This window comes from Chiloscyllium punctatum, chromosome 24, assembly GCF_047496795.1.
Source record: "Chiloscyllium punctatum isolate Juve2018m chromosome 24, sChiPun1.3, whole genome shotgun sequence".
Taxonomy (NCBI): domain Eukaryota; kingdom Metazoa; phylum Chordata; class Chondrichthyes; order Orectolobiformes; family Hemiscylliidae; genus Chiloscyllium; species Chiloscyllium punctatum.
In genome coordinates this window covers 44,448,996-44,728,465 of record NC_092762.1, presented here as the reverse complement: position 1 = coordinate 44,728,465, position 279,470 = coordinate 44,448,996, and the positions used below count along the sequence as shown (strand labels likewise).

Genomic DNA, 279,470 nt, shown 5'->3' with positions numbered 1-279,470 from the left:
CTTTCTGTCTGGAGTCCTTATCAAATAGTTCACCTCACTCAATCTCCTTTTGACTTTGATAAGGTCCACTAAACCTTACTTTTAATCACTGGAAGTAACACTAATATTTTATCTCTGTGAGCAAAACTGTGAACTTTTGATCTCTTGACTGTTTCCTGTTTCATCATAAGCTATGATACTTTTAAGTGCTGTCTAGCCAACTCCCCTGCTCTCTTTAATCGTTCCCTAAAATTTGACATATATTCCAAATATGTGGTCTCTGAACTCTGACTCACCAATTTCTCCTTAACTAATTTCAGTAATTCTTTCAGCTCATGCCCTAAAATTAATTCAAATGGACTGAATTTGTTTGATTTATATGGTGCATCTCTAATGAAAAAAAAACCAAACAGAATTCCTTTATTCAAATCATTTGGATAGTCTTGACTATAAGCCCTCGACATGGTCTTTAAAGTTTGAGGTCATCTTTCTAATCTCCTTGCAATTCCAGATGGTATGTGGTGGAATTGAATTATTTTATTCCTAAGCTATCTAGAACTTCCCTGAAAAGTTTTGATGTAAAATTTGATCCTTGATCTGATTGTGTGTCTGTGGGTAGTCTGTATCTAGTGAAACATTTGAATAACTCTTCTACAATCCTTTTAGCTATGATATAGCATAATGGAATGGCCTCTGGAAATCTCGTAAACACATCCATTATTGTCAACAAATACTGATTCCCTCTATTTATTTTAGGTAGGGGTCCTATACAATCAATTAAGACCCTTGTAAGAGGATTCTCAAATGCAGGAATAGATATTAAAGGTATTAGTTTTATTATTGCCTGAGGTGGTTGGTACAACTATAACATTTAAAAGGCATGTGGATGGGTATATGAATAGGAAGGGTCTAGAGAGATATGGGCCAAATGCTGACAAATGGGATTAATTTAGGATGTTTGATTGGCATATACAAATTGGATCAAAGGGTCTGTTTTAACTACATCCTTATGCAGTCCAGACCAATAAAAATGTTTTTGTATATTAGCTTGAGTTTTCCTTACCCCTCAATTACCTCTACTGGTAATTCATATGCTACCTGCAACACCTCTTCTATAATCCATTGGTAATACAACTTAATGAACCTCCACCAATTTCCCATCTGCCTGAATATGTGATTATCTTAGAAATGAATGTCTTGATGAGGAAATGGGGACCAGGATAATAACATTCTGGAAGACACTCAGATTCTTCCACTAGGTATGTTTTTTGATACAATTGCTTCAGTTTTTCATCTTTCTGTTATAGCTCAATTAATTTTTCTGTGCTAAAAATATCCACTTTGTCCGTCATCTGTTCTTGTTTTGGATCAACTATTCCATCAAATATGGTCACTGATAATTCAACTTCAACTCCCTTACCTGTATTCTTTGATACTTCCTCCTGTTTTGACTGATGACTTTGTGACTTTGTTAGCGCACAGTCAGAAAAAAATCCCAGGATACATTTCCTGTAATACCTCAGTTGCCTGATTTCCCATTGGCTTTTTAACCACAGTAGGCAGCACTCCTACCTGTGATCCAGCTACATCATTACCAAGGACAAATTGTATTCCTGGAACCAAGAGTTTCTAAAGTACTCCTACCACCACTTCTCCACTTTTGACTGAACACACCAACCTCACTCTATAAAAGGGAGCACTTCTTGTCTCACCATGAATTCCACATAGTAACACTTTTTCTGGCAGTAGTCCTTCTGAGTTACATATCTCATCGATCAACATCAAAGATAGACATCATCCCGTATCTCTTAATACTGTAACTTCTTTACCTGCTGCTCCTGGCCAATGTGAGTAAACCTTACCTTCACAAATGCCAATTCTAACAGCTTTGGTGTGCTCACCTATTGTAAAACCCCCAAAGTCACTTCTTCCACCCACAGAAAACTCTTAGTGACTGAAAGAGCCATTACTACACCAAGCACTGTTTAAACCAACCAAATTCAACACCCAAAAGAAAAGACACTAACACTACCACTCGCCACCTTTGAGTCCAACAACCCTAAACCCAAAGTGGAATTATCAAATCAATCCCAACAAGAGCCCCAATCTGTTATGGACCAGGCCAGACCCCCTGAAAATATTTTAAATTGGTAGCGCAGACCCTACCTTTTTCTTATTTTAAATACAGATGTGAAGTGGATATTCCAGCTGAAACACGAACAAAAGAAAATGGAATTTAGAAGAACTTAACTATTGGACTTAACCAACCCGATGCAGTAACTATTACTAATTAACTGCTCCAACACAGTAACATCCCATAATGGGTGGCACAATGACACAGTGGTTAGCACTGTTGCCTTGTAGCACCAGAGACCTGGGTTCAATTCCTGCCTCAGGCAACTGACTGTGTGCAGTTTGCACATTGTCTGTGTTGGTGTCCTCCCTCAGTCCAAAAATGTACAGCTCTGATCTGCAGTCCTCACTTTCTTCCCAACTGTTTTTATATGTTGAACACCACTCAACTTTAGGAAATACAGTATTAATGTTCCCTGCTGGTAAACGATGGCCCATTACCTATGATGGGAGTCTGTATATTGCAAAAGACATGGGCAATTTTTCTATCACTGTCCTCATGTTTGACGAATGAACTTTATGCACCTCCAGCCACTTTGAGTGGGCATCCACACTGACTAAGATCATTGACCCCATGAGAGAGCTGCATAGTCAACGTGTAACCGAGTCCAGGGTTTACTGGCCATTCCTGTGAATACCAGACAGCTGCTGGTGGTCATTTTCATCCTTGTTGGCACTCTGGGCATTGCTCCACCAAAGCGTATGTCTACATCCAATCTTGGCCACCAGATATAACCTCTTAACAACATCCTCATTTTGGAAACCCCAGGGTGACCCTGGTGGAGTTTAGCCAGTACCTGGCTGTGACCTTTACTCAGGACAATCACTCTTGCTCCCCATAATAATGTGCCATCCTGTACTGCGATCTGCTGTCTCTGAGTCTATAAAGCTTTCAGTTCTGGTTGTGATGGCTCTTTGGTTTCTCCTATCACCACCAGCTGTCTTTGTTTTGCCAAGACCAGATCTTTCTGTGTCTCAAAATCTGATATTGTCAGCTGTGACTGGAAGTGTTTCCAGAAAATTTAAAACCATTACGGACACTTCCAGTGGCAGTACCACAGGTGCTGGATCTGCCAGCAGGAGGCAGCCCAAGGCATCTGCATTTGCGACTTGGCTTCCCAGACAGTGTTCCAACTTGTAATTATATGCACTTCGTATTAGAGCCCACCGCTGAATTCTGTCTGAAGCTATGGGTGGGATTGTCTTTTTAAATTGACCTAGTAGGGATCTGTGTTTCATTACTATTACAATTTATATCCATAAATCTGTTGGTGGAATGTCCTGACTCCAAATATGACCATCAAACTTTCCTTCTCTATCTGGGTATTTTTGCGCTCTGAATTAGTCAAAGTCCTGGATGCAGACACTATTGGGTGTCCCTCTCCATTGGGCCACCTAAGACCCAATACTACCCTGATGCCATATGGAGAGGCATCACATGTTAATACCAGATCTTGCTTAGGATCATAATGTGCCAACATTTTGGAGGATGATAGCTGTTTCTTCACTTCCATGAAAGCTATGGCTTGGCTACGTGGCCATTACCAAGGCTGACCCTTTTTTAAGAGTTGATGCAAAGGTGTCAGGATGGAGGCGAGGTTATAGATGAACTTGCCGTAATAATTCACCAGCCCAATGGAAGATCTAAGCTCTGGTACAGAAAAGGGAGCCAGAGCACCTTTGATCACCCTCACCGTATCTTCCAACAGGTGTAACCCGGTCTTGTCAACTCTGTAGCCTGAGTATGTCATTTACTGTCCCTGGAACAGACATGTTCCCATTTTAAGCCGTATGTCACGTGGGAGAAATGTCTAATGACTATCCCAAGTTCGCTAAGTGCTCTTTATTGGTCTTCCCTGTTATTAGCATGTCATGTAGGTCAGTAGCAACCTGGAGTAGACCTTGTAAAATGTTCTCCATTGTCTGCTGAAAAATGTACAGACTGATGATTCCCCATATGGCGGTGTCGTATATTGGTACAAACTATTATGGGTATTAATTACAGCACACTTCTAGGAAACCTCAGATAACTGGAATTGCAAGTACACATGGCTCATGTTCAGTTTCATGAAGGGCAGCCCCCTGCCAGCTTTGCGTATTAATCCTCTATGCAAGGGATTGACTATTTATCCGACTGCGAAAAGTGGTTTACCATTTATTTAAAATCCCCATAAAGGTGAACTGACCCATTGGGCTTCACAATTGGTATGACTGCTGCAGCCCATTCTGCAAACTGGACTAGTTTGATGATTCCTTCACTCACCAGCCTCCTGATTTCTGCCTCTACTTTTGCACATAGGGCAAATGGCACTGGGCGGGCCTTGCAGAATCATGGGATTGTTTTCTGGTCAACACGCAAATTAGCCTAGGTTCCTTTGATAGTCTCTAGACCTTCCTGAAAAACTTCTGGATATTTAATTCGGACTTCACTCAGGCAGCCAATTCTAAACAAAAGATGTTAAGCCAATCAAGGTGAATCTTGTCCAACCCATCAAGCTCAGGTGCAAGCCTTTTACTACGATCAGAGGTGACTGAACCAGCTGCTTCTCCTACAAGATCGGAACTGAAGTTGGACCCTTAATCTGTAAAAGTTCTCCAGTATAGGTGCTCATTCCAGCTGAGGTCTTGCACAAACCTAAGGATTAGAGTTCGGAGCAAATTTTGTTAAAGACTGGTTCTGCAATCACTGAAATGGCTGCATTAGAATCAGGTGATCATTTCATTGGATGTTGCTAAGCAATTCACCTGTTCCAAACCAGGTGGAGGTGGACTTTCCAGGGTGTGCACTCTCCTGGATATCAGCCTATGAGCTCTGTTACTCAATTTAGGTTAATTGGGACTCTTCTACTGTCTCCAGTCCGTATACAGGTAGTAATTACTATAGCTTGCTGGCCCATATCCTGAAGAAAATTTTAACTGTTTGGCCGAGGCTTGGCTTTGTTTCGGGGTTTGGTTGTGGGCTGACAGAGTCCCTCTGTTCAGGATATGTCTTGACAGTGGCTACACAGTTGCCTTCACTGAGGTGGTCTTCCCCAAGCTCAGTCAAACTGGTGAGGGGTTTCACTTTCTTCACACTCTGCTACTCATTTACTCCATGATAAAGACAGTTGCACTGTCTGTTTGATGTCCAGTTGTCATCTTTCACAATTATATCATTAATCCCACTCTTTTTCACCACTGAAATAGTTACACAGAGACTGGTATTCCTTCATCAAGTGACTGTATATTTACACATGGATCCAGCTCCCTCAGAGCCAACTCTCAGAGTGAACAGGATGTCTGAGACTCCTGTTTTATATCTGTCAGTGAGGGCTCCATCATTGGATCAGGTTAACAACCCCAATCAGGGAACTCGTATTCTATAAGGTTCACCTGCCTGACCTTGTTACATTGACTCCAGGGAGGGTATTAAATGATGTCCATATATAAATGATGGCATTAGGTGGAATGTTGTACACATGACAGAGGGAACCTCCCTCCTCGCACTGATGGAAGAATCAATAGAAATCCAACATTGCACCCTTGAGGGAGGTCCCACATGATTATGGGTCTCCCACAGGATTTTGGACACTCTGGATAAAATTATTACTAACTGGAGACTGTCAGCATTTGGATGTTGACAGCACTACCAGGGAGCAGTGGCCACTGTTGGTACTGCTCTGAGGTACAGCCGGAGAATCACCATTGGTCTGGGTTATTGGTAGCAGGACCCTTGATGGCACAGGAGTTTTAGGCAAGGCTAGGTTAGCTTTCAGTGCCAAGTCCCACAATTGGGTACTATCTCCCTGTAGTCAAGGTGTATTGGTGATCATCATTCAAACCTTATCACCTGATGAAGGTGCGACACTCCGAAAACTAGTGTGCTTCCAATTAAACCTGTTGGACTATAACCTGGTGTTGTGTGATTTTTAACTTTGTACACCCCAGTCCAACACTGGCATCTCCAAATCATGCAATTTGTTAGATTGCAAAAGGTAAACCTACTGTTTATAGATTAGATTAGAATCCCTACAGTATGGAAACAGGCCATTTGGCCCAACAAGTCCACACTGACCCTCCAAAGAGTAACCCAACCAGGCCCATTCTCCTACCCTATATTTGCCCCTGACTAGTGCACCTAACAGTATGGGCAAATTTAGCACGGCCAATTCACCTGACCTGCACATCTTTGGAATGTGGGAGGAAACTGGAGCACCTGGGCAGAATGTGCAAACTCCACACAGACAATCACTCGAGGCAGGAATCGAACCAGGGTCCCTGGCGCGGTGAACCAACGGTACTACCCACTGAGTCACTGTGCCATCCAAAATTGGAATCCTGTTTCATAAAGCAGGGAGGGAAAAATCAAAGAATTGAAAACCTCATGGCTTGATATCAGTAATAAGGAAAATGCTGGAATCTAGTATAAAGGATGTGATTACTGGACACAAAGAATAATGAGTTGTGTCGGTGGAGTCCACACAGATTTATGAAGGGGAAGTCATGTTTGACAAAGTTGTTGGGAGCTTATGAGGATGTTACTAACAGAGGAGATAAGGCAGAACTGTGGGTCTGGTATATCTAGATTTTCAGATGATCCTGAAAATCTTATCTGAAGATCACGGGGCATTATTGAACATGATATGCGGGATTGGGGATAATATACTGGGGTAGTTTGAGGATCGGTTAATGGAAAGAAAACAGAGTAGAAATAATGGGTCATTGTAATGTAGACAGGCTGTGACTAGTAGGGTACCACAAGGATCAATACTTGGGCCCAGCTATTCACGGGTATATTTATTATTTTAGAGGTGGTGACCAAATACATTATTGCCACAAAGTTAGACAGGAGTCTGTGTTGTTACAGTGATGCAAGGAGACTTTAAGGGGGGGGATCTGGACAACAACATGGCAGATGGAATAAAATCTCAGTGAGTGTGCCCACTCTGGTAGGAGGCATGGAGTTGCTGAGTATTCTTAAAGGTGAGAGATTGGGAAGCACTGAAATGTGAAAGGACCTGTCTGGCCTTGTTCATAGGTCACTAAAAACTAACAGACAGATACAGAAAACATTTCGGAAAGCAGATGAAACATTGGCCTTTATTGTTAGTGGATTTGATTGCATCAGTAATGTTAAAAGCTGAAAGGACAGTAGATGCTGTAAATTAAAGGCAAAACATGAAATTGCTGGAAAGACTCAGCAGGTCTGGCAGCATCGGTGGAGAGAAATCAGAGTTAGCATTTTGGGTTGAGTGATCCTTCCTGAGTTAACGTTAACTCTGATTTCTCTCCATCGATGCTGCCAGACCCACTGAGCTTTACCAGCAATTTCTGTTTTTGCCCCGAGCAGTAATGATGGCTTGCTGCAATTGCACAGAGACAGCATCTCCAGTATTGTGTGCTGTTCTGGTCTCCTTGCCTAAGGGAGGATTTACAACCACTGAAAACAGCAGAGATTCATCAGACTGACTCCTGGGATAGTTGGATTGCCCCTGAGGAGTGATTGAGAAACTGGGCCTGTGTACTTTTCAAGAATGAGAGGTGATCTCATTGTACTGTGACTGACAATATTATTAAAGGGTTAGGGAGGTTAGTTGGAGAATGTAATGATTGTACCAAGGTCTGCCTGCTGGACCTCATAGAATATGAGTTCCCAGATTGGAGGTATAAATCTGGTCCAATTGGGGAGCCCTGGCTGTTAGATACAAAGGGATGAGTCTCATAAATACTGACACTCTACAACGAGACTCTGAGTGTGGCCGCACTATATTCAAGGACTGTTGATATGTAAAGGGTGACTTAGTGACAAACATTGGCCTCTGTAGAGTTATTTCATAGAAAACATATTCATCTGGCTAGTGGAGTCTAGAACCAGAGGACAGAGTCTCAGAATAAGAGGTCAGCCATTTAAGACTGAGATGTGGAGGAATTACTCAGAGGATAGCGAATCTTTGAAACGAGGTTCTGAAAGTCATTCAAGAAAGAAATCAAAGATTCTTGGATCCAAAGAACAGAATAGAAATGGGGATAGTGCATTCTTGAGGTGGATGATCACCCTAATCTAGAATAGGGAGGTAGACTTGAGGAAATGAATGGTCTACAATGTTCCTTTGAGTTTCCTGACCCAATTAGTTGGTTTGTACAAATGATTTATATAAGTGATTTGGATGTGAACATAGGAGATATACAGGTGACACCAAAATTAGAGGTGTAGTGGACAGCGAAGAAGGTTACCCCAGAGTACAAAAGGAACCTTGACCAGATGGGCAATGGGCTGAGGAGTGTCAGATGGAGTTTAATTTAGATAAATGTGAGGTGCTGCATTTTGGAAATGCAAATCACAACAGGACTTATACACTGAATGGTAAGGTCCTGGGGAGTATTGCTGAACAAAGAGACCTTGGAATGTCAGCTCATAGTTCCTTGAAAGTGGAGTCGCAAGTAGATAGGATAGTGAAGAAGGCATTTGGTATGCTTTCCTTTATTGGTCAGAGCATTGACTATAGGAGTTGGAGGTCATGTTGCAGCTGTACAGGACATTGATTTGGCCACTTTTAGGATACTGCACGCAATTTCTGGTCTCCCTGCTGTAGGAAGGATGTTGTGAAAGTTGAAATGGTTCAGAAAAGATTTACAAGCATGTTACCAGGGTTGGACGTTTGAGCTACAGGGAGAGGCTGAATAGGCTGGGGCTGTTTTCCCTGGAGCGTTGGAGGCTGAAGGGTGACCTTATAGAGATTCACAAAATCATGAGGGACATGGATAGGGTAAATAGACAAAGTCTTTCCCCTAGGATTGGCGAGTCCAGAACTAGAGAGCATAGGTTTAAGGTGAAAGAGGAAAGATTTATAAAGAACCTAAGGGGCAACTTTTTCACACAGAGGGTGGTGCATGTGTGGAGTGAGCTGCCAGAGGAAGTGTTGGAGGCTGGTACAATTACAGCATTTAAAAGGCATCTGGATTGGTATATGAATAGGAAGGTTTTCGAGGGATACGGGCGTAGTGCTGGCAAATGGGACAAGATGAGGTTAGGATATCTGGTCGGCATGAAAGAGTTGGACATCTCTATGACTCTGTGACTCTATGAATGTGGACCTGTGTCTGTCCTTAGCTGGCCTGAGAAGACACAGATCCTTCACAAACTGACAATGGCAGTGGTTGGCTTCCTTTCCTATCCAGAATCCTTTAAGGTCGTCCAGTTTCCGACCAGAGTTCACAGTTTACCAGATCACTAGGGCTGTCAGAGCAGTTTCACCACATACAGTGCAGCAGTTTAAGAAGATGGTCCAGCATCACTGCCTGATGCCAATGTGGCATTGACGATGAATGTGAATGATAGCAAGCAATGCTCACATTTCCTTGAACGAATAAAATGTCTCTTTCAATGAAATTCACTTTGCATAAGGGGATGGGAATTTGGGACCACTGAGCCAGTACTGTAAGCAGTACACTGCAAACTCCATAGCCTTTTCAGTGAATATTGGGCTGGCATTAGCAGTGCCCAGTCTGCTTGACTATCTTTGCCAGTTCATTGCAGCGACATTACTGGCATCATTGTTCAAACTGAGTATAGATAGCATTGTACTCTGTAATGTTCTGCGTCATTTTGGGAAAACGTAGGGGGTGATGGACTCTCAGGGTAATGTAACGCTCACAGCCAAGTTTCTGGTACTGAGACTGGCTCTTATGTAATGAGGGGTGCATCAGGTTCCAAGCAATTGTTCGTGATGGGGAACTCTCTAGTCAGAGACACAGAGAGGGGATTCTGGGCCAGCAGCAAAAAAATCAGAATGGTGTGTTGCTTCTTTGGTGCCAGGATCAACGATGTCTCAGAGAGAGTGCAGAATGTTCTCAAAGGGGAGAGGGACCAGCAGGAGGTCATTGTACACATTAGAACTAATGACATAGGAAGAGAAAAGTTAGGTAGGAGGTTAAAGAGGAGGTCCTCGAAGGTAGTAATATCTGGGTTAATCCCGGTGCCCTGAGCTAGTGAAGGTACGAATAGGTGGATAGAGCAGATGAACGCATGGCTGAGGAGCTGGTGCAGGGGAGACGGGTTCACATTCTTGGATCACTGGAATCTTTTCTAGGATCAAAGTGACCTGTAGAAGAAGGACAGATTGCACCTGAATTGGAAGGGGGCTAATACACTGGTGGGGAGATTTGCTGGAGCCACTTGGAAGGATTTAAACGAGTAAGGTGGGGGTGGGGAGGGGAATCCAGGAAGACAGTGAGGAAAGAGATCAATCTGAGACTGGTACAGTTGAGAAAAGAGGAAACAGGGCAGGTGGGATCAAAGCAGAGTATGAGGTAGGACTGATAAATTCAATTACATTTAATTCCATGCAAGAGGCCTAATAGGTAACGCAGATGGACTCAGGATATGGTTGGGAACATGGGACTAAGATATCATAGCAATTAGAGACATGGCTCAGGGATGGACAGAACTGGCAGCTTAATGTTCCAGGGTGGAGATGCTATAGGAAAGATAGAAAGGCGGGGCAAGAGAGGAGGGGAGTGGTGTTTTTGATAAGGGATAACATTATGGCTGTATGAGGAAGGATGTTCCTGGGAATACATCCAGGAAAGTTATTTGGGTGGAACTGAGAAATAAGAAAGGGATGATCACCTCATTGGGATTGTACTATGGACTCCCCAATAGTCGGTGGGAAATTGAGAAACAAATTTGTAAGGAGATCTATTATCTGTAAGAATAATAGGATGGTCTATATGGACTTCAGTAAGGCATTCAACAAGGTTCCTCATGGTCAACTGGTTAGCAAGGTTAAACCACATGGAATTAAGTGAGAACAAGCCATTTGGATATAGAACTGGCTTGAAGGTAGAAGACAGAGGGTGGTGGTGGAGGGTTGTTTTTCAGACTGGAGGCCTGTGACCAGTGGAGTGCCATAGGATCGATGCTGGGTTCACTGCTCTTGTCATTTAGATAAATGATTTGAATGTGAATATAGGAGGTATTGTTTATAAGTTTACAAATGACACTAAAATTGGAGGTGTAGGGGACAGTAGGTGAAGGTTACCTCAGAGTACAACAGGATCTTGATCAGATGGGCTAATGGGCCGAGGAGTGGCAGATGGAGTTTAATTGAGATAAATGTGAGGAGCTGTATTTTGGAAAGGCAAATCAGGGCAGGACTTATACACTTAATGGTAAGGACCTGGGGAGTATTGATGAACAAAGAGATCCTGGAGTGCGGGTTCATAGTTCCTTGAAAGTAGAGTCTCAGGTAGATAGGATAATGAAGAAAGCATTTGGATATCTGGTCAGCATGAACAAGTTAGACTGAAGAGTCTGTTTCTGTGCAGTATGTCTCTGCAACTATGACTCTATGTGACACCGTACAATGTAATGTATCATCAGAATTTACAGACCATAAACTAGGATTGGGCCTAATTAGAACAAAGAACCGAGGATGCTAGAATTAGAATAGAATAGAATCCCTACAGTATGGAAACAAGCCCTTCAGCCCAACAGGTCCACACTGACCCTCTGAAGAGCAACCCACCAGACCCATCTCCCCTACCCTACATTGATCCCTGACTAATGCGAAAGTGAGGACTGCAGATGCTAGAGATCAGGGTCAAGAGTGTGGTGCTGGAAAAGTACAGCAGGGCAGGTAGCATCCGAGGAGCAGGAAAATCAACGTTTTGGGCAAAAGCCCTTCAGGAATGATGAAGGGCTTTAGCCCAAAACGTCGAGTTTCTTGCTCCTAGGATGCTGCCTGACCTGCTGTGCTTTTCCAGCACCACACTCTTGACCCTGATCTACACATCCCTGAACACTATGGGCAATTTACCATGACCAGTTCACCTGACCTGCACACCTTTGGATTGTGGAGGAAACCCGCACAGACATGGGGAGAATGTGCAATCTCCACACAGACAGTTGCCCGAGGCTGGATTCAAATCTGGGTCCTTGGTGCTGTGAGGCAGCCGTGCTAACCACTGAGCCTCCGTGCTGCCTGAAACCAAAACAGAATCTGAAATAAAAACAGAAATGACTGGAGAAACTCAGCAGATCTGACAGCATCTGTGGGGAGTAAGCAGAGTTAACATTTCGGGTCTAGTGACTCTTCATCAGAACTTCTCACCTGCTGAGTTTCACCAGTCATTTGGTTGGGCCCAATGAAGTTTTAGATTAAATTCTATCCTTTCGTTGGGATTGCATCACTTAAAATTTTACTGCATCAGTAACTTTTATCCTATAGGGAGACAAAAGAGTTTTGAGAATGGACATGTTTCTCAGAGGGTATTCCCCGTCAGCAAAGCAGCAATACTGTCCACACAATATGAAAAGGTACTTGTGCTCAACTGAAATGCTCTGGCATTTCACTGCCTGGCCTCCCTAGCCAGCCTTTGCTTCTTGTCTTAATATTGCTCGTCCAAAAGCAGGTGGAGAGCAGATGTTTTGTGTGGAACCCCACCTCTCTCCCCTGTGTCACTGTGAATGTGAACAGTTGGGTGTGGACTGCATTCTCAAGGTGTGAGAGAGGGATATCTAGAAACAAATAGCTACTCTTATATCAACAAAAGGTCTGTGTTACAGTTGTCTGTTAGAACAGTTGCAAATAGAATTGTTTCCCTCACAATTTTGTCTGTGTAAATATTCAGGCCCAATTTAGCAATGCCCTGACAATCATAAAGAACACAACACCAGGTTATAGTCCAACAAGTTAATTTGGAAGCACTCGCAATAGCACAGCTACCTGATGAAGGTAGTGCTTCCATATAAACCTGTTGGACCTGGTGTTGTGTGATTTTTGACTTTGTCCACTCCTGTCCAACACCGGGTCTTCCACATCAGCCATCAAGGAGAGGGTGTGGCTTCCAGAATCTGTAGATGCTCATCATCAAATCAAAATGTGATAAGGTGGAGTTTGACGGTCTCCTGTCAGCACTTTTGAAACAGTGGGGGGAGAGGGGGTCTTGTAAAATGCAGAACCTGGTCTGCCTGCCCCCCAACATGTCACAAAGGATAGTAGGGTAGCCAGCCAGTGAGGCTGTTAATGGACAGAATAGCCTCATTTCATCCTGATTGCTGTTTTACCTACATCAGGACCCGGTGGGACAGCTCAGATAATGTGCAGCAGTTCTTACTGGGCAAGCTGGTGCCAGGGAAGGGAATGCGAGAGGGGCAGAACGACCTCCTCCATCCCCTGTCCTCACTGGAGCTAACCCGCCCTCCCACAAGGCAATATTTTATTGCAAAAATATACTTTATTCATAAAAAGATCTTTATATACATACATACACAGTTACTAAATCAGTTTGGTACTGTACCTTATGGTTGATGTGGAGATGCCGGTGTTAGACTGGGGTGTATAAACTTAAAAAAATCACACAACACCAGGTTATAGTCCAACAGGTTTATTTGGAAGCACTAGCTTTCGGAGCACTGCTCCTTCATCAAGTAGCTGTGTTAGTGCTAGTGCTTCCAAATAAACCTGTTGGACTATAACCTGGTGTTATGTCCTTTATGGTTGTCAGGGCATTGCTAAATTGGGCCTGACTATTAACACAGTCAAAATATTCTGTTTGCATATGGAGAACAAACAAACATTGGGGTTTGACTTTCTCGACAGTAATATCCTTATGAAAAATATTACGTCCGTGTATTGGAGGTTCAGGGATGGTCTGATAACTGAACCAACCCCCATTGTACTTTGGCAGAAAGACCAACCTTCTCACAACATAGAACCATAGAATCCCTACTAGGTGGAAGCAGGCCATTCGGCCCATCAGGTCCAGACCCACTCTACTCCTGTAACCCTGAATTTCCCATGGCTAATCCATCTAGCTTGCACATCCCTGGACACTATGGGCAATTTAGCATGACCAATTCATCTAACCTGCATATCTTTGGATTGTGGGAGGAACCAAAGTACCCAGAGGAAATCCAGATGCAGGGAGAAGGTGCAAACCCCACACAGACAATGGCAATAGGGTGGAATTGAACTTGGGTCCCTGGTGCTGTGATGCAGCAGTGATAACTACTGAACCACAGTGTTGCTCTGCCTTCCCCTCCCCCTCCAACTCTCTCCTTCCCCAAGTCCCAGTCTCGCAAACCTGGCACCACACACCCCGATGACACTCTGGACATACCTGCAGCCTCACTCCATTAGCTCCTCTTCACTGTGGAACTACTTGTAATGCCAGTGGTGGCCATTGCTCAGATCTGGCGCTGTTGAGTCTACCAAGGTGCTGGAAAATCCAACTGACCAGAATCTCTCTAAAGCAAAACATCCTCCCTGGCAGGGGGCAGAAGTCTTGCTAACTAATGTCCGACTGAATGTTAAATAGTTCATGGCAACTGCTTTTGGTGGTGTGTGTTCCTTACTGACTCCTCAACTGATGAGACAGGAAAGCTCAATGTTCAGAAAATCCCGCCATTGAATCCTGCAGCACAGAGACAATCAGCTCATCTTGCTTATACTAGCTCTCCAGAAGTGCTATCTAGTTACTGAAGGGGTTTGTGCCAGCATTCAGCAAGTCCTGAATAACACTGAGGCTTAGGCATATGAGTTGGAGAAAGTGAGGACTGCAGATGCTGGAGATCAGAGCTTAAAAATGTGTTGCTGGAAAAGCACAGCAGGTCAGGCAGCATCAAAGGAGCAGGAGAATCGATGTTTCGGACATAAGCCCTTCTTCAGGGGCTGATGCCCGAAACGTCGATTCTCCTGCTCCTTTGATGCTGCCTGACCTGCTGCGCTTTTCCAGCAACACATTTTTAAGCTTAGGCATATAAGTGGCAAGAAACATTTGTAGTTCCCAAGGACCAGGCAATGACCAAGTCCAACAAGACAGAATATAACCATTGCCTCTTGACCTTCAATGGCATTACCATCATTATTACTAGTGAGAATCCCCCACTATCACTGTCCTGGGCATTACCATTGACCAGTAAGAGAAGATGCCCCTGTCAGCATCAATGGTGCTGAAGTGGAGACAAGAGTCATAGAGATGTACAGCATGGAAACAGACCCCTTGGTCCAATTCATCCATGCCGACCAGATATCCTAACCTAATCTGGTCTCATTTGCCAGTACTTGGCCCATATCTCTCTCTTCATATATCCATCCAGATGCCTTTTAAATGCTGTAATTGTACCAGCCTCCACCACTTCCTCTGGCAGCTTATTCCATATGCACACCACCCTCTTTGTGAAAAAGTTGCCCTTAGACCCCTTTTATATCTTTCCCCACTCACCCTAAACTTATGTCTCTAGTTATGGACTCCCCCACCCCAGGGAAAACACCTTGTCTATCTACCCTCTCCATGCCCCTCATGATTTTACAAACCTCTATAAGGTCAACCCTCAGCCACCGCCGCTCCAGGTCGAAAGCGTCAAGTTCCTGAGAGTAATGATCACCACCAATCTGTCCCAGTCCATCCACGTCAATGCTGCAGTCAAGAAAACACACAAACGCCTCTACTTCCTCAGGTGGCTAAGGAAATTCAGCATGTCAATAAAGAGTCTAACGAAGTTTTATAAATGCACCATAGAAGGCATCCCATGGGGTTGTCTCACAGCATGGTTTGGCAACTGCTCTTCCCAAGACCACAAGAAACTACAAAGAGACATCAACACAGCCCAGTCCATCACACAAACCAGCCTTCCATCCATTGACTCCATCTATACTTCCCACTGCCTCAGGAAAGCAACCAACATAACCAAAGACCCTTCCCACCCCAGTTATACTCTCTTCTACCCGTCAGGCAGAATATATAAAAGTTTGAATACACATACGAACAGATTCAAGAACAGCTTCTTCTCTGCTGTTATCAAACTTTTGAACAAACCTCTCAAATGCGAATGTTGATCTCCCTGTGTCTCTGCATTTGCTCTGCAGCTGTAACACTGTATTCTGCACTCCATTGTTACCCTGATGCACTTTTGAGCATGCAAAACAACACTTTTCACTGTATCTCAGTACACATGACAACAAAAGTGAAATCAAACCCAAGATGCATTGCAGTGAGGCACATTTCAAAACCCAACCTCCCAGAAGAACAAGGGCAGAAGGTGCGCAGGGGTACCACCATCTCCAGCACACTATCCTGACTTGGAACTGTGTTACCGTTCCTTCACTGTCTTCCTGACAGCACCTTGCGTATACCTGCAGCCCACAGATGGTAATAGTTCAGAGACAGCTCACCACAACCTTCTCAATCCCAGGGCATCAATGTGGACTTCAACAGTTTCCTCATTTCCCCTTCCCCCACCTCACCCTAGTTCTAAACTTCCAGCTCAGTAACTGTCCCCATGACTTGTCCGGACTTGTCCTACCTGCCTATCTTCTTTTCCACCTATCCACTCCACCCTCTCCTCCTTGACCTATCACCTTCATCCCCTCCCCCACTCACCCATTGTACTCTATGCTACTTTCACCCCACCCCTACCCCCCTCTAGCTTATCTCTCCACGCTTCAGGCTCACTGCCTTTATTCCTGATGAAGGGCTTTTGCCCGAAACGTCGATTTCGAAGCTACTTGGATGCTGCCTGAACTGCTGTGCTCTTCCAGCACCACTAATCCAGAACCTTCTCAATGTCAACTTGGAATGGGCATTAAATGTTTACAATCCAAAAATAAATGAAAGATTAATTTATCCCCTGTTTCTTTCTCATTGTCTGGTAAAAGTTGGTTTTTTAAACCTATTTCCTTTTTAACTATTTATCAAATTCCCTATTGAAATTTACTGTTGATTCTGATCAACCCCACTCTTTCTGGCTGTACATTTCAGATCGTAACATCTCCGTATCTCTCCTCTAGTTTTTGCAGCCAATTGTCTTTGGTCTGTACTCTCAGGTTCTTGTCCTCCCTGCCAGTTCCTCCTTATCAACTCACTCAAAACCCCTTTGTTTTGAACTCTGTTCAATATTCCGTTGACCTTCTCAGCCCAAAGGACAGCAATCCCAGTTTCTCTCATCTCATGGAGGATAAATTCGCCTGTGCACCCCCAACTCTCTCCAGCTTTACTCTTCAATCTGTTGACATTTGATAGAGTCATAGTGATGAACAGCACGGAAACAGACCCTTCGGTCCAACTCGTCCATGCAGACCAGATATCCCAACCCAATCTAGTCCTACCTGCCAACACCCAGCCCATATCCCTCCAAACCCTTCCTATTCATATACCCATCCAGATACCTTTTAAATGTTGCAATTGTACGAACCTCCATCACTTCCTCTGGCGGCTCACTCCATACACGTACCACCCTCTGCATGAAATAATTGCACCTTAGGTCTCTTTTATATCTTTCCCCTCTCACCCTAAACCTATGCCCTCTAGTTCTGGACTCCCCCACCCCAGGGAAAAGACTTTGCCTATTTACCCTCTCCATGCCCCTCATAATTTTGTAAACCTCTATAAGGTCACCCCTCAGCCTCCAACGCTCCAGGGAAAACTGCGCCAGCCTGTTCAGCCTATCCCTGTAGCTCAAATCCTCCAACCCTGGCAACATCCTTGTAAATCTTTTCTGAACCCTTTCGTTTCACAACATCTTTCTGATAGAAAGGAGACCAGAATTACACACAATATTCTGGGGTACCCATATTTCATCATCCAATTTCTGACAATATTGCAGAGCTGTGCTGAGGTTTAGGAACTTTATAATAGCAGTAGGCCATTCTGTCCCGCCAGTCTGCTCTACCATTCAGTATGATTATAGTTGGTAGAAAATACTTCACAACTTTTACTCACCCTCTTCTCATAACCTGCTGAACTGCTATTGGCAAGGCTGGTGGCAATGCTGCTGCCTAGCCATTGCATTCATGACTTATTACATCTCTGTAAGGACCAAGGAAGAGCCAGACAACTATCTCCTGAGGCTGAAGGATTACTGGAAGCATAATAATGCTATCAGCACTGCTGCTTCACAGTGCCAAGGACCTGGATTTGATTCCACCTTTGGGCAACTGTCTGTGTGGTGTTTGCACATTTGCCCCGTTTCTGCGTGTCTTTCCTCTCAAAGTCCAAAAATGTGCAGGCTGGATGGATTAGCAATGGAAAATGCAGAGTTACAGGGATAGGATAGTGGGTGGGATGCTTTTCAGAGTGTTGGTGTGGACTCAATGGTCCAAATGGCCTGCTTCCACACTTTAGGATTCTATGATGTTATGATGTCTTCTTCCACCCTCCAACCCCAAATCAGGGAAACATTTACCTTGACATATTTACAGACAGCTTCCCACTCTGCTTACTCTCTGTTAGCCTGCATATCATCTGCAGCTCACCCACGCAGGCATCTGCTGATATCCCTTGGTATTTACAGCATACATATAGGCAGTGCATCTCTTAATTAGTGATAACATTTAATTTAATTAATGTTAACATTTGCTGTAATGTGCATTAGGATCCATGCCTTTGCAACTATAACAGACTGCACACTTGAAATTACTGGTTTCGTGGATTAATGTAGAGTTTTATGGATGACTAAGATCATTGATTGGAGACAGAGGCAAAAAGAAACCGCAGATACTGGAATCCAAAGTAGACAGGCAGGAGGCTGGAATACCACAGCAAGCCAGGCAGCACCAGGAGGTGTGATTCTACCTGGGTTGCTGTGTTCTTCCAGCCTCCTGCCTGTCTACTTAAGATCATTGATGGCAGTTCTTGTGTAAAATGGATGGAGTTATGAAGGTAATTTCAACTCAGCAGCAAGAATCAATGAGCCAATGACATGAAAATGCAATTTCACTGATTCAGTGGCCCAAAACCACTGGGGCCTAATTATAACCAAAGGTAGTGATGGATTATGATACTGATCCAGTGTGGAAATGCTGATTTTGACTTACTGTAAAATAGTGATGCAGTACACATATTTTTGGAACAGCTGGCAGAAGTTTGTAGTTAGATGAATTCCAATGTATCTGTTCGTGAAGATGAGAGATCATCAATATAAGATAACCATCAAGAACTCCAACTGGGAATTCAGAGGAAGCCTCTTTCTCCAAAGAGATTTGAGAATGTGCAAGTTGTGACCATAATAAGTGACTGAAGTGAATCTTACACATGATCCGTTCAAGGGGAGGTTAGCTAAGCATCAGGAATCTTCTGGTAGCGTCCCGTGCTCTGGGCCAGGATCAAGTCCTGCACCAGGACTTGATGGCCATGGAAGATGCATCTGCAATCGGGCCAAATGGATGGATTGTCAGCTGTGAATCTTCCCAATACTCCCGACGGCAGGACAGTCTCTGCGCAAGGCAGAAAGCAACGGCAAACCACTTGGCCATAACCATGGACCAATTTGATAGAAATTCATGGCCCAGTCTTCAGAAACAAGGAAAGCTCAATAATTATTTTAGTGAGAAGGGAATGGATAGATACAATGGTGACTTTAAATAAGAAGAAGATAGGAGGAGCTTTGAGTGAAGCATAAATGCTGGTATGGACTGCTTGGGTCAAATGACTTTGTCTCAGTGATGTATACCCTATGTATTGTAATGTGCATGTGTGAGTTTAAGAGTGTAGTGCACTGGCATCATGGGTTATTGTAGAGACAAGCCCCCACCTGAGATGAACAAACCCATGTACGGAATTCACTTTCCTTTGGACCATGATGCCACATGACCCATAGGAGCAAGGGGAGGCCACTGGAATCCTCAATCCATCTCCTCCATTCCACAAATTCATGTCTGAGATGGTCCTTGTCTCAAATCCATTTCCCTATTTGCACCCACTCCTACCCAATAACCATTGATTTCTTTGCCAATCAAACATTGATCTTAAACAATAAATCAAATACATTTGATGACCCACCCTCCTCTGCTTACTACGGAAGAGAATTCCCTAGATTTGAGAGGAAGGAATTACCCCTCATGGAGACTTGTTATTCTTAAACTGCGTCCCTTAGTTCTAGTCATGTCCACAACAGGAGACATCCTCAATGTATTGGGAGGTTTGTGATTATAAACACTCAACAAACTCACAACACATAACAAAAAATCACAGAAATGGCTAGTCACTCATAATTCAAACAGAAGGCCAATCTTTCACCAGGTCTAGAAGGAAAATCCAGAGTAATTAGATTACTTACAGTGGAAACAGGCCCTTCGGCCCAACAAGTCCACACCGACGTGCAAACCACCCAGACCTGTTCCCCTACACCTGACACTACGGGCAATTTAACTTGGCCAATTTACCTAACCTGCACACTTTTGGACTGTGGGAGGAAACCCACGCAGAAAACATGCAAACTCCATACAGAGAGTCACCTGAGGCAGGAATTGAACCTGGGTCTCTGGCGCTGTGAGGTAGCAGTGCTAACCACTATGCCACTGTGTCACCCACTAATCATTCAATGTTAAGAAAGATGGTGTACTGATTGGTGAAGATGGGTGTCTATACTTTTGTATAGAAAGTATGTATTATTATAGAGTCACTAAGTTCACTGATAATTCGCTTTGACATGGAGCAGGCTAACAACTCATGCTGCCTATGTCTTTCCCAGGCACCTTGTTGCTTTTGAAAAGATTGGGGAGATATCTTACGAAAATGATGCTTACTTTCCAGTTCAGATTCTAGAAGGTGCCACTGGTTTGGACTATTGTATGAATTAATATTCGGTACTGTGAGTCATTGGCAGGTTACTTCCGTGGAATTTACTCATGGGGACAATTGCCAACAGCAAAACGCAGAAGAAATCGAGAAGCGACTTGAATTCAGAATACTATTTTATTACTAGTAAATTTCAAAACAGCAGTGAGAGTTCTTATTTTTAAAATGTGATTTCTCAGACATAGGCTACATTGGTGAGGCAGTATTTGTTGCTAGAAAATCATTAAGTATGAACCACGCTGCGTCGAGGAACATACAGACCAGACCAGGTCAGGGTGACAGAATTCTCTCCCTGAAGATCATTAGTGAACCAGTTGGGTTTTCTTAAAACCATAATCCAGCAGCTTTCATGTTTTTTGATCTGGTGTCAGTACACAATTTACAAATTTATTTCATTCGATTCCAAAGTTAGAGGCTTTCTGACCCTTTTGTTCTTATGCTCGTACTGGACATGAAAATGTTGATAAATATTGACATAATGAGGTAATAAAACCTGAAAAATGAGAAAGAAATGAAAGAAGACAGTAAATTACAATACTTCTTTTGTGTAAGGAGAGTGGAGAAGCTGGGATTGTACTCCTTAAACAGTGAAGGTTCGGGGGCAAATTCAATAAAAGCATTCAAATTCTGAAGTTTGGATTCAGAGAGAAAGGAGAATCTCTAACAGTAGGGGGTCAGTAACCAAAGGGGACAGACTGAAGATAACTGGAAAATTAAAAGGGCAGAGAAGAGGCAAAGATATTTTTTCATTTACACAATATGTGATCTGAAACACCTTGTCTGAAAGACTTTTGATACTATTTTCAAACATTTGATAAATACTTCCAAAAGGAAACATTTGCAGGCTACGCAGCAAAAACGAGGAGAGCAAGGTTAATTGGAAAGCTCTTTTGGGGTGTATGGTTTCTTAGGGGCTCTATAATTTGACAATAGAGGGAAGGGGAAGCTGAAAACAAAGTTACAGGGCATTATGATATTGAGCAAATGGAGGAGTGGCGCTACAAAAAAAAAAATGGTTCTGTACATCAGCTTCCTCTTCCTCCTGCATGATATTATATACGATTTAATTCTACTTTGCAGCATTTACTGTTGCCAACTTGCACAACCTTCCTTTGTTGCTTTCTCACATTTGATTGCTTTTTTACTGAATATAATTAGTATAGATTGCATGAACTTCCTCATGTATCTCTTTTATTGCTTTATTGAAATTGAGCAAATTTCCTGTGAAGCAGAAGTAACCAAGAAAACAGGGAAGTCTGCTTTAGAGGAATGCCATTGTGATAACACGTTAGAAGTACTTTATTGGCTGTAAAGTGCTTTGGGGAGCTCTAAGGTTGTGGAAACCACAATGTAATTCCTTCTTTGTTTATTTAAAAGATTATAAAAATACCACAGGTGTTAAGTTTTTTATTGGATATTTTTCTCCACCAGCTAATTTTCTGTCTTTACATTCTGTGAACAGCCATGAGATGATGGCCTTACTAGGGACTATGAAAGAATTTACAGGCAGCATGGTGGCTCAGTGGTTAGCACTGCTGCCTCACAGCACTAGGGACCCAGGTTCAATTCCAGCCTCGGGTGACTGATTGTGTGGAGTTTGCATATTCTTCCTGTGTCTCTGTTGGTTTCCTCCCACAGTCCAAAGATGTGCAGGTTAGGTGGATTGGCTATGCTAAACTGCCCATAGTGTTAGGTGCATTAGTCAGAGGGAAATAGGTCTGGGTGGATTACTCTTTGGATGTTGGTATGGACTTAGAACATAGAACAATACAGCACAGAACAGGCCCTTCGGCCCACGATGTTGTGCCGCACTTCTATCCTAGATTAAGCACCCATCCATGTACCTATCCAAATGCCACTTAAAGGTCGCCAATGAATCTGACTCTACCACTCCCTCGGGCAGCGCATTCCATGCCCCCACCACTCTCTGGGTAAAGAACCCACCCCTGACATCTCCCCTATACCTTCCACCCTTCACCTTAAACTGACATCTCCCCTATACCTTCCACCCTTCACCTTGTTGGGCCAAAAGGGCCTGCCTCCACATTGTAGGGAATATAATCAATTCACCCAAGTGCAGGGTTAGGGAATTCTTTCTTTGTGCAAAATTTGGAAAGGACGGCTAATGTTACTTTATGGATTCTCTCCAAATTCATTCCACTATTGTCAGAAAAAACGTCTAAATAAGTTGATCTGTGCCTTCAGATCTAAAAGCTAGAGCTTTATATGGGCACAGACAGTGCCAATATTAACTCTTTAATGACAATTGAATATTGGACTCTCATATGAACTGCCTACCATTACTTGTGTCCAGTTCAAAAAGCAGAGAATGCTAAAAAGGCTAGAAATTGGATAGCTTTTTTTTGGATGTGGGTGCTGCGATTCGTGACTTGTGTGGACCAGTGGCAATGTGGGTTTTGTTGATCCAAACAGAACTTATAGGTAGAGCTAGTGAGGCATTTGCATCACTATCAGAGGAGGTATCTGGGGAGTATGAGGTGAAAGAAAATCCATTTTACATGCATAGGAGCTTGTACCAGAAGCCTATCAACAACATTTCATGAATCTAAGAAGGGATCCTGGTCAAGCCTATATTGAGTTTGAAAGGATCAAATAGTAATTTCGATAGATGGATAAGAACTTTAAAAATTGAGTAAACCTATGATGCCCTTGGAGAGGTAATTATTTTGAAGGAATTCAAAAAATTCATGCCTGAAGTAGTGCAAACTTATGTGGAAGAACAGAGAGTTAAAATACCAAGGTTAGCAGCTGAAGTGGCCGATGATTATGAGCTGGCTCATAAAACACTGTTTTATGGATAGAAATTGGGGTAAAGAGAAACCCTCATGTGGAAAGAGAAAGGTAGATCTCAGTGAAGATCATAAAGATAACTTATCACAGGGTAAAAAAGAAATTAAAAAGCTCTGGTGATTTCATTGTAATAAAGTGGGCCACATAAAATCACGGGAAAGTTTATTCACATTAGGCCAGGAGTAGTAGGTAAGGAGTTTACAATATTAAGGGACACAGGATCCTCTCAGTCTGTGATGCTGAAGGATGAGGACATATGTACTCCTGAGGGACTATTGCCAGAAAAGGTACTGGTAACAGGAATTCATGGTGAGACAAAAAGTGCTCAGTCATGTAAAGTGAGGTTAGACAGTGCAGAGAAGAGTGGAGAATTTGTGGTAGGAGTACTAGACAAACTCTCCGCTCCACAAATACAACTTGTCCTTGCAAATTATATAACTGATTCACCGGTAGGCGTGCTGCCTACTCTAGTTTAAAAGCCAGTGGAGACGCAGGCAACTGAAGAAATGAAGGATGCTTATCCGGGAATTTCCCAAGATAGGCACAAGTTGAAGCAGGAGAGATCAAGAGGCATAGATAAGGAAACTGACATAGCTTTATCAGAAACTGTTTTTGATCAGATAAGTGGGACAGAGCATGAGCAACTAGGAAAACATGTATGTATCTATGGCTCTGCTACATTTATTTTGAGTTACAGCAGAAAGATGAGAAGTTAAAACAGTTATATCAAAAGGCAGACAGAGAGGAGGAGAGTGGTTGCATCCCTGTGTTATTACTTAACAAGTAATGTCTTAATGAAGAAATGGAGACCATCACACATTCAAGCAGATGAGAAATGGGCAGAGATTCATCAGATTGTGCTGCCAGTAAGGTATAGAAAGGAGGTGCTGAGAGTGGCACATGAGCTACCACTTAGAGGTCATTTAGGAGTGAGGAAAACACAGGCTAAAATACAAAGACATTTTTATTGGCCTGGACTACACAAGAATGTAGTTGAATTTTGCCAGACATGTCACACGTCAGCTAATCAGAAACCACAGGCAGTAATAAAACCTGCACCTTTAATATCTATTCTAGCATTTGAGGAACCTTTCACAAGCGTTTTAATTGATTGCATAGGTCTCCTACCTCAAACAAAAAGTTTGAATAAGTATTTATTAACAATAATGATGTGTCAATTAGAGTTCCAGAGGCAATTCCATTACGCAACATTACAGCTAAAAGGGTTGTAATAGAATTACTTAATTTTTTTTACAAGATATGGATTACCAATAGAGATCCAGTCAGATCAAGGATCAAACTTCATATCCAAACTATTCTAGGAGGTTATGGATAACTTGGGAATAAAGCAATTCAAATCTACTGTGTGCCATCCCGCATAGGAGGGAGTGCGAAAGAGATGGCACCAAACATTAAAGACGATGTTGGGGGCTTATGGTCAGGCATAAGGCTTTTGACAGCCTAAAAACGGTGTTAACCACTGCCCCAGTATTAACTACTCCGGATTACATGAAGCCTTTCAAGGTGGCTATCGATGCCAGTGATGTCGGTGTCAGTGCAGTGCTCCTGCAGGATTATGAAGGATCAGGAAGACCCATCAGGTATTTTTCCAGGATGTTGAATGGTCATCGGCAGAAATATTCAATGGTGGAGAAAGAGACTTTAGGCTTGGTATTGGCATTACAACATTTCAGTGTTTGTATTACCAGCAATGCTTCTGAGACAATCACATTCACTGATCATAAACCATTGACATTTGTGGAAAAATCTTAAGGACAAAAATGCCAGACTGTTTAGATGGAGCTTATTGTTGCAGCCATTCAATTTGACAATTGCGCATGTGGCAGGTCACGAAAATGTGATTGCCGACGCGTTATTGAGACTCGAATGAGATACGGAGGCGTTCAGTAGTGGGTGTGCCATGGCCTGAATTCGCATGTGGTTGTGCACGTGTATAGTATAGGTGTGTGTGTTTTAGACTACTAACCAGTTTGTTTTTGAAGGGTTTTAAAAACGAAGCCATCTTTTGATACTGATGGTTTTTTTTTTAAAAAGGGGGAGATGTCACAAAGCTGCTCCCTTTTTTCTAAAACCTGTTCCTTTTCTCAAGGATACTGTATCCTTGATTTTTTTTTCCCAGAGGGTTTGTAAACAGGCCGGGCTCCGATTAGACTAGTTTGGTACAGAGATGAAAAGGATTTTGAGAAGCCTTTTGTTTCAATGTAAGCAGATGAGACTTCAAGCCAAAATGGTCATAGTTAAGAAGCGACCTGTATAATGGAAGGGGAGTGGTCAGCTCTCTAGCTGAGCAGTTCAGTCTAGAACTAATTGGGAGTTCAGAAGTCAACTGTGTGAACAGTCTCTCTCTCTCTTTCTGCCCTTCTAAATTCAACCTGTAAGCATCTGTACCTTCTTTTTTACTATGCTTTTGGGGGTTTGCTTAGTGGGACTGTTGTATATGTTCAGAACAGCATAAATAAGTCTAGTTTGGGTAGGCTGAGTTCTGTCGGGGTTCTTTATTCTGTTCTTTGTATTTCATGGTGTAATTTTGTGAATAAATTTTTGTCTTTTAAAATCTGGTAGTCAACCTCACTAACTTACTCCAGGTAATTTTCACTGTACACTTACCGAAACAAATTGCAAAGGTAAGGTCTGGGCTACCTACCTAAGAATGTTTCGAGTGGTCTGGCCTTGTCCATAACAATAGTGTGACACAACTATAATATCCTACACTCTTACAGGACAGTGTGGCCCAGAGCAGAAAGGAATGGAGCAAAGCTAAAGAGGGATAACGATAGCTGCATAACCTGAGCCTTACAACAGACCAATCTGTGGCACCAAAAGCCTTGAAATCATTCAAGATAATTACATTCCTGCCTGATGCCATTTCCCCACTTACAGCTCCTCCACATTCTGCTTTCTGTCATTAGCAGCAATCAGCTAATGGTATGACAATGGCTGTCATTTATATCAATTCAAATGCTGTGTCACCCATCAGAACACACACTTTATGTAGATTATCTTATATTTCTAAGTCAAGAAGATGCGTGATTTAAAGGGGAATGTGTAGTGTCCCCATCCATCTGCTGTTCTTTTATCTTCTCAATAGTAGAGTCTGTGGGATTGGTTGGAGCTGTTAAAGGAGGCTGGGACTGTTTCTGTAGCACATCTTGCAGATGATACAAGACTGTAACTGTAGTGCTAATTGAGTGGCCTGCTTAGTTCTGGATGGTGTCGACAGAGTTGTAAACATACAGTATTCCATCACAATGGCTTGTGCCTTGTAGACAGTAGACAGTGTGGAGTCATAATGTGATTGAGTTGCAGGATTCTTAGCCTCCTACTTGCTCCTGTAGCCACAGTATTTATGGGACTAGCTTCGAGGAGAAAGTGAGGACTGCAGATGCTAGAGATCAGAGCTGAAAATGTGTTGCTGGAAAAGCGCAGCAGGACAGGCAGCATCCGAGGAACAGGAGAATCGACGTTTCGGGCATAAGCCTGAAGAAGGGCTGATGCCCGAAACATCGATTCTCCTGTTCCTTGGATGCTGCCTGACCTGCTGCGCTTTTCTAGCAACACATTTTCAGCTATTTATAGGACTAGTCCAGTTCAGGTTCTGGTCAATGGTAAGCCCCAGGATGTTGATGCTGGGGATACAATAGTAATGCAAGGGAAATTGATGAGATTCTGTCTTCTTGGAGAATCTCATCGTTTGCAAGTCTAGGGTGTGAATGTTACTTGTCATTTATCAAGCCAAACCTAGAAGCTGTCCAGTTGCATTTGGCCATGGGCTGCTTCAGTATCTGAGTCACCGTAAATGGTGCTGAACACTGTGCAATCATCATTAAATATGGAGAGAGGGAAGGGCATTGCTGAAGGAACTGAAGATGGTTACTGAGGAACTTCCGGTGTGATGCTTTAGGGTCAGGATGATTTACCTCCAACCAGTCATTGAGTTCAATTTTGCTCACACTCCTTGATGCTATACTTGGTCAGGTGCTGCCTCTATTGTCCACATTTGATCCATGACTATAACGAGGTCAGGAGCTGAGTGACTCTGGTAGAACCCAAACTTAGCATCAGTGAACAGGTTATGAATAAGTGCCAATTAAAACACTGTTTACAATACCTTCCATTATGTTGCTGGAGATTGAATTAGACTAATAGGGCTGTAATTGATCAGATTTGACTTGTCCTAGCTGAGCTTTCTGAACATGCCTAAACAATTTTTCACATATGAGAACAGCTTGCCTAGTGGTGAAGCTAACATTACAGCAGCACATTTGGGATATTTCTGGGCCTGTAGCTTTTGCAGCATCCAGTGCCTTTAGCCATTTCTTGATATGATGTGCAGTGATGCTGTGGGCCTCAGGATGATGTTGAGACCAATCATCCACTCAGCCCTTCTGATTGATGAGGAGTTTACACCCCACCACCCCGTCTACTTTCCAGTCTGATTTCATGCTTCCAGCTACCCAAGAGGTTCCACAACCCAGCTACCATGACCCAGGAATGCCATGTCAGAGCTTTCTCATTGACGTAAGCAAGAGTCCACATTACAAGCAGCCACCACCATAGATATTGGCATCATACACAAGGGAAGAGTTGGAATCAGGGTGGGGGGACGAGCAAATCATCCAGAGTAGGCTGGAACCAGGTCCAGGGGAGATTGTTTCTCAACTGCTTGGAGAACCAAGCTATGGTGAGTTCTCTGTCAGGGGACTCAGATGGTAACTTCAATGGAGTAACAAGTTGGCACACACACACAGAGACGCTGTGGTGCTAACCACTGAGCCACCAAGGGGCGAAGGGCCTTTTTCCACACTGTAGGGATTCTATGATTCCACAAGATACTGGCTGCAAAGGCCGGCCTTATAGACACCAATGGGTGTGGCAACGAGCATGAACGAGTCCAGCTCAGAGTTGACAGAGAGAAATGTACAAGCCTTCTCACTCTCTTGTGGTCTCCACTGTAATTCCTTGCTGTGCTGGGCCTACTCCCAAATATTGCTGCAGCCTGTATGGGGAACCAGGTCACCACAGTCCCTGCAAATCCAGAAGCTCAACATAAACAACTTGCAGAAACACCATTTCTAACATTTACTAAGCTATGGACTGTGGTGTAGAAAGCTAAAAATCACACAACACCAGATTATAGTCCAACATGGTTTAATTGGAAGCACTAGCTTTTGGAGCACTGCTCCTTCATCCACCAATTAAACCTGTTGGACTATAACCTGGTGTTGTGTGATTTTTAACTTTGTCCATTCCTGTGAGGGGGGGGGGGGGGGGGGGGGCGACAGGTTCACTCTTCCCGGAGCCACTTCTATACTGCAGTACACCAAGCAACGCGTTAGAGGACAGTTTGTTGAACCGCAGCAAGAGCCTGAGAATCCAGCAGAGACAGATCATCCAGTCTAGGTTTCAACACTGACAAAAAGCAATATTTCCTTTCTATTACTGTGAAGCATTAGGTCAGAGTATATGCTTGAATACTGGCATCGTCTTAAACACATAACTGTTTAGTGAGAGGTACATTCACAAGTTAGAGAAGGGGAGCTTTACAAGATACTGAAACACATCGAGGAGAGTGTGGAAAGAAGTTCACTCGGTCATCTTGTCTGCTGAAACACCAGCGAGCTCACAAGTCACTTCAGAGATGGAGTTTGCAGGTAAATCACATCCAGCCCTGAAGCATGGTCATTGAGCTCTGTTTCTGCAATTATTCACAAATTCATCCCACTTACAGGGGTTAATATTCTGAACAAAAGCCAAGTAAATCACCTTTGAATTATAAATATATTGCGTTGAGTCTTTATAATTGCTCACCATATTATTACAGGTTGGTTCCCGGTGAAGAGCTCTCCCTTTTCACTGCCTCCTCTGTCCTCACCTCCAACAAGTGTGAGGAGCTTGTGGAGCTGCATTGTCACGGAGATTGAGACAGTCCGATCAGCTGTCTCTGCTGTGTGCCTCCCTTCCAATAGACCACCCTTGATCCTGCTATCCTTACAAACTCATGGAGGGAGAAGTATCTCACTTTCTGGCAGTTGGTTGGAGGTCTCTGAGCCCGGCTGTTAAATCGCCTCTCAGTTTGTGTCAAATTGTTACTTTGAACCAACCCGAAAGCTGTTGCTGAGAAGTTTCTTTAGTTTCAACCCAAAGACAGCTGGTGCTAGCAGGTCTCAAAAAAACATATCAGACTCCAGCCTTTAAAACAATTAGTTGCCATTATGTAAGGGACCAATTCTGCTTTTTCTTCAAGTTATAGTAAAACTAACTGGCTCATCCTCTGCAAGTAATGAGAGACCATTTAAATGCCCAGACTTTGGGAAATGCTATGAAAGTTCTGGCAACCTGATCAGCAAGTTCTCACTGAGAGACTATTAATTTGCTGTTGCTGTAGGATTGGGTTCAAGCAATCATCTGACCTCACTGTACATCAGCACACTCACTCTGGGGAGAGGCAGTTTCCTTCTCTGTGTTTGGGAAGAGATTCAAATCAGATAACCCAAAGATGTGAGGTTGGGTGAATTGGCTATGCTATGGCGTTCAGGGATATGTGGATTAGGTGCATTAGTCAGGGATAAATATAGGGTAGGGGGAGCGGGTCTGGGTGGGTTGCTCTTCGGAGGGGCAGTGTGGGCTTGTTAGGCCCACACTATAGTGATTCTATGAACACATTAAATAACAGCAATTTAACTTTATGGAAATGAGTGGGACAGAACATGACATGGATTACAGTGCACAAGGGACAGTAAAACCTCAGTCAAACTGGGGGAAAAAGGCAATACCAGAACCGGAATTAGATCTTGATGGTCCATGGGGAATAAGATGACACAACACAAAATAAACTAATGTAAAGGAGCCCCTGAATGTACAGAAGATTAGAAGATCCATATGTCATTTGATGGGTTTGTAGTGCCTGCCCATCAGAAAGTGACCTCAGATAAAAGGAAGACAGGGAAGGAATGTAGATTATAGGAAAAGGCTGAGAATTTGGGAGCACTTACATTTCACTGAGTGCTTGACATTTTTCCCACATTCTGCCAGAGGCAACATTGGGGTGGAAGCTGAATGGAAAAGTTCAGGCAGGCTGGTTCTGCTATAGTATTGATAAGTGATTTCGTATATAACTGCATCTGTCTGTCGCTGCTGTAACAGAAAACACACACCACAATTCACATTTAAAACTCACCAAAAAATGGATGTAGGTTTGCTTGCTGAGCTGGAAGGTTCATTTTCAGATGTTTCGTCACTGTATTAGGTAACATGCCGGACGGGGCGGGGGGTGGTGAGGAGAAATGGATATTGCAGATATAAAACAGCGAGAAGTGAACCAGTTTCACACAATCAATCAATCTCCCAGAGATTTCCCTGTACTGTTTCTCTTTTTCAAAAAACATACAGCAACATTTTTTTATGTTAGCAAGTCTTGAGAAGATTTGTAGTTAGGTTGAGGGTCTGGATGTCGGTTTGCTCGCTTTCATCTCTTTTGGATGTTCAAAGCACATTAAAAGAATAGTTCATTGTGCATAAAGTTTTGGAAATATGCTATTGCATAGTGATACCCACAAACCGCCAAATGATAATGGTCAGATTATGCATTTTAGCTAGTTGAGGGATACTGGAGAACTCTCCACTTCTTCAAAATGGTGGTGTGGGAGCTTTTGTGAAATGGACAATGCTGAGGGCGTCAGATTAGCACCTCATTTGAAAGACGTTACTTCCAACAGCACAGCACTCACTCAGCACCCGGTGGTGCGTTTGCTTAAATTCTCTGCTCAGGTTTCTGAAGAGGGCCTTCTGACTCAGAGACCAACTGAGCCATCTCAGGAACAACAGCACAGACAGGGGCCAAGACATTAAAGGAGATTCCAAGGAATGAAACCTCATGCATTTTGCAACAAGTTCAAACTCAGATTATTATTAAATACTTGCTTCATCTGAAATTTAGTTACTACGATAAATGTGTCACTGAGTAAAGGTATAGAGGTGGACTAAACAGTCTGAAGCAGAATGTCCAAGAGCAGCCAAAACTTTTACCTGACTGTGAACATATTTTGTTTCATGCATTCTCAGGTTGCAGGTGTTGCTGGGAAGGTCAGCATTTACTTGGCCTGGAGGCGTTCTGGTGAGCTGCTTTCTTGAATCACTATTCTCAGAAATTATATCGCTTTCTATTGAACTATGAATAACCAAATTCAAAGTCCTAAAAGGACAATTACTTTTTATTTGTAGATTCTACTCAGACAGGTTTCAAAGAATGTGAACTCACAGAAGTTGTCTTTCAATGGTCACGTCTTCAAAAGAAAAACATTTTCTTTTTGAAAAGTGGTTGGAACTCGAGTTAATGTTTACAATTACTGGTTAATATCAAACACCTTACTGAAATAAGTCTATAAGGTTCCCCACACTAGACTACTGCACAAAATATAGAAGCATGGGATTGAGGGTGATTTAGCAGTTTGGATCAGAAATTGGCTAGCAGAAAGACGACAGTTGATGGGAAATATTCATCCTGGAGTCCAGTTACTAATGGGGTACCACAGGGATCTGTTTTGGGTCCACTGACGTTTGTCATTTTTATAAATGACCTGGATGAAGGCATAGAAGGATGGGTTAGTAAATTTGCGGATGACACTAAGATTGGTGGAGTCGTGGATAGTGACAAAGGATGTTGTAGGTTACAGAGACATAGATAAGTTGCAGAGCTGGGCTGAGAGGTGGCAAATGGAGTTTAATGTGGAAAGTGAGAGGTGATTCACTTTGGTAGGAGTAACAGGAATGCAGAGTACTGGGCTAATGGTAAGATTCTTGGTAGTGTAGATGAGCAGAGAGATCTCTGTCCAGATAGATAGATCCCTGAAAGTTGCCACCTAGGTTGATAGGGTTGTTAACACTGGTGGTTGTAGAGCAGAATCATAAGATAAGGAAGGCGCGGTGGTAGTTCGGCACACCAATCTTTACATTGCTGAGGCTAAACGCCAGCTCACAGACACCTCCTTCTACTGCCCCTTTGACCATGACCCCAGCTCCAAACCATCATATCCCAGACCATCCATAACCTCATCACCTCAGGGGATGTCCCATCCACCACCTCCAACCTCATAGTCCCACAACCCCGCACTGCCCGTTTCTACCTCCTGCCCAAAATCTACAAACCTGACTGCCCTGGCCGACCAATTGTCTCAGCCTGCTCCTGCCCCACCGAACTCATCTCTTTGCACCTCAACAGGGTCCTGTCCCCCTTAGTCCAAGAACTCCCCACCTACATTTGGGACACCACCCACGCCCTCCACCTCCATGATTTTCGCTTCCCTAGCCCCCAACGCCTTATCTTCACCATGGACATCCAGTCCCAATACACCTCCATCCCCCATCACGAAGGCCTCAAAGCCCTCCGCTTCTTCCTCTCCCATCGACCCAACCAGTACCTTCCCACTGACACCATCCTTCGACTGACTGAACTGGTCCTCACTCTGAACAACTTCTCTTTCCAATCCTCCCACTTCCTCCAAACCAAAGGAGTAGCCATGGGCACCTGCATGGGCCCCAGCTATGCCTGTCTCTTCGTAGGATATATGGAACAGTCCATCTTCCGCAGCTACACTGGCACCACACCCCAACTTTTCCTCTGCTACATTGACGACTGTGTAGGCGCTACCTCGTGCTCCCAGGAGGAGGTTGAACAGTTCATCCACTTTACTAACACCTTCCACCCCGACCTCAAATTTACCTGGACCGTCTCAGACTCCTCCCTCCCCTTCCTAGACCTCTCCATTTCTATCTCGGGCGACCGACTCAACATGGACATTTACTACAAACCGACCGACTCCCACAGCTACCTAGATTACACCTCCTCCCACCCTGCCCCCTGTAAAAGCGACATCCCATATTCCCAATTCCTTCGCCTCCACCACATCTGCTCCCAGGAGGACCAATTCCAATACCGAACAACCCAGATGGCCTCCTTCTTCAAAGACCGCAATTTCCCCTCAGACGTGGTTGATGATGCTCTCCACCACATCTCCTCCACTTCCTGCTCCTCTGCCCTTGAACCCCGCCCCTCCAATCACCACCAGGACAGAACCCCACTGGTCCTCACCTACCACCCCACCAACCTCCATCATCCTTCGTCATTTCTGCCACCTCCAAACTGACCCCACCACCAAGGATGTATTTCCCTCCCCTCCCCTATCCCCTGCAACCGCAAGAAATGCAAAACTTGCGCCCACACCCTCCCCCCCCCCCCCCCCTCACTTCCCTCCAAGGCCCCAAGGGATCCTTCCATATCCGTCATAAATTCACCTGCACCTCCACACACATCATTTACTGCATCCGCTGCACCCAATGTGGCCTCCTCTACACTGGGGAGACAGGCCGCCTACTTGCGGAATGTTTCAGAGAACACCTCTGGGACACCCGCACCAACCAACCCAACCTCCCCGTGGCTGAACACTTTAACTCCCTCTCCCACTCCGCCAAGGACATGCAGGTCCTTGGCCGCCTCCGTTGCCAGACCATGGCAACATGACACCTGGAGGAAGACCGCCTCTTCTTCCGCCTAGGAACCCTCCAATCACAAAGGATGAATTCAGATTTCTCCAGTTTCCTCATTTCCCCTCCCCCCACCTTTTCTCAGTCCCAACCCTCTGACTCAGCACCGCCTTCTTAACCTGCAATCTTCTTCCCGACCTCTCCAGCCCCATCCCCACTCTGGCCTATCACCCTCACCTTAACCTCGTTCCATCTATCGCATTCCCAACGCCCCTCCCCCAAGTCCCTCCTCCCTACCTTTTATCTTAGCCTGCTTGGCACACCCTCCTCATTCCTGAAGAAAGTCTTATGCCCAAAACGTCGATTCTCCTGCTCCTTGGATGCTGCCTGACCTGCTGCGCTTTTCCAGCAACACATTTTTCAGCTCTGATCTCCAGCATCTGCAGTCCTCACTTTCTCCCAGAATCATAAGATACAGACTTTATACAACAGGATTGCAGTGTCATGATGTAATATTAAACAAATTTAGCTTACGTCTCTCATCTTTTAGAATGACCGTGTTAGTTTTGGTTATGATTCTGCTCCACAACCAGCTGAGGAAGGAGCGCTCCGAAAGCTAGTGCTTCCAAATAAACCTGTTTGACTATAACCTGGCGTTGAGAGATTTTGAACTTTGTCCACCCCAGCCAAACAGCAGCACCTCCAAATCATGACTACTCTTTTATTATATATTGCCTCTCCTAGTTCTACCCACCAAAATGAATCATGTCATACACCCCTATATTAAATTACATCTGACAGTTGTTTTATTTAGTAAGGGGAGGTCATGCCTGACAAACCTATTAGTATTCTTTGAAGAGGTGACAAGTAGGTTAGACCAGGGAAACCCAGTGGATGTGCTCTATCTAGACTTGATAAGGTGCCACACGGGAGGCTGCTGAGCAAGATGAGGGCCCATGGTGTTCGAGGTGAGCTACTGGGATGGATTGAGGATTGGCTGTCTGACAGAAGACAGAGAGTTGGGATAAAAGGTTCTTTTTCAGAATGGCAGCCGGTGACGAGCGGTGTCCCGCAGGGTTCAGTGTTGGGGCCACAGCTGTTCGCATTATATATTAATGATCTGGATGAAGGGACTGGGGGCATTCTAGCGAAGTTTGCTGATGATCCGAAGATAGGTGGACAGGCAGGTAGTACTGAGGAAGTGGGGAGGCTGCAGAAGGATCTAGACAGTTTGGGAGAGTGGTACAGGAAATGGCTGATGGAATTCAACGTGAACAAATGCGAGGTCTTGCACTTTGGCAAAAAGAATAAAAGCACAGACTACTTTCTAAACGGTGAGAAAATTCATAAAGCCAAAGTACAAGGGATCTGGGAGTGCTAGTCGAGGATTCTCTAAAGGTCAACATGCAGGTTGAGTCTGTGATTAAGAAAGCGAATGCAATATTGTCACTTATCTCAAGAGGGTTGGAATATAAAAACACCATTGTGCTACTGAGACTTTATAAAGCTCTGGTTAGGCCCTATTTGGAGTACTGTGTCCAGTTTTGGTCCCCACACCTCAGGAAGGACATACTGGCACTGGAACGTGTCCAGCGGAGATTCACACGATGATCCCTGGAATGGTAGGCCTAACATATGAGGAACGGCTGAGGATCTTGGGATTGTATTCATTGGAGTTTCAAAGATTAAGGGGAGACTTAAGAGAGACGTACAAGATAATACATGGCTTGGAAAGGGTGGATGCTAGGAAATTGTTTCTGTTAGGTGAGGAGACTAGGACCCGTGGACACAGCCTTAGAATTAGAGGGGGTAAATTCAGAACAGAAATGCGGAGACATTTCTTTAGTCAGAGAGTGGTGGGCCTGTGGAATTCATTGCCGCAGAGTGCAGTGGAGGCCAGGATGCTAAATGTCTTCAAGGCAGAGATTGATAGATTCTTGTTGTCTCGGAGAATTAAGGGCTACGGGGAGAATGCGGGTAGGTGGAGTTGAAGTGCCCAGCAGCCATGATCGAATGGCGGAGTGGACTCGATGGGCCGAATGGCCTTACTTCCACTCCTATGTCTTATGGTCTTATTGTTCTACTAGAGTGTAGCTATTTAAGGTTTAAATACTATCCTTCTTACAATTCACAATATTCAAACTTATGGTCATCCACGCGTTTTTGAAATGCGTCCTGGTAATTACACCGGATAATATATTAAAGAACAGGTCTTATAGAGCCTCAGAAGTACATCCCTCCTTTTATATTGAAGTCCCCTCAAATGCAATCATTGCATTTGCCTTTTCTATACTGACTCAACTTGCAAGTTCACCGTGAGAAAATCCTGGACTAGAACTCCCAAGCCTCTTTTCTCCTCATTTAGAAAATAGTCCATGCCTCCAGTCTTCCTACCAAAGTGCATGACCTCAAACTTTCCCATGTTGTACTCCAGCTGCCACTTCTTTTCTCACTCTCCTAACCTGTCCAAATGCTTCTGCAGCCTCCCCACCTCAATACTACCTGTCCCTCCACCTATATTTGTATCATCTGCAAACTTAGCCAGAATACCCTCACAGTTCCTTCATCTAAATCATAAATGTATAAAAGGTGAAAAGTTATGGTCCTAACACTGAGCCTTGCGGACCACCACTTGTCATCAGTTACCATCTGAAAAGGACCCTTTTATCCCTACTCTCTTCTTCTGTCCATGCTAGCGCCTTGCCTCTGATACCATGGGCCCACATCTTACTCAGCAGCCTCCTGTGCGGCACCTTTCAAAGGCTTGCTAGAAGTCCAGGTAGATAACATCCATTAGCTCTCCTTGATCTAACCTGTTCATTACCTCCTCAAATAATTCTAGCAGATTTGTCAGGCATGCCCCTTCATTGATGAAACCATGCTGACTTTGCCTTATTTTACCATACACTTCCAAGTATTCAGAAATCTCATCTTTCACAATGGATTCCAGTATTTTACCCACAACCAAGTTAGGCTAAATCGGTCTGTAATTTTCCGTCTTTTGCCTTACTCACATTTTAAACAGAGGTGTCACATTAGTGATTTTCCAGTCCTCAGGGACCTTCCCTGACTCTAACGATTCTGGAGAGATCACCGCTAACGTCTCCACTATCTCTTCAGCCATCTCCCTTAGAACGGTGGCGCGTAGTCCATCTGGTCCACCTTCAGGCCACTCAGGTTTTCTTGCACCTTCTCCTTGGTGATGCCCACTATACTCAATCCTGTCCCCTTGCCGTTTTGAATTTTTGGGATATTACTCGTGTCTTCCACCGTGAAGACTGATGCAAAGTAATTATTCAGTTCCTCAGTATTTCCTTGTTCCCCATTACTATCTCTCCAGCATCATTTTCCAGCAGTCCAATGTCCACTTCTGCCTATCTTTTGCCCTTTATATATCTAAAGAAACTGTCTTCCTTTATATTACTGGTTAGCTTAACCTCATATTTAATCTTCTCTCTCCTTGTTTCTTTTCTTGTTGCCCTCTGTTGGTCTTTGTAAGCTTCCCAATCCTCTGGTTTCCCATTGCCCTTTACCACATTTATATGCTTTCTCTTTTGCTTTTATGCTATCTCTGCCTTCCCTAGTCAGCCATGGTTGCCTCATCTTCCCTGTACCATGCTTTTCTTCTTTGGGATGAATCTCTGCTGTGTCTCCTGAATTACTCCCAGAAACTCCCACCACTGCTGTTCCACAGTCTTTCCTGCTAAGCTCCTCTCCCAGTCAATTCTAGTCAGCTCCACCCTCATTCTTTGTGGTTGCCTTTATTCAGCTGTAAAACTGTTACCTCTGGTTCCATCTTCTCCCTTTCAAACTGCAGAGTAAATCAATCATGTTATAATCACTGTCTCCTAAGGGAGCTGAAGGTAAAGGAGCCCTAATCAAATCTGCCTCATTGCACAACACTAAATCCAGTATTACCTGTTCCCTAGTGGGCACAACCACAAGCTGCTTCAAAAAGTCATCTCACAGACACTCCAAATTCCCTTTCTTGCAATCCACGACCAACCTGATTTCCCAGTCCACTGGCATATTGAAACCGCCCCCAACATCACTAACTTTGCCTTTCCTAAACATCCTTTCCATCTCTTGGCATATTCTGTGCCCCAGCTCCTGACTACTGTTTGGAGGCCTGTACATAACTTCAATTATGGGTTTTTAAAACCTCTTGCGGTTCCTCAATTCTACCCACACAGATGCTATACCATCTGATCATACTTCATTTCTTACTATTGACTTAACTTTGTTTCTTACGAATCAGGCAACTCCACCCCCTCTGCCCACCTGCCTATCTTTTTGATAGGACGTGTACCCTCCTGATGCCCATCATACCTGCCAATTTCAATCTGTGCCACAAACTCATTTACCTTATTCCTTACATCGCGTGCATTCAGATATAACAACTTCAGTCCTGTATTAACCACCCCTCTTCTCATTGTCATTCGTTTGCCCAGCATGTTTGAACTTTGATTGCTAACCCTTTCCAATCACTCTGTCCTATTTGTGTCTGTGCTGGAGACTTTAATAACCTCTCCCGAGTGCTGTACTTGTACCTGCTATTTTAATTCTGGTTTTCTGATTTCCCCTATAATTGCCATTCCTGGGAAGAAAGGTTGAAAAGGTTGGGCCTTTATCCAATGGCATCGAAAAGAATGAAAGGTGATATTATTGCTTTGCACATACATGGACAAGGGCTGCTGAGATGTTTCCCCTTGGAGAACTAACTAAAACTAGGGGACACAGTTTAACAAGAGGGATCACTCTGAAGATAGGAAAAAACCGTTTCCGATCAGAGGGTAATTAGTCTGTGGAATTCACTTGCCCATAAAATATTGGAGAGTGGGTCAATGAATTTATACAAGACTGAGGAAGACTGGAGGTTGGCAAACATGGTGTCACTATTTAAGAAGGGCGGTAAAGACAAGCCAGGGAACTATAGACCGGTGAGCCTGACCTCAGTAGTGGGCAAGTTGTTGGAGGGAATCCTGAGGGACTGGATGTACATGTATTTGGAAAGGCAAGGACTGATTAGGGATAGTCAACATGGCTTTGTGCGTGGGAAATCATGTCTCACAAACTTGAATGAGTTTTTTTGAAGAAGTAACAAAGAGGATTGATGAGGGCAGAGCAGAAGATGTGATCTATATGGACTTCAGTAAGGCGTTCGACAAAGTTCCCCATGGGAGACTGGTTAGCAAGGTTAGGTCTCATGGAATACAGGGAGAACTAGCCATTTGGGTATAGAACTGGCTCAAAGGTAAAGACAGAGGGTGGTGGTGAAGGGTTGTTTTTCAGACTGGAGGCCTGTGACCAGTGGAGTGCCACAAGGATCGGTGCTGGGCCCTCTACTTTTTGTCATTTACATAAATGATTTGGATGCGAGCATAAGAGGTACGGTTGGTAAGTTTGCAGATGACACCAAAATTGGGGGTGTAGTGGACAGCGAAGAGGGTTACCTCAGATTACAACAGGATCTGGACCAGATGGGCCAATGGGCTGAGAAGTGGCAGATGGAGTTTAATTCAGATAAATGCGAGGTGCTGCATTTTGGGAAAGCAAATCTTCGCAGGACTTATACACTTAATGGTAAGGTCCTAGGGAGTGTTGCTGAACACAGGGACCTTGGAGGAGTGCAGGTTCATAGCTCCTTGACAGTGGAGTCGCAGGTAGATAGGATAGTGAAGGTGGTGTTTGGTATGCTTTCCTTTATTGGTCAGAGTATGGAGTACAGGAGTTGGGAGGTCATGTTGCGGCTGTACAAGACATTGGTTAGGCCACTGTTGGAATATTGCGTGCAATTCTGGTCTCCTTCCTATCGGAAAGATGTTGTGAAACTTGAAATGGTTCAGAAAAGATTTACAAGCATGTTGCCAGGGTTGGAGGATCTGAACTAGAGGGAGAGGCTGAACAGGCTGGGACTGTTTTCCCTGGAGCCTCGGAGGCTGAGGGGTGACCTGATAGAGATTTACAAAATTATAAGGGGCATGGATAGGGTAAATAGGCAAAGTCTTTTCTCTGGGGTCGGGGAGTCCAGAACTAGAGGGCAGAGGTTTAGGGTGAGAGGGAAAAGATATAGAAGGGACCTAAGGGGCGACTTTTTCACAGAGGGTAGTACGTGTATGGAATGAGCTGCCAGAGGATGTGGTGGAGGCTAGTACAATTGCAACAGTTAAGAGGCATTTGGATGGGTATATGAATGGAAAGGTTTGGAGGGATATGGGCCGGGTGCTGGCAGGTGGGACTAGATTGGGTTGGGATATCTGGTCGGCATGGATGGGCTAGACTGAAAGGTCTGTTTCCATCTTGTACATCTCCATGACTCTGAGTTAGACTGAGTTTTTGATGGACAAATGAGTGAAAAGTTGTCAGAGGCAGACAGAAAACTATGGTAAAGGCCACCTGAAGAGCAATCTCAAAGCCTATCCCTAAGGAATATATTTCCTACTTCAATGCATAAAACCTCTTTAGGCACCCAATTTGTTTCACTTTTACTACACATTCATATTTATATGCATCTAACAGTTCAGAATTCACTTTTACATTTCTTCTCTCACTCTTATTGCTTTTATTTGTTTCCCACTTCCCACCCCACCACCCCAAATTGCTTTCAATATTCTGAATAGATTTAGCTGATAACTGTCAATTTTCCACTTCCTTTGATCCCGGATATTCGGCATCATCCAAGCAGCATTCATTTCTCTCACCTTATGTCTTGACTAGACCTGACCTAGCTTCTCCTTAAAGGCAGCCCTTTGTTCAATTACAGTTTTGTCTGCTAGCCACTGATTCAGATTTATCTAAGCCAGATCAGTTCGACCCTAGTTAGTTATTCCTATGATGTTGTGCTCCTTGTCCTTTGCCATAGCTGACCTAAACGTTATGATACAATGATCACTGTCCTTCTACTGATATTAGTTCTACTTGTACCAACTGATTCTCAAGAAAAAGATTTTGCAATGTCGCCACTCTCATTGGATTAGAAATATAGTTACACAGAAGTTCTCCTTAACACACAGTAAAATCTCTGCCCTTTACACAATCACTGACTCAGCCATGTCAGGATACTTAAAGCCTCCCATAATGAGTACTCTATAATTTTTGCACATTTGTAATTTTCTCACAAATCACAGAATCCCTCCAAAGTGGAAGTAGGCCATTTGGCCCATCAAATCCATACTGACTTTCTGAACAGCACCCACCAAACTCCCCCCAGATCTCCCCCCCACCCCTGTAACCCTGTATTTTCCATGACTAACCCACCCAGCCTGCGCATCCCTAGACACTATGGGCAACTGAACATGGCCAATCCACCTAACCTGCACATCTTTGGATTGTTGGAGGAAACTCAAGACATAGGGAGAATGTGAAAACTCCACACAGAATCACCCAAGGCTGAAATTGAACCCAAGTTCCTGATGCTGACAGGCAGCTATGCTAACTACTGAGCCGCCTCGCTGCACTATGCCAAATGAGTCTCCTTACATTTTTTCCGACTGTTTGAAGGCCTATATATTACATAAATATAATAGGACCTTTTGATTTTAGATCTAACCCAAATAGTTTCCTTCCTTCACCCCTCTCATAATATCCTCTCTCAACAGCACTGCAATGCTTTCTTCACCAATACTGCTCCCCCCACTCCTATAGTTTCTGAAAACCTTGCATCTTTGAATATTTAAAATATTAAATTTTTATATACATTTACAGATTTCAATGAATATGGCAATATTTGATGCGATCTACCTGCATGTGTTTTCTATCTGCTAAAGAGATAGCACATGCGTGGTATTCTAAATACCATTTTCTAGTGTATTTTGAAAATTGGATAAGTACTGAATACAGTTCAGGGAGGTTCATTTGATTGATCCCAGAGATGAGGGGTTTGTTGTAAGAAGAAAGATTGAAGAGTTTGGGCCTATACTCTCTGGAATCTAAAAGAATGAGGGAATTGAGGTATTCATGCTGATAAAAGATATAGATAAAATAGACGTGGAGTGGATACTTTCTCTTGTGAGGCATTCTAGGATGAGCTGTCAGTTTTAGGATAAGGAGTAGCAAATTTAAAACAGAATGGAGGAGAAACTACTTCTCCCAAAGGGTTGTGGAATTCACTGCCCCGAAATGCAGTGGATGCTGGGACAGTTGCTAAATTCAAGGGCGAGTTAGACAGATATTTTAATTGTTAATGGGTTGAAGGGTTGTGGGGAGAAGGCAGGAAAATGGGGCGTGAGGAGCATATCAGCCATGATCAAACGATGGAGCAGACTTGATGGGCGGAATGGCCTAATTCCACTCCTATCTCTTAGGAACTTATGAACTAATTTACTCACTTTATAGACATTATGGGATTGTCTACTTAATCAGCCAGCAGAATAACTCAAGAGCCATCTGAATTCGGATACATTCACATTCCCACAAATGACCAGCGTGGGGACTATTTTCTTTCCATCCTCACACTTTGTTTTTAAAACGTACTCTTTCATAGAGTTGAACGGCCATGAATTCCCATTTGTATCTGCATTTAACAGAGTGGTTTGCTCAGTCATTTCAGCAAGCAGTTAAGACTTAACAATGTTTCTGTGGATCTGGAATTACACGTAGTCCAAACTATGCAAAGATATAGATTTCCTTCCCTAAAAGGGGAAGTGAATTAAATGGCATTTAATGGCAAACGATGCTAGTTCATGCTTTACCATTACTGACATTAACTTAACATTCCAGATTTAATTGATGAACTGACCTCACACCTCTAAGAATGAATCTCTGCATTGTTCAACCCTGTGACATTATTTTCAGGGAAGATATATAATGCTGTTAAAACGTGTAGTATGGAAATGTTTACAGTTTTAATAATTCATACGAGTGCAAGTTTAATTGGAATGGCTAACCATTTGAGTACAGTTTTTACACAATTCAATAAAGTGCTTCCCAATTTACTATAAAGTGCCATTTTTATTGACAAATATTGTTGTTTGAGTTAAAAATATGCACCAACAGAACACTTAAAAGTGCAAGCGTGTCAGCTCATCAAACCTGGGTCATTCCTATTGAAAGCCGTCCACCATCAAACAATACCTGCACTAATCTTCAAAATAAAAAAGGAGAAAAAGTCCCTTAGTTCACACACTTTAGACAAATGGTACATTTGCTATTCACACAGAACAATTGTCAATTCAGTTTTAATAACTTTTTTGCAACAAATGATTAAATTATACATTCAGTCCACATCATTTGCTTCGCAAAATCTTAAGAAAAAAAGCGTAAAAACAACCAGAATAGAACTCGTGCTACTGGTGATTTTTTTTGTAAGAAGCCAAATCTATTTTACACATCACGAAGTGAGACTTTTTTTTTTAAAAAGAGCTAACCACATCCAGTAGCACAGGATGCCCACAGGCTTCACAAAAAGGGTACAAGTGCATGGACACAACAACATAAACCTGATATAGTGACATACACCAATTTGCACCAGTGCCTTAACAGTAACAGCTTACATGTATTTTATTTAAAGGCATAGGCATGTACAATCCATACACAACTATACAGGAGCACAACACAAAGAACTGATGTCCCAGCACAAAACTCAACTCCATTATTCGAATCACAGTGCTTTTCTTTTACCTTCGACACCTCAGTAGATTAAACTTATATTTCTTAAATTAAGTTCATTATTTTCCCCCAGGCACTTTGAAACGGATCCTATTCCCCGAGAAGTGCATTTAGGGTGCAGTTTGCCTCAGAAGCACTTGGCCCGCTGTATAGTTTAGTCAGAAAATCATTAAGTGAGACAGAAATAAAAAAACCCTAAATCTACACAAGTAATTTTGAGAGTAGCTCTTCTTTGAAGTACCTGAAAGAAGATTGTAAGAACTTGGCATTTTTTGTTTCACAACTTACTCCATGCAGCCCAAGCTGAAAATGGAATATTAACATGATTCCGAATTATGAAATGTAAAGTGTTCTGATTAAAAGAATGAAACTAGTGAAGCACCATTCTCAGTGGAAGGTGTACTCCATTAGGCATAATATTGCAAAGCTAATGGGTTTGGGAATCAAAATCACTCCCATTGCTCCAAATTTTCAATCTATACAATTCTTGGCCAGTGTTATGAGTTGACCTTTCTTCCTGTAAATGGTGATAATCATGTGCTTTGCTTTGATTGGTTGACTGGCCCCTTGGAGTGCTTAGTGGCTGAAATGGTCACTAGATGGCCAATTATATTGCATCTGCAAAATTGTTAATTAACAAGCTATTGGGTCTACAGCGATAGTCAAGACTATCCTTGAATCAAACTGAGCACCACAAGTGCACAACTCTAAGCAGCACTAAATTGCGAATCATATACTTCATAAACAAACTAGATTTTGTGTCATTGAGGAAATTTCAGATGAATACAGTACATAAAACTAGAAGAAGGATTTACCGTAGTAAGCCTGAAAACCAGCAGTGTTTTCTCTACTAGGGACTGAAATAAATGCTGCAAGTCAGGGGAACGTCACAGTATGTTGTACACATTTTACCCGCAATGGTAACAGAATATTTGGAAAGCCAGTGCTTGCAAAGATCAAACCCCTATTCTTCAGAAGTAAACTCCTAGCTTACAAACCACATCTTGCAGTGAAGCAGCAAAATAAAAGCAATTTTAAAAAGTGAACTAAAGAAGAAACTTAAGAACAGAAACATAAGTAAAACTGTTTTTTTGCTTTTTGCACAAAAACTAGGAAGCCATAACAATTTACAACTCAGGAAGAACAGGTTGGATCAAAAGCAAAAACAGTGTCTTCCTTTAGCTGATTTTAAAAACTCAATTTCCCCCACAGACTGTTGTCAAATTGAACATGGCTAATGGTCTGGGGAACCAAGTATCACTTTAAAAAAGGAGGACAAAACCAAAATTTACTTGACTGTGTTTCCACGATTGCAAATCCTTTGAAAATTTGTTTTAAATTTATCTAACTATTTTAACACTATCAAATCTACCGCTGCTCTTTGATACAAGTACTTCAAAAGGGTATGCACCATCTGTTCAATCATTGTGCAAAGTGGGTGAATCTGTTGCTGAGAAATATCAAAATTCCAATTTGAAACTCAGCATTAATCTTTCAGCCACCTCAGAATTGTCAAGAGGAAGTGAATTCATAGCCACTTAAAACTAATTCTAATGTTTGCAAGATTACTGGAATCTTTGAAAGAAGTAGGCAGAAGTGCTGAATAGTACAATAATGAAATATGCAGGAAGACCCTGACACTTCCATGTTAGCACAAAATTAAACAAAGTCTGTTTGAAGTCAATTTTGAAAATTAAACTAATGGTGAAAAGGGACTGACACTCCTATTCACTCTCGACAATTACCAACCACACCTATAACCCCAAGGACTGGCATTCCTACCCTTTCAAATGCATTATTTAGACACTCTTATTATGCCAAGAAATTGTAATTGTATTCACTCTGTGGCCTACCTGGAAACACCTATAGATCTCCAGATGCCTTAATGGAGAACGAATGCCCACAGCTGGTCACTGATTAGTATAGCAGGTTGGTTAAATGTAGAAGGTTTTCTCAAAACACTACAAACATCTGCAGAATAGTCACTCTGGTGAACTGCCATTTAGTTGAAAACTTTAAACTGCCAGAATAATAGCAATGATTCCATTGGGATAAAAACTACAAGGCATCCTTATTAAACATGTAAAAGAGAAACACAGTTAAAGTAATATCTTCGACTGATGCAGCATGCACATTTTTACTGAACAAATTATCCACCCATGGCCAGTCATGCATTTAAGAAATTTGCTCCATCAACAGACACTTCAGTCATTTAAAAAAATATGCAGGAGCCCATTACCTCAGCTCCCTTTAACTGTATCCTTGGAAGTGATGTGAGAAAAACATACAACAGGGAGTTTAATTACTCAATGGCTTGATTACTGGCTGAATGAATGACTATAGGAACCAACAAGCTGAAAGTGTCAATTTAAAGATATTCCTCAGTTTAAAACTAATTAATTAATTATCCACAGGAGTGTCAAGTGTAAGGACAGTTGGAATAAATTTGGCTTATACAGACTTGACCTGGAAAAGTAACCTAGCCATTACTTTGATTTCGAATGTGCAACTTCAATTTGCATCCCTTTGTGAAAATGGCATCACTCTGGTAAGTATTTTGAACAAAACAAAAAGCAATACCCATACTTAAACTGGAAAGCAAAGTTTAACTGCCCCACAGAGCACCTATGGCAGAAACGTGACATAAATCTGTGAAGTTAACCACTGCACTTTGACAACTAGCAGAACTCACCGGCAGCAAAAAATTCTCTCTCAACTGACAGGCTTCCAGCAAGTCACTCTTGTTAATCACCATACCTTTAACATCATTGGCATTGACACTAAAAAGGGAGGAAAGTGGCCACCCAAAAGAATAACTCACCAGCTAAAGAAAGACAATGCTTTTTAAAAAGAATCTGCCAATGCTGCCTTGATGTAAAACTCCTCACTTAGTTTCTGAATGCAGGGAGAGTCCCAATTGATGCCACAGTCACATCAGTAGTGGTTGATAGACATCAGCAAAGAAGGACAGGAGCTGTGCAAAAGGTGGGGATGGAGGGAAAAAAAAGGATGTTGATCGTTCCTCACACAGCGGTGCGCGTTGGAGTGCTGGGCTGGTTCAGCCCCATAATTTTACACAACCAGCCAGCGAAATCCACCTCCTCCTCTTCAGACCGCTTAATGAATGTGTGGCTCTGTAAAAGAGCAAGAAACAAGAATTAACATTTTGTAGGGATACAGCTGAATAGGGATGCAGCTGAATACCCAAGCTGTTCAGCAAGTCCTTCCAATGGTGTAGTTAGATATCAAACAGAGATAGGAGTGAAAAATAACATTTGTACTGACGGTCTTACCCACATTACAGAAATAAGATTACAGGACATAAGAGATGCATTAACTTTCCTTAATGACCGCTTTAGTCTTTTGCAAAACCTTGGAAACATATAGTGTTGAACTGTAATTAGTTCAGTTGACCCCTGCTGCAATTTTACGATGAGAATTATAAACTCAGTATGCTAACTGGTGCACTTGATATTCTCGAACGTCAATATAGTCATTAGAGATTAAATAAACTTGGATTAAAAAGTAATTTACTGTGTATCATCTGTCTAGCAAAAAACACATTCACATTCTGACAAATGCATTTTAAAACTTTTTAATACACTTCCCCCTGCCAACGTAATTAACCAATAGCCATTGAAATTAAGGTTAATGTTCACTGAAGCCCTCAAATGGGAAGTTACATTTCCAAACGAGCGATACTTTAATTCCCATGGGGGAGTAAAGTGTGTAAACAGACTTTCCTAAAATTTTTAAAAAAGTGAAAATCAAGCGTTGGCCTTTAAAAATTTCACCTTCTGCCATGTACTTATGGATCACATAACCAATAAAATGGGGCAACAGCAAGGTAGCGGGATTAGTTTTTTAAAAACATTATGCCACTGAAGGCTTACCCAGATGTCATGCACCGAATTACAAAGACCTGAAATATAGTCTGGGATTTCACCATTGCTATTGTTCAGGGGAATGGAGGCCCAATATTCAAATGTATTTCAATTTGACTTCCATACCAGATGATTGACAAGTAAAAAGGTGGCTTGCACATCTGTTTTTACTTGTCATCAATGCAAAAACAAAACATTCTTTCACTTTTGAGTACCACATATCAAAATTAACAATGATATTTTTATTGACGATAATAATAAAAAGTATTAAGGATCTGGACAAGCGGTTACCTGGCTCATTATAGACAGACAATTATGCAGTGTCCCACTTTTGCTGCAACCCCCTCATTCTTTGAGCCAACCCCCATCAATCAAAGAATGAGTCTGGGTCTGCTTGCCCAATGATGAAAATCCCTTGAAAGCCAAGTCATTGGGTTCAGGCTACAACCATACATAAAATGAATATTATATACACCATTAGGAGTACTGCAGATTTATTTTTACACAGTCAAACAGCATTTTTTAAAATAAATCTCAGATCTTGCAAAGGATTTTTGACTGGAACATTACTGAAACATAGCTGAAAGGAAGGTAAGCATCAAAACAATATTCCTGGTTACAGGGTTTTCAGAAGAGATGCTGGTTGGATAGCAGAAACAAGAAAGGAGGATGGCTGCAATTTTGGTTAAAGAAACAGTTATTGGTGGAAAGGGATGCTGTGGCAGAGGATTATCAAATGAGATAATTTACACAGAAATGAAGCACAAAAAGGGACAACCATACTACTAGCACAGTACTACAGACCCCCAAACAATTAGATAGAAGAAATTGAGGATAAATCTCAGAGAAGAGCAAGAACAAGAGATGGTAATAGTCTGGGATTTCACCTATGCTAATACTAATTGAGATAGAATTAGTACGAAAGCATGGGAGCAGTATTTTAAAAATTCATTCAGGATTGCTCTTTTTAAAAGCCAGAATACAGCAGGCTCAAGAAAGGGGACAGGTCTTGATTGAGTTCTCGTCAATTTCACAAAGTAGTTGGGAAGGCTTTGATGAAAGTGGACATAATTCAGCTGATTTAGAAGAGTGATGAAAAAGGACAAGGATAGAACAGGGATAAAAGTAGTCAATTAGGTTTTTAATTTTATGAAGCTGAGGTGATATAATTAAATTTGAATAAGGAACAAATACTGGAATGGGAATTCCACAATTTTGGAAGAGTGAGGTTATGCACTTTTGGGAAGACTAAAGGCATGAAATATTTACCAATCGTCTCTAAATACTTCAGAGATTGAAAGAACAAAGGAACTTGGAAGTCCTACTTCAGGATTCTCTTAAGGTTAGCAAGTAGGTTCAGCTGGCAATATTAGCTTTCATTTCAAGAGGGCTAGATACCATAGCAGGGGATGTATTACTGAGGCTATATAAGCTCATGTCAGACCACATTTGGAATATTGTGAGCGGTTTTCGGCCCTGTATCAAAGAAAGGACATGCTGGCCTTTGAGGGCATCCAGAAGATGTTGATAAGAAGGATCCTGGGAGGAGCTGGTCATCAGGAGGGGTTGAGGACTCTGGATCTATTCTCAAAGGAGTTTAGGAGGATGAGGGGGATCTCATTGAAGCTTACACCTCTCTCAATTTTGGCACTAGCCCCCAGATGCTAGTAAGGAAGATTTTGCAGGGTTGACGGGGCTGTTTCTGCTGTTCTTTCCAGTGCCTAGGTCAATGCCAGGTGATCTGTCCAGTTTCATTTATTTGAGACTTTGTTGCAGTTGGTACAACTGAGTGGCTTGCTAGGTCATTTCAGAGAGTAGTTGAGTCTCAACCACATTGCTGTGGGTCTGGAGTTACATGTAGGCCAGATCAGGTGAGGACTGCAAACTTCCTTCCCTGAAGGACATTAGTGAATCAGATGGGTTTTTCTGACACAATCAACAATAGATTTATGGTCATTAGTGAATTCTTAATTCCAGGTAATTTATTTTATTGAATTCAAATTGCACCATCTGCTGTGGCAAGATTCAAACCCAGGTCCCCAGGACGGTAGTTAAGTGTCTAGATTAATAGTTTTGCAATTGTACCATTAGACTATCACCTTCCCCCTCATAAATATTATACATTGTAATTGCATTACATTCTCAAACATAAGGCCATGGGGCACTAAATAGATTACCAGAATTTTTGGTAACATGTTTTGAATCAACTTACCCAAGATAAATGAATAGAACATTGCAGCAAGAAATCTACATAATTTTTCTACTCTGGGTGATCTTTCATAATTTAACAAAGAATCATAACCATTGTTGCAGGTAAGTTACATGTACTCATCAAGGTTAATGCTTATCCTCAGTTGTCAAATAATTAGGTAAAGATGGATCGATAACCAGTGACATTTTGAAGGTGAAAAACATTTCAAGAAACTCTCTATTCAGCTTTCATCAAAAGGAATGGAAAAATAAATTACAGGGATTACTAACTTTGATACATTGATTCCTCAATTCTGAAGAATCATATCAGACTCAAAATGTTAACTTTGCTTCTCGCCAAAGGTGCTGCTGCCAGACCTGCTGTGTTTCTCCAGAATTTTCTATTTTTATTTCAAGTTTCCAGCATTCACAGTATTTTACCTCTAATGCAATTATTTTTCTTTGTACCAAGGTTCCAGGCTAAACTCTGGATGTCAGCCAACAATACTGTATCCCACAGTATTCACTAAACATATGCTTCACTTACTGAAACAAAATGTTGCTTTAATGCTATCACAATTCTAGTCAAGTGTCAAACAATGGACTAATTGAAGCATGTTTACCTGAGACTACTACTTCATTTACAGCTATAATGAGCTAGACTGGATAGAAGTTGTAACTTTGGTGTTAATTTGACTTTAGTAAATCTGAAAACTTGAGTTTTTTAAAAAACATATCACCAGTACAGCAAACTCAACGAAGGGACAAGAAAGAAAAAAAATCTCAATCAAAGCTATTACATGCTTTTTGTAGCCATAGGCTTCATTATGTTACAGTGAATGAAAACCCAAGACAATTTCAGTCACATGGTGTATCAACCTCAACACAGAAACTCAAGTTAAACCTGAAAGCACAGAAAAAAAGCAACCCCCAGTCAAATTATCAGATGCAATTTGATCATAAGTTAAAAAGGATGTATTACATTTGAGTAATTTTTAACTGTTAGAACTGCACTTTCTTAAGAGATTAGATTAGATTCCCTACAGTGTGGAAACAGGCTCTTCGACCCAACAAATCTCCACCGACCCTCCGAAGAGCAACCCATCCAGACCCATTCCCCTACATTTACCCCGACTAATGCACCTAACACTACGGGCAACTTAACATGACCAATTCACCTGACTGCACCGTGTCTGCGTGGGAGGAAACCCACGCAGACACGGAGAGAACGTGCAAACTCCACACAGACAGTTGCCTGAGGCAGGAATTGAACCTGAGGCCCTGGTGCTGTGAGGCAGCAGTGCTAACCACTGAGCCACCGTGCTGCCACAAATTTTGAAATTTAAGAATTTAGCACGGTCACTGACTGCTCGGAATTAGAACAGCACCAAATGGATTTTAAAATGTGCTGATTAACTCTCCAAAATAGCCTGAGGCTTGTCAAAACAAAATGACCATCTGTTTGGTGATGTGGAAATCAGAAAAACCCAATAGGGAACCCAGGAGAAATATCTTCAGTCAGTGATTAAATTGTGAAATTTGCTGCCAGAGAGTACAAGATGTATTTAAGGGAAGCCGAAGGGTGGAGAGAATAGGAAAGATATGTTATAATCATTAGATAAAGTAGGATATGGAGCACAAACACCTGCAAAGGTCAGTCAGGCCAAATGACCTAATTCAAGATTGTAAATTCTGTGTACTATAAGTCTCATTAATTGTGCAGAAGTGGGGAGCTTAAGTGCCATCTTAAGCAGAATAATTAGGTTGGCAAGAACGCCAGCTGTTAAAATACTACAGAATAGATGTAAAGGCCTGATGGAACAATTTCACTCACCATAAGTAGTTTCAAGTCTGCTCTGTCAGCTGGATTCTTGAATAAGCTGCAGTTAAAAATTTTAATTAGTAAAACATTGCAGTAATTACATTGATGTTGGTTTGACAACTTTCAGCAGAATTCTTCAGCTACATAGCTACACACAGATTCATAGCCAATCGTTACCTTGTGATATAACTACTGTATATAATATGTTGAACGCAACTAAAGAAACAAAATCAATGTTACATGCGCATAGCCTGGAACATTCTCATGTACACAGACCATTAATATTTCAAACAAGAGCAAATTCAGTGTTTAAAAATTCTACATCGTGACAAATCACACAAACATCATGACAAAAATATTTTCCATGAAGTTTGCTTTTGAAAAAGTTTGACTACCTGCAGACTGCAGGGATCAATAAGAGCCAGCCTTGTATGTATAACCTTCCAGTTGAAAATGAAGTCTTAAAACCCAGCTAAAACACAGGCATTTCTGACACTAAAAAAACAGTATGATTAACAATAACTTGCATTTATATAGTGCCTCTGGCATAATAAAATATCCCGACGTTTATCCTTTTACAAGAACAATCAACAGGTGGTGATTCGTGCTGGGATACAGTTTACGGATGACAATGGTCTTTTAGCATCACCACTTCCTAACCACCTAACACCTGGAGGAAGAACGCTTTATCTTTCGCCTTGGGACCCTCCAACCCCATAGCATCAATATGGATTTCAACAGTTTCCTCATTCCCCGCCCCGCCCCCCCGCCCCCCCACCTTATCCCAGTTCAGACCTTCTAACTCAGCACCGCCCTCATGACCTGCCCATCTTCCTTCCCATCGATCTGCTCCACCCTCCTCTCTGACCTATCACCATTACCCCCATCTCCATCTATCTTCCCCCCCAGCCCCACCCATTTATCTCACCGCCCCCTCAGCTCAGAGCCTCATTCCTGATGAAGGGCTTTTGCCTGAAATATCGATTCTCCTGCGCCTCCAATGCTGCCTAATCTACTGTGCTTTTCTAGCACCACACACTCCAGTCTGATCTTCAGCATCTGCAGCCTTCACTTTCGCCTAGTCTTTTACCATAGCCAAGTGGCTGTTACTTGTGTCTAGAAAACTACTTGCCATGGCTTGTCCTAATGATAGCTTCATTTTGTGACAGGGTAACTCAAATAGCGATCAAAAAAAAAACAATGACCGATGACTGACCCCATCTCCCTGCTCTTGAGCTGGATTACTTATGAAGCTTCACAAGGAACACTTTGCCAACACTCACTGCTTAGAAAGGAACTTGGGTCAGGTATCCTTGGGTGGTAGTGGCATTGAACTCAAGCAAAGACTCCACATCTTCAGGAGAAGGGGATGGAGGTGGGAGGAGTGACGTAATTATCAGTTATCTTCAGTATCTTACACAGGTGCTAATTATAGGCCACAATGTAAGATACCAAAAAAACAGATGAAAACCAAGGTCAACTTTGCAAGAATGCCAGTGCACTTGGGATCTAGAATATATTGCTTTTCAACCTTGTTAGCAGCTTTATTCACCCAGCACCATTGAGCAAGGATAAAAAAGATGACCATGGCATCTAACCCGAATGCATTACAGAGGTTAACAAATGCACATATTAAGAGTTGGTACATTCATGACACTTCAGCTTGAAAATTTGCAACGTTGTTTTAAATTTAAGTGAATGTGGGCTACAATGATCGTAGCAAATAGGGGAAGAAAATAGTTAATTCCTTACAAGTAATTTCCTTGAATTTATTTATTTACTTATTTTATGAGGAGAGGGAAGAAGAGATCTAGTCACAGCAGAAAACCAGATGGCAGTGGTTTATTCCAGATCAGGGTGATTATTTAACATTAGGAGATTCCTGTTTTGGATGAGGACTACCATCTTCAATTTTACCACCAATAACGTTTTGCTATGTAGAATTTGGTCTAATAGAACACTACACATGTATGCATGTAAACGGGTGATTGTTGAATTCTTGTAGAAAAACAAAGAAAATAATTAAATTTGGCCTTTGTTCTGGCTCAGTTTTCACTTTCCATTTCCTTGTGACATTTTTGTTCTCAAATATTTATCTATTCTCTTAAAAATATCATTATTGACCACTTTTTCAGGGATTCTGAGTCTTAACAACCCCATTGTAAAAGCTTTTTGCTAATATCTCCCTTCAACTGCTAATAAATGTTTTGGTTACTGTAGTTACTGACCCAACCAAAGAAAAGTTATTTCCTGTTCATCTCAACAAAATTGTTTAATAATTTTGAGCATCAAATTTTGAACACTGAGCACATGGAATATCCTGAATTTAATTAAATGGCTAACATTGTTGCAGAGAGTTGGGAATCAGCCTGATTAAATACTCCTGCCTGCCAGCAAACCAAACCATAATAATTGGGGTATAGGCCTTATTCATTCTCAAGCAGATTGTGTTAAGACAAACCTGACTCAAAGATTAGATTTAACTACTACGAGGCATTGACGTGTAAATTCAGAATGTAGAAGGTGCAAAATTAAAAATCCAAGAGGAGGATTACAGATAATTATTGAAATATAAACATAAAGGCAATACAATCAAGAGGCCAGTGTAAACTACATATCCTCAGCACGGAGTGGTTTACAGATACATGGCTGTAATTCAGTACTATGCAGCATTAAACAATGGGGGACAAAATGCTTCAGGAACTGTACTCATGCAGCAGGGTGAATATAAGTACAAACTGCACTATCAGAGGGAGACTTGCCTTTATGGTGCTCATTTTTAAAATGGCAGAAAATCTTTTAGAAGACAAGGTATTGGATCACCAAACACCCATTGTATCAATTGCTTGCTTAAATAAAAGGAGATAGTGAACAGGAAGAGATGTCTAGGTACTGACGCCTTAAAATAGATCAAACCAAACTTAGTGAAAGCGCTGAGCACAAACATGGATCATAAAGAAAGGAAGTGCTTTGTTCTCTGAATTAGTCTATTGGATATTAAATAGACTATGTTAAGATTGAAAGTGATTAGTCACACTGAAGGAAGCCTTCATCAGGTGTAATCTCTTGAAGATGCTGTTTAACTGAATTGCTGCAATTAAGCTATTGTGTAAACTGAAACATCTGGAGCTTCAGATTTGGATAGAAATGTCCTAAATCTTCAGAGATCATAAATTGTAAAACAAATCCTTTCATTCTTGATTTCCTGATACTTGTTAGAGCTTGCAAAACATTTGGATTTCTACTAACAGCCTCAGCTTCAAGCCATGATGTTCAAGAATCCTCCTGAAGTAATGTGCACTCAAGAGCACCTGACATGTTAACTCACAATGAAAAATTAAAAACTCGATAACAAGCCACAACTTTTAATTTTTTTTTTCACAAGTGTTTGTATTTCTGGCTGGAGCAGCAATTGTTGTCTTGCCATTGAGAACATCCAGATTCAGATGAATAGGCCCTTCAACCCCTTAAGCGCGGTCTGCCATTTCATAATATTGTTTTGGATGTAACTTTGGCCTCTACTTTCCTGTCCACCTTCAATGCTCTTTGACTCCCTTTTCTGTCAAGCAACTATCTATCTAATTTGGCCTTAAAAATATTCATTGACACTACAGCACCCTATGGAACAGAATTTCACAGATAAAAGACTCAGAGAAAAAGACAACTGCTCCATCATAGACTTAAACAGAAGACTTCTTATCACAGAACGATTAGTGCAGGCTTTGGCCCATTGTGCCTGCATTGGCTTTATTATCTGGAGGGCTGTTCTCTCATTAGAGAGACACTACTAGTGTTAATGCCCTTGTTAATACCTTGATTGAATTTGCCTCCTCCACATTTCAGGCAGTGCATTCCACACCCTAACTATGCACTATGTGAAAGAGGTTTTTCTCACATCACTCTTTCTTCATTTGCACATCTTTTTAAATCTGTGCCCTCTTCCTATATCTTTTACCAGTGGAAATAGCTTCACTTTAGTTACTCTATCCAGCCCAGTAATGATGTTGAAAATCTCAGATTTTCCTCTGTCCCAACTTCTTCAATCTATCCTTATAACCGATGTTTCTCATTCCTGGAACCAATCTAGTATATCACTTCTGCACTCTCCAAACATGCATATCTTTCCTTATCATGTGGCATCCGCTGTACAGCTCCAGCTGAGGTTAACAAGTATTTTGTACAAATTCAAAAAACCAAGAACACGGTATAAAACATAGAACAATACAGCACAGAACAGGCGCTTTGGCCCTTGATGTAGCACTGACCTGTGAACTAATCTAAGCCCATTCCCCTACACTATCCCGTCATCATCCATTATCAGTATACATTATTAAATGCTCGCTCCACCTGTACCTTCAATGATCTGTGCACATATACACTCAGTTGGCTCTGCTCCTGCATTCCCTTTAGAATTGTACACCCTATTTTATGTGCTCTTTCAAATGTTGTTCTGATCAAAGCTCATCACATCACATTTCTCTGCATGGAACCTCACTCGCCCACTCCAACTTGTCAATGTCCTTTTGGAGCTCCACACTGATCTCCGCTAAGTTTACAATTCTTTGAAGTTTCGTGTCATCTGCAGCGATTTGGCAATTGGTGTCTGCAGACCATGACCCAGATAATAAATATGAAGCTGGAAAAGCAGGGGTCCCAAGACCAATCCCTGGAGAACTCCGCCACAATCATTTTTCCAGTCCAAAAACCATTACTCTCTACTTTTTAATCACTCAACCAATTTTGTATCTACTTTGCCACTGTCGCTTTCATTTAATGACTTCAAAATATTCCTCAAGTCTGCAGTGTGGCATTGTATTGAATGCCTTCTGGAAATCCATCTATACACAACATAAGCATTATCCTCACCAACCCTTCTGCTCCTGCTTCAAAAAACTCTGAATTAAATACTATTTCCCCTTTAGAAATCCATAGTGATTCTTCCTAATCAACCCACTTTTTCCCCATGTGACTAATGCTTTGATCCCAAACAACTTTCCAAAAGTTTCCACACTACCAAAGTTAAACTCGCAGGTCTGCAATTGCCAAGGTTAGCCTTTTTTAAACAAGTTGTAATGTTTGCAATTCTTCAGTCTTCTGGCACCTCCCTAGAATCCAGAGAAGACTGAAAGTTTATGGTTAGTGCCTCCACAATTTCTACCCTCACCTCCTTCAAAATCCTCACATGCGTCACATCTGGTTGCAGTGCCTTGTTAACTATTAAGTGTCAACAATTTAAGATTTCTTCCTCATTGTGATCCCTTCTAGTGACAGGGAGTTTTTTTCCCACTGACACCACGGCCTTGGCAGCATCCTTCTCTTTAGGAAAGGTAGATACCAGGTATTTGTTTACTATTTCAGCCGTGCCCCCTGCTTCTGACTATCAATCTCCTTTTCCGTCTCTGATTCGGCTTGGATTCTTGCTGTCAAAAGTGGACAAGTTTGTATTTTTCCACTTGTACTGCATCGGCAAGCCAGTGGAAAAAATATTTAGCAATCATTGAGTCGCTTAATCCTGCATTCCTTCATCCAAGTTACTGACATAGATATTTTAAATTATAGGGTCTCCGACATTCATCCCTATGGTACATCACTAGTTACAACTTTCCAACTAGAAAAGGGCCCGATTATTCCTATTTTCTGCTTCCTAATAATGAACCCCTCTATTCATGCTAATGTTACTTCTTACTCTACCAGCTCTTATTACTTGCTGTAACTTTTAACAGGCATCTTTTGGAAATCCAAATACATGACATCAACAAGATTTCCACTAAAGTGTTTCTTGTCACTTATTCAAACTACTCTAATAAATTAGTCAAATATGATCTCCCTCTCACAAAGCCAGGTTGAATCTGCCCAACTGCATTGAGATTATCTAAGCACCCTGTTGGAACTTGCTCAATAAGCTAACATTTTTCCTGCCAGAAGTTGGGCGAATTGATCTGTGGTTTCCACCTTTCTATTTTGCCCCTTTCTTGACCAAAGCAACTAGATTTGCTATGTTTCAATCTGATGGAACTCCTAAATATTTGCTTGCCAGGATAGAACTTGCACATTGTTAAGAAGAAACACTCAGTTGAAGCTTTTTAATCTTGTACTCATCAGGACTGGAATCCACGAACCCAAACTCTGAAAAGGCACATCCATTTCTACATCTTGAGAAAAGATGGTACTGATTGCTTGGATCATGGTTGGCATGACAATATTGGCAACTGTCAATCATAGCTAATTAAACTCAGCCCAGGCTTGCTCAGGGGTTTGCCAATGGGAATGTAGCAGGGATTGGTGACCTCCATAACCCTTTCCTCAAATCAAAAAAAAAGTGTGAATTTCTTTTACCCACAAAGACCAGGCTCCAGCATAAGAGTGTCTGATGCTGCTCCTTTAACAAAGTTAGGTTGTCCTTGGCTTATTTTTGAGAGTGGTCGCAAAAGCCAAAGTTCTGATGTGAAATGGTGTGAATGGTTTTAGGGCCAATTTGATTATATCTAACAGATACTGTCTGAGGAAAAAGGCTTTCAAGTTTTAACAAAAACATGTGTACAATGAAAGGAGAGTGGCTAGTTCTCCTAGCTTGGCTTTTCTCCATTTCGTTTTAGCAAGCAGTTTAAGCTTCTGAATTTAAAGAAACAGCTACAGTAGGAGGAGGCTCCATGATAAATCTCTCTGCCACCTCTCCCTCCTGTGAGAACCTGTATATGATATTACCTTTTTGCTAAGGGGGTGTTGATAGGGACTGTTGCAGCACCATTAGATTGTGATAGCATCAATTGGGCTCTTAAATAGTTAAGCTATTCTATATTCTGTTCTGTTTTGTTTATGTTCCATTTGGTAATCTTGCAAATAACTTGCGCTTTGTTTAAAACTAAGCGGTTGGGCCAGCTGCTTAAAACAAAGTTTGGGTCTGGGCTACTTTCTTGAAATATTTGGAGGTGGTCTGGCCTGGTCCATAACATGAGTACATTAGCTTTGACTGTGCACAAATGGATTTCACTGTGAGCCCAACGGCATTTTAAATTGGTTACCAGTGTAATACTTCAGAGTCAGGATTATTTAGTCTATGCTGCCCAATAGGAGAATCAAATCTAATTCATGCTGAAGTTGTAAGCGCGAGACAAGGAGTAGGTGGGGGGGAAAGCTGATGCCGTGCAGTAAGCCAGAGGGAAAAGTAAGGTCTGACAACTACCTTGGGACATCAAATATCCTTGTTGGACTGTTTATGAGAAGGCAGTGCTCTTACAGAGTATGTTGTCACTTACCATTTATTTACAAACTCTTGAAAGTCTTGTGTAAATACACCGATGGGGAGTTTAGGAGGCGGCTAGAAGGAAAAGTAACAAAATGGTCAGGAAGTAATATGACTTTTCTCAGCACAATCTGTTGTCAGTTGGTCATATCTGTTATATTTTTTTACACAACAGTTGATGTGAACCTTCTGGACAGCATCAGAAATTGGTATTATTTCAAGTCACACATAGTCATAATTTGAAGTGATCATGTTTTTAGACAACTGGCATTTGGATGGTGTAAACACTAACATTAGTATTCCAGCTGCAAATGATTTACTGAAATTCATCTTCTATTTATAAACTAATGATGACATAAAAGCAACATCTTAAATAAATAAATCCTAGCTGTAAGAACTTGATAACTGGGTTATATTTTAGAATACAGAAAAGAGGGGGAGTTTCTCAAGTAAAAGTTTATTGCTATTCTTCGCAACATAGAGGCTGTGCTACATGCAAAGAAAATGCTAACTTGGCAACTGTACTTGGAGCGGAAACCCAAGTGGTATCGTCCTGCTGTTCTGATAATCTCAGTTTTGCAGAGTGCAACATAATTCTTGATCAGTCAAAACTCCTCAACCTAGAATACATGGGACCGCCACTTCCCCAAAGCTCAACGCTTCATGGCCATCACCTCTCTCTTTCAAGTCCTAAGGACTTACCTGACCATTGCTTTGTCATATTCTCATGGCTGCTGCTCCTGATACAATCATGACTAAAATTCATGCTTCAAACATTTCATGACGACAGAATGAACGCAAATGTTTCTTACAAAGAACTAACCACAAATGAAGGGAGTAATCAGTTTCACTGGAACTAAACCTTCAAAAGGAATCTATCTAAACTTTAACTTGTTCGGTTATAGTCACAGTGAAGGCATGTGAACCAATCCACCAGCTTTTCCAGATGGTTTGTCTTATTCCCTGAGGTCAGTCAAAGCATTAGCAACAGCAGACACAAAAGTTATCCACATTACTTGAGCACTGAAGGCTTTTATCCGACAAGTAGGAAGAGTTGCAATTTTGGATAAGATTTGTAGCTCAGGTTGAGGTTCAGGTTGTAAGTTAGCTTGCTGAGCTGGAAGGTTTGTCTTCAGACATTTTGTCACCATGCCAGTGAACATCATCAGCGAGTCTCCAGATGAAGCGCTGTGTTCTGTCCCACTTTCTATTTGTGTGTCTTGGTCTGTTCAGGTGGGTGATATCATTTCCGGTTCTTTTTCTCAGAGGTTGGTAAATCGGGTCCAAATCGATGTGTCTATTGATAGAGTTCCGGTTTGAACGCCAGACCTCTAAGAATTGCCACGCTTGTCCCTGTTTAGCCTGTCCTCAGATGGACGTGTTATCCCAATCGAAGTGGTGTCCTCCTTTGTCTGTATGCAAGGATATTAGTGGCAGACAGGCAGAAAACTAGTCACCAAGATACACAAACAAGACATGATCCACTATCACCAGTGTCCTGGCATACAGATGAAGAAAAACACCACTTCGACTAGGACAACACATCTTAGAGACCTGGCATTCAAGCCGGAACTCCATCAATAAACACATCAATTTGGACCTCATTTACCATTCTCTGAGAAAAAGAACTGGAAAGGATATCGCCCACCTTAACAGATCAAGACACACAAATAGAACGTGGGACAGAACACCAGTGCTTCACCGGAGGCTCACTGACAATGTTACCTAGCTTGGTGATGAAACATCTAAAAACAAACCTTCCAGCTCAGTGAGCAAACTTACAACCAATGGGAGGAATATCTGATGATGAAGACGACCGCCTTTGTGGACACAATGCTTCTTCTGGTGTTTGGGTGTACATAAACTAGTTAATGGCGTATACTTGTGAGCAATTTTCAGGCATTTTCAATCACTACTTTACGGTTGTTTGGCACATTTCAAAGGCGGCAATCCATAGGCTCTAATGTTCTAAAGATCTTTGTCATTTACATAAATGATTTGGATGCGAACACAAGAGGTCCAGTTAGTAAGTTTCCAGATGACACCAAAATTGGAGGTGTAGTGGACAGTGAAGAGGGTTACCTCAGATTACAACACGATCTGGACCAGATGGGCCAATGGGCTGAGAAGTGGCAGATGAAGGTTAATTCAGATAAATGCGAGGTGCTGCATTTTGGGAAAGCAAATCTTAGTAGGATGTATACACTTAATGGTAAGGTCCTAGGGAGTGTTGCTGAACAAAGGGACCTTGGAGTGCAGGTTCAAAGCTCCTTGAAAGTGGAGTCACAGGTAGATAGGATAGTGAAGGTGGTGTTTGGTATGCTTTCCTTTATTGGTCAGAGTATTGAGTACAGGAGTTGGGAGGTCATGTTGTAGCTGTACAGGACATTGGTTAGGCCACTGTTGGAATATTGCATGCAATTCTGGTCTCCTTCCTATCGGAAAGATGTTGTGAAATTTGAAAGGGTTCAGAAAAGATTTAAGGATGTTGCCAGGGTTGGAGGATCTGAGCTATGGGGAGAGGCTGAACAGGCTGGGGCTGTTTTCCCTGGAGTGCGGAGGCTGAGGGGTGACCTTATAGATGTTTACAAAATTATGAGGGTCATGGATAGGACAAATAGGCAAAGTCTTTTCCCTGGGGTCAGGGAGTCCAGAACTAGAGGGCATAGGTTTAGGGTGAGGGGGGAAAGATATAAAAGAGACCTCAGGGGCAACTTTTTCACGCAGAGGGTGGTACGTGTATGGAATGAGCTGCCAGAGGATGTGGTGGAGGCTAGTACAATTGCAACATTTAAGAGGCATTTGGATGGGTATATGAACAGGAAGGGTTTGGAGGGATATGGGCCGGGTGCTGGCAGGTGGGACTAGATTGGGTTGGGATATCTGGTCGGCATGGACGGGTTGGATCGAAGGGTCTGTTTCCATGCTGTACATCTCTATAACTCCATGAAGAAACACACTCTTGCAGAAAGAACAAAGAGACGTAATATAAACTGAAGGGTACAATTCTAAACAGGGTGCAGCACATAAATCCTGGAGTTTTAAGGGGCATTAGTGGTGCCAGGCCAATTTGAGAAAGTTGAGAAAAGTTGAAGGTAGACAGGTTCTTGGGCTTTTTAAATCAATGCACAGAATAAAGAAGCAAGAACACGATGAAGAACCTTTCTAAAACACTGCTTTACTGTGCTCAATTCTGATCTTAATGTGTTAGGAAGTATATGATGGGCTGCGAGAAGATGCAGAATAAAAGAATGGTGACAGGGATGAGGGATTTTTAAAATACACATATGGGGGGGGGGGGGGAAAATGAGGAACTTTTCAATTACAAAGATGGGAGAGGCTGCAGTTATTCTCCTCTGCAAAGAGAAAGTCGAGAGGTGATTTTACAGAGGTGGTCAATATCATGAGAAATTTGAAAATCACACAACACCAGGTTATAGTCCCATGGGTTTAATTGGAAGCACACTAGCTTTTGGAGCGACACTCCTTCATCAGGTAATTGTGAGCGTCGCTCCGAAAGCTAGCGTGCTTCCAATTAAACCCGTGGGACTATAACCTGGTGTTGTGTGATTTTTAACTTTGTACACCCCAGTCCAACACTGGCATCTCTGAATCATGAGAAATTTGAACAGTGTAGCTAAAGATAAACTGTTCCCTTTGGCAGGGGTCAGGAACAAAAAGACACAGATTAAAGACACAAGAACTAAAGGAGACAGGAAAAAAACTTTTTGTGCAGTGAGTGGTTAGGATCTGATTGCACTGTCTGAATGTGTGTTGGAGGCAGTTATAACTATACCTTTTTAGAACTGAATTGGAGAAAGACTTCAGAATTACAGGGAAACAGAGTGAGTGGGGAGCTGAATTGCTCATACAGAGAGCCAGCGTGAACTCGACAGGCCAAATCGCTTCCATCTGTGTGTAAACCGTTCTATGATTCAAAGCTCATTTCCTGTACTCTCACCAGCAGCTAACCATATCAGACTTTGCAGTCCGTGGGAGGATTCCTGACTAAAACACACTGCTAGTTTTGTGTGGCAACTCATTATTACAATTCCAGGAAAGAGGAAAGAGATTGGAAATACTAATTTCTCTCCAAAGTAAATTGCAGTGATGGGCCTGTAATTGCTCTACTTCCTAAGGGACTGCAGATGAAACAGGACAAAGGGATGCAGGAGTGTCTCCACTCTCTTTCTGGAGCTTTTTGCTGGCAGAACGGACGAACCCCAGGGACAAACGTGAGGAAAATTGACTTCAAAATCTCAAGGGGAGTGTAATCCCCCATAATGCGTTTGGGAAAACCGAACTCAGCAGCAGCTCTCCAGCCACTTCAATGTTACATTTCACTAATTTGCCGAGTGGGACAGAAAATAGCAGATCCCATGTGCAACCTCCAAGCTGGCAGCCCAAGACTTCACAATAATGCTTCTCAACTAGAGCTCAGAGTTGTTTCCCATGTCAACGGTGCTGAAAGAGTTTGGTGAGAAGGTGAAAAAAAAAGGAATCCAAAGCCTAAAATTAATAAATATATCTCGGTTCAGAAAATTGAGTTTTATCCAAAATTTCTTTGTACAAAAGACTGATCAGCTTGCTTTTCAATTGTTAGTATAATAATTAAAACGTAACAATATAGTGGGGAATTTTGATTTCTGAATGCATAAAATATGAATTAATGAATTCATCGAGCTGAGAATGATTGAAGATATAGAACTAAGACAGCTTAAAACATTTAAAAAAAGCAACTCATCTTCATACATGTTTTGAATTATGCCACCAAACGGTTCTCCTTGTTTGTGATTTAATACAGTGAGGCCCTTTCACTACAAATTCACACACAAAGTAGGACAAACCTCATTAACAATGTAATCCAGAAGTTCAAAGATAGCCATGGCTGGCCGATTGTCCATCCCATGTCCTGCACAGTAGAAAAGCAACAAGTCAGCCGAAGTAATTACAGCTCTGCTCCACATAACCAGGTTAATGAATTATAGTTTTAAAGTTTCTAACAGCTGCAAAGAGGCTCTTTAGCCCATCCTGTTCATACCTGCCAAACATCCATTTTGTGCTAGCCTAATCTTCCAATACTTGGCCTGTAGCTTTGTATACTTGTCATTTCAATTGTCATCTAAATTGTTCGTAAATGTCTTGAGGGTTCCTGCCTCTACCAACCTTTCAGCCAGTGAGTTCCAGTAACCTCTCAGTAAAAACATTTTTCCTCAAATCCTATTCTCAACCTAAGCCCGATACCTTAAAACTCCTGGTTATTAACTCCTCTAATAAGGGGAATGTTTCTCCCCATCTACCCAGTCTATGCTCCTCAGAACTCTGTACTCCCTAATGGATAACCCCCTCAATCTTCTCTACTCTAAAGGAAAACATGCTGCTGCCTGGGCTGGAGAGTTTCAGGCATGAAGCAAGATTGGTCAGACTGCGGTTGTTTTCTTCAGAGCCAAGGAGATTGAAGGGGGACATGTTTAAGATGTTGAAAATAATGAAGGACATAGATAGGGCAGACAGGAAGAAACATTTCCCCTTGATGGAGGGATTAATGACAGGAGACAGATCTAAGGCAGACAGTTTAGACAAGATGTGAGGAAAGACATTTTCACCGAGGGGGTGGTAGAACATGGAACTCACTGTCCGTATTTCTCTCTAACGGCATCACCACTTTAACACATCACCCAGTTTCCTGGCTAACATCTCTAACACAGGCTTCCTGCAGTGCTCCAGCAACACCTCATTTTCCACTTGGGGATTCTGCAGCTCTCTATCTCAATATAGAGTTCAATAATATTAGGCTCTGAACTCCATGTCCTAGACCCCCTACCACACACCAGGCCTTGTTATCACACAGTCTGCCATTACACAGTACCTACTGATAGCCAGTAACAGTCTCCATAAACAGCTATTCACCCTCCCAGACAGATCATTATCAAACCCTTTGTCTGTCCAACTGTTCTTCTCTCTTTGGGCTCTATCTCAACCAATCACTAACTACCTACCACTGCCTCACCCTACCTTCTGCACATAAACCAATATTTTCCTTACTACCAACAGTTCTGTGGAAGTATCACTGGACCCGAAACATTAACTCTGATTTCTCTTCACAGATGCTGCCAGACCTGCTGAGCTTTTTCCAGCAACTTCTGTTTGTCACTGCCTGTATGGTTGGCAGAGACAGAAACCTTTGTAAAAATAATGTCATGCAGTCCTGCTGGACCATCCAGCTGCTCTCTCGTTAGACAGAAAAGACTGGTGGTGGTTCCCATAGGGGAGGGGAGGGGAGAGGTGTAAATGGTTCTCCTTTTCAAATAGCCTCAGCCAGCAAGGAATTTAACCAATGATCTTAGCATTATTCTGCATTACAACCAGCCAACTGAGCTAATCTAGAATAGTTAGGTAGCGTTTTTGACAGGCATGGACACGGTGGGCCAAAGGTGCTTTATCTGTACTGCAGAACTCTATTTCGATCTCTTGTTTCTCTACATAGCAGAGCACGTCCTTCATGGTAACGTCAGCCGGTATGGGAATTGAATCCACTCAGTGGATCACTCTGCTGCTATCCAGCCAAATGACCTAACCTGGGAAATACAAAGTGTGGAAGGGTTAAAGGGTGTAGAACTCTTAATGTGTCCGGTGAGAGGACACCCAGAAGTGGATCATGAAAAGTACTATTCAGTTTGTAGGGTGTGGTAAGAGGAGGAAGAGGAAGAGGAAGAGGAAGAGGAAGAGGAAGAGGAAGAGGAAGAGGGAAGGAGGAAGAAGAGGAAGAGGAAGAGGAAGAGGAGCAAGACCAAGAAGAATGAGTGGCCGGTTGTCCGTAGTCATTCTGCAGTTGACTGGCAACATGCTAAAGTTTGATGGTCGGCCATATTCACAATTATTACCTTCAATGTTGCCTCTAGTTTGCCTGAAACTCAGATAAAAGCAACAAAAGGGTTATAGGAAGCTTACCCCTTTAAAACCAAAATTAAGAAAAATCACATTCCTTTCATAAGCATCATGTCTTCTTTAGTCAGTTTGTTAGAATTCAGATCATTTGATCAAAAAGCTTGGCAAAACTGATCTTTGAAAAGGGCCAGATCAGATCTACCTCATCTTGAAAAGGAGCTATTTTCCAGGATATTTAATCATGGCACGCGAATTAGAAGGAAACAATTGTGTAGCTCATAATTTCTTCTAATACTTAATTTGCAAAATTACAACAGAAACCAACATACTAGCAATAGCATGCCTCAGAACAGCTTAGAATCTCTAGTGTGGAAACAGGCCTTTCAGCCCAACAACTCCACACTGATCCTCCAAAGAATAACCCACCCAGACCCATTCCCCTACTGCTCTACATTTACCCCAGGCTAATACACGAACCAACACACCCCTGAACACTATGGACAATTTTAACATGGCCAATTCACCTAATCTGCACACCCTTGGATTATGGGAGGAATCCAGAGCACCCAGAGGAAACCCATGCAGACATGGGAAGGATGTGCAAACTCCACACAGTCACCTGAGGTGGAAATCAAATCTGGGTCCCTGGAGCTGAGAGGCAACAGTGCTAACCACGGAGCCACCATGCCGCCCACTTCAAATTTTAATCCTCAGCAGTTACAGGTCATCAAAACATCCAGGAATATAAAACAGAGGTTTGAAATAATCAGAAGTGGACTCAAAGATTTACTACACATTTTAAAAAAAAGATTTTATAGCTGGTAAACTGAAGGTGATTGTCTTAAATAATCAGTGTAAACCTGTTAAAGTAGCTATTAAATTACCAGACCATGCGATCAGCAATGGTCATTGGGAAATCTAAGGCTCCCCAGAAACATCAGGCACAAGTCAGTTTTGGTGCATTGACCCATACTCAAGGAACGGAGAAGCAAAGAAAACAAGCCATTAACATGACCTTTACTCAAGTTAGGTCACCTTCTGCTTCAAAAAAAATACACAGTCAGAAGCTTTCTTCTTTTAAAATAAACACAAAAGGATGCTGTGCTCTGGAATGCATTGCCCAAAAAAGGCAGCTGAAGCAGCAGCAACTTTCATAGTCAGAGATGCATAGCACAGAAACAGACCCTTCTGTCCAACGCATCCATACCCATCAGATATCCTAAATTAATCTTGCCAGCACTTGGCCCATATCCCTCTAAATCTTTCCTATTCATATAGCCATCCAGAAGCCTTTTAAACAGCCTCCACCATTTCCTCTAGCAGCTCACCAAACACGTACCTTCCTTTACATGAAAAAGTTGCCCCTTAGGTCCCTTTTAAAACTTTCTCCTTTCGGCCTAAACCTACGCACTAGTTTTGGACTCTCCCACCCCAGGAAAAAGACCTTGTATATTGATCCTATCCATGCCCCTCATGATTTCATAAACCTCAGCCTCCGATGCTCCTGGGAAAATAACCCCAGCCTATTCAGCCACTCCCTTTAGCTCAAACCCTCCAACCCTGGCAACATCCTTGTAAATCTTTTCTGAACCCTTTCAAGTTTCACAACATCCTTCCTATAGCAGGGAGACCAGAATTGCTCATAGTATTCCAAAAGTGGCCTAGCTTCAAAAAGAGAACAGGATAAATACTTGAGAGGATTTTGTTTATGACATTATAAAGAGTGAACAAGGATTATAATACATTGAACAGTTCAACAAAAAAAGTCATTTAAAGACATCAGGTCAAATAGATTCATTTTGCACTTGAACATTCCATGATGATGACTATTGATCCAATGGTATACAACAACAAAACCAACAGATTGTGGTATACAAGTTGACCTGGTGGAATACAGAACTACATTTTTGCAGACACAGCCACTCAGCCCCACAACCCCACACCATCCTTTTAGCCATCACATGCATTAGTAGTCAGTGACTACCCACATTGCCAGTTCATTTTTATACTTTGCCAACCATTGTTTTTGGGAGGGATTTTGAGCCTTTAAAGTTGGACGCATAGAATCATAGAAACCCTACAGTGTTGACTGACCCTCTGAAGAGCATCCCACCCAGACCACCCCCCACTACGTCCACGAAACCCCACCTAGCCTGCATATCCCTGACACTATGAGACAATTTAACATGGCCTCCAGTGTGGCAACACATTACCCTGACTAAGGAAGATCACACAATGCATGAAAATGACTCACTGACTCAAGAACCACAATGGGATTTTGTGAGGCAGTAGGAGGGGGAACACAAAACAACTCTTAAAACCATTGCTAAGATGGGAGGAGAGGGAATTAAGATCCTCCAAGAAGCCATTAGAAGTCTCTAACTGCTGAGCAATATGTTAAACACCCTATCACTAGGGTATCTAACAACTCTCGAGGAACCCATAGATCTTTGTCTGGAACCTGCACCCTAAACCAGCTCAGCAAGAATCTTCTTAAATGTACGAAGGGAAGATACCCAATTGGCTTACAGATAGGGAGCTGCAAACAGCTACCATTGTAAACAAAGATCACTGGGGACAGTTCCAACACTAGAAAGAACCTGCAATAATAAGGGCAGTTTGAGTATAGGAATTATCCTACTGCTACCAACCCCAAGAATCAACATCTTTACCCTGTTCTGGATCCTTCACAATATTGGGAGGTGGATAAAGACCACATCCACCACATGGGTGATCGAGTGAGAAGGGGAAGTTGCAGTCACAGGAGTGGACCCCCACAAGTGTACAAATATCCAAGAAATAACAATATGTTCTCTCCCAAGCCTGAAGAACCCAACATACATCTGTAGATTTAAAAGTGGGTGTTAACTGGTCCTAAACAAAATCAAAAGTTGCTGGAGAAACTTCATAAGAGTCAGACTTGAAACCTTAATTTTACTTCCGACCCACAGGTGCTGCTAGAGCTGCCGAGCTTCTCCAGAAATTTGTTTTTGTTTCAGGATCTCCAATATTTTTGTTATATTTTAGTAAATTGGTCTTACTCCATCTACTCAGAAGGCATTATCCACATAGCCCAAACTAAATCAGGATAGTGTGTTACCTCATGACAAACATTTTACCAATTGCTCTTTACCCTCTCCTAATGTGCCGATTTACAACATGACTGCTCCCATCTCTGAATGAAGGAGGAAAGGAAGACAGTGTCCAAGAACCAAGTGTAACAAAATGTAAAACAAAGAATGATACAGAGCCCCAGATACCACTACAGGGAAACTCGGAAGCCCTGTTGTTAGGTGCTGGCCCACAGCTTGCCTGGAATAGGGAGATAAAACCTTCATCAAAAGGGAATGGTTGTGTTGAACCGATATCATATCAGAAATTCACTCATTTTGATTAAATGGCAGCAAAATCAGGGCAGTGGGAACACTCAAAATTGTCTTCTTTTAAAAGAAAGTATTTTTTTTCCCATGCAAACAGTCATTGCTTTGAAAAAGGAAGAGCCAGGTTAGCTATCTATCAGTTTTCTCCAGGCACTAGATTCAGTTTGCCTGATGTCACTATTTATAGATTCCTGTAGTTTCACTGTTTGCCCAAAGAGGAAAAACAAAAACACATTTTCCATAATGACCACGCCTTTTCAAAGTTTTTGCTGCCGTCACCAAGATTAAAAACAAAGATCAAGCATTGATTCCCACCCTAACCCAGTTAGTTTGTGCTGACTTGTGTCTGTAAACTCTGATCCCACCCCACCCACCACTGTAATAAGAACATAACGGCGTAAAAGAGAACAGCATCTTGGGTACAAGTGGGGAAAGAGGGGAGACAACAAAAGAATCTGCTTAAGAGTGTTACTGGAGTCAGAGACTGAGCGCGAGAGAGAAAAACCTTATTCTACATAAATGCTGTTGTTAAAATAATCTTGGTACAGTATACAAGAATAAAAGATCCTCAAATCACAAGACCCATCCACTGACAAATGTTCATTTTAAAGGAATTATTTCTAGTCACATGAGAATGTAGGGAGCATTAGCAGTGAAATCAAGCCAGATTACTTGAAAAAACATGGGAAAGGTTCAACAACTTTGAGGGATATGGGCCAAATGCAGGCAAGTGACAGCAGTTTAATTTGTGAAACTTGGCCAGCATGGATGAATTGGACTGAGGGGTCTGCTTCCGTGCTGTATGACTCTATAAATGGAGGATCAAGATCTCCACAACTAAGACGATCATGGGGCAAGCTGATAAATTATAAATGAATTGCACAAAACAGAGAAGAGACTAATCAACATAACAAGGACATTGACACTAAACTTCGTGAAGGACTTCATGAGACCATAAATAGTTGATGATTAAAATGTTAATACTCAACCTGGGATAAGAATTGCCTTGCATGTTTTAGTCATTGTCCAACTAATTTTAGTCATAATTTTTATAGTCTTGGTCATATATTTGGCACACTGGAATGAGGAGGAGAAAGGCAGGACTAACATAAGGAAGATATAGTGTTTAAGGAGATGTAGAGTTTACTCAAAAGGAAAAAGGGTTTGGAAAGGAGCAATGAATAAGCATTAGGATGGCGAAATTTGATGCCACATCTGAAGGTCATTAGTCTGGTCACTTGGTCAAATGATGGGAAGGCACAAATGGCAAGTTGGAAAAAATAGGCTTAAATGGGCAAGCCATTGGCCAAAAGGGAGACTGAAGTATGGCAAAACTGGGAAATTAGTGTAACGCTTTTGCTATATGCAAAGCCCCATGGGAAACTGAGCACCACATTATGCAATATGTTGCTCGGCATAACCAGATTGTTCTGTTAGCTGTTGTAAACATGTATAAAAGGGACTTGAGACTCAAAGTGATGAATCAGTTATAATCATAACTAAAACGTCCGCGTGATCACGAGGCTTCAGAGTTTGCAGAGATATGTCTTTGAACACTCTCTCGGCATATGCTTCAACAAACCAGCTATTGAACAATACTCATGGTACGGTCTCTGAGAAACAGTGTTGTCCCCCCAACAGACTTATCGCTGATACCTCTGGAAGGCAGATTGTGCAGAGAGATTTGTGGCAATTCTGTTCTCTCTCAGAATAAAATTCTTAACACTCAGATGGATGCGCTCTGTTAAGAACAGCGTTCTGAACATTTATGTAGAATGATGACATTTTCTGCTGAACAATGATAAAACTAGCTATTTTGTTCTTAGAAACCCTGTGCTTTGACCTGGAATTCTATACATAAAAGTAACAGAAGTGATAAGAATAATGTAATTTTATATCTGTTTTATTCCCCTGCCTAACTGACAATGCATCAAAGTATCTTACTGTTTGTAAGGCACTGGGGGAATAATGTGACATCATCAAACATTCTACAAAAGTGCAAATCTTTCTTTCACATGCCTGTAACCAGTAGTTTAAAAGCACAAAATGAAATAAGATGACCTCACAAAAGGAAGAACTTTTTAAAAAATGGGGCTCAATGCTGGAGATTCAACTTCAGTACAAATCAGGTGATTAGTTGCAGTGAGAAATAGAGATCTGAACATCTGGAGAGATAACCCCCACAATGCATCAGCGAAGGATACAAATAACGAATTTTAAAAATTTGAAACAAGCCTTGACGCGAAAGTCCTTGACTGAATTGTTCAATTTTGATAGAGAGGACTTTATCAATATAGATGTTAAATACTGTATTGTTGCAGAACGGTAGCTCCTGAAATGCTATAAAGCAACAAATTGGGAATGTCAGGCAACAGGTTTGTGTACAGGTCTGGTTTTTCATTTTAGACATCGGCCCCAAATCAATAATAGTTGAATAACATAATTGAATTTGGAAAAGGTCACTAACAACATTTCTACACATCAGTATCTGTGGAACTGCTTGACATCTCCACTAACACTCTCCAGAAGAATGATCAAAGTTTTTAGGATAATGCTTTTCCCTTTGTTTCAATACACAAACCCTTTTTCAAGTGGACAAGCCATCGTCTCCATCTAAAAAGCAGGTCACAGAATGGTTGTCGGACTTTTAGATGCAAGAGTGGGAAATTCCAAATATTAACTTATGGTTTCCACTCATGCTTGCAGCAACAGTACCAAATGTGTAATGACCTGACTTTGGCCAAGCTAACCCAATTTGGAGTTCCTATAAAAAATTAATACACATACTTTGAGTACACAGAGATACTCTTCAGTAAAGGTCACCACAACAGGTCAGAACATGAGAAAACTCAAGAAAGCCATTGCATTAAAAGTAGAGTTAATAGGGAGAACAGCTTTTAAATTAAAAATAGCAACCTGCATATAAAATATTTCTCATCTTTCCTTTGTCTTAGTAATCAGGTGGTTATATTGGAGCTAAATGGATTTGGTTGACCCTGAGAAGCAAGCACTTCACGAAATGACAGCCTCAAACTATGGGCGGCACGGTAGCACAGTGGTTAGCACTGCTGCCTCACAGCGCCAGAGACCCGGGTTCAATTCCTGACTCAGGCGACTGACTGTGTGGAGTTTGCACATTCTCCCCGTGTCTGCGTGGTTTCCTCCGGGTGCTCCGGTTTCCTCCCACAGTCCAAAGATGTGCAGGTCAGGTGAATTGACCATGCTAAATTGTCCGTTGTGTTAGGTAAAAAGGGGTACATGTAGGGGTATGGGTGGGTTGCACTTCGGCGGGTCGGTGTGGACTTGTTGGGCCGAAGGGCCTGTTCCCACACTGTAAGTAATCTAATCTAATCTAATCAAACTCTCGTTCTTCCCAAGAGAAGTGACCCAGTTTTTTTTTTGAAAACCAAAGGGTTAGAGGCAACAACCAATTGTAAATTGATGAACAGCGAGGGTTAAGTCCTACATAAAGTTGCTTCCTTTCAGAAACAATTGAGTATGACAAATGATCTAGTTGAGTGAAAGTAGCTAATTTTCAGTGGGATAAATTGAACAAATGGACAGTTTTTAAACTGCCCATTTTTAATGGAACTTGAAGTATTTTTTCAAAATTGACATTATTGAGGTAATAATTTGATGAAAGAAAAGAGTCTGGATTAATTACACACTTTGAATTAAAAAGTGAGAGAAGTATAACATAAACAACAAAGCTGTTTATTTCTTACCACTGATGGGGCGTCCTGGGGCTCTCGCCCTGGGTGAAGTGCTGTGCGATTCTCCTCCCGTTCCATCCATCAATGGGCATTGAAAGATGGCCTCCAGCTCCCTCCCATCAGGAGGGGGAATGGGATATCTACCAATTGCCAGCTCTACCAAGGAAAGCCCCATACTCCAGATATCAGACTGTACAGAATAATGGGTGCCTTGCAATCTCTCTGGCTGCCAGCAGACAAGGAAAAAAACCATATCAGCAAATTGTATCATAAGTAAACAAATAAAACAAACATTATCCCAAGTTATCATTTCAAATTTAATCTTCAAAGAAACCGATGCATGAGAAAAGATGCGAAATCCATTATGTACCAAAGTAAGTAACAGAACATAAACTTTCATGTTGGGCAAGATGTTACCATAAGACTATATTCAGGGATTGGTTAACTTCCTGACCATCTCCCTCAATGTGCAGGCTGGCAGGAAATGTGATTTAGGTAATAAAGACTGAATTCATTCTGGCAGTGCAACATGATTAGACTAGTTCCTTTTCTCATTTGTGCTGCATAGCAACAAACCAATCAACTTAAGATTTGCTGTTAAATATTTCACCAACAAAACTCTAGTTTTGAACAAAATTGTGTTTGCGTTTATAAATAGCTTCCTTAAGGTTGGGGAAGCCTAGAACTAGGTGTCACAGTTTAAAAAATAAGGGATAAGCCATTGAGGACTGAGATAAGGAAAGATTTCTTCACTGAAGAGCTGTGAACCTGTGTAATTCTCTCCCACAGGGTGCTGTTGGGGCCAGTTCATTAGAAATATTCAAGAAGGAACTGGATGTGTCCCTTGCAGCTAAAAGGGATCAAGGGGAATGGAGAGAAAGCAGGAATGGGATACTGAGATCGCATGATCAGCCATGATCATATTGAATAGTGGTGCAGATTCGAAGGGCTGATTGGTCTCCTCCTGCACCTGTTTTCGATGTTTGTGAAACAAAAGCCAAAAAGTGATTCCTACGCAGATTTTTAAAAAAATGAATATTCAACGTTAGTACTATTGCAGTTATTTAAAATAAAAACAAACTTGTACATACAAACAGTATTTCTTCATTTTTAACAGGAGACCAAGTGAGAATGAATGCGATTAGGTTTGATCCATATCCCTGCTTGAATGGGCCGTCATGTTGGAAATGCAGGACAGCAAAACTAACTTTACACATGTTCCTAAAGTTACATAATAAAATTGCTCAAAATGCCTTGATTTGAATAATGTTTTCCTTCATCTACTCTATTAAGCTGTAAAATCTAGTATCCTAAACCTCTTGATGAAGCCATTTTAAATTGTTTAAGAAACTGTGATCTTTCTACCTTATTGATCTGACTATATTAAACTTTTTGACTGACCACAACACTTAAATTGACAGTTTTTTTTAAACAATGCATCACACAAAGGGTCACATTAAACATTTTGCACCATTGTAGAGTTTGAACTATTTGTTAGGTCACATTGTTCATAAATTGCTATATTTTAATAGCAAAATAGCATAAAATTTACAAAAGAACAAAGACTTACAGACATGTAAGAGCGAGTTCCCACAAAGGAGTTTGCCATGGAGTCAATCAGCTGACCACTTACTCCAAAATCACAGAGTTTTATCTCACCACGAGAATTTACCAAGATGTTGGATGGTTTCACATCTGAAAAAGAAGGCAACAGAACTGAAGGAATATAGAATTGCTGCCATTTTGATACCTCTGCCATTTTTTTTTTACAAGTTATTTTTAATGAGACACAATGAGTTTAGATGTGCTTAAAAAAAATCCTATGGAACTCTCAGATTTGACTGCAGTTAAAAAGATGCCATATTTCATCCTTTGTTTTAGTTGTTTTCAAAACTGACTTTCTCACTTGTTAGCAGACTGATCATGGAGGCTTCCTTGGACTCGATTTTGAAGTTTATGGCATTTGCAAAACTGAAGTAACAGACAAAATGGCTGTCAGAAGACCATTTGATCCAAACTCTTCAGCACTGCTATAATGTGTAAAGCATCACGATTTGATACCCTGATACCCAACCTGAGGCATGAGATCTTCTGAGAAGTAAAAATTAAAATATGCAACTCCTAGACTGAGAAGGGAGAAAAACATTAGGAGTTTACTCCCATCCTTGCAGATTGAAAATCTGTCCCAGAAAATGCATCAATAATCTTCATGTTATCCAATAAGGTGACAATTTCGATGTAGATTGATGGGGCTTTACATGATGCTCAGACTTGTATACTTCTGTCTGGAGGCTCTGCAGAAATTCTCAAAACTTTACTTTTTAAGGTCGTAACCTGTGTTCCACTATTACTCGCTAACTCGAGCCTAGCCAATCTTCAAACAGAGTCATACAGCATCTAACCAGTCCACATCTAAATAGTAACTCACAAATGTGTTGATTCTAAGTCGTATTGCAGATGACTTCCACAAATCATCTACAGCCCACATTAAGTAAAACATTTAAACTTTACTTTCTCTCGGTCCTTACCCTTTCATCTCTGACAACTATCAGCACTTCTGTATCTTCAAAAATCTCCTCCAGTTTTAAAGAAAGAGTCTATGTTGTCTTTATAGAGTTGAAATCAGCATGACTGATTGAAAAGTGCATCCAAAAGCTTAAATCTCAACATAAACTTAAAAGCAAAGCTGGAATACATTTAATATAAAAATAAATCATTCCCAGAAAGATCCAGCAAGATGGTGGTTGAGTAGGTCTTCTGAGGCCAGGCCTTGTGCACTCTGTATGCTTTTCCTTTTTTAAAATCTCTTTTTATCTTACATACCTCTTGGGAAAAATTCAGTTGCAGTGATGGCATTCATTGGTGGCAGTGACTGGGCCTAGGAGCACAGATTACAGCAGGTCCAGCGGGACGAGTTTGCTTTCCTGGTGGCATCTGCATCCAGCGCAGACACATGAAGGCGGCAGTGGAAACAAGTTTGGGCCCAGTATGAGATCCGGTGGCAACAGCAGCAAGTGCATCAGTGAGCTGGGCCCGAGGCAAATTCATGGCAGTGGCAGAGTAGAATTTCCCAGTAGTACACAACAGTGGTATTCACATTGATGTCCTCACACTGAGTGCTTACCAGTGAAGGAGAGTTGGCGCTGAAGACGGTGACTTTCATTCCAAAGGCAGCAGCATGGCAAAGGGGACTTGTGCCTGATTACCAGGCCCATGGTGGAGCACTTAAAGACTAAAGTTGAACACTTTATTTTTTCATTTTTCTGTCTGTAGATTCTTTTCTTTATTTTCATGTTTTAAGATGTGCTGGAGAGTGCCAACACTATACAACACTTCACAGTTTTGTATGTAGGTTTGCTCGCTGAGCTGAAAGGTTCATTTCCAGACGTTTTGTTACTTTACTAGGTAACATCTTCAGTGAGCCTCATGCGAAGCAATGATGAAAACTCCTGCTTTCTATTTCTATGTTTGGGTTTCTTTGGGTTGGTGATGTCATTTCCTGTGGTGAAGTCACTTCCTATTCCTTTTCTCATGGGATGGTAGATGGGGTCTAACTCGATGTGTTTGTTGATAGAGTTCCAGTTGGAATGCCATGCTTCTAGAAATTCACGTGTGTGTCTTTGTTTGGCTTGTCCTAGGATGGAGGCGTTATCCCAGTCGAAGTGGTGTCCTTCCTCACCCATATGTGAGGACACTAGTGAGACAGGGTCATGTCTTTTTGTGGCTAGTTGGTGAAGATGTTACCTGGTAAGGTAACAAAACTTCTGGAAATGAACCTTTCAGCTCAGCAAGCAAACCTACATCAAAACCTCAACCTGAGCTACAAATCTTTTCAAAAACTCACTTTTCACAGTATTTTGCAATAACATACATGTGATAATTAATAAATAAATCAAATCAATTTATTGCAGTGGAATAGAAGTGGTGCAATTGTTAAGATATGGAATGGAAAGAAATGTAGGTCAGCAGGTTATTTGCAGTGACTCCTCATTAATGAAAATTAGCAGGTACACTTCTGTGTAAGCAAAACACAAAGCAGACAGCTGAACTTGAGTGCATAAATCCAAGCACGTACCATGGATTATACTACTAGACCTGAAGCACACAAATACCATTACAAAAAAACATTGTTTTCCAAGTGATTACAATTTAAAAATTCCAGGACCAAGAGCACTATACTTCTCACACTATCAGTCTGTATAATCTTCTAATTGACAAATTTAGCTTACATTAAAGTGAATACATACTCAATTATACAGCATGGAAACAGACTCTTTGGTCCTACCAGTCCATGGCAAACATACTTTGAGTAGAAGGCAGTCATGTGGAGGTTGTATAGGAAATTGGTGAGGCCTCTTATGGAATACTGTGTCGAATTCTGGTCGCCCAGTTATAGGAAGGATATAATTACACTGGAGAGGGTCAGAAGAAATTTAATAGGATGTTACCAGGTATGGAAGTTTGGAGTTATAAAGAAAGGTTGGGACATTTTTCACTGTAGTGTAGGAAGTTGAGGGGCAATCTGAAAGAAGTTTATAAAACAATGAAAGGAACAGATAGAATTAATGGTAATTGTCTTTTCCCTAGGATGGGCATTTTATTTTTTTTTTTAAGATGAGAGGAGAGAGATTTAAAAAAGACAGGAGGGGAAAATTATTTTACACAGAGGGTGGTTCATGTATGGAATGAACTTCCTGAGGAAGTGGTGATGTGGGTACAATTACAATGCTTAGAAGACTTTTGGATAGATAAATGAATAGGAAAGATTTGGAGGGATATGGGCCTGGAGCATGCAGGTGGGCCTATCTTGTAGGCAAGAAATCAGTGAATAGTTACAAGCAAAAATCCATCATTACACAGTCCTAAAGGAATGCCTAGCAATGACTTGCTTTAAATGTCCTTTCGATTTATTCAATGCTCCATGAGGTTTTGTATTTATCTCATCTTGCTCCTCCCCACCACCAAAACAAGACCCTTTTCAAGATGTGACTGTCCTTCAACGAAACTTCAATTTCAGATTAAGCCGATTAAAGTTTGGTGCAACACGTTTGCTTATTAAAGTCACTTCTGGTTACATCTGCAGAACACATTGAAGTACAAATAAAAGAACTGGAGGAACTTCTTTCAAAGCAACGATAACATGCTACTCTAGAAGTGTGGTTTTAAAGCCTTTACTTTAGCACCTACTGGTTGTGTATAGGTGGTCTATTTCTTCAGCATCACAAAACAATTTATATTACAGTAACCTACTGATTGAATAAATGGTAAACCAGTACTCACATTAGAGGTTTACAGCACAGATGGCAGCAATGTGCCTTATGACACTGATGCCACCTCAGCAAGTTATTCAGAGAATTCCATTCTCCAGAGCTTCACCTGTCAAACACTATTTGTTTTCTTCAACAACAGTCTGCAGACTCATTTTCTTGTACTTCAGTATTTCTGCCTCTTGTATCTTTTAAGCTGCATTAAACAGAGTTTTCCTTTTCTAGCAAAATATAAGGATCTAATATGCCTATCCGAAAAGCAAAGTCGGCATTGTTGAAATCACTGAAAGCTGTAGTTATCATACTGTTGTGTGTTTTATTTAGTGAATCACAAGGAACAAAGACAACATTTATAACATACAATTTCTATAGGTACTGTATAACTGTAAATTCCTATATAGTCTGTGTGTTCAAGTTCAAAGACAAGTTACCACAAATAAACATACGAATGAAGGTAACGCATTTCGTTTTATTATCTTCTCACCTCTGTGCATGATTTGATGCTTCTCTCTCAAATAAGCCAAACCCCTCAGGACCTGAAAAACAAATGGAATTAAAAATGTACAATGAACACTAGTTTATGCACATTTAGATTTTCATCCCACAGATTAACCTAACAGTGACATAATATTTTGCTTTTAGCAAGAAATTTTGACTGATTACAATTATGTAGCAGCAAAACCCCCAAAGTGTTTCACAAATGTAAGTTGCTGATGCTAGGCAACGCATGTCTTATTTTATAAGAGTGAGAACTAAAACAAAAAGCCTTAATTTCTTTATAATTTCCACTTTGATTATCCATACCTTCATTGCTGGATATGGCTCTTCAATTTTGTTCTTGGTAGTCAGGTGATAACAGAGGCCCATCAACAATAAAGTTTGGGAACTGGGAACATTTACTTTATTTAAATATTTAAGTCAGCTAACACAATTATATTCATTATTCACTGTTGGTATTTTCTTTAAGTAATTATTTGTTTGCAAACAATAAGTTTCATAATAGCTGCATCTTGAAGTTAACATTCTGGAGTTACTTTCCTAAAATGAGAACATTAAATTACAAGTTATATCCCCAATACCCTTGTATGAAGTGCTATGATATTGTTTACCTACAAACCTTGGGGAATCAATTTATACATACAGGAATGTACACCAGTTTAGGTCATTGTATCTATTCTGTATTTCACAGGTTATTTATTTTATCACAATGGAAATGTTTTCCAACTGTTACATAAAAGAGACACACATCCTAAATTAGAAATTTCAATGATTGAAACATTACTGTCATAGATGAAAACAAAAGGAACTTCCAGTTCCAATAAGAAAAAAAAGGAGGATCAGTGCCCAGAATAGTCAATTATTGGGGGCTCTTGTGGTGCAGTGGGATTGTGTCTACCCAGAGTTCAAGACCCACCTGCTCTAGAAGTATGTCGTGACAAGTTGATTTAAAATATTCAGTTTGTTAATTCACCTTCTAAAAAAACGCTATTTTGAGATTTCCATTTATCCCCTTTACAGTCAGAAGCTGTGAACTTCAGGTACCATAGTCAAAGTACTGAGGTTTGCACAGAGGGTAAGATGACATTCAACATCAGGCACCCAACATATAATAAACTATAAAAAATCTTGTAAAGCTGTAGAAGATACCAAATATATATGTTGAATGATGTTTTTAAAAACTACGCTAGACATTATGATTGAAAATGTAGCCAGCATGGTGACACTGAGTGTAAACAGAATGGTTACTCACACTGGATCAAATGCTGTTTGCTTAGTTTGCAAATTACCAGGGACTGAAATAGCTATTTGCAGGGGGAATGTTTAAAAGGAACTCTGTCTAGGTAATCCCTGGTGCCTCCTGGCTGCTAGCTTCAAGTGATGGAAGTCATAAGTAGGCCATGTATTTATCCCCTCAGTTGGAGAGGAGGCTGACAAAGCAGACAAATAACTTAAAGTAGTTGGAACTTAGCAAAGAAACTAACTCAAATTGCTGTTCACATTCCTGCACTCCCCCTTGTTTTTCTTTTCAATTACATTCTTGGCATTATCTATTGCTCAAATAGTCAGGTTTTGCTAGTATAAAGTGATATTTGTCTTCCTCTGGCATAAACTACCAACAAAATCTAAAATTAAAGGTAGTTATTTCATGGTGATTTAACCATTTAACACTTCACACTGGATTCCAGCTTGCAACATATTCAAATTGGTTTGGAAATTGAGAAAACTGACTAAGAATTTCAGCATTCAAACGGAGTTGTGAAGTAAGATTGCAATGAGCTATTATGAGGGAATTTTGCCAGGCTACAGGTGAACCAAAAAAATTGTAACATTACTACAGTACAGCCTTAACATACTTGTCTCTAACATTAAGTGATTCTTAATGTATGCTTCAGTGTTGGCAAGCTACTTGATTGTAAGGGAACAATAACAGTACATCTGATCACCATACAGTATGCACAAGCTTGAATGTTTCCTGCAATCTTTGGTTAGAAGCATGAATTCTGGATAACTCTATTCTCCGTTCCTCATCTAGAGACATGAGAACATACAGTGGCCCTACGGAGACCACTAATTCAGGTCAAACTGAAGACTTTGTAATCCAGCTGACCTAGGATTATACAGGGCATCGTTTTTATTAGGGCAATATTGGGGTAAACCCATCTCACTTAACCCTATATCCAAGGAAAGGTGGAGCTTGTTTACATATGGATGTTTTGTAGATAGGGGTAAGGCAAAAATGAGATTTTTTACAATAAGAAAACTCCAATCTCATCATCAAGTGCAGGCAGGTCTTCATCTGGGTGGGGAGGGAAAAGAAGAACAAACTTTAACCTTTCAGCCATGTTGTAATTGATTTAAAAACTGATGAAGAATAGAACTGGGATTAAACTGTTTGCAGAAGGATAAGCAGTAACTCATCACACAGAGGTGGCCGAATATAGTCTGGATGCTCATCTATTACCGTCCTTAATTGCAATTTCTGAAAGTTAAGAAAAGTATTTTTGCAAGATAATAGAAAGGCAAGTTATAGATTAGAACTAGAAATCATGGAACATTCAATTTTTGTTTTCAGATTGGGTATGCATTCATATTCATGTCTAATTCTGCATTTATTACACATACCGCTATGCTGACTTTTCCCAGGATTTCCTCTGGAATTCTACCAGCTTCCTTCAGGACTTGGTCTAGAGAGCCACCATCCTAAAAACAACAGGGAGAACTTGAATAATTTTGTGAAAAACTATATAGATTGAGTTGATTCAGATGCAAGTTCTTTTGTCCAGCCTTAAATACTGCAGAACTGACAAAAGTACCAGACAACTGACTGCGCAAATGGTCACTACATTTGGCTACAAAACTAAACAGCTCTACTATCACAGTACAACTGGCCTGAATAAAGCAGTAGATAGCTTTGGTCCTTCAGTTGCCTTACTGACTCAAGGAGACCAATCTAATAATTAAAATTCTGTCAATCAGGCAGATACATTTGTACAACAGGTAACAAAGACCCAGAAGACTATGCCATTGCAACTCTTCAGCAGTTGACAAACAGCACACACTGCTTCAAACTAAAAAAAAAATTAAATTCATTTCAGGCAAATAAACCATTGAAAAATGATACTGTAATGTAGACATTAAATAGACATAGCAAAAAATGAAAATTTATGCTCCTTAAACATGTGCAACACATTTAATAAATAATGGGGAAACTAATTTATAAACGTTGAATTAAAATAAGAACAGGTTTCACACTATGAGGCAGCAATTTTATTTGCATTATCTACTCTTTTCCTAAGGTCATGCCTAACATCACAAAATAGAAGCCTGCCAGTACTTATCCTAAATTTTCTTGGCTCATGAGTGGTAGCCAAGAGTCGACATCAGGCTTTTGGTTGTTATCAACCTTGTCCTAGTGAGTGTGTATGAGTACACAAAATTTTAAGTCTGTATCACAGAAAGCTATCGAAAACAGGGTCCAGGAACCCAGTTGTTTCCCACTCCATTCCTTGTCTGAAAGTTCCAAATCAATTGGATCTTGCAAGCTACCACCATCAGCCCCTAACATTTAGCTTATAGTGCAAGGTCATCTAGAACACAAGACTAAGTTCTGGTCTCGACATAAAGCTCTTTTAACTTTAGAGTTAAGTAATCTAGAAGGTTGTAGATTTTGTATTTTTTTTAAGTTTTCAAAATTTCCAACATGCTGCTGCTTTTTAATATACAAAGTGCACCCTCTAGTGGTTTACAAATTGACAGTCAAAAGGGAGAATTCAGAACTATCTGCTTCACTGTGCCAAATGTCAATTCCCAATTTTATCTTAGCGCAACATATCAATACAAACCAAAATTTCTGCTTTCAATTGACAAAACAAGAGTACCTAAACTGAGATTAATGACACAGCCAGATCCTTACACATTATGGATATATGTCATGACCTTGGGACTTCTTAAACCACTTTACAACCAATGAAGCAGCTTAAAGCAGATACGGCTGCAATGAAATATGGTCAGGAGAGTAGCAACATAGCAACAGTAAGCTAGGCCCAAGAAGTATCCAAAACATTATTACAAATCTCCCAGGAAAATTCCCACAGTACTTTTGATTTGCTAATACTGAACTGGCCTTGAAAAAGTGTGATTGTTATTCTTGAAAAAATGTCAACAAGGTGGATAGATTCCCACCAACCCCTTACCCTATGAATCACAACAGGCTGTAGGAGACTTCTGGTGAAGAAAACTCAAACGTGTCATGCAGCAAAGTAGAAACGCATTCTCATGTGATAAAGACAACATCGATCTAACATTTCAAAATGTAACGATTTCACAGGCAGTGCTATTACAGTGTATTATATATGATTTTTCAAAACAAAGAATGTTATGTGGGATCAAGAATGACTTTCTTGCAGATCAAATATCAAAGAACTCAAGGAGTGAAGAACAGAAACGAGGTTACTGCAAACATTTTTAAATTATCTAACAGATTTAGCCTAAACTCTTACAAAACAAAGTCTCTCACCAGTTAATATTTGGTCAGAAAGCAGTTCTCACATACTTTCTTCATGCATAATCTGCATGATCAAATAGTATTTGCATAAATTACTTAAATGCAGCACAAGAGATGCTGATAACATGTTTAAAAAAAAAATTAAGAAAATTCTTTGCAGACATCCCCTTGCTGCTCCTCTTCCTAGTAATCCCCTGAAGGTTTTGGCTCATGTCTCCCCAAGTTCTCATTCATCAGATACGCTCTGATAATTGGGGAATTCACACAATAAGTACCAACAGAATACAATAAAGGGTACTTGGGTGGGTATTGGGACGGAAAGGATTGCCACCAAGCCAAATCTATCCTTATTTGGCATCCACAGAAATGCACTTTCCAGGCAAGAAGCACAGGATAAAAACAAGCAGCAGGAATCTGGAATGATATTTATTCTCTTGAGCCCTGGGAACTTTGACCAGGTGAAGTCCTAGAATAAATTACAGGGGGGGACCAGGATCTCGCTTACCTGAATTACTCAGTTATGTGCAGTGAAGTACTGTCCAAATCAGTAGTGTTTAAAAATGTACAGTATTTATGCCATGGCTCTAAGTCTTCTTCTATCCTTAAATCTGACTCTGTCATAATCCTTGATTCCTTTCGTCCTCATGTACTTAGTCTAGGCTTGCTTGAGGAAGAAGCTGGATAATTACTACCACTCCTTGATGTTGTGAGTTTTGTATTCTAATTACTGATTTCATGACAAAGCTTCTGTCCTTGACTATTCCATGAGCTGTAGCTTTGAACCACACCACACAAATGGGTATACTCATCATCTTTGTTCTATTGAGCTCTATCGTCTTATAGCTCCTTTAGAATGTGCTACCTAGAACTCATTCTCAGAGAAACATGGCAGAGCAGGATATAGTTTTCCACAGATATTTGGCAGGGCTCATTTGATGCGCAAATGACAACTTGAACAGAATTTGTCCTTAGTGATAGATTGTTACTGGGTTACAGGAACATAGCAACACGATCCCTGAATTCTCAAGATCGGGCTAGAATAGCTGAAGACTTGTGTGTTATGTATATCTCTTGATCAACTGGAATATTTAATCAAACAATATACTCCTGATTCCAAAAGGTGCCAATTTGCTGTACACGCAACAATTTATTATATTAGGGAATGCTATCAGTGCTTCATAACTGGAATAAATAGCTGACCAGGGAAGAAAATTAGTGAATTTTGTCAAAAATACAGGTACCGAAAAGAGAGTTAAGCATTGGAGGGAGACTTCCAAATATTACATGCCAAAACTAAAAGTCCTAACCCCAGGTAAAAGGAAGTAGCCCAATGCCAGAGAATTTAAGGATTTATAAAAGGCAAGATAAAACTATAACCTACTGTGCAGATAGAAGCCATATGGCCCACCAAATCAGCACCATCCCTCCAAAGAGAATCCCATTACTTTTTGGCAGCTCATTCCATACATGCACCCCCTCTGTGTGAAAAAGTTGCCAATTAGGTACCTTTTAAATCTTTCCCTTCTCACCTTAAACCTTTGCCCTCTAGTTTTGGACTCCCCTGCCCTAGGCAAAAGAACATGACTATTCACCCTGCATTTCCCATGGCAAATGCAACTAGCCCGCACACCCCTGGACACTACGTGGCAAATTAACACAACCAATCCGCCTAACCTATACATTTTTAGTCTGTGGAAGAAACCTAGAGCAGCCAGTGAAAACCCAAGAGGACATGGGGAGAACATGTAAACTGCACACAGTCACCTGAAGCTGGAGTTGAACCTGGGTCCTTGGCACGTATGAGGCAGCACTGCTGACTATTGAGCCATCATGCCATCAAGTGTAAGAGCTAGTGTTAGTCAGTTAAGATCCAGAAGTCAGGTTTGATAGCTGGAGCTAAAGAGGAGTTGCCAAATGGGAAATAGGTAGAAGGACTGGAGCAATTATATCCAGAAGTTAGAATCTCACTCAATCCCTAATTTCCTGTAAATAACATGTGACAACCACTCTGAAGTTGCAATAGAAATGCAAAATAAATACATGTCGCATGTGTATCAAGTTTATTTCTCAAAATACTAGCCATGTAAAGATATGGCTGTTTCACAGGCTTAATTCTTGGCATTGTATTTATCCCATTTTTTAAGAGTAGTAGCACAATTAGTACCAAAACAGTTTTCTTCAGATTTTTTGTCACATACTTTAGGTAGGCTCAGGCTTCAAATTGTTTTGGTAAAAAACTTTTCTTTAGAAAAAGGCTGAATCAAGCCTCAGGTCTTTAAAATAAGCAAAATGCATCAACTAAGCAAAACAAACTTCCTAAAATTACTTCAGAGGTCTTGTCTACTCTGCTCCTAAGAACTAAACAAGGACAAATTTAACTGGAAAGCACTATTGTCTGAATCGGCTCAGCAGAGCATCAATTTGTCCATCCTCCAACTCCAATCATTGGGAAGAGAGATACTCAGCAATATAGCTAATGCTTTACAACCTTTCTGTATTAAAATCACTTGCAGGTTGAGTTTTTAAAAAATGTCATCTCAGACTAAATTCCTTCAAGATCAATATGGTCACTATCTTTAGATCTGTTTCGCAGTCACAATTTACAAGAAACAAATGACCCTTTTGAGACCTTAGAAACATATTTAGTTTCAAAGTTAAAAATCCATAAAGCACAGCTTTTCACAGCTTGAAAAATGATTTACAAAGACCAGGATAATTACAGATCCATGCTAAATTAGCCAAGTATAACCAGGTAAATGACAGAAGTGCTACTGTTTGCCAGACTCTCAATGTCTAGTGAGGAGCACAAGCCAAGATCTTCGCTGTCCACCACTACGCAGAAGACCCTGATAAGACGTTGCATGTGTGAACACTGAGCGAAGACAGGGTTTGGGTCAGATGTGATGCCTACAACTGAGGAGCCTTCAGCCATACATCATTTAGATTCCCAGAAAAAGAATAAAAGCTTTCAAATGAACAAGATTATGCATGACCTTAGAATTTCTGAAGAAAGTGAAGTACTGGCAGTTTTTCATGTGCCACCTTTGTTTTGATTCTCACCCACATCTGGTACTATGGAATAAATTCAAAGACCACCAAACAAAAATAATTATGCAGCAATTGAAGTTTAATTTATAGTATTTTTAAAAATTCTACTTGAATAAAATAAAAGTCAAATTTTCCAACCCATACATCAGATAGTTATGGAATTTAGTTGTTAATAACTTGCTGCTATATGAAGTGATTGTAACAGGTCACATTGGTTTATTTAAGAGGAAGCTTGATGCATACCTGAGGGAAAAGAAATACAAGGATACAGGATAATGTGCTAAGAGATCATTAGAATAGGATGTAGCCTGTTTGATGTCTGAATGTTGGTAATGACCAATTAGTCTGTTGTTATGCTATAGATGTATACAGTTCCAGGTAGGGAAAATAGCTTAGAATTGAACATATCATCAAGTAAAGACAGAACACAAAAACAGAATTCCAAAAAAATTCTTAAGAATCCCTACAGTGCAGAAACAGGCCATTCAGCCCAACAAGTCCCCACTGACTCTCTGAAGAGTAAGCCACCCAGATGCATTTCCCTACCCTATTACTCTACACTCACCCCTGACTAATGCACTTAACATACACATCCCTGAATGCAGTGGGCAGTTTAGTATGACCAATTCACCTAACCTACACATCTTTGACTGGGGGGTGGGGGAGGGGAGTGGGGAGAACTGGAGCACCCAGACAAAACCCACACAGACACAGGGAGAATGTACAAACACAGACAATCGCCTGAAACTGAAATCAAACTCAGCTGAATTGTACTCCAGCAAAATCTGCTACCTCATGGTCCAGGATATCCACCCAGTACCATCAAGCCTGGGGATCAATCATGGTTCAATGAAGTGTGTAGTACGGCATACTCAGGAGCAGCACTAAACATACCTGAAGATGAAGAGTCAACCTAGTGAAGCCAAACAGGATTACTTGCGTGCCAAAAAGCATAAGCAGCAAAAGATATTCAGAGCTAAATGATTCCACAATCAAACTGATCAGATCTAAGATTTGCAAGTCTTGCCACATTGACTTGTGAATGGTAGTAGACAATTAAACAACTCACTAGAGGCAGTGGCTCCACAAATATTCCCATCCTCAATCATAGAAGAGGTCAGTACATCAGTGCAAAAGGTAAGGCTGAAGCAATCATAGCAATCTTCAGCCAGAAGTGCCAAGTGGATGATCCAACTCGGCCTCCTTCAGTGTTCCCCAGTATCACGTACCAGTCTTCCGCCAATTCAATTCACTTCATATGACATCAGGAAACAGTTGGAGGCACTAGATACTGCAAAGATAACCATGACACATTCCAGCAATAGTACTGAAGACCTGTGCTCCAGAACATGCCACACACCTAGCCGACCTGTTCCAACAGTTGGAACACTGGAATCTACCTGACAATGGTGGAAAATTGCCCAGGTATGTCCTGTATTTGAATGAATGTGGCATCAAGGAACCCTAATAAAACTAGAATCAGGGGCAAACTCTCAGCTGGTTGTATTCACACCTTTTATACAGGAAGATGGCTGTGGATGTTGGGTCAGTCACCTCAGCTACAGGATATCTATGCAGGAGTTCAACAGAGTGGTATCCTATGCCCAACAATCTTCAGCTGCTTCATCGATGACCCGCCCTCCATCATAAGGTCAGAAGTGGAGATATTTGCAACTCCTCAGATTTTGAAACAGTCCATGTTCAAAGGCAGCAAGATCTGGACAATATTCAGGTTTGGACTGAAAAGTGGCAAGTAACATTCACGCCACACTAATGCCAATCTCCAGTAAAACCATAAGATATATACACACAAGACCCTAAGATACAGGTGCAGAACAAGGCCATTTAGCCTATCAAGTCTGCTCTGCCATTTGATCATGGCTGACCGGTTTCTCAACCCCATTTTTCTGTCTTCTCCCCACAACGCTTGATCCCCATACTAATCAAGAACTTTTCCATGTCTGTCTTAAATACACTCAATGGCTTAAGTCTCCACAGTCTTCTTTGGCAATGAGTTCCACAGAATCATCACCTGAAGAAATTCCTCCTCATCTCCGTTCTAAATGGTCACTTCTTAACTCTGAGCCTGTTCTCTTGGATCCTAGTCTGTCCTAGTAGTGGAAACATCATCTACATTCAATCTATTCAGGCCTCTCAATATTTTGAAAGTTTCAGTGAGATCAACCCCCCAATCATTCTAAACTTCATCAAATTCAGACCCAGAGTCCTCGACTGTGGCTTTTAAATCAAGTCCATCACCCCAGGATCATTCTTATAAACCTTTCCTGAATTCCCTCCAACGCCAGCACATCTTTCTTTAGATATGGAGCCCAAAACTGTTTCTTATTGTGGGCAAGCTAACCACCATCCTTTAAAAATTCAATGGTGTCACCATCTCTGAATTCCCAACTCTTAACATCCTTGGGGATTACCATTGACCCAACTTGCCACATAAATACAGTGACTACAAAGCAAGTCAGAGGCTCAATAGTGTGTTGAGTAACTCACCACCTGACTCCCCAAAGCTTGTCTGCTATCTACAAGGCACAAATCTGGAGTGTGATGGAATATTTCCCACATACCTGGGTGGGTGCAGCCCCAACCCAAGAAAATTGGATCCACAATCAGCTGATTGACAGGACGTAGAGGGTGATGACTGAGAGCAGTTTTTCCAACTGTGTCCAGTGAGACCCCACAGGACAATGGGGCATTTACACAGTTTGTGTAAATAACTTCGACTTTAATGTGGCAGGGTTCATCAGTAAGTTTGCAAATGATATAAAAAATTGGTGGGGTGGTAAATACTGAGGAAGACAGCCTGAGATTACAGGAAGATATAGGTGGGCTGGTCAAGTAGACTGATCAGTGACAGTTGGAATTCAATCTGGATAAATGAGGTGATGCAGTTGGGTAGGACAAACAAAGCAAGGGAATAGATGATGAGCAATAGGACCCCTGTGAAGCACTGAGAATCAAAAGTACCTTGGTATGCATATACAGCTGTCCCATAAGGTATCAGGACAGATGGATAAAGTGGTTACTAAGGCATATGGTATACTTCCATTTATTAGTCAAGGCAAAGATTTTGAAAGCAGATAAGTAATGGTGGAACTGTATAAAATGTTGGTTAGGTTACAGCTCTGGAATGCACATTATAGGAAGGATGTGATAACAGTGAAGAGAGTGCAGAGGAATGTATCAGGATGTTGCCTGAGCTGGGGAGTTTTAGTTATGAAGAGAGATTGGACAGATTGGGGTTGTTATCAGAGGAGCAGAGATTGAGGGGGGACAGGACTAAGAAGTATAAAATTATAGGGGCATTTATAGGGTACACAGGAAGCCACTTTCCCCTTGATGGATGGATCAATGACTAGGGGCATACATTTAAAGTAAGTGGAAGAAGGTTTAGAGGAAATGGTGAGAAAATATTTTTCACCTAGAGGCTGCTGGGAATCTTGAACGCATTGCGTGTAAGGGTGGCAGAGGCAGAAACCCTCACAACACTTTAATAGTATTTTTTTTAGATCAGATTCCCTACAGTGTGGAAACAGGCCCTTTTGACACAACAAATTCACATTGACCCTCCGAAGAGAAACCCACCCAGACCCATTTCCCTCTGAATAATGCACCTAACACTATGGGCAATTTAGCATGGCCAATTCACCAGACCTGCACATTTTTGGATTGTGGGAGGAAACCGGAGCACCCAGAGGAAACCCACGCAGACACGGGAGAATGTGTAAACTCCACACAGACAGTCACCCAAGACTAGAATCGAACCGGGGACCCTGGTGCTGAGACAACAGTACCAGCCACTGAGCCACCGTATCACTTTAGAGGTGCACTTGCAATGCCAAGGCATACGAGGCCGGGGCCAAGTGTTGGAAATGGAATTATAATAGTTCAGTGGCTTTTAATTTGTATGCATGCGATGGGCTGAAGGGCCTCCTTCTTATCCCACAGATTCTACAACTATTACCCTAGGCAATTACTGCTGCAATTCATATAAAAATAATTGGAGAATTATCACCTGGTAATTAGCTTTATTGGCTATTTGCGCTGCCCTCCAATGAATTAGAGTCATGTCAAGTTCCAATTAAAGTGGGGGAAAAAGTATGATAAATTTTGATCCTGAGGTACTAACAAACTGAAATACTGTCAGCTCCATAAAGTGATGACTGGAATGCACAGCATGCATGGGGTCGCACTTTGTGCAAACGGCAAATCTGTTACCTTGTCCTGATATTATTCTTGGAGTGAATCAGTTACTTTGTATTTTATGCACTAGGAACTTGCTTGGATAATAAGCTGACAAGAATGTTCACATATGATGCTACATTTGTTTCATGCACTGCTCCATTATTCATCTTGGAAGTGAAAGTACTTTTAAGTTCCAAACCTCAAGTTTCTCTTAGAACATAGAACATAGAACAATACAGCACAGAACAGGCCCTTCGGCCCACGATGTTGTGCCGAACTTCTATCCTAGATTAAGCACCCATCCATGTACCTATCCAAATGCCGCTTAAAGGTCGCCAATGAATCTGACTCTACCACTCCCTCGGGCAGCGCATTCCATGCCCCCACCACTCTCTGGGTAAAGAACCCACCCCTGACATCTCCCCTATACCTTCCACCCTTCAAATCAAGCTTTTGCAAAAAAAAACAAATGAATTGGATTATATATTTGAGATCTATGGAGCAAAACACTATCACAAAAACAAAGTGCAGATGAAGCAAATAACATTGAAAATACTGATGCTGGTTAGATTAGATTTCCTACAGTGTGGAAACAAGCCCTTCGGCCCCAACCAGTCCACACCGACCCTACGAAGAGTAACCCTCTGACTGATGCACCTAACACTATGGGCAATTTAGCACGGCCAATTCACCTGACCTGCACATTTTTGGACTGTGGGAGGAAACCAGAGCACCCGGACGAAACCTGCACAGACATAGGGAGAATGTGTAAACGCCACACGGACAGCTGCCCAAGGCTGGAATCGAACCTGGGACCCTGAGGCAGCAGTGCTAACCACTGAGCCACTGTGCCACCCCGCGGTCTTGTGTTACGGACAAGTAATACTCAACAGAAATATAGAGCACGCTCCAGAGATAATTGCAGTACAACATACCAAAAATTAACAGAGGTTTCACTTAACACAAACTTCTCTAATGCAGACTGTTGCTACAATGTTACAAAGATATACTTACAAGCAGCCCTGTTGTACACACTAAGATGATTACACTCGCTAGGATAAAATAGATGTCAACCAGTGGCAATTTGGTCTGTCTGTTTCATTGTGAAACCATCTGCAAATTTGATGCTTCACATTCTTATGGACAACTAGTCTGCAGCTTCCCAATACTGGAATGTTGGCAGAGACTGGCAATAGTGTTGTTCCTTCCATATTTGTCCTTGCTTTTCATCAAGCACAGGAAAGCAATGAGGGAGCACAGAAAATCTCCACTAAAAATAAACTGGATTATACAGCTTTCTCCATTCCTCTTCTGGTGGGCAAATATCTGCCCTCCATACTGGAGATCAGATGCAGTACATGAAAAACTAGCTGTTTGTTTAACCGTGTAGAGTGGAAAAGGATGCAGGATACAGGTAGGCCCTGGATGACTGTGCAGGTAAATGCATCCTGCACTATGATTCACCTCCAAGTTTGTGCTGAGTTAGATGGTATCATCTCCAGTGTAATTAACCTTAGTGTCCTTATGTGGAGGTGGCAAGACTTGGTTGTACAGTCCTGATAATCAGCTCTGGACAACAAATCCAGGTGTGCATATATAAAAAAAAAGCACAGGGTAACTCTTAAGAGAACTTGAGCAATTTTTAAACTATACTTGATCGTACGGATGAGAGAGATGGAATGCAAAGATGGAGGAAGGAAGAGGAAAAAAAACATATGGATTCTGGATACCATAAGATTGATGAACTAAAAAAGGCCTTTCCTTCCATGGAATTTACATTAGACGTTAGTGACTTCAGGACCGGATGCAGGAAAAACAAAATTAAACTAATTTATTCCTGTATGGCTCCACAGACAAATACATGATATTGCTGGAGACAGACAGGTGTCAAATCTTTTCATCTTTCATTAGGACAAATACTAGAATGCCAATATTTCAAATAATCACAACAAATTAATTATGCAAGAAATGAAGGAGCAGAGAGCTGACTCTGATTGGCTGAGATTTTGCCAAGAGTTAACTGGAAACATGGGGAGTTTTTAGTTTGTGAACCAAATTTTTCTCCTGCAGTACAATTAGTGTTTGTTTGGATTTTGATATTCATGTCTTTGATGAGTGCAAGATGTTTTGCAACATGTCCCACTTTTCAGCAAAATTCAAGTTCTGCAAAACCTAGGGTCAGTAAATGCTTTATAAATAAAATATACACATAAATGTTATATTCCAGTTGATGAGCTGCTTCTCTCAACTGTTACAGATCTGAATACTACCCCTTCAAAAGACATATATTGACCCTTCACAATTTTAAGTGCAATCAAATTCAAGGAAGTCTCATGAAAGTTTGGTTGATCTCCAAGTTAGAAAGAAATCTTGCGAAATAACTTACTTTATTTTAACTATAAAAAGGAGTTGCAGAAATCTTTGCATCCCTCTCCAACCTCAATAGCTCCTCCATTTCACATTGCCATTGACCTCAGCTCCCAATCCCTTCTTAAATATTCACCAGAGGGCAAGACAAACAGAATTCTTACAACAATAGCAAACAATAACTAAAATAAACCTCGTGCGGGTCAGTTTGATCAGAGACAACACCCATGAGCACAGAGTTCCACATCCACAAGTGATATCTGTAACTCTGGAAAACTGTCTGACTGGACTCGACCTTCTTCAGCTGCTTCATCAATGACCTTCCCTCCATTATGAGGAGGAAGTGAGGATGTTCACTGATGACTGCTCATTGTAGCACCATTTGTGACTCCTTAGACACTGGAGGCAGTCAATGTCCAAAGGCAGCAAAACTTGGACAAAATCCAGTTTTGGGGATTAATACATAGTAGGTAACATTTGCGCCACACAAGTGCCGAGCAATGACCATCTCCAACAAGATAGAATCTGACCATTGTTTCTTGACATTCAAAAGGCATTACCATATTGAACTGCTCAATATTAACATCACGGGGTTTACCATAGTCAATAAAATGAAATGGACCAGCCATATAAATATGGTAGCTACAAGATCCGGTCAGCAGCTAGGAATTGAACTCTTCTCCCAACATCCCAAAGCCTATCCACTATTTACAAGGCACAATTCAGGATGGAAGACTCTCTAATTGCTTGGATAATTGCAGCTTCGACAACTTAAGCAGCTTGATACTGTCCAGGTCAGAGCAGCCCGCTTGACTGCACATAACCAAAAATATTCACTCTCTCCACCACCACTCAGAGGAATGTGTGCCATCTACAAAATGAAGTACAAAAATATACCAACGCTCCTTAGACAGCACTTTCTAAAAACATGAACATTCATGCAGAGAACAAAGGCAGCAAACACATGGGATCACCACCTCAAGTTCCCCTCCAAACCCTGACCATCCCAAGTTGGAAATATATTGTTGCTCCTTCAGTCTGCCTGGGTCAAAATGCTGGAACTCCCTAACAAAACATTGTGTCTTCCTATATCAAATGGACTGCAGTGGACAGTGGAGCAAGAAAACAGTTCAACACCACTTTCAGCAGGGCAGTTAGAAATAGACAATAATTGTTGATCCAGCCAGTATACCACATCCTATGAATGAATTAAAAACAACTGCTTTTTTTTTTACTTTTACTGGCACATATCTGGAGTTTTAATTATCAAACATAGAAGAAAACCGTTAAGTGCTTACCATTCAGCAATACTGTTAATGTAGAACAGCTAAGGAGCATAATTATTGACAGCCACGTGATCACAACTGCCCAATGAGTTGCTGGAATGGCACATATTATCTGCATTTTTATATATAAAGCATTAGCAGGCCAAATTGGGGAAAAAAAGCCTTTAGAAAGTAGGCTGTGTTTGATAAATTGTATTGGATGAATGCAGTTTCATTACCTTTGTGTTTGGAGGAAAATAGTTTTGCCCAAGAGAATTAGAATTGGTGAAAAAGTAGAAGAAAACCAGAAAAAATAAAACTGTTACAGATTGAACAGTCACAATGTAGACGAGCACATTTTCTAGGTGATTTTCATGCATGAATTAGGCACACTTTTTTAAAAAAATGCATACTTCACACTTAGATTCAGAGTGAAATTTTAAACAGAACTTCAAAAACACTTTTCAAAAAAAATATACAAGCGAATTAGATACATTTTTCTCCAATCAGAAACCCCAAATGACTGACACATGGCTGCAAAGGCTTTATAACAGCTAAATCTGTAACATACACTGAATGATCCACGGCCAGCACAGTACTGAGACCCATTAGAGAAAGTCATAATACGCACCATGTGTTCCATGCATATACTGATTTCCCCATCGCTGTAAAACGCTCCATAGAAGCCTACAATATATGGTGAATTACACTCATGTAATACTTGGAGTTCTCGGATGATTTGATTGCGTATAGCAGGCTTTATTTCTAAATGAATCAGCTGGAAAAAGAGGAGCAAAATCTTGGAGTTAGTCATCAACAAAGAATTTATTTGAACTTGCTACTTTTAAAAGAGGAAAACCTAGTTATGATGTCTTTCACTTTGAATTACGTAGGATTTTACAACTACAATATATTCTAAGAATTCTATCAGTGCACACAACAGACATCGAAAATAATTCACTCAGGTGGGGTACAGAATTTCACATGTTGCCTTAAATCAGGTTCAGCATACAAATTAATGATGGAAGGTACGAATTAAACTACCCAGTTTTTAACCACAGATTTTACATAGAGACAGTTTTCCTTTTATTTTTCCACACATGCTATGATACTAACTGGCCAAACAACCTTCATTTAATTCAAAGTTATTGAGTACTTGATCAGGCCTTTAAAGTCCACTTACAATTTTAGAAGCGTGTTATGCAGTTGCCTTTGAAGTTTACTTTTGCCAATTCTTTTAATATTCACATTTTCAACTAGAAAGGAGACACTAAAAACTCACTGTGCAACTGCGAGGGAATAAATTAAACTATGAAAACAGCAGCCAGCAGTAAAAGCCATTAAACTACCTTAAATCATTAAAAACAGCATCTGCCCTAAGCCAGTTCCTCCAGTGATATCCATATTTCCCAATTAGCTGAAAAACAGAAGCTTGCATTCTTGAAGCACTTTGTACGACTACCCCAGACCCTCAATCAGGTGCGTACTTCTGAGGTGTGGTCACATTGCAATGTGGGAATTGTGGTCGCCAATGTGCTTACAGCAAACTTTCATATATATGACTGACAATGACAAAGTAATTTGTTTATCTGATTTTTTTTCAGGATAAACATTACTCAGAATATCAGGGATAATTATCTCTCTTCCTCTTTGCAATAGTACCATGGGATCTTTTATACCCAGCTAAGAGGGCAGACCGCTAAGAGGCAGAATAAATGCAAAATCCTGCAATTGCTGCAGATTTGAAATAAAACCTAAAAGTGCTAAACAGGGTTAATGTTTTGAATCCAATGGCACTTCTTCAGAACAAGTGACATCATTCTGGAATGACGATAATTTATCACAATCCTTAAACTGCTCAATGATTCCAGCTGTGAATTTTATGATTTATTATTACTTTGACTCCAATGTACCTGGCTTCTATATTATTTTTTTCCACAAAATATGTAAGACAAATTAATTTCTGATTCTTGGATGCTACATGCCCACTTAAAGGCTAATTGGCTGAAATGATTTAGAATTTTCTTGGACTCTTATATACAGTCAAATCCAACTTGGACTTTCCAAGAAAAGCCAATTCTGAGGAGAAGCAAAGTTGCTAAATACTGGGGTATTTGCTACAACAAAAGGAACAGGTCAGCCAACTCCAAATTTGACCAACATAAACTTACCTTTCTTGCCATAATAAGTCCTGATGGCTTATGACGCACTTTGGTAACAACACCACCGTTGCCAGCACCCAGCTCACATATTTTATCAAAATCGTCATCTTTCAGTTCCCCTACTTTGGCTTTCTGGGTAAGAAAGGCTTCAAGTCTCTTTTTCTGCTGCTCATCAAGCTCAAGCTCCTCCAACTTCTTTTGCAGGGCTTCTAGGTTAGCTCTAAAAAACAAAAAACAAACAAAAAAATACTCCTCAAAAGGTCTTGAGCAGAAACAAGGATTCTCTAAAATAAGAGATGGTGGACCTGTGCTCCACAAGCATACATTCCAAAAACTTATTCTGAATTTTGCCCCTTATCCTATTCACACTCTCCTGAATCAAGTCATGTTGCAGATAAGGTAGGTGGTTCTGCAGTATCGTGAACTTCATGACTTAATCTGGCCCAGGACTATTTGGTCTGTTCAGTCGTTTGCTCGATAGTGGGAAAAGCCTGTCACTTCTTTGACTAAGTTGGACCTTCAAAGTTGTCAGGAGCTGAAACTGATCCTTTCAGCCTCTTGCTCAGTCATGGACAGCAGTAGAAGAATATTAATTTATTTCAACCTTGAATTATTCAGAGACTTGAATACCACTGATTACTTAATTTGTAACTTGTACAATGTAGTTTGCGAAACCAATGTTCTAAATTTAAATGCATTAAAAAATCCAGCATGCTTAAAAAATGAAATACATAATATGATTAAAAATGAAATTGCATATGCACATAGTGCTGAGGACCAAGAGCTGAGAAGTGGGATTAAACTGGATTGTTCTTTTTCAGCTGGCACAGAGACGATGGGCCAAATGGTCTCCTTCATTCTGGTAAATTTTTATGATTTTATATGGCTTTTTATTCTTTCAGTATCAACCCCCCATGACTCTAAAACTTCAACTTACCACTCTTAATAGAATATAAGATGAAACCATGTTATCTCACCATTGCAGGCAGTGACAAGATACAGGAAATAACTCTTATTCAATAGGGATAATGTGCACAAACATGTTTTTTTCTTGAAAGAATTTTCTGGGTAAAGTGTTTTTACTCACTTTAAGATTTGAATTATGTAGTATTAATTTTAACAACTTTTTAAATCTTTTGCTTTTTTAAAAATCGTATAAACATTTGTTTTACTTTTTGATAAACATAATGGCAATTAGTATTTATGAAGTAAATAATTACTTGCAAGGTTTTAAGAATCACAGTTCTACGGCTGTATTATGGCGATGATGAATGTATATTAACTTACAAGAGATGAAATGAAATAAGCAGCAAGGTCAAACCAGACTCTAACCTCACACCTTTAATGCACTGTATGAGCTGAGATGTCACTTTTATTTTATAAAACTTCAAGTTATCTTGGGAATGCGACTTGAAAGTAGTTCTGGACTTTAAATATTAATGAATCAAAACCTGCAATCCATTCTAAAAGATAAAAGACTTCACAGCAATCTAGGTTTGTTCAATAAATCATATCAGTTGCATGACACTATAATCGTGCATCTGATGATCCTGCCCCACTAGCTACCTGACGAAGCAGTGCTCCGAAAGCTAGTACTTCCAAATAAACCTGTTGGACTATAACCTGGTGTGTGATTTTTAACTAAATCATAAATACTGTGACATTAAAAATTCTAAAGAGAACATGATCTAAGATCTCTGTACTGGATCTGGTAACAACTTCGAGAAAAGGATTCACACACAATGCCCAATCACACAAAATCTCAAAAGCATTTACAGCCAATGAAAGACTTGAAATAATATTCAGTGTGATAATGCAGGAAGCATGGCAGAAAAGCTGTGCCAAATAGCTCTCTCTCAAACTACAATATGATAATGACTAGATACTGTGGTGTTGGTCAAGGAAAAAACATTAGTCAGGATGTTGGGATAACTTCCCAGGTGTTCTTTGAAACAGCATCATAAGATCTTTTCCCTCCAGCTGAAGGCCTTTAGTTGATATTTTATTAAAAGGACACCACCCTGAGACAATTTTAGTGCTCTTCCTGTAATGCACTGGAGCATACCTAGATTTGTGCACTCAGGTCCTGGAATTGGACTTGAATCATAGAATCCCTACAGTGTGGAAACAGGCCATTTGGTCCAACAAGTCCACACTGATGCCCCAAAAGAGTAACCCACCCAACACCCATCCCCCTAGCCTATTACTCTGCATTTACCCCTGACTAATGCACCTAACATACACAATCCTGAACACTATGGGCAATTTAGCATAGCCAATTCACCTTATCTGCACATCTTTGGATTGTGGGAGGAAACCCATACAAATTTGGGGACAATGTGCAAACTCCACAGAGTCGCCGGAGGCTGGAATTGAACCTGGGTCCTCGTGCTGTGAGACAGTTGTGCTCACCACATAGCTACCACGCCAGAATCTAGAATCTTCTTCAGAACAACTACTGCTACCAACTGAACTACAAAACAAAAAATCAAATTATCAAACTAGTAGCTGGAAAAACATAGCTTGTGAACACATGAAATAAATTTTGAACTGACATATTTGAAGTTAGATTTCAAAAAGGTGTGGAGATTTATTACTGAAGAACACCATCAGTTGAATTAGTGCCTTTGATTAAAGTAGATTTGCATGCACTCCATTGACTTCTTGCATTCCCCTTAAACTCAGAGCCCACTGGGGGAGCTGTCATCCCAATTTGTTTGCTGTAATTGGATCTACATTAGAGCAGGTTTAATCCAGCTCTAATTTTACTGTGGGCCTTAGATCAAAATTATCAGAAATTCAACACCAATTAGTAAGTGAATTCAAAGGCCAAAATGAACCTGTTGCAGGCATCAGACAAATTTACTGGCTTATTCTGTACTTCACTGCCCAAAAGGCCAACTGATGTCCTTCGACCTCCTCATTCAGTTTATTCTTCCTAGAAAGATAAACATGTTAATGAGAGATCCTACACAAGACTTTTTTTTGTACTTAAGTGATCTTGGCCTTGAGAAATCTACTCAGATAATGGGCTAGATATTCAACTGTGCACTGTAAAGAGTACCACAACCAACATCCATGAGAAAAATGTGACAAGTTTTGGCCTGTAAAGTATGTAGGATTTAAACATCAGGTCTGGATGGGATCAGTTAACAGAGCATTAATCAGTGAATGAACGTTGCACTTTCATCCTTTTCAATGACTTTTCACTTTCATCCTTACATCTTTTTCAACTACCAAATAGGGTCTTTGATAAAATGTGAAAGAAAGCAAAGCAATTAAGTTGCGTTCAAGTGCAGGAGCACTTGAAACTTTATTTTACAATTATTTAGAGCTGCTGCAAATATAGACTACAATACAACAGGAGGCCAAGATGCTCATTTCAAAGAACCTCAGCTGGTCCAGCAGCAGCTGTGTTCAGAATTCAAAGTTAACTATTCTGAAGAAGGGTCACTGGACCCGTAATATTAACTCTGATCTCTCCACAGATGCTGCAGACCAGCAATTTCTGTTTTGTTTCTAATTTCCAGCATCTGCAGTTCTTTTAGTATTTTTGTTCATTTCAAAGTATTGGAATTTACCCATAATGCTACACTTTTTGTTAACTGGAAATAAATTACTGATCATGTTCAAAATGAACATTATGGATTGTCACCGAGAAAATGATTTGCTGACTTTTAAAAACCTCAAAGGCATTCTGAACTCTGAATAGAACATTCAGTGAATTACTGTCTGAATCTCATGTCTTTTTTGAATTATCTGCTACCTGGCAATTGACAAGGATGGTAGAGTGAGCTGAGTAGATAAAGCTTTAATGAAATGGTTTGCTGACAGGATGAACTTCAGATTGCATTGCCACCCTAACAATAGTCTCAAATGCACTTATACTAGGGTCCAACAGTTTTAGGCTCTAGGGAGGGTAGGGCGATGGGATGAACACTGTTGGAGGGGTCCCAAAAGAGGAACCAGTATGATCTGGGAGATCGACTTCAAAAACTGCACTTCTTGAGGCTGGGAAACAAGTTATCAATTAAGGCAGATTCATCTTTACTCATTAGAGTACAGTTCTTCCTGTTCATAAGAGGAAGATCTGAATACAACAAAAACATTGAACAGTAGAGGCTGTACAATGGTTCTGTACCATCATTTTGTATATTTTGCACACTTTGGAGTAATCAGAGCAATTGGAGATAACAAGTTGGGTAAGTGATACAATTTTGAACAGTTTGAAAGGTAATTTCAAGAGCTATATGGTGGATATCAAGAGAGATCAGTGGCTGATTCACACTGATGTTGTAATTCAGAGGTCCATGTACGGAACTCACTGAAAACTAGCCCAGAAGTACAAAAGTAATAATGGCTAATGAAGCATTTGTTTTTATTTCAAAAACTAGATGACAATAGGGAGGCTGATCATTTACAGATATATAGAGCTGTAGTTATACACCACCAATTCTGTACTCCAGGCAGGATGCACTGACTCATTTTGTAGGGGGGTACACTGCAGCACAGATTTGTTAAGATTGTACTGCAGCTAAAAGGATTGTGAGACTATTGAATACTTTGGGGTATATTCTCTCAGTTAAAGGATTTTCTAATTTGATTTAAGATGATTAAAAGATTTCATAGGTTAGATGGAGAGAAGCTAATTTCTTTGATGTGGAAGTTCAGAACAAGGGGACATCATCCCAATTCTTAAACAATCTAGCTCCAATTTTATACTGGAAACTTCTTCACTGAGCAGATAGTGAAAATCTGGAACTTTCAATCCAAGAGAGAAACAACTGAAGCTGTGTCAATTTAAAGTTTCAAAAGTGAGATAGGCGCACCTTTGTTAGACAAGGTCATTAAAGGTTACAGTCCCAAGATGATCAGTACAAGGTCAACACAGACTCGAGATCAAATAGCTTACTTGTATTTGTATGTTCCTACATTTGTGAGTATTATAGGGCTGGAGGAGGTTAAAAGATGGGGGAAGCAGGAACATGCAGGGATTTAAATGCAAAGGCAAGAATTTTAAATTGGAGGCGTAGGGTCAGGGAAGTCAGCTAGCCCAAATAACGGGTAAAAAGGTGACACAAGATGGGATACAATCAGCAGAGTTCTGGAAGAGCACAAGTTTACGGAGTGTGATTTCTGCTAAAATCTCAAACTGGGGCTTCTTAACTCACGAACTAGTGTTGGGGTGGCACGTTGGGTGAGCACTGCTGCCTCTCAGCATCAGGGACTCAGGTTTGATTCCCGCCTCAGAGCTTGCACATTCTGTGTGGGTTTCCTCTGGGTGCTCTGGTTTCCTCCCACAATCCAAAGATGTGCAGGTCAGGTGAACTGGTCATGCTAAACTGCCAATAGTGTTTGGTGCATCAGTCAGGGGTACATATAGGGTAGGGAAATGGATCTGGGTGGGTTACTTTGCGGAGGGTAGGTTGGAGTTGTTAGGCCAAAAGGGCCTGCTTCCATTCTGTAGGGAATCTAATCTAATCTAATCTAATGCTTAGGTGTTTGTAGAAGGTCAGCTATGTTGACCTCTGGTAATAGAAATGAATGGAAACAAACCATTTATGACAGAACTATCTGCCCGACATCTGAACTTGTCAAGTCTTCGGTATAGCGGTGTGCCGCTAATTTAAAAAGCAACAGTTGAGTCCAGATGAAAAAAACTTTAAAAAGGTGTAAAATAAAGAGAAGTAAGTATAATGGGCGAGAGCCAAGTATTTGTCACTTTTGTGTCCTAAGAGCAGAGACTAGCAGTACAAAGAACACATTGGACTGAAGGGCTGTGACCCCAATAACCCTCAAAAACTCAACACCATTCAGAATAAAAAGAGATTAATTTGATCAGCATCCTCTCCACCAACCTAAACATTCATTCCCCTTAACACTGAAGCAAAGTAGCAGCAGTGTGTATGTATATAAAGAGGATAACTTGCCAAACCTCCTTTAACTGCAAGCAGAAGGCAGGCATTCCCCTTGAGTTAAGTAGTGGTCCAAGTCTGGTTAGTGGCCAGATGCAGGAGGGTGCAACTGTGAACCAGGCAGGTGAAACTTTCATCCTTTTCCATATCCAACAGGTATGAGGGTCTTGCTGAATCAGAAGGTAAAGTCCAAAGGAGATAGGAGCATACTGACTAAAATACCACGGCATAGAAGGCCATTCAAGTGAGATGGGATGTGGGAGAGTTTAAAACAAAAAGGACTTGGGAATGGTAAGTAACAGGATAGTCAAGATGATAAATAGTTTGCTACCACCACATAGGGAATAGTTGTGTTACTTGCCTGATTTCATGTTTGAGGATATTCTCTTCTAGTTGTAGAAGGACTCTGAGCTGTATGTAGGAATGCATAGCACAGGTATAACAAGAGATAAAAGGTCTACTGAGAGACTGAGGGGGTTTAGGGTCTAAATTTGTAAGCAGAACCTCAATGGTGTTAACTTCTGGAGTACAGGTAGTTCTCCTATAATGCTGTAGCTGCATTCCAGCGAAATCTTGCTTAGTAGAAAATCACTTAATAGATATAAATGGGACCTATAGGAAAAGTGGAGTTAGGGGCAGATCAGTTTAAAAAAAACATTCACGATCACTCAAAAATGTCAGTCAAAGAAAATATACCTCTGCCTGAATGAGGGTTAAATCATTTTATTAACGAAAAGAGTAATTTTAACATTACATTCAAACAAATGTTAATGGAGGGACATCACCACCACCTTCAGATGTAATTGTGGTTGCAAAAGTGGATGGTTGTGGTCGATTGTCTTCTGACTGTTTCTTAGGGGTTGGTTTAAAAAAAAAGACATGCAGGTTTTGCTGCTTTGCCCTTTCTCTTCTGTTCAGAGTGCCAGATGATATCTTACTGAACGAACTATTACCCTGCCGTATTCTGCATTGTAATTGTTGCCCTCCAAAGAGCTGCAATTCCCTTTCAATTTACCTCAGGATAGAAGACAAAAGTGCAAAGCTCTTGTGCTGCTGCATCCTGGACTTCACCTTTTTCATCTTTAGTTTCCACTTCCCCCTCAGCAACAAGCTGTTGTAGATCAGCTATAGAGAGGTCTTCAAAACCAACCTGCTTTGCAAGGGCAGCACAATGCTCTAGTTTTTGGGAGCTCCTGATTGTTCAAACCCTTTAAAATCTTGAAAACAACTTCAGGAGAAGCTGCCGCCAAACTGTATGCAGGCAATCCTTACTGACATAACCCCAGGCCTCCACAATAATGTCAATAGCATTCTGGATGTTAAAGCTCTTCCAAAATTTACTATTTCCAGTTCTCTGGGCTTGGATAAGTGGGGTGTGTTCTGGTCATGACACAGTTGCTCGTTGCACAAAGGTAACTTGTGCATGGATTTCTTAACAGCTTGGTTTGGTGCTAAACTTGCACATCAAACACAACCCAAAACAGCCTTGAATGGATCTTGGAAGAAGTATAGTAGAGATCAATATGCAGCAAAAATTACAGAAAAACTACTTGCATTTTTACAGTTGTAAACCTTGAATATAGTCTAGTTTTAAAATGTATTGTCAAAATACAGGGAAATCTGTATACATATATACACTAGCTGTTACTCACTATCTGCCAGTTCATTTCAATTTGCCAACCAATGGATTTGGGTTAGAAAAAATAAATTGGATTTTACAACTTTTATTTACCCTAAATTATACGAATGTCACCCAGTACCTCCCTCGGTCCCTACCAAATGATTCCTCGTCTTGGTGATTTTCATTAGCATCGCAATGCACCTTTCCTACTCGTCACTCTTCCATCCTCCAATAAAATGTTCCTACTCACCTTCTGTCCTCGTCACGTGTTACCTCTTTATTTTTATTGTCTCATTAAAAGACATTTTATCAACTTCCTCACTGTGCATTTGCTCTAAAATGTCCTCCAACCTAGTGTCCTTCTGCATTCATGAGTAAATCCCTTCCTCCCTTAAAATCTTTATAATTGCAGGCTGCCCATCTGTCATATTAGCTCCACATCAGTCAACCTCACCAAGTATCATCTTTCCTTCATCCCTAATGTATCTATTTTCAGTAAAATCTTTATTCTTTCCCATCCTAATCACCCCATTTTAATTCCAGATAGTCCAAGGGCAGAAAGCCTACTGTATCACACAAATGGTATAGCCATCCATCACCAGATTTGGTTAGATCATACTGGACCCTTTTGAGTCTTGAGCTGCTCTGTCAAAGATCACCCATTTCCAGTACTTTTCCTGAAACCCCTTTCCTCTTCAAAGTGAAGGCAGCTGAAGAATGTTTTAAATCAGCACTCTAATTGAGGAGAGCTGGCTTTGTTAACTTTTCGCACAATTTAGATGATTTAATAAATTATTTCCATTGGCAGAATTGGTGATTGCAGTTTTGTAACCATGGATCGGTGGAACATTGTTGGCATGCTGTCTACAGAGAATGGTCAATGGGACATGGTGCTTGATATGGCCCATCAGTCATTGGGACTTACAGCATGCTATCTTGCAACACACTGGCAATGGAACGCACATGTCACACTACTTATTTGTGTGGTAGGCTGACGGTAAATGTGGCTTGACAGAAACAAAACCACTTGTGAATTTACTGCATAGTAGTAGCATGAGACAACTGGTTTCAATTTCTGTTCACATTTTTGAGATACTTTCCCTTTCCAGGATTATCTGAGATAGACTGAGTGCTTTCATGAGTTTTTGTGATACACAGAGAGTAATCCTTTGATCATGGTACTTTATCTCACAGGATAGTTTTGATATCCCTCATCTCAGTGTCAAGCTTATGCTTGACCAGCATATTAATTATCTGCCTCAGGCAAAAGTATTTACACAAACAGCAGCAAGAAACCTACTTTCCTGATTTGTATCGCAGAGGATTAATGTTTAAGTAATGAATATTGATGATACTACAGAGAACTAGCCAAAAAGAACTATGCAAGGAGCAGAATTATCTGCAAAATGCAATTGACCAGCAATTTGTCACTTTAACCATATGCATTAAGCTTAACCATACATTTGCATTTCATTCTCCAAGCCAGTTCCCCGAAAAGAAATCATTAACAAACAGGGGTTGATTTATTTGTACAGCAATTTTTTTGAAGTCCTGATAGCGACACTCCAAGCACACCATTTTACCATGTTGCCTCTTTCACTTTATAACTGCCAAACGTTAGTTGATTTTTTGTTAAAAATCACGTATTAGTAATCTACATGATACCATATAGTATTACATTGCTGGCAGCACAAGTTGATGATTTGTGTAAAATAAAAAAAGGTGAGATTATTTACTTCAGTAAAAGGAACAGATGGGAAAAGAGTATCTTAAATCGCAAGTAATTGGAAAGTATAGATGTACAAAGGGACTTGGGTGTCCTTATCCATACATCACTAAAGGCTAACATTCAGGTGCAACAAGCTATTGCAAAGAGTAAAGGAACGTTAGTCTTTACTGCAAAAGAATTTGAGTACAGTAGTGAAGTCTTGTTTCAATTGTTGTGGAATTTGGTTGGATTACACTTTGAGTACCCCTGGGTATTTTAGGTTTCCGTAGTGGCATGGTGGCTCAGTGGTTAGCACTGCTGCCTCACAACAGGGTCCCAAGTTCGATTCCAGTCTCAGGCGACTGCGTGGAGTCTGCACATTCTCCCAGTGTCTGTGTGGGATTCCTCCCAAAGTCCAAATATGTGCAGGTTAGGTGAATTGGCCATGCTAAATTGCCCATAGTGTTAGGTGCATTAGTCAGAGGGAAATGGGTCTGGGTAGATTACTCTTCAGAGGGTCAATGTGGACTTGTTTGGGCCAAAGGGCCTGTTTCCACACTGTAGAGACTCTAATCTCAATAAAAAGGTATAATTGCCATAGAGGGAGGAACAAAAGTTCACCAGACTGGTTCCTGGGATGTTAGGATGGTCCCATAAAGACGCAGGGCAAACTTGGCCCTTTTCTCTGGAGTTGAAAGAATGAGAGGTGATTTCATTGAAACTTACAAAATACTTAAGGGATAGATGCAGAAAAGAGGTTGCCTCGATTGAGTAGTCTAGAATCAGTGGGCTCAATTTAAAAACAAGGGGAACGTCATTTACATGCAAGAGAAGGAGAATTTTTATTCCATTGTCAATTGATGGGAAATACCATCTGGCTCACTACTGTCTTTGAGAGAAGGAAACTGCCATCCTTACCTGGTCTAGCCTACATGTGACTTCAGACCCACAGCAGCCAGGGGTAGGGGCAGCATGGCTGCTCAATAGTTAGCACTGCTGCCTCACTGCACCAAAAGGTTAGATTCCAGCTTCGGGCTTCTGCCTGTGTGGAGTTTGCACATTCTCCCCTTGTCTGCGTGAGTTTCCTCCCTCAGTCCAAACATGTGCCAGTTAGGTGAATTGGCCATGCTAAATTGCCCACAAGTATTCGGGAATGTATACGTTAGGTGCATTAGTCAGGGTAGTTGGGGAATGGGTCAGGATGGGATACTCTTCAAAGGGTCAGGTGAGGACTTGTTGGGCCAAATGGCCTAATTTCACACTGTAGGGATTCTATGATTCATTGTGCATGTTGGCACAAATGACCTAGGTAGAAATAGGGATTAGTCCCTGCAGAGTGATCATAGAGAGCTAGGAAAAAAGTTTAAAGAAAGGACCTCGTTGGTGATAATCTCTGGATTACTTCCAGTGTCTCGTGTTAGTGAGGGTAAGAACAGGAGGATATGGCAGATGAATGTGTAGCGAAAGAATTGATGTAGGGGGCAGGGATTTAGATTTTTAGATCATTGGGATGGGTTCTGTGGCAGAGGTGACCTGCTCAAGAAGGACGGGTTTCACCTGAACTGAAGGGGGTCCTATACCTTGGCAGGTTTGCTAGCACTGCAAGGCAGGATTTAAACTAGGTTGGTGGGGGCGGGGGATAGTCAACAGCAGGGAGGTAAGTGAGAGGCTAGAAGGAGATGCAGTAATCAGAAATAGTAAAGTGAGGAGCAAGGTCAGACTGGAACACAACAGGGAGCAAGGAATACCTGTTGGACTTAATTGCATTTATTTCAATGCAAGAGGCGGACATGTAAGGGCAATGAACTCAGGGTGTGGATAGGTACACGGGACTGAGATATTATAGCCATGACAGAAATATGGCAGCTTAATATGCCAGGGTACAGGCTTTAGGCAGGACAGAGGTGGTGGAATCCAGAGAGGTGGAGATGCATTTTTGATTAAGAGAAGTATCGCAGTAGTAGTCCCACAGAGAATAGGGCCCCTCCAGGACCAAAGTGGACAGGTTTGTGTAGAACCTCAGAAGATGAGTGAGGTTCTCAATGAATATTTCTCCTGTGTTTACCATGGAGAAAGACATGAAGACTAGGGAAATTGGGGAATTTAGTGATGATATCCTGGGGACAGCCCATGTCACAGCAGAGGTGGCATTGGATGTATTAGAATGTATGAAGCTGGATAAATCTTCTGGTCCTGACCAGATATATCCAATAACTAAAGGATCATCCAGTGAGGCTTTGTGGGTGGAGCGAAGAAACAAGGAGGGGATGGTGACATTTTTGGGGTTGTGCTATAAGTCCACAGGATTTAGAGGAACAAATATGCAGGGAGTCTGGGGAGACTTGCACGAGCAATAGAGTTGTCACAGTTGGGGATTTTAATTTTCTTAAAATGACTGGGACTAACATAGTATTGAGGGCTTAGATGGGTTGGAATTTGTTAAGTGCGTTCAGGAAGGTTTCCTCAAGCAGCATTTAAAGGGTCCTACTTGGTAAACAGGGCAGTGAGGGAGACTTTTGGAAGACTGGCCTTCATCAGTCAGGACACTGAGTATAAATGTTGGGAAGTTATGTTGCAGTTGTACAGGACGTTAGTGAGGCCGCACTTGGGAGTATTGTGTTCAGTTTTGGTCACCTTGCTATAAGAAGGACGCTATTAAACTGGAAAGAGTACAGAAGAAATTTACAAGAATGTTACCTGGACTCAACGATCTGAATTATAGGGAGAGGTTGGACAAGCTAGGACTCTTTTCTTTACAGCATATGAGACTGAGGGGGGATCTTACAGAAGGGTATAAGATCATTAGGGGCATGGATAGGGTGAATGCACTCAGTGTTTTTCCCAGGGCTGGAAAATCGAGAACTGTAGAGGGCATCAGTTTAAGGTTAGAGGGGAAAGAATAAAAGGGACCCTGAGGGGCAACATTTTTACACAGAGGGTGGTACAAATATGGAATGAGCTGCCAGTGGAAGTGGTTGAGGTGGACACATTAACAACATTTAAAAGGCATTTGGACAAACACATGGATAGGGCCAAGTGCAGGGAAGTGGGTTTAGTGTTGATAAACATTTTGGTCAACATGGACAAGTTTGGGCCAAAGAGGCTGTCTCTGTGCTGTACGACTTTGTGACTCTCATGTGGTTGACTCTGAATGCCCTCTAGGATGGGTAATAAACACTGGCCTTGCCAGGGCTGCCCTCATACCATGGATGAATTAAAAAAAAAGGAACTCAGAAGGTGGTGGACCTTTGAATTCTTCACCACAGAGAACAGCAGAAGCTGTCTGAGTATGTTTTAAGGTACAGATTGATTAAAACTGGTCAACAGGGTTATGAGGATTAAGTGGATAAAAAGACATTGATCTGGTCAATCAGCTTTGTTCAAATTGAATGACAGAGCAGGCTCAACAGACTGAATGGCTGGCTCCTGGGTGCGCCTATACAGATTAGATACGATGGTATCCATACAGTCAATGTAAAATTTCAGCTATTCAGCAACTGTTCATTGACCACAGGATCCCTGATTGGAATTTATGATCGCTTATTCTAAAAAGTAAAAAAGAATGAGCCCACAGTTACAGTCCAACAAAGTTTGAGAAAAGAAGAAAAGAGTTGAGAGAATCTATTTTCAATACTTAAAAAAACCTGTCGAATGTAGAAGAGAGAGGAATGTTCAATGGGAAGGTGATAGGCCTTGACTGCAACGTAATGTGAATGGTTCCAAACGACCATGGTATGCAGAAAACATACAAAACTTGATGAAGTACAAACAGCTCAGGATAGTTGCACAGGGAAACTAGTGGCTAAAAGAGAGAAGACTAATGTGAATTTCAACAAGTTTTCTTTCCCCTTTTCACTGGTGTTCAGGGAGCTAGTTGATCACTCTCTCTGTAAGGGAGTTTTCTTTAAATCCTGGATGTAATCTAATATTATTGAGCATTAACAGCTGTTGAATGAAAAGTTCAGGGATTCTAACTTGCAGAACAGCATTCCCCGCATGGTCAAATATATTGTATTGCTATGTCTTTTGGTATTGCGGAATTATTCAGTACTTCTGAAAAAACACATTTTGTTGAAGTTTTTCATTTTGCACCCATCATGACAATAAAAACACAAAATTGAGGGGAAAACCAACATTTTTGTTGCATGACAAGAAAGTACTGATTGGTTGGCAAGTGGACACTGACTCTACATTTGCTGAATAATCCTGAACGTGCAAAGAATTGCACTGACAACAAATTTAGGGCTGTCAGTTGGACTCGCTGTGAGGAGCACTTGTAGCTTCCAGTACACACACTTATTAATATACAGGGTCCGAACATTGCAGACACAACGAACAGATACACGCATTATGCCTGCTTCTACTTCTGTAATCCAACATACCGCCGGAACATGGCGACATTATCCACTTTTCTCTATACCTTGGTACAAGTGACAAGATTAAATAAATCTAGCTCGAGAGAAAGGTGACAGCCATTCACTGGTTCATTGCTCAGGGTGACGTTTCTACCAATCAATCAGAGCCCACTTGCCAATCACAAGACCAGAAGAAATAGGAACAGGAGTAGGACATTCTGCCTTTCAGGGATTGCCTGCCATTTAATAGGATTACAGCTGATCCCACAATGCTCACATTCACTTTCCTGCCTTTTACCCCATAACCTTTGACTCCCCTACCAATTAAAAATCTGCCTTAGCCTTAAATATGCAAGGACTCTGCCCCCACAGTTCTGTGCAGTAAAAAGTTCCAAAGACTCTCAACCCTTTGAGAGAAGTCATCCACAACTCAGTCTTAAATTGGCACCCAGACTACACCCTAAACTCTCCAGTGATGTGAAACATCCTCTCAGTATTTACCTTATCAAGCCCCTTACAAATTCTATATGCCTCAATGAGATCACCTCTTATTCTTCTAAATTCCAACTAGTAGAGTCCCAACCTGTTTAACTTTTGCTGATAAGACACTCCCTCCAAGGGACTCTTGTGGCAGTATTGCCACAAGACAGGGAGGTTTGGGTTCAGGTCCCATCTGCTCCAGAAGTGCATAACAAAATCTCTGAACAGACTGATTAGAAAAACAGGTGAAAGTAAAATGTTTTAAAAAGACATTCCCTTCCAAATTAGGGATCATCCTAGCCAACCTTCTCTCCATTTAAATAATATATTTTTATTAATAAAGGGGACCAAACTGCTCACAGCACTCTAGAAATGGCCACACCAACAACTTGCACAGTAGCAGTAAGGCTTCCCTACTTTCATATTGCAATCTGCTTGATATAAAGGCGAATATTCTATGGAACCTTTCGGATTGCCTGCTACACCCGTGTACCAGCTTTCTGTATTTTGAGCACAATCAGCAGACTCCGCTCATTTTTCACCCCCGTTGTTATGAAGTTGAAAGTGTGTACTTTTGAGAGTGAATGCTATTTTGCACTGAGAGCATACAAGCACCTGTCATATGACTAGCTGACAGTCTCAGAGTGTACTGGACAATTGAAAATATGTAACATTTGGCTGTGAAACAGAGACCTTGAGTTTTGGTTGCTATTTTGACAACAATTCGAATTTAACCAGTTTAAATTATTCTCCAGGATACTAAAACCCAACAGATTTTGAATTTATTGATTTTGCAAACCTTGAACCAGTGAGACAATCCAATGTTAGGTGTATAAAGAAGTAGGCATTTTGAAAGTTAGACAGAGTAAACTGCCATCAAGAGAGATTGCCATTCAAAACACTATCAAAAAGTACCTTTTCCATATGAAACACCTTTGCAGCAAAAGACCAAAGATGATCCAGGGAAATCGATAGCCAGAGGAAGACAGACTCTTGACAACAACAGCCGCTGTGTGATCTTGAACTTAAGTTGATGTAACTTGGTTAATGGTCACTTTTAAAGTTAAAGAGTAAATTGCTTTTTTTGCTTTAAATAGTGGAATATGGGAGATCCCTGTCCCTCATAGATTAAGAGATTACAAAGCAAGGTGAGGTTTTCTGGGCGTTTTAATTAACAAAAAGGGTTCACCGCCGTGTCGTAAAACCAAACATTGTCGCAAATTGAGTGCAACATCAAAAATTTCAACCAAATGCTCCTTAGTCAGCAATATCATACGTGTTAAAACTCCTTCCAACAGAAGTACAGAAACAGATGTATTAAATTATGGGGTTCAGGAAGCATCAGTAATTGATTGCATAAGAAATATATTATTAGACAGTAGGTCAGGGTAGGACGCTCGTTGTTTCCCCTCAGTAAACAGGTCCCATTTTGATACCTTCTTTATGATGGCATTGTTTACTGAAATAGGGACAACTCTGGTTCTACTTTCTGTTTCGGCAAAAGGATGCTGCTGAAACTTAGGCCAGTTATTTGACCTGCCAACAGTGTGGGGTGACAACTTTGTAGCCTAGGAAAAAGAATATTGTTTGTGGGCAAGTGTCAAATGCATTGATACATTTTAGTTGCCAATCTGAAAAATGCGATATGGCCACTGGAACAAGACAAGGTAGCATCAGAACCTTAAACACATCAACCTCTATTCACACAAGCATAGTTTACAACCACTCAACTGTTCAAACCACAAGCTCAGAAAAGCATTAAAATCTGCCAATCAAAATCTCCTCCTTACATATGTCATCAAACAAGTTGGTAAATACCACATTGAACCAGCTCAGACTATGTTTGTCAGTCAACATATTTGTCATTGGTCATGCAAACAAGTCAAATGCTATTTTATGTCTTTCCTCCTTGGTTTTGTATTTGTACATTCTCTGCATTCTTCTGATTTTTTACTACCTCTAACTTCCTTCAGCTCTACAGCTTCAGATTTCCATTCTCTCCCTATTCTAACCTCTTGGACATGCACAATTGCATTCACTCCAGTATTCTCTGTCATGGCTTCAGTTATTTCAGTCTCAAACTCTCGAACATTTCAGAAACTGCTCTGCTTCCCCATGTTTACTTTTTATTGATCTTGTGGTTTGATGACAGCTGTTGTCTAATAACAGAGCTGATCCTTTCGACATTTCATAAACATTAAAAGGCACTCTATAAACGCAAGGTTTTTCTTGTGTAATAGGAGGTCAGTATACAGTAATAAATGTATGACATCCACGTGGGAAAGCCTAAGAGTAAGCTATGATGCAAGAGTGAACTTCAACAAAAAGCTTAACAAATCTGACCTCAGCGAAAAATAATACAGCTATTATGGGAGATCAATGCGAAAAATTATAGTGAACTTCACATTTAAATTGTGTTAAACAATGACCATTTTTTGGTAACATTTTGTGCCAGCTCCAGTGATTTGATCAAATAGTCTAAGCAGCAGCCAGGCATAAATTCTGGATGTTCGCAGATAGAGGCTGTTAGGAACTGGCAGCAGAGTTGCACACATATCTCAGTATGTTTGGTGCCTGGTTGGACAAATATAACCCTTCAAAAGAAGAATTTAGAAGAAGCACCGATTTAAAACTGAGGGCAGCTGCCAAACCCGATCTCAATTTACTACTGAGGTTTTGGCAATTTTTGAATGATATGTTATGCACATAAAAAACACTTAGCCTGGGTTAAAGTTTTTAAATAACTCTCTTGTATCTACAATAAATTGCAATTCCCCAATGGCTCCTTAAGTAAATGCAACGCTCGGGAAGCGGTGGTCTGGGCTAACTCAGCTGATCAACCTTGGCAACTGTAGAATCATCAGCTGAATTCATGATCTTGTAGGCTATAAAGGCAAAGGAATAAAATAAATCAACTTGAGCCATCATTGAGAATTCCATTTTGCAATGCCATTACAAAGTTTATGTGAGATGTTCGGTGATCACACTAGGCACAGGTGCGATGTCTCCTTTGCATTCAAATGTTAGCCAAGAGACCCCTTGTCATCATGGTAACCCACAAACCTACACCAAGACCTATAAATGAGAGAGGTGGGACATACCACCAGTGCTTCACCACAGACTGTCACTGATGATGTTACCTAGTATAGTGACTAAATGTCTGAAAACAAACCTTCAAGCTCAGCGAGCTGACTAACTTACATACTTATCATCAACCTGAGCTACAAATCTTCTCAAAAATTATTCACCAACATTGAACAGCAGAAATCTCCGAGATACTGTCGGGCAGTTGATCGTCAAAGAACTGTAGACCAGGACAAAAGTGAAAGAAACAAGTTTCAATGTGAAGGTTTTTATATTCTTAGATTTTTGTCATTGCTCTGAAGTATCTTTGGCACACAAGGAGATTCACTACAAACAGTTTATGGTTTAATGAGAACCTGTTGTAGCTTACCACCAATTTAAATTAAATACAATAATCACAAATTCTGTTTAGTTATGACTATGTGTAAAAGTTCTGGGTTTTCCAATCAAGCCCAATTTTTCAACTATTTTCTCTTGCTCTTAAGAATCAAAGCAATGAATAAATTAAGACACGTAATAGTCATTTTCTTGTAACAGTGGGTTCATGATCATACTTTGTTTAGCCTTACGTAGAAAACCTTTCAATTGACCTGGAGAAGGCACAGACCAGACAGCATAAGTCAGAAATCTCACAGATTGCTGAAAGACTACACTGTGGAATTAAAACATGTATGCACTGTCCAACTAGCTCCAGTAAGTGAAATCTGGCCAACAAAGAAAGACTTCAAGTCGTGCCTTTATTCACCAGTCAAGCCTTCTGCATTGTGATCCATTTAACACCAGTCTGTTGCATTGTGAAAACAGCAGCATTTTTTTCCTTTGGGGATTTAAAAGGATCAAAATGAACTTTGTGCTGCTGCTAACTATTAAGACTAGAAAGTGTGATGGTTTGCTGGTAACTTCAACATTTTGAAATTTTATGCACTGAAAAAGTAGCTAAGATGTTACTTTTACCTCAGTTTCAGCAGTCACACATCAGAATCAGAAGGTGTTCAAGTTTAAAAATCCACTCCAGATAGTGCAGCACAACAGGTTGACAGGACTGAGAGAATGCTGCATTGTCAGAGATGCTGACTTTCAGATATGTAAAAGATCACTCGAAATAAAAGGGCGTTCTCTCCACATTCTGCCACAGCCAGTATCACTAACACAGAATACCTGGTCTGTATCACATGGCTGTTTGCGCAGTACAATATATCTTCAACGTGACAAAAGTGAATACACTTCAGATTTTAATTATGCTACACAACACCCTGGGATGCCCTGAAAGGCACTATCTAAATGCAAGTCAGTCTTCTAGATTACCTCCTGAATTGAGGTTCAATATTTTGCATAGGGTGCAATGTAGAAGTCAAGGCACAGTTTTAAAATTTGCAGACAACACCAGGTAGGATGGAAAATATGTTGTGAAGATGATTTAAACAGTTTGCAGAAGGATGCAGTTAGGCTAAATGAGGGACAAAAATCTGGTAGTTGGAATATACATCAGAAAATGTGAAGTTGTTCACTTTGGCAGGACGAATGAAAAAGCAGAGTGTCACTAAAATAATGAACTGCAGAATTCAAAGTTGTGGGATTGGGTGAGGGGGGTAGATGTGTTGGTGGCATGAGTAACAAAAAGTCAGAATGCAAATTCAGTGCAGAGTCAAGACAGCTAGTGGAATGCCATTCTTTACAACAAGATGACTTGAACATAAAAGAAAGGATGTTATGTTACAGTTATACAGGACAATGGTGAGAAGTCTCAAATACAGTATATAGCTTTGGTCTCCCTAATTGGAAGAAGAAAGTTAAGTGTTGGAGGCAGTTACTAGAGGAGATTACTAGACCGACACCTTAAACAAATTGCATTGTCTATGAGGATATGTTGGACAGGCTGGGTTTAGTTCCATTGAAGTACAGAAGAGTGAGGGGGAATTGGTTGAAATGTGTAAGATTGTGAAATTACTAAGATTCCCGAGAAGGTGAGTGTGTAAATTACGTTTTGTCTAGGGAGTCCAGGATTAGGGGCCAGTGTTCTAAAATTAGGATCACACTTTTTTTTTTAAATTCAAAGGAATGTGGACTATACTGGCTGGACTATATAGCAAAGGAATGTGGACTATACAGCATTTACAGTCTGTCACTAATCTCCAGGAGAAAGTGACAGTGTGCTCTCTTCTTGAAACACTGCAGTCCTTGGGGTGTGGGAAAATGAGTGCTGTTGCAGACTGAGTTCTAGGATTTTGACTCAATATTGGTCAGGCAGAATTGAGAGAACAACCATGTTTTTTTCTTGACTCATCAGAACAGAGATTAAGGAAAGTTATCTTCTCTCAGAGTTGTACAACTTTGAACTCTGCTTCAAAAGGCACTGGAGTCATTGATTATTTTCAAAGCAAAGGAAGATTGATTAGGCAAGGGAGTTTAAGTTTACTAAGAATGTGAAATTTGAAACACAAACAGTTTAGCTGTGATCTTATTGAATAGTGGAAGAGGCTCGAGGTGCCGAATGGCCAACCCTGTCCTAATTCACATGGAAAATTGGGGCAGCAGTAGACCATGAGACACTTTGAGTCTCCTCTGCCATTCACTATGATCGGCGCTGATCATTCAACTCAATTTCTGTTCCTGCTTTTTCCTCATATCTTTTGATCGCTTTTGCCCCAAGTGCTATATTCAATTCCTTCTTGAAATCAAAACATGTCTTGGCCTTTAATGCCTACGTTGGTAGCAAATTCCACAGGCACATCACTAAGTGAAGAAAGGATGGATTATTACTCCCAAAATTGCTCTACAGTTCAACTTCATCCAAGATCTGAAGTAAAATTACAAGTTAGAGACTGTATTTCAAAAATGACTGAAAATGTTGAGAATCAGACCACCAGTAAGAAAACTTGATGGCAGGATGCATCACTGCCAGCTCAGGTTATCAGTGTAATAAAATGTGAGAAAACTCTAAGATTAACACCTAAAATGAACAGATTACTGTTAGGAACTATATGCAAGTTACTCTGGAAGAGATTCTGGGGTCAAACAGAGTTAAAAAGTCACTGAAATGGACTCAAAGGGTTTAATATGCTTTTGGATGAAACTGATACAACATTGTTCCAATCTTGTGCCTTAGTTGAGAAGTTAAAGTATATGTAGAATTCAAACAAATCTTATTCCTTAAATTGCGTATGCAATTAACAGTCACCAACTAAGCAAAAAAGCAGCAAAGGACGCACCATAATTAGAACATTGATGGACAATAATTTTGCTATTGCAGTTTGCCAATTTTAAAGTTTGATTATTTGATCACAAAGTGACTGCAAGTGAAGAGATACAATGAGAAGCAAGCAAACTGGAGAAGTGTGAATGTTGCAATAAATATTTCTTCAAAGTTTTGAAATTTTGATAAACACACTTGGGAAACATCTGAAAGAGGATGACGAGAATTAGCAAAAAAAACAGCAATTGCATCATCTACATATGTACCAATTATCTTGACAAGCATAAACAAAAATTCCTTTGCAGTATAAAATCTCCAAAAAGTAATCAAGATCAATTCAATTATTTTCTAAAAAAAATGATTTTAATCCATCTATGCAAATATGTTACCACAAACCACCAGCGTAGGTAGGGCTTGATCCCAAACTTCTCGCCCAGAGTCATAGACATTACCAGCGTTTCACAAGATCACAGCTTCCCAGAGGATTTCTATGCACAGACATCTCAGGTGGCCAATTCAAAAATCAAACAATAACCAGTGGAAGTGACTGCTCACTTGGATAGAAAAAAAAAAGAGACAAAACACATTGCACTGAAATATCAACCTGTGATCAGCTGAAGTAGGATTCAAACCCTGAGTCATCAATTTACACGTAAATTTGCTACTGTCACCGTGCCAAACCAAAGTATAACTTGATGCTAGAAATATTCTGCTTTCCTTCTGAATGAATTAAATGATCAGCTGTCCTCCAAGTCCTCAAAGCTACATTTTTTAATGTCAGATTGCATACGACCGTCAATAGGCTGTTCAATCACTGGAGGGTCACATCTCACTCAGCCTTTGCACACCTAAACTGGAATTAATGCAAAGAATTGACAAGCAGCAACTTAGTTCTTTTTGTATTCTTCACGTAGAGTCATGAAAGATAACAGCAGGACCTTTTAGGCATCTTTTCAGATGAGCTTAATAAACACAGATCAAGCCTCAAATGTAGGTTTTTCCAGGCCGTGACAGCTCAATGCATTGACACAAAGAGCAAATGACGAGCTGGCTCATTAAGCCCACAGAATTATATTTACAGATCTATTTATCAATATTTTAACATAGCATTTTTCAGGGAAATATACAATTTCCATTTAATTACCTTGCATTCAATGCTACTATAGTGTTTAGAGCAGAATACGTATTCCATATTTTGAGTTTATCCCCCTATTATTATATCCTTATTATTCTGAAAATCCCGATAAACAACTTCAGGCACATCACTGAGTGAAGAAAGGATGGATCATTACTCCTAAAATTGCTCTACAGTTCAACTTCATCCAAGATCTGAAGTAAAATTACAAGTTAGAGACTGTATTTCAAAAATGACTGAAAATGTTGAGAATCAGACCACCAGTAAGAAAACTTGATGGCAGGATGCATCCCTCGGAGTGGGGTAAATGTCCAATCTCGCGCCATACAATATTAAACTAGGTTAATTTGAGATTCCCCGAGACAGATTGGAGAATTGGAAGAAGACTGGACAAACCAAGAATTACTTAGAAGCAAAATTTTAATTGGAGGCAAGGCATTGGGAAATCCCTAAAAGAGGATGCAAGAAGCAGCTTGACATTGCCAGGCCCAAGCCGGGCCGTTACTCACTCGGCGTTGTCCTCCCTGGTTGGAGACGCTCCTTCGCCGACGGTGGTTGTGATGGTGAGAGCGGGCAGCACCGCTTTCCGTTTAGCGAACATCTTCAATCCGCCCCCACCCTCTCCGCCACCAACACGGCGGCCGAGCGGCTCCTAGCCTGGCTGAATCGCTGTCCTGTCTTAACAGCCCCTTCCTTTGCCTTCTCGTCAAGGCTTTCCCCTTTTCCACATTTGAATTTGACTGGCGGCGGCGACCCTTCCGAGAGTCCAAGGGAAGGTCACAAACGGCCTCAACTGCTTCCGGGTGGAGAGGAAAACGGGGAGACCGCGAGTTCCTCGGGGAGGTCAGGGGGCGGGGCCGGGTTACAATGGGCGGTTGGGGCGGGGTTTGGTTGATGAGGGAGTTCGGTGCGTGAGCTCGGGTTGCGGAGGGAGATTAGAGGCGGGGCCTAATTACGATGGGCAGTCGGGCGCCCCGGATGTTGAGTGTGGTCAGGGCGGGTTGTCAGGGGCGGGACCTGGTTGCTAAGGGGGATCAAGGTCTGGTGACCGTGGTAGATCAGGAGGCGTGGTTTGGTTGCTCAGGGAGATCGGGGTCAGGGCCTGGTTACTAAGGGAGATAAAGCTTGATTGCCAAAGCACGGAATTGTTGCTGCACAGAATGAGGCTATTCGACCCATGTTCTTGCATTGGCTCATTATATGAATGCCATTATCTAGTGCCAAACTCCTGCTTTTCCTCCATCCATGCACATTATTTCTATCCAACCAAGAATCCAATTGCTTCTTGAATGCCCATATTGAACCTGTGCTCGCCACATTTCCAGACAGTGCATTCCACATGCTAACTATTTACTGAATGAAAAAGTTTTATTTCTTTACAAGTGGGAACAGCTTCTCTCTATCTACTCTGTCCAGCCTGCTCTTGAGTTTGAAAATACCTACCAGTTCTCTTTGGTGGAAACAACCATAAGGCAGATGTTTTCATCTCCAACTCGGGCTTTCTTAAAAAGTCAATACGCTTGTGAATTCTTCTTTTGGGAAGTTATCTGACTGGAGTCAACATGACAGTAAGTGACAATCTTATACAAAATTGATTTAAATTCTTCAATGAAATAAAGGTATGGAGTATTATGCACATCTCTGTCAGTTTCCTTGGAGGCCCATTGAATAATACAAGAGGAATGAGTCTGGTAAATGCAAGTGCAAGCATAGCTTATCTTCTGCCTAGATTTCATTTTGTAACCACCCTCCCATTATTCCTTGAGCTCCTGAGGGATCAGCAATACATGACAGCCTTGAATATACCCTAAATGATGGCGTATTAAGAAAGCAAAATCTGCAGCATAGATAGTCAAGGTCTTTTCTCCAAGGTAATGGAGTCCAAAACTAGGGGGGCATAAATTTAAGGTGAGAGGAGAAAGATATAAAAGAGACTTGAGGGACAACATTTTCATACAGAGGATAGTGAATGTATGGCATGAGCTGCCGGAGGAGTTGGTGAAAGCTGGTACAATTACAACATTTAAAAAGCACTTGGATGGATATGTAAAAAGGAAGAGCTTATAGGGATATGGGTTGAATGCTGGCAAATTGAACTAGATCTGTTTAGATATCTGGTCAGCGCTGGACTGAAGGGTCTGTTTCCATGCTGTATAAGTCTGACTCTGACTGTAGCTATGACCTCTCTCCAAAGAGAACAGTGCCACCTTCTTCAATCTATCCTCATAACTCATGTTCTTCAAACCTGGAACCATTCTTGTAACCTGCTTCCATACTGTCTCCAATCACATCTTCCTTATGTGGCACCCAGATTGATACAAGTCCAACAACTGTCTTATACAAGTTCAGCATCACCTCCTTGCTCTTATATTCTGTGACCCTATTTATAAAGCCGAAGATACAATATGCTTGACTTACTGCTCTCTCTCTACCTGCCCTGCCATCTTCAATGTTCTGTGCAGTTCTGTGCATGTATACACATAGGTTGCTCTACTCCTTCACCCCCATTAGAATGAAACCTGCAAGACATTGCAAGGGTTGGGGCTTAGAAAGAACAGGAGACTGGCATGAGGTAATGATGCTGGTTGCTAAGAGAGATCAAGGGCAGGCCTAGTTGCTAAGGGAGACCGGGGCAGGTTTGACTCTATCTCTCTGGCATTCTCTCTCTCTCTGCTGGGAATGTCTTGAGCACTTGGCTGGCAGCCAGCTGAGATTGGTGCATGGCATCAACTTCTGCCATTCCCTCTGTCTCTGTATGTCAGAATGTATGCAGAATATTGTTGCAGACAATAAGATACTCTGTAAGTGTCTGTCCTATAAGTGGACCCCACTTACTGTATGAACTGGGGGATCATAGCAATATGAAGCCCTGGTGTCAGTCAATCTGGCCATTTCCATGGCTTTATCTCCTTGTCACCAGAGGATAAACCAGGGAGGTCAGGAACCAAGCTGTCTTGGATTGGAGGGTTTGAGCTATAGGAAGTGGCTAAATAGGCTGGAGCTGTTCTCCCTGGAGGATTGGAGGCTGAGGGGTGACCTTGTAAAGGTTTATAAAATCATGTGGGGCATGGATTGGGTGAATAGTCAAGGTCAACTTCCCAGGGTAGGGAAGTCCAAAACTCGAAGCCAGATATTGAAGGTGAGAGGATAAATACTTAAAACGGACAACGTTTTCATGGAGAGGGTGAGGAATCGTAGAGTCCTACAGCACGGAGACAAGTCCTTTGACGCAAATTGGTCCATGCCAACCAAAATGTCCATCCAAACTGATCCTATATTCCTGCACTTAGCCCATATCCTTCTAATCCTTTGCTATCCATGTATTTGTCTAAATGTTGTTTAAATGTTGTTAATGTACCTGCTTCAACGACTTCTGCTGGCAGCTCATTCCAATTGTGTACCACCCTCTGTGTAAAGAAAGACTGCCCCTCAGGTTCCCTTTTATTCTTTTCCCTCTAACCTTAAACTGATACCCTCTAGTCCTCGATTCCCCAACCCTCAGGAAAAGACTGAGTGCACTCACCCTATCCATGCCTCTCCTGATCTTATACACTTCTGTAAGATCCCCCTCAGTCTCCTATGCTCGAAAGAAAAAAAGTCCTAGCTTGTCCAGCCTTTCCCTATAACTCAGACTATTGAGTCCTGGCAACATCCTTGTAAATTTCTTCTGCACTCTTTTCAGTTTAATAACATCCTTCCTATAGCAATACTCCAAGTGCAGCCTCACTAACGTCCTGTACGATTGCAACATAAATTTCCAACTTTGATACTCAGTGCCCTGACTGATGAACACCAGTGCGCCAAAGCCTTCCTCACTGCTCTGTCTACCTGTGACTGCACTTTCAGAGAACCGTGCACCTGAAATCCAAGGTCCCTCTGTTCTACGACACTCCGTGGGACCCTACCATTCACCATGAAACTCCTATCTTGATTTGACTTTCCAAAATGCAAGACATCACAGTTATCTATATTAATCATCATTTGCCATTTCTCGGCCCACTTCCCCAGCTGATCAAGGTCCTACTACAATTTTTGATAACCTTCCTCACTATCCATGATACTACCTATTTTAGTGTCATCTGCAAACTTACTAATTGTGCCTTGTACATTCTCATCCAAACCATTGATATAGATAACAGACAGTAACATGCCCAGCACTGACCCCTGAGGCACTCCACTAATCACAGGCCTCCAGTCTGACAAGCATCCTTCCATTATTACCCTCTGCTTCACGTGCAGACTAGGTGGATTATTCATGGAAAATGCAGGGTTACAGGAATGGAGTGTTGCGGTGGGTCTAAGTGGGATGCTCTTCAAGAGTCAATGTGGATTTGATGGGCCAAATGGCCTCCTTCCACACTGTAGGGATTCTATGATTCTCTGCTCTTGATCTGCCTCTGTGCTGAGCTCCCGAGGTGCTCTTGCTGTTCCCCTAATTATTTCTCTGTGATCTCCTTTCTCCATGCTCCTGTTCTACCCAGGCTCTTTCTGTCTCTGTACACCTGTTCCCCACAACATTCCCCTCCATATTTCTGCCGTAAAGTGTGTTTCCCTTATGCTCCCATTCTCCCTCCATTACATTGCTTTCATTGTTCTCATGACCTAGCTTTGTCCACACAAAGATTGTGGATTGGTAAGACACACCGTCTCAAGTTATCATTTCGTTTGAAAACATTATTAAAGCACTCTGATACAACACTCTGATATGATGTGATTTATATAAAATTATCAGTTGTGTGATGTGTCTGTGGTGACTAATCATTTTGAAAACGAAACAGGTTTAAAAGCTATGGCTCTACCAATTACTTTTACAATCTCAAAATCATCTGAATTTATGGCTTTGAAAAGGTGGATGCTAGAAAATTGTTTCTGTTAGGCGAGGAGACTAGGACCCGTGGACACAGCCTTAGAATTAGAGGGGGTCATTTCAGAACGGAAGTGCGGAGACATTTCTTCAGCCAGAGAGTGGTGGGCCTGTGGAATTCATTGCCACGGAGTGCAGTGGAAGCCGGGACGCTAAATGTCTTCAAGGCCGAGATTGATAGGTTCTTGTTGTCTAGAGGAATTAAGGGCTACGGGGAGAATGCTGGCAAGTGGAGCTGAAATGCGCATCAGCCATGATTGAATGGCGGAGTGGACTCGATGGGCCGAATGGCCTTACTTCCACTCCTATGTCTTATGGTCTTATGGTCTTATGAATGGATCTACCTGCAATCAAGATCCTTCTGTTCTGGGCATCACTGGACTGTCCTTTCAGCCATTATGTCCCAGTTCCTATGGGCCCTGCAGGATACCAAGATGCTTTCGGTTGACATCATGGACATGTGAAGTCCAGTTAGTCACGCCACTGGCAGTTATTTCCCATTCTTACGCCTAAGCTATCCTTCCATAGTTGTGTACACGCTTTGAAAGTCGGGATCCTTATTCACGCTTAAAGAATGAAGAAGGCTATTCATCACTTATGCAGACTGTAATCAAGTTGGGCCCTGTCAATACTGACCTCCCCTGCCACTTCCATCTGGGCTTTCTTTGCCGGAGGGGACATTGCTTCTTGCATCCTGGCATTTGGTGAGAGCTGGGAGGAGGGGCATATAGTGAGTTAAACCATGGGGCTGTCACTGATCATGCCTCTACCATTGCTGTTGATTAGATGGTTTGGTTTCTTTAAACCCTTACAATGTGTGAAGATTGACCCTTAGCGACCAATGAGTTTGATTGTTTCAGGAGGATGGGGGCTGATATAAACTGTGTTGCCCTTCGACTGCATCTGATCTTCAATGCCTGCCCTTGGACTGCACACTACCATTCTCCTCCACATGGTCGTCCAAGATGTACCTTGGGCTACACTCTTCGTTGTGTGTTCACGTTCACTGCTGGCATTCACTTAGCATGGCTGCTGTCCTCTCAGCAGCTTCCGCCTGTGCGCGAGCCCATCACTGCCAATCTGGGCTTGCATTCACTGGGAATTCTGTAGGTTAATCATAAATTAACCAGCCAATGTAGGGCCATGGGCTTCATGCACCTTAAAATCCAGCCTCATTTTGTTGCTGCGGTTTTTATTTGCTTATTTCAATTTTGGATTTGTCTTCTTATTGGGCACTATGCCTAAATAGTGTCATATTCAGATAGGTTAATCATAAACAACGGAGTCTTACATTTACAGTCCCTATGCTGATTTTATTGAGCTGGTTTTTGAACTTTGGACTTTGTGCTTTCAAAACTTCCAACGCTTAGTTCTGCTCCTCCTGGCTTTTCAAAGGGTAAATAGAAACTTAACCATTGGCATTCTCTTGTACCTTTCCTCTGTAGTGTTGCATGATTTAGATTTGCCAGGCTTGGTTCACTGCTGTTCAACTACAAGAGGTATCATAGGCACATCTATCATCCACAATCACTATTCTTTCTCTTCCAGAACATAATTGTACACCACAGGCTGCAGCAGAACCTGACTGGAGAAGGGACACTCTGTGATATCACTCCCCTTGAGGAGGTTGTTCAGACTTAATCAGGGCAGAAATGGCAGGCATGGTGGTTGCAGGCAGAGCAGGCAACATATTGCTCATGTTGTCCACGTAGTCTCTTCCACTTCATTACAAATGCCTAATTCCTGATCCTTTATTCCTCACCCTGTTCTCTCATTTAAGTTTGATAGAGTCTGAACACATAGATGCTCCTGTGTTGACTACACTGCACTCAAGGTTTTCCAGTTTTAACACTGCAAATTCCCTGAAGAAAGGTCCATCTTGTTTTCCCTAAGTTCTCTTCCCAACCAACTTTCCTCTCTTTGAAAGAATTGAATGAGCAGGAATCTTTAACGTTAACCCTCCCCCAACTCATCCAGAGGAGGACAATGAAGAAGGGGATTTTATTGTACGCAACCAATGTTGTGGGAACCAGTTCAAATATACGCTCACTGGATGCCAGTTCCATACAAATAAGGAACAAGAGGTGGCCACTTGACCCTGTGAGCACACTCCCCCATTCAATAAGACCGTTGCAGATGTGATTTTATTCTTGCATATCTCCGATAATCTGTCATAGAGTCATAGAGGTGTACAGCATGGAAACTGACCCTTCAGTCGAACTCGTCCATGCCAACCAGATATCCCAACCCAACCTAGTCCCACCTGCCAGCACCTGGCCCATATCCATCCAAACTCTTCTTATTCATATACCCATCCAGATACCTTTTAAATGTTGCAATTGTACAAACCTCCACCACTTCCTCTGGCAGCTCATTCCATACACATGCCACCCTCTTGAGTGAAAACATTGCCTTTTATATCTTTCCCCTCTCAGCCTAAACCTATGTCCTCTAGTTCTGGACTCCCCCACCCCAGGGAAAAGACTTTGTCTATTTATCCTATCCATGCCCATCACGATTTTATAAACCTCTATAAGGTCACCCCTCAACCTCTGATGCTCCAGGGAAAGCAGCCCTAGCCTATTCAACCTCTCCCTATAATTCAAATCCTCCAACCTTCTGAACCCTTTCAAGTTTCACAACATCTTTCCAATAGGAAGGAGACCAGAATTGCATGCAATATTCCAACAGTGGCCTAACCAATGTCCTGTACAGCCACAACATGACCTCCCAACTCTGGTGCTCAATACTCTGACCAATGAAGGAAAGCATACCTAATGCGTTCTTCACTATCCTATCTTCCTGCGACTCCACTTTCAAGGAGCTAAGAACCTGCATTTCAAGATCTCTTTGTTCAGCAACACTCCCTAGGACCTTACCCTTAAGTGTATAAGTCCTGCTAAAATTTGCTTTCCCAAAATGCAGCATCTCACATTTATCTAAATTAAATTCCATCTGCCACTTCTCAGCCCATTGGACCATCTGATTAAGATCCCATTGTAATCTGAGGTAACCTTCTTCGCTGTCCACTACACCTCCAATTTTGGTGTCATCAGCAAACTTACTAACTGTACCTCTTATGCTCACATCCAGATCATTTATATAAATGATGAAAAGTAGTAGACCCTGCACCGATCCTTGTGGCGTTCCACTGGTTACAGGCCTCCAGTCTGAAAAACAACCCTCCACTACCACACTCTGTCTTCTACCTTTGAGTCAGTTCTGTATCCAAATGGCTAGTTCTCCCTGTATTCCATGAGATCTAACCTTGCTAATCAGTCTCCCATGGGGAACCTTGTCGAACGCCTTACTGAGCCTCATGCACCTTAAAATCCAGCCTCATTTTGTTGCTGCAGTTTTTATTTGCTTATTTCAATTTTGGATTTGTCTTCGTATTGGGCACTATACCTAAATAGTGTCATACTCAGATAGATTAATCATAAACAACGGAGTCTTACGTTTACAGTCCCTATGCTGATTTTATTGAAGTCCATATAGATTACATCTACCACTCTGCCCTCATCAATCCTCTTTGTTACTTCTTCAAAAAACTCAATCAAGTTCGTGGGACATGATTTCCCATGCATAAAGCCATGTTGACTATCCCTAATCAGTCCTTGCCTTTCCAAATACATGTACATCCTGTCCCTCAGGATTCCCTCCAACAACTTGCCCACCACAAAGGTCAGGCTCACTGGTCTATAGTTCCCTAGCTTGTCTTTACCACCTTTCTTAAACACCACGTTAGCCAACCTCCAGTCTCCCGGCACCTCACCTGTGACTATCGACGAAACAAATAGCTCAGTAAAAGGCCCAGCATCACTTCCCTAGCTTCCCACAGAGTTGTAGGGTACACCAGATTAGGTCCTGAGGATTTATCCACTTTTATGCATTTCAAGATATCCAACACTTCCTCCTCTGTAATATGGACATTTTTCAAGATCTCACCATCTATTTCCCTACATTCTATCTCTTCCATGTCTTTTTCTACAGTAAATGTTGTTACAAAATACTAGTTTAGTATCTGCCCCATCTCTTGTGGCTCCTTGCTGATCTTTGAGGGGTCCTATTCTCTCCCTCATTACCTTTTTATCCTTAGTGTATTTGTAAAAACCCTGTCATTTTAGTAGTAGTCAGGAATCTAACTCTGCCTTAAAAATATTAAAGATTCTGCATCCACTGCCTTTTGAGGAAGGGAATTCCAAAGACTTACAATGCTCAGAGAGAAAAAGTTTTTTTTCCAATTTCTACTTTAAATGGGTGGTACCTTATTTTTAAATTATGATCTCTAGTTCTAGATTCTTCCACAAGAAGGAACATTCACCTGATCAAGTCCCTCAGGACCGTAAATGTCTCAATTAAATTACCTCTGACTCTTCAAAACTTCGAAGGATACTGACTTATCTCGTCCAGCCTTTCCTCATAAGGCAATCCACTTATTTCAGGTGTTGGTCTAGTAAATTTTATCTAATCGACTGCTTCCAATATATTCTCATTCTTCTATAGGTATGGTGAGCAATCCTAATTACAGTAAAGTCAGTTTTGATATAACGCGATAGTTCCGTTCTCGTGGAATCTTGCTCTATAAGAAAATCGCACAATAGTGGCGCAATTTAAACTAATGGGGCTGGAACAGCATTATAGCCAATGATATAAGGAAAGTTCGTGTTCTACAAATAACTGTCTAAATTCTTCAATTGTATTGAAGCCAATTTGCTTTGAAGAAAAATGTGTTATAGGAGAACCAATTGTACTTCAGATGTGGTCTCACCAGTGTTCTATATAACTGACGTATAACCTCCCACCCTTGCATTGAATTCCCTTCATAACAAACTATAACATTTTATTAGCTTTCCTGAGTATTTACTGTGTCTGCATATTAATCTTTTGTGATTTTGATTTATTATTGTCATATGTACCTCGGTCCAGTAAAAAGTTTTGTTTTCCTTGCAGTACAGGCACATCATACCATTCAAAGTGCATAAGGGTAATAGAACGGGAGAAATATGATGTTACAGCTGCAGAGAAGGTGCATAAAAAGCGAGATCAACATTAACTTTGAAATTTGAGAGGCCCATTCAGAAGTATAATAACACCAGGGAAGAAGCTGTTCTTGAACCTGTTGGAACATGTGTTTAAGATTTAGTATCTTCTGCCTGATGGAAGAGGTTGGATGAGATTATAACCAGGGTGAGTGGGAGCTTTGATGATGTTGGCTGCCTTTCTGAGGCAGCGAGAAGTATAAATGGAATCAATGGAGGGAAGGTTGGCTTGTGTGATAGGCGGGGCTGTGTTCACAAGTCTTTGTAGTTTCTTACGGTCTTGGGCAGATCATAGAGTCATAGAGATGTACAGCATGGAAACAGACCCTTCGATCCAACCTGTCCATGCCGACCAGATATCCCAACCCAATCTAGTCCCACCTGCCAGCACCCGGCCCATATCCCTCCAAACCGTTCCTATTCATATACCCACCCAAATGTCTCTTAAAAGTTGCAATTGTACCAGCCTCCACCACTTCCTCTGGCAGCTCATTCCATACACGTACCACCCTCTGCTCCTCTTTCCCCTCTCAGCCTAAACCTATGCCCTCTAGTTCTGGACTCCCTGACCCCAGGAAAAAGACTTTGCCTATTTATCGTATCCAAGCCCCTCATAATTTTGTAAACCTCTATAAGGTCACCCCTCAGCTGCCGACGCTCCAGGAAAAACAGCCCCAGCCTGTTCAGCCTCTCCCTATAGCTCAAATCCTCCATCCCTGGCAACATCTTTGTAAATCTTTTCTGAACCCTTTCAAGTTTCACAACATCTTTCCGATAGGAAGGAGACCAGAATTGCACGCAGTATTCCAACAGTGGCCTAACGAATGTCCTGTACAGCCGCAACATGACCTCCCAACTCCTGTACTCAATACACTGACCAATAAAGGAAAGCATACCAAATGCCTTCTTCACTATCCTATCTACCTGCGACTCCACTTTCAAGGAGTTATGAACCTGCACTCCAAGGTCTCTTTGATCAGCAACACTACCTAGGACCTTACCATTAAGAGTATAAGTCCAGTTAAGATTTGCTTTCCCAAAATGCAGCACCTCGCATTTATCTGAATTGAACTCCATCTGCCACTTCTCAGCCCATTGGCCCATCTGGTCCAGATCGTGTTGTAATCTGAGGTAACCGTCTTCGCTGTCCACTACGCCTCCAATTTTCGTGTCAGTTGCCATACCAAGCCGTGATGCATTAAGATAGAATGCTTTCTATGGTGCATCTATAAAAATTGCATCCTGTCCAACAAAGACCAACACAAAATGCTGTTCAATTCACTGTGATCACTTTATCCTTCATTCTTAATTTCGCAGAATCATTTTCTACAGGACTGACACTTACTTTACTAACTCTTCCTTTTTAAATATCTGAAGAAACTTTCCCTATTTTTATATTTTTGGCTAACTTTCACTTGTACTCTAACTTTTCCCTCCTTATCAATCTTTTAGTAACTTTTTTTTAATATTCTGTTCAAACTTCTGACTTGCCACCATTCTTTGCAGAATTATATGTCTTTTCGTTGAATTTGATGCTTTTGTTAACCTTTTTGGTTAAGCCCAGATTGTGGATATGTCATTTAGAAATTTTCTTGTTTGTTGGAATGTACCTATTCTGCGCTTACTGGAATATATCTTTAAGTGGGTTCGCTAATGCATTGCTATTGACCTATCCCTTAATCTAAATTGCCAGTTCGTTAGCTCTGTTTCCATGCCCTCATAATTGCCCTTCTTTACATTCAAAATAGTAGTCATCTCTCTCTTAAACTGCTTGTAAAATTCAATCATATTATGATTGCTGCTACCCAGGGGCACTTTTGCTATGATATTAGTAATTAATCTTATCTTTTCGGTCAAAACCAGATTGAGTATAGCCTGCTGTCTGATTTGTGAAGTAACACGTTGGTCTAAGAAACTGTCCTGAAAACATTAAATAAATTCTTCAACTAGACTACTTTTTCCCAAATGATGTTTGCACACTATTTATAGGTTAAAATTCCCTTGATAATTGCTTACCCATTTGACAAGCTCCCATTATTTCTTCCTTGATAACCTATCCTACCATGTGGTTATTGTACACAACTCCCATAAGTGACCTGGTGCCTACATCATTTCTCATCTTTATCCAGACTCTTCTGAAATACCAGAGGCTGGTATCCTGTCAGCAAGTCACCCTTTATTTACATTTGGAAAGTGCTTGACCCTGATTAAGCTCCCTCAGAGCCAGCTTTCAGAATGAACAGGATGTCTGACAATCCTGTTCTTATCTGTCAGCCAGGGCTCTCATTTGTTCCAAATTAACAGCGCCAAAGAGAGAACTCATATTCTATGAGATTCCCCCCCAGCTAACCTTGTTACAATCATGGCACTTCTATATCTTGGTTTCCTGAATTAAGGCCATCCCGCCCTATTGTGCTAATATAATCTTTAGTTAACAGATCCACTCCTTCACCTTTTCCTAGCTTCATGTCCTTCCTAAATGTCACATTCACTTCAATATTCAGTTTTTAGCCTACATCATGCTACAGCATTTTTATCTATGGCCACTACATCATATTTACATATGTCAATTTGTAATACTACTCCTCTATTTTGTTTGGAATGCCTCAGGCAACTGTCTGTGTGGAGTTTGCACATTCTCCCCATGTCTGCGTAGGTTTCCTCCCACAGTCCAGAAATGTGCAGGTTAGGTGAATTGGCCGTGCTAAATTGCCTGTAGTGTTAGGTGAAGGGGTAAATGCAGGGGAATGGGTCTGGGTGGGTTGCTCTTCAGAGGGTTGGTGTGGACTTGTTGGGCCGAAGGGCCTGTTTCCACACTGTAAGTAATCTAATCTAATCATGTCTGTTCAAATAATGCCTTAAGTTTTGTTCTTTCATTATGTTTGTAACCTCTGGCCCTATCTGTTATCTGCTCTTTGCTCTGCATTCTCTGTTTGTTGCAGGAACAGTGTCAATCCCTTGGTATGTTGTCCCCTACTGCCACCACATTACATTTGACTCTCCCACTTTAATGGCCAACTGTGCCACGTGCCATGGTAATTTTGTTCATCCAACCCATGACTCCCTGCTCCCTTCCAGACAAGCTGAGAGAACCTCAAAACCGTTGGACTATCACAGCGGCTGACACGCCTGCAAACCTCTCCTCTAGGTTCCCTTACTTGCCTAGCTAGCAGAAACACACCTCTGTCCGTGACCAAAGACCATATGACAATATCATTTCTGAAGAGATGTAAGTGCCATCTGGTACAAAGAAGCCAGGTAACATTCCCCAACCTGATTCATCACAGTGTCTGTAGTTTAGCCTACAGCTCAGAAACTCTAGACTGAAGCTGCTCAAATGTGAAACACATACTGTAGATATGTTTGCCCTGGAGCATAATGGTTTCCTTGAGATTCTGCATCTTCAGGGACTGTAGCTCAGTGAGAGTCTGCACGTTAGGAACTTTCCCCCAGTGAAAAGCAGAACCTTCCTACTCAACCTCATCTCGTGAAAAAATCCCTCCATACCTAGGATCAAGCCTGTGAACATTCTTTGAACTATCTCCAATGCCAGAATAATTCTCCTTCTTTAAGGGAACCAAAACTGGTCACAGTAGTTTAGGTCTGACAAGCACTTTGTTTAGTTTTAGGAACACGTCCTTATTTGTATACTCCATTCCCTTTGAAATAAAGACCAACATTCCAATTGTCTTCTCTATTATTTAAGCCACTATGCCACCTCTACAATATTTGTATCTACAATCTTTATATCGACTTCCTTTAATATCCTCAGGTGCAACCCATCGTTTGTTTTTTTGCTTTAGTGACAGTTACTATATTTATTTCCTTTCCACTTTTGACCATTTTTGGTATTCTCTTAGGCTGCCATTTATGATTCCCCATTATTATTTCACTAGCTTCATTTTTCAAAGGTCCTATGTTCACTTTAGCTTCTCTCTTCCTTTTTATAAAAGTACAGAAGCTCTTAGTCTCTGATTTTATACTGCCTGCTATTTTACCCTCACAGTTAATTTTCTTTACATTCTTGGTGATCATTTATTGCCTTTTAAGATTTCCCGATCCTCTGCCATTTTTCCACCAATGTTTTTGCTGCAAAATCTCTTTCCCAGTCTATTCCAGCCATCTGTGTCCCCATTCTTTGCAATTATCCTGATTATGTTTTGGACAATTATTTCCAATTCAAGTTTCACTCTCAACTTGTTTCTTTGGGGATCTTTTACTTTGAAATCATTTATTGAATTTGCCACATTAAATATATCCTATCCAAAGTAGCCTGATCCCTGGTTGGATCAATTAGATATTGTTCTAGAAAACTGTCCCTCATGAGTACCTCTGCCAGTCTGATCTTCCCAATTTGCATGGGGATTGAAGTCAACCATGATAATATATTGCCTTTTTACATGCTCTCTTTATCTCCTATTTATTCTTTGTCCTACAGTGTAGCTACTTTTAGGAGGCTTGTACACTACTCCCACCCTTATCTTCTTCCCTTTCTTATTTCCAACCTCCATCCATATCGATTTTACATCTTCTGATTCAAGATTGTTTCTTGCTGTCACACTTACTCAATCCATTCCAACAAAACTATCCCACCACCCTTCCCTTCCTGCCTGTCCTTTGGAAAATAAGATTAGATTAGATTCCCTACAGTGTGGAATTAGGCCCTTTGGCCCAACCAGTCCACACTGACCCTCCAAAGAGTAACCCACACCCCTCTGACTAATGCACCTAACACTATGGGTACGTTAGCATGGCCAATTCACCTGACCTGCACATCTTTGGATTGTGGGAAGAAACCCACGCAGACACTGGGAGAATGTGCAAACTCCACACAGTCGCACAAGGCTGGAATCGAATCTTGGACCCTGGTGCTGTGAGGCAGCAGTGCTAACCACTGAGCTACTGTGATTTGAGGTCAAGATGCCTTCTGAGACATTGATGTTTAGTTATATCTAGGAACCTGAACTTTTGCCAACATTGCATTTATGGCCTCCTGCAAGCTGCATGTCTCTGTTTATCGGCTCTCTTTGAAGCAGGAGGCCTGTGAGGAGAAGTTTTCTCATGGTTATCTTGGCCCTCCTCTCTAGTCCAAAGTAAAATAGATAAAGCAGAACACATGATGCTCTGAATGCCCTCAGTGACAAGTGATGATCAGGTCCACAAATCTTCAAAATGATAATGATCACCTCCAAAATTGCAGAAATAATTTGTAAAATAGTAACATTAGGGCAACACAGTGACTCAGTGGTTAGAACTGCTGCCTCACAGTGCCAGTGACCTGGATTTGATTCCGCCATCAGGTGGTTGTCTGAGTGGAGTTTGCACATTCTCCCCATCACTGAGTGGGTTTCTTTCCACAGTTCAAAGATGTGCAGATTAGGTGATTGGGCAATTTAACATGGCCATAGTGTTTAAGGATGTGTAGGTTAGGTGAATTAGCCATGGGAAATGCAGGGTTACAGGGATGGGGTACAGGCTGCTGTTCAGAAGGTTGGTGTGGACACAATGGGATGAGTGGCCTATTTCCACACTTGTAGGGATTCTGTGATCGTAAAAAACTCTCAGGAAAAAATACTGTGAGCACAAACCTATCAAAAAAATTAGGCAAGGCAGCAAGTTGCGAAGCCTTAGTATTCAGGGAGCTTTATGCCTGTTATTCTTTCAGCTCTGTTGACTCTTTTCTCCTGCTTTTCTTAAGCCAATTCGATTTACTCCACGTGATACCAAGAAATGGTTGGAGGCACTGGATACTGCAAAGGGTACGGGCCTTGACCACATTCCAGGAACAGTACTGAAGACTTATATTTCAGAACTTGCTGCACCTCCATTCAAACTGTTCCAGAACAGTTACAACACTGGCATCTACCTGACAAAATGGAGAATTGTCCAGCAATATTCTGTACTCAAAAAGGCAGAACAAATTCAAGCCGGCTAATTAGTCTACCTTCAATCATTAGTAAAATGGTGGGAGGTGTCATCACAGTGCTATCAAGCAGCACCTGCTCAGCATAACCTGCTTAGTGATGCTCTGTTTGTGTTCCACCAGGGACACTCAGTTCCTGACCTCACTACAGCCTTGACTCAAACATGGGCAAAAGAGCTGAATTCCAGAGGTGAGAGTGACTGCCCTTGACATCAAGGCCACATTTGACTGAGTGTGGCATCAAGCAGCCCCAGCAAAAGTTAAGTTAATTGGTATCAGGGGAATATTCTTCACTAGTCGGAGTCATACCTGGCTCAAGTTAAGATGGTTGTGGTTGTTGTAGGTCAGTCATCCCAGATACAAGACTTCTCTGCTGGGGTTCCTCAGGGTAATGTCTTGGGCCTAACAATCTACTTCTGCCTCATTGCTGACCTTCCCTCCATCATAAGGTCAGAGGTGGGGACTTTCGCCAATGATTGCACAATGTTCAGTGCCATTTGCAACTCCTCAGATACCAAAGCAGTCCATGTTCAAATGCAACAAGATCTGGACAACATCCAGGCTTGGGCTGACAAGTGGTAAGTAACATTTGTGCCACACAAGTAAGAGGCAATGATTGCAAGACAGTGTCTCACCATTGTCTCTTTACATTCAATGTCACTGAATCCCAAACTATCAACATCTTGGGAATTGCTATTGACCAGAAATTGAACTGGACTAGCCATATAAATAGAGTGACTGTAAGAGCAAGTCATAGACTAGCAATTCTGCAGGCTGTAAGTCACCTCCTGACTCCCCACCTACCTAGATGGTTGCCACTGAACAACTCTGACACCGTACAGGACATAGCAGCAACTAGATTAGACCATATCTACAAACATTCAGTTCTTCCACGACTGACGCCACATTGCAGCAGTGTTTACTATCTACAAGGTGCACTGCAGAACTTAAAGATTCCTTAGACAAACCTGCAGCTATAGTAGCTCTAGGTTTATTGAAGGAATCTATCTTGTAGATTGTAAACACTGTTGCAATGTGGTGTCAGTAGTGGAAGGACTGAATGTTTGTAGATGTGTTCCAATCGAGTTGCTGCTATGCCCTGTATGGTGTCAGTTGTTCAGTGGTAACCATCCAGGTAGGTGGGGAGTCAGGGGGTAACCTACAGTCTGCAGAATTGCTAGTCTATGACTTGCTCTTATAGTCACTGTATTTATATGGTGAGTCCAGTTCAATTTCTGGTCAATAGCAACCCCCAAAATGTTGATAGTTTGGAATTCAGTGACATTGAATATCGAGAGACAATGGTGAGATAATGTCTTGTGATCATTGCCTCTTATTTGAAGGACAAGGGTAATGACAACACCATTACCTGCAAGTTCCCCTCGAAGCCATACAACATGCTGCTTGGAAATATGTTGCTGCTCTTTCACTGTCATTTGGGTCAAAATTCTGGAATTGCCCCAAAACAGCATTGTTGGTCTACCTATAGTGCATGGACTACTGAAGGCCAAGAAGGAGCTCACCACCACTTTCTCAAGGCAACTAGGGATTGGGACTAAATGCTGGTCCAGACAGCGATCTGATGTCTCATGAATTGATTTTTCAAATAGGCTGGTAACCCAAACAGAATTCAAGAATTTTCTTCCTACTAGCGCTGTATGGGTACTCATGTATCTGTACCTGTACAGCTCAGTGTGAGTTATTTTGAGATGAACAAGTCACCTGAATTATAGACTATGAAAGAAGATTTATTACCCATTATCGTCCTTCATCAGTAAATGAGAGTTATCAGTAAACAAGCCTAATAAAAAACAAGCTAATAAAACATGCCTGTGTGCTGCAGTAGTGATGCAACATTTAAGTGATTAATGAAACATGCATTTTCTTCGGTAAGTTGAAATCATGGTTTAAAGTTCATCTCACATTGGTGCTGTACTTTGATTTAAGACCAGTAAAAGTACAACTGAGGAACGCCCCCTTTTCTCCTCCCTCATTTAATTGCAGGACTTCCAATTCAGTCAGACTATCCTGGCACTCTTAACCATTCTTTGTTAACAGCTGGTTCACAACCAATCAGATGGACAACCGATGGCGCAACAACTGAAGTCACTTTTGCTTTGTTCGACTTCATCCTGGCCACAGATCGAATCAGAGAAGGAGAGAGGGTGTACCAGTGAGTGAATGAGAGTGAAACATTTCCAAAACGCAGGAAAATGGAAGGAAAAGGATTTTCGCCAAAATTTCAGGATATGACGCTGGTCACAGGGAAGGTATGTATATTTCAAGTTAAATAAAGTTTTTCAATAAATAATCTGTTTTGGAATTTACTTATCAGCTCTGTTTAAACATGGAGTTCTAAACAGGACAAAGTTCAGACAGAGGTTCAAGTATTGGCTGAGTTTGTGGATGTTATAGTATTTCAGAGCACATTCTGTTTTGCAGATTCCCTGTTAAAAAATGCATGTAACGCCTTTCAAAATTTCAGCAAATCACAAAGTTTTGTAAATGGGATATATATTGAAATTCATTCGTTATCAAGAAAGGCAGCAGCAAATTATTGTATAGAAAACTCACAAAAACAACACCGTCAGATAGTCTATGTTAGTGATATTGATTGAGCGGTGAATATTGACCAGGGAGAGCTCCATTGTGGTTCTTTCAATAAAGTCATGAGATCATTTACACCCAGCTGACAGAGGAGATGGACTCTCAGTTTAATTCTCCCCAAAAGACAGCCCTCCTTCAGTGTTATAAGGCAATGCCAGCCTAAATTCACTTGTCAAAGACTTTACTTTGGGATGTAAACCCATAACGTTTTTTTTATCAGAGGTTAGTGTGTTATATATCAGTTAATGCAAGTATCTTTAACTATCAGCAATGTGATGTTATAGTGGGAATACAGCGAAGTGACCCTAGTTTATTTCTTGAAACATGGAAATTCAGAAATGAGAGTCCTGACATTATGACAGGCAGTGGTTAAAATGGTAGCTAGCCACTGTATGGTCATTGCCAACACATTTGGGCATCCCGCCATTTTAGCTTTTCTATTTCTGGTGTGGGTAAGGGCCCCACCACACTTCAGTTGCGGTTCAATAATATTTTAAAATTGTCTAATAGTATAATTCTGACACTGATACAATTTTAACCCCAGACCCACAAGTTGAAGCCAAAGAGAGCCCAGAAACGTAAATATTGAATACATTGTTTTGAAGGTTTACTTGTGGGAGAAATGGAGCTGGAGTATTCCCCCAGTCCCAACAAGCAATCTTGAAACCTCTTGTAGTTTAATGAGATTCATATAATTGATCACATGACTCTTATATGAGAGAAAGAGAAGACATCAGTCTAGTATCAGCATGTGAAGACAGAAGTCTTAAGACACTACACGAGAGAGTTATATTCAATAATAGAAGATGTACAGGTGTAAATAAATCATAGAATCCCTAAAGTGTGGAAACAACCCTTCAGCCCAACAGGTTCACACTGATCCTCCAAAGAGTAGTCCACCCAGACCCATTCCCCTATCCTATACTTACTCCTGACTAATGCACCTAACCTACACATCTCTGAACACTATGAGCAATTTAGCATGGCCAATTCACCTAAACTGCACATGTTTGGATTGTGGGAAGAAACCTATGCAGACATGGGGAGAGCGTGCAAACTCCACACAGACAGTCACCCAAGGTTAGAATTGATTCTGGGTGCCTGGCATTGTGAGGCAGCAGTGTTATCCACTAAGCCACTGTGCTGCCCCACATATAAGTTCATAAGGGGGTGAAGAGCCTTAATTAGAGATAAGGAGTGAGCAACCTCAGGCTAGAGTGGATGCGCAGTCACTGACAGCCTGAGATACTCCAACTTTCAAAGTGCAGGTAGCCGCATTGGCTTAAAGAAACAAGAAAAAGCATGGTGTTCACTCAAGAATAAATTTCAAGGGTAGGAGCTGCAGTTAAAACAGGGTCCAAGGGACCCACTTCAAAAGCAAATATTCCAAAGGGATGGAAGTTTCAAAAGCTTTGATGGAGCAGCTGGGTAACAAGTGGAAGACTCCAAAAGCAGGTCAAACTCTTGGATGGCTTTGAGAACAAAACTAAAAAAGAGAAGACTCTATACGCATGGAAAAGTTCAATTAAAGAGCTACAGAAGGAGAACACTGAAGGAGGGAAGAAATGAACCTTGGAAGTCTTTGAAGTATGGCCCTGAACCAGAGATACACTGGAGAAAAACAACATAGGATTGTAAAACTTTGACAGTACTCAGGAAAAACCCAATTATTCACCCAGGTTAGAAAGGCACAATCGTCATTTTTATGTACTGAGGGTCCAATAGCTGATGTTATTCTGCCAGGATGAAGCGTGAGAGAAAATACTGCAGAGTACATTGATAAAAACATAGGTTTAGGATGAGAAGGAAAAAATTTAAAAGGGAAAAACCGGGTCAACATTTTCATGTAGAGGGTGGTGCCCATATGGAATGAGTTGCCAGAGGAAATGGTGGAGGCTGGTACAATTGCAATGTTTAAAAGACATCTGGATGAGTGAATAAATAGGAAGGGTTTAGAGGGATATGGGCCAAATTCTGGCAAATGGGGCTAGATTAATTTAGGATATCTGGTCGGCATAAGCGGGTTGGACTGAAGGATCTGTTTCTTTACTGTATATCTCCATGACTCTATGTACAAACGAAATTTACTGCTAGAATGGGTGAGATTTAATCAGAGATCTCAACATTTGTAGAGTCATTGGAAGCTTTTTTAGTGGATTTATTTATCAAACAGGATGTTGCAGGTACAGAGCTATGAAGGATGAATTAATTGGACACAATGTAATTGTCATTGTAAGGGATGAAGGAAGTTATCAGACTTTTTCAATACAAGGCCAAGTTACCTTGGGAACATTGGCTACGCAGGCTGAAATCAGGATCTTAAATTGTACACCACTGTGGAGAAACACCCTGGATTCTTCTGATATAGTCGGATGGGTTGGCCCCATATTGGTGCTGCTACCCTCCTGGAAGACCACCCAAATGCCAAAAGATCACATATCTGCCAGAACCCACAGGTGGCATCCAGTTTTGTGAAAAACTTGCTTGTGGCTAATTTTGATTCTAACTCTAAACCTAATCCTAATCCTCAGAGTATCTGTCAGACTTTCATTGAGAGACAAACTGGGATGAATTCCCCTTCTTAGTCCTTTGTTTAACACAATAAGGTGCACACACAATCTCCATTTATCTTGGGAAAGGTTACCAGCCCGGATCACCACTGTGTTAGCTCCACTGGCAACATGATGTTGTTATCAATCATGTTGTGTAATGGAAATGTTATTCTTTCCCTTCAAAGAATGAGGAATTTTCCTGGGAGTCAATGCCAATGGTTTTAACCTCTTCTTGGAATGAAATGGGATAATTCTGCTTCAACTTTTGAATAGTTTTAGAAATTCTTCTTTATTCTTCTATCATCTTAATTCTGAAATAACATATCTACTCTTTTTAAGAGACTGAGATGTATATAAACATTACTGTTTACTGAGGGGGTGGCACAGTAGCTCAGTGGTTAGCACACATACCTCACAGCGCCTGGGACCTGGGTTCGGTCGTACCCTTGGATGAGTGTGTGGAGTTTGCACATTCTTCCCTTGTCTGCGTGCGTTTTCTCTGGGTGCTTGTTTTCCTCCCACAGTCCAAAAATGTGCCAAGCTAAGCTGCCCATCGTGCTCAGGGATGTGCAGGCTAAATGGATTAGCCATGGAAGTGCAGGGTGACAGGGTCTGGGTGGTCTGCCCTTGGGAGGGTCGATATGGGCTAGATGGGACAAATGGTCTGCTTCCACACTGTAGGAAATCTCTGCTTCAGTGAAAGAGGTTATCTGCTTCCTCAGACTATGTAATGTTTCACTGACATTTTCACCCTCACATTGGGCTGACCATTTGCAGTGATTTGTACACATACCTGAAGACCTGTGTTTTACCTGGACTTTGGAGATTTATGGTAGCTGATCTGATTCCCATAAACTTGACTTATAGCAAGCTGTCTGTCGGTATTGAAACAGATGCTTATGTGTAAAATTTATATTTTTTTCAAAGCCTTGTACATTCAAGCTTATGGTCCGGAATCAGTTTCTATGGTTTTTTTGCCCTCAGCTGAAAGTATTGTCTTTACCTTTTGTTCTGTATTTTTAACTGCTTAAATTGTTTCATTGTTGCATGACTTCCATTTCTTGTTTTATTGTTGCAGAATGTTAGCTTTGTTTTTGAGATGGTGAAATGCTGTTTTTTAAATAACTTTTGCACAATTTTCTGAAGCGTCCCAACCTGGCACACTTATAGCTCTTAGCTCCCTCTGCAGGACATTTGTTGCATTTGTTATTCTGTTTGAATCCAAGGAGAATGTGAGCCTTGTTGTGAAAGACAAAAGAACTGCAGAAGCTGGAATCTGAAATACACAGGCAGAAGGTTGGACGAACACAGCAAGCCAGGTAGCAGCAGGAGGTGGTGAAGTCGATGTTTCGGGTGTAGCCCTCCTTCAGGACTGGAGGTGGGTCGGGGAGCTGCAGATAAGGGCAGTGAAGGAGGCAGGTGGTGAAGTGGGGATAGGTGAAGACAGGTTAAGGGTACGACCTGGTTAGTCAATGGGAGGAATGAATTCAGTTGGTGGCAGGGAGCAATAGAAGGGAGGGGGCGGGGCTGGGATGGGAATCGGGGGATGGGGAGGGAGGTTATTTGAATTTGGAGAATGTTGAGACCTCCAGGCTGCAGCCTGCCCAGGTGGAAGATGAGGTGTTGTTCCTACAGATTGCATTGTGGTTCATTTTGGCAATGGAGGAGGCCAAGGATGGTCATGTCAGAAAGGGAGTGGTTGGGGGAATTGAAATGGGCGGTGACTGGGAGGTCCAGTCAGCCCCCGCGGACCCAGCTGTGATGCTCGGTGAACTGTTCCCTAAGGTTACATTTGGTCTCCCCAGTGTGGAGAAGACCACATCTGATGCAGTAAACTGGTTGGAAGGGAGGCAGGTGGACCTCTGTCTCATCTGGAAGGATTGTTTGAGGCCTGGATGGAGGTGAGGGGGGTGGTGTACCAACAGGTATTACATCTTTTCTGGTTGCAGGGGAAGGTACCTGGGAGTTCAGGGGGGGTTCATGGGAAGAGTGGTGCACACCAAGGACTGTCAAAGTGAATGGTCTTTGCAGAAGGCATAGAGGGGTGGACGTTCTTGGTGGTGGGGTGTAGTTAGAGTTGGCGGAAGTGTTTAAGGATGATGCATTGGATGCGGAGACTGGTGGAGTGGTAGGTGAGGACCGGGGAACTCTGTCTTTATTGCGTTGGGGGGGGGTGAGTGGGGGTTTGGTTAGAGCAGTGCAAAGAGGAATGGAGGCAGTGCAGTGGAGGTCTGTCTGGATGACGGGGGGAAGAAAAGCATGTTGTTCAAACTAAATAGACATCTGGGAAGGTCGTGAGTGGAATGTCTGCTCATCCGAGCAGATGCGGTGGAGGCGGGGTAATTGGGAGAATGGGATGGAGTTCTTACATGATACTAGTTGGGAGGAGGTGTAGTCCAGGTAGCTATAGGAGTCTGTAGGTGTGTAATAAACATCCATCTGGAGCCTGTCACCGGAGATGGAAATGGTGAGATTAAGAAAGGGGAGGGAGGTATCCAAGGTGGACCAAGTGAATTTGAAGGCAGGGTGAAAATTGTGGGCAAAGTTGTTGAACTGCTCCAGTTCATCAGTGAAAAGCATCAAACTGCATACAGCGCTCCTTACTAATGGTAAATTCAATGAGAAAATTCATATTTTCCTTATCTAGTCTTAAAGAAGAGAACCTTTGGAAAAAAAGGTCAATAGTACAATTGGAGACAGGAACAAATTGCAACTTTTGAAAGGATAAAGGAGAAGTTATTTCTGCTGATATTTTAACGCATTGCAATCCAGACTTATTTACTGTGAATGCATCATCCACAGGAATAGGAGCAGTATTCATTCAAGTATAAGCTAATGGAACATTTTGCTTTGAAAACTGTAATAACTCAAGGAGTGTGACTGGAAAGGAATGTCATTTATTGTTTAACACCAAAAACTACTTGTGGCAGCCATAGGCCAGCCCCAGTTCTGCAGACCCATCCACGGGGTCTGCTTTATATTTTTAACTTCTTTTTCATATCCAGAAGTGCGTATCACACACAACCAAAAGCTTGTCCAGCACCAAATCACTTTGACTCTTTTTAAAACTACTAACCACCACCACCAGTATTGTCCATGCAGCCAATTAGGTATTTACATGAAAAGCCCATTAAAGCTAATGTAAACCATCAAAAGTGAGGGAGAGGTTAAGGGAAGGGGCAAAATCAAAATGGAGTTGCATGAGGATATAAAGCACTATATCCCCTGTGGGGCCTACCTCTCTCTAAATGCATGGAGTGTCTCGGTGGAGATCAGGTGCTCCCACCCCAAAGACACCCAGACGTTGATGTAACCGCAGAAAAGGGGCAGGTAGTCAGCAGAAATGACCCCCTCCACAGCCCACTGCCTGGACCTGTCAATAGCAAACCTGGCCAGGACCAGGAGTAGATCCACTGACTTGCCCACACTGGGTGCCCAAAGATCAGGAGCACAGGGCTGAAATGGCTGGGTCTGCCTGAGAGGTTTTTATTCCTGTATGGGATATGGGATTAATGGGTAAGGCCTGTATTTGTTGCCCATCCCTAGCTGCCCTTGAACAGATTGGCTCTCCAGGTCATTTCAGAAGGCAGTGAAGGTCTGGAGTGCATGTGGAGGTCAGACCAGGTAGATACAGCAGACTTCCTTCCCTCAATGACATTACTGAATCAGACAGGCATTTACAGCAATTGGCAGTGATTGCTGTCTGGGCTGCTTCTAATTCCAGACGTTTATTAAATTCAAATTTCACCATCTGAAATGGTGGGATAATAACTCCTGTCTCCCAGACATTAGCCTGGATCCCTGCTTGCTAGTCTCGTGACATTAACCCTATACCACTGCATCACCTTGCATCTACTTTATTCTCTTTTGTACTTTTTTACGCACAATTGAATGATTTTTTTCCCATCATCAAATCACCACGACTATTCTTCTGTTTTAAGCTATTAACCGGCACCAGTAAACTCCTCCCTGGCCCACCTTGTAGCTAACTAGATACTAAAGGCAATACAAACTATCAAAAGGGAGGGAGAAGTGGAGGGCGCTAAATTACAATAGACAGAGTCTGCTTTATGAAGGGCTGAGGTCATGAGTTCTAGCTGGGTAGGCCATTGCCTGTTACCTAGGGGACTCATTCTCAATGAGCTCCAGACGGAGATAAATTTGTGATTCCCCTTGGGCCTAGAAGGGGACCCTCCAAGTCCAAGGTTCCCCCTTGATCCTGTGATGATGGGGTTTCCTGCATCATTTTGCACATGGTCCTATTCCTGTTGCCTTCCAGATTTGGTTGAATGCTGTATCATAAATAGGACATATGTCTCTTCTGTGAAGACTGGTGAAGAGTCACTGCAAGGGGCTTGCCCTCAGTGATTTGTCCATCAAAACTGTCCACTGTGGAGCGTTTCTGTTGGAGATGGTCAATATCTTTTCTTTGTTTTTTAACAATCTTCTTCCTGGTTTTGACCTTGTCCGATACTGATCCCATTTTTTTCTACGGATAAGTCCCAGGGTCCTCGGACTGCTGTCACCAAAGTTCCTTATGTAGACTGTAACTCCTTGTTATAAGTTTTGAGAGTTAAGAGAAACTTCAACTCCGTGTGGTCCCCGGAGCCAAAGCCTCTTTTTCTGGCTTTCGCTTTCTCTTTGATGCCCTTTGGTAATCCATCCTTGTCAATTCTGTACCTGAGGTACGTTACCTCATTTACCTGGAACACATTTTCCTTTTTATAGCTCTTTATCAGCCTGAGAAAAATGCCATAAGGCCTCTTCCAAATTCTCCATGTGTCCTTTGCAATAGCTCCTGATATTACAGTGTCATCCAGAAAGACTGCCATTGTGGGCGCTCCTTGAAGGATGTTCTCTGTTTTCCATTACCCTTTGAAAGATGGTGCAAGTCATTGATATCCTAAATGGCAAGCAGTGTACTCATACAGTCCTTTGTGCATATTTAGAGGAACATACGTCCTGGATGACTTGTCAAGCTCCAGTTAGAGATAGGTGTCGCTCATATTCAATCTAGAAAATATGTGACCCCCACCTCCTAAGCCAGCTCTTAACATAAGCCTTTTACATGTGGCACAGGGTATCTGTCTAAGTGGGAAACTCTGTAGATGATCAACGCACAATCCCCACAGAGAGGGACTGAGTTGTCAGGTTTTACAACTGGTACTACTGGCGTGTCCCGTTTAGCAAACTGCACTGGGCATTTGATGTCCAGTTCCTTTAGATGTTCCAATTTGGCCTCTACTTTGGCATGTGGGAGTAGGCGAGCAGGCTGGTTCAGTTCTTTGATTGTAAAGCTGTGAAAACCAAAGTTATCCTTTTACACAATAATCCCTTCTTTGATTTTCAGAATCTTTAACTTATCTAGACTACTGCACTCCACCCAACACCTGGATAGAGGAAAGGCATATATTTATACAGCACCTTAATATCCAAAAAAAAACCTCAAACTGTTTCACATTTAATCAATTTCTTTCAAGTGCAGTGGCTGATGTACCTGTGTGTACCTCAGTAACCCATACTATACAGAGCAAGATCCCAAAAGCTGCAAATAAATGTGCTTTATAAGGTTTTGATTGAGGGTGGACTTCTGAACACCTACTTTTCAGAAAGCCTCAATCCTCCTTTCATATCTGGTGAAGCTCTCCTGGAATGATTTGCACTCCTGAAAATATCAAAAGAAGCTTGACTGATAGATAATTTGCTCTTTCCCCCAGTCCCACTCCCTGGAGCACATTCATCCTTTTCTCTAATTCATTGTACCCCTGAACAGAACTTCCTCATAGTTTGGTTTTTTGGAAAAAAAAATATAAATAAGTCGAAACACGATGCAGTAAATATTGCACACTTGAGGGAATAGGGAACGATGAACCTCAGGTTGCCGTATCTGTCCACCACTGGATTTCCTCACCTCATGACTAGATCTGGCCATTATCACTTGCAGTTTGCAGGACCTTACAGCACTTAAATTGGCTTTAAAAGTATGTCATTGGCTGTGATTTGCTTTGTGTTGATCAGAGGAGATGAAAGGCACTATATAAATGTTCTTTTATTTAGCTTTATCTATGTCTTTCTGTCATTGCCCCTTCTCCACGGTTCCATACAGTGTAGCAATAGGCCTTACAGTCATAGGGATCTGCAACTCAGAAACTTGCGCATCATCCCATCATGTCTGTGCCAGTCATAAACAGCCATGTAACTATTCTATAAGACCATAAGACAGAGGAGTGGAAGTAAGGCCATTCGGCCCATTGAGTCCACTCCGCCATTCAATCACGCCATTCTAAACCCATATTCCAGCTCTTGGCCCATACCTTTGTGTGCCTTGGCATTGCAAGTGCACATCTAAATACTTCTTACATGTTATGAAGGTTTCTGCCTCCTCCACCACCCTTACAGGCAATGAGTTCCAGATTCACACCAGCCTCTGGGTGCAAAACATTTTCCTCACATCTCTTATCCCTTACCTTAAATCATTGATTCTTCAATGGGAACAGTTTCTTCCTGTCTACATGATTTATGTCCCAGATAATTTAGTACATCTCAGTTCTGGCCCCTCTCAATCTTATACTCTTTCAATCTCCTCTGCTTTAAGGAAAACCACCCCAATCTCTCTTTGTAACTGAAACGCTCCAGCTCAGGTAACATCCTGGTAACTCTCCTTTGACCCTCTCCAGTGCTATCACATCCCTCATATAAGGTGAATTCTAAAATTGAACATGATATTCTAGTTGTAGCCTAACCAATGTTTTATATAGTTCCAGCTTAGCCTGCCTGCTCTTAAACACTATGTCTTGGCTAATACATGCCAAATGTCTTAACCACTTTATCTACCTGTACTTATACCTTATGGGTCTGGTATACATGTGCACCAAGGTTCCTCTTATCTTTGCTGCTTCCCAAGATATTATATTAATTCCAAATCTAACCATTTTTTTAAACCAAAGGATGCTTTGTAGGTCATTTCCAATTCATGATAGTCTGACTTACAAACACTCATTCTTACAAATGAAATCTCATAAAGGGGGGTATTAATATTACTTTTAAATATCTGACATGCAAACATTTCCTAGTATTTATGAATGATGATTTTATATTGTCTTGCATTACGTTCAGACTTGCATACAAATCAACTTACGAATGTGCTCAAGAATGGAACCTGTTCTCAAACCATGGATCGCCTGCAGCTTTTTTTAGGTGTCAGTTTCAAAATTTGAGGTTGAGACTTTGTTTAGGAATCTTAATCAGAATGCTATTGACTAGCTGGATATTGGTTAGTTGAATAGTATGCTACTCTGTTACAGTATATAGGCACTTGCAAGTGTTCTATAATGAAATTGCAGCCAGGCAGATAGAAATTGAAAATTAAGCTGGCTTTCAGCTACCATTTGAGTGTGAATTTTGTAATTAAAATTTCTTATCTTGTAGGTGATTTTCATTATTATTTTTGATTCAATATTTTGTTTATCAGTTCCTTGAACTTTTCACTAATTTAGAACTAACAAAAATAATTAGTTTTATGCCTGGAGTGATAATAGTGAAAGATATCATTTATGAGTGTTGTAAAAACCATGTTTGCTATGTACTTACTGCAGCAAACACTCTCTCATGTTGTTTTGTAAGGTTTAGATGTCATGCTTAATCATATCAAAACTTATTTTAATGATTCACTAATTAATTCAAATGTTTGTGAGTTGCTTCTATATATCTTTGAGGTTTGATTAGATTAAATTCCCCTACGGCCCAACACGCCCACACCGCCCGCCCGAAGAGTAACCCACCCAAACCTATTTCCCTCTGACTAATGCATCTAACACGATGGGCAATTTAGCATGGCCAATTCACCTGACCTGCACATCCTTGGATTGTGGGACAAAACCGGAGTACCCGAAGGAAACCCACGCAGACATGGGGAGAATGTGCAAACTCCACACAGACAGTCGCCCAAAGCTGGAATCGAACCTGGGTCCACTTAACATACATTTGATCTATAGCTCTGACCCACTCATCCATTTTCTTTTACAGTGTTGAATATACCATTCAGTGTAATAAAATTTATGTCATATCAATAGCCATAATAAGGCATTCTGTCTAAATTATATGAGCTGGGGTTTTGTTGAAGCAAGGCTGCACCCCTCTCCCGATGGGCAGTTTAAATTAGGCAACAAATCAGACAGATGACTACTGCACAGTGCTGTGATGTAGGTCACCAGGCAGGCACCAATCACATTGAGGTATTAACACAGCAAAGCAAGGAGTTAAAAGAACTTCACTTTTAAGTTAAAATTTCAGCTAGTGAAATAAATGTACTACTGCATTAAGATGGGAGCTAAAATGAAGACATATGGCTCTTTAAAAGAGTAAAAATTGTTTTAAGTATATGTGGTAATTTTATTAGCAGCATGACACTCCATGAAAGTGAAATAGGCATCTTGGTTTAGCAATAATTGTGAAGTTGCTATACTGTTAAAAATTACATCTCATTCGATAAGTGCAAATTCTTTACAGTGAGGCAAAAAGTGCAGGTGTAGGATTCTTGTTGATTCATGAAAAAAAAATTGTAGATTGCAATCTGTAGGTGCATAAGAACATAAGAACCAGGAGCAGGAGTAGACCATCTGGCTTCTTGAGCCTGCTCCGCCATTCAATAAGATCATGGCTGATCTTTTTTGTGGACTCAGATCCACCTATCCTGCTCACCCACCAAAACCCTCAATTCCTTTACTGATCAAAAATCTGTCTTTTTGCCTTAAAAACATTCAATGAGGTAACCTCAACTGCTTCACTGGGCAAGGAATTCCACAGATTCACAACTCTCTGTGTGAAAAAATTCCTCCTCAACTCAGTCATAACTCTGTTCCCACTTATTTTGAGGCTATACCCCCTAGTTCTAGTTTCACCTGCCAGTGGAAACAATCACCCTGCTTCTATCTTATCTGTTCCCTTCATAATTTTGTATGTTTCTACATGATATCCCTTCATTCTTCTAAGTTCCAATGAGTAAAGTCCCAGTCTACTCAATATCTCCTCATTAGCCAACCCTTTCAACTCCAGAATCAACCTAATGAAACTCTTCTGCACCCCCTCCAGTGCCAATACATCCTTTCTCAAGGGTACCTCTACAATGTATTATCCTATAGAGCAGCAAAAACTTCTGGATTTCTGTGTTATTCTGCACATGTCCAAACTCCTGCAATTGCTGTAAGTTTCTATGGAATGATGACTGTGACACTAAGAGTTTCACCTCAACTATTGCAGGAGGTTGGGATGTGTAAAAAATGATGCCACTCTGAGATCAGCAAACAGGTCAGAGTACAAAGAGGAGAGGTATTCAAAGGGAGAGGTCTTAGACACTACATTAGAGAGCTGTATTTAATAACTTGTATAGGTGTAAGTAAAGAATGTTACAGTGAGCAGAGTGAGATAGCCTTACTGCAGTGTAAGTACTGGATTAGTGGTGCTGGAAGAGCACAGCAGTTCAGGCAGCATCCAACGAGCAGCGAAATCAACGTTTCGGGCAAAAGCCCTTCATCAGGAATAAAGGCAGTGAGCCTGAAGCATGGAGAGATAAGCTAGAGGAGGGTGGGGGTGGGGAGAGAGTAGCATAGAGTACAATGGGTGAGTGGGGTAGGAGATGAAGGTGATAGGTCAAGGAGGAGAGGGTGGAGTGGATAGGTGGAAAAGAAGATAGGCAGGTCGGACAAGTCAAGGAGGCAGTAACTGAGCTGGAAGTTTGAAACTAGGATGAGGTGGGGAAAGGGGAAATGAGGAAACTGTTGAAGTCCACATTGATGCCCTGGGGTTGAAGTGTTCCGAGGCGGAAGATGAGGCGGTAAGGACAAGCAAGAATGCTAAAGCAGTGGAAAAGCCAATTGAAGCCAACAACCTCTTACAGTGCAGACTGAATGTGTAGATACCTAAAGCCTAGCAATCCTAAGAAGTTTCTAACTATGCGAGTGGTGAGGCCTGCATCAAGCATATAATAAAGCATGTGACAGCAAGGGAACTCTTCACAGCCACAGTGTGAAGTCAGATATCAGCCCAAAAGATGCAGCTGCAACGCGGGAAGACTCCAAAGGCTAGGAAAGATCTTTTATAAGGTTTTGACAGTGTAACAAAGCGAGAAGCCTCTGAAGGGTGGGAAGGAACACTGGAAGACTTTGAAGCCAAAACCATACATTGGGAAGACCTTGGAGAACTGTTTCTCACTCTATTGGTGTATTGATGAGTTTTAAGGAAGGTAACAATGCCATCTTGTGCCCTAATTATCAGATCATGACCATTCCGAAGAAGGGTTACTGGACCCAAAATGTTAACTCTGCTTTCTCTCTAGAACTGCTGCCAGACCTGCTGACTATTTCCAACAATTTCTGGTTTTGCATCAGACCATGTCAGAGTATTTCCTTAAACAAATGACCAATATCTGGCCCCAATCTCTGCCTCAATAACATATTGGATCCAAAATGAGATCCTCCTTAGAATACAGAAAACATGACAATTTGTTGTCCCTGAAACCTATTACAATGCAATTTCTAATTAACTACTTTTTCAATGGCCATGACATTGTATAAATTGGTACAATTCTAGTGAAAACATCTTCTCCACATCCACTCTATCCAGGCCTTTCAGTATTTTGTAAGTTTCAATCAGATCCTTCTTTCTAAACTTCATCCAGTGCAGACCCAATGTCTTCAATTGCTCTTCAGATGATAAACACTTGATCCCAGGGATCATTCTTGTGAATCTCCTTTGGACCTTCTCCAAAGCATATCCTTAGATTCCTTAGATACAGGGCCCAAAACTGTTCACAATACAGGTATTCCAAATGTGGTCTGACCAGAGCTTTATACAGTGTCAGCAGTACATTCCTGGTCTTGTATTCTAGCTCTCTGAAATAGATGCTAACATTGCATTTGCCTTCCTAACTGAAAACTGAACCTACATGTTAACATTAAGGGAATCCTGAAATAAGACTCCCAAGTCTCTTTGTATTTCAGATTTCCACAGTCTTTCCCCATTTAGAAAATAGTTTGTGCCTCTGTTCTTCCTACCAAACCTCACACTTTCCCACATTGTAGTCCATCTGTTACTTCTTTGCCCACTCTTCTAGTCTGTCCAAGTCCTTCTGCAGCTTCCCCACTTCCTCAACACTACCTGTCCCTCCACCTATCTTTGTGTCATCTGCAAACTTAACAACAATGTCCGCCATTCCTGACCGTTAATGTATAATGTGAATAGTTGTGGTCCCAACACTAACCACTGTGGAACTCCACTAATAACTAATCTTGAAAAGGACTCTGTCATCCTGGCTCTCTGTCTTCTGCCAGTCAGCTAATCCTCTTTCATGCCAGTACCTTGTCCCTCACACCATGAGCTCTTAACTTATTTCACAGTCTCTTGTGCAGCACCTTGTCAAAGGCCTCCTGGAAATCCAAATAGAATCACATCTACAGGCCCTCATAAAATCCCTCCAGTGTGGAAACAGGCCCTTCGGCCTAACATTGACCCTCTGAAGACTAACCCACCCAGACCCATTCCTCTACCTGATGTTTAACCCTGGCTAATGCACCTAGCCTACACATCCCTGAACACTATGGGTAATTTAGCATGGCAAATCCATCTAACCTGTACATCTTTGGATTGTGGGAGGAAATCGGAGCACCTGGTGGAAACCCACACAGACACGGGGAGAACATGTTAACTCCACACAGACAGTCGCCTGAGGCTGGAATCAAACCTGGGTCCCTGGCACTGTGAAGCAACAGTGCTAACCACTGAGCCACCATGCTCTCCTTTGTCTAACTTATTCATTATCTTCTCAAAGAATTCCAACAAACTTGTCAGGCATAACCACCCCTTGATGAAGCCATGCTGACTCAGCCCTATTTTACCAAGCACTTTCAAGTACCCTGCAATCTCTCCCTTGATAATGGACTCTGAGATCCTACCAATGACCAAGGTCAGGCAAACTTGCCTATAATTTCCAAGTTTCTCCCTCCCTTCTTAAATAGGGATGTTGTATTTGCCATTTTCTAGACCATTGGGATCTTCCAACACTCCAGTGATTCTTAAAGGATCACCACAAATGCCTCCACAATCTCCTCAGCTATCTCCTCAGCTATCTCCTTCAGAAATATGAGGTGTAGTCCATCTGGTCTGAGTGATTGATCCACTCCAGATCTTATGCTTCTCCAGCACCTTCTCCAAGGGCTGGTCACTGCAATCACTTCTGCCCCTGATTTTCTTAATGTTCTGGGATGCTGCTGATACCTTACATTGTGAAAACCGATGCAAAGTTTAGTTTCTCTGCCATTTCTCTGTTCTCCAACCTCATTTTCCAATGGTCCAATGTCCACTCTTGTCTCTTTCTTATGTTATATAAAGCTGACAAACGCTTGTAATCTTTTTTATTACTTGCTTGCTTACCCTCATATTTTATCTTCTCCCCCTTATTACTTTTGTAGTTGTCCTTTGCTGGTTTTTAAAGGCTTTCCAGTCTTCTGACTTCTCGTTATCTTCACCACATTATATGATTTTTCTTTTGCTTTTCTGCTGCCCCTCACTTCTGTTGTCAGCCATAGTCACTTCATCCTCCCCTTAATACGTTTCTTCATTTTTGGGGGTGAATTTCTGCTGTGGCTCCTGAATTACCCTAAAACTCCTGCTATTGTTACTCTACAAACTTCTCTGCTAGGCTCCCCTTCCGATCAACTCTGGCTAACATTTTCCTCAACTCTTTATCATTACCTTTATTCATTGGTAATACCATTACATCTGATTCAATCTTCTCTCGCTCAAACTGCAAGGGTGCATTCTATCATTTTATGGTCACTGCCCCTTAGGGGTTGCTTCACCTTAAGCAGGAAATTTGCCAGCCTTACCCGTGTGGAGTATGTGTGATACCAGCTGTGTGGTTGCCCCTTAACACCTGTCTGGATAATTAGGAATGAACAACAAATCCTGGCCTGGCCAGTGATGCCCACATCCCATGACTGAATTCAGTAAACTATATATATTCTTTCCTGCGCTTTCCAGTATGTTGTAGGAAGGGATAGGTTATGTAGATAGGAAAGAGCTGCGTGTTCATTTTTACTGAGTGAAGTGATTCTCCCTTTCCTAAACTTTGCTCCTAATGCCCTTTGATGATTCAATGGGTGAATGGTGTGGTACTGAGTCATATGGAGAGATACCCAAGGCAGGGCAGGGCTGTGAGAGCAATAAATACTGCTTCAGTAATCTCTGCTGCAAATACTCATATATGGATACAGCGAAAGAATCATTTCAGATATTTGCCAAATGAATGAGTTCAGAAATGAGAAGTGGTTTTACCCAGTGAACCACTAACATTGAGAAAGCACTGTGTGAAATAATGGTGGGAACAGATTCACTTCGATTAACAACTTTTAAAACAAGAACTTCATAAAGAAAAGATTCAGCACTTTGGGGGAAAAGTAGGGATTGAGACTGAATGGGTAGTTCTTTCAAAGCACTGACGCAGGCAAGTTGGGCTGAATGACCTCCTATGATGTGTGTTTCTAGGATTAAGCAACAGAATTAAGCTTGTCCATAATGTTAACTGTGGTGTGTCACTCTGCCAATGCACTTTGTCAAAGTTAATCTTTGGACAACAGGCTATTGTCTAAGATGACCATTAATATCTCTGAGCTATTGATTTTAACTATGCCCTCGAAGAGTGTAACAATAATGTAAATACTGTACTCCTGTGAAACCCAACATTGGTTTAGATGAATATAATCACTCTTGAAGTTATTAAACTTGTAGAAAATAACACAGAGCATCAAAGTGGCACTTCTGCATAGTGTAGTCATTTGTTGTGACTTAAGGTGACTTGTGTACATTCAGGTCTGGGTTTTAAAGATTTTCCGAGTGATATACTAAATGACTGATCTGAAAGTATGTTTATTTTCTTTGTAAAACCCTTGTACGTTTAGTCTCGCAACATAAAAAGAGTCTCCTATTGACGGTGGCTCAATGAAAAGTGAAATAAATGAAAATAGAAACAGTGGGAGATGTGAAGCATGTGATTTGCTAGTAATTCCTGCCCAAGTATTCAAAACCAAAACTTTTCCCACTTTTGTAAACTCCTACCAAAAGGATTTGGTTGCTGTATCAAGTAGGACGGTACGGTGGCTCAATGGTTAGCACTGCTGCCTCACAGCACCAGAGTCCCAGATTCATTTCCAGCCTCTGTGTGGAGTTTGCACATTCTCTCTGTTTCTGTGTGGGTTTCCTCCTGGTGCTCCGGTTTCCTCCCACACCCCAAAGATATGCAGGTCAGGTGAATTGGCCATGCTAAATTGCCCATAGTGTTAGGTGCATTAATCAGACGGAAATGGGTCTGGGTGGGTTACTCTTTGGAGGGTCGGTGTGGGCTCGTTGGGCTGAAGGGCCTGTTTCCACACTGTAGGGAATCTAATCTAAACTCTCAACATTATAATGTAATTGCACTATTTCATTAATTTCTTAAAATAATTTCTTAAAGTTATTTAATGAATGTTAGCCAACAGAACCATGAAAGTGTTTCCTGTTGCTTGTACATAGTGCTATGTGATGGGTGTTACTTGCATGGGGTTGTCACACATACCTTTGAGATATTATGTAGAAATGGACTTCAGTCAACTTTACAAGTCCAAGTCCAAACAACATCCAGAGAGGGAACACACTATCTTCGATATAACTGTTTGTTAACAATTTTTTTATCAATAGTTCTTAGGTCCATTGTTAGCTAAGATTAGTCACCAGGAAATTGCACCACCATCTCTGCTCGTATTGAGTTCGAAATTAGGACAGACAGCAATTGGAGGACCCAGGCATGAGTCAATATTTAACTGACATACCCTGGAATCTGAACCAAATTTCCCGGGGTCTCAGAATTTTGGGGTTTTTTTTAGAACAGTGCCAACATTTAGACACACAACATGGAAACAGACTCTTCAGTCCAACTCATCCATGCCAGTCGGATATCCTAAATTAATCTGGTCCCATTTGCCAGCACTTGGCCCATATCCCTCTAAGCCTTTCCTATTCATATACCTATCATATTCATATTCCTATTCATATACCTATCGTCTTTTAAATATTGTGATTGTACCAGGCTTCACCACTTCCTCTGGCAGCTCATTCTATATACACACCACCCTCTGTGTGAAAAAGCTGCCCTTTGGATTCCTTTTAAATCTTCACTCTCACCCTTAACCTATGCCCTCTAGTTCTGGACTCTCCAACCTCAGGGAAAATGCCTTGTCTGTTTACCCTCTCCATGCCCCTCATGATTTTATAAAGGTCACCCCTCAGCCTCCTACACTCCAGGGAAAACAACCCCAGTCTATTCAGCCTCTCCCTATAGCTCAAACCCTCCAACCCTGGCAACATCCTTGTAAATCTATTATGAACCCTTTCAAGTTTCACAATATCCTTCCTATAGAAGGGAGACCAGAATTGCACACAATATTCCAAAAGTGGCATAACTAATGTTCTGTACGGCCACAGCATGACCTCCCAATTCCTTTACTCAATGCTCTGACCAATAAAATAAAGAATACCAAATGCCTTCTTCACTATCCTATCTACCTTCTTCAAAAAACTCAATCAAGTTAGTGAGACATGATTTTCACAAAGCAATGTTGACTATCCCTACTCAGTCCTTCCCTTTACAAGTACGTGTAAATTCCTATTCTTCAGGATTCTCTCCAACAACATTCCCACCACTGATGACAGGCTCACTGGTCAATAGTTACCTGGTCTTTCCTTACCACCCTTCTTAAACAGTTGCACCACGTTAGCCAACCTGCAGTCTTCCGGCACCTCACCTGTGACTATTGATGATACAAATATCTCAACAAGGGGCCTAGCAATGACTTCCATAGCTTCCTACAGAGTTCTTGGCTACATGTGATCACTTCCCTGGGATTTATCCACCTTTATGTGTTTCAAAACTTCCAGCAACTCCTCCTCAGTAATATGGATATTTTTCAAGACGTCATCATCTATTTCCCCACATTCTATATTTTCCATGCCCTTCTCCACAGTAAACAATGATGCAAAAATCCCGTTTGGTGTCCACCCATCTCCTGCGGTTCCACACATAGGCTGTCTTGCTGATCTTTGAGGGGCTGTATTCTCTCCCTAGTTCCCATTTTACCCTTAATGTATTTATAAAATCATTTTAGATTCTCCTTAACCCTATTTACCCAAGCTATCTCATGTCCCCTTTATGCCCTCCTGATTTCTCGCTTAAGTATACTCCTACTAGCCTTATACTCTTCTAAGGATGCATTCAATCTCTGCTATCTATACCTGACACACACTTCTTTCTTTTTCTTGACCATAACCGCAATCCTCTAGACACCCAACATTCCCTACACCTACCAGCCTTTCCTTTCACCCTAGCAGGAACATACTGTCTCTGGAATCTTGTTATCTCATTTTTGAAGACTACATGCAAACATCTGCCTCCAATCAACTTTTGAAAGTTCTTGCCTGATACCATCAGAATTGGCCTTCCTCCAATGAAGAACTTTAACTTTTAGATCTGGGTAAAAACAATGACTGCAGATGCTGGAAACCAGATTCTGGATTAGTGGTGATGGAAGAGCACAGCAGTTCAGGCGGCATCTGAGGAGCAGTAAAATCGACGTTTCGGGCAAAAGCCCTTCATCATGAGGGGACACAAAACTTTTAGATCTGGTCTATCCTTTTCTATCACTATTTTAAAACTAATAAAATTATGGTCAATGGCCCCAAAGTGCTCCCCCACTGACACCTCAGTCACCTGCCCTGCGTTACTTCCCAAGAGTAGGTCAAGTTTTGCACCTTCTCTAGTAGGTACATCCTCATACTGAATCAGAAAATTTTCTTGTACACACTTAACAAATTCCTCTCCATCTAAATCCTTAATACTATGGCAGTCACAATCTGTGTTTGGACCCCACCATAACCACCCTATTATTCTTAGAGATAACTGAAATCTCCTTACAAATCTGTTTCTCAATTTCCTGCTGATGACTGGGATGTCTATAGTACAATCCCAATAAGGTGATCATCCCTTTCTTATTTCTTAGTACCACCCAAGTAACTTCCCTGGATGTATTCCCAGGAATATCCTCCCTAAGTACAGCCGCAATGTTATCCCTTATCAAAAACACCACTCTCCCTCCTCTCTTTCCTCCTTTTCTATCCTTCCTATAGCATTTGTGTCCTGGAACATTAAGCTGCCCATCCTGTCCATCCCTGAGCCACATCTCCGTAATTGCTGTGCTATACCAGTCCCATGTTCCTAACCATGCCCTGAGTTCATCTGTCTTCCCTGTTAGGCCTCTTGGATTGAAATAAACACAGTTTAATTTATTAGTCCTACCTTGTTCTTTGCTTTGTTCCTGCCTGCTGTTTGACTTGCTCCTTTTCTCAACTGTGCCAAGTTCAGACTGATCTCTTTCCTCACTATTTCCCTGGGTTCCCATCCCCCCACCTTATTAGTTTAAATCCTCCCAAGCAGCTCTCACCACGGGGCGGCACGGTGGCACAGTGGTTAGCACTGCTGCATTCATAGTGCCAGAGACCAGGGTTCAATTCCCACCTCAGGCAACTATCTGTGTGGAGTTTGCACATTCTCCCCATGTCTGCGTGGGTTTCCTCCGGGTGCTCCGGTTTCCTTCCACAGTCCAAAAATGTGCAGGTTAGGTGAATTGGCCATGCTAAACTGCCCGTAGTGTTAGGTGAAGGGGTAAATGTAGGGGAATAGGTCTGGGTGGGTTGCTCTTCGGAGGGTAGGTGTGGACTTGTTGGGCCAAAGGGCCTGTTTCCACACTGTAAGTAAATAAGTAATCCCAATCTAATCTCCCCACCAGTATATTAGTCCCCTTCCAATTCAGGTGCAATCTGTCATTCTTATACAGGTCACTTCCACCCCAGAAGAGATTCGAATGATCCAAAAATGTGAACCCTTCTCCCCTGCACCAGCTACTCAGCCATGCATTCATCTGCTCTATCCTCCTATTCCTGCCCTCATTACTTTGCAGCATCGAGAGTAATCCAGATATTACTACCCTCGAGGACCTCCTTTTTAAATTTCTGCGAAACTTCCTATATTCTCCCTTCAGAGTCTCGTCCTTTTCCCTTACTATGTCATTAGTTCCAATGTGTACAATGATCTCCTGCTGATCCCTCCACCCTTTGAGAATATTCTGCACTCTCTCCTTGATCCTGGCACTAGGGATTCAACACACTATTCCGATTTTTCACTGTTGGCCACAGAAAAGTCCCTCTGTGTCTCTGACTAAAGGGTCTCCAATCACAATTGATTGCTTGGAATCTGACCCTTGTTACATTAGAGCCAGTCTTATTGGCAGAAACTTGGCTGTTCATGTTACAACCCCCTGAGGGTCCGTCACCCTCTACATTTTTCAAAACAGCATACTTGTTTGAGATGGGGATAGCTACAGGAGACTCCTGCACTACCTGCCTCTCTCTCCTACCTGTCCTGGAGATAATTCATCTATCTGATTATACCTGCAGTTTTTCTCCCTTCCTATAACTGCCATCCATCACGTCCCCTATTTTGTGTAAGTGCCTCATTGCATCTAACTGCCGCTCCAACTGATCCATGCAAATTGATTGGATTCACAAACAAAGACACTTCCTGCAGATGTAATCCTCAGTAACATGGAAACTCTCCCTAAACTCCCACATCCGACAGGAAGAGCACATCACTCTACTAAAGGTCGCCTTTGCACCTTAACAATCTACAGACCCAGAAAATAGCACCATCTTCCTGCTTTAAAAAGCACAGCTCTAGGCTAACTTCATACATATGGTTTATATTTTTAAAATTTAATCAAGAGACAGATCTCAATAAAACATGTAATTAAAAAAGAACCCACTCTACTTACTATTGTAGATTTACAAAAATTAAATAGAACAGTAAGTTACACTTAAAGACTATTCACTTAGCTGCTCCCAATCAGTGAGGTCTCCCACGCAAGTTCCTCCAAGATCAGCTATGAGTTTCGTTGTTTGCTAATTTTTCTTAGATGTACTCAATATGTAGAGATACCTCCGCAATTAATTCTGATTTTTTTTTTGTCTGGAATAAATTACACCAACTTGTATTCAGTGATGCCCAGACCATAAATATTTCTGTTATCTCCAAGGCATAATTTAATTTAAATGAAAACAAAACATTTTGGAGGAAGAATTCAATAGCATCTGTGTGTAGAGTGAAAAACAGTCAATAGCTCAACTGTGCGACTTTCCAACTGGGAAGAGTTAAGGATGTAATGAATTGGAGAAAGGGATGGGTGGGACAAAAACAAATAGCTGTGATAGACTGAAAGACAGGAGAGATTGAATGATAGAAAGTTTAGTCTTCCAAGGCCAAAAGGAATGGAGATTGTAGTGATTGGAATGAGGTCAGCCAGGTGGACTTCATATAATATGAGCTCTCTGACTGGGGTTGTTAACCTGGTCCAGTCAGAGAATCCTGACTAGCAAGATATAAGCTATGGTGTCAGGGGTTCTGCTCGCTCTGGGAGCCAGCTCTGAGCAAGCTTGGATCAGTGTCATGTCCATGTGTAAGTAATAGGTGACTTGATGATGGGATGCTGGCCTTTGTGGAGTTATTTCAGAGATGAGGCAGGAATAGATGTGTCTAAAGCAGGCAGGCTGCGAGCGGAAAGCAAAGAAAAGGGAACAAAAATGGGGACAAAGTTGACATGATGAATTTGCTAAACTCAGTGTCGATTCTGGGAGGCTGGAAGATGCCTAACTGAACGACGAGGTGTGGTTCCTAAAGTCAATTTTAATCTTTTAAGTTTCTTCCGCAAAAGTGTCACATTGGACTCCAAACATTAACTCCATTTCTCCCTGCCAAACCCGCTGAGCCTTTCTGTCAATTTCTGTTTTTGTTTCACATTTCCCGGAAATGCAGTATTTTGCTTTCAATGTTTTACCTTTTGTTTGGCTGCCGCTGATCTTTTTGTATCGACAGCCGTGACATAATCTCTGTTACAACCTCAAAATAACCATTCTTTACAGACCAGATTGTACAGTGTTGAGACTGTGGGATTTACTGCCGTGAAGCAGATGGTATGAATGCATGAAAGGGAAGGAGTGAGAGAGATGGGAATAAATGACAATGACACATAGGAAGCAAGAAGGAAATCAGAGTGGGAGGATGTGCAAGTGGAGCATGGGCGATTTGAATCGAATAGCCTTTATCTGAACTGTAGATTCTGTCTATGGCAACTCCATAGCCTTTAATGTGGGTGTGCTATATAATGGAGTGTCCAGTGGCAGTCAGGTACTCAGTCAAAAAGTGGAAAAGGAAATTGATGCTACAAATAAATGAAGGCAATGAAATCCATTGTAATGAAATGAGAATGAATTTTGCGAAACAAATATGAGTACTTTTCATTTGTATGAAAGAATGAAAATGCTGGAAGATCTCTGGTGACATTGCTCTGACACTGTTATTGAGGCTATTATCTCACTGCTAAGCAGCAGCTGTAGGTAACCTGATTTTAAATCCCACAATGTGGGGAATTATAATTGTGTTTATGGTAAGGCGTTAAGAGAGGTAACAGTGCCAACACTCGAGCTGACAGGAATGTAGAGAATCTTGTAATCTTGTTATTTAATTTTGGGGTAGAAATAGCTGATGTTGTCATTTCTGTGATACCTACAATTTTCATTTCTCACACAGAGATATGTATCGAAAGAGATGTGTGGATACAGAAATACTTATCTCCTGTCCCCTGAGTGGCGATGTTAGTTTTAGTTGTCCACTTTTCTTTGACTGGAGATCCATCCTCCTGGATCTTCACTCATGCCTTCGCTTCTTCATTGGTGCAACCTCCACCCTGAAGGCATTGGTGAGCCGGAACACTGATTAATGCACACTTTACCTGTGAGATGAGCTAAGTGCGACTGTTTGTGTGGAGTTTGCACATTCTCCCCGTGTCTGCGTGGGTTTCCTCCGGGTGCTCCAGTTTCCTCCCACAGTCCAAAAATGTGCAGGTTAGGTGAATTGGCCACACTAAATTGTCCATAGTGTTAAGTGCACTAGCTAAATGCAAAGCAATCTGAAAGTTATGTGTTTCATAACTTCAAGATGTCCTAGAGTGTTTTTCAGCTAACTGAGTTCTTCTGCAATATTATAGTCACTGTTGTAATACAGGAATCAACCGATTTGTGCACAGGAAGGTCCCACAAAGATCAGTCGTTCTGATTCAATGGCATTGGGTGAGGGTTCAATGTTGGTTGTGATACTGGGAAAACCTGTTCTTCAAAATAGTGACACGGAGTCTTATAGCAGAGATGGCAGCTGGGGTAGTTTAACATTTCATTGGAAAATCAGTGTCTCTGACAGTGTAGCACTCCCTTACTGCTTCTGTTCTGCAGTGTCAATGTAGAGTCCTGGATCTGGACTTGACGCCATGATTTTTGACTCAGAGCTGAGACTGCTAACATGATCGATCTAATCTACTCTACAATGGTTTGCACATGCAAACGAAAACACTTATTTCAGTTTTCAAATGGTACAGTGCAGTCTATTTTGAAATCTCATGTTCACTGTTCACCTCTCCTGGCTAGAAACCTCAATGGAGAGTCTTCCCCCATATTCATTGACTCCATGATTTCTTGATGTCATACTCTGGTCAAATGTGGCTTTCATGTCAAGCGCAGTCACTATTGTCTCACCGCTGGAATTCAGCCCTTGTGCCTAAATTTGGGTCAAGACTTAATGTGGTCATGAACTAGTGGCCTTGGCAGATCAATGAGCTGGTTATTGGTGAGTAAGTGCCACTTGATGGCACTATTGATGACACCTTCCATCACCATGCTGATGACTTAGAGTAAACTGCTGGAGCAACGTTGGCTGGGTTGGATTTGTTCTGGTTTTTGGGGACGGGATGTGGCTGGGTAATTTTCCACATTGTCAGGGAGGTGCCAGTGTTGTAGATATATGGGAACAGCTTGGCTAGAGGTGTGGCTAGTTCTGGAGCCTAGGCTTTCAGAGCAATTACTGGAATGTTGTCAGGGACCCAGTATCCAGTGCTCCCAAATGCTTCTTGATATCATTCAGAGTGAATCGAATTGGCTGAAGACTGGTATCTGTGATGTTGGGGATCACTAAAAGAGGCTGAATGGATCATCCGTACAGCACTTCTGGCTGAAGATTGTTGCAAATGCTTCGGACATATCTTTTGCATTGATGTGCTGGGCTCTTCCATGATTGAAAATGGGGATATTTATGGAGCCTTCCCCTCCAACAAGTTGTTTATATATCCACCAACATTCAAAACTGGCTGCATCATGTCTGTAGAGTAAAGATCAGGGCCATTGTTTGTAGAATTGTTTAACTCTGTCTGTCAAATGATGCTTACATTGTTTAACATGCAGTGGTCCGACGTTTTAGTTTCACCAGATTGACACCTCAATTTTGGGTACAGCTGCTGCTGCTCCTGGCATGCCCTCATGCACTCCCCATTGAACCAGCGTGGATCCCCTGGCCTGATGATAATGGTTGAGTGGGGAATATGCTGGGCCATGAGGTTGCAGATTGTGCTGGAGTACAATTCTACTGCTGTTGATGATCCATAGCACCTCACGGATGTTCAGCCTTCAGTTGCTAGATCTGTTTGAATTCTGTCACTTTAACAGTGATTGTGCTACACAACACGATTTAAGGTGTCCTCAGTAGGTAGCCACAAGAACTATGTGGTGGTCATGTTATGGGCGGCACGGTGGCTCAGTGGTTAGCACTGCTGTGTCACAGCATTAGGGACCTAGCTTCATTTCAGCCTCTGGCGACTGTCTGTGTGGAGTTTGCGCATTCTCCCTGTGTCTGCATGGGTTTCCTCCGGGTGCTCCAATTTCCTCCCACAGTCCAAAAATGTGCAGGTCAGGTGAATTGGCCACGCTAAATTGTCCATAGTGTTAAGTGCACTAGTTAGGGATAAATGTAGGGGAATGGGTCTGGGTGGGTTACTCTTTGGAGAATCGGTGTGGACTTGTTGGGCCAAATGGTCTGTTTCCATACTGTAGGGAATCTAATCTAATCCTTACAGATACTGTAATAGATAGATGCATCTGCAGCTGGCACATTGGTGAGGATGAGGTCAAGTATTTTTTCCCTTGTGTTGGTTCCCTCACCACTTGCTACAGTCCCAGTCTAACAGCTATGTCCTTTAGGACCTGGCCATTTTGATCAGTCACGCTGCTGCCGAGTCACTGTTGGTGGTGGACACTGAAATCTCCCCTCAGCGTACACTCTGCACTCTTGTCACTCCCAGTGCTACTTCCAAGTACTGTTCAACATGGAATAGTACTGATCCATCAGCCAAGAGAGAATAGTGCATAGTGATCAGCAGGAGGTTTCCTTGTCCATGTTGAACCTGAAGCCATGAGACATCCTGGGATCTGGAGTCAGTGTTGAGGACTCCCAGAGCAGCTCCCTCGGTGTATATTACTGTGCTGCCGTCTTTGCTGGGTCCGTCCTACCAGTGGGGCAGGATATACTCAGGATTGGTGATGAGAATGCTTTGGCTATCTGAATATAGTTATGACAGGCTCGTGCTTGACTACTCTGTGGGGCAGTTCTCTCAGTTTTGACACAAGCCCTTTGATGCTAGTAAGGTGGACTTTGCAGAGTTGACAAGGCTGGATTTGCTGTGTTTGTTTCCGGTCCCTAGCTTGATGCTGACTGTCTGGTTTCATTCCTTAATGCCATTTCTGTAGAGGTTTGATACAACAGAGTGGTTTGCTACGTCACTAAGAAGACAGTTAAGAGTCATCCACATTTGCTATGGATCTGGAATCATGTAAACCAGACCAATGTTAAGAGTGGCAGATGTCCTTCCCTAAAGGTCATTAATGAATGAGATTAATTTTTAACAACAATTGACAATGGTTCATGGTCACCTTTTACAGGTTAATTAATCAAAATTTGAATTCTACCAACTGCAATGGGGTTTTGAAGATATTCAATGTTTTGTCATCCAGGGATCTCTTAAATATATAATTTCCAAGACTGACAATCTTCTGAGTGAAGAATTTTCTCATCCTGATCCAAAAATGTCAACGCCTTATCAGGAGTCGCTCACCCATACTCCACCTGGCTGAGCTTGTCCTCACTTCGAACAGCTTTAACTCATCTCATCTCCTCCAAGTCAAAAGTGGGGCTAGAGGTACCTGCCTAGGTACCAGAATTCTGCAAACAATTCTGGTCAGCCTTCTATAAGAAAAGTGTTTTTAAACTTGAGAGAGTGCAGAAAAGATTTACAAGGATGTTACCTGGATTGGAGGGTTTCAGTTGTGGGGAAAGGCTGGGGCCTTTTTCCCTGGAGCGTCAGAGGCTGAGGGGTGACTTTATTGAGGTTTATACAATCATGAGGGGCACAGGTAGGATAAACAGCTAACGTCTTTTTCCCAGGTTAGGGGAGTCCAAATCTAGAGGGCTTAAGCTTAAGGTGAACATGGAAAGATTTAAAAAGGGACCTAAGGAGCAACTTTTTCACGCAAAGGGTAGCACATGTATGGAATGAGCTGATAGGGGAAGTGGTGGAGATGGATACAATCACACCATTTAAAAGGCATTTGGATGGTTATGTGATTAGGAAGGTTTAGACCTTGTGTGTGACTCTGACTCCATGACTCTCCCTGGCATTTTGGGGCGTATGGAGAACCTTCCTTGGTCCAGTCCTCCTCAAGATTTCTCCAGTACTTTGGTGATGCCTTTGTGGCTGCTTCCTCCTCTAGTCCAGAATTGGAAAATTAATCTGTTTTGCTTACAATTTCCTTTCTTCTGTCACCCTCACTTAAACCATCTCTGACTCTTCCCTTTCTTGATTTCACTGTCATTTCTGAGGATAGGCTGTTCACCAAAATCCCCATTACAAACCCAACAACTCCCACAGTTACCTCAACTACACCACCTCACACCCTGCCTCCTGGAAGGATTCTATTCTTCCAGTTTCTCTGTCTCTGCTGAATCTGTTCTAGTGATGCTACCCTTAACCGAGCTGCCCTGACACAATCTTTTTTCTCAACTGGGGAATCCCCTCTCTGATATAATGGACTGGGCCATCTTCCATCTTCAGCCTTCAACCCTCCCCTTCCTTCCCAGAACAATGATAGGATTCCTGTGTCATCACGTTCCACCCCAACAGGCTCCACTTTTAAAGGATCATACTCCATCATGTCCATCACCTTCAGCAGGATACCTTCACTAAACACATCCTCCCCTCTTCTCCACTGTCAGCATTCCACAGGGACGGTTCTCTCTGGGATACCTTGGTCTACTTCCCCGCACATGGCACTTTTCAATGCAATTGCAGAAGGTGTGACATTCACCTCCTCCCTTCTCACTGTCCAAGGCCCCAAATGCAACTTCCAGGTAGATCCTGGAATATTTCACATTTCAATCTAGTCTGCTGTATTCACTGTTCACAATGTGGCTTGCTTTACGATGTGAGACCAAATGTAGATTGGATTGCCACTTCGGGCAAACCCTCCATTCTGTCCAAAGGAATGACCCTGACCTTCTTGTTGCTTGCTGTTCAGTAAATCACCTTGCCCTCATGCTAACATTGCTATCCTGCTGATCCAAACGAGCACAATGCAAGCTCAAGGAGCAGCATCTTATTTTCTGCTTAGGCACTTCACAGCCTTGAGGTCACAACACTGAATTCCATAATTTCAGAAACTGTATTATGTCTGCTGTCCAAATTTTTTTGACAACTCCTCCCCACCACCCCATCCAGCTTATTTTGTGACACTAAAACAGAAATTGCTGGAAAAAAAACTCAGCAAATCTGACAGTAAAGTTAGCGTTTTGGGTCCAGTGACCCTTCTTCAGAACTGATGGTAGCTGAAGATGGTGGGGGTGGGGAAAGGGAGGAGCCAACATCAGTTGGAAATAGAGTTGGAAGAGAGGGAAAAGCAGTTGGGTGGACAAAGGAATGGGTAAAGTTCAGCCTCAGACAATCAAGAGCTGTTAATGGGGACAATTCGTAGCTGACAATGGGTTGGTTGTGGAAGCAGCCCATATGATGACAAAGCCTGAGGTGTAGGGGTTGGGGGGTTAAGGACAAGGGAGAAGGTGCTTAGGCCCTAAAATTGTTGAAATCGATATTGACTCCTGAAGCCTGTAGAGTTCCCAAGTAGAAAATGAGATGCTGTTTTTGCAGCTTCTCTGGAGCACTGCAGTAAACATGAAATGAAGATGTTGGCCACAGACGAGGGTGGTGTGTTGAAGTAGCAGGCAACCAGAAGTTCAGGGCCATTTTTACCGACAGAACCGAGGTGTGCTGTGAAATGGTCAGCCAGTCTGCCCAGCCTTTGTTTGTAATTTGTTTACTTTGCTCTCAGCAGAGAGGATCTGCTCTCCCTTCACACCTTAATTCACACCCATTTCACATCTCTTTCTCTTTCACCACCCTTTTGTCTTTTGTACTACGTCTCTCTGTCACTTCTGTCAAAAGTATATAAAAACGTATTTCCAACATCTTTCACTTCTGAAGAGTTATACTGGACTTGAAGCGTTAACCCTGTTTCTCTCTCCACAGATGCTGACAGACCTGTTGAGTTTCTCCAGCATTCTGTGTGTTTGTTTCAGATTTCCAGCATTACACTATTCTGCTTTCTTCTGAGTGTATATTCTCTGGCCAGGAAATTGCATTCTTCCAGCATCCATCCTCTTAGAGTGTTATATGAGATCCCCTTTCATTCCTGTAACCTGAAATAGAGGTCAACTATTCTCAGTTTCTCCTTACAGGACAAATCTTCATGACAGGAATCGATCTAGTGAAGATTCTGGCATATATGTTCTTCCTCAGGTAAAGAGGCCTGTGTTTAACATGTGGTCTCACCAAAGGCTCTAGGTAATTGCAGCAAGACTTCCTTAGTCTTATATACTCCAATCCTCTTGCAATCAAAGTGAAAATATCATTTGACTTCCTATAATTGTTTACTGTACCAACATGTTGCCAGAACTGGAGGCTTTGAGTTATAAGGAGAGGCTGGGTAAACTGGGACTTTGTTCACTAGAACCTAGGAGGCTGAGGGGTGACCTTATATAGGTTATAAAAAATCATGAGAGGCATAGATAAGGTGAAGAGCAATGGTCTTTTCCCTAGGATTGGTGAGTTTAAAACTAGGCGGCATAGTTTTACGGTGAGAACAGAAAGATTTAAAAAGAGACCTAAGGGGCAGCTTTTTCATACAGATGGTGGTTCGTATGTGGAATGAACTGCCAGAGGAAGTGGAAGATGCAGGGGCAATTTAAAAGACATTTGGATAGGTACATGAATAGGAAAGGTGTAGAGGGATATGGGCCAAATGCACCCACATGGGACAAGCTAAGTTTGAGAAAATTAGTCAGCATGGACAAGTTGGACTGAAGGGTCTGTTTCTGTGCGGTTCGACTCAATGGCTCATGACTCTATGACAACCTTCATGTGATCTATGTAATGGGTACACCCAAAACCTTCTGGATATCAACATTTACTGTAGGTTTAAGCATGTACTGTAGACAGTTCAACCATTATGAAGCAAGGATTCTTTATTTCATTGGCATCAGATGTTTCTAAATATTGAGAGAAAGTAAGGCTATAATCAGTAAAACAGTATTAACAATGGATTCACATCTCAGTTGAAGTATCGTTTGCCTGTGTGCCTCTCTCTGAAAGAGCCATCCCTCCCTTCAGAAAGACACCACAGTTACTATCCAGCTCCCCTGTTTGGTGCCCTTCCTCACTATCGCCACCTGCTGCTGAGAGGCTTGATTACATTAAGCTCTCAAATTTTAAAAAAATTCTGCTTTCTCATTCTTATTATCAAAGTGAATGTTCTCACACTTTCCCACATTACTGTCCCTTTGCCAATTTCTTGCCCAACCACTTACGGTGGTTCTGTGACTTTGCAGCCTCTTTGAGTCCCCCTCCTCACAGCTCTCTTAACCCAGCTAACGATGTATTATTGACATGTTTGGATACATTACACTAATTCCTGATGCCCAAAACTTCGATTCTCCGGCTCCTTGGATGCTGCCTGACCTGCCCATGCTTTTCCAGCACCACACTCTCGCCTCTGAACTCCAGCACCTGCAGTCCTCATTTTCTCCTACATTACACTGGGTTGTCTCATCATTGTAAATAATAGAAATTGTAAATGACTGAGACTCTTGTAATAATTTTCTGTGGCAATGCACTAATAATATCATGCCAATCAGAAAAAGACTTTTTTTTAAATAGAATCCCTACAGTGTGGAAACAGGCCCTTTGGCCCAACAAGTTCACATCAACCCATTCCCCTATCCTGTTATCCTATATTTACCCCTGACTAACGCACCTAACCTACACATCCCCAACACTAAGGGCAATTTAGCATGACCAATTCACCTAACCTGCACATTTTTGGATTGTGGGAGGAAACTGGAGCAACCGGAGGAAACCCACGTAGACACGGGGAGACTTTATTCCTACCCCTTCTCTTCTGTCCTTTAACCAATCCTCTATCTATTCTAATGTGTTAGGCCAAGCCTAAGAGCTTCAATATTGTCTTCCACTCTCTCCTGCAAATCTTCACATGTGCTTTCTGATAATGTTTTATCAACTATCTGTGTAAATCACTTCCCTTGTTTGATATTTGCTCCTATTGCCTTGGATGTGAGGTTACACATTGTGTTTTTTTTCCCTCCTGTAGATACCAGCAGAGGGCCTGCCTCGTGACTTGGACAGCGTGGAGCTCCTGGATCTACTGTTTGACCAAAAGGATGGGATTCTTCGCCACGAGGGCTTCAATACAGATGGCATCAGGAACCCAGAGGGCTGGGGAATGGCACAGCCAAGTGTAAGGATAAGCAGAATCCCCAAACACCGCTGCACTCATAGAATATTGTAACCCAGAGTCACCTCTACACAGAGATTCGTAACCCTGACCTCGTCATAACTCACAGCCATGCCCACACAATTCATTGTACCCCAGGTCCAATTGTAACCCAGTGTCATCACGCACAGGGCATTGTAACACTGGCCCAATTGTAACATGGCGTTATTCCCACACAGAGCATCTTAACACCGACCCAAGTCTATCACAGCGTTATTCCCACACAGCTCATCATAACCCTGATCCATTTGTATCACAGCATTATTCCCACACAGAGCATCGTAACCCTGATCCATTTGTATCACAGCATTATTCCCCCCACACAGCATCGTAACCCTGATCCATTTGTATCACAGCATTATTCCCCCCACACAGCATCGTAACCCTGATCCATTTGTATCACAGCATTATTCCCACACAGAGCATCGTAACCCTGATCCAATTGTATCACAGAGTTCGTCCCACACAGCACATCGTAACCCTGATCCAATTGTATCACAGAGTTAGTCCCACACAGATCATCTTAACCCCAACCCAAGTGTATCACAGCATTATTCCCACACAGAGCATCGTAACCCTGATCCAATTGTATCTCAGCGTTATTCTCACACAGAGCATCGTAACCCCAACCCAATTGTATCACAGCATTATTCCCCCCACACAGCATCGTAACGCTGATCCAATTGTATCACAGCATTATTCCCACACAGAGCATCGTAACCCTGAACCAATTGTATCACAGCATTAGTCCCACATAGAGCATTGTGACACCGACCCTAGTCTATCACAGCGTTATTCCCACACAGTGCATCGTAACCCTGCTCCAATTGTATCACAGAGTTATTCCCACACAGCCCATCGTAACCCTCATCCAAGTGTATCACAGCGTTATTCCCACACAGCGAATCCTAACCCTCATCCAATTGTATCACAGCATTATTCCCACACAGAGCATCGTAACCCTGATCCAATTGTATCACAGCGTTATTCCCACACAGAGCATCGTAACCCCGACCCAATTGTATCATAGCATTATTCACCCACGCAGCATCGTAACCCTGATCCAATTGTATCACAGTGTTAGTCCCACAGAGAGCATCGTAACCCTGATCCAATTGAATCACAGCGTAATTCCCATACAGAGCATCGTAACCCTGATCCAATTGAATCACAGCGTAATTCCCATACAGAGCATTGTAAGCCTGATCCAATTGTATCACAGCTTTATTCCCACACAGCACATCATAACCCTCATCCAATTGTATCACAGCGTTATTCCCACACAGAGAATCGTAACCCTCATCCAATTGTATCACAGAGTTATTCCCACACAGAGCATCGTAACCCTGATCCTATTCTATCACAGAGCTATTCCCACTCAGCGCATCATAACCCTGATCCAATTGTATCACAGAGTTATTCCCACACAACACATCGTAACCCTCATCCAATTGTATCACAGTGTTATTCCCACACAGAGAATCGTAACCCTCATCCAATTGTATCACAGAGTTATTCCCACACAGAGCATCGTAACCCTGATCCTATTCTATCACAGAGCTATTCCCACTCAGCGCATCATAACCCTGATCCAATTGTATCACAGAGTTATTCCCACACAACACATCGTAACCCTCATCCAATTGTATCACAGTGTTATTCCCACACAGAGCATCGTAACCCTGATCCAATTGAATCACAGCGTAATTCCCATACAAAGCATCGTAACCCTGATCCAATTGAATCACAGCGTAATTCCCATACAGAGCATTGTAAGCCTGATCCAATTGTATCACAGCTTTATTCCCACACAGCACATCATAACCCTCATCCAATTGTATCACAGCGTTATTCCCACACAGAGAATCGTAACCCTCATCCAATTGTATCACAGAGTTATTCCCACACAGAGCATCGTAACCCTGATCCTATTCTATCACAGAGCTATTCCCACTCAGCGCATCATAACCCTGATCCAATTGTATCACAGAGTTATTCCCACACAACACATCGTAACCCTCATCCAATTGTATCACAGTGTTATTCCCACACAGAGAATCGTAACCCTCATCCAATTGTATCACAGAGTTATTCCCACACAGAGCATCGTAACCCTGATCCTATTCTATCACAGAGCTATTCCCACTCAGCGCATCATAACCCTGATCCAATTGTATCACAGAGTTATTCCCACACAACACATCGTAACCCTCATCCAATTGTATCACAGTGTTATTCCCACACAGAGCATCGTAACCCTGATCCAATTGAATCACAGCGTAATTCCCATACAAAGCATCGTAACCCCGATCCAATTGTATCACAGCGTTATTCCCACACAGAGAATCGTAACCCTGATCCAATTGTATCACAGCGTTATTCCCACAGAGCACATCGTAACCCTGATCCAATTGTATCACAGCATTATTCCCACAGAGCGCATTGTAACCCTGATCCAATTGTATCACAGTTAGTCCCACACAGAACATCGTAACATTCGTCCAATTGTATCATAGCGTTATTCCCACACAGAGCATCGTAACCATGATCCAGTTGTATCACAGAGTTATTCCCACACAGAGCGTCGTAAGCCTTATCCAATTGTATCACAGCATTAGTCCCACAGAGCGCATTGTAACCCTGATCCAATTGTATCACAGTTAGTCCCACACAGAACATCGTAACATTCGTCCAATTGTATCATAGCGTTATTCCCACACAGAGCATCGTAACCATGATCCAGTTGTATCACAGAGTTATTCCCACACAGCGCATCCTAACCCTCATCCAATTGTATCACAGCGTTATTCCCACAGAGAGCATCGTAGCCCTCATCCAATTGTATCACAGCGTTATTCCCGCAGAGCGCATTGTAACCCTGATCCAATTGTATCACAGAGTTATTCCCACACAGAGCGTCGTAAGCCTTATCCAATTGTATCACAGCATTAGTCCCACAGAGAGCATCGTATCCCCGACCCAAGTCTATGACAGCGTTATTCCCACACAGAGCATCATAACCCTGATCCAATTGTATGACAGCGTTAGTCCCACGCAGCACATCGTAACCCTGATCCAATTGTATCACAGAGTTAGTCCCACACAGAGCATCGTAACCTTGATCCAATTGTATCACAGAGTTATTCCCACACAGAGCATCGTAACCATGATCCAATTGTATCACAGCGTTATTCCCACACAGAGTATCGAAGCCCTGATCCACTTGTATTACAGCGTTATTCCCACACACAGCATCGTAACCATGATCCAATTGAATCACAGCATAATTCCCAGACAGAGCGTCGTAACCCTGATCCAATTGTACCACAGCGTTGTTCCCACACAGAGCATTGTAACCTTCGTCCAATTGTATCACAGCATTATTCCCACACAGAGCATCGTAACCCTCGTCCAATTGTATCACAGCGTTATTCCCACAGAGAGCATCGTAACCCTGACCCAATTGTATCACAGCATTATTCCCACACAACACATCATAACCCTCATCCAATTATATCACAGAGTTATTCCCACGCAGACCATCATAACCTTTGTCAATTGTATCACAGCGTTATTCCCTCACAACTCATCATAACCCTCATCCAATTGTATCACAGACTTATTCCCACACAGTGCATCGTAACCCTCGTCCAATTGTATCACAGAGTTATTCCCACACAGCGCATCGTATCCCTTGTCCAATTGTATCACAGTTATTCCCACACAGTGCATCGTAACCCTGATCCAATTGTATCACAGAGTTCGTCCCACACAGAACAACGTAACCCTCGTCCAATTATATCACAGAGTTATTCCCACACAGCACATCATAGAACATCGAACAATACAGCCCAGTACAGGCGTTTTGGCCTTCGATGTTGCGCCGATCCGTGCCCACCTAACCTACACTAGCCCACTATCCTCCATATGCCTATCCAATGCCCGTTTAAATGCCCATAAAGAGGGAGAGTCCACCACTGCTACTGGCAGGGCATTCCATGAACTCACGACTCGCTGAGTAAAGAATCTACCCCTAACATCTGTCCTATACCTACCACCCCTTAATTTAAAGCTATGCCCCCTCGTAATAGCTGACTCCATACGTGGAAAAAGGTTCTCATGGTCAACCCTATCTAAACCCCTAATCATCTTGTACACTTCTATCAAGTCACCCCTAAACCTTCTTTTCTCCAATGAAAACAGCCCCAAGTGCCTCAGCCTTTCCTCAGACGATCTTCCTACCGTACCAGGCAACATCCTGGTAAACCTCCTCTGCACCCGTTCCAGTGCCTCCACATCCTTCCTATAGCATGGCGACCAAAACCGCACACAATACTCCAGATGCGGCCGCACCAGAGTCTTATACAACTGCAACATGACCTCAGGACTCCGGAACTCAATTCCTCTACCAATAAAAGCCAGTACGCCATATGCCTTCTTCACCGCACTATTTACCTGGGTGGCAACTTTCAGAGATCTGTGTACATGGACACCAAGATCCCTCTGCTCATCCACACTACCAAGTATCCGACCATTAGCCCAGTACCCCATCTTTTTGTTACTCTTACCAAAGTGAATCACCTCACACTTAGCTACATTGAACTCCATTTGCCACCTTTCTGCCCAGCTCTGCAGCTTATCTATATCCCGCTGTAACCTGCCACATCCTTCTTCGCTGTCCACAACTCCACCAACTTTCGTGTCATCCGCAAACTTGCTCACCCAACCTTCTAGCCCCTCCTCCAGGTCATTTATAAAAATGACAAACAGCAATGGTCCCAAAACAGATTCTTGCGGAACACCGCTAGTAACTGCACTCCAAGATGAACCTTTACCATCAACTACTACCCTCTGTCTTCTTCCAGCCAGCCAATTCCTAATCCAAACCTCCAACTCACCCTCAATGCCATACCTCCGTATTTTTTGCAGTAGCCTACCATGGGGAACCTTATCAAATGCCTTACTAAAATCCATATACACCGCATCTACCGCTTTCCCCTCGTCCACCTCCTTAGTTATCTTCTCAAAGAATTCAATAAGGTTTGTGAGGCACGACCTGCCCTTCACAAAACCATGCTGACTATCCTTGATCACATTATTCCTATCCAGATGTTCATAAATCCTATCCCTTACAATTCTCTCTAAGACTTTGCCCACAACAGAAGTGAGACTCACCGGCCTATAGTTACTAGGGTTATCCCTACTCCCCTTCTTGAACAAGGGAACCACATTTGCTGTCCTCCAGTCTTCTGGCACTATTCCTGAAGACAACGAGGACATAAAAATCAAGGCCAATGGCTCTGCAATCTCCTCCCTTGCTTCCCAGAGAATCGTGGGATACATGCCATCAGGCCCAGGGGACTTATCTATTTTCACCCTTTGCAGAGTTTCCAACACCTCTTCCCTACATACCTCAAGCCATCCATTCTAATTAATTGTGACCCAGTATTCACATCAGCAACAATGTCCTGTTCCTGAGTGAATACTGCCGAAAAGTATTCATTCAGTGTCTCCCCAATCTCTTCAGCCTCCACACGCAACTTCCCACTACTATCCTTGACTGGACCTATTCCCAATCAATATCAGGAAAGTTAAAGCCCCCCATAACAACCACCCTATTACTTTCACTCTTCTCCTGAATCATCCTCGCAATCCTTTCTTCTACATCTCTAGGACTATTAGGAGGCCTGTAGAAAACTCCTAACAGGGTGACCTCACCTTTTCTATTCCTAACCTCAGCCCAAACTACCTCAGATGGCGAGTCTTCATCCATCGTCCTTTCCACTGCTGTAATACTATCTTTGACAAGCAATGCCACACCCCCCCCTCTTTTACTCCCACCTCTGAACCTGCAACAGCCAATCCAGTCCCTGCTCTACCCATGTCTCCGTAATAGCCACAACATCGAAATCCCAGGTACTAACCCACGCTGCAAGTTCACCTACCTTATTTCGTAAACTTCTTGCATTGAAGTATACACACTTCAAGCCACTTTCCTGTTTACAGGCACCCTCCTTTGAGATTGATGCCATGTTCCTAACCTCCCTACACTCCAGGTCCTGCGCCCTAAAGCTACAGTCTAGGTTCCCATGCCCCTGCAGAGTTAGTTTAAACCCCCCCCCCCCCTCCCCGCCAAGAGCACGAGCAAACCTCCCGCCAAATATACTGGTGCCCCTCAGGTTTAGGTGTAGACCATCCTGTTTATAGAGGCCCCACCTTCCCCAGAAAGAACCCCAGTTATCCAGAAACCGGAATCCCTCCCTCCTGCACCATCCCTGTAGCCACGCATTAAACTTTTCTCTCTCCCTATTCCTCGACTCTCTGTCATGTGGCACAGGTAACAAACCAGAGACAACTCTGTTTGTTCTAACTCTGGCGGGGAGTTACTTACTTTGCTTACCCCTGGTAAGTTCCCCCGCTCACCCCCCCCCCCCCCCCCCCCCCCCCCACAAGTATCCAAAACGGTATACTTGTTCTTGAGGGGAACGGCCGCAGGGGGTCCCTGCACTGGCTGCTTCCTCCCAGTCCCCCTCACTGTCACCCACCTGTCTGCAATCGTTGGAGTTACTACTTCCCTAAAGCTCCGATCTATGACCCCCTCTGCCTCTCGAATGATCCTAAGTTCATCCAACTCCAGCTCCAGTTCCCTAACACGGTCTTGGAGGAGCTGGAGATGGGTGCACTTCCTGCAAGTGTAATCAGCAGGGACGACCATGGCATCCCTCACCTCAAACGTGTTACATCATAACCCTGATCCAATTGTATCACAGCATTATTCCCACACAGAGCATTGTAACCTTCGTCCAATTGTATCACAGCGTTATTCCCAGACAGAGCGTCGTAACCCTGATCCAATTGTATCACAGCATTATTCCCACACAGAGCATCGTAACCCTGATCCAACTGTATCACAGCGTTATTCCCACACAGCACATCGTAACACTGATCCAATTGTATCACAGAGTTATTCCCACATAGAGTATTGTAACCCCAACCCAATTGTATCACAGCATTATTCCCACCCAGAGCATCGTAACCCTGATCCAATTGTATCACAGAGATAGTCCCACACAGAGCATCGTAACCTTTGTCCAAATGTATCACAGCGATATTCCCACACAGCGCATCGTAACCCTGATCCAATTGTATCACAGAATTAGTCCCACCCAGAGCACTGTATCCCTGATCCAATTGTATCACAGTGTTATTCCCACCCAGAGCATCGTAACCCTGATCCAATTGTATCACAGCGTGCTTCCCACACAGAGCGTTGTAACCCTGACCCAATTGTATCACAGCGTTATTCTCACACAGAGCGTCGTAAGCCTGTTCTAATTGTATCACGGCGTTATTCCCACACAGAGTATCATAGCCCTGATCCAATTGGATCACAGCGTTAGTCCCACACAGCGCATCCTAACCCTCATCCAATTGTATCACAGCGTACTTCCCACACAGTGCATCGTAACCCTGATCCTATTGTATTACAGCGTTATTCCCACACAAAGCATTGTAACCCTGGTCCAATTGTAACACAGCATTATTCCCACACAGAGCATCGTAACCCTGATCCAATTGTATCACAGCGTTATTCCCACACAGAGCATGGTAACCCTGATCCAATTGTAACACAGCATTATTCCCACACAGAGCATCGTAACCCTGATCCAATTTTATCACAGCGTTATTCCCAGACAGAGCGTCGTAACCCTGATCCAATTGTATCACAGCGATATTCCCACACAGAGCATCGTAACCCTGATCCAATTGTATCACAGCGTTATTCCCAGACAGAGCGTCGTAACCCTGATCCAATTGTATCACAGCGATATTCCCACACAGAGCATCGTAACCTTTGTCTAATTGTATTACAGCGTTATTCCCACACAGCACATCGTAACCCTGATCCAATTGTAACACAGCGTTATTCCCACCCAGAGCATCGTAACCCTGATCCAATTGTATCACAGCGTTATTCCCACACAGCACATCGTAACCCTGATCCAATTGTATCACAGAGTTATTCCCACATAGAGTATTGTAACCCCAACCCAATTGTATCACAGCATTATTCCCACCCAGAGCATCGTAACCCTGATCCAATTGTATCACAGAGATAGTCCCACACAGAGCATCGTAACCTTTGTCCAAATGTATCACAGCGATATTCCCACACAGCGCATCGTAACCCTGATCCAATTGTATCACAGAATTAGTCCCACCCAGAGCACCGTATCCCTGATCCAATTGTATCACAGTGTTATTCCCACCCAGAGCATCGTAACCCTGATCCAATTGTATCACAGCGTGCTTCCCACACAGAGCGTTGTAACCCTGACCCAATTGTATCACAGCGTTATTCTCACACAGAGCGTCGTAAGCCTGTTCTAATTGTATCACGGCGTTATTCCCACACAGAGTATCATAGCCCTGATCCAATTGGATCACAGCGTTAGTCCCACACAGCGCATCCTAACCCTCATCCAATTGTATCACAGCGTACTTCCCACACAGTGCATCGTAACCCTGATCCTATTGTATTACAGCGTTATTCCCACACAAAGCATTGTAACCCTGATCCAATTGTAACACAGCATTATTCCCACACAGAGCATCGTAACCCTGATCCAATTGTATCACAGCGTTATTCCCACACAGAGCATGGTAACCCTGATCCAATTGTAACACAGCATTATTCCCACACAGAGCATCGTAACCCTGATCCAATTTTATCACAGCGTTATTCCCAGACAGAGCGTCGTAACCCTGATCCAATTGTATCACAGCGATATTCCCACACAGAGCATCGTAACCCTGATCCAATTGTATCACAGCGTTATTCCCAGACAGAGCGTCGTAACCCTGATCCAATTGTATCACAGCGATATTCCCACACAGAGCATCGTAACCTTTGTCTAATTGTATTACAGCGTTATTCCCACACAGCACATCGTAACCCTGATCCAATTGTAACACAGCGTTATTCCCACCCAGAGCATCGTAACCCTGATCCAATTGTATCACAGCGTGCTTCCCACACAGAGCGTCGTAACCCTGACCCAATTGTATCACAGCGTTATTCTCACACAGAGCGTCGTAAGCCTGTTCTAATTGTATCACGGCGTTATTCCCACACAGAGTATCATAGCCCTGATCCAATTGGATCACAGCGTTAGTCCCACACAGCGCATCCTAACCCTGATCCAATTGTAACACAGCGTTATTCCCACACAGAGCATCGTAACCCTGATCCAATTGTAACACAGCATTATTCCCACACAGAGTATCATAGCCCTGATCCAATTGGATCACAGCGTTAGTCCCACACAGCGCATCCTAACCCTGATCCAATTGTATCACAGAGTTATTCCCACACAACACATCGTAACCCTCATCCAATTGTATCACAGTGTTATTCCCACACAGAGCATCGTAACCCTGATCCAATTGAATCACAGCGTAATTCCCATACAAAGCATCGTAACCCCAATCCAATTGTATCACTGCGTTATTCCCACACAGAGAATCGTAACCCTGATCCAATTGTATCACAGCGTTATTCCCACAGAGCACATCGTAACCCTGATCCAATTGTATCACAGCATTATTCCCACAGAGCGCATTGTAACCCTGATCCAATTGTATCACAGTTAGTCCCACACAGAACATCGTAACATTCGTCCAATTGTATCATAGCGTTATTCCCACACAGAGCATCGTAACCATGATCCAGTTGTATCACAGAGTTATTCCCACACAGCGCATCCTAACTCTCATCCAATTGTATCACAGCGTTATTCCCACAGAGAGCATCGTAACCCTCATCCAATTGTATCACAGCGTTATTCCCGCAGAGCGCATTGTAACCCTGATCCAATTGTATCACAGAGTTATTCCCACACAGAGCGTCGTAAGCCTTATCCAATTGTATCACAGCATTAGTCCCACAGAGCGCATTGTAACCCTGATCCAATTGTATCACAGTTAGTCCCACACAGAACATCGTAACATTCGTCCAATTGTATCATAGCGTTATTCCCACACAGAGCATCGTAACCATGATCCAGTTGTATCACAGAGTTATTCCCACACAGCGCATCCTAACCCTCATCCAATTGTATCACAGCGTTATTCCCACAGAGAGCATCGTAGCCCTCATCCAATTGTATCACAGCGTTATTCCCGCAGAGCGCATTGTAACCCTGATCCAATTGTATCACAGAGTTATTCCCACACAGAGCGTCGTAAGCCTTATCCAATTGTATCACAGCATTAGTCCCACAGAGAGCATCGTATCCCCGACCCAAGTCTATGACAGCGTTATTCCCACACAGAGCATCATAACCCTGATCCAATTGTATGACAGCGTTAGTCCCACGCAGCACATCGTAACCCTGATCCAATTGTATCACAGAGTTAGTCCCACACAGAGCATCGTAACCTTAGTCCAATTGTATCACAGAGTTATTCCCACACAGAGCATCGTAACCATGATCCAATTGTATCACAGCGTTATTCCCACACAGAGTATCGAAGCCCTGATCCACTTGTATTACAGCGTTATTCCCACACACAGCATCGTAACCATGATCCAATTGAATCACAGCATAATTCCCAGACAGAGCGTCGTAACCCTGATCCAATTGTACCACAGCGTTGTTCCCACACAGAGCATTGTAACCTTCGTCCAATTGTATCACAGCATTATTCCCACACAGAGCATCGTAACCCTCGTCCAATTGTATCACAGCGTTATTCCCACAGAGAGCATCGTAACCCTGACCCAATTGTATCACAGCATTATTCCCACACAACACATCATAACCCTCATCCAATTATATCACAGAGTTATTCCCACGCAGACCATCATAACCTTTGTCAATTGTATCACAGCGTTATTCCCTCACAACTCATCATAACCCTCATCCAATTGTATCACAGACTTATTCCCACACAGTGCATCGTAACCCTCGTCCAATTGTATCACAGAGTTATTCCCACACAGCGCATCGTATCCCTTGTCCAATTGTATCACAGTTATTCCCACACAGTGCATCGTAACCCTGATCCAATTGTATCACAGAGTTCGTCCCACACAGAACAACGTAACCCTCGTCCAATTATATCACAGAGTTATTCCCACACAGCACATCATAGAACATCGAACATAGAACAATACAGCCCAGTACAGGCGTTTTGGCCTTCGATGTTGCGCCAATCCGTGCCCACCTAACCTACACTAGCCCACTATCCTCCATATGCCTATCCAATGCCCGTTTAAATGCCCATAAAGAGGGAGAGTCCACCACTGCTACTGGCAGGGCATTCCATGAACTCACGACTCGCTGAGTAAAGAATCTACCCCTAACATCTGTCCTATACCTACCACCCCTTAATTTAAAGCTATGCCCCCTCGTAATAGCTGACTCCATACGTGGAAAAAGGTTCTCATGGTCAACCCTATCTAAACCCCTAATCATCTTGTACACTTCTATCAAGTCACCCCTAAACCTTCTTTTCTCCAATGAAAACAGCCCCAAGTGCCTCAGCCTTTCCTCAGACGATCTTCCTACCGTACCAGGCAACATCCTGGTAAACCTCCTCTGCACCCGTTCCAGTGCCTCCACATCCTTCCTATAGCATGGCGACCAAAACCGCACACAATACTCCAGATGCGGCCGCACCAGAGTCTTATACAACTGCAACATGACCTCAGGACTCCGGAACTCAATTCCTCTACCAATAAAAGCCAGTACGCCATATGCCTTCTTCACCGCACTATTTACCTGGGTGGCAACTTTCAGAGATCTGTGTACATGGACACCAAGATCCCTCTGCTCATCCACACTACCAAGTATCCGACCATTAGCCCAGTACCCCATCTTTTTGTTACTCTTACCAAAGTGAATCACCTCACACTTAGCTACATTGAACTCCATTTGCCACCTTTCTGCCCAGCTCTGCAGCTTATCTATATCCCGCTGTAACCTGCCACATCCTTCTTCGCTGTCCACAACTCCACCAACTTTCGTGTCATCCGCAAACTTGCTCACCCAACCTTCTAGCCCCTCCTCCAGGTCATTTATAAAAATGACAAACAGCAATGGTCCCAAAACAGATTCTTGCGGAACACCGCTAGTAACTGCACTCCAAGATGAACCTTTACCATCAACTACTACCCTCTGTCTTCTTCCAGCCAGCCAATTCCTAATCCAAACCTCCAACTCACCCTCAATGCCATACCTCCGTATTTTTTGCAGTAGCCTACCATGGGGAACCTTATCAAATGCCTTACTAAAATCCATATACACCGCATCTACCGCTTTCCCCTCGTCCACCTCCTTAGTTATCTTCTCAAAGAATTCAATAAGGTTTGTGAGGCACGACCTGCCCTTCACAAAACCATGCTGACTATCCTTGATCACATTATTCCTATCCAGATGTTCATAAATCCTATCCCTTACAATTCTCTCTAAGACTTTGCCCACAACAGAAGTGAGACTCACCGGCCTATAGTTACTAGGGTTATCCCTACTCCCCTTCTTGAACAAGGGAACCACATTTGCTGTCCTCCAGTCTTCTGGCACTATTCCTGAAGACAACGAGGACATAAAAATCAAGGCCAATGGCTCTGCAATCTCCTCCCTTGCTTCCCAGAGAATCGTGGGATACATGCCATCAGGCCCAGGGGACTTATCTATTTTCACCCTTTGCAGAGTTTCCAACACCTCTTCCCTACATACCTCAAGCCATCCATTCTAATTAATTGTGACCCAGTATTCACATCAGCAACAATGTCCTGTTCCTGAGTGAATACTGCCGAAAAGTATTCATTCAGTGTCTCCCCAATCTCTTCAGCCTCCACACGCAACTTCCCACTACTATCCTTGACTGGACCTATTCCCAATCAATATCAGGAAAGTTAAAGCCCCCCATAACAACCACCCTATTACTTTCACTCTTCTCCTGAATCATCCTCGCAATCCTTTCTTCTACATCTCTAGGACTATTAGGAGGCCTGTAGAAAACTCCTAACAGGGTGACCTCACCTTTTCTATTCCTAACCTCAGCCCAAACTACCTCAGATGGCGAGTCTTCATCCATCGTCCTTTCCACTGCTGTAATACTATCTTTGACAAGCAATGCCACACCCCCCCCCTTTTACTCCCACCTCTGAACCTGCAACAGCCAATCCAGTCCCTGCTCTACCCATGTCTCCGTAATAGCCACAACATCGAAATCCCAGGTACTAACCCACGCTGCAAGTTCACCTACCTTATTTCGTAAACTTCTTGCATTGAAGTATACACACTTCAAGCCACTTTCCTGTTTACAGGCACCCTCCTTTGAGATTGATGCCATGTTCCTAACCTCCCTACACTCCAGGTCCTGCGCCCTAAAGCTACAGTCTAGGTTCCCATGCCCCTGCAGAGTTAGTTTAAACCCCCCCCCCCCTCCCCGCCAAGAGCACGAGCAAACCTCCCGCCAAATATACTGGTGCCCCTCAGGTTTAGGTGTAGACCATCCTGTTTATAGAGGCCCCACCTTCCCCAGAAAGAACCCCAGTTATCCAGAAACCGGAATCCCTCCCTCCTGCACCATCCCTGTAGCCACGCATTAAACTTTTCTCTCTCCCTATTCCTCGACTCTCTGTCATGTGGCACAGGTAACAAACCAGAGACAACTCTGTTTGTTCTAACTCTGGCGGGGAGTTACTTACTTTGCTTACCCCTGGTAAGTTCCCCCGCTCACCCCCCCCCCCCCCCCCCCCCCCCACAAGTATCCAAAACGGTATACTTGTTCTTGAGGGGAACGGCCGCAGGGGGTCCCTGCACTGGCTGCTTCCTCCCAGTCCCCCTCACTGTCACCCACCTGTCTGCAATCGTTGGAGTTACTACTTCCCTAAAGCTCCGATCTATGACCCCCTCTGCCTCTCGAATGATCCTAAGTTCATCCAACTCCAGCTCCAGTTCCCTAACACGGTCTTGGAGGAGCTGGAGATGGGTGCACTTCCTGCAAGTGTAATCAGCAGGGACGACCATGGCATCCCTCACCTCAAACGTGTTACATCATAACCCTGATCCAATTGTATCACAGCATTATTCCCACACAGAGCATTGTAACCTTCGTCCAATTGTATCACAGCGTTATTCCCAGACAGAGCGTCGTAACCCTGATCCAATTGTATCACAGCATTATTCCCACACAGAGCATCGTAACCCTGATCCAACTGTATCACAGCGTTATTCCCACACAGCACATCGTAACACTGATCCAATTGTATCACAGAGTTATTCCCACATAGAGTATTGTAACCCCAACCCAATTGTATCACAGCATTATTCCCACCCAGAGCATCGTAACCCTGATCCAATTGTATCACAGAGATAGTCCCACACAGAGCATCGTAACCTTTGTCCAAATGTATCACAGCGATATTCCCACACAGCGCATCGTAACCCTGATCCAATTGTATCACAGAATTAGTCCCACCCAGAGCACCGTATCCCTGATCCAATTGTATCACAGTGTTATTCCCACCCAGAGCATCGTAACCCTGATCCAATTGTATCACAGCGTGCTTCCCACACAGAGCGTTGTAACCCTGACCCAATTGTATCACAGCGTTATTCTCACACAGAGCGTCGTAAGCCTGTTCTAATTGTATCACGGCGTTATTCCCACACAGAGTATCATAGCCCTGATCCAATTGGATCACAGCGTTAGTCCCACACAGCGCATCCTAACCCTCATCCAATTGTATCACAGCGTACTTCCCACACAGTGCATCGTAACCCTGATCCTATTGTATTACAGCGTTATTCCCACACAAAGCATTGTAACCCTGATCCAATTGTAACACAGCATTATTCCCACACAGAGCATCGTAACCCTGATCCAATTGTATCACAGCGTTATTCCCACACAGAGCATGGTAACCCTGATCCAATTGTAACACAGCATTATTCCCACACAGAGCATCGTAACCCTGATCCAATTTTATCACAGCGTTATTCCCAGACAGAGCGTCGTAACCCTGATCCAATTGTATCACAGCGATATTCCCACACAGAGCATCGTAACCCTGATCCAATTGTATCACAGCGTTATTCCCAGACAGAGCGTCGTAACCCTGATCCAATTGTATCACAGCGATATTCCCACACAGAGCATCGTAACCTTTGTCTAATTGTATTACAGCGTTATTCCCACACAGCACATCGTAACCCTGATCCAATTGTAACACAGCGTTATTCCCACCCAGAGCATCGTAACCCTGATCCAATTGTATCACAGCGTGCTTCCCACACAGAGCGTCGTAACCCTGACCCAATTGTATCACAGCGTTATTCTCACACAGAGCGTCGTAAGCCTGTTCTAATTGTATCACGGCGTTATTCCCACACAGAGTATCATAGCCCTGATCCAATTGGATCACAGCGTTAGTCCCACACAGCGCATCCTAACCCTGATCCAATTGTAACACAGCGTTATTCCCACCCAGAGCATCGTAACCCTGATCCAATTGTATCACAGCGTGCTTCCCACACAGAGCGTCGTAACCCTGACCCAATTGTATCACAGCGTTATTCTCACACAGAGCGTCGTAAGCCTGTTCTAATTGTATCACGGCGTTATTCCCACACAGAGTATCATAGCCCTGATCCAATTGGATCACAGCGTTAGTCCCACACAGCGCATCCTAACCCTGATCCAATTGTAACACAGCGTTATTCCCACACAGAGCATCGTAACCCTGATCCAATTGTAACACAGCATTATTCCCACACAGAGTATCATAGCCCTGATCCAATTGGATCACAGCGTTAGTCCCACACAGCGCATCCTAACCCTGATCCAATTGTAACACAGCGTTATTCCCACACAGAGCATGGTAACCCTGATCCAATTGTAACACAGCATTATTCCCACACAGAGCATCGTAACCCTGATCCAATTTTATCACAGAGTTAGTCCCACACAGAGCATCGTAACCTTTGTCCAATTGTAACACAGCGTTATTCCCACACAGAGCATCGTAACCCTGATCCAATTGTAACACAGCGTTATTCCCACCCAGAGCATCGTAACCCTGATCCAATTGTATCACAGAGTTAGTCCCACACAGAGCATCGTAACCTTTGTCCAAATGTATCACGGCGTTATTCCCACGCAGAGTATCATAACCCTGCTCCAATTGTATCACAGCATTAATCCCACACAGCGCACCCTAACCCTCATCCAATTGTATCACAGCGTACTTCCCATACAGAGCGTCGTAATCCTGATCCAATTGTATCACTGTGTTATTCGCACACAGAGCATCGTAACCCTGATCCAATTGTATCACAGCGTTATTCCCACACAGCGCATCGTAACCCTGATCCAACTGTATCACAGCGTTATTCCCAGACCGAGAGTCGTAACCCTGATCCAATTGTATCAAAGCGTTATTCCCAGACAGAGCGTCGGAACCCTGATCCAATCGTAACACAGCGTTATTCTCACACAGTACATCGTAACCCTGGTCCAATTGTGTCACAGCGTTATATCCACACAGTGCATCGTAACCCTGATCCAACTGTATCACAGCGTTATTCCCACACAGAGCGTCATAACCCTGATGCACTGGTAACCCGATGTCATCCTCCACAGATAATTGTAATCCTGACCCAATCTTAACCCAGTGCATTCCCCACACATTGCATCATGACCTTGATCCCATTGTTTCCATATACAGCTTATTGTTACCCCAACTCAGTACCACACAGGGCAATGTTGCCCAATCCATCCCCTCCACTGTAGTCCTAATTGAGCTACACAGTGTCCATTATGACCCTGAACTACCCTGTGCTGGGTATTGTAGGCCTGACTGACTCACCAGCTGGGCGTTAGAGTCCTGGGTCACTCTCACACACCCACAGAGCTCTGTCACCTCTCACCACCCTCCCTTGTTTCAGTGGAGACAATATTAATGGGATTCTCTTCGGCTGTCACTAACTCAGTGTTCCTTCATTGCCCCTCAGATCCACAGCGGCAGCTGCAATGAGGAGTTTCTGTCTTCAATCCTGGCCGATGCGGTTCCTGCCTCCCCGCTCTGGTCCTCAGCCGGCAGTGACAGCGGGATATCGGAAGACCACCTCTCAGACCAGCTGGACAGTCCCCAGCACTGCGTCATGTCCAGCAGCCCCCATAATATGGAAGCTGTGCACAATGAGCCACCATTTCAGCCCAGGCCAGAACCCAGCTGCTGGGCTACTGGCCTGAGAGTCCCAGAGCTGGGCATCCACGGGGCAGAGATTTCCCTTGGCTTTGGTAAGAGGGTGAACTTTGACCCCTGTCGGGTTGGCGGTGGTGGAGAGGGCGCTGGAGAGGGCTGTTGGGGGTGAGGAGGAGGTGATATTTAGAGGGAATGGATGGGGTTTGAAGAGGAATTCCCTCAGCTTATATTCTCCATAATTTTTCAAACTAGTTTTCTAATCCCCGGCAATCAGTCCCATATCCCTGTCGGAATGCAGTGTGCTGATCCTTGTACTTCCCCTGGTTTCAAACATGGAAGTGATCATGAAGAGCTCATTCTGTGCGACTTCGAAACTCATTTCAAGCCATTCCCCTCTCCTTTATTATTTCTCCTCCCCCCTCAAGGGTGGCAAAGTGCCTCAGTGGCCAGCACTGCTACCTCACAGCGTCCAGGGGCTTGTGTCCAATTCCAACCTCAGGCGACTGTGTCGAGTTTGCACATCCGCCCCGTCTCTGCAAGGATTTCCTCCCACAGTCCGAAGATGTGCTGGTTAGCTAGATTGGAAACAATGAGAAATGGGATCAGTTTAAGGCTGATGCAGTTGGGAAAAGAAGCTACTCTTGGGAAACAAGGCAGGGCAAGTGACTGAGGTGTCAGTTGGGGGAGCACTTTGGGGCAAGTGATCATAATTCAATTAATTTTAAGATAGTAATGGAAAAGGATAGACCCGATGTAAAAGTGAGAGTTCTAAATTGGAGGAAGGCCAGTTTTGAAAAGTTGATTGGAGGCAGATGTTCACAGCTGGAAAGTGGGAATCCTTCAAAAGTGAGACAAGAGTCCAGGGACAGACTGCCCCTGTTAGGGTGAAGGTCAAGGCTGGTAAATGTAGGGAATGTTGGATGACTCGAGAAATTCAGGCATCCAAGCCCTGAACACTATGGCAGTCCCAGACAATGGTAGGAAAATTTAAAATCCCCCTACAATTACAACTCTGTTAATCTTGCAGCTATCAGCGATCTCCTTATACATTTGCTTCTCAATCTCCCACTGACTATTGGGAGTTGTGTCACAGGTAGATAATGTGGTTAAGAAGGCGTTTAGCACATTTGACTTTGATTCTCAGACCTCTGAGTATAGGAATTGGGATGACATGTTGTGATTTTACGGGATGTTGGTGAGGCCCCTTTTGGAGTACTGTGTACAGTCTGGTCACCCTGCTATAGGAAGGATATTATTAATTGGACAGGGTTCAGAAACGATTTACCAGGATGTTGATGGGACTGGAGGGATTGAGTTATAAGGAGAGACTGGGTGGATTGCGACCTTATTCACTGGAGTGTAGGCGGTTGAGGGGTGACCTTTATAGAGGGTTATAAAATCATGAGACGCATAAATAGAGCGAATAGCAAAGGCATTTTCATTAGTCCAGGAGAGTTCGAAACTAGAGGGCATAGTTTTTAAGGTGAGAGGAGAAAGATTTAAACAGGGACATGAGGGGAACTCTTTCACAGAGGGTGGTTTGGACATGGAGTGAACTGCCCGAGGAAGTGGTAGGTGCATGTACAACATTGAAAAGACATTGGGACAGGTTTAGAGGGAAATGAGCCAAATGCAGGCAAATAGGACTGGCTTAGTTTGGGAAACTTGGTTGGCATGGACGAGTTGGACCAAAGGCTCTGTTTCTGTGCTGCCTGACTATGACTCTACGGTGTGTGGCAGCGTTCATAACATTTGAAACATTGAATGAGTAAAATTTATCCAGTATCCTGTCATTCAACCTTGCTTGAGAAGACCATTAGGTGGCAGTAGACATACACACTGAATACTTCCCCTTGGATTGGAGATGATTTGGTAACCTGGGAAAGAAAGTGTAGGGAATAAAAGAGAACATACCAGGTTCTTTGCATTTGTATTTAGAACTGATTACTCTTTCACAGCAGAAAATACCATCGTTTTCTGGTTTTGCATTCAACATCTTGACCAATGTAATGGTGTCTGGCCTGGCCTCCCATCTCCCACCAAAAGAAAAACTGTGGCTTTTATACTGATTTGCACCAAGTGCCACTCTCCCACCATCCTGACAGGCAGTGACTGAAATTGTTCAGATGCCACCTCACTCCCCCCCTCTTCCTTTAAACTCCTCCAACCTTATCCTGAGGTCTCTGTCTTGCACATTCCCCGTTCCCTCTGGAGCTTCACTTGCAGTTATCCCCAGAATTCTGACCCTCTACACCTCCCTTTCCACTTGAATCACAGTATCCCTACAGTCAGAAAGAAGGAGGACTGTAGGAGGATGTGCAAACTTGACATAGACAGTCCCCGAGGGTGGAATCAAACCTGAGTCTGTGATGCTGTGAGGCGGTATTGCTAAACACTGGGCCGCCTTAAGATCCTCCTTGACGCTTATTTTATGAGCAAGAGGTCAGTCACCTGTCCGAATGTATCCGTATGAGACATGGTGTTAATTTTGTTCTGTAATGTTCCAATGCAGTGTCTGAGATGTTTTTGCCATGTTAAAGGTTCTATAGAAAGGCAATTTGTTTGTTATATATTAATAATTTATACAGATTGAGTCAGACTGTTCGAAGTTCTGCGAGGAATGTGAACGTATTCTTTTCTGCGTTTCATTTCCCAGATGACTGGAACTCGGAACCGTTTCAGGAAGAGGGACGGAACATTCCTTCACAACCTACTGCAGACAACTTCCTCTCCCTGACGGTCAAAGATCTGCTGCTTTCGAACACCAACGAAACGGTGAGGCACTACATGGTTACATTACTCTGAATGAATTCCTCTACCCTCGGAATCATTTAACTTCTTGCAGTTAACTTTTGTTCAGTTTAGATTTAAAGTGGAGTTGAGTAAGGAATTAATCATATTTACAACATTGTAGGTTGAAACAACTTAACAGACGGAAGTCATCAGTGAGATTGGCTTTGAGAAGGCAGTGGGCAGTGGGATTCGTTTGGCAATGATCTAGGAAAGAGCCAGTACAAACATGATGGGTTGAACAGTCACGATCTGGGCTGTAATCTATAGTCATAACAGTCCATGCTAATTCACAGTCTTTACTGCAGGCATGTTCATTTTGAATCTATCTGGACACTTAACTGAGACTCTGAAATAATACCCTTTACTTTAGGACTGTTAGTAAACATCCAATCCAAGGTGAGATTATATGATATAGGGAAATAAACTCAAGCTTGAAATATTGTATGCTAGATAAAGATATAAATATTTATGTTCAATTCTGGTCTTCTTGGAACAGGAAAGATGTTGTGAACCTTGAAAGATGCAGAAAAGAGTTACAAGGATGTTGCCATGGTTGGAGGGTTTGAGCTACAGGGAGAGGCTGACGAGTCTGGGGCTGTTTTCCCTGGAGCGTTGGAGGCTGAAGGGTGACCTTATAGAGATTTATAAAATCATGAGGGACATGGAGAGGGTGAATAGCCAAGGTCTTTTCCCCAGGTAAGGGAAGTCCAAAACAAAATGGCATAGGTTTAAGGTGAGAGGGGAAGGATTTAAAAGGGACCTAAGGGGTGACTTTTGCACACAGAGGGTGGTACGTGTATGGAATGAGCTGCCAGAGGGAGTGGTGGAAGCTGGTATAATTGCAACATTTAAAAGGCATCTGGATGGCTCCATGAATTGGAAGGGTTTAGAGGGATATGGGCCACGTGCTGGCAAATGGGGTTAGGTTAATGTAGAATATCTGGTTGGCATTGGTGAGTTGGACCAAAGGGTCTTTTTCCATACTGTACATCTCTATGACTCTATATATATCAAGCTTCAGTTACACAGGGCACTTGTGAGACCACATCAGGAGTACTGTGCATAGTATTGGTCTCATTGGGGAAGAATGTTGGAGGTGGTTGATAAAAGGTTGATCAGGCTAATGCTTGGAATGTGTGGCATGTCTTTTAAGAAAAGCTTGCACAACCTTGGCTTATGTCCATTGGAGTTGTGACAAGCGAACCGATATTTGGGAGAATCTGGAACAAGAGGTCACCGATTAAAAGGAAGAGGTTGTTCATTTCAGGCAGACTAGGAGAATTCGGCCTCAGAGGCCATGAGTCTTAGGAGCTCTCTATTGCAACAGGCAATGGAACAGAGTCTTTGATTATTATTAAGGCAGAAGTAGATCGATATTTGATTAGCAAGTGAGTTGGAAAGGGTATCAGTAGGGTGGACGGGAATGTGGAGTAATCAGGTCAGTGTTGATCTGATTGAATGATGCAGGCTTGTTGCTCATCCCTGAAGGCACTTCGAGCTCTATAAAACTCAATTAATTTATTAAACCAATAACTACTAGACTTACCTCAATCACTGCCTTTCACTACCCTGGGTTCTGTAACTAACCCCAACATTATTACCCAGGAGAGTTGGCAGCTGACCTTGCCTCCTGTCGTAGGTTACCTCCTGCAGAGTTATTCTTTGAGGTTCTCCTGAAAATCAAGGATTTTCTGACTGCTTTACACCAAGGTCTTTGTGCCGTTTTTGGAATTATCTGTACACGTGAGGAATCCCAAATGTTTCATCCCTATTCGGTCGAGACAGCAGATATTGATTTCCTGCAATCTTAGCTCTTGGCAGACCCGAATGACTCAGTGTCATTTCACTCACATAACAGGACGTTGTAAAGCTTCTGATCAGTTCCTTTTATCTTCAGCCTTATCCATGTCGGCTTGAGGGACTAAATGGCCCACTCCTGCTCTTAATTCATACATTGGTACGTACATGTGTAGGTGCCATCTTTCAGGTAAGACTGAGCCCTCTCAGGCAATGTTAAAGATCCCATTCAATGTGTTTTGGGTCATTATTTATCCTCAATCCAATATCAATGAAATCAGATGATCTGGTCATTATCATATTATTATTTGTGGGAGATTTGTTGTGTATAGGTTGGCTGCTGCTGTTCTGACATTATAACAATGAGTAAACATCAGAAGCATCTGCACTGGGCTTAAAGCTGTCTGAGGTTATGCAGAGTGCTATATAAATGCAAATCTCTCTTTTTGAATGTAGCTATGGTAACTCCAGGCTGTTATCTCTTCATTGTGCATGCTTCTCACTTCCTTCTTTTCTCTCCAATCCCAGCACAAGCCACAGTTGCAGTCACATCAAGCACGGGAGCTGGTGCTCAACGAAGATGAGAAGAAGTTACTGGTGAAAGAAGGGATAACCCTTCCGTCGCAGCTGCCACTCACAAAAGTACACCGACATCGACTTGTTGTTGCTTCCGTGGTTCTAACCAGTCTGGCTGGTGCTAACTAGGCAGGGGGGCAGTAGTAACCTGGGCACACCAACACCACCCAGTGCATTAACTAGAACAGCTGGTAATAACTGCAGTAATCTGATGGTAACTGGAGACAGTCAGTACCAAGTGGAGGCAGAGTGAACGAGGGAGGGAGTGCAAATTGCACTCTGGAAACTAGACTTCAAGGGATCTGGAATACCTGTGTCGAAATTATTTCACAGTTGTGCAGGGTTCTGGAGTGTACTAATCAATTCTAGGTACCCCAACGAGATATTTTCAAAAAAAGTGGAATGTTATGAATTAATTACTCTTAAAGCTTTTTAAACACACTCTATTGTCATTTAAGGTTCATTGGTTCTATGCTGTGGGTAAATGAGCTTTGAAGTGTCATAGCATGGAATGGAGGGGGCATTAAAGGTGGTGGCAGGGTTTTGCTTGGTGTGAGTGGACATGGGTGAGACCTTTTACATTGATCTCTGGAAGTGCTGTGAAGCATTTAAAAGCTACCCCACTCCATGAATGAGGTGGGATGGCACGGTGGCTCAGTGGTTAGCACAGTTGCCTCACAGCACCAGGGACCCAGGTTCGATTCCAGCCTCGGGCAACTGTCTGTGTGGAGTTTGCACATGCTCCCTGTGTTTGTGTGATTTTCCTCCAGGTGCTCCGGTTTCCTCCCACAGTTCAAAGATGTGCAGGTCAGGTGGATTGTTTAATCCAAAGGGTTTTAACAAATATATTAAGGACAAAGGGTAACTATGGAGAGAATAGGGCCCCTCAAAGATCAGCAAGGCGGCCTTTGTGTGGAACCACAGAAAATGGGGGAGATACTAAATGAATATTTTGCATCAGTACTTACTGTGGAAAAGGATATGGAAGATATAGACTGTAGGGAAATAGATGGTGACATCTTGCAAAATGTCCAGATTACAGAGGAGGAAGTATTGGATGTCTTAAAGCGGCTAAAGGTGGATAAATCCCCAGGACCTGATCAGGTGTACCCGAGAACTCTGTGGGAAGCTAGAGAAGTGATTGCTGGGCCTCTTGCTGAGATATTTGTATCATCGATAGTCACAGGTGAGGTGCCGGAAGACTGGAGGTTGGCAAACATGGTGTCACTGTTTAAGAAGGGCGGTAAAGACAAGCCAGGGAACTATGGACCGGTGAGCCTGACCTCAGTGGTGGGCAAGTTGTTGGAGGGAATCCTGGGGGACAGGATGTACATGTATTTAGAAAGGCAAGGACTGATTCGGGATAGTCAATATGGCTCTGTGCGTGAGAAATCATGTCTCACAAACTTGATTGAGTTTTTTGAAGAAGTAACAAAGGAGATTGATGAGGGCAGAGCAGTAGATGTGATCTATATGGATTTCAGTAAGGCGTTCAACAAGGTTCCCCATGGGAGACTGGTTAGCAAGGTTAGATCTCATAGAATACAGGGAGAACTAGCCATTTGGATACAGAACTGGCTCAAAGGTAGAAGACAGAGGGTGGTGGGGGAGGGTTGTTTTTCAGACTGGAGGCCTGTGACCAATGGACCGCCACAAGGATCGGTGCTGGGTCCTCTACTTTGTGTCATTTACATAAATGATTTGGATGCGAGCATAAGAGGTACTGTTAGTAAGTTTGCAGATGACACCAAAATTGGACAGCGAAGAGTGTTACCTCAGATTACAACAGGATCTGAACCAGATGGGCCAATGTGCTGAGAAGTGGTAGATGGAATTTAATTCAGATAAGTGCGAGGTACTGCATTTTGGGAAAGTAGGTCTTAGCAGGACTTATACACTTAATGGTAAGGTCCTAGGGAGTGTTGCTGAACAAAGAGACCTTGGAGTGCAGGTTCATAGCTCCTTGAAAGTGGAATCGCAGGTAGATAGTTTAGTGAAGAAGGTGTTTGGTATGCTTTCCTTTATTGGTCAGAGTATTGAGTACAGGAGTTGGGAGGTCATGTTGCAGCTGTACAGGACATTGGTTAGGCCACTGTTGGAATATTGCATGCAATTCTGGTCTCCTTCCTATCGTAAAGATATTGTGAAACTTGAAAGGGTTCAGAAAAGATTTACAATAAAGGAAAGCATACCAAAGACCTTCTTCACTGTCCTATCTACCTGCGACTCCACTTTCAAGGAGCTATGAACCTGCACTCCAAGGTCTCTTTGTTCAGCAACACTCCCTAGGACCTTACCATGAAGTGTATAAGTCCGTCTAAGATTTTCTTTCCCAAAATGCAGCACCTCTCATTTATCTGAATTAAACTCCATCTTCCACTTCTCAGCCCATTGGCCCATCTGGTCCAGATCCTATTGTAATCTGAGGTAACCCTCTTCGCTGTCCACTACACCCCCAATTTTGGTGTCATCTGCAAATTTACTAACGGTACCTCTTAAGCTCGCATCCAACTCATTTATGTAAATAACACAAAGTAGAGGGCCCAGCACCGATCCTTGTGGCACTCCATTGGTCACAGGCCTCCAGTCTGAAAAACAACCCTCCACCACTCTTAAAGCTTTTTAAACACATCCTATTGTCATTTAATGGTTCATTGGTTCTATGCTGTGGGTAAATGAGCTTTGAAGTGCCATAGCATGGAATGGAGGGGGCATTAAAGGTGTCTTCTACCTTTGAGCCAGTTCTGTATCCACATGGCTAGTTTTCCCTGTATTCCATGAGATCTAACCTTGCTAATCAGTCTCCCATGGGGAACCTTGTCGAACGCCTTACTGAAGTCCATATAGATCACGTCTACCGCTCTGTCCTCATCAATCCTCTTTGTTACTTCCTCAAAAGACTCAATCAGGTTCGTGAGGCATGATTTCTCATGCACAAAGCCATATTGAATATCCCTAATCATCCTTGCCTTTCCAAGTCCATGTACATCCTGTCCCTCAGGACTCCCTCCAACAGCTTGCCCACCACCCATGTCAGGCTCACTGGTCTATAGTTCCCTGGCTTGTCCTTACTACCCTTCCTAAACAGTGGCACCACGTTAGCCAGCCTCCAGTCTTCCGGCACCTCACCTGTGATTATCGATGATACAAATATCTCAGCAAGAGGCCCAGCAATCACTTCTGTATCTTCCCACAGAGTTATTGGGTCTTATTGGGTCGAATGGCCTGCTCCAACATGTCGGGATTTTCTGATTGCAATGGTGGGTTGGGACATGCCTATCCTTCCATTGGAGCTGACCAGATCGGGAGTGGAAGGTATGGACTCACAGCCTAAAGCATCCCACATCCTTAAGGATCCTTTGAGGCAATTTAGAATAAGAGCTGTAATAACTCAGGAAGCTGACTGGAAAAGAACATAACTTATTGTTCAACCCCAAAACAGAGCCACCTACGTGTGACTTACTTCGACTTGTCCCAGCTTGGGACAAACAGTTGTGTAGACCCATCCCTGGGTCTGCTTTATTTTGTTTCTGTTTGTTTTTTCAAATCAACCTGTTCAGACACGTTATGGCACATGTCTGGGGCAGGTAGGACTTGAACCCTGGCCTCCTAGCACAGGGATAGGCTGGTTCTGCTTTATTTATTTTCTAATCAACCTGTTCAGAGATGTTATTACCCACCTCTGGAAACAGTGGGACTTGAACTCAGGCTTCCTGGCTTAGAGGTGGGATGGTTCTGCTCAAAGTGATTCAGGTAATGTGTTCCTGGTGGCTCAGTGGTTAGCACTGCTGCCTCACAGCGCCAGAGACCTGGGTTCAATTCCTGCCTCGGGCAACTATCTGTGTGGAGTTTGCACATTCTCCCCGTGTCTGCGTGGGTTTCCTCCGGGTGCTCCAGTTTCCTCCCACAGTCCAAAGACGAGCAGGTTAGGTTGAATTGGCCGAACTAAATTGCCCGTAATGTTAGGTGGATTAGTCAGGGGTAAATATAGGGGGGGTGGGTTTCTCTTCGGAGGGTCGGTGTGGACTTGTTGGGCCAAAGGGCCTGTTTCCACACTGTAGGGAATCTAATCTAAAAGTCATTGCCTGTTACCAAGGGAACTCATACTCAACAAATTCCATAAGGAGACCGATTAGTGATTTCCCATGGACCCTTTGAGGGTTATCACAGTGAGGTCATAGCTTTAGGATAAAGGATAGCAGATTTAAAATGGAGATGAGGAGGAATTACATCTCTCAAAACATTGTGACTCTGTAGAATTCACTACCACAGAGTGCGATGGGGCCAGGACACTGAATATATTTGAGGAGGAGATAGATTTTTTAATGAGTAATGGGTTGAAGTGTTAGAGGGAGTGGGCAGGAAAGTGGAATTGTGGCCAAGATGAATCAGCCATGTTCATATTGAATGGAAAAACATGGCTGAATTACCTACTCCCATTCTTATGCTGTTGTCCCTGACTGCATGACAATCTAGTCCCCTGTCTCTCAGCCCCAAATTCTTTCTTTCTATTTCTACCTGTCACACATTCCCTCTCTTTTTCACTGTCCAGCTGTCTGTCCCTTTCTCTCTCCCATCCCGTTTCAGTTTGTCGGTAACAATTGAATCAGAGTGTGAGCAGATTGGATGAGTTGTATTCTTTCCCTTTCTCAGCAAGAAGAGCGGATTTTAAAGAAGATTAGGAGAAAGATCCGGAATAAACAGTCGGCACAAGAGAGCCGGAAGAAGAAAAAGGAATACATAGATGGCTTGGAAAACAGGTGAGAGACAATGTTGTTCCAACACTTGACAGTGGGACTGGGAACTGGGTGCAGTTAACCCACCTGTCACCATAGGGTGGATTTCTCATTGTACGACTTTATTTAGGTGTATGAGATGCGCATTGATTCTTGGTTTTGACCTGGTACCTTGCTAGAATATTAATTTGTTGGTTTGATCATTGGTGAAACAGTGGGGCATGGCATCAATCTCATGTTGCATTTTTTGAAAGTGGGTGTAGGAATTACCAAGATATGAATGGGCAGGTTCACTTGGCATCTGCTCTCAGCAATATGTCATAAACAGTCTGAGATAAGGAGAAATCTCTTTTTTGAGAGAGTTGTGAGTCTTTAGAACTCAGGGAGCTGTGGGGGCAGAGTCCTTGTGCATGTTTGAGGCTGAGATAGGTTCTTGATTTTTCAGGGAATGAAGGGTCATGGGAAAAGGGCAGAAAAATGATGTGAGGAATGTCGGAGCAGCCATGATCCTATTGAATAGCAGAGAGGCCGAATGGCCTACTCCGGTTCCTATTTCTAATTGCCTTATAGCCTTATGTTTCTCAAGGTCTGAACCATTTGGGGAGTTCAACTGTGAATCGTTTTTTTAACCTTGCTGTCAACTTCATTAAACCTTGAAAAGAAGTTTCAGTTCTATGCATGTTTTCCTGCTCAGTAAACTGTATTCTCGATTTTGACTTACATGTAAAATCTCAAAAGTTGTTCTTACTGACCTTTAGACAGTGGTCTTGCCCTTTTATACTTATTGGATATTCCTGTTCTCTAAAGTTGAGTTGTGGATTGTTAGAATGTTTCTTGATTTAGCCAATCTACAGTATCAGAAATCTGCAGATATCCCCTTGACAAAGTGCCGCACAGGAGGGTACTGAGTATGATAAGGGCCGATGATGTCAGAGGCAAGATGCTAACGTGGGTAGAAGCCTGGCTGTCTGGCAGAGAGTGCAGATAAAAGGGTCCTTCTCAGGGTGGCAACTGGTGACAAGTGGTGTTCCAAAAGCTCAATGTTGGGAGCCACAACTTTTCACCTTTATACATTAACGATCTAGATGAAAGAGCTGAGGGCACTCTGCCTAAGTTTGCAGACAATACAAAGATAGGTAGAGGGATAGGTGGTATTGAGGAGGCGGGGAGGCAGCAGGTGGATTTGGGCAGGTTCGGAGAATGGGCAAAGAAGTGACAGATGGAGTAGAACATAGGAAACTGTGAGGTCATACACTTTGGTAGGAAGATTAGTGGCATGGACTATTTTCTAAATGGGGAGAAAACTCAGAAATCTGAAGTGCAAAGAGACTTGGGAGTTCTAGGCAAGGATTCTCTCAAGGTAAACTTACAGGTTGACTCAGTGGTTAGGAAGGCAAATGCAATGATGGCAATTATTTTGAGAGGACTTGAATATAAAAGCAGGGATGTACTTCTGAGACTCTGTGAGGCTGTGGTCAGACCACATTTGGAGTGTTGTGCGCAGTTTTGGGCCCCATAAGAGTACTGGTCCTGGAGTGTGTTCAGAGGAGGTTCACGAGAATGGTCCGAGGAATGAAAAGTTTAACATATGAGGAATGTTTGAGGACTCTAGGTTTATACTTAATGGAGTTTAGAAGGATGAGGGGAGATCTAATTGAAACTTACAGAATATTGAATGACCTGGACAGAGTGGAAGTTGGGAAGATGTTTCCATTGGTAGTAGACATTAGGACCTGAGGGCACAGCCTTAGAATACAGGGAAGACTTTTTAGAATGGAGTTAAGGAGAAACCTCTTCAGCCAGAGAGTGGGGAATAGACCCATAGAGTCTTAGAGATGTACAGCATGGAAACAGAGCAATCAATCAAACTCATCCATGCTGACCAGATAACCTAACTTAATCTAGTCCCATTTGCCAATATTTGGCCCATATCCCCATAAACCCATCCTATTCATATACCCATCCAGATGCCTTTTAAATGCTGCAATTATACCAGCCTCCACCACTTCCTTTGGCAACTCATTCCATACAGGCACCACCCTCTGTGTGAAAAGGTTGTCCCTTAGGGCCTTTTTATATCTTTCCCCTCTCACCCTAAACCTATGCGCTCAAGTTCTGGACTCCCCCACCTCCAGAGAAAAGACTTTGTCTATTTATCCTATCCATGTTCCTCATGATTTTATAAACCTCTATAAGGTCACCCCTCAGCCTCTAATGCTCCAGAGAAAGCAGCCCCAACTTATTCAGCCTCTCCCTATAGGTCAAATCCTCAAACTCTGGCAATATCCTTGTAAATCTTTTCTGAACTCTTTCAAGTTTCACAACATCCTTCTGCTAGGAAGGAGAGCAGAAATACATGCAATATTCCAAAAGTGGCCTCACCAATGTCCTGTACAGCCACAACTCATATACTCAATGCTCTGACCAATAAAAGAAAGCATACCAAACACCTTCTTCAATATCCTATCTACCTGTGACTCTACTTTCAAGGAACTATGAACCTGCACTCCAAGGTCTCTTTATTCTGTAACACTCCCTCGGACCTTACCATTAAGTGTATGGAATTTATTGCCACAGAAGGATGTGGAGGCCAGGTCATAGAGTATATTTAAGACAGAGATAGGTAGGTTCTTGAGTATCAAGGAGATCAAGGGTTATGGGGAGAAAGCTGGAGAATGTGGTTGAGAAACTTATCACACATGATTGGATGGTGGAGCAGACTTGATGGGCTGAATGGCCTTCCTTCTGCTCCTATGTCATATTGTCTTATCCCGGCATCAAATGTAAAGTTCGTTTCATGCCCATTTGATTGGCTGTCAGCACTTCAGTTCATCCAGTTTGATCAGGGTGGCGTGGCTCTGTGGTTAGCACTGCTGCTTCACAGCACCAGGGATGTGGGTTCAATTCCAGCCTCGGACAACTGTCTGTGTGGAGTTTGCACATTCTCCCCAGGTCTGCACAGGTTTCCTCTCATTGTCCAAAGATGTGCAGGTAGATTGGTTAGGTAGATTGACAATACTAAATTGCCCATCATATCCAGGGATGTGCAGACTGGCCATGGGAAATACAGGTTTACAGGGATTGGGTAGGCTGGTTAGTCTGAATGGGATGCTCTTTAGAGGGTCGGTGTGGACATGATGGGCTGAATGGCCTTCTTCCACACTATAGAGATTCTATGATTAGTTTATTGGTTCACTGCAGTCTAGCTCTTCAATCTCTTGCATCTGCAACTTTGACTTTTCCTTCTGTTTTGCTGTTGGAGATTTTCTCTGTGACAGACTGTGTTTTAAAATGGCCAGCCTTGGAGCAAATATGACTGTCATCACTTTTGACGGTGCGCAGTCTCTAGCTGCCACAATTAGAACACAGCTTGATGGCACCTGACCCCTTCCTTCAGGCTACAGCTTTGGTTTTGTGTCTGACTTCAATGTTTTTTTCTGTAAGACCCATGAAAAAAATCTCTTATTTTGTTTCTATATTTCACCTTGTCTCTCACTGATGGCACCACTTTTTTAAAGTTAAATCTTGTTAAACAGAAGAAATCTGACACAGTTTCTGTCAAAACTCTAACTATGATACAATCTCCAGTCAGATCATTTTTAATGTCCTCAAATCACAATTGTCTCTATAATAATAATAAATGTTATTGATAATTGAATCTATGCTGTCTTTTATTTCTGTTTATTAGATTGTGCTCTATTGATGATTAAATTACTCCAAATACTAAAAAATGTACTGAAAGCTCTGATTGTCTCGTTATAAGTGGCTATCTTTTTATTCACTCCTGCCTTGCTGAAGCACTAGCTATAAAGTTGCTGACTGCCTAGAGAAAGTACTGACTACCTCCTTATGGACATGGTCTGCTTCTGTAGTTGGAAGGGCTGTGAATGGTGTTGACATTGGGCAGACCTCACCTGATGTAGGAGCAGTGTGCCAAAAGCATGTGATTTCAAATAGAGCTGTTGGACTATAACCTGGTATCGTGTAGCTTCTGCATCGAAGAATATGGAGCTGGAAAAGCACAGCCGGTCAGGAAGCAGCCGAGGTGCAGGAGAGTCGATGTTTCGAGCATAAGCCTTTCATCAGGAATGAGCCCTCATTCTTAATAAAGACTTTATACGCGAAACATCAATGGTCCCCTGCACCTCGGATGCTTCCTGACCGGCTGTGCTTTTCCAGCTCAACATTCTTCAACTCTGATCTCCAAGATCTGCAGTCCTCTCTTTCTCCTATCATGTGACTTCTGACTTTGTTCACCCCAGCCCAACACTGGCACCTGCACAACATTGGGAACATTGCCTAGAGCAGGGCTGTACTGCTCCCTAATTCATTTTTCTGTCACCCCTCAACCAGTCCAATATCGAGTCCATCATCCACATCAGCTCTATCATCTCTCTGCTTGTCTTGGGCCTTCCATCTGCTTAAAGGTTCTGGTATCAGTCCCATGGCTGATTGCTGCTGTGTTGTTACCTGTTTCTCAGTCGTTGCTGTGTTTGTATTGATGTTCTCCCATTGCTCCGCTGTTTGGTGCCGATGGGTCTTGAACCTGCACCTTCTTGCCCAGAGGTATTGATACTCACTAGACCCTTAAATAAAACAGTGAATTGTGGATGCTGAAGGTCTAAAACAAAAACCGAAATCGCTGGAGAAACTCAGCAGGTCTACGGGGTGACCTTATAGAGGTATACAAAATTATGAGGGTCAAGGATAGGATAAATAGACAAAGTATTTTCCCTGGGGTCAGGGAGTGCAGAACTAGAGGGCATAGGTTTAGGGTAAGAGGGGAAGGATATAAAAGAGACCTACGGGGCAACCTTTTCACACAGAGGGTGGTATGTGTATGGTTTGAGCTGCTGGAGGAAGTGGTGGAGGCTGGTACAATTGCAACATTTAAGAGGCATTTGGATGGGTATATGAATAGGAAGGGTTTGGAGGGATATGGGCCGGGTGCTGGCAGGTGGGACTAGATTAGGTTGGGATATCTGGTCGGCATGGATGGGTTGGACCGAAGGGTCTGTTTCCATGCCGTTTCCATCTCTATGACTCTATGGAGAGAAAGCAACCAGACTTGAAACACTAATTCTGCTCTCTCCCCACAGATGCTGCGACCTACTGAGTTTAGATTAGATTAGATTAGATTCCCTACAGTGTGGAAACAGGCCCTTCAGCCCAACAAATCCACTCCGACCCTCCGGAGAGCAACCCACCAAAACCCATTCCCCTACATTCACCCCTGACTAATGCACCTAACACGACGGGCAATTTAGCACGACCAATTCACCTGACCTGCACACCTTTTGGTTTTCACTCCATTAGACCTTTCTTCCTTTATATATCCAGAGAAAATCACCAAATTGTTATGGTACAGGAGAGCTGACCTTATCGAGATTCATAAAATCATGATGGGTATAGATAGAGTTAATAGTAGATGTCTTTTCCCTGGGATGGGGGATTTCAAGAGTAGGGGGCGTATTTTTTAAATAAGAAGAAATTTTAAAAAGGCATGAAGGAGAAACCTTTTGCACAGAAGGTGGTTCACGTGTGGAATGAATTTCCAGAGGAAGAGTTGGATGCCGGTACAGTTACAATTTTTAAAAGATACTTAGCTAAGTACATGAAAAAGAAAGAGATAAGGACCAGGAGCAGGCAGGTGGGACGAGTTTAGTTTGGGATTATGTCAGCATGGACTGGTTGGACCGATGGTCTGTCTCCAAGCTGTATGACTCCTATCTCGGTTCTCTGAGCATTTTAATTCAGTGCTCACCTCCTGCTTTCTCCACAATGTTTCTATTTTTTAAAAATCCCATGCAGACCACTTGGGCCAATTAACATTGACCATTACCACCGGCTACTCAGGTTTACTGGTTAGCTGCAATGAGTGAGGTGTCTTATGAGGAAAGGTTGGTTGGGAAGATGGTGGTGTAACAGTCACTCAAAGGGTCCAGGCAAATATTTTGGAATGCAGTTTCAAACCACCCCATGGCAGCTGGTGCACTTTGAAGCTGCAGTGACAGTGTCCCTAACTATGGGCGAGAAAGTCTTGGTTCAAGTCCCATCTGCTACAGTCTGAACAGATTGTTAAACAGTTTCAGGCAAGGTTGGACAGGCTGGGCTTGTTTCCACTGGAGTTTAGAAGACTGAGGGCTATCTTGATTGAAGTGTATGAAATATTTTCAAAGTGGATGTGGAAAGGACGCTTTCTTCTGTGGGGGACTCCAGAGTGAGAAGGTAATGAGCAGAATTTATTTCTCTTGGAGCTCCGTGCCTCAGAAAGCTGTGGTAGTTGTTTTTGAAAGCATTAGTAAAATGGCTAGGTGTCAGACAGAGGGAGTCAAAAGAGATCAGGAGTTAATGGGAAAGTGGATCAACCATCATCTTTCAGAAGGGGGGTAGCAGGCTCTGTGCAGGTACAAGCACTCCAGCTCCTAATGTGTATATTCATAGTGACGTGTGTTACAGTCCATGACTCAGTTCTCTCTGTCAGAACCAGCATGTCCTGTATTCTCTCCAACTAATTCCTTTCTTTTTCACTTACAGGATGGCAGCATGTACAGCCCAGAATCATGAACTGCAGAGGAAGGTCATCCGGCTGGAAAAGCAGAACATGTAATTTCTCAACAGGATATCACTGCAGGGTGGGGCGGGATAGAACTGAGTGTGGGATGGTCGAGGGGTGTAGTGAGCAGGAGGGCGGTGGGGGAGAGTAGTGAGTGTGGGATGGTAGAGGAGTGTAGTGAGCAGGAGGGCGGTGGGGGAGAGTAGTGAGTGTGGGATGGTAGAGGAGTGTAGTGAGCAGGAGGGCGGTGGGGGAGAGCAGTGAGTGTGGGATGGTAGAGGAGTGTAGTGAGCAGGAGGGCGGTGGGGGAGAGTAGTGAGTGTGGGATGGTAGAGGAGTGTAGTGAGCAGGAGGGCGGTGGGGGAGAGTAGTGAGTGTGGGATGGTAGAGGAGTGTAGTGAGCAGGAGGGCGGTGGGGGAGAGTAGTGAGTGTGGGATGGTAGAGGAGTGTAGTGAGCAGGAGGGCGGTGGGGGAGAGTAGTGAGTGTGGGATGGTAGAGGAGTGTAGTGAGCAGGACGGCGGAGTGGGAGAGTAGTGAGTGTGGGATGGTAGAGGAGTGTAGTGAGCAGGAGGGCGGTGGGGGAGAGTAGTGAGTGTGGGATGGTAGAGGAGTGTAGTGAGCAGGAGGGCGGTGGGGGAGAGTAGTGAGTGTGGGATGGTTGAGGAGTGTAGTGAGCAGGAGGGCGGTGGGGGAGAGTCGTGAGTGTGGGATGGTAGAGGAGTGTAGTGAGCAGGACGGCGGAGGGGGAGAGTAGTGAGTGTGGGATGGTAGAGGAGTGTAGTGAGCAGGAGGGCGGTGGGGGAGAGTAGTGAGTGTGGGATGGTAGAGGAGTGTAGTGAGCAGGAGGGCGGTGGGGGAGAGTAGTGAGTGTGGGATGGTAGAGGAGTGTAGTGAGCAGGAGGGCAGTGGGGGAGAGTAGTGAGTGTGGGATGGTAGAGGAGTGTAGTGAGAAGGAGGGCGGTGGGGGAGAGTAGTGAGTGTGGGATGGTAGAGGAGTGTAGTGAGCAGGAGGGCGGTGGGGGAGAGTAGTGAGTGTGGGATGGTAGAGGAGTGTAGTGAGCAGGAGGGCGATAGGGGAGAGTAGTGAGTGTGGGATGGTAGAGGAGTGTAGTGAGCAGGAGGGCGGTGGGAGAGTGGTGAGTGTGGGATGGTAGAGGAGTGTAGTGAGCAGGAGGGCGGAGGGGGAGAGTAGTGAGTGTGGGATGGTAGAGGAGTGTAGTGAGCAGGAGGGCGATGGGGGAGAGTAGTGAGTATGGGATGGTAGAGGAGTGTAGTGAGCAGGAGGGCGGTGGGGGAGAGTAGTGAGTGTGGGATGGTAGAGGAGTGTAGTGAGCAGGAGGGCGGTGGGGGAGAGTAGTGAGTGTGGGATGGTAGAGGAGTGTAGTGAGCAGGAGGGCGATGTGGGAGAGTGGTGAGTGTGGGATGGTAGAGGAGTGTAGTGAGCAGGGGGGGCGGTGGGGGAGAGTAGTGAGTGTGGGATGGTAGAGGAGTGTAGTGAGCAGGAGGGCGGTGGGGGAGAGTAGTGAGTATGGGATGGTAGAGGAGTGTAGTGAGCAGGAGGGCGATGTGGGAGAGTGGTGAGTGTGGGATGGTAGAGGAGTGTAGTGAGCAGGGGGGCGGTGGGGGAGAGTAGTGAGTGTGGGATGGTAGAGGAGTGTAGTGAGCAGGAGGGCGGAGGGGGAGAGTAGTGAGTGTGGGATGGTAGAGGAGTGTAGTGAGCAGGAGGGCGGTGGGGGAGAGTAGTGAGTGTGGGATGGTAGAGGAGTGTAGTGAGCAGGAGGGCGGTGGGGGAGAGTAGTGAGTGTGGGATGGTAGAGGAGTGTAGTGAGCAGGAGGGCGATGGGGGAGAGTCGTGAGTGTCAGATGGTAGAGGAGTGTAGTGAGCAGGAGGGCGGTGGGGGAGAGTAGTGAGTGTGGGATGGTAGAGGAGTGTAGTGAGCAGGAGGGCGGTGGGGGAGTGTAGTGAGTGTGGGATGGTAGAGGAGTGTAGTGAGCAGGAGGGCGATGTGGGAGAGTAGTGAGTGTGTGATGGTAGAGGAGTGTAGTGAGCAGGAGGGCGGAGGGGGAGAGTAGTGAGTGTGGGATGGTAGAGGAGTGTAGTGAGCAGGAGGGCGGTGGGGGAGAGTAGTGAGTGTGGGATGGTAGAGGAGTGTAGTGAGCAGGAGGGCGGAGGGGGAGAGTAGTGAGTGTGGGATGGTAGAGGAGTGTAGTGAGCAGGAGGGCGGTGGGGGAGAGTAGTGAGTGTGGGATGGTAGAGGAGTGTAGTGAGCAGGAGGGCGGTGGGGGAGAGTAGTGAGTGTGGGATGGTAGAGGAGTGTAGTGAGCAGGAGGGCGGTGGGGGAGAGTAGTGAGTGTGGGATGGTAGAGGAGTGTAGTGAGCAGGACGGCGGAGGGGGAGAGTAGTGAGTGTGGGATGGTAGAGGAGTGTAGTGAGCAGGAGGGCGGTGGGGGAGAGTAGTGAGTGTGGGATGGTAGAGGAGTGTAGTGAGCAGGAGGGCGGTGGGGGAGAGTAGTGAGTGTGGGATGGTAGAGGAGTGTAGTGAGCAGGAGGGCGGAGGGGGAGAGTAGTGAGTGTGGGATGGTAGAGGAGTGTAGTGAGCAGGAGGGCGGTGGGGGAGAGTAGTGAGTGTGGGATGGTAGAGGAGTGTAGTGAGCAGGAGGGCGGTGGGGGAGAGTAGTGAGTGTGGGATGGTAGAGGAGTGTAGTGAGCAGGAGGGCGGTGGGGGAGAGTAGTGAGTGTGGGATGGTAGAGGAGTGTAGTGAGCAGGACGGCGGAGGGGGAGAGTAGTGAGTGTGGGATGGTAGAGGAGTGTAGTGAGCAGGAGGGCGGTGGGGGAGAGTAGTGAGTGTGGGATGGTAGAGGAGTGTAGTGAGCAGGAGGGCGGTGGGGGAGAGTAGTGAGTGTGGGATGGTAGAGGAGTGTAGTGAGCAGGAGGGCGATGGGGGAGAGTAGTGAGTATGGGATGGTAGAGGAGTGTAGTGAGCAGGAGGGCGGTGGGGGAGAGTAGTGAGTGTGGGATGGTAGAGGAGTGTAGTGAGCAGGAGGGCGGTGGGGGAGAGTAGTGAGTGTGGGATGGTAGAGGAGTGTAGTGAGCAGGAGGGCGGTGGGGGAGAGTAGTGAGTGTGGGATGGTAGAGGAGTGTAGTGAGCAGGAGGGCGATGGGGGAGAGTAGTGAGTATGGGATGGTAGAGGAGTGTAGTGAGCAGGAGGGCGGTGGGGGAGAGTAGTGAGTGTGGGATGGTAGAGGAGTGTAGTGAGCAGGAGGGCGGTGGGGGAGAGTAGTGAGTGTGGGATGGTAGAGGAGTGTAGTGAGCAGGAGGGCGGTGGGGGAGAGTGGTGAGTGTGGGATGGTAGAGGAGTGTAGTGAGCAGGAGAGCGGTGGGGGAGAGTAGTGAGTGTGGGATGGTAGAGGAGTGTAGTGAGCAGGAGGGCGGTGGGGGAGAGTGGTGAGTGTGGGATGGTGGAGGAGTGTAGTGAGCAGGAGGGCGGAGGGGGAGAGTCGTGAGTGTGGGATGGTAGAGGAGTGTAGTGAGCAGGAGGGCGGTGGGGGAGAGTAGTGAGTGTGGGATGGTAGAGGAGTGTAGTGAGCAGGAGGGCGGTGGGGGAGAGTAGTGAGTGTGGGATGGTAGAGGAGTGTAGTGAGCAGGAGGGCGGTGGGGGAGAGTGGTGAGTGTGGGATGGTAGAGGAGTGTAGTGAGCAGGAGAGCGGTGGGGGAGAGTAGTGAGTGTGGGATGGTAGAGGAGTGTAGTGAGCAGGAGGGCGGTGGGGGAGAGTGGTGAGTGTGGGATGGTGGAGGAGTGTAGTGAGCAGGAGGGCGGTGGGGGAGAGTAGTGAGTGTGGGATTGTAGAGGAGTGTAGTGAGCAGGAGGGCGGTGGGGGAGAGTAGTGAGTGTGGGATGGTAGAGGAGTGTAGTGAGCAGGACGGCGGAGGGGGAGAGTAGTGAGTGTGGGGTGGTAGAGGAGTGTAGTGAGCAGGAGGGCGGAGGGGGAGAGTAGTGAGTATGGGATGGTAGAGGAGTGTAGTGAGCAGGAGGGCGGTGGGGGAGAGTAGTGAGTGTGGGATGGTAGAGGGGTGTAGTGAGCAGGAGGGCGGTGGGGGAGAGTGGTGAGTGTGGGATGGTAGAGGAGTGTAGTGAGCAGGAGGGCGGTGGGGGAGAGTAGTGAGTGTGGGATTGTAGAGGAGTGTAGTGAGCAGGAGGGCGGTGGGGGAGAGTAGTGAGTGTGGGATGGTAGAGGAGTGTAGTGAGCAGGACGGCGGAGGGGGAGAGTAGTGAGTGTGGGGTGGTAGAGGAGTGTAGTGAGCAGGAGGGCGGAGGGGGAGAGTAGTGAGTATGGGATGGTAGAGGAGTGTAGTGAGCAGGACGGCGGAGGGGGAGAGTAGTGAGTGTGGAATGGTAGAGGAGTGTAGTGAGCAGGAGGGCGGTGGGGGAGAGTAGTGAGTGTGGGATGGTAGAGGAGTGTAGTGAGCAGGAGGGCGGTGGGGGAGAGTGGTGAGTGTGGGATGGTAGAGGAGTGTAGTGAGCAGGAGGGCGGTGGGGGAGAGTAGTGAGTGTGGGATGGTAGAGGAGTGTAGTGAGCAGGAGGGCGGTGGGGGAGAGTGGTGAGTGTGGGATGGTAGAGGAGTGTAGTGAGCAGGAGGGCGGTGGGGGAGAGTGGTGAGTGTGGGATGGTAGAGGAGTGTAGTGAGCAGGAGGGCGGTGGGGGAGAGTAGTGAGTGTGGGATGGTAGAGGAGTGTAGTGAGCAGGAGGGCGGTGGGGGATGGTAGAGGAGTGTAGTGAGCAGGAGGGCGGTGTGGGATGGTAGAGGAGTGTATTGAGCAGGAGGGCGGTGGGGGAGAGTAGTGAGTGTGGGATGGTAGAGGAGTGTAGTGAGCAGGAGGGCGGTGGGGGAGAGTAGTGAGTGTGGGATGGTAGAGGAGTGTAGTGAGCAGGAGGGCGGTGGGGGAGAGTAGTGAGTGTGGGATGGTAGAGGAATGTAGTGAGCAGGAGGGCGGTGGGGGAGAGTAGTGAGTGTGGGATGGTGGAGGAGTGTAGTGAGCAGGAGGGTGGTGGGGGAGAGTAGTGAGCAGGAGACAGTGTAAAAGAGTAGTGAGCATGGAATGGTGGGGGAAAGTAGTGAGTATGGGGGCAGCGGGGGAGAGTAGTCAGTCGGGGGATGCGGTGGGGCAGTGTGGTGAGTAGGGGAGCATTGTGGGAAGAGTAGTGAGTATGGGGGAGCGCAGTGGCGGGGAGTGGTGAGTGGAGGGGCAGTGTAGAGAGAGTAGGGAGCATAGGTTGGTAAGGGGAGAGTAGTTGCCTTCTCTGTCACAGGTTCCCAGCCTTCACCTTTGGGTTTCTGATGTTAACATCATCTTCAGCTGAAAACTGTATAACAGGTGCTGTGGAATCTATGATACAGGGGGGTGTACAGATACATAGGATGCAGTTTGATTAGATCTACAAGGCTGACCAGATATCTATGTTCCCAACCTCAGAGTGTCAGAGTATATGAGTTTGATTTTAATACTGTGCAAATTGGTATATTTTGAATGGGTTAAAACTGGATCTGGTTTTGTTGAATAGCATAGAGTTGCATTGTTGCTCCAGATGAGAGTGCACCTTTGAGCCTAGCTGTTCCTGTGGGTAATGGAGCATGTTCATTGATAGTCAGTGACAGTTATTGTCTGGAAAGCGTTAATGCAAACTAACATTTTCTAAACATTGCTTCCTTCTTAAAGGACATTACTTCAGCAGTTGAGAAAACTCCAAACCCTGGTCATGCATTCAACAGGCAGGACAGCACAGACAAGCACCTGTATCATGGTATGTTAATTAGACATTGCAATGTTCAATTTTGCTTAATGCCGTTACAAAACAGGTAAAATGGTGTTTCAAAATTGTATTGTGTTCCTATTCTACCGTCTGCCCTGTTATGTCACCAATCATCTGTTTGTTGAAGCAGGCATCAATCTGTCTTCCGTAACTATTTCTTTGCATTTCATTGTTCCAACACAAGCTCCAAACTGCTCGCTCCTATTCTGAGCTAATTCCCTTTGCTGAGGAACCCAGCCCTTTTTCTTCAATGGTTTAGCACAAATATCAGTTTCCATCTTTTCCTTCTGCACTCCTTTCCTGCCCCAAAAGCCAACCCATCCGAGAGAAGAACTCAACCTTTTTTCCATTTGAAAACCTACCACAAAGTCACCCATTTAACTGATTAATCAAATAATAAGCTATAAGCACTGCCCCTTAACAAAAGGAAAACAGAAAACAAGGGAGAGGACTAAATAAAAATAGCATTGGATACGGAGATAATTCTGGATTCTGTGATACTCACTTCTCTCAAATCTTTGTGGGCATTGGTGAAAAACCTAGCCCTTTTTAAATAAGTTAAACCACCACCAAATCACCCGAGTTACTCACTAAACAATTAACAAATGTTCGAGGAAAAGCAGGGCTTATGCCCAAAACGTTGATTCTCCTGTTCCTTGGATGCTGCCTGACCTGCTGCGCTTTTCCAGCAACACATTTTCAGCTCAATTAACAAATGTTACCCACTAGGAACAGCACAACTGTAAGAAATATAGAGGAGGGCAGAAAGAGACCCTGAGATACAATTAAAACAGGGTTGGAGATGGAAATAATGCACTCTTCACCCATAGGCAAGCATCTCCCTTAAATCATTGAGAATACTTGAGGAAAAGGCAGTCCTTTATTTTCCCCTTTTTTCATGTACAGAAGTGCTCCTACATACAACAGCATGTTTTTTTTCCCATCACTAAGTCACCTATAATATTTTGCTTTCATGTATTAATGATCACCAATAAATTACCCATGTTTTCCAGCTGGAAAATTTGTGGGCAGTTTGAGCCATCAGAGGTGAGGGAGACAGGAAGTGGGCTACAGCAAAATGGATTTGGAAGTGGAAGTGCTGCCCACCTCGCTCTAAAATTGTTGAGGGAAAGAATTTACTGGCATTTTAAAGAAATGTACAATTTACAGTGAAGGCAAAACTGTAAACAGAAGATAATGAAAGCACACAGGCAGCACGGTGGCTCAGTGGTTAGCACTGCTGCCTCACAGCACCAGGGTCCCAGGTTCAATTCCCGTCTCGGGCAACTGGCTGTGTGGAGTTTGCACGTTCTCCCTATGTCTGTGTGGGTTTCCTCCGGGTGTTCCAGTTTCCTTCCACAGTCCAAAGATGTGCAGGTTAGGTGAATTGGCCATGCTAAATTGCCCGTAGTGTTAGGTATAGGGGAATGGGTGTGGGTGGGTTGCTCGTCAGAGGTTCGATGTGGAGTTGTTGGGCCGAAAGGCCTGTTTCCAGACTGTGGGGAATCTAATTCACACTGCACATTAATCCTCTGTTCTCTGAAGATACAGAAGTGATGGAACATCAGCACAGTTCCTTTCAGAGCCATTTCCTAATGGCTCCAAAACTGAGTGGTTCTTTGCTTTCATCTTTTCAAGCTACTTCTGCTCCTCCTCCTTCTGTAAGTAAGATCATCCTCCTTCATTTTCTTGGTTGATTTTTTTTTAGGTTGCAAACCTAAAAACCCTTATTTAACCCTTTTTAAAATATGTACAAGTGCTCTTACAACTGAACGATTGCTTTATCCCCATTACCAAATCACCTGTGACTTTTTTTGATGATCTATTAACCATCACCAGTAAATTACCCACGTTTCCAATTGAGTAATTAACATGTAAAGTCTGTTAAACGCAATGCAAGTCAACAAGGGTGAGAGAGATGTAGTGAGAGGAGAAAAAGCAAGAATTTATAAGGATATTGCTGGGGTTGGAGGGTTTGAGCTACAGGGAGAGGCTTGGATAGGCTGGGTTATTTTCTATAGAGCATCAAAGGCTGAGGGGTGACCTTATAGTGGTTAATAACTCATGAGAGGCATAGATTGGTTAAGTATTCAAGGTCTTTTCCCCAGGGTAGGGGAGCCCAAAACTATAGGGTGTAGATTTAAGGTGAGAGAGAAAGATTTAAAAGGGACCTAAGGGGCAACTTTTCATGCAGAGGGTAGTGTGTGTATGGAATGAGCTACCAGAGGAAGTGGTGGAGGCTGATACAATTAAACATTTAAAAGGCATTTGGATTGGTGTGTGAATAGGATGGGCTTAGAAGGAAATGGGCCAAATGCTGACAAATGGGACTAGATTCATTTAGAATATCTAGTCAGCATGAACAAGTCAGATCAAGGGCTGTTTCCGTTCTGAATATCTCTATGACTGTATGACTGTACGTGCTGTAATGACCATTAGCCTCCTGTCTGAACTTTCTGGAGCATTTTCCTTGTTGATTAAATTAAAGTATATGGGATTGGGGTTAGCGCACTGACACTGAGAGAGAACAGGTTGATAGAGGGGAGACAGAAGGTAGAATAAATGGGTCATTTTATGAATAGCAGCCAGTGATCAATGGGGTATCACACAGATCAGGGCTTAAACCCAGATATTCACAGTTTATTGTGTTATGGACTAGGCCAGACCACTCAAAACATTCTTAAGCAGGCAGCCCAGACCATAACTTTGCAATTTGTTTCGGTAAGTGTACAGTGAAAATTACCCAGAGTAAGTTAACGAGGTTGACTACCAGGTTTAAAACAGACAAAAAAATTTATTTACAAAATTACACAATGAAAGACGAAGAACAGAATAAAGAACCCCTACAGAACTCAGTCTATCCAAACTAGACTTAAGTATGCTATTCTGAATATACACAACAGTCCCAATAAGTAAACCACCTTTAAAACACAGTACACAGGTGGTCAGATGCTTACAGGTTGAAGTTAGTAGGGCAGAAGAAAGAGTTTCCACACAGCTCACTGTTGAACTCCCAACCAGTTCTGAGAGAGCTGACCACTCCCCTTTCATTCTAGAGGTCACTTCTAAAACATGACCACTTTGGCCTGAAGTCTCATCTGTTTACATATAAACAAAAGGCCTCTCAAAATCCTTTTCATCTCTGTACCAAACCAGCCTGATCGGAGCCTGGCCTGGTTTATTACCCCACTGAAAAAAATCAAGGACACAGTCTCCTTGAGCCAAGGAACAGCTTTTAGAAAAAAAAGGACTAGATTTGTGGCAGTTGTGATGATTTAGATGTAATGTACTATCTTAGGTTTGTAGTTGACCCAAAGGTGGGTGAGAGGAGGAACTGTGAGGAGGGGGGGAGTCTCATAGCAATCTATAAAGGTTTAATAGGACTGGACAGGGTAAACACAGGATGTTCCTGCTGACTGGGAGTCACATAATGATATGGGGAGTGCCATTTAGCACTGAGATGAGAACTTTGTTCACCCAGAGAGTGGGGAGTCTGTCAAATTCTCTGCCACTGAAAGTGATTGAGGCTAAAACATTGAAAGTTTTCAAGAATGAGATGGCTAACGTTCTTAGAACTAAAGGGGTCATAGGCTATGAATGAAAGTTGGAACAGGGGACTGAGTTGGATGAGCAGCCATGATCATGTTGAATGGTGGAGCAGGCTGGAAAGGCTGAATGGTGTATTCCTGCTCCCTCTTTCCAGGTCAATGTTTCTATATTCACAAGATGGACCTCAATATTCAGCTCCATTGACTTCAATGGACAGAATATCCAATGTTGAGTTCCATTGACTTAGTTACATTGACTTTACTGGACAGATTCCGGATTAGTGGTGCTGGAAGAGCACAGCAGTTCAGGCAGCATCCAAGGAACTTCGAAATCGACGTTTCGGGCAAAAGCCCTTCATCAGGAATAAAGGCAGTGAGCCTGAAGTGTGGAGAGATAAGCTAGAGGAGGGTGGGGATGGGGAGAAAGTAGCATGGGTGAGTGGGGGAGGGGATGAAGGTGATAGGTCAGGGAGGAGAGGATGGAGTGGATAGGTGGAAAAGGAGATAGGCAGGTAGGACAAGTCCGGACAAGTCATGGGGACAGTGCTGAGCTGGAAGTTTGGAACTAGGGTAAGGTGGGGGAAGGGGAAATGAGGAAGCTGTTGAAGTCCACATTGATGCCCTGGGGTTGAAGTGTTCCGAGGCGGAAGATGAGGCGTTCTTCCTCCAGGCGTCTCGTGGTGAGGGAGCGGCGGTGAAGGAGGCCCAGGACCTCCATGTCCTCGGCAGAGTGGGAGGGGGAGTTGAAATGTTGGGCCACGGGGTGGTGTGGTTGATTGGTGCGGGTGTCCCGGAGATGTTCCCTAAAGCGCTCTGCTTGGAGGCGCCCAGTCTCCCCAATCAGGAGACCGCATCGGGAGCAACGGATACAATAAATCATATTTGTGGATGTGCAAGTAAAACTTTGATGGATGTGGAAGGCTCCTTTAAGGCCTTGGATAGAGGTGAGGGAGGAGGTGTGGGCACAGGTTTTACAGTTCCTGTGGTGGGAGGGGCAAGTGCCAGGATGGGATGGTGGGTTGTAAGGGGGCATGTACCTGACCAGGTAGTCACGGAGGGAACGGTCTTTGCGGAAGGCGGAAAGGGGTGGTGAGGGAAATATATTCCTGGTGGTGGGGTCTGTTTGGAGGTGGCGGAAATGTCGGCGGATGATTTGGTTTATGCGAAGGTTGGTAGGGTGGAAGGTGAGCACCAGGGGCGTTCTCTCCTTGTTACGGTTGGAGGGGTGGGGTCTGAGGGCGGAGGTGTGGGATGTGGACAAGATGTGTTGGAGGGCATCTTTAACCACGTGGGAAGGTAAATTGCAGTCTCTAAAGAAGGAGGTCATCTGGTGTGTTCTGTGGTGGAACTGGTCCTCCTGGGAGCAGATACGGTGGAGGCGGATGAATTGCGAATATGGGATGGCATTTTTGCAAGAGGTAGGGTGGGAAGAGGTGTAATCCAGGTAGCTGTGGGAGTCAGTGGGTTTGTAAAAAATGTCAGTGTCAAGTCGGTCGTCACTAATGGAGATGGAGAGGTCCAGGAAGGGGAGTGAGGTGTCAGAGATGGTCCAGGTAAATTTAAGGTCAGGGTGGAATGTGTTGGTGAAGTTGATGAATTGCTCAGCCTCCTCGCGGGAGCACGAAGTGGCGCCAATGCAGTCATCAATGTAGCGGAGGAGGAGGTGGGGAGTGGTGCAGGTGTAATTACGGAAGATCAACTGCTCTACGTTAATGGACAGAATATCCAATGTTCAGTTCCACTGACTTCAATGGACAGAATATCAGGGCAGTAGCATAGCATGTGATTAATGCTTTTATCAGCCACCCCAGTGGCTGCTTCAGTTCCCCAGTTTCTTTACTAGGTCAGATGTTTTTTAACTAAATAGACTGACATCTGAAGTAAATGTCTTTGTATTGTGTGTGAACAGAATGTGGGGCCTTTTGTGGTGAATGGTAGTTTCCCTACTCTTGAGTCAGCAAGGCCTGGGTTCATGTCCTACCTTCTTGAGAGATGTGTCACAACATCTCTGAGCAGATTGATTAAAAAAAATCCTAGGCAGAGACGGTTAAAATAGTATGAATCACCTGCGGCTAACCAGTGATTTGTATTGTGTTGGATATCAGTGGTTTGACAGCATTCTGGAACTGTGATGCCATTTGCATTTTTAGGAAGCAAGAGGAGAAAAGTAAATAGTATTTGGTAACTCTGAGTGTTCTGTATGCACTAGTATGAGAGACACTGATCCTTTAAGGCACTATCTACTTAATGCTGTTTCCTTCAGGTTATAGTCTGGGGGTTGCAGGGGGAAGCAATGGCCTAGTGGTATTATTGCTAGAGTGTTAATCCATTGAAACAGATAATGTTCTGGGGATCCAGATTTGAATCCCACCATGGCAGATGGTGGAACTTGAATTCAGTAAAAAATCTGGAACTAAGAGTCTAATGATGACCATGAATGTATTGTTGATTGTTGTACAAACCCATCTGGTTCACTAATGTCCTTTAGGGAAGGAAACTGCCATCCTTACCTGGTCTGGCCTACATGTGACTCCAAACCCACAGCAATGTGGTTGACTCTCAACTACCCTCTGGGCAATTAGGGACTGCCAACAAATTATGGCCTAGACAGTGACGCCTTCATCCTGCAAATGAGTAAGTGTGAGCTGTGTGACATTTGATCTCTCTCTCTCTCCAGGTGCTGATGCTGTCATTTGCTTTGGTTATTTTCCCCAGCTTCAGTTCATTCGGCTCCAATAAGGGTGGAAAGGAAGACGACTTCACTCCGGTACGAGGTTAGTATGACTCGGTTAAAATCCCCATTCCCTGGTCAGACCGCAGGGTATCTCTGAGTATTAGCAAAACAAAGAACTGATTAACATAACACTGGGCAATCAGTACACTCCAACAGCAGGCTCACTGATGAGCAACAGACACAACTCTCAATCTGATTTATACTCGATGTTAGCCTGATTAATTGACTCTCTTCTTTTTTTAAAATTTGAGAAGGTCAGTAAAAATCTCCTGCTATTGTATATTCACTGCCAAACGTTGACACCTGCAGTACAACAAATCTGAAATTATAGATGGGCATGAGTTTTTGAGAGAGGGAATTAGGATTGCAAGGTGTAAAAGGTGACTCATGTTGGTGAGGGATCCTCCCTTGTCTGTTCCCCGGGACGCACACCGAGAGAAACATCAAATGCGCCTGGAGGACCATCAACCCGGTGAAAGACGCTCTTTGATCTGTCCGAGACTTCTTGGTCTTCCAGAGCAAAAGGGTTGACCCCGACTGAGTGTTGCAGCCTGGCACATTCCAAGGTCCAGGACTATGTGCTGAGGGAGGCACTGAAGCTTGGGGCAGTGGCACAGTGGGGAAAGACCACTGTCGAAGGTCTCTGCTGAAGTTAAATGGGGGTCCATTTAGTTATTGGACCCTCCTGGTACCTCAAATGTATGTAAACAAATTCTTGTACAGGTAAGAAATGCTTGGGTTTGTTTGCTGGATAAAGTCAAACTCCAGTGTTTGTTTCTTCATACGCTATTGTACATAACTGAAATGCTTTAGTGACGATGTGTATAAAAATATGTTTATGAATAAAATATATTTTTGAATTAAATAAACCTTTCCCATGTCCTACAGAGTGGCTGAAATAGTGAGACCACTTTTAACCCAGTATTCTCATTAAGAAGCAGAGGTTACTGAATCGTGATATTAGGCAGGATGTAAAGTCAGCATTTCAGCCCATTCCCTGGTCAGACCGCAGGGTATCTCTGAGTATTAGCAAAAAAAAGAACTGAAATTTATAAAATATACTTCTTGATCATGTTACGTTGCAACCAAACAAGTCCTTTTTTTGAAGTGTGGATTTGACATAATGTGGGAATTGTCAGGGGCAATATGAACACAGCACGATCCCATAATCAGCAACACGATAATGACCATCTACTTTAGGGATGCTGGTTGAGCGATAGAGGGCATGGGGCGAAGACCTCTCCCTTGCAAATAACCATAAGATCTTTTAAGGCTGCCTGAGAAAGTAAATTACTTACTTTATTTTTCCATCAGATAACACCTCCAGCAGAACAACACTCCCTCAGTACTGAGTCTCTAGAAGTGCAGCACTCCCTCAATACTGATCCTTCAACAGAATTCCCTTAAGTGCTGGCTTTCCAACAATTCAGCCTCTCTGACAGCATAGAACTGCCTTAGAACACACTCTGCAGCAGTGCATCACTCCCTTACTAATGATCCTCCAACTGTTTAGTGCTTCTTTCATCGAACAGTCTCTCTTCCTCAGCTACACTAGCACCATCACCCACCTTTTCTTACATTACATTGATCACTGTATCAGCGCTTCCTTGTGCTCCCAGAAGGAGCTCAAACAGTTTATCCACACCTTCCACCCCGACCTCAAATTCATCTGGACCATCTCTAACACCTCCTTACCCTTCCTGGACCTCTCTGTCTCCATCTGCAGCAACCATTTCAGCACCAACATCTATTACAATCCCACTGGTTCACACAGCTACCTCAATCACTCCTCCTCCCACCCCGCCTCCTGCATAAATGCAATCCCTTACTCTCAATGTTTCCGCCTCTGCCGTATCTGCTCCCAGGAGGAGCAATTCCACTCCAGGACATCCCAGATGTCCTCCTACTTCAAGGACTGGAATTTCCCCTCCCCCGTGAACAACGATGCCCTTAACCACATCTCCTCCATTTCCCGCACCTCTGTCCTCAAAACAAACTCCTCTAACCACATCAAGGGTAGAGTCCCCCAGTCCTCACATTCCACCTCACTAATCCTTAAGCCCAACATATTATCATCCCCCACTTCCACCACCTGCAGTCTGACCCCACCATCAAAATATATTTCCCTCTCCACCCCTGTCTGCATTTCACAGGGACCATTCCCTCTGCGACTCCCTCTTTCGGTCTATGCTCCCATTGTCATACCTGGAACCTTGCCCTTCAGCCACAGGAGGTGCAAAACCTGCCCCCACACGCCCCCCCCATCACCTCCATCCAAAGCCCCAGCGAGTCATTCCAAGTCTGGCAAAGATTCACCTGCATTTCCTCCAACCTGATTTATTGCATCCATTGCTCCTGATATGGTCTCCTCTGCATCAGAGAGACCAAATGCAAACTCGAGGAGTGGTTCAGGGAACATCTATGGACCATATGCTCCAACCAATCCCACCTTCTGGTTGCTATCCATTTCAACTTGCCCTCCCACTCCCCCGATGACATGTCCATCCTCCTCCACCGTCAACACAAGGTCACACGCAAACTGGAGGAAGAATACCTCATCTTCGACCTCATTACCACCATATGGCCTTAACATAGAATTTACCAGCTTCCAAATCTCCCCATCCCCCACCTCCTCCCAGGCCCAGCCCTCCCTTTCCACTCCACCCCCTTAACCTGACCCTATCTGTCCAACTTCCTTCCCACCTATCTGCTCTCCTCTTCCCACTGACTACTCACAGCCACCTCCTACCTGCGTCCACCTATCGCCATCCCACGCACCATTCCCCCCATAGTAAAAAATGAGAAAATATATCAATTGCTGGGAATCTGGGAAGATAAATCTTTGAACAAATGCTGGAAACACCTCAGAATCAGGCAAGATTTGTTAAGAAAATAAAATGTTAACATTGTGCGAGCAGCCTTGAAGAGAATGCGATCTGATCAGCTACTGTGCCCATAAAAGTTATTCTTCTTTATTGTAACAACGACTATGAGTTATATAGCAGCCTTAATGCAGTAAAACTTCCAAAGGTACTTCACAGAACGATGTTTGAACAAAATTAAACACCAAGTTGGCTAAAGTAATTTTCAAAAAATTGCATTAATTCGTGGGGTATGGGCATCGTTGACTGGGCCCAGCATTTATTGCCCGTCCCTAGTTGCCCTTGAGCTGCCTTCTTGAAACGCTGCAGTCCATTTGCTTCACTCACAATGCCATTAGAGAGGGAATTCCAGGATTTTGACTCAACAACAGGGAAGGAATAGCGATCAATTTCCAAGTCAGAATGGTGAGCGATTTGATGGGGAATGTGCAGGTAGTGGTGTTGCAATGTATCTCCTGCCTTTGTCTTACTAGATGGAAGTGGTCGCAGGTTTGAAAGGTGCTGCCTGAGGATCTTTGGTGAACTTCTGCAGTGTATCTTGCAGACAGTATACACTGCTGCTCCTTATTGTCAGTGATGGAGGGAGTGGATGTTTGTGGATGTGCTGCCAATTAAGCAATTATAACATTGGATCAAATTTTCATTCGAGAAGTAGGTTTTAAGGATGCAGCAGTCTGTCCAACGCTGTGAGGTAATGTCTGTGTCCTTGCATCTACTGGGCTTCAGGCAGAAAACCAAGCAAAGTGATTTTATTTTAATGGTACAGTCCCTTCCTGCATGGGTAATGAAGAAGGTGTTTGGTACGCTCGCCTTTGTTGGTCAGTGCATTGAGTCTAGGATTTGGCAGGTCATGTTGCAGCTATACTGGACATTGGTTAGGCCATTTTTGGAATATTGTATTCAGTTTTCGTCTCCCTGTTGTAGGAAAGATATTGTTAAACTTGAAAGGGTTCAGAATAATTTACAAGGATGCTGGCAGGGCTGCAGGGTTTGAGCTATAGGGAGAGGCTGAACAGCCTGGGGCTGTTTTCCCTGGAGCATCAGAGGCCAAGGGGTGACCTTATAAAGGTTTATAAAATCATGAGGTGCATGGATAGAATGAATAGCCAATATCTTTTCCTCAGGATCTGGGAGTCCAAAACTAGACGGCAAAGTTTTGAGGTGAGAGGGGAAAGATTTAAAAGGGGCTTAAGGGGCAAATGTTTCCCATAGAGGGTGGTGTGTGTATGGAATGAGCCAGAGGAAGTGGTGGAGACTGGTGTAATTACAACATTTAAAAGGCATCTGGATGGGATATGAATAGGAGAGGTTTAGAGGGATATGGGCCAAGTGCTGACAAATGGGGGTAGATTAATATGGAATATCTGTTGGGGTGAACAAGTTGGACTGAAGGGTCTATTTCTGTGCTGTACATCTCTATGACGCAGTATATTCAGACTGTATCAGTCACTACTGATCCTCAACAAATTGGCAGGTTCTTGACTGGAATTAAACATAATGGCATCTCTATCTGAAGAGTTGAATGAACCTTTATATTACCTTTGTAGTATTTTCCAGGTCTCTGCATGATCTGGAGTCGTCTCGGGTGTTTCAGGTGTTGAGCAGTCCCCATAGCCACGCAGCAGGAGAGAAGTATTCAGAATGGAATGATCAGCTTCATGTAGAGAGCAGAGGTACAGCCAACAAACAAGACCAGACTGTGAATGGCAAAGAACTCACTCAAGATACTGAAAGCCACGCGCCTAATGGGTCCAACTCTTCGCTGAGGATTGGTGACATTGCCAAAGGAGTCACCATCCTTGAAGATCTCAATCCTGAGGACCACATTGAAGACCCTGTTCGAGGACACTCACCATGGACTGAACTGACCCCTGACCACAGAGATGGAATGTAGGGGATTTGGAAATCTGGGACTTATCTTTTAAAGGGGAAAGGAATCATGACTGATCAAACATGGGAGATCAGAATAAGATATACACCATTCCAACAAAATACATTGTATCAGTTCTCCCTTATACATCAGAGCCAGCCCCTCAGTCTCAAATTAGCTGTATTGCACAGTCCAGATATTGCTCTGATCTGCCCTATCTTGGCTTAACCGGGTACAACTCTAATTTTTTTTTAACAGGAAGTATCAGTCTTAATGACATTACTCTGAACAATCATTACGTTAATATTCAGTATACTGATTGATATTTCTCAAAACTAATCACTGTTGACAACAGTTAGTAAGAATGAAAGGAGTAAGTGTGTAGAAACTATACTGTTTTGCTTCTTGTTATAATGCTAGATACCCTTTTGCCCTTATTTGAGGCTGGGTCAGAAGTGTGCTCTGAGGTCACTGGATCTCTGTGGTGATATTGTATTGTGAGTTGGCCCTCTTTCTGGTTTGCACATCTGAACTTCACATTTTCTGAGGTTATCCATCTCACACGGTTTCAACTGTTCTTGTGGTGCCTGATGTTTGTACTTCTCCAGTGAAGATGGTGATAGATGGGCAGGCTTTGATAGGTAAAGAATGAACCCCTGGCCATCTTACCAAAGCTTCCCGTGAGCACCAACATGGAGATCGGTTGGCTACGAGGTCAGATGCTTTGACAGGGAGACTGCAGGATTCTCCATAATGAGCTGAATGAGATTTTGTCCCCTGTACTTTTCTTGTGACCCGACTGAGTGAGAAAGAAGTCAATCTGGCTCTCTAAATCTCTGCATGTGCAGTGTTTTTGTCCCTCACTAAATCCCCATTTACAGACTCCATTCTCTCTCACCAGAGCCCACTCACCAGACCCTCCTCTCCCATTATCCACCCTGTACTGCCATCTCCTGCCTCAGTAACAATCCCTCACCATACCTATCACCCACCCCCATCTCCCCCTACCCTCACCTTTCACCCCCTCAATGTCCAGGCCTCCGCATCTTCTGCTCCTTCACCCTCTATCATTCCCCATACATGATACTACTTTCTGAATGTGCTAGTTGTTGCTTTATACTCTTATTCCTTCCCAAAAAAATTTATAACATTCAATTGATGTTCACTGAAGTGATTTTTTTATAAAGATTTCACTGCCACAATCAGAATAAATGCAAATCATTAAAATTCCAAAATTTTAAAAGTGTTGAATATGTTTGTGTGTTTTTTTTCACACTTTGAAACTACCATGAGCCACCTTCTCCTCACTATATACTGGAAGATAATTGTTAAGCTGCAAATTTTCATCTCAAGCTCAAAAATGGTCAATGGTGGGAAAAGCACGTGGCTTAATTGCTCAGTTTCAATTGTGGATCATTTTAATCGAGGTTTAACAAATCATGAAAGGCATGGATAGGGTGAATGGCCAGTCTTTCCCCAAGTATAGGAGAGTCCAAAACTCGAGGGCATAGATTTAAGGTGAGAGGGAAAAGATTTAAAAGGGACCGAAGAAGCTAGAATTTTTAGCAGAGGATGGGTGCATGTATGGAATAAGCTCCCAGAGGAAGTGGTGGAGTTGGGTACAGTTACAACATTTAAAAGGCATCCGGATAGGTATATGATTGGGAAGGGTTTAGAGGGATATGGGCAAAATGCTGGCAAATGGGACTAGATTAATATAGGATATCTGATCGGCATGGATGATTTGGACCGAAGGCTCTGTTTTGGTGCTATACATCTCGATGGATCTATGACTCTAATTGCTGTAACTGTTCATGATAACACAAATGTTGGGACCCACAAAGTAAGCCATGCCATAGGACCATCTTAACAAAACAAATACCAAGATTTTTCCCATTAGTATGGAAAGGAGCAATGAGACTCTTGCAATGTTTGGAAATTTGCAGTGTATTGAACCACGTTATAATAGATTTCCACTGTAGTAGGACACCATTCAAATATACAAAGCATTTGCTCACTAACACTGTTAATGGAGTTCACCCATACTTGAAACATAGAATACAAAAGCCATGGAAAGGACAATGCTTCCTGAATATTAACACAAAACATATGAGAGATTGGGCCATCCAAGTGTGACGCATCAGAATTTTTCACTAGCCCTGCTCCCACATCTAGAGATGTGATCTCTTGAAGAGCCAATGTTAGTCAGTTTGGGGAAACAAGTAAACTATATCTAAGCTTTAACAAATGACGTTATAAGGTGAGACTGGAAAAACTCGGGTTGTTTTATCTGGAATGGGGGAGGCTGAGGGGAGACTTGATAGAAATCTATAAAATTATGAGCTGCATAGATAGGGTTGGCAGTCAGAATCTTTTTCCCAGAGTTGAAATGTCAAACCAGGGAACGTGTATTTAAGGTGGGTGGGGGAAGAGTTCAAAAAAGATGTGAGGGGCAAGTTTTTTTACTCAGAGAGTGTTGGGAGTCTGGAACATGCTGCCAGGGGTAGTGATGGAGGCAAATACAATAGGGGCATTTAAGGGCCTTTCAGATGAACACATGAATATGCAAGGAATGGAGGCATATGCACCAAGGACAGGCATTAATTTGGCATCATGCTCGGCAGAACATAATGGGCCGAAGGGCCAAATCAATGTTGTTCTAAATGATTCCATTCCTGAATCTTTTGTTCATGACTGAAACTAATGCAGATTTTCATTCTTAATCCTGACAATTTGATGCAGTAGCCACCTTTTATGAAAGGCAAGCTCCCACTTAGCAAGAAATAGATCTCGCTCTTTCATAAAGGAACTTGGTGGGCTATCATTGATTACATGAGAAGGAGCACTTGACCAGTTTGTTATTGTCTGGTCATTTTGACCTCCCCGGACTGTCAATGTTGCAAGCAGTGTATACGCCATATCTCTAACTCAGAATCTAGGAGAATGTGAGGACTGCAGATGCTGGAGAGTCAGAGTCAAAAAGTGTGGTGCTGGAAAAGCACAGCAGGTCAGGCAGCATCCAAGGTGCAGGAGAGTTTATATTTCAGGAACATGGAGGGGGAAGGGGGTTGAGAGATAAATAGGATTGGGGGGGGTGGGGCAAGGTAGCTGCGAAGGTAAGATGCTGGTGGGGGGGGGGGTGATGATGATAGGTCGGTGGGGAGGATGGAGTGGATAGGTGGCAAGGAAGATGGACAGGTAGGACAGTTCAGGAGGGCAGTGCCCAGTTGGAGGATTGGATCTGGGATGAGGTGTGGGAAGGGGCGATTTGAAAACTGGTGAGGTTAATATTGATGCCATGTGGTTGCAGGGTCACAAGGTGGAAGATGAGGCATTCTTCCTCCATTCATTGGGTTGCTTGGATTTGACGGTGGAGGAAGCCCAGGACTTGCATGTCCTCACTGGAGTGGGAGGAGGAGTTGAAGTGGTTGGCCACAGGATGGTGGGGTTGTTTGATGGATGTGTCCCAGAGATGTTCCCTGAAATGTTCCGCGAGTTGGCATCCCAATGTAGAGGAAACCATATCGAGAGCAATGGGCACAATAGATGAGGTGGGTGGAGGTGCAGGAAAAACTCTGCTGGATGTGAGAAGATCCTTTGGGGCCTTAGATGGAGGTGAGGGAGGAGATATGGCTACAGGTTTTGCACCTCTTGCGGTGGGACAAGGGATCATGCATGGAGCACTGATAGGGGTGGGGAGGGAAATATATCTTTGGTGGGGGGGTCTAATTGCAAGTGGTGGAAGTGGCAGAGGATAATGTGCTGTATCTGGAGATTAGTGGACTGGAAGGTGAGGACCGGGGGTGGGAGTGGGGTAGGGTGGGGTGGGGGGATGGGGTTCTGTGCTTGTTGCATTTCAAATGGTGTGGTTCAAGGGTGGAGGTGTGGGAAGTGGAGGAGATGCACCAAACTACCACTGCACTCCCCCCTCCCCCCCCCCGACCTTGTCCACTGGTTTGATGGTGAGGTTGGGATCAGAGAGGAGGGAGTGGAGGACTGCACATTGCGAGGGTGAGAGGTTGGCATGGATGAGAGGGGTGGACCAGTCAATGTCATGGTGGCAGTTGGAGATAAAGAGGTTGAGGGTGGGTACCAGACGAGCAAAGGGTATCCAAGAGGATGGAGTATGTTGAAGGCAGGAAAAGGGGCCCTCAGAAGATGGGTGGGAGTCACGCTGGAAAAAGTAAGCCTAGAGGCGATGGCGGTGGAAGAAAAGTTCAACATCGCCCAACGTGACTGTAATTCGTTGACCCGGAAGTGTAGTGGGATGAAGGTGAAACCTTTACTGAGGACCAACCTATCACAATTACTTCCCACCAGCATCCACCTATCATCTTCCCAGCTACTTCCCCCAGCCCCACTCCTACCCTCCTATTTATCTCTCAGCCCCCAGCACCCTCCACATTCCTGATGAAGGGCTTATGCCCAAAACGTTGACTCTCCTGCTCCTCGGATGCTGCCTGACCTGCTGTGTTTTTACAGAGCCACACTTTTCGAATCTAACTCAGCACGATAGGCTGTTGTGCCTGATCCTACCTTCCCAGCTGTTAATTTCTTAACGCAATGTGATCCCTAACTTTTAAGTACACTCGAGATCAAATTACTTCAATTGCATTTATCCCAGCTTCCATTGTTAAACTTTAATGATGAAAACTAAAACACGTGAAACATGAAATAGATATTTGCAGTATGTATTGTCCAAACGCAAAGTGAGGTTGAAGAATCACAGCTTCGCAAGATGTTTTCAAAAATAACATTTCTCATAACCACAGCACAACACTTACCAGAGGCTGCTGATGAGATACAACCTGTTACAGTCAGTTGCTAGACTTTGAGAAGTCTTTCAGCCTGGCAAAGCCTATTTTTACCAACTCGATATACGTCCTTACATCTCAAAACCTTCTGCCGAGACTCAAGTGAACCATTCACAAACAGCTATCACAGTGAGCAGCAGCTTCAGAAAAAAGACCAGCTTCACATTCTCAGGACAACTGCAGAATGACAATAAATGCTAAAGTGATGCTCACATTCCAAGAACAAATATTTAAAAAAAACACTTGGAAACAGGAGCAAGATGCCAGATTATTATCATTACATCTTGTAATTAGCTGCTAATTTCAAAAATAATTAATAAAACAGTGACAGACTGCACCAAATGCCTCTCAAATTCTCTAACACTTCATATTTGTACACAAACCTAGACAAGGCAGCCCACTTAACTGGCATTACATCCAGAAGCATTCATCACCAATGCTCAGTAGTATCAGTGTACTATTTATAAGATGCACTGTAGAAATTCACTCAAGGTCCTCAGACAGCACCTTCCAAACCCACAAGCACTTCCATTTAGAAGGGCAAGGGCAGCAGTTATTTGGGACCACACCAGCTTCAAGTTCTCCTCCAACCCACTCACCACCCTGACTTGGAAATATATCGCTTTTCCTTCACTGTCACCAGGTCAAATCCTGGCATTCCCTCCCTAAGGGCATTGTGGGTCAACCCACAGCAGGAGGACTGCAGCGGTTCAAGAAGGTAGCTCACCCCCAACTTCTCAAGACCATCATCAAGGGCAGAATTATTGAACCACAGTCTGCAACCTCATGGCTTGGGAGCATTGCAACCAAAACCAGAGGATCAACTCTGGTTCAATGTAGAGTGAAGGAGCGGCACTGTGCATTCCTAAAAAGGAGGTGTCAAAATGGTGGAGCTGTCAATCAGGACTATTTGTGCACCAAACAGCATAAGCAGCAAATCATAGAACGAATCCACCCCAAATCTCACCAGATCTAAGCTCTGTTGTCCTGTCACATACAGTTGTGAATAGTGGTGGACAATTCAACAACTCACTGGAGAAGGAGCCTCCACAAATATCCCCATTCTCAATGATGGAAGAGCCCAGAAGGTCAGTACAAACAATAAGACTGAAGCATCCAGACAGTCCTCACCAAAAGTGCTGAATGACTGATCCATCTTAGCCTTCAGATGATTCCAGACCTGGCCTTGAGATTAGATTAGATTCTCTACGGTATGAAAAAGGGCTATTTAGCCCAAAAGGTCCACACCAACCCTCCAGAGAGTAACCCACCCAGACCCATTCCTTTACCCTACTCTATATTTACCCCTGACTAATGCACGTAGCACAATGGGCAATTTAGCATGACCATTCACCTGACCTGCATATCTTTGGATTGTGGGAGTAAACAGGAGCACACCCACGCAGACACAGGGAGAATGCGCAAACTCCACACAGTCACCCAAGGTGGGAATTGAACCACTGAGCCATCGTGTCACCCTGTGAGACTGGTGTGGTCTGGAGTCAAGGTGTGGTGCAGACTTGGGGTTAGATCCTGGTGTGGACTGGGTTGGAAGTGTGAGAAACAGAACTCACTCACAAATCAATCAGCCTGAGACAAAGCCTTGGAATCAAGAACAATTTATTACAGCCTTGCAAGGACTGGACGCTTCTGCAATCAAGCAGAAATGCGCGCGAAAACAGAGCTTTCTTATTCAGTTTACAAGTTGCGGAATCACGCCTCCCTTTTACCATCCTATCATAAACCGATTACCTCACTTGTTAGTTATTTTCTTATCTGGCCATCCTGCTGTCCTTGTCTGCATTCTTTGTTCCTTGTTTGTTACAGCTTGTTCTCTTATCATACTATAAGCTTTATTGTGAAATGTCCTTGCTGCTTCTTTTTGTGGTCAACTACAACATTTCCTAGCTTAAAACTATTTTCTTTAAAAGACCCTCTTTCTTCATTAAAGCCTTAAGTATGCTACATGCTACAAGAATCCCGCGACCATTTGTATAATGTTCCCCTTCCCTCCACCCCACTACACCCCCTCCCCCACCTGCAAAAACAACATTTCTAATCTCCCACAGAAGGACAGTTATTCTGAACTTTGTATTTCTTTATTTTTCTAATTTATTCCTAAAATGTGCAATGCTAGACTTCATTTTCTTTATTTTTCTATTTTTTCCCCCTAAGAAATTGTACTTAACAATCTGTACCTTGGTACCTTTTTACCTAAGATGGCGCAGTATGTGGCGACCTGTAAGCTTTTCATTTGAGTGCAAGTGACAATAAAGCCAATTCTAATTCTAATTCTAATCTCAGCCAACATCACGTACCCATCCTCGACACACAACTGCCAGCAGGTCAAAATGGAGGCTTTATAAGAGCATCTCAGTGACATTGTAAAGAATTTGTTTAAATTCAAGTATGCAACCTTAGTTGTTTAACAAGGATGACCTTTTCAAAATATCAACTTATAAAATGCCAAATCCTAAATCAATAATTGCTTGTGTCTGAGCATTTCAGAGATTAGCAGCAGTTGAGCTGTCTGAGGAGTAAATTAAAAGATTTAATTCCACTGATCCTGAATTTATGCACTGAGTAATGTCTGTTACAAAATGTTCTATGGTAATTGTTAAAATTTATTCATTGTATCATAATTAATCTGAAGTATGTATCATCATTTATAATCTTTGGAGACAAGCTGTTAAGATTGCTTTGGAGAATGGGGCGGCGCCAGTAGCATTCTTGCTGTTTGCAGTTTGCAAGTCCTGGACTGTAGAGGATTGAGCACACATTCCTGAAGAAGGGCTGATGCCCGAAACGTCGATTCTCCTGTTCCTTGGATGCTGCCTGACCTGCTGCGCTTTTCCAGCAACACATTTTCAGCTCAGGATTGAGCACACAGTCCAGGTTGATGCTGCACTGTAAGATGGGGCACATGATATGTTGGTGAAAAGTGGAGTCTTTTTGAAGAAGATTTTTCTATGGGATGTGCACTGCGAAACATTTCTTGCTCATTCCTACTTGTCCATGAATTGATTGGCTCTTCCAGCCATTTAAGAGGGTGATTAAAGCCTGCTTCCCCATTCAATGTGATCATGGCTGATCATCCAACTCACCAGCTTGTTCCCACTTCTCCTCATACCATTGATCATTTTAGCCCTATATCTAATTCCTAATTCGATGTTTTGGCCTCAACGTCTTTCTTGTGGCAGGGAATTCTACTGGCTCACTATTCACTGCAAGAAGACATTTCTCCTCAACTCACTCCTGAATGGTCTATCTCTTATCCTCAGGCTGTGACCCCTGGTTCTGGATTGCCTAATCATTGGGAACATCCTTCCTGCATTTACCCTGTTTATCTCAGATAGAATTTTAGAGCTTTCTACGAGATTTTCCTTCTCGTTCTTCTAAACTCTAGTGAATATAATCATAACTGATCCTTCATGCATCTATCCTGTCATCCCAGGAATCAGTCTGGTAAGCCTTTGTTCCACTCCTTCCATAGTCAGAACATCCTTCTTCAGACAAGGAGACCAGAACTGCACGCAATACTCCAGGTGTGGTCTCACCAAGGCCCTGTACGATTGCAGCAAGACATCCCTGCTCCTGCACTCGAGTCCTCTTACTGTGAAGGCTTACATGCCATTTGCCTTCTTCATCTGCACTTTCATGTCTACTTTCAGCAACTGGTGTCCAAGGACTCCCAGACCTAATTTCTCCTCCCCCTTTCCCAGGCTCGCAATATTCAGATAATAAGTTGTCTTCCTGTTTTTGCTCCTAAAGTCAGTAATCTCACCTTTATCCACATTATACTGCATCTGTCATATATTTGTCCAATCTATCAATTTTTCCGAGTCTCAGCATCCTCTTCGTAGTTCACCAGAGAAAACAGATTCTCCCCACCTGATTTATCAGACTGGTGATATTTGAACACTTCGATTAAGTTCACTCCTAAAACTGTGAAGAGAAAACTTCCAGTTTCATACACTCTCCACCTCACTGAACTCCCTAATCCTTGGTATAAAACATAAGCAGAGGGGTGTAAGAAGATTATAAGTCTCCTCAACCATTTCATGATCTTATGTCTGATTTACTGTTACACCACTTTCTCACTTTATCCTCTCATTCCTTCAATTCCCTTAGTTATCCCAAAAATGATTAAGTCTGGTATAGCCTCAACATCTGAGTATTCGCAGATCTTTGGAGTAGAGACCCCCAAAGATTAACAATTCTTAGAGTGACAATATTTCCTAAATGGTTAACTATCTCATCCTGAGACACTAGGGGGAGCTGGTTGTGCAGAGGTTTGTTTTGCACCTGGGCCAGTTGTGCTTTTCCAGCACCACACTCTTAACAGTGATCCAGTGGTCAGGGCTAGCGCTCTGGACAACATAGATGTAAACCTCAGCACAGCACCTGGTGACATTTAAATGGTATTAGTCAAAGTTAAATGTGGAACAACAATAATTTTATGGTTTCCATCTAATGGTCACTGAGGGAATGGTCTTTTCGGAATGCTGATAGGGGTGGAGAGGGCAATATATCTCTGGTGGTGGGGTCCGTTTGGAGGTGGCAGAAGTGGCAGAGGATGATGCGTTGTGTGAGGAGGTTGGTGCATTGAAAGGTGAGGACTGCGGGGTTCTGTCCTTGTTGCATTGGAGGGATAGGGTTCAAGGGCGGTGTGTGTGAAGTGGAGGAGATGCACTGGAGGGCATCATCAACCACGTGGGAAGAGAAATTGCGATTGTGGAGGATGGAGGCCATCTGGGACTTTCTGAGGTGGAATTGATCATCCTGGGAACAGATGCGGCAGAGGCGGAGGAATTGGGAATAAGGGATGGAGTTTTTACGCAAGGTAGGTGGGAGGAGGTGTAGTCTGGGTAGCTGTGGGAATGGGTGGACTTGTAGTATATGTCTGTGGTTAGTTGGTTGCCAGAAACGGTGGTGGAGAGGTCCAGGAAGCTGAGGGAGGTTTCCGAGGTGGTCCAGGTGAATTTGAGGTCGGGGTGGAAGGTGTTGGTAAAGACTACTTCTGCAGGATCCACCAGTGCCGCTAGATTCACCAGCAAAGATGCGAAACCTACCTTGCACGTCACTTCCGCCGCTAGTGACATCACCAGCCGAGTACCTAACCGAAACATTGCCCTCGCTGCTTGTGATGCCACTTCTGCCCCCATTAACACAGTCATAAGCAGCACTTCCGTCCCCTTTGTAAGGGCCACTTCCGTTGGTGACGTCACGACTGACCCTATAAACACGCCCACTCATGCTCCAACCCCACTCCAGGTTCTAGCTCCCAACCCTGCCATGTCTTCACCATTCTCCCAGACCTCTCCCTCACTGAGGACAAACGTTTAGTCCTCAGTAAAGGCCTCAACTTTATCCCTCCACGGTTCCAGATTAATGAGTTCGACACACGCTGCAATCTTGAAAGTTTCTTCCACCACCTCCATCTCCGGGCCTACTTTTTCAACCAAGACACCCACCCGTTCATTGATGACCCTTCTCCCACCTCAAAGTACCCCATCCACCTGGACACCCCGTGTTGGCCTGTTACCCGCCCTTGACCTCTTCATTTCAAACTGCTGCCGTGACATTGACCACCTCAACCTGTCCACCCCTCTCACCCACTCCAAGCTCTCCCCCTCGCAACATGCAGCTCTCCACACCCTCCGCTCCAGTCCGAACCTCACCAACAAACCCGCAGACAAGGGGAGGCGCTGTAGTAGTGTGGCGCACCAACCTCTACACTGCTGAAGCCAGGCACCAACTCGCACACCTCCTCCTACTGCCCCCTTGATCATGACCTCACCTCCCATCACCAAACCATCATCTCCCAGACCATCAACAACCTCATCATCTCCGGGGGAATCTCCCATCCACAGCCTCCAACCTCATTGTCCGTGAATCCCGCACTGCCCGATTCTGCCTCTTTCCTCAGATTCACAAACATTAAACCTCCTTCCATCCTACCTCCTGTAAAAATGCCATCCCTTACTCCCAATTCCTCCGCCTCCACCGCATCTGTTCCCAATTCCACCTCAGCAAGTCCCAGATGGCCTCCATCTTTCACGATCGCAACTATGTGGTTGACAATGCTCTCCAGCACATCTCCTCCACTTCATGCACCACCGCCCTTGAACCTCACCCCTCCAAACGCAACAAAGATAGAACCCCCCCGGTCTTCACCTTCCACCCCACCAACCTCCACGTACAACGCATCATCCTGTGTCACTTCAGCCACCTCCAAATGGATCCCATCAACAGAAATACATTTCCCTCCCCACCCCTATCAGCATTCTAAAAAGGTAATTCCCTTGACCACTCCCTCATCAGTTCCACACACCCCACCAGCACACACCCCACCAGCACACACCTCACCAGCACACACCCCACTCCTGACACCTTTCCCTGCCACTGCAGGAAGTGCAAAACCTGCGCCAACACCACTCGCCTCACCTCTGACCAAGGCCCCAAGGGATCCTTCCACATCCATCAGAAATTTATCTGTACCTCCACCAATATCATCTACTGCACTCGGTGTGGTCTCCTCTACATCGGGGAGACAGGACGCCTTCTTGTGGATGGTTTCAGAGAACATCTCTGGGACACCTGCACACACCAACCCCACCGGCCCGTGGCTGAACACTTCAATTCGCTCTCCCACTCCATCAAGGACATGCAGGTTCTGGGCCTCCTCCATCACCAAACCATTACCACCCGACGCCTGGAGGAGGAATGCCTCATGTTCTGCTTTGGGATTATGAAACCACACGGGATCAATATGGATTTCAACAGCTTGCTCATTTCCCCTCCTTCCACATTATCCCAGCCCCAAACTTCCAACTCAGCACCACCCTCCGGACCTGTCCATCACTCCCCCCTCTGGACCTATCATCTTCTCCGTCACCTTCATCCACTTTTCGCTTTCTCACCTACCTTTCCCTAAACCCCACCCCCTCCCATTTATCTCTCAGCCCTGACCCACAAGCCTCATGCCTGATGAAGGGCTTATGCCCGAAACGTCGATTCTCCTGCTCCTCGGGTGCTGCCTGACCTGTTGTGCTTTTCCAGCACCACACTCTCAACTCCAATCTCCAGCATCTGCAGTCCTCACTTTCTCCTCAGACCACACTTGGAATATTATGAGCAGTTTTGGGCCATGTATCCAAGGAAGGATGTGCTGGTGTTGGAGGGGGCCCAGAGGAAGTTGACAAGAATGATCCCAGGGACGGAGCACTTGTCATATGAAAAGCGGTTGAGGACATTGGGTCTGTGCTTGATGGAGTTGAGAAAGATGAGGAGGATACTGATGGAAAATTTCAGGATTACTGAGAGGCCTGGACACAGTGGATATGGAGAAGATGTTTCCATTAGTACGAGAGACTAGGAGCTGAGAGCACAGCTTCAGGGTGAAAGGACCACCCTTTAGAACTGAAATGAGAAGGAATTTCTTGAGCCAGAGGGTGGTGAACCTGTGGAACTCATTGCCGCAGTAGACTGTGGAGGCCCAGTCATCCAGTGTCTTTAAGATAGAGATAGATAAGTTCTTGATTGTAAGGGAATCAAGGGTTATGGGGAGAAGGTGGGGGAATGGCATTAAGAAACATCAGCCATGATGAACTGGTGGAGCAGACTCAGTGGGCTGAATGGTCTATTTATGCTTCTAAATCTTGGGCGGCACGGTGGCACAGTGGTTAGCACTGCTGCCTCACAGCACCAGAGACCCGCGTTCAATTCCCGCCTCAGGCGACTGACTGTGTGGAGTTTGCACATTCTCCCCATGTCTGCGTGGGTCCCCTCTGGGTGCTCCGGTTTCCTCCCACAGTCCAAAGATGTGCAGATCAGGTGAATTGGCCATGCTAAATTGCCTGTAGTGTTGGGTGAAGGGGTAAATGTAGGGGCATGGGTGGGTTGCGCTTCAGCGGGTCGGTGTGGACTTGTTGGGCCGAAGGGCCTGTTTCCACACTGTAATGTCATCTAATCTTATGGAAGGTCAGAGGGAGTGTGGTAAAAACCTTGGTGATAACTCTGGAATAAGTGTTTGGTTTTCAGTGCACTACCCCATTGAGGTGCAATAAAGTTTGGGGGCTCATCTGGGATTGTTTGTAATAGCAGCAATGAGAGTCTGGGTGTGGTATTAGTCAATAACGCTGGTGAAGAGAAATGTCAGATTCTGCATTGGATATACGATATAACACAGGAAAGGATCTCTGCAGGTAGCAAAGTTGTCCCTGGCAATTTTAAAGGAACTTTAAAAGAGCACGTTGATTGATTGGCAGGTAAACTAGAGGTAACATTGCCTGACAGAGCAAGGAATACAAATAATTGAGGGTTTGGCCTGGCACTTGGGTTCAGAGTTAAAGAGCATGCAATCCCAGCAGTGAATCATCAGAATCAGGTGATATTCAGCTGGAGCTAAAGCAGGATGAGCATAAGCAGAGAATGAAGAAGCTAAAGATGATAGAAAAAGACAAAGAATGAGTGGAGAAAAATAAGGAAAAGGAGACAGAATCAAAAAGTAGGAAGAACACAGAGGGTGATTTGCCTGTGGAATGAACTTCCTGAGGAAATGGTGGATGTGGGTTCAGTTACAACATTTAAAAGACACTTAGATAAGTACATAAATGGGAAAGGTTTGGAGTGATATGGGCCAGGAGCAGGCATGTGAGACTAGATTAGATTCCCTACAGTGTGGAAACAGGCCCTTCAGCCCAACAAGTCCACACTGACCCTCTGAAGAGTAACCCACCCAGTCCCATTTCCCTCTGACAAATGCACCTAACACTACGGGCAATTTAGCATGGCCAATTCACCTGACCTGCACATCTTTGGACTGTGGGAGGAAACCCACACAGACACGAGGAGGATGTGCAAAACTTCACACAGACAGTCACCTGAGGCTGGAATCAAACCTGGGTCCCTGGTGCTGTGAAGCTGCAGTGCTAACCACTGAGCCACTGTACCATCACCCCCACGACCTCTCGCAGTTTAGTTTAGTTTGGGATGATGTTCAGCAGGGAGTGGAGAGTCTGTTTCCAAGCTGGATGAGTCTAGAAATGGAAAGTCAGGAACTGGAATTGAGTAAACCCGAATGAAAATAGCAAAGGGAAGGGAAAGTGCGAGATAAGATGAAAATGAAGCTGTTAAAACAGGAGACATACGATGTTAATACAAGCTGTGGTGGGGAGAATCTGAGTCATAATTTGAAGTCCAATCAGGAAACGTTTGCACAGGCCTCACCCAAATTTGAGGAAACTGACGTGGAGGCATTCTTTATGCCATTTGAGAAAATGGCTAGACAAATGAATTTGTAAAAGAAGACTCCTGATGAAGGGCTTTTGCCCGAAACGTCGATTTCGCTGCTCGTTGGATGCTGCCTGAACTGCTGTGCTCTTCCAGCACCACTAATCCAGAAATTGCCTGTGCAGAGTCAGTTGACAGGTAAAACACAGGAAATTTCTGCTTTGTTGTCAGAGGAGGTTTCTTGGGGTTATGACACTTTAGAGAAAGCTACATTTGTTGCCTATAAGTTAATGTCTAATGCACAATATTCCTCAGGAAAGCTGAAGGAAATGTAAGGAAACAGCCTGGCCAAATCCTATATTAAATTCAAAAATGGTTTGACAAGTGGATCCAAGTATTTGAAACTGAAACCTAGTGTGAAAAACCTAAAGAGATTATTCTCTTCGAAGAATTTAAAAACCCGCCTGCTTTCACAATAAGAAACAATGTGGAGCACTGAAGGGTAGATAGACAGCAATAATGGCTGATGGTTAAGTTGGAAGATGGAGGATGATTTGGGAACATATGAAGTTGTTCATTTTGGGAGGGAGAATAAGTGAACAGTTTTAACGTAGTTTTAAGTTAAGGAACGAATGGTATAGTGGAGATGTGAGGGAAGCTTTTGTTACACATGGCTTGGTGTGAATCTGGAACTTACTGTCTGTGAGGGACCCAGAAACCCTCATTATATTTCAGAAGTATTTGGATGTGCACTTGCAATTCCAAAATATACAAGGCCATGGGACGGAAGATTGGATTAGAATAGTTAGGTGGTTGTTTCTTGACTAGTGCAGATACGATAGGCCGTAGAGCCTTTCCTGTGTTGTAGATCTCTATAACAGGGTTTATTTAAATGGAGAGAAACTGCAGAAATCTGCAACACAAAGGAATCTATTAAACTAAACTTATTTAAACTCACCTTCATAAATTCAATTGGGATAGGAAATGGGAGCATGGAAGGAAGGTAAGAGGTCAGGGTTAGGAATGGATTGCTGGGAGTGCCCCTGTACTTTCCCCTCAGACTAAGGGTAGGTGTGAGAGTCAGCAGGTGAGGTGTTTCCATTGTAACAGGATGGAGCACATTCGATCCAGAGAAGTTTGATGCAGGAGATTTATGAATGGAGATTTGGCTGTCAATAACTGACTGGTCTGTGGAGTGGTGACCAGTTATTGATAACAAAGCCCTCCCGCCGGTCCACAACTCTATGCTCAGCTCCTGAGTACCTGAACAGCTTGAGGCTATGGATGCTCCAGCAGAAACTACCAGACGTCTGGAGGAGTAGAAGCTCTTTGTGTTCTAGAGTAAACCGCCATCTGGAGCCATCCCTTTGCCAGTGGCTGTAAACTATGACTCTGAAATGAGAAGTCTAAGACTTTTGTCAGTGTGAACCAGTCACACACTGACTCTCCCACAAACAAATGAAAGCACTGGGACGCGGAACATCGAGAAGCAATGTTTTGATCAGTACAAGAATCATCTCTGTTAACCTGATAGATAGGATCAACTGAACTGCCTTCCCAGTCTTTCCCTCTGTCCATAACACCTATGTTTTTTATGGAGTCTATCTGTTTGTGTGTACAGAGGAAGAGTTTATAAACAGCATTATTTGGTAGGATTATATGCTGAAGGTTCATCATTGTTTACCTGCAGTTAGAATATCTGTAATAAATAAAATGTCATCCTTGTTAACTATAGAAAAGAGGGCCATACTTTCTAACAACTTAGCTCAAAAAGACTAGTAAATTGTGAAATTTTAAGCACTTATTAAAATGTTCAACTTTTGTGACAATGTTGGGAAGAGTGAGGCTTGATTTTGAGTGCCTACCCCAGTGAGGTGTAACGGTGCATGTACCAATAAACAATTCACGCTAGCAATTCATTTATATCCAAAAGGAAGGAATGTATCCACTGTCCCTTGACATTCAAAGGGATCACCATCACTATTAACATCCTGGGCATTACCATTGACTAGTGATTGAACTTGTTATGTAAGTACAGTGGCTCAAGAGCAGGCAAGAGGCTAGGAACTCTGTAGCAACTAACTGACTCCTGGTGTAAAGTGGAGGTTGACCCCTCACTGAGAACTAAAACCGAAACACCCAAATTGGAGCAACTTGCCTTATAATCTGTAAAAAGAGTGTGAACAGTGGTGTAACCTGCCTTTCAGTAACTTCCAGTGATTAAACAAAATAAATCCCTTACACGCACTTTAAAATCAACAAGTAACAATTTAGTTATCTAACTCTAACAGTGAGAATATTAACTCAACTATTAACAATCTGAATAAATCCCTTCTAACTACAACTATTCCCGAATAAAACAAACTTCCAGTGGTACGTTGTTCCAATAAATACAAGGCCCACTCATGTACAAAAAGCTCAGAATTTAGTCTCCCAAAATGATAGCCAGATGATGTATCTTCTGGAATGTTCTGTGCCTTCTTCTGTCAATTCTTCGATCAGGAATGACTTCTCTACTGTTAGTATTTACTCGGTGCTTTCTCTAGATGACTGTGAGAGCCAATTTCTCTCTCTCTCTTTCCCCAACTGCCCAATCTTTTATACCCTGTGATGACATATCAATATTTCTTACAATAGGATTGGTCTTATGTTGTCAAAATCATCAGATTTATATTTAATAAGAGTTTGGTATCTAAGTGCCTGGTTCAAATTGATTGGCTAAATTCAAAAACCTGTTGTGGTAAAACTGCTGTTTGGCCCGATAACTGTATAGCCTTTCGATGCAAATGTTTCAGTTCAGTCTCTCTATATGTATTTGCATTTGAAATCTCTAAGCACAGAAAAGGCATCATATTTTAAGGGATCACACAATGTTTTCCTCCCGAGCATTTTACAATTTTACAAGCATCAAATTCTAACTTCCTGCCTCCCAATCTGCAATTATGCTACCCATGTTTGCAGCATTCCCTAAAACCTGTCTACCATCCACAAGGCACAAGTCAGGAGTGTGATGGAAAACTCCTTACTTGCCTGGATGGGTGCAGCCCCAACAACGCTCAAGACGCTTGACACCACTCAGAACAAAGAAGACTGTTTGCTTGGCACTACATCCAAAAGTATTCACTCCCTCCACCGCCGATGCTCAGTACCAGCAGTGTGTCCTATCGACAAGACGGCGAAAGTGAGGACTGCAGATGCTGAAGATTAGAATCGAGAGTGTGGCGCTGGAAAAAGACAGCAAGTTAGACAGCATCCGAGAAACAGGCGAATCGACGTTTCGACAAAAGCCCTTTATCAGGAATATCTACAAGATGTACTGCAGCAATTCACCAAAGATTCTCAGACAGCACCTTCCAAACCTACGAGCTCTTCCATCTAGAAGGACAAGAGCAGCCGGTACATGGGAACACCACCCCTCCAAACCACTCTCCATCCTGACTTGGAAATATATTACTGTTCCTCCTCTGCCGCTGCGTCAAAATCCTGAACATCTTTAATGGCATTGTGGGTCTATCTGCAGCATATGGACTGCAGCGGTTCAAATCACCTTACCACTGCCATCTCAGGGACAGACAATAAACACTGGCCCAGCCACCAACACCCACATTCCTTGAAAGAATTAAAATAAAGTCAGAACTCTGGAGAATTCAGAAAAAGATGACATTTGGGAACATGAAAATTGGGGTGTTAAGTGTCCTAAAATATTAATTTGGTTGTTCTTAGCTGTTTTGAGAAAGATGCAAATTGATATTGATTGATGATATCTGCTTTTGAAAAACAAAGAAACTAAAAGGCAGGTTTAGTTTGTATGCTCTGGCAAATAAACTATGTCTTTAATTCGCCAAGTATCAATTTGTGAAGAGTTGGAACTGAGAAAGCTTGAATTATTTCATTTTCCAGGGTCATTAAATGAAGGTGTAAGTATGACCAGGAAAGAAGTACTGAGCAGGTCCTCAAAACCTATACTGCTTTCAGGCAAGTGAGAGATTATCAGAGGAGGTTTAAGTTTACGTAAATTGTCAAAAGAATCTGGAATATCATGACTTGAACAAAACAAAACCCAGACTGTATTGGACAATTGTAGTTTAAGGTTGATTTTGATGGGAAAACAGCAAAAGGGGTTTGGTTTTTAAGTTTGATTAGCTGCAAGAAGGTACAAATAGCAGGAAGTTGACAGATCGTGGAATATGTGTGATTCTTTGTCATTTATAACTTGGGTAGACATTTTTAATCAATCTGTTCTGATGTGTTATAACAGGTGAGACCTGAAGCCAAGGCTTGCTTGCTCAGAGGAAGGGACACTGCCACTGCACCACACAAGCTCTTTTGATGGGTAAACATATTGTTAGTAAACATATTAATAATGGTGAAGTGTAAGCCATGTTTTGACTCGCTCCCAGCTGGTCAAGGCATCAGTGTTTCATTTTGAACATTGCAGACAGAACCTTATCAGGGTCTGAGCAACACAGTGAGGATTGTTTGAGAAGTTCAGTGATGGAGTAAAAGTGTCTCTAGCTTGGAAAGTGTCGTGGAGAATTCCTTTATGAATCTCTAAACTCCTCCAAGTCAGACTTCTTGTGTACCTCGGATATTTCTCAAATTGCAAATGAGGGAGCACCAAGATAAAGAGATGCTGATGTAAAAGTGAAATCAGCAATCATTGGAATAACAAGACACTAGAATATAGGCAGCAGTGTTCTCGACTTTAGAATCTCAACCAAAGTGTTCCTTCAAACACTCGAAAATCAGACAGTTTACCCTTAGAGACAGAACTGCAGCAGACTCTGAGCAACACCAGTCCTCCAGCACTACACCACTTTGAAACAAATGATTAAGGATGAGTGATAATGAGTTGGCTGAATCTTCCCTAGATTAGTTTAAAATGCCTGGGTTCAATCCAATCAGCTTAGGGCTTCATCCTCTTTGAATTTGTTTAGCTTATTCAAAGCACAGTCTTTCTAATTTCACATTTACATATTTCATCACATTTCTTATCATTCAATACCATATCTCATTGACTTATCTCCCTGGTAAATATTGAAGTGAAACAATTATTTCTTATTTCTACCATCTTATTACTTAACCTTATTCCATCTTTCCAACTTCCATCAGAGCTTTTTATTTTAATTGATGTACCTGTCAAATATTTGATTGATTTATTTTAATTTCTGTGATAATCTATTTACATTGTTCCTCTTGCCTTGGTTTTTCTTAGCCTTACTGCACTAATCTACTTGTATTGTTCTCTGATCATTCAATCGCCTGCTTTGTATTCAGTGTCTCTTTCTTAAGCTTCAATTATTTCCTTCTGACTTTACTGGGCCATGGATTCTCACTAGAATTTAGTTCTTTCCTTTTAATGAATGCATTTCTCTGTTGGACATCATTTGAACTTCCTTTTATTTACTCCTGGGGCATGTGTGAGTGCTGGCCAGGTAGCGTTTATTTCCTGTCCCTAGGTGGCCTTCAGAAAGTGGTGGTGAACTGCCTTCCTGAACCACTGCAGTCCATGTGCTTTAGTTTGACCCACAATCTCATTGGGGAGGGAATTCCAGGATGTTGCCCCAGTGACAGCGAAGGGACTGTGATATATTTCCAAGTCAGGATCTGAGTGGCTTGGAGTGAACTTGCAGGTGGTAATCTTCCCATCTATCTGCTGCCCTTGTCCTTCTAGATGGAAGCGGTCGTGGGTTTGGAAGGTGCTGTCTGAGGATCTTTGGTGAATTTCTGCAGTGCATCTTCTAGATAGTACAACTGCTGCTACTGAGCTTCGGTGGCTGAGTGAGTGGATGCTTGTGGATGTGGTGTTAATCAAATGGGCTGTTCTATTAAGCTTCTTGAGTTTTGATGGAGCTGCAGGGATCCAAACAAGTCAGGAGTATTCTTGTGCCTTGTGGATTAAATCAGGAGGTGAGTTACCTGCTGTTTCTATCTTCAGACCTGTTTTTATAGCCACTGTATTTATATGGTGAGTCCAGTTGAAATTCTAGTCAATGGTAACTCTTAGGATGTTGATAGTAGAGGATTCAGTGATGGTAACAATTGAATGTCAAAAGTGATGGTGGTTAGATATCTCCTATTGGACATGGTCATGGCCTTTTTTTGTGGTGTGAAAGTTACCTGCCACTTGTCAGCCTAATCATGCATATTTTCCGAATCGTGTTGCATTTGAACATGGATTGCTTCAGTATCTGAGGAATTGCGAATGGTGCTGAATATTGTGTAATCATCGGTGAATCATCTGACCTTATGATGGATGGAAGGTCATTGAGGAAGCAGTTGAAAATGGTTGGGCCTAGGACTCTCCCCTGAGGATCTCCTGCAGAGATGTCCTGGAGCTGAGATGACTGACCTCCAACAATGAAAACCACCTGCCTATGTGCCGGCCACTAGAGAGTTTGCCCCTGATACCTTTTGCTTTCAGTTTTGCTAGGTCTCCTTGATGTCACACTTGGTCAAATGATGTTAAGAGCTGTCAACTCTCCCATCCCTTCTGCAATGCAGCTCTTTTGTCCATATTTGAGCCAAGGCTGTAATGAGGTCAGGAGCTGAGTGGCCCTGGTGGAACCCAAACTGGGCGTCACTGAGCAGGTTATTGCTGAGCAGGTGCTGCTTGATAGCACTGTTGTTGACACCTTCCATCACTTTATTGATGATCGAGAGCAGACTGACGGGACAGTGATTGACCAGGTTGAATTTGTCCCGCTTTTTGTGTACAGAACATACCTGGGCAATTTTCCAATTGTCAGCCAGCTGCCACAGTTCTAACAGTACTGGAACAGCCTGGTTAAGGGAATTCTGGAGCACAAGTCTTCAGTATTATTGCTGGAATGTTGTCAGGGCCCATAGCATTTTCAGTATCCAGTGCCTCCAGCCATTTCTTGATATCATGTGGTATCATGTGGAATGAACTGAATTGACTCAAGTTTGGTATGTGTAAAGCTGGGGACCACTGGAGGAGGCGAGTTGGATTATCCACTCAGCTGAATATTGCTGCAAATGCTTCAGCCTTATTGTTTGCACTGATGTACTGGACACTTCCATCATTCAGGATTGGGATATCTGTGGAGCCTCCTCTTCCAATTTTATTGTCCAACACCATTCATAATTGAATGGAGCAGGACGGCTGACTTTAGATCTGGTCTGTTCACTTTGGGATCAGGGCTGAAAAATGTGTTGCTGGAAAAGCGCAGCAGGTCAGGCAGCATCCAAGGAGCAGGAGAATCGACATTTTGGGCATAAGCACTTATTCAGGAATGAGGAAGGTGTGCCAAGCAGGCTAAGATAAAAGGTAGGGAGGAGGGACTTGGGGGAGGGGCATTGGGGATGAGATAGGTGGAAGGAGGTTAAGGTGAGGGTGATAGGCCCGAGAAGGGGTGGGGGCGGAGAGGTCAGGAAGAAGATTGCAGGTCAAGAAGGTGGTGCTGAGTCCGAGAGTTGGGACTAAGATAAGGTGGGGCGAGGGGAAATGAAAAAGCTGGAGAAATCTGCATTCATCCCTTGTGGTTGGAGGGTTCCAAAGGGATGAATGCAGATTTCTCCAGCTTCCTCATTTCACCTCCCCACACCTTATTTCAGTTCCAACCCTCGGACTCAGCACCGCCTTCCTAACCTGCAATCTTCTTCCCGATCTCTCCGCCCCCACCCCCTCTCCGGCCTATTACCTTCACCTTATCACCCTCACCTTAACCTCCTTCCACCTATCGCATTCCCAACACCCCTCCCCCAAGTCTCTCCTCCCTACCTTTTATCTTAGCTTGCTCAGCACACCCTCCTCATTCCTGAATAAGGGCTTATGCCCGAAACGTCGATTCTCCTGCTCCTTGGATGCTGCCTGACGTGCTGCGCTTTTCCAGCAACACATTTTTCAACGCTGATCTCCAGCATCTGCAGTCCTCACTTCCTCACTTTGGGATCACTCTGCTCTGACTGTCACGCGCTGCGTATTGTGGGGCACACAAGTAGCCCTGATTGGTAGCTTCCCCAGATTGACACCTCATCTTCAGGTATGCCTGGTGCTGCTCCTGGTATGCCGTCCTGAACTCACCATTGAACCAACATTGATCCCTGGCTTGATGGTAATGGTTGAGTCAGGGATGTGCTAGGCCTTGAGGTTACAGATTGTGCTGGAGTACAATTCTGCTTCTGTTGATGGTCCACAGTGCCTCATGGATGCCCAGTCTTGATTTGCTAGATCCCTTTGAAGTGTGTCCCATTTAGCACGGTGATAGTGTCACATAACATGATGGAGGTTTTTCTCAGTGTGAAGGTAAGACTTTGTCTCCACAAGGACTGCGTAGTGGTCATTCTTACCGATACTGCCATGGACAGATGCACCTGTAGCTGGAAGATCAGCGAGGATGAGATCAAGTGTGTTTCTCTCTTGTTGGTTCCCTCACCACCTGCCGCAGACCCAGTCTAGCAGCTATGTCCCTTAGGACCTAACCAGCTTGATCAATGGTACTGCTGCTGAGCCCCTCCTGGTGTGAACATTGAAATCCAGCACTCAGAGTACATTGTGTGCCCTTGTCACCCTCACTGCTTCCTCAAGTGGTGTTCAACATGGAGGAGGACTGATTCATCAGCCAAGGGAGGGCGGTACGTAGTAATCAGCAGGAGGTTTCCTTGCCGATGTTTAACCTGAAGCCAAGAGGCTTCAAGGGGTCTGGAGTCAATGTTGAGAACTCTGAGAGCAACTCCCGCCTGACTGTATAACACTGTGCCACTACCTCTGCCAGGTCTGTCCAGCTGGAGGGACAGGACATATCCAGGGATAGGAGATTGTAAGGTATGCATATGACTATGTCAGGCTATTGCTTGACTAGTCTGTGAGACAGCTCTCCCAATTTTGGCATTAGCCCCTGAATGTAGGTAAGGAGGACTTTGCAGGGCTATGTTTGCTGTCTTTGATTGACATCATTGTTTATCAACTGTTGCCCATTTTATTTCCCCAAGTTCTACTCACAGCCCTTCAATGTCAGCTTTCCTCCAATCTATGAATTGGGTTTTGTCATGGACACGCCCATCTTTATCATCATCACCTGTACATTCTCTTGCCAGGAGGCCTTCATTGATGAAAACAAAATTAACATGAGTATAAACCGCCAACTCCAAAACAAGCCAAGGAGGCTGAACGATTAAAGGAAGAAACTCAGAATTATGCAGGATTGCTGCCAGGAAAGTATTGAGCAGGATAATTAGCCCAACAGAAACCCTTATGAGAACGTTATACTTGATTTATGGTTTTAATATTTTGATGGCAGCAGCCAAATTCAATTCCAAGTAGCAATCATCACGATAAGTGGTGATGAAGTTGTGTTTACTCTTTAATGGCAGTTTCAGTTATGATCAATAGCATAAATCTATTTTTAAAAACCTAACCTATATTCATTTCCCCATGATTGCCAATAGGATCATTAATAAATAAGTTATAAACAGGAATGTCTGACCTCTGTGCATTTAAAAACAAATCACTCATTGCTACAAACCATGAGAGAAGAAAAAGATTAATAGAATCATATATGACCAAAAAAAAAGACCAAAAAGTGGTGCTATTGCCAGATCTTTGAAAGCTCTGTTCAATTGTTCACTTTCACTTGGTTTTTATTTCAAGACTTAGCACAAAAAACGTATGAACAAGGAGCAAAAGAAGACCAGTTGACCCTTCAAGTCCGTTCTGCCTTCTATAAGAAGATGGTGGATCTGGAATTTGTGTCTAATTCTACATTCCTGCCCATCCTCAGCAACATTTCATCCCCTTAGAGGTTCGTCCATGAGTAGTGGTATTTGAGGTAGAAAGGGAACGTGCTTATGTCTCTTTCTGGTGTTAGCGTATCTTGGAACCTGGCCAGAAGCCATAGCTTGGGTGGGAGGCACATCCAGGAGACTCACCTGTCATGAATAATAACTTTTTTTTTGGTCACATTATAAAGATAGCCATCAAGGCCAGAAGTGGGACTTGAACTTGAAGTGGCTTCAGAAGAAAGAACGCCATTCACCTGCACCACAAAACATAGTCTCACATTAACCGCAAAGTGTTTTCAATTCGATGACTGAAGGGAAACCCCATCTCTCAGTGGCCATCTTGCATTTGCCTTTGTCTGCCTGCTGCTCCAATGGTGATTGGGTGCTTCACTGGTGGTTTGCAGAAGGATGGCCTCAAGTGGCTCTCAACCTTGGCGCATGCTGGCAGCTGTAGAGGACAAAACATTACCACTACCATTATAGGGCAAGCCAAACAGAGAACAGCCAGGGAATTCCTAGAGGCAAGGCACTCATCCACAGACTCTATCAACAAACACATCGACCTGGACCCAATATACTGGCCACTACAGTGGACAGCTCGAACTGACAACCGGAAGCGGCAGAGACAGGCCACTATAAATGCCGGAGGAAACAGCACAGAAGCGCTTCACAGGAGGCTCCCAAGCACTGAGGATGTCACCTAGACAGGGGACGAAACGTTTGCAAGACAAATTCCCAGCTCGGCGAACAGAACCACAACAACGAGCACCCGAGCTACAAATCTTCTACCAAATTTAGGACACAACAATAACAGAGCTGGCACAGATGTTATCATCCTAAGGTGGGACCTCAGGTCTCTTCGCCCAGGGTTGGATCAGCTCAGTCCACGTTTCCATTCAGTATTAAGATTAGTTTCTGCCTGGGCCACAAAGGGCAGCCTCCTGGCACTGCACCAGGGCCGGTGTGCCAGTGTGGTCATGGAGTTGGCCAATACTGCCCTACTGAAAGGTTTAGGCTACAGTCTGTACACTGTGCCCTGTGTTAACACAGTTAGAATACACAGTGTTTCATGTCAGTAACAAGAGGCTGTGTCTCTGTGTTCATGTTATACAGCCATAGAGTCATACAGAATGGAAACAGACCCTTCGGTCCAACCAGTCCATGCCGACCACAATCCCAGACTAAACTAGTCTCATCTGCCTGAACTTGGCCCATATCTCTCCAAACATTTCTTATTCCTGTACTTATCTAAATGTCTTTTAAAAACTGTAACTGTAGCCGCATCGACCACTTCCTCTGGAAGTTCATTCCACGCACGTGTTCAGGTGCAGAGAGGTGTGAAGGATGGAACGGAGGATGGACACAGCATTGTGTTCGGGTGGAGGGAGGAAATGGAGGATGGACAGAGTGGAGTGTTCGGTTGAAGGGAGGTGTGAGGAAGAAATGGAGGATGGACAGAGTGTGGTGTTTGGGTGCAGGGAGGTGTGAGGGAGGAAATTGAGGGTGGATGGAGAGTGGTATTCAGGTGGAGGGAGGTGTTGGGGGAATGGAGGATGGACGGAGTGTGGTAATCGAGTGGAGGGAGGTGTGAGGGAGGAAGTGGAGGATGGACAAAGTGTGGTGTTTGGGTAGAGGGAGATGTGAGGGAGAAGTGGAGGATGGATGGAGTGTGGTGTTTGGGTGGAGGGAGGTGTGAGGGAGAAGTGGAGGATGGACAGGGTGTGGTGTTTGGGTGGAGGGAGGTGTGAAGGGGAAATGGAAGATGGACAGAGTGTGGTGTTTGAGTGGAGGGAGGTGTGAAGGGGGAATGGAAGAGGGACAGGGTGTGGTGTTCAGGTAGAGGGAGGTGTGAGGGAGGAAATGGAGGGTGGATAGAGTGTGGTGTTCAGACAGAGGGAGGTGTGCGTGAAGGAGAAGCATTGTATTCTGAGTGTAAGGGTCGGATGTGGGTCAAGACAGGGATTGAAAGATGGATGATGGGTCTAAAGGATGACATCAGGGAAGTTGATGGTGTGGTTCTGAGGGTTTTTCATATGGTGGACAGGGGAGAGAACCATTGTAGTTTAATAGCAGAGTTGTAGTCAGTCCTGGGGCAGCTCTAGGGTCATAGACAAGGTCTGTAAGGTCTCACGGATGGAAAGAAAGTAGGATGGACGAGAATAATGGGATGATTCAGGGTCAAGGTGAGCATTGGCAGGTTATGGATGGAGACCAAGTGGGGAGAGCTGATATGTGTAGGGTAATAGGGATCCGTGTAATTGTGAGGAAGTCCAGGGTAATAGAGGGAAGAGGAAATCAGATGTAGGGTGAGTTGTGAGTATTAGTGCAACATGAGAGTGACAGGAGGAGGGTATAAGGTTCTCAATGTAATACCTCATCATTTTAATACATTGCTTCAGTCGCAGCTTCTCTGAATCTAAGCACAACTGAAGCGAGAGGAAGGTTATTTTGGGAGGCTGGAGTTTTTTTATTCACTCACAGGATGAGGGCATCGCTGGCTAGGCCCGCATTTATTGCCCGCCTCTAATTGCCCAGAGGTTTAGCAGACTGATCCCTGGGATGTTGAGACTGACAAATGAAGAGAGATTAGATCAGTTAAGATTATATTTACTGGAGTTTAGCAGTTTGAAAGGAGATCTCAAAGGAACCCTTAAAATTCTAACAAGCCTTGATCGAGTAAATGAAGCAAAGATGTTCCTGATGACCAGAACCAGGGATCACATAGAATCACAGGATCTATACAGTGTGGAAGCAGGCCATTCAGCCTCTGCTGACCCTCTGAAAATCATCCCATCCAGACCTATCCTATCCTTGGTACCCTGCACTTCCCAGGGCCAGTCCACCTAACCTGCACATTTGTGGACAGTGGGAAGAAACCCACACAGCAAACTTCACCACCTCCTCCCCCGCCCCAACCCCCACCCGTCTGTATCTACCTATCACCTTCCAAGCTACCTTCCCCCCTCCCCCCTCAGCCTCATCCCACTTCCACTGTCCTATTTATCTCTCAGCCCCCTTCCCCCTTCCCCCTTCCACATTCCTGATGAAGGGCTTATGCCTGAAACATCGACTGTCCTGCTCCTCGGATGCTGCCTGACCTGCTGTGCTTTTCCAGTGACTGACTTTTCAACTCTGATCTCCAGCACCTGCAGTGGTGAAGGTGTAAACTCCACACAGACAGTCGCCTGAGAGTGGAACCAGACCCAGGCCCCTGGTGCTGTGAGGCAGCAGTGCTAACCACTGAGCCACTGTGCAGCCCCACTTTAAGATAATGGGGAAAAGGCCATTTAGGATGGCGATGAGAAGAAATTCCTTCCCCCAGAGAATGATGAGCCTGTGGAATTCTCTACCACAGAAAGGCTAGAGTCACTGAGTCATATAGCATGGAAACAAACCCCTCAGTCCAACGCATTTTTGTTCCAAACTAAACTTGACCGATTTGCAAAGCAGTTGAGCATTCGAACAGGAGTTCTTAGGGACAAAAATGATCAAAGGATATGGGGAGAAAGTGGGAACAGGGGACTGCATTGATCAGCCATGATCCTCTTGACTGGGGGAGCAGGGTCAAAGGCCGAATGTCTACCACTGCCCCTTGTTTCAATGTTTCTATAGCCGTGGATGTCATCTGCTGTAGCCTTGGGAACAGAAGAGAAGGTGCAGGAGGAGAGTTTTAACCAGAGGCCTCAACATCAACAGTAGGCAGCACCTGAGGTTCAAGCTGGTCTGGATACAGACATCCACAAAAGTTGGCCAAATTGTCAGATACATTAGGGACATTTAAGAGACTCTTGGGCAGACAGTACAATGAAGGGCATGTAGGTTAGTTTGATCTTAGAGCAGGATAAAAGGCTGGGTCAACATCAAAGGCCGAAGGGCCTGTACTGTGCTGTACTGTTCTATGTTCAAATCAGGCACTGGAATGGCAACCTACCCAGAAGGAGAAGAGACTGTCTCCCAGGTATCAGAGAGGTAACGTCACAGACATCTGAGGGGCTCTTGGGAAATGGTCCGTTTGGGTTGGGTTGTTCATTAGGGTGTGCAGCAATGTGTATTTCATGAGAAGCCCATGACAATGGTTAGAGCTGCCCTCAAGAAGACAGCCAGTAGGAAGGCATCTCTGAACTGTGGGGCTGGTCACTTAGACATTGCTTCAAAGAATGTGGCACTTGAAATCAGGGGAGCTTTCAGTCAAGGCATGGATCCATCCCCTCTCTGAACAGAAAGCTCTTCAGTACGATATCTGTAATTTCAATGTTATCAACTGACTTGTGGATTTCACCAGGGAAATGTTTTCACTCCGACTAAATCAGATGTGTTCCTTAGACTGCTGCTGGCATTTAGAATTTGAATTATAATGATATGGCCAATGACAGATGAGAAAACAGAAATGACACACTCTTCTGTTTATGACATCAGGAATTACACACAGTAACAAAACCCTGCACCCTGTACTGATTGCCCCTAAATAAAGCCAACCACTGCACCAAAACCACCCAAGTAAACTCAACGCCACCACAACAATTAATCCTCCCAAAAAATACTCACTAAATCTTTAAAGAATAATAACACTCCATAGATTAAATTCCCAAATAAAGGCTCCTCACTATAGGCTAGATGCCCCCAAGTTAACTGAATTTTTAAAAAAATGCATTCATTGGATTTGGGTATTTCTGGCTGGGAGAAAGTGAGGTCTGCAGATGCTGGAGACCAGAGTTGAAAAATGTGGTGCTGGAAAAACACAGCAGGCCACACAGCATCTGAGGAGCAGGAGAATCGACTTATCGGGCATAAGCCCTTCTTCAGGAATCCTGAAGAAGGGCTTATGCCCGAAATGTTGATTCTCCTGCTCCTTGGATGCTGTCTGTTCTATTTCTGGCTGGGACAATATTTGATGCCCATCCCTAATTGACCTTGAATGGAGTCACTTGTTAGGCCATTAAGAGGGCAGGTATGAACGAACAATTTTGCTGCAGGTCTGGAGTCACACGTAGGCCAAACTAGCTAAGGACAGCAGATTCCATTCCTTACAGACATTGGTGAATCAGACATTGGTGAACAATGGCTGTATGATCACTGTTAGGCTTCTGCCATAGTGGAATCTGAATCCATGTCCCCAGAACATTGGCCAGCAATCCTATGTCCAATGACATTCCCACCACAGCCCTGCCTCACCGAAATCAGCTTGGAAAGACTATGGGTTCCACTGGTTAATCACTCAGGTCGCCCCAGCCCCACAAAGCCGAGAATGATCATGATCTCATTGAATGGTAGAGCAGACTCGATGGGCTGAATGGCCTATTTCTGCTCTGAAGCCTTGTGGTTTTGTGATAAAATGCTGTGATAGCTGATAATCTGCAATTATCATGTGGTGATCTTATGTTAGCCCCCATAACGTATATATGACATGTAGGTCATACAGTACGGAGCACCTGTTATCTATATACACACTACAATAAGAGGCACTTGCGTGTCTGTTCAAACAAATCACTGTGGATTTAATGTGGTATGCTTACCTCAGCATGTCATACTGGCAGAGCTCAGAAAGGTGGAGACATGGAGCTTTATCCCATTAGGACACATGCTATGATATGGGAATTAAATCACGAACTTGTCCCTTAAAGGGGCAGCACAAGACAAAACACAATAATGCTTTGGAATTTCAAAGAATGAGAGATGATCTCCTTTAAGCATGCAGGTTTCTGAGGGAGCTTGATAAGGTAGACATTGAGAGATTATTTCCACAAGTTGCAGAATCTAACACACACGCTGCAGTGTCAGGATCAGAGGCCAGGACTGAGATGAGGACAAATTATTTTAATTCAAATCTTCTGAATTGTCGACCCTGAGTGAGTTGTGGTCGCTCCATCATTGAAGATATTTAAATGTAGGGTAGACATATTTTTGTCCTTTCAGCTGTGATGTAGTCTGTGTGATGTATGTGTATATATATATTTTTTTTCTTTTAGTATAATTTATTGTAAATTTGGGTTCTTGATTTTTTAAAATAAGTAAAACGTGCGTTTTTTTGTCTGTCTGAAGTAAATAATGAATTTGTAGGTATTTCTATAGCCATCATGATTTGTTTTAAAGCAATTTTTGGAACATAACTTTAAAATATGGATTTTTGTTTAAATTAGATTGTTTTGCAACCCAGAAAAGTACATAATGGGGTCAAGGTTTGTTAGAGACTTCTGCTACTTGATTTTCTTTAAGCTTAGTAGAAATCCACAGCTTGGAAAGAGTTTTGCTTTGTTACTTTGTGTTTTGAGCAGTCCTACAAAGTTCTTGGGTGAAGGTTGCTGTATAAACCAGTGACATGAGAAGGGAAGGATTTCCATTGTCTTGGAGTGAAGAGCTGTTCTTATCAGAAGAGTTGCCATAAAACCCTGAGGAGATTACTTAAAGCTGCGTACATTTCACCTTAACTGTCTAATAGCTCCAAGAACAAGCTATCTGCTATTCCAGACTTGCGGCTGAAGTTTTAAATGACTTAAACTTACTGAGATGTTTGATACAAGGATTCTGGAGTACTGTACCAAGCCTATATTTTGATAACTTATAATAACGACTTTTTTGTCTTTTCAATTTATCAATGTTTTTTTTTTGGGAACAATGAGGTTAGATTTTTACTGTATATTCACAGTGTTATAAGTAGGCAGTTTAGTATATCCTATTTTATCATAATTTCTTCCGTTAATAAACTTCTGCTATAGGAAAGTAAAATCCACACAAATGCACGCTTGAAGTTTCAGTGAGGGACCACTTCATTAAAATGAAAAGATATCAAAATATGAGTTATGAGGGTTTTGGGCTGAGATCTGACCTAAGCAGTAATAACCACAGTTGGGATCATAATACAGGGAATTATAGGGTATAGGGAGCAGGCTCCATAGTCTACTCCTGCTCCCGTGTCTAGTGTCTTTGGGTTCTTGGGTCATAATAAGTAGCAATAGAAAGATTACAGTTTCGTATCATATCAAAGATGTCCATTTAATTTTCTAAATTATACACAGTTTTCACTCATTCCCCAGTCAATGTAATTGCTCTGAATATTGAACCATGGAGTTACCTGTTGCTTCATCATATCTGTGATAGTTCATTGGAATATGTGAATCAATGGAATTCTAGGAAAAGGAGGGAGCCATTAAGCCTTCTCCTAACTTCTATTTGATCTTGATTGATCTGTAACTCCACTGAACTATGTGCCATGCTTCATAACTTGGATACCCTTCTGTAGAAAGAATCTCTCAATCTCAGTCATTGTAAGATCGACTTGCTCAAGGAACTATAGCAGAGAGAGAGTGCTGGACTTCTATTTATTTTGGGCATCCTGATGTTTGAAAGTGTGCTATATCAATACAATGCTCTTTATTAATTGTCTTTGATTAGATTCATATCATTATAGAATTCAACAGTGTGTCTGAGCCACTGGTTTTCAATGATCAGTGCTAATAGAAAACTTATTTATTTTAATATCATGCTTTTACATTTTTTGTTTAAGGTGACATGAAAGACCAGTTTTTGACTATAGATTATTAGAAGGTTTGCTGTATAGCGTTCACTGAAATTCTTTATTGAATCGAACAGGTTCAGGAGATAGCCTTCTGTAACCACATTGTAATCTTTAGTGAGATGGACTCTGCTAAAGGTTTTCACTCTCTTTATCTTCTCTCTAAGCTCAGATCCAGTATTGTATGGACCAGCCATGTTAGATTTTGATAATGTCACAATAGGCTACGAGTTAAACTTTATATTGCAACTAGATTTACAATTTCAGCACCGGAAACACAGAAATGGATCTGTGCAAATGAATAACTAATCCTCAATGTTATTCAAAAATGTGTAGGATTATTGTGATCCCTAATTAATGGAGAAACCATTATTCAAAATAACCAAATGAAAGTCATGTCCCCAAGTGAAGAAATTACCAACAAGATGGCATGTTTTGTAACATTTACTGTAACAGGAATCAGAATCAATGAAAATCAAACATGAATTAACATGCACATGATGTTTCAAGTACAAAGATAATTTTCACTTTAAATAGTTGATCCCTCAAAGATATGTCTTATACAATCACATCGGGTCACTCCAGGATGTATGGAGTTACATAGCTCCAAGGGCAGAATGGTTTTTATGCAGGGTGGGTCAGGAGTTCTATTTCACGGTAGCTTTCACCTCTGAGCTAATTCAATTCTTTTTACTTTGATTTATTATTGTCACATGTACCTAAGTACAGTGAAAACATTGTTTCATGTGCAGTATAGGCAGATCGTAATGAACGAGGGCATATAGATCATGTGATACCTTAGAGAGCGAGAGATACAGGAGGTACACAAAGCAACACTGGCTTTGAAATTTAAGTGATGTCTATTCATTAGTCTAATAACAGCAAGGAACCAGCTGTTCTTGAAGCTGTTGGTGCGTATGTTCTCAGGCTTCTGTACCTTCTGCCTGACGGAAGAGCTTGGACGAGCTTCAAGTGTTTGAGTATCACTAACAATGCTGACTTTTACAAATTCTGTTTCCCTCCAACTACAACAGCCCTCATAGTCTGCTTTCCAGATTCCTTTTCACCCGACCAATTGATAACATCTGCTTTATGGTTCCTTGGGCAATTAGAGGGAAAGATGGGTTTTATGGAACTGCGTGTGTATATCTTGTGCTTCAGCGATAGTAACCCACCTCTCAAGGTAAACCGCATCTCATTGTTAGAGTAAAATAAGTCCCAATAAGTAAGCAAGTAAATCTGACACATAGGCAAATGGATCGTATAATTTCCTGCTCTGTCATGCTGTCTCTCTCATCCAACCAATATTGATAATAAACTTCAAAAAACATCTGAGATTAAGAGTCTAATGATGACCATGAATCCAGTGTTAATTGCGAGGAAAAGTCCATCTGGGTCACTAATGTCCTTTAGGGAAGGAAGCTGCCATTCTTACCTGGTCTGCCCTACATGTGACTCCAGGCCCACAGCAACGTGTTGACTCTTAACTGCCCTCTGGGTAATTAGGGATGGGCAATAAATGCTGGCCTAGTCAGCGATGCCCACATCCTGTGAATTAATGTAAAATAAAATCTATTTGCCCCAACTCACCCCCACCTCCCTCACTCTTTGGAATTGCACCATGAGCACTTGCTTTCAAAATCCTCATCAAAGTCGAAAACTGTGACGTTGCCCAGGTTTCTTGGGCCTGTCATTAAACTTTCCTGTTCTGCCATATTATAAGGGCATAAAAAGCTATTATCTTCTCCTCTGTTTCAGTCTGTGGGTCAAGATGCTGAGCAGAGGTTTTCTATTCGATTTCTGGCCTTGCCATCAGATGGAAGGCAAATGAAAATTTCTCCAGGCGATAAGCTCTCTTGTTTGTCGTTCCTTGTCTATAACACTATTTGAGGCTATTTAAATATTCTGGGATTAACGAGAATTTATTTAAACACAGATTCTATCCAAATATTGGAAGTTGCAGCTGTCACAGCATGGGATTGTACTGAAAGCCCAGGAGAGAGATTAATATTCCTTTGAACTTCTGAGCTTTTCAAATTTCGACTTAAGTTTTGGAATAAATAAAACTCATGATTTAAAGTTTGATCTGGTCACCGCTGTATCGCTTGAAAAACTCTTGCAAAAATCTTTATAAAAACTCCTCTTGCCATCTAATTCCTTTCTCCCCTTTGCTCACATCCTTCACATCCTCTCCTTGAACATTCTTTCCTCACATCTTTCCAGAACAGTTAAATCCTGGAAAATGCAACAACTCGAAAACTCGGAGTTGTACGTCTAAAATAGTCATAATAAAAGCACAAGGGAATTCAGGAGAACTGTCTTTATCCAAAGAATCATCAGGATGTGGGATTCTCTGGGCCAAGGCGCAGTAAAAAAGAGAAGCTGGAAAAATTACAATTGGATTTGGGGACAGAGATGGGAGGATATAGAAGTGAGGGAGGGGGAATGTTCAAATGGAGCTTACATGCCAACCTGGAGCATTTGGGCTGAATGGCCTGTTTCTACATTGTACAAAAATATATATGATATGGAAATAATGATGCTAACAATGTGGGTTCATCAATTCCTACTCTGGCTGGGCTAGATTTGATTCTGCACCCTGACCTCTTGACAGTGGGAGATGATGGCAAACCATTGGTGTTGTCCAGTCAAGAGTGTGTATGTGTCATTGAGAGTGAGGGGTCTCACTGAGAGAGTGTGTGCACTATTGACATTATGGGTCTTACTGTGAGAATGTGGCACAATTTGAAGTGAAGGGGGTCTCACTGTGAGAATGTGGCACCAATGTCAGTGAGGAGTCTCACTGGGAGAGTGTGGACACAATTGGCAATGAGGGGTATCACTATGAGAGTCTGGCATCATTTGCAGTGAGGGGTCTCACTGTGAGAGTGTGGGCACCATTTGCAGTGAGGGGTCTCACTGTGAGAGTGTAGCCACATTGGCAGTGAGGGGTCTCACTGTGAGAGTGTGGGCACCATTTGCAGTGAGGGGTCTCACTGTGAGAGTGTGGCCACATTGGCAGTGAGGGGTCTCACTGTGAGAGTGTGGCCACATTGGCAGTGAGGGGTCTCACTGTGAGAGTGTGGGCACCATTGGCAGTAAGGGGTCCCACTGTGAGAGTGTGGCAACATTTGCAGTGAGGGGTCTCACTGTGAGAGTGTGGGCACCATTGGCAGTAAGGGGTCCCACTGTGAGAGTGTGGCCACATTGGCAGTGAGGGGTCTCACTGTGAGAGTGTGGGCACCATTGGCAGTAAGGGGTCCCACTGTGAGAGTGTGGCCACATTGGCAGTGAGGGGTCTCACTGTGAGAGTGTGGGTACCATTTGCAGTGAAGAGTCTCAGGGTTACATAACAACACCTTCCAGCTACTCTAGGTGGATGTGCTTGGAAACAGAAAATTGAACAAGCGAGTGTCCGAGTCTCCACCAGTTTTCCCTCTGACATTTTCTTATTCTTCAGAAAGGAAATGGGCACCTTGCAATTGAACATCCCCTCCCCCCTCCATCACGATTGATTAAATTGTTCTCTGATGCTGTAAATGTGTGTGAGCTTTTAATGTTCGTGTGAATTCATTTTATGGGGCATCACTTAGATGTAACATTGAACAAGCCTCTAAGGGGCTTCATTGGATAAAACATGAGTGTTGCCAAACAGCTGAGTATCATTGTTTCACTGAACCATGAATATAATGTCTATAAATAGCTTGTTTTGGATACACAGGTCGAAACACAGGGACTTTAACTTTCAAGTTCCATCTAATCCTAAAGTTCAATGACCATATCCTAGAGGGAGCTGTATCATTAGATGTGATTGTAGTTACAGATGTGCTGAAGTGTGAAATTCTCTCCCTTAACCACCCTGTCTCTCTCTCCCCTTTGACAACCCTCCCCAAACACCTACTCTTGTTTAGATTAGATTCCCCAACTGTGTGGAAACAAGCCTTTCAGCCCAAAAGGTCCACACTAGCCCTCCGAAAACTAACCCACCCAGTCCCATTTCCCTTTGACTAATGCACCTAACACTATGGGCAATTTAGCATGGCCAATTCACCTGACTTGCACATCTTTGGACTGTGGGATGAAACCCATGCAAACGGGGAGAATGTGCAAACTCCACACAGACAGCTGCCCGAGGCTGGAATCAAACCTGAGTCCCTGGCGTTGTGGGGCAACAGTGCTAACCACTGAGCCACCGGACCACTCTTTAATTTTCAGACACACATTTCTTAATGTTGCCCTCTTTGGTTTGGCATCTAATTTGTCCTCACTGCTCCTCTGTCAAGCTCCTTACAGCATGTCTCTGATTAAAGGTGCTATATTAATGCATACTATTGTTGTTTAAAAAGGCAATGGGTCTTGTTGAACACAGTGGTCTCACTGGACGTGAGATGGTTCAAGTGAAACTGTCAGCTCTGTAGGCATGAAATATAAACTTGCACTGTGCCATATGGATGTGACCCATTCTGCCAATGGTGCCACACTCTCACAAAGAGACCCCTCACAGACAATGGTGCCACATGCTCACTGTTAGTCCCCTCACTCCCAATGGTGCCACACTGTCACAGTGAGACCCCTCTCTACCAATGGTGCCCACACTCTCACTTTAAGACCCCTCACTCCCAATGGTGTCACACTGTCACAGTGAGACCCCTCATTGCCAATGGTGCCCACACTCTCACTTTATGTCCCCTCACCCCCAATGGTGCCCACACTCTCACAGTGAGACCCCTCACTCCCAATGGTGCCACACTCTCACAGTGAGACCCCTCGCTCCTAATGGTGCCACACTCTCACACTGAGACCCCACACTGCCAATGGTGCCACACTCTCACAGTGAGACCCCTCGCTCCCAATGGTGCCACACTCTCACAGTGAGACCCCTCATTCCGAATGGTGCCACACTCTCACACTGAGACCCCACACTGCCAATGGTGCCACACTCTCACAGTGAGACCCCTCACTCCCAATGGTGCCACACTCTCACACTGAGACCCCACACTGCCAATGGTGCCACACTCTCACAGTGAGACCCCTCGCTCCCAATGGTGCCACACTCTCACAGTGAGACCCCTCATTCCGAATGGTGCCACACTCTCACACTGAGACCCCACACTGCCAATGGTGCCACACTCTCACAGCGAGACCCTTCACTCCGAATGGTGCCACACTCTCACACTGAGACCCCTCACTGCCAATGGTGCCACACTCTCATAGTGTGACCCCTCACTCCCAATGGTGCCACACTCTCACAGTGAGACCCCTCACTCCCAATGGTGCCACGCTCTCACAGTGAGATCCCTCACTGCCAATGGTACTCACACTCTCACAGTGAGATCCCTCACTCCCAATGGTACTCACACTCTCACAGGGAGACCCCTCACTCCCAATGGTGCCCACACTCTCACAGTGAGGCCCCTCACTCCCAATGGTGCCCACACTCTCACAGTGAGACTCCCCCCTGCCAAACGAGGCACAATCTCATAGTGACACCCCTCACTACTAATGGTGCCCACACTCTCACAGTGAGACTCAGCACTGCCAATGGTGCCCACACTCTTACAGTTAGACCCCACACTGTCAATGGTGCCCACACTCTCAGAGTGAGACCCCTCACTGCCAATGGTGCCACACTCTCACAGTGAGACCCCTCACTCCCAATGGCACCACCCTCTCACAGTGAGACCCCTCATCCCAATGGTGCCACATCTCACAGTGAGACCCCTCACTGTAAATGGTGCCACACTCTCACAGTGAGATCCCTCATTCCCAATGGTGCCCACACTCTTACAGTGAGACTCCTCACTCTACATCCTGACTTGGTTATATTTCACCATTCCTTTATTGTCGCTAGGTCAAAGGCCTTGTACTCCCTATCCCCCAGCGTGAGTGGACTTAACCTTAAGGACTGGAATGGTTTACAGCAGTTAGTGATGGGCATTGAGTGCTGGCCCTGGCAGCGATGCGCACATTCCCTGAGCGAATAAGGAAACACAGCTGTAGCACGAGTGAAAGGGCCTAGCCAAAGGTCCTTTAAGAGTTGTTGGAGCTTGGTAAGGAATTGTGTTTGCTTTTCTTTGTTGTAGGTCTTCAGAATACAGCCCACCTTGCCTTCCCATCTAGTACCCTCTTCTCAGTCCCTGTGGCTGCCAGCAGGATCCGACAGGACTCAAGTGGGCCCAGAGCAGACTTGTGGTGGAAGACTCCAGTAAGATGCTGGCAGAGGGGCAACCATGTAGGAACCTGGTATTGGCGCCAGCAGCTACGATATTGGCAGAGACAACATTGGTGAGGTAGGCCAAGCGGCGAAAGGTGGCACCTGATGATCAGTGACTTCAACGTTGGTTGGGTCTGGCACTGGTGGCAGAATGGGCATCATGGTGCTGTCACCAGCAGAGGCAGCATCTACGGGTGCCGCGGTAATCAGAGAATTTGGGCTTCAGCTGCAGTGATGCATTAGGCCCGAATCGGTGCTCCTTGAATGGACTGTGTTGTGGGGGCGTTGGTGGGCCCGGAGCCCGGTGTGAAGACCCCCTGACCCTGATGTTGAGCAGAGCACAAGAAAGGAGGAAGAGCCCTGCTTTTAGTTTTAGTTTAGTCTTATATCTCCATTTCAGTCTGATATCTTAACATCTTCAAGTCAAAATGGTGCTGGAGCATGGCAACATTTTACACTTTTCATTGTATTTATTTGTTAAATTCATGTGACAATAGGTCATTCAATTCAATACAGTTCAGTGTGCAGTAACAAGCTGGTGTTACGCCATCCCCAGCCAGCAGGGTGCAGCAGGGCATGTGTTGAGCTCCATGGTTACCTGCAACGGATCTGGGTACCTTGAACATGACCGTGCCTTTGGCAAGGGAGGAGAGTGAAGGGCGGAGACAAGGGAGGAGTGCAGACTTCATCACAGACTTTGTCCATTTCAGGGCAAAGTTGAAACTTCTACCAACAGTTCCCCCGCTAACCGTCTATCCATCCATGTCCCACACATGCCCTCTAAAGTACTCTAGTTTATCAGATCAGACCTTTCTGAGTGTGTGTACTCTGGCCAGAACTCTCAGAAACATTTCGTAAAGCAATAATCCCTCACTTCGGACATGTTCCCAGAAAACAGGATGCTATCACATGAAATCCTGAAACAAGTAACAATTCTCAGTGTGTAGTGCACAATAATGTTAGACCAAGGAGTGGGAATAGATTGATCTCATCAAAGAAACATACAATCCCTACAGTGTGGAAGCAGGCCATTCAGCCCATACCAATCCTCCAAAGAGTAACCCACCCTATCCTTGTAACACTGCATTTCTCATGGCTAATCCACCTAGCCTGCACATCCCTGGACACTATGGGGCTAATTCCCATGGTCAATCCACCTGACCTGCACATCTTTGGACTGTGGCAGGAGACCTGAGCACCTGATTGAAACCCACGCGGACACGGGGGGGGGAATGTGCAAACTCCACACAGACAGTGGCCCAAGACTGGAATTGCACCCGGGTCCCTGGTGCTGTGAGGCAGCAGTGCTAACCACTGAGCCCCATGCTGCCCTCACTGTAACCTCAAATCAGTGTTCCCTCTGAAAACCTGGCTTAGCAAAGAATCTACTGGCAATAACAGGATTGCACAGAAGTGAGTTGGGGGGTGTGGGCGGCGGGGGGTGAGTGTGAGGGCTGGTCTTACAGGTTCTGGCAGCCTCACCAGCTGTCAATGGGCACTGCCCCGGAAAACCTCCAGCCCGGCTCTAACCAGAGGATGGCAGGTTCAGGGCAGAGGCACAAACAGCCCGAGCAGGAGATTGAAACAGCAAGATCCCGTTCTGTGATGGGAGGGGTCAGGAATGGGATCAATCTCATCAGGAGAGCCTGGGAATCATGTGGGAATAATGGTTGACTCCCTGGAGGTTTAAGAATTGCACTAAGCTGAGCACTGAGATGTAGCCTGTAATTCTACTTGAAACGAGCTTCCCTAATAGGGGTGGCTTGGTGGCTCAGTTGTTAGCACTGCTCCCTCACAGCCAGGAACCCAGGTTTGTTTCAACCCTTGGGTTATTGTCTCTGTGGAATTTTGCACAATCTCCCTTTGTCTGTGTGGGTTTCCTCTGGGTGCTCCAGTTTCCTCCCATAGTCCAAAGATATACTGGCTAGGTGGATTAGCCCTGGGAAAGTGCAGGGTTGCAGGGATAGGATAGGGGGTTTGGATCTGGGCTGGGTGCTTTTCCGAGGTTCTGTGTGGATTCAATGGGCTGAAAGCCTGCTTCCACATGACAGGGATTCTAATCTGGAGCACACTCCAAAACAAAAATATCATTACTGCAAACTCTGAACAGAGGGTTAAACTCGAACTGGATCGTAAGTACCATTGCGGGAGACAGTTTAATTTTCTGGTGAGATGTTACAACACTCCTGAAGGCTGGAATCTGAATCCTAGTTAACAGCCAGGAACATTCTTCCTGTGCCACAAGATCCTCTTAGCTCACTTTATGCTTACTGCCACAGTTTACCATCTCTGAAATACAAGACAAGTGTTAAATGTAGTCATTCAAAAAGTCAGCTGTAGTCAATCTCTCTTGGTATACCACTCTCCATTACATATCCAGCACATCATTTATCACAACTTATGTTTTGCTGACAGTTAACAAATTACAGTATAAGAAATGAAAACAATGATTAAAATCTCAATCATGTTGCTTATTTGATTTTACAGGAAAACAACAATAAAAAATCGCTCATGTTTCAAAGCTTCTTGCAGTGTCATGTTGAAACAAAGGGACCGATAGTGAGTTTCCCATCAGCCATTTTACATTTGGCTCACTTCAAAAAACCAGAATGCAATCATTTCCAACGACCTTTTCTTAAATGGATCTTCAGTGATTAAAGTGATAACAGAAGGCCTTCAAACATAATTAAGAAACTGGCAACATTCATATTAGCCTGAGAACAAAACGGTCATTTATGAAGATTAACCTTTTATCTTTTTGAAAGTTACTGAACATGCAGATAACAGCTTTTTAAAAACATTTTGTCAAAAAATCTTTTGCAGGAGAATAACCACATTGAATCACCCAGTACTGGCAGGAACTGTTCAGTTATTGAGCCACTTTAGGCAGTATTAATACTCTTGATTCAGCCCTCACTTTCCATTCTCTATAAACCTGCAATTATCCAAACCTCTTCTCTCCAAAACCTCACAAGCACCATATCCTGTTGTCCCATCTTCTGTGCACCCATTGACAAACATTGCCATCTGATCACCTGCAAATTCTTATCATTATGATCGACTCCCTCCAAGTCCTTGCTCCTTTGTAATTTTCATTTTTTTCAAGATGGTGGCAGAGGAGCAGCACAATGTGTGAGCCACTCAGTGCAAGAGCCCAGACCTCATCTACTCCGCCTACTTTACTTTCTCTTCTATACTTTTTATTTAATATTCCCATTTATTATGGTACCTTACCTTCTTATAACAACTTTGGTGGAAGGCGTCTTCTCCTGACTCAGGCCCAGTGACAAGGAAACTTCCAAAGGCCCAGAGTGGCAGTGTAGGCCTGGTGCCTGGTGCAGCAGTCTTCCAGTGTGGCAGTTCCAGGATGGGCGGCTGCGGCCTGACATGGGGATCTCGACCTGTTGTGGAGGTCTATTTTGGTGGCTTCTCAGTATACCGGCAGCCTGACATGAAGGCCGAGGCTGGCCGCAGAGGTCTCGTCCTGGCTTTGGAGGTAGCTTCATGTCTTCCAATGGCCCACTGTGGAAGTCTAGTCTCGATGTGCATGTCTCAACTTGGCGGGACAGTTTTGGCCCTGCATAGTGGTCTTCATCTAGTTTTCCAGTGTACCCTGAACCTAGAAGTCGTTAATTGAAGTGTAGAACATAGAACATAGAACGTAGAAAAATACAGCGCAGTACAGGCCCTTTGCCCTCGATGTTGCGCCGATCCAAGCCCACCTAACCTACACTAGCCCACTATCCTCCATATGTCTATCCAATGCCAGTTTAAATGCCCATAAAGAGGGAGAGTCCACCACTGCTACTGGCAGGGCATTCCATGAACTCACCACTCGCTGAGTAAAGAATCTACCCCTAACATCTGTCCTATACCTACCACCCCTTAATTTAAAGCTATGCCCCCTCGTAATAGCTGACTCCATACGTGGAAAAAGGTTCTCATGGTCAACCCTAGCTAAACCCCTAATCATCTTGTACACCTCTATCAAGTCACCCCTAAACCTTCTTTTCTCCAATGAAAACAGCCCCAAGTGCCTCAGCCTTTCCTCATACGATCTTCCTACCGTACCAGGCAACATCCTGGTAAACCTCCTCTGCACCCGTTCCAGTGCCTCCACCTCCTTCCTATAGTATGGCGACCAAAACAGCACAGAATACGCCAGATGCGGCTGCACCAGAGTCTTATACAACTGCAACATGACCTCAGGAGTCCGGAACTCAATTCCTCTACCAATAAAAGTCAGTACGCCATATGCCTTCTTCACCGCACTATTTACCTGGGTGGCAAATGTGATGAACTCTTACTTTTTCTTTCTTACTTATGACTTCTGTCATTAATCTAGTGGTGGCGGTATGGTGACTTATACAAAACTTTTCACTTTTTTTGTAAAAATGCACGTGACAATAAATGGCTATTCTCTTCTATCTTATTCTATTTTATTTTCTCACCTTGTGGAAATTTGAGATCAGTGGTCTCTTTGTGCACCTTCCGATGTGAATGGCCTTGTCTCTGGAGTTCCCTTCTTTAACCTCTCCATTTCCGTCCACTCTCCTCCTTTAACATGCCCCCTTTACAAGCCCCCACCAGCCATCAGGTGCCAAGATTTTTCTACAACGACATTTTACCTTCCTGGCAGGTCGAACATACCATATATTTTATATATTTTGGGAGGAAGAGTAGATGAGCTGAATATTATTTAAGTAGAAAAATACAGCAGAAAGCTACAGAGGGATTCGAGAGTCCTCATCCATGAATCAGAAAAAGCTAGCATGGAGCAGGTAATAGGAAAGGTGTGGTGTTTGGAGTGAGGTTAGTCAAGCGGGTGTCATTGAGTATGAGTTCCCTGATTGGGGCTGTAAACCTGGGCCAATCAGCAAGCCCTGGCTGACAGATAGAAACAGGAGTCTCAGGGACTCTCCTCACTCTGGAGACCGGCTCTGAGGTCAATGTTCAGAGTCGAAGTACTGTACAATGTAAATAAAGGGTGACAGGATACTGGCCTCAGTCGAGTCATTCCAGAAGCCAAGTGGAATGTCTGCTTTTATTTGGAAAGGGAATAGAGTATAAAAATCAGGAGGTTTAGTTAAAAGTGTACAAGACACTAGTCAGACCACAGCTGGAATCCTGTGAACAGATTTTGTCCCCTTATCTTAGGAAAATATACTGACACTGGAGGCATTTCAGAGAAGGCAAACTCAGTCAATCCCAGGTATGGAGGGATTGTCTTATGAGGATAGGTTGGGTAGCTTAGGCCTGTACACATTGGAGTTTGGGAGAGCACAAGGTGCCCTTATTGAAACTTACAAGATTTGTAGGGGACATTGCAATGTAGACACATTGTTTCCCTCTTTGGGAGAGCATAGGACCAGAGGACATCATCTCAATGTAAGGGATTCCCAACTTTGGACCGAGATAAGAGGGAATTTCTTCCCTAAGAGGGTAGTGAATCTGTGGAATTCTTTCCCACAGAGGGCCATAAATGCTGGGGCATCAAGTACCTTCAAGGTTGAGATAGACAGATTGTTAATCAGCAAAGGAATCAAGGGTTATGGGGAAAAGACAGGAAAATGGAGATACGGATTAGCAACCATGCTCTCATTGAATGGTGCAGTAGACCCAATGGACTGCATGGCCTACATAATCTCCTATGTTCTCTGGTGCTATAATTTCACACCCACCCCCATTCCCAGCTCAGCCCTTCTTTAATCTATTACCCCCACAGCCCCTTACCTGTGAGACTGGCCGAACAAGGCCCTATTGAGGCTCTGAACTTCCCTCCGTGTCCCTGCTCCAACCACACCCGCTGACATTCAATTAGCCCAATGACCATTACCTGACTGTAGGTGAGCTGGCAAAGTGGGTTGATTTGTCTTTGCTCTTGAAGCCCCGGTTTGGGTACACGTCCTAGTCTGAACTGCAGACCACGTGTCAGATGTATCACTTGTAACTGCCACACCTCTTCCTGCGCATAGCAAAGTTTGCTGTCACAATACCGAGGTTTGCAAACCTCACAGGGCATGAATGCCCACCATATGGCACACTTTGGCAATGAATGGGGCCAGTGCAAGTCAAAGTCTCTGTGAACCTGAAACGTTCCATTCCAGTGATCAGCGGTCACCTGTGGTAGTATTGCACATAATCAGAGCAGACCATTATGTTACGATGCAGCAGTGGACCCTTCTGCTAATTAAACCAAACACACAGAAAAACTCACCTTGCCTCGTAATCTGATAAAGTATGAATGACAGAGAACAACCCGAATTCCACTATTTAACAAAAAAATCAAGTTATTCTTGAATGCTAACGTGAACATTAAACAACAACTATTTACAACACTATGCTTCCTATCTCTTAAAGATGTGTTATCTGCCTCCCATTCTGTAACAATATATTGATTCAGTAAATCCCCTATTAAATTTCAAAACCAGACAGTGGCTGTCATCTCTGGTATTGGTTTCCCTGTTTGTGGATCTCCCTGGATCATCTCTGGTGTTGGTTTCCCTATTTGTAGATCTCCCTGGATCATCTCTGGTGTTGGTTTCCTTGTTTGAGGATCTCCATGGATCATCTCTGGTGTTGGTTTCCCTGTCTCTAGATCTCCCTGGACCATCTCTGGTGTTGGTTTCCCTATTTGTAGATCTCCCTGGATCATCTCTGGTGTTGGTTTCCCTGTCTGTAGATCTCCCTGGGTAGTCTCTGGTGTTGGTTTCCCTGTTTGAGGATCTCCATGGATCATCTCTGGTGTTGGTTTCCCTGTCTGTAGATCTCCCTGGGTAGTCTCTGGTGTTGGTTTCCCTGTTTGAGGATCTCCATGGATCATCTCTGGTGTTGCTTTCCCTGTTTGAGGATCTCCTGGATCGTCTCTGGTGTTGGTTTCCCTGTCTGTAGATCTCCCTGAGTAGTCTCTGGTGTTGCTTTCCCTGTTTGTGGATCTCCCTGGGTAGTCTCTGGTGTTGGTTTCCCTGTCTGTAGATCTTTCTGGGTAGTCTCTGGTGTTGGTTTCCCTGTTTGTGGATCTCCCTGGGTCATCTCTGGTCTTTCACTGCAATAATGTTTGATATGAGAAAGGTACCTTTGACAGAGGGTGTAGTGAATTGCTGTCTTTCAATGGCAGTTGGTGCTCTGTTTGGCTAACTGTCCAAATGCCTGCCTTTTTTTATACCCCAACCATTGGATCATCTCATTGGTTTGACGTTGTCAAAACAGTAAACTTCAAATTCGATTGGGTTTTAGTAGCCTGGGACATAATTTAAACTGATTGGTTAAATTCAAACTGCTGTGCAAACAACTGAGGTATCTAGTCAAATGTTTCAATTTTCCAGCGCACTCTGTGACAGGATAGGTGCTTACCAGCTTTCACTCTCTCTTAAAGATACAGTACACGCCTTCAACTTCATAACAATTATGACTCAGAAAAGCAAATCAGTGCAGAAGCTGGAGGTCTGGCAGCATCTGTGAAGAGAGAACCAGGGTTATCGTTTCAAGTCTAGTATGACTTGTCTTCAGAACTCGTTATGTGTTTCCTGCTTTTATGGGTAAGATTCATTTACATGATGTTCTCACGTGTGCTGTGTATGTTGTTGATGCCCACCCTAGTCGATTGGCTCTCATAGTTTCCAATGCACTATGAATAGTCTGTATTGGGACAGCATGGTGGCTCAATGGTTAGCACAGCTGCCTCACAGCACTACGGACCCAGGTTCAATTCCACCCTCAGGTGACTATCTGTGTGGAGTTTGCACATTCTCCCCGTGTCTGTGCTGGTTCCCTCCGGGTGCTCTGGTTTCCTGCCACAGTCCAAAGATGTGCAAGTTAGGTGGATTGGCCATGGGGAAGGCAGATTTACTGGGATAGGTAGCAGGGTGTATTTGGGTGGGATGCTCTTCGGAGGACCAATGCTGACTCAATGGGCCAAATGGCCTCCTTCCACATTGTAGGGATTCGACACACATGTACTCAATAGGTCCCTGTAACAGCCAGGCCTGAACATATGTCGAATTGAAGTAACCCTAACAGGCCATTCATCCCATCAAGGTTGTACCTCCTCCATCCCTGTTGACCTCACAACAAATCCTTCTATTTCTGTCTCCATCCTGTACGGACCTGGGTTTGCCTTCAGTGCACCTTCATTATTCAACTCAAGAGGGTTTCCCCTTTCCCTTGTAGACATTTCTTATCACTCTGTTCAGACACACGTCGGCAGCAGGTGGGACTGGAACCTGGGCCTCCTGGCTCAGAGGTATGGATGGGACCACTGTGCCACAAAAGCCCATGCTATTTAGCTCAAGCACTCCCTGTGGTAGCACATTTCACATGATAACCAACCAATGTAATGTGATGCAGGGGATAGTGTCACTCACTCTATACCAAAACCTCCAGGATTACGTCCAACTCATGATGCAATGACCATGGATAGCCTGTACAGTTAGACTGTAATATCTATCTTTTTGGCTTTACTTCTGATTTTCCAAACCTGTACTTTGTATATCTGTAACATATTATGACAATTTTTTCTTTATTTTCTCTTTTTATTGTACCTAAAATTGTAACTAGGTACTTTGTACCTGAAATGGTGCTGTGTCTGGGTGACGTTGTACACTTTTCACTGAACTCCTGTTCTTTTGTAACTTGAGTCCAGGACAGTGAACCTAATTCTAATTCTAATAAGCCTGGATGGCTTGTTCATAATGTGATCAAACAGGTTGGTTTTTGATCTGGGAATCCTTCAAATGTTCCCGGGGCACCTGGGAAGAGCAGTGCTCTGTCACACTTCATATGGAAGACTACAGGGCAACCTCAATTATCTGAATGTCAATTATCCGAACAAGATCTCAAGGTCCCGATGGTTGTATTATCCGTACATTCGATTATCCGAACTAAATAGTTCCCGTCCATGTTGTTCGGACAATCAATAATATACCTCAAGCTGCAGCTTCCAGGACACAGGCTAGCAGCCAGGACCAGGACAATGGAATCAGACATAAACATGGGCTTTGTGTGCATCAATAGACACACCTCTAAATCTCTAGTCTATTAGCAAACACTTCCTGTCATTATTCTACCTGATACACTACTATCTATACATGACTCAAAAGGCATTTTGAGAAGTGACGTGTATAAATGGATGCAATGGGACGTTGAGTGCTTATCAACCTGGACATTGTGCTCAGTGCAATAACGTATTTAATTGCCCAATCGATTGGTGTGATTGTGATGACTAAACATTTGACAGATCTATAGTGCTTGACATTAACAGTTCCTCATTAATTGCGAGAAACAGACCTGTAAATGAACACTCCCTGTCACACTGAGCTGTGAGAATTGATACCCTAAGTGCTGTAATTTTGTCGGAATCCTGATGTATTAAACATTTTGTTGTCCAAGTAGGAATAATTCACCAATCAGGCACCCATTATGTTGGGCATGTACTGAGGGCAAGGATGCCTCCAATAATGAATGAGGAAGCCTGAACCTTGCGGTGTACAGCCTCTATTCAACTGTCAAAAGCCACGTGGAAACTATTGTTAATAAAAGGGGAACAGGTACCAAATAAGGAAGTGATCTTGTTTCAGAATGAATCAATTCAGTGTCATTCAATGAAAGCGGCGAGACAGTTGGGAGCCTGAGTCAGAAACCAATAGGGTCAAATTCGAATGATTCTGCAGCCTAGTGGAAAGGGCAGTCAGCTGAAGAAAGTTGACGCATGACCTTCACGTAACAGACATTTACTTATTGTTGCAAGAACAAAATACATGACAGGGGAAAAATAGTTTACCAATTGTGAATTCCTTCACAAATCAAAAATCAAGCTGTCTCGCAGGAGCGGACAAAATTGTTCAGAAAATAAAGAAAATCAGACTTGAGGAATAGGAACAGGAGCAGGCCATTCAGGGCCCCCGAGTCTGCTCTGCAATTCCATAAGATCATGGCTGATTCCTCACATCCACTTCCCCCATATCCATTCCCCGAATGATCAAAATCTGTCTCAGCCTTAAATATACACAAGGAGGATTTGAGCTAAAGGAAGCGGCTGAATTGGCTGGGGCTGTTTTCCCTGGAGTGTCAGAGGCTGAGGGGTGACCTTATAGAGGTTTATAAAGTCATGAGGGGCATGGATAGGGTAAATAGATAAGGTCTTTTCCCTGAGGTGGGAGAGTCCAGAAGTAAAGGGCATAGTTTTAGGGTGAAAAAGGAAAGATATAAAAAGAACCTGAGGGGCAGCTTTTTCACACAGAGGGTGGTGCGTGTATGGAATGAGCTGCCAGAGGAAATGGTGGAAGCTGGTACAATTACAACATTTAAAAGGCATCAGGATAGGTATGTGAATAGGAAGGGTTTGGAGGGATATGGATTAAATGCTGGCAAATGGGACTAGATTAATTTAGGATATCTGGTCAGCATGGAAGACTTGTACCAAAGGGTTTGTTTCTGTACACCTCTCTGACTCCATTATTCACACCATAGCTCCCTGTGGCAAGGAGTTCCAAAGACTCACAACCATCTGAGAGAAGAAATTCCTCCCATCTCAGTCTTACACTGGTGCCCCTTTATTCTGAGATGATCCACTGTAGTTGAAGGCACAATTTAGAAAAATAAAGCAAATTAAAAGGGCGTAAACATTACAGGTGATCAGCTTCCACCAAGTCAATGGGTCATTGTGATGGAGCCATTGGCTAACAGGATTCATGGCCTTTTGATCAGGTGACACTCCAGCAATGTGACATCTGACCATGTGACAACTGATCACATGCCCCTGATCACCTGTCTCGCCTCTCAGTCATCCAATCTCTCCACACTCTCTCACAACAGTCTCTCTGTCTCACTCTCTCTTCCTCTTTCACCACAGTGTCTCTCTCATCCTAGTCTTTCTCTCTCCCACCCCAGTCTCTCTCTCTCTCTTACCCCAGTTTCTTTCTGTTTGCTTCTCTTGCTCTCTTCCCCCAGTTTCACTGTCTCATCCCAGTCTCTCTCTCTATCTTTCACACCAGTCTCTCTGTCTGTTTCTCTCTGTCTCTCACACACCCCAGTCTCTCTCATATCTTAATTTCTCTCTTACCTGTCTCTCTGTCACATCTCAGTCTTTCTCCCTCTCTCTCACACACACATCCCAGTCTCTCTCTCTGACATACACACACCCAAGTCTCTCTCTCACATTTGTCTTCCTCTCTCTCTCTTCCATACACCAGTCTTTCTCTCTCACTTACTCATCGCAGTCTCTCTCTTTCTGTTTCTCTCTCTCTGTCACTCACTCTAGTAACTCTCTCTTATCCCAGTCTCTTTCTCTCTCTTACCCTAGTCTCTTTCTGTCTGTTTCTCTTTCTCTCACCCCAGTCTCTGTCTGATTCTCTCTTTCACACATACACCCCAGTCTTTCTTTCTCTCTCACCCCAGTTTCTCTCTCTATTTCTCTCTCCCACACCCCAGTCTCTTTCTCTCTCTCATCGGTTTGGGGGAATGGCCTTTGGGCTTCTATTCGCATAGATCCCTGTCCTCCTCCATCTCCCTGATGTGCCACTATACTAGGGTATGGGACAGGAGGGTACATTCAGGCTCTATGATGGGGTCTGGATTTCTTCGTGTCTTTGGTTTGGCAGTGAGGTGACCGTGACGGGGTTGGGGGGGGGTGGGGCGCATGGGGAGTGAGGTCACCGAGACCGGGCCAGGGGGTGGGGAGTGAGGTCACTGTGGCCAGATCAGTGAGGGGGGGATGGGGAGTGAGGTCACTGTGACCGGGTCGGGGAGGGGAGGGAGGGTGTGGGGAGTGAGGTCACTGTGACCAGGTCGGGGAATGAGAGTGTGGGGAGTGAGTTCACTGTGACCGGGTCGGGGAGGGGGCTGTGTGGGGAGTGAGGTCACTGTGACTGGGTCGGGGAGGGAGGTGTGTGGGGAGTGAGGTCACTATGACCAGGTCGGGGAGGGGAGGGAGGGTGGGGAGTGAGGTCACTGTGACCGGGTCGGGGAGGGGGGTGTGTGGGGAGTGAGGTCACTGTGACCGGGTCAGGGAGGGGAGGGAGGGTGTGGGGAGGGAGGTCACTGTGACTGGGTCAGGGAGGAGGGTGTGTGGGGCATGAGGTCACTGTGACTGGGTCAGGGAGGGGTGTGTGTGGGGAGTGAGGCCACAGTGACTGGGTCAGGGAGGGGAGGGAGGGTGTGAGGAGTGTGGTCACTGTGACTGGGTCGGGGAGTGGGGTGTATGGGGAGTGAGGTCACTGTAACCGGGTCGGGGAGAGGGTTGGGAATGAGGTCACTGTGACCGGGTCGGGGAGAGGGTTGGGAATGAGGTCACTGTGACCGGGTCGGGGAGGGAAGGTGTTTGGGGAGTGAGGTCACAGTGACTGGGTCAGGGAGGGGAGGGAAGGTGTGAGGAATGTGGTTACTGTGACCGGGTCGGAGAGGGAGGGTGTTTGGGGAGTGAGGTCACAGTGACTGGGTCAGGGAGGGGAGGGAGGGTGTGAGGAGTGTGGTCACTGTGACCGGGTCGGAGAGGGAGGGTGTGGGGAGTGAGGTCACTGTGACCAGGTCGGGGAAGGGAGGGAGGGTGTGGGGAGTGAGGTCACTGTGACCGGGTCGGAGAGGGAGGGTGTGGGGAGTGAGGTCACTGTGACCGGGTCGGGGAGGGAAGGTGTTTGGGGAGTGAGGTCACAGTGACTGGGTCAGGGAGGGGAGGGAGGGTGTGAGGAATGTGGTCACTGTGACCGGGTCGGAGAGGGAGGGTGTGGGGAGTGAGGTCACTGTGACCAGGTCGGGGAAGGGAGGGAGGGTGTGGGGAGTGAGGTCACTGTGACCGGGTCGGGGAGAGGGTTGGGAGTGAGGTCACTGTGACTGGGTCAGGGAGGGGTGTGTGTGGGGAGTGAGGCCACAGTGACTGGGTCAGGGAGGGGAGGGAGGGTGTGGGGAGTGAGGTCACTGTGACTGGGTCAGGGAGGGGAGGGAGGGTGTGGGGAGTGAGGTCACTGTGACCGGGTCGGAGAGGGAGGGTGTGGGGAGTGAGGTCACAGTGACTGGGTCAGGGAGGGGAGGGAGGGAGGGTGTGGGGAGTGAGGTCACTGTGACCGGGTCGGGGAGGGAAGGTGTTTGGGGAGTGAGGTCACAGTGACTGGGTCAGGGAGGGGAGGGAGGGTGTGAGGAGTGTGGTCACTGTGACCGGGTCGGAGAGGGAGGGTGTGAGGAGTGTGGTCACTGTGACCGGGTCGGAGAGGGAGGGTGTGGGGAGTGAGGTCACTGTGACCAGGTCGGGGAGGGAGGGAGGGTGTGGGGAGTGAGGTCACTGTGACCGGGTCGGGGAAGGGAGGGAGGGTGTGGGGAGTGAGGTCACTGTGACTGGGTCAGGGAGGAGGGTGTGTGGGGCATGAGGTCACTGTGACTGGGTCAGGGAGGGGTGTGTGTGGGGAGTGAGGCCACAGTGACTGGGTCAGGGAGGGGAGGGAGGGTGTGGGGAGTGAGGTCACTGTGACTGGGTCAGGGAGGGGTGTGTGTGGGGAGTGAGGCCACAGTGACTGGGTCAGGGAGGGGAGGGAGGGTGTGGGGAGTGAGGTCACTGTGACTGGGTCAGGGAGGAGGGTGTGTGGGGCATGAGGTCACTGTGACTGGGTCAGGGAGGGGTGTGTGTGGGGAGTGAGGCCACAGTGACTGGGTCAGGGAGGGGAGGGAGGGTGTGAGGAGTGTGGTCACTGTGACTGGGTCGGGGAGTGGGGTGTATGGGGAGTGAGGTCACTGTGACCGGGTCGGGGAGAGGGTTGGGAATGAGGTCACTGTGACCGGGTCGGGGAGGGAAGGTGTTTGGGGAGTGAGGTCACAGTGACTGGGTCAGGGAGGGGAGGGAGGGTGTGAGGAGTGTGGTCACTGTGACCGGGTCGGAGAGGGAGGGTGTGGGGAGTGAGGTCACTGTGACCGGGTTGGGGCGGAAATGGGCTTTGGGGCTGGAGTTGCATTAGGTGTGTAATCCCTGTCCTCCTCCCTCACCCACGTCTGTCACACACCGACCCTGCCTCCTGGTCAAAGTGCCTTTGCGATCTTTAAGGCCTGGAGTTTGAGATTTCCTTCAGTAAAAGCTGGCTGCTTTGTTCCTTTGATCCTGTCCTGAGCTGGGGTTTCCCAGGTCCATGTTTGGGAAGAGGCTAATTCTGAAGTTTGGGATAGAAACGTGGAGCTCGGGATGAAGGACGCAAGAAGGAACTGAGAAGGTGGTGACTGGAATCGCCACCCTCCTGGAGGATTTGCCAATAATGTGGTGTGCGCTCATTGTGAAAGCATTCTGAAAGAGAAAATGATATTTCAAACAGACAGGCATTCCCATACCACTCTGAGAATGTACTCCCAGGTTCAGCCAGGCCACCCAGATGGTGGATAAGCTGACTCTGTCATATGCATGACACGTCATACTTGAGAGATCAGGGAGCTGACTGCTTTGGAACCCAAGCACCTTGACTTAATCTCTGTATGTTTCCCACCTCCCAGCAAACTATCCCACTGAGTTTGATGCTGTAAGGACATCCCCTTACCCTCCTGGGAGTCTTACCATGATTGAGTTCTGAATTCTGTAATTTTGTAAGTGTTGAGTGACTTATGGGTAAGGACAAGACAAGTCTTTGGGTGAAGTTGTTAAATTGGGGCAAGGCTAACTCTCACAATATTAGGCAGGAACTGGGGAATGTAGACTGGGGGTGGTTGTTTGAGGGTATACCCACATTTGGCATGTGGGAGTCTTTTAAAGGCCAGTTTATTAGACTTTGAAGACTCAGCATATTCCTGTGAAAATGAAGGAGATTGATGGCAAGATTCAGGAACCTTGGATGACGAGAGAAATTGAGAGTGAAATAGTTCCACAGAGGCCGATATCCTGCTACCAGGTTACCCTTTACTTACGAGGGGCCTTGACCCTGATCTAGCTCCGTTTGAGCCAGCTCTCAGAGTGAATTGAATCTCTGACACACCTGTTCTTCTTTTTCTTTTTTCTTTTTTTTCTTTTTTTTAGTGAAAAACACAAGGTGTACAAGTCTTTATTCAACTTCCACCACCAGGAAGAAAGAAAACACTTGAATGTCCTTCAACATTGCCCTTCAAAGGGCATTGCTGCATGATCAAACAGTGAAGGGGAGGGCAGGGATTAAATCAAAATAGACTTGGAGGGGGGAATACTACATGCCACTCCCTGCGGTGCCCACCTCTCCCTTAACAGCTCAAGGGTGTTGGTGGACGTTGTGTGCTCCTTCTCCAGACACCTGGGCTCTAACATAACCACGGAAGAGGAGCAGGCAATCAGGACATACCTGTTCTTATCTGTCAGCCAGGGCTCCCTGATTGGGCTGGATTAACAGCCCCAATCTGGGAACTCATATTCTATGAGGCCCACCTAGCTGGCCTTGTTACAATCACTACATCCCTCCTCCTCAGAGTCCAAGGACATAGGCCGGTTCTTTCTTTTTCTATGTATCTCCTCCTGGAGCATCTTAGCACTGGATGAGGTTCCTTGATCTCTGCCTCTGATATGGATGGCGCGTAATGCACAGCAGCTGGCCCCTTGTTCGCAGTGTGTCTCAGAAGAAATTCATTGTCTCGTTCTGGCGACAAAAGTGGTATCCACTCTTTCAACTCAGATTCCGAGGTATAATCAATGCTCGATGGGGAGGGCCTCCCACAGGTTGCGGGACAGTTGGAAAGGCTGAAGACGAGCTGGGGATATTTTCCTCCCACACTGTTTGCAGGTTTGCACCTTTAATATGGTCCATTTGCTTGTTCAGGAGTGTCGCATTTACCTGAACGTATTACATCACTGGGCCTGACCTCACGTTGACCATGCCTCTCACCCATGCAGGGCCATTCCCATGGTACCTACGCAAAGCTTCATCCCCTGAAGTAAACTATCCTCCTTGTTTCACAGAGTTTTTTGTCTGACTTTTGCAATCCTGATACCATTTCACGTTCGCCCCCTGGGTTTTGGAAAGATCAGGTTTAACCTGGTGTGGTGTCTTCTTCCCATCAGCAACTTTGCTGGAGCTATCCCTGTAGTTGCCTGAGGGGTGGTCCTATAAATAAATAGGAACTGGGATAGTTTGGTATCTAGTGAAGCTGTAAGCTATTTCTTTAAGCTTGCCTTTGAAGTTTGAACTGCTCTTTCTACCAGGACATTGGATGATGGATGGTACGGAGCTATCCTTATATGGTGAGTGCCATTCGACTTTAGAGTCATAGTCATAGAGTCATGGAGATGTACAGGATGGAAACAGACCCTTCGGTCCAACCTGTCCATGCCGACCAGATATCCCAACCCAATCTAGTCCCACCTGCCAGCGCCCGGCCCATATCCCTCCAAACCCTTCCTATTCATATACTCATTTAAATGTCTCTTAAATGTTGCAATTGTACCAGCCTCCACTACTTCCTCTGGCGGCTCATTCGATACACGTACCATCCTCTGTGTGAAAAATTGCCCCTTAGGTCTCTTTTATATCTTTCCCCTCTCACCCTAAACCTATGCCCTCTAGTTCTGGACTCCCCAACCCCAGGGAAAATACTTTGTCTATTTACCCTATCCATGCCCCTCATAATTTCGTAAACCTCTATAAGGTCACCCCTCAGCCCCCAACGCTCCAGGGAAAACAGCCTCAGCCTGTTCAGCCTCTCCCTGTAGCTGAAATCCTCCAACCCTGGCAACATCCTTGTAAATCTTTTCTGAACCCTTTCACATTTCACAACATCTTTCCAATAGGAAGGAGACCAGAATTGCACGCAATATTCAAACAGTGGTCTAACCAATGTCCTGTACAGCCGCAGCATGACCTCCTAACACCTGTACTCAATGCTCTGACTTAATGGGCGGCACAGTGGTCAGCACTGCTGTCTCACAGCACCAGAGACACGGGTTCAATTCCTGCCTCAGGCGACTGTCTGTGTGGAGTTTGCACGTTCTCCCCATGTCTGCGTGGGTTTCCTCTGGGTGCTCCCGTTTCCTCCCACAGTCCAAAAATGTGCAGGTTATGTGAATTGGCCGTGCTAAATTGCCCGTGGTGTTAGGTAAGGGGTAAATGTAGGGGATTGCGTCTGGGTGGGTTGCACTTCAACGGGTTGGTGTGGACTTGTTGGGTCGAAGGGCCTGTTTCCATACTGTAAGTAATCTAATCTTAATAAAGGAAAGCCTACTAAACGCCTTCTTCACTATCCTATCTACCTGTGACTCCACTTTTAAGGAACTATGAACCTGCACTCTAAGGTCTCTTTGTTCAGCAATACTCCCTAGGACCTTACCATTAAGTGTATAAGTCCTGTGAAGATTTGCTTTCCCAAAATGCAGCACCTCGCATTTATCTGAATTAAACTCCATCTGCCACTTCTCAGCCGATTGGTCCATCTGGTCAAGATCCCGTTGTAATCTGAGGTAACCCTCTTCGCTGTCCACTACACCTCCAATTTTGGTGTCATCTGCAAACTTACTAACTGTACCTCTTATGCTCACATCCAAATCATTTATGTAAATGACAAAAAGTAGAGGACCCAGCACCGATCTTTGTGACAGGAAATTGTCCTAACGGAGGTGTCCATTTAGAGGTGGGTCCAAAATGATTTCAATTCTGAGGACAAGGCATATAGTTTCAGAGGTCGAATTCAGTGATGCCCTCTAATACTAGGTGCATATAATTACAAGTTGTAACTCCATCTGGGAGGCCTAGTAGCAAATGCAGATGCCTTGGGCTGCCTCCCTCTGGTAGATCCACCACTGGTGGCATTGCCACTGGAAGAGTCCATATTAGTTTGAAATTTTCTGAACACACTTTCAGTCACAGCTGACAATATCAGACATAGGACGCAGAAAGATCAGATCCTGGCAAAACTGAAACAGCTGGTGGCGATGGGAAACCAAAAGGCCAAGTCAATCTGAATTGAAACCTTTTTGGACCTGGAGAGACCATATCACTGTGGAGGATGTATTTTATGGGGAGCAAGACTGATAATCCGGAGCAAAGGTCATGTCCAGATGATGGTTGAACCCCACCAGGGTCATCCATGTGTTTCCAAACTGCAGATGTTGGTGGGACATTATGTCTGGTGAACAGGATTGGATGTAGACATAGCTACGTCCTAGTCTCCTGGTCTAATGAGAAGCAGGATGGATAGTGAAACTGTGGCAGCAGACAGCCAGTTTTGTAGTAAAGAGCAGAATAGTCTTTAATGGCCATGCAGTCCCCTCCAGCTCCCACATGGACTGATATTCTCTGTTCATTATCAAAGCAAGTTTATCTGTTTTGAAAGCTGGCTCAAAGACAGTCAGTGTGGATTTGCCTCCTTCAGGAGACGCACTTTTACTTTCGATTTCAGGCTTCTCTCAGAATGCATTATTCTGTCATGTGTGTGGCCCGGAGAGCTACTGCTCACAGCCTGCTTGCTGTGTGTTCCTCTCTCGGGAATTTACTAACACTTTCCTGAATCACTTCATGCTCCAGTGAGACTCCCTGAAGGTGTGCATGTGAATCTTCATCACTTGTGAATGAGGAGCAAAACTTGATTAGCTGATTGTTTTTCCTCAGCACAGCCTACTTCACCAGAATTGACTGTTCATTAAGGTTAGGGGAAAGGTATGCATTGGCATGTTCTTTCTGTCGTTGACCTTTAAGCAGTATTCCCTCAAGGCTGATTTGTCCTGTAGTCATTGGGATCAGTGATCCCTACCAGAAAAAAAAAACAGAGGAAGAATTTAATCAACTCACAAGGGGAATTCTTTAGGAGATATGTAAAACTGTTGAGTTATAGAGTGACAATTTTCCTCAGATGGTGACGGCTAGCACGAGGGGACATAGCTTTAAACTGAGGGGTGATAGATATAGGACAGATGTCAGAGATAGCTGCTTTACTCAGGGTAGTAATTTCGTTAAATGCCCAGTAGTAGACTCGCCAATGTTAAGGGCATTTAAATGATCATTGGATAGGCATATAGGTGATAATGCAATTGTATAGGTTAGATGGGCTTCAGATTGGTTTCACAGGTTTTACAGTACCGCACTGTAATGCTCTGTGTTCTGTTACTTATACAGAGAGAGAGAATGTGCAGGACTTAGCTGAATTTGAGTATGAAATTTGGGGCTGAGGCTTGGGAGTGAGGTTTGTAATCACTCCGTGAGACCTCACTCTCCCCTTCAGCCTGGTGCTAGCCTTCCCACTGTGTGACAAAAGCAGTGAGAAAGGTTGTGTTCATCTGCAACATCACCAGCCCCCCACATTTGCCCTTGGGGGGGTAAAGCAGCAGGAGATATCAGAAAGCAATTGTAATGTCTTACACAGACCTTTGGTTTAATTAAGACTCGCTTTTAAATTTCTTATCCTCAGGTTCAAATCCCTTTGTTCCCTTGGTCTAAAACTACCGCCTACAATCCTCTGAGGAAACTGTTTGTCCATCTCTGGTCCCTTTTTCATCACCCAGTAACAACTGCAGAGGCCTTAAGATGCCCATCTCCCTCTTCGAGACTCTCTAACCCTCTTTCAAAGTGCCTCCTAAAATGTAAGTCTTCACACAGTGCTTTGGCCTCCTGACTGAAAGTTTTCTTTAACTCAGTATCTGCCAGTTCTACTGAGAAGTATTTTGGGAACTTTATTGCATTTTTCACTGTTTCTTATTAAAATTCATTCACAAGATACGAGTGTCACTGGTTGAGCTGGGATCTCTTGCCTACAGGGCAGTTACGTATCATCCAAGTCAGGTTTAAGTGGGCCTGTAGGCCAGACCAGGTAAGACAGCAGCTTCCTTCCCTAGCAGGCATTAGATCTTTTCACAGTCCTCATAAGATTCATAATTCCAGATGTTTATTGAATTGCAATTGCACCATTGATGGTGGGATTGAAATCTGGGTTCCCAGACAATTACCTGGGGTTCTCCTGATTAATAGCCCAGTTACACTCCCACAAGCCCACTGCCTCCCCTCACCGCGTCCTTAACACCAAAAACACTATAGGGTCTGGCAGTCAATTCTTGGAGGTGCAGGCCTTCAGTACGGCTGAACTTTCAAGGACACATGGTATGCTTTCTCCAGAAGTGCTGCCTTGAGCTGTTCAGTGTTTCCTTCTGCCATGACCTATGTTTTGTTACACGTTTTGTTTGTGCCCGGGATTATGCTCTCCCCTCACCCATGGTGACACAGTCGTTAGCACTGCTGCCTCACAGTGCTAGGGACCTGGGTTCGATTCCAAACTCTGCATGGAGTTTGCACATTCTCCCCGTGTCTGCGTGGGTTTCCTCCAGGTGCTCCGTTTTCATTCCGCAGTCCAGTTGAATTGGCCAAGCTAAAATTGCCCATTGTGTTAGGTGCATTGGTCAAAGGGAAATAGGTCTGGGTGGGTTACTCTTCGGAGGGTTGATATGGACTTGTTGGGAAAATGGCAAGTTTCCACACTGTAGGGAATTTAAACCCTCTTTGGGAATACAGAGGAACCTTGATTATCTAAAGAAGATGGACAGGCACTATTTTGTTCGGATAATCGATTATTCGGTTAATAGATTAATTGCCTTTCCTTTGGGGCTCAGAGGTTTTAAAGTCTGCTCCCCGTTCAGGAGACTGCAGAAGCATACAGCATGCGAGCCCCCATCCCAACCCTGCCCCCAGCCAAAACTGCCCCCCCCGCCCGACCCTCAACCCTATCCAACACCACCCTGATTCCTGATGAAGGGCTTTTGCTCGAAACATCGATTCTCCTGCTCCTTGGATGCTGCCTGACCTGTTGTGCTTTTCCAGCATCACACTCTCAACTGCAAACCCTTCGGTATCTGGTCCTCTCGCTAACCTGGGAATAAAAAAATGCAAAAGTAAAACAAAGAAGACCTTCCAAAACTGGTTTATAAGACACACAAGCAGGAGAAAGAACATGTATAAAATTTACAATCTCTCCCTCAATGAAGGCTCTCAGACCTTTCAGTTTAATTGACATTTTCTGCAGCAGTTCCTTCATACCGTTGAGGACTAATTGTTAATCGTGATGTTTTGTCAGAAGCCTGACATCTAATGAAATTATTCTTTTGAATTTGGATAGTTTGACTTGGCTGACAGACATGAGTTTGTAAGTTGCTAACCTACAGAAGGTGAGTGTCAATCTGAGATGGTCAGATTTATGGATTGATCCAGATTCTGGTATTTTAAAACTGGGCTTCCAGTTCCTGGGCCATGGGTTCTGCGATTGGATGCATCAAACCGAAACAGGCCGTCACAAACATACTCCTGGAGTAAGTAGGTCATTACGCCTGTCAGGTTTACCATGAGTATCTCCCAACCTTGTTATAAATTTGGTGTTCTGCAATCTTCTTTGGGATAACTGAAAAATCTTCATCACGTCCTTTGTTGCCTGTGCCCGTGGGAAATGCTCTTGTCAAACTATCAGGTTGACCTTTGCCAATCCCCATACAATAAAGGCTTAGCATGTTACAGCATCCAAAGAGGCCATTCAACCCACTTTGCCTGTGCCATTTCTTAGAAAGCTGTGTAATTAAAGCTAGGTCATTAGTCCCACATCTCCTCACATTCTTTCATGTGCAAATATTGCCTTTTCAAGGACATACCTGATTCCCTTTTGAACTACATGACATCACAAGCAAGAGAATGGAGATTTAATTCAGCTTTCCACTTATCTCTCTCCTCCTGCTCTAGCCTGAACATTACTGCCTCACCCATATAGCCCCCATCTTCCTTCTGATCTACCATCAACCAGATTGCTGTTCCCTTCAAGGCTCTCCGACAAGATCCACGAGGTTACCCCTTCACAGGTTGACCCCATTCCAGGAGGCCCTCGAAGACTATTCTGTTTTACTGACAACTTCCCTGCTGCACATTTTGTGACAGATCCCTTCCCACTTTCCCAAAGAGAGAGATTATGCGCACGGAATTCCCCAACTTTTCCCAATGTCAATTTCTTTATGTGGACCCTGCCTACAAATAGTTAGTACAGCTATGATGGCCGGATTGACTTCCTCCACTGCTGGGTGTTTCTGCAATTTATGAAGGAGGACTGCAGCAAGTACTCAATTCAATTTAACTGAAGATGATAATAACAAAATAATAGATCAGAGCTTTAAGTATAGGAGTTGGGATGTTATGTTGAGGTTGTACAAGGTGTTGGTGAGGTCTCTTCTGGAGTATTGTGCCCAGTTCTGTTTTCCCTCTTATAGGAAGGATATTATTAAACTGGAGAGGGTTCAGAAAAAATTTACCTGGATGGTGCCAGGAATGGAGGATTTGAGTTGTAAGAAGAGGCTGGATAGGCTGGCACTTCTTTCACTGGAGCTTTGAATTTATAGAGGTTTACAAAATCATGAAGGGTATAGATAAGGTGAATGGCAGGTGTCTTTTCCCTAGGGTGTGGGATTTCAAGATGAGGGGTATATTTTTAAGGTGAGGGGAGAAAGATTTTAAAAAAGACAGGAGGGACATTTTTTTGCAGCAGGTGGTTCATGTATGGAATGAGCTTTCAGAGGAAATGGTGGTTGTAGGTATAGTTACAATGTTTAAAAAACATTGGGATAAGTGCATGAATGATAAAGTTAAAAATCACACAACACCAGGTTATAGTCCACCAAGTTTATATGGAAGCACTAGTTTTATTACTGCAGCTCCTTCATCAGGTAGTTGTGGAGTATAGGATCGTAAGACACAGAATTTTTAACAGAAGTTTATAGTGTGTGTAACTGAAATTATATATTGAAAAAGACTTGGATTGTTTGTTAAGTCTCTCATCTTTCTGAATAACCATGTTGTTTTCAGTTCTTTCATATGTAAACCCCAGAACTTTTGAAAAGTTATATTCTCAAGTGAACTTTAATAACTGGTGCCATTTCAGCCCATTGAAGGTGTGAGAAGCAAGTTTCTCACACAAAGGATGGTGGAATGCGCTTCCAGAGGAGATAGTGGAAGAAGAGACAATAGCAGCGTTCAAGACACAACTGGACGACTACATGAATATGAAGGGAATAGAGGGATGCGGATCCTGTCAGCGAAGACAGTTTTAGTATGGAAGGGCTAAAGGTGTTGTTGTAGGCTTGGAAAGCCGTTCCTGTTCCTGTATCTTTCTTTGTCCTCTGACAAATGTGAGCACCCACAGTAGGTCAGATGACCCAAATTTCCAAAGATTACCAAGGCAGCAATCAGCAATCATTTAAAGAAGATAACTAAATGGAAGGGTGTACAATCTAGCACCAAGTAAATTGTGGGGAAGAGAGTCGTTCACAGTTTGTATGGGTGGAGTTAACCATAGGCAGAGATACATGAGCTCAACACTAGACAGATGCCAGGACAGTGAAAGGTAACAGCCGGAGGCTTGGAGTTTGCACACAGTGAGGAAGGATATGCATGTCACTGGCCTTTAACTAAACCACTCAAACAGATCTGGTGATGCTGTGTTATGGATTTTCCTTTTCCTGAGGGGAGTCTGCAGTAAGTCTGTGTCACTGTGTAACAGGCTGGGAGGAGTGAGCGGTGAGTTAGTATCACTGTGAAACAGACTGGGAAGAGTTACAGTGGGTCAGTATCACTGTGATACAGATTGGGAGGAATGTGCAGTGAGTCAGTCTCACTGTGTAACAGACTGGAAGGAGTGTGCAGTGAGTCAGTATTGCTGTGTAACAGACTGGGAGGAGTGTGCAGTGAGTCAGTCTCACTTAGAAACAGACTGGGAGATGTGTGCAGTGAGTCAGCATCACTAAGAGACTGGGAGGAGTGTGTAATGGGTCAGGATCACTGTAACAGACTGGGAGGAATGTGCAGTCAGTCAGTCTAACTGTGTAATAGACTGGGAGGAGTGTGCAGTGAGTCACTGTCGCTGTGTAACAGATTGGGAGGAATGTGCAGTGAGTCAGTCTAACTGTGTAATAGACTGGGAGGAGTGTGCAGTGAGTCACTGTCGCTGTGTAACAGACTGGGAGGAATGTGCAGTCAGTCAGTATCACTGTGTAACAGACTGGGAGGAGTGTGCAGTGAGTCAGTCTAACTGTGTAATAGACTGGGAGGAGTGTGCAGTGAGTCAGTCTAACTGTGTAATAGACTGGGAGGA

The 279,470-nt window shown here is 43.4% G+C and overlaps 2 protein-coding genes across 6 annotated transcripts; one reads left to right on the top strand and one right to left on the bottom strand.

Moving 5' to 3' along the window:
- Positions 1–43,141: 43,141 nt before the first annotated feature.
- map2k2a (mitogen-activated protein kinase kinase 2a) lies at positions 43,142–118,371 on the bottom strand. Its single transcript, XM_072593776.1, has 11 exons — positions 118,022–118,371; positions 96,031–96,241; positions 94,491–94,637; positions 81,098–81,175; positions 78,459–78,510; positions 74,278–74,402; positions 72,720–72,933; positions 63,574–63,638; positions 58,740–58,801; positions 51,496–51,541; positions 43,142–46,721 (listed from the first exon to the last, which is right to left on the bottom strand). Exons 1-11 carry the CDS (start codon positions 118,111–118,113, stop codon positions 46,611–46,613), a joined length of 1,203 nt encoding a protein of 400 aa, XP_072449877.1. The 5' UTR covers positions 118,114–118,371; the 3' UTR covers positions 43,142–46,610.
- Positions 118,372–118,613: 242 nt separating this feature from the next.
- Positions 118,614–219,178, top strand: LOC140494513 (cyclic AMP-responsive element-binding protein 3-like protein 3). 5 transcript variants are annotated; one of them, XM_072593773.1, is made up of 11 exons: positions 118,615–119,080; positions 135,484–135,611; positions 167,223–167,369; positions 184,433–184,721; positions 187,283–187,401; positions 189,745–189,858; positions 194,446–194,552; positions 201,066–201,134; positions 206,806–206,890; positions 213,125–213,221; positions 217,611–219,178. In XM_072593773.1, the coding sequence occupies exons 2-11, from the start codon at positions 135,555–135,557 to the stop codon at positions 217,955–217,957; spliced, it is 1,431 nt and encodes a 476-aa protein (XP_072449874.1). In that variant the 5' UTR covers positions 118,615–119,080; positions 135,484–135,554; the 3' UTR covers positions 217,958–219,178. The 5 variants fall into 5 exon arrangements, with proteins under 5 accessions (XP_072449875.1, XP_072449874.1, XP_072449871.1 ...); XM_072593770.1 differs by having other exon boundaries at positions 135,400–135,611; XM_072593775.1 differs by having other exon boundaries at positions 135,400–135,611; positions 217,621–217,811.
- The last annotated feature ends 60,292 nt before the right edge of the window (positions 219,179–279,470 follow it).

What these genes read in the sequence shown, in the direction of transcription:
- map2k2a (XM_072593776.1), bottom strand. Translation starts at nt 118,113, where the DNA reads ATGTTCGCTAAACGGAAAGCGGTGCTGCCCGCTCTCACCATCACAACC. An exon ending in ACCAGGGAGGACAACGCCGA is followed by an intron (nt 96,242 to 118,021) that starts GTGAGTAACGGC and finishes TTTGTTTTTTAG; the next exon opens with AGCTAACCTAGAAGCCCTGC. An exon ending in CAGACTTGAAACTACTTATG is followed by an intron (nt 46,722 to 51,495) that starts GTGAGTGAAATT and finishes GCTCTTTTACAG; the next exon opens with AGCCACACATTCATTAAGCG.
- LOC140494513 (XM_072593773.1), top strand. Translation starts at nt 135,555, where the DNA reads ATGGAAGGAAAAGGATTTTCGCCAAAATTTCAGGATATGACGCTGGTC. An exon ending in GGGGAATGGCACAGCCAAGT is followed by an intron (nt 167,370 to 184,432) that starts GTAAGGATAAGC and finishes ATTGCCCCTCAG; the next exon opens with ATCCACAGCGGCAGCTGCAA. An exon ending in CGGCTGGAAAAGCAGAACAT is followed by an intron (nt 201,135 to 206,805) that starts GTAATTTCTCAA and finishes TCCTTCTTAAAG; the next exon opens with GACATTACTTCAGCAGTTGA.